Below are 288358 nucleotides of genomic sequence, written 5' to 3' on the forward strand. Positions count from 1 at the left end.
ACTATAAAAGGGCATTACTTAACAAAAGAAAAAGCCCTTCCCATTTCATGCTGTCAGCAATGGCTACACATGGAAGAGAAATGTCACAAAATCTGAGAAAGGGAATAATTTCTTTACACAAAAAGGTGAGGGCTACAAAAAGATCAGCAAAGCTTTATATATCAGTCAAAATACTGTAGCAAAATTAATACAAAAATTTAAGAAAGATGGAAATGCAACCATTTTACAGAGACATTTAGGCCATCCACAAAAGTTAACATCTCGACAGAAGCGTCTTCTGATGAGAAGGGTTGAAGAAAATCGCCATGCAATTTCACTGCAGTTAGCTAAAGCAGTAGAAAGCCAAACTGGAGTGACCATTTCCCATGACACCATATGGTGCACACTGCAGAGGAATGGCATGAATGGGTATTGCCCACGAAGGAAGCCTCTTTTAAAGCCCATGCACAAAAAAGCACGCCTACAATTTCCTAGGGCCCATGTTAAAAAAAGATGAAGACTACTGGGACTCTATACTCTGAAGTGATGCGACAAAGATCACTGTTCGGCGTCGTAAAGGTGAGGATTTCAAAGAAAAATGCATGGTGTCTACAGTGAAACATGGTGGTGGTAGTGTCCTTATGTGAGGCTGCATGAGTGCTGCTGGTGTTGGGGAGCTGCATTTCATTGATGGTATCATGAACTCAACAATGTACTGCTCTATACTGTAGAAGAAGATGCTGCCATCACTCTGTGCACTTGGTCGTCGTGCACTTTTCCAACATGACAATGATCCAAAACGCACATCTAAAGCTACTGTTGCATTTCTGAAGAAGAACAGGGTGAAGGTGATTGAATGGCCAAGTATGTCTCCTGATTCACGGGAATTCTAAAGCAACAAATTGAGCATTACTCTCCATCCAGCATCCAGGCTCTAAGAGAGGTTATTCTTAAAATATGAAAAAAGATAGATGTTGCAATATGTCACCAACTTGTTCATTCCATGCCTAGAAGACTTGGTGCCGTCTTTAAAAATCATGGTGGTTATACAAAATACTAGATGTAGTAGTTTTTGTTGCAAGGTGTATTCATTTATGCTTCAACCAATTTGAGTAAAACTGAAGATTTGGTGATCCAAGTTATATTATTAACCTTATTTCCATGTTATGGAGTTAAACAAGTGTTCAATAAAACTCAGCCTTGTAAAAATTTTGGAAATTGTTCTTTTGTTCATTGAGCTACTGATTTAATTCATACTTTTTAAAGGGGTTGTACTCATTTATGCTGAGCACTGTACATCCAAGTTAGACTAAGGTTAAGATTAAGGTTTGCCCTAGGGTTATCATAATATTAGGTAAATCAATTAACTATGCACCACTCACTCACTTTGCCACGGTTTGCCTAAATGACAGACCTAGACTGCTTATGTACACATTGTACCAGATGTGTATTCTGTGTTGGAATCAACTTCTCTTCATTCAGACGCATTAGATCACTAGAAAGACTCTGTAAATGTATGTGTGTAGTGCTTTCCATACATGAACTTACTGAAAGTGACTATGTGAGTAATACATTTTACCCAGTAGTAAGTGGCAGTGTGGCAGGTGCCATGGACACCAGCACTAACGTCAGAAAGACATGTTTCATATGTACAACAAAGAAGCTGCGCTGGGGCAGGGTGACTGCTTGTTGGAATGAGTCGTGTGTGATTACCAGGTGGCGGATTCCGTTGAAAGTGTGGTAGGCCACTGGGAAGGACAAGGCGAATTTGCCCGCGGTAATGAGAGCTGGACCGAAGGAGAGCGAGTGAATCAGATCCAGGTAGTAAGGAAAACTGCCTGGCAACACTAGTGCAGCAGCCGCAAACGCAGAAACACCTGAGCGAAGCAAAAAAAAATCTTACATATTATTATAATTGACACACTTATTTACACAGTAACAATACTGCTAATACTGAACAACATTACACCATGCTTAGTGGTAATGGGTACCAAATATTTATAAATATCAGACAAATATTTAAAGGACACTAACTGTTCGATTTGAACTAAAACCAGTCAATAGGATTCTTTTTAAGTCAGCCATTTGGCAACATTTATGGTGGCAAAACAGATAGTAAACATGTACTTCCTGTGTTTAAATGAATTTAACTAACATCCATTTTGGTAACTATTCAATTTAATTTTATTTATATAGCGATTTTAACAATGGTCATTGTCTCAAAGCAGCTTCACAAAAATGAAAGAAATTCATAAAAAAAAAAAAATTATAATTATAATAAAATTATATAATATAAATTATTATATATATAAATTAAAATAATAATAATAAATTGTGTATGTGTGAGAAAAATGTGTCTAGATAATGAGATGAATGAATGAAATTTCTCTGATGAGCAAGCCAAGGGTGACGGCTACATTGGCAAGGAAAAACTCCCTGAGATGGCAATAGGAAGAAATCTTGAGAGAAACCAGACTCAACAGGGAACCCATCCTCAAAAGGACATGTTTCATGTATTCTGCTTAAGCAAAGCCAGAGAATATTTTGAAATTATACTGACTTTTAATGGGGTTATGGTCACAACTCTGTGGTGACCAATTCATGTCTAAAAATGATGCTCATGCTCCCCGGACCTTTAAATGTGTTCCCCAAATCTGTTCACTGTGAAAAAAAATCCCACAACAGTGGGATGACAGAAGATGAATATTGTTGTTGGTCTTTCGGCTATTCCCAGCAAGGGGTCGCCACAGCAGACTATCCAGTCCGCACAACAACTTGGCAAGGTTTTTTTTTGCCGGATGCCCCTCCTGACGCAACCCTCTCATTTTTATCCAGTCTTGGGAAAGGCATTGCATCCAGTGGCTTCAGGTTTGGGCATTGGCTGGGAATCGAACCCGGGCCTTCCGCATGGCAGGCGAAACACCTACCACTAAGCCACCAGATGGTAAATACCATTACACTGATCAGTCACAACTTTAAAACCACATAAGCACTGGGTTCCTCTTGTGACACCGAGGTGGCTCTGGCCCTCAGGGTTTTGCTCCGCAGGGCCTTTACACATGTGCCACCAGGATGTTGGATGCAGATCCTATACTGCTGTGGGTTACAGGGTGGGGTCTCAATGGATTTGGAAAAGACTTGTTTGTTAGGCACAGCCCATGGATGCTCGATCGGAAATCTGGGAAGTTTGGAGGCCAAGTCGGACGCCTTGGGCTCTTTGCCTACGAAGCTGTGCGCGAGGTCGGTTGTGGTGCAGTTGGCATTCTGGTGTCTTTCTATATTAGTCAGCAGTGATTTTTTTCCTGTGATTTGTGCTAAATTAGCTTTTATGTGGGAGTGGAAAGGACGAGCTGGCCTTTGGTACCTGTGAGCATGGTTCAGGCTTGGGAGATCCTGTCAAAAGTTCACTGATTCATACAAGAAGTAGTTAGTGATCAATGTTGTTCAGTTCACCTGGCAGAGGTATTAGTGCTATAGCTAATCAATGCATAGGTTGCATAATATTGCGTTATATTCCTGCCACAATTCTGAGCGCATGGTTTGACATTTTAAGAGCAGACAATGCACTCTACACTGCGCGCTCAACAACTCGATTCTGCGCGTACAATGTCTCTCCTGCTCGCTCAACATGTTCTCCGCGCACGCGCGACTTCTCGATTCTGTGCGCGCTCAACTCTGCCTGCACGCGCGTGCAACGTTTATTTTCTGTGCGTGCTCGACTCTACCTGTACGCTCACTCAACTTTGACCAGTGCTACAAAATTGCCACAAAACCAGCCAATCACAGACATCCACACACTACTTCTGATTGGCTGTTTCTTCTCTATCAGCTGCCAATATCGACCGCATAACGCATACTATAATTTGTATATCGAACAAATCGCGCATGCGCGGAGAACATATTGAGCGAGCAGGGAAGACTCTGCATGCGCAGAATCGAGCTGTTGAGCGCGCAGTGGAGACATTGCACGCGCATAGAGTGCTTTGTCTGCTCTCAAAATGTCAAACCACGCGCTCAGAATTGTGGCAGGAATATAACGCCATAACATTTTTATTCTATAAACATCCCAATCTGGTAGACCAGAACCCAAATTTGGTATAAAGTTAATGCTTTTAACATCTTCAGCAAGTCTGTGCCACATTTTCCAAAATTTCTAGGAAGAGCTGCTTAATACAAGCATTTGTTTATAATTTAGGGAGAAATAAAACATCTGCTATTTATTAATGAAACCATATGTGTTTGGGTCCAATTACATAATATCAACAATTAGGCAACCAATGTAACAAAGGCTATAGAGTCTTTCTGAACCAAAGAAAGAAAAGGTTGAAGACATAAATGTAAGATTTACAAGGAATTAAACATCTGTCACAAGCTGGAGATACACCGTAGTACATCTAAGAGAGTCTAACTTTGGTATAATAGGTGCATCAAATATGTTTACACTGTAACAGATAATGTCTTGCACAGATTAAGGACTTTGTGTACCTAGTCTAGGATATCAGACCAGAGATCAGTGGATATTGTATTTCCCAAATCCATATCCCAGTGGGTGTTAATGAAACTTGAGGTTTGAGGGTAAAAAAAAAAGAAGATAAAATTCTGTTGTCAATATCAGCAAAGAGGCCATTCAAGAAATTCACATTGGCTGAATTTTATGTGCCAAACAGAATGTCGGGGAGTAGTAACAGTTCTATTGGTTGAAACCAGAAACCCATTTTTATTGGTTAAAGGCTTCTGAGTAAACAAAATTTACTGGAACTTTTAGCTGGTTAGTCTTGTAAAAAAAACTATATTGGCTTCAATTGGTCCTCGTTGGTGGCTTTAGAGCAGCAGAGTGGCTTGTCCTGGCTTTTACTGCAGATTAACTCCTACATTTGCTGAAGTGCCCAGCTGGCCCCTGCCATCCACTGGCGCGGCCTCAGTGTGAGCCCTTGTGACTTCTGTCGTCCAAGCGGTTTACCCTCGATGGCGAGGCCCCCATGCCCTCCTGCTTGTCGGCATCTGGTTCACGTTAGCTGGTGCGTGATCCTTTACTTACCTTTGAAGCTTCTGGAGCGAGTGGCACTGCATAGTTCACCTTAAGCGTCGGCCGCTTAACATCATTAGGTTTGGAAAAGGTTTGGGCACATGCCAGTCACTAGTTCACGGCGTGACAATATATAAATCACTTTTCAAACCCTTTTTGAAAGCACAGTGACTGATGGGAAATTTTCACGTCCACTTTGTCCCCCACATCGTTCACAGTTCCCCTTTGACGGAATAAACCTTAATATGGCTAAATACCTTGTGCAGTGTACTTCGCAGAGTACTTCAAGCCAATTGCAAAACACCCACTGTCTGCAGATGCTTGTAGACTGGCCACTTCCGTTCTTACCCTGACACACCCATCGCTCTGGAATAGGGTCAATCTGGACTCAGAAGGGGCAGTGGTAGCTCAAAGGGTTAGGGCACTGAGTTACTGATCAGAAAATTGGCGGTTCGATCCCCAGCTCCACCAGGTTGCCACTGTTGGGCCCTTGAGCAAGGTCCTTAACCCTAACTGCTCCAGGGGCGCCGTATCATGGCTGACCCTGCGCTCTGACCCCAGTTACGCTGGGATATGCTAAGAAGCAATTTCCCTCTGGGATTAATAAAGTTCTAATTATTATTACAGTATTATTATTATTATAAAAGCAACTGACCTGTTTTTATTGCTTCGCAATCCAATCTTTATTATTCTTGACAAACTGAAGCCTTTTATCTAGATTAGCTGCACTAACAATTGGTTTTTCTTATGGCCACACAGCTATTTAATACAAATCTTGCAAATTTTTGTTGCACTGTGTGAAAATGCTCCTACTTTCACTATTTAAACATAGTGTGGTAAAGTATCTCCTGTTTATGATGAAACTTTATCACGTGTTTATGTGATCACTGATGACATTCATTTATGATTTTTTTTCTGACCATATTTCTTCTGTTGAGTTGACAACTTTAAGTCAACATTATTTTTACAGGTTTTAAAAACACATTCTTAAATCAATTCCAGTAATTCGAGCAATCTCTGTATTTTTTTTTTGATGCATGCAATAATTTAAGACTTTTAAAACACAGGAACATCTTTTCAATGACAACTGGATACATCTTCCGACATGGTTGATTTAGCAATGAGAAGCTTCCTTACTGCATCATTTAGGGTTAAAAGAATTGTTGCCATCTAAAGCATATTAATCACTGCAGTAATTATCCAATCAAAGGCTCTTAAGTGTGTGCTCATTTAAATCCAAATGGGTCAGGCAGTGTAGTTATTACTGTAAGTAAACTGAAATATCTCATGTCTCATTGATTAGAGTGTTTCTAATTTCTAATTGTGTGTGTGTGTGTGTATGCGCGCACGGTTTTTATTACCTGCGCTGAGCCCTACGCCTGTTCCTCTGTGAGTGATTGACATCATCATGGGCACTGACCACCTGCAAGGAACAGTTACCATAGTAACATTAGCTCCTGGCATGGAGTCACCATAATGACAAAATCTCTTCAACGCACAATTTATATGACAAAAAAAAGCTTAACTTGACTGTAATTGCTTTGCATGCCATAGATGGAATGCTAAAATTAATTGCCAGAAATACCCTCCCATCCCCCCCATACAGATTTGCTTTACATACATAATCCAACTAGGCAAATATATTAAACATCCAAAGTGCATAATAATAATTTTATTTTTCAAACCAATTGAATATGTTTATTTTAACTGTAATTAAGGGCCAGTTTACAGTATAGCCAAAATAGCTTTTAGTTTAATAGTGGCTATGTTTTCTACAAATGAAACCAAATTAAATCTGAACACCAGAATCCTCTAGCATTACTCAGGAGGAAAAGGACAGTTGACCAGTCAAACATAATACAACAAGAAACATCATGAAAACTATGAGAGCATTTTAGACAACTCTTAAAGAATATCACAATACTAGAAAAAAATGTGGTAATATTTAATATTACTACAACAAATTACGAGTACTTTAAGGATCAAATTCCACATTTTCTTCTAGAAAAAAAAGCCACAATGTTTTTTGGGGAAAAGTCACAATTTTATGACAAAATGGTCCAGATTGGAGTAACATTCATGTATAAAATAAACTGGGCAACATTATTGTCCCAGTTGTTGACAAAGGAATTTCAGCCATTGGTTATGTTCAAGGTCATCAGAGGTTACCGTTGTTCTATAAGAGTGGAACTCTTGTACACTCAACTTAAACTCATTGGATGCATATGACGAACTTCTGGCAAGCCCACAACCAAAGGGCTCATTTGCTGGACTGAGTGAAAGAGAGATATTGTTACCTACTGACAACCTCAAACAACAAACTGTATAGTGGCTTGAAAGTAGACAAGCTTTCCCTAGTGGTTATCTAACTCAAGTGTTCCTTTTTCTCTGGTATGGAGCTCCTCTGCTCTCTGTTTTCCCACTATTTAGCATAAACATCTCACTATTAACACCAAGCAACAAGTCCATTTACAGTATCAAGCAGTTTGAAAAGCTTACTGCACACACATAAAATATCCATAATTTTTTAGTGGTGTATAGACTATATGAAAAAGAGACTCATTCGATATTTATGCCGAAACGGGAACATTTTCTAAGGTTCCGACACTGTGAGTATCGAGTTGTCTAGAAATTTGCACAACAACTTTTGCTTCCAACTCGAAAAAAACTAGAAACTAAAAAAAATAGCCAACTACAGAAGATTCCAGAGTTGCCCAGACAACTCTGGAATCATTTTCCGTCTCACGAGTTACTCACTGCAGTCTCTTGACTCGTTTACACACAGTATTTATACACTGAACCTCGTTCAAGTCAGTGTTTACTGTTATTTCAACCATATTTAGGTCAGTACAGAGTGAAACGATACAGCGTTCCTCCAGGACCACCGTGCTACATGCATGCAACATAAATTAACAGAAACTAACTAGGACACCTAATTAGCCGACTATCTACGACATAACAAATTGACACCATAAATCAACAAAAACTATTCTAAGTACTTTACAAAAGACCATACAAAGACAACAAAGTACACATGCAAAATTTGTAAAAGCGTCTGGTGGTGGTATGTATGGTCACCAGTCGTTCCGATGCCCATATACCGTGTAAAAATGGGCTACAACATAGAATAAACAGAAGTACCACTATTTTGGATCCAGAGCACTCGCTACTGCTGTACCGGCATCTTGGATCAACCTTCTTTGGTCTTTTTGCTCAAATCCTTACACTTGGGACCTACTCAAGATTAGGCAAGTGGTCATAATGTTGTGGCTGATCATTAAATGCTATTAAAATTAACATAACTTTTAAATAAATATGATTGATTAATTTGTCATTCTTAAAGAGATTAATATTAAGCAGATTATTTACAAAATATTAGTATGCAATACATTAATGATTTCATGTCATAAAATAAGATGTTATGCTTTAGATCAGTATAGGTATAAAGGTTATAGACCTCTTTCCATAGATTATTGTTCCAGTTCTGCACAGACTATTTTAAACTAGGCTTATCAAGGGTTAAGATTGCTGTATGCGGTAAAACGTTTGTATTAACTAGTGAAAACTTCTCGACTGTTGTCTTTGACATAAATGCGTCTACCTCCTGGAGGGGTTTTTCTTTGACAGGGAAAGAAGTTTCACTAATTATCCAATAAAAATGTATCAGGTAAACACATGAGTAGAAAAGTCTGACCTGATTTAATCAGAATGATGGGGGTGTGTATACCTTTAGTAATCAGTTCACTATGTAAACACTTCTTCTGATTGTTTCTCTCTTATCTGAATCAATATACAGTATCCTTTTTGTGCATGTTGACCCCATGTGGGCATAATATTAGGAGACATGAGATAAATTTCCTGGTAGGAAAGTTTGCTTCTACTGTATTTCTGATTAGTAAACTCTATGAGAATATTTCTCTCAGCCCAGTCTTTGCTTTAGACTTTCCTTCACCGAGGAGAAAGAACGGATTGGCTCTCCTTTTCACAAGTAATAAATCATCTAATCAATCATAGGTGAGACAGAATCCTTAAAGCCAGCAAGAAGCCAGGACTTATCAGAAAAGATGGGAAGCCTAACCTAACCTTACAGATGTAAAAATACTTCTTGTTATGTTTCTGGCAGATTCAAAGCTTCCACTTTGTGCACGAGTTATATTGAAAAAGGTTATATTCTGATTACAAGCTTTGTGCATGTAAAAGTACATCTTTTTGCGTCAGTGTCCATGTGAACTGTTAAGTTGCAATCTTTAATCAGAATAATTCAATGAGGTGGAAGAAATATTGTCCAAATGCAAAAAATTGTCAAAATTTTAGACCTCTTATCTGCTTACTTGCAATAGAAATAATGATGTAATAACAGCCAATTGCTGTATTACTTTTAGGCCTTTATACAGGTGGTCCTGCATAAAGTGCTGTAATTCATATACCATTTACCCAGTTAATATTCCATCAAATCATATTCATTATTTGTATATATAAAAGGATGCATGTGTTGAAAATAATGTTGCTAAATCCTTTTTCAGGCTATGATTTAAAGCTTAATTTCTCCTGGTGTCCTAAACTTGAAGCATCCTGATAAAACTAGACTAGACCTATAGTTTTGCCACATGGTGAGTGTCAGTGTTTAGACTTTATACTCAAACACACATTACCTATAAATGGTCGCGTGAGGAGAAACCGGTCTGTTGAGCTGACTGTTTTTGGCCCAGAATTTGTCCATTTCCTCTTTTGCTGAGGTTCCCATGGGAACAGCACTGCTCAAATACAAAAGAACAATCAAAGTGTTAATGTGATCTTTCATAAATGTCTTCATAATATAAATTATGCTCAATAAAACAAATATCGTTTAGTGAAGTATTTTATTAATTGCTTTTTTCTTTTTTACCTTTAGCACTTAGCAGATGACTCATGTACCTTATGTACATCTTATTAGTTTGGCCAGACACAAGGAATATGTACCAGTAGGATACAGACACACAGACAGAAATACTTACTGTCTACAAAGCTGTGCCCGTGATGAACACAGACCCTGCCGGGCAGCCATCCTAGGATACAAGGAAAAAAATAAGATGCAACAAAATTAGCAATTTGATGAAAATCAGAGTTGCACTGTTAGAACTTCTTGTTAGTCTTTTGGCTGCTCCCATCGAGGAGTCACCACAGCAAACAATCCAATCCGCACAAACTTGGCACAGGTTTTACACTAGATGCCCTTCCTGACGCAACCCAACCCATCCCATCCTATCCCAACTTCTCAGGGCTTGTGACCAGTACTGTGTCTAGTGGCTGGGGTTTGAGCATTGGATGATCTTGCAGTGATATAATTTTATTTAGACAATACTATTTTTCCAAATAATATTGTATAAATTAATATCGGGGATACTATAACTCTTCATGAACAAGGAAAACAATCAATCAGACCACCAAATCAGTGTGAGGAATAAAAACAATAAAAAAATTAAATATTATATAAACGATAAAATATTCTGAAGCATGATATTCATTTTTTAAATCGCTGATGAATCCGTTAGTGACCTTTTTTTGATCATGTCTTAATCTATTAGATTAAGTTGCAGTGATGTCGAAGGTAACCCTAAAAAAAAAGGTACATATTTAGATGGATATATTGTACTTTTAAAACAAATCTGATTGTGCATTTACTTTTTGGATATCCAAGCATCACTGATAACATGGGCTTATGCACTTCTTTTTGTATGAATATTTTATCATTTATATCATTTTATTTTTTTATTGTTTTTATTCCTCACACTGATTTGGTGGTCTGATTGAGTGTTTTCCTTGTTCATGATGAGTTATGGTACCCCTGGATACTACAGAACCACTAGGTTTGGGCTTATGGATCTTTCAAATGTTAATGTAATTTATTGGTCTCTGAATACTGTGCAGCACTGTAGAGAACAGGTGTAGCTCAGTAGTCAAGGCATTGTACTACTACTCGGAAGGTACCAGGTTTAACCCCCACCACTACAAAGTTGCCACTGTTGGGCCCTTATTCAAGGCCTTAAACTCGCAATTGCTCAGAAGCATGCTATTGTTAGTCCTTTGAAAGCTCCAGTCAAGGGGTAGCCACAGCAGATCCACATACACAACTTGGCACGGATTTTACGCCAGACGCGCTTCCTGAAGCAACCCTCACATTTTATCCGGACTTGGGACCGGCACTGCATCCAGTGACTGGGTGTGGGAATATAATAAGATAAGTCGCTCTGGATAAGGGCGTCTGCCACATGCAGTAAATCTAAATGCAGTGGGTTACTAGTTTTCACCACACTTATATTATTCGCTGTTTATTTTTAACGCACCAAGTGCACCATGTTTATTTACCCCTTGGAACATCTGATACAGTGCATATGCAGTCTATTTTCCCCGGGATCGTGCTGGCATCTTCTTTACTTTTAATGAAACCAGAGGAATCTCACAATTCCTTTCATCTGCCATTTATCTCTAATCAACTAGACAACTCTCTGAAGGGCTGCTACTACACACAGCTTTATTTGGCACGTTTTGATTGTGCACTAAGGGTACAGAGGAGGAAATTATGTTAATGTCAACGAGTGCCTTAAATATTTAAAGGAACCAGATCGTGGAAGAAAACAAAACAGGAACAAGTGAATCTTAAAATCTCAGTGGTTTTGGTCGAACATGTAATTAGAGCAAGCTAAGGAAGAGTTAAAGTAAATGATTTAAATAAACTTAAAATAACATTTAAACCAGACCCGCTTCACTCAGACGCACCCGCTAATAATCCACCAGGGGATTTATGAAACACACTCCTGTAATAAATCTTTAATAATTAACCCTAATACACCTCTATCTGTTTAGCTAGCTCAAAGCTAACCCGAGGGAGTGTAAATCCTGACGCGCACTCGCAGCACCAAGCCCTCGCCCCTGCGTCTCACTGGCAGTCACAATACAGCGCTGTCCAGTGTTTCAACTCTTACAGTGTAACCCAGACTATACTCAATGTTTAGCAAGAAGTCACTCTGCACTGACCTTAGAAGCAACGCCATGTTTTCTGAGAGGAGGAAATGACGTAGGCGGAAGTAAGGGTTGGATCAATGAACGCGGATTTCAAGTAAAGCTGCGCGTTCACGCAGAACTTTATCGTCAAGTGGAAACATCACGTGATTTATATGACTCTGGTGTCATTTACAGTATAAATAACATACGTTTATCTGATAAAATATAAAATATCTCAACCAAAAACACATCTGAAGGACAGTATTTAATACAGTATTGGTTAGGTGTTTAATAACTACAGTATATGGTTGATAATGTACTGTATGAGTCTGGGTGGGTGGGGCCTGGGCTCACAGGCACACAGTGTGTGTGTGTGAGAGAGAAAGAGAGAGAGCATGTCTATGTATCTATATTGTCTTATGTACTGACAATAATCTGCTGCCCATGCATAGTGAGATTTTAAAATATTACATTTAAAAGAAAAAGAAATAAGAGATAAACCCTTTTGTTAAAATGCCTTATTAATCACTATCACTTGATAGGGTGCATAAAACAAAAATAAGGGATGGAAAGGGCTACAATTGCCCCTATGCCTTCATACATAAGAATTTTCACCACACGTCCCGGTTTGACTTGCCCTCATATATTATTTTCTTATTCTATATAGTACATCTACTGTATAAGCAATTTGGGCTTACAAAATATTTGTAAAAGTTGTAAACATCATTTACAATACAGCTGAAAAGTTTGGGATCACTTTCTTACTCTGTGGTTTGTACCTTTTTATTTCTTTCTAAATTGTAAAACAAAGCTGTTGATGTCCAAAATATTCAATAATCTCCTTTGAACAGTCATATTGAGATATATCTGCCACTAAGGATCTGTAAAGCCTTCAGCTCTAATCTAAGCTCTTCTCCTCTGTTAAGTTTTGGTCTTGCTTTCTTCAGAAGATCTTCATCAGGACCAGTTTCATCATGGGTTTTGCAAATTTACTTGACATTGTGGTTTTTGCAAGAACTGTTCCAGAACGGTTGACCTCCCTGACTTAAATTAACAACTGACTGTCGTTGTTGTTACATATTTTTCTAATTTCATATGTGTTATTTCATTGTGTTGAAATCCCCAGTATTGTAGAATAGAAAATAAATTACTAAACAAAATGAAAAAAATATTTTTTTAAGTGATCTTAAACTTTTGAGCAGTACTGTATGTAATATCATAAATAAATTAGTTAATATTATTTTCTACCTGGTTGGTGTACATTAAGGCTTGTGGTACAATAATCACAGTGTAATTATAAATTATTGTATATTGCTGATTTGCCTGTCTTAACTTTTGCCTTAATGTTAAATTTTACTAATGTGAAATTATGAAAAAAAAATATGAAATGATATCCAATGTTATATAAGCTACTGACACAGCAAGGTAAAATAGTGATATACCCACCTACTGTACTACGTACATATCTTGTAAATTATATATTAATATAAGGTATAAGAGATAACAGATACGTACCTTTACATTTTGCCCGTTTCTCTTTTTCTTTTCTTTTCTTTCATTTTATTTATTTATTTATTTTTAAATAGACAAGCATCAGGACATTACACGCTCTCAATGAAGAGTGATGACGAAGAATGTGTAGAATAGTCATATATTATACTTAATTATTGCTTGTAAAACTGTACAGTACAGTATATATTCACAGTATTATAATAATATTTGGTTTATTCAATGGCATTTCGTAATTCAGTGGCAATTGCATTGCTGTACAAATTTAAATGTGCATTTTTTAGGACAGGTCTTTTAGTTTCCAATTACAGGGCAATTCTGTATTTTATAGAACGATCAGCAATCCTGTCGCCTGATGAACATGATACTCTGGAGTCTGAAGTCTAAAATGTCATACTCAAGACTTTTTTTTTTACTTTTGTGATTTTTTGATACTTTTATAATTGTTATGACTTTTATGTTGCAAATCAAAGTCAGTGGAGTTACCATATAGAAGTCCTTTGCCATCTAGGGTAATAATGTTTCTAAAAAATTAAATAAATAAATGAGAAAAAAGAAAGAAAGAAAGAAAGAAAGAAAGAAAAAAGTAAAGAAAGAAAGAAAGAAAGTAAGAAAGATTGATTGATTTTCTAATGGATACAAAAACTGGCACTGCCACCATTTCCAAATGCGGTTCTTTGCATGATTACGGGGTAAATGAGTTATAGTTTATAAATGAAGCAATTCCACCCAGAAATAATCGCTTAGGCGCTTAGGATGGAACACTTAGGATATAAGTGCTTAGGATGGAATGCTGAATTATATTTTAAATAAATTAGTTTATCAGACTTTTCAAACCTGTGCTTTTAGAATCCTTTGTTAAGCCCTCAGTACTGTGCTGCCTATTCCATTAATCTGAATTAACCAATTTCATAGAAAAAAAAATCCCTCACCACTAGTTAAATCTAGACTGTATTTATCTGACTCACAATGCACACTCGACTAAATGTTCTGTGCCAAACTGTATAAAATTTGACTGTGTACCATTAAGCACAGTTGCATTGTTTTATTCTGCCTGTGTAAACTATAAAGTAATTATAATATCAAGGCAGGTGATTTACATTTATATTGAATATTTCGATACATTTTTAACATTTTAAACATGCCATGTTGTCAGAATTAGATGGCCTTTCTGTTAGCAAGTTGAAGCAACTTTGCCTTGGTAGGTTAGTGCTTCTGCATAAAGATCTGTTTAGTACATCACTTAATTTTTCATTTGACAGAGAACAGGACGATGTAATACATTTAACTCCTGGTTTGAATACATTACATTTAGGCATTTAGCAGACACTCTTATCCAGAGCGACTTACATTTTTTTTTATCTCATTACACATCTGAGCAGATGAGGGTTAAGGGCCTTGCTCAAGGGCCCACCAGTGGCAACTTGGTGGTTGTGGGGTTTGAACCTGGGATCTTCCGAACCGTAGTCCAATGCCTTAACCACTGAGCTACCCCTGTCCCCCTGAATAGGTTCCAAGATTATAGTAAATTGTCTTTATTTATAATGCTGATCAAACTCCCTGCCTATAACTCAATATAGGTGATAAAATGATCACACTGCTGAATGTTTTTGAGTTTTGTATTTAGCTTGGTTAAATAATTCGGCCAAGAAGAGTCAGCTTCTTGTACAGTAAGTGTGACTGCTGTCTGGTTTTCTAAATTAACAGATATTGCACCCAGCCACTGCAGAACTGTTCTTGAGCTTCTAGGGATTTATGATTTTTAAATGCACTCAAAGTGTATGCACTCAGACCAAAGACATAATTCATACTGCCTGTGTGTGAGTGGAGGTAGTGCACCGGGCTCTGTAATCCAGTCTTGGGCTGCCAAGTTATATGGATCCGTATTATTTATTGGTATTAGTTTGTCCAAAAACTGTTGCTTGGCACTGTGATTTATTTTTCTCTGCAGGGTCAGTTTTCTTTCTCTTTCCTCTTTTCAACCTCTTCCCTTCTCCATCATATTTGAACGCTTTAAATACCTTGCTAGCTAAAACAAAACAGTTCTGAGGTAGACAGGGGGTACCTCCCAATATACTGTACATGGCATGATGTACAGTAAAAATTATTTGAAAATGGGCCATATGTTGTTAGGGCTTAGTTTTAATTTCAAGAGGAAATAGGGAAATATTAATTGTGGTCTAAACAAATGACATGCTTGCTTGCGAGTGGATGCCACACAGCAGCAAAAGTGGTCGAGGCAAGAATTTAAAAATTCAGTGCACAAGCTATTGTCAACCAGTTTTACCCTAAAATAAAATCCAACACTGTTAGCAATAGGGATGGGGAAAAAAATGATTCAGTTCTGAATAATGATTCTTTTGTGTAGAGATTTAGTTATCGCAACACTGCCAAAACCTTTTTTTATTTTTTTTTTTTAATCTATTTTTACATTTAGAATAGAGAGTTAGAACCAGTCAATCAACCAGTGATCAGAATTGGCTGCTTTTCAGTTTGCTTTCAGTCAGATATAACTATATATTGGTGTCCTGTAGACAGTATTTTTAGAATCCTGACATTGCTGTTAGTGTTTTCTAGTATTTTTCTTAGACTGTGTTAATTTTCGCATACTTCACCAACTCTCTTTGGTACCTTCAATATTTCTTCTGAATGTCCATAAAATTTTCCCTCTTGATTTTCCCTCGAATTTTATAAAACATGCAAATAGCTTTTACTTACACTTTATATGTGATACATGTTTTTCATGGCACTTGGCACAACATTTGTACACCCCCATGATCTGTCAATAAAACAAGAGAACATTCCAACACTCCACTACACATGTGTGTGTGTGTGTGTGTGTGTGTGTGCATGTGTGTCTCTCTATCGAAAAACGTTTCTCAAAGTATAGTGGACAGATTTAGTGGTTTACTCATCAAATTCTTATACAAACAATTGTCATTGTGAAATGCATTCAGTACATTCAGGTAGTCATGTGACTTCATTTTATTCCCACATAACATTGTTGAGACAAGCCCTGACCAGTTGAAGCAACCCCAGATCATAACACTGCCTCCAGTGGTTGCAGTATATTATCATGGAGGCAAAACAGAAAGATTAGCACATTTCTTATGTCAGAATTGGACACATACTGACTTTAAATGCAGTCAGTTAGTTCTGAAAAAGTCATCCAAAAGATTTTTTTTTTAATTTTCACTGATGAGCTTCAAAAGCTAAGCCACAATAAGCCTTGTTAAGTAATATATGAAAGATTTAGATTATATAAGCAGAACTAGTAAAAAAAAAATGACAGCAGAATAATACACATGAAATAAAGAAGTTGTTTCAACATGTCATTTCAATGATAGGTTGAAAAATAGATTGAGGGAAGGAGTCATATGAGTCCTCTAAAAACTATTCTCAGAAAATACCAAGCTTTACAGCAGTGCCATCTCTATGGAAACAGATGAACTGGAAAAAAAAAAAAAAAAAAAAAAACACCCTTCAATGTCAGAAATAAAATAGCACAAAATCAAAATTGAGATAAAAAATATAATGGTTTAGCAACAGGCAAACTGTGGTATAAAGAAGCAATGGTCACATATGGAAAAACAAAACAATGTCTGAAGAGCAATGCAGGAAAAAGACCTTCATGGGATGCAGTGTATCATAAAAACATAAAATCATAAATGTTCACGAAGAAGCCTCTGAGAAAGCCAGCTTATTACCCCACTGGAAATTTTACATGGTAGTCTGATGATACCTGTATCATGGCATGTAGTATTTTAGACAGTATGGTACTTATTTGCTGACATACTTAGTGTACAGTACTATAGTACATGGTTCTACCATTGTAATACAGTAATATGGTATGGTATATTAAAATGGGAGGGTTGCGTCCGGAAGGGCATCCGGCATGAAACCAGTGCCAAGCTTGTATGTGCAGACCGGATAGTCTGCTGTTGCGACCCCTTGCAGCTAAAATATCAACAACAGTATGTAATAACATACCATATTGGATATCTGCCATACTGGATCGTTGGTAGCCACTGTTATAGCCAATCATTGTGGCACCAAGGTACCCACTGCAGTGCCAGAATACCTATCCCAGTCCTATGGTGAATACCATGGTAACTTATAGTCCATACTAAAATATATTTGGTATGGGGTATCTAGACCTAAATAATGTCTAGGAATTATTTCACAACATTATGATCCTGTGAGGAGGCGAGTTCAAAATGTCATGCATCTGAAACTTTATATCATTGGCAGACTAACGAAATGTTACCCATACTGTTACTGAATCATGCCAATGGTGCCTCAATGAACAATCACATTTGTTGAATGTCTTTGTAGAAAACATTACCTGCGATGGTCCCTAACCATGGATCACATTTTAGTGATTCCTGTATTTTCAACGCATTTAGGAAAAGTCCAGACTATTACATCTGTTTAGTCTCAAATTTTAAATTTCTATTTAAATTCAAACCTTATTTGTCACATACAGTACACGGTCATACACAGTATGATATGCAGTGAAATGTTTAAACATCTGTCCATGATCTAATTTTTTTTTAAAAAGAAAAGAAAAATTGAGTATTTTAAATAAAGAATATGAAAGAAGAATATATTATTCAAAAATAAATGGTATTAAGTGTTTTCATGCCACCACCCCTGATAGAAGAGGGATGATTTTCCATCATTGAATGGCTTGAACATGTCTGGGGTTAGTAGTAGAGTCTATTCTGTCCTTCCCTTGTCATCACATCCATGTTTACAGAGCTCTTGCACTTTGGCAGATCATTTTGGCATTTGTCAAGGCTGATCCTGGGTAAAGATGAGATCCTGTTGGTAATCATAGGAGCTTGTGTAGTGACTGTATTGTTTTATTTTGGTGTCCATTCCTTTTTTTTTTTTGTTGTTTTAAATCACTCCTCGAAGCCTAAATTAGCTAGAATTGTTGTAACAAGAATTCCAATTGCATCATTTTTAACCTAAATGCTAATCACACCCCAAATGCAGTGACCTTAGTCACTTGTCAGTCAGACAGCACAGAGTGACGGGTGCATGGCAAGGGAACATAATAATTCAGATACTGACATGTTTAATAATAAAATTTAAATTGCATTGATATTCTGCTAAAGTTTTTTGATTTTACAGAATGACAGTTTAATGTTAAACCTGGCAATAGACTGTCCTTGAAAGCACTGTAAAGGACAACTTAAGCTTGTTATTTGGCCTCTTATCTTGTGTCCGGTAAACTTTATGGAGATGAATTAGGTGAGAGATTGTTATGATTAAGAATTGTGTAGACTCTGTCAGAGGCGTGAAGATCCAGATGGATTTACATGGAAAAGCGAGACAAAATCACACAAATTTTTCCCAAGCTCAGGGCTCAGCTTGAGAAAGGATTCAAAGGTACTGTAACACTATTTTCAGTAATAGAACAAAATGGCTCACTATGATCATACCTGTAAAGTCAAAGTAGTTTAACTTGTCTCACTAAAAGCAATCTCTATTATGAAAATTCATTTTTTATGACTTCAATTCTTTCAATTAATTATTTCAAAATAGTTTACTATTTACATAGAGTCCTGCTTATATAAATGATGTTGGGTGTGTGAATATGCAGGTGTGTGAGTTGAGGTTCTGTTTTCTGCCAACAGATACACACTTAAATATAATATTAATCAGCAGTACAGTATATACAGTACTATAGTCAGGTACTGATTTTGGTTGAAATAATATACCAACTCATTCCAAAAGTTTTCAGTGGAATTGAGGTTCTCAGTTCTCATGACAAAACAGAAAAGGGTCTTCCCCACCCAAAGTATTTTGACATAGTTTGAAACATACAGTTGCCTGAAATTAATTTGTATGTTGTAGAATTAACATCACCCCAAACCCTATAAAACAGCCCCAGACCATTACTCTGCCTCCAGTTTAACTGTTGGAAATCATGCATTCTGGTATGTAGTTCTCCTGACACCCACCAAACCCAGATGTGTCGTTCAGACCGTTTCATAGCTAAGAACTCGGTGCATTCTCCATTCCATGAGGCTCCTGGTGGACAGTGTATTGTTCCGATTCGAGGGCTGATATGTTTTATTTAACTCACACACCATCCACACACATTCACTTTGAAACACCTGTACACCTGCACAGGCATGCAGTTATCTAAACAGGCAAATCGTGTGGCAGTAGAGCAGTGTCAAATATCATAGAAATATGGGCTTCACTTACTTTTCACTACGAACAACAGATTGAAGTAAAACTTGGATCTTTGTGATTTTTTTGTGGCATGCATGTTGGTACCAGATGGGCTTTGAGTATTTAAAAAACTTTTAAATCTTTTGGGATTTTCACAAACAAGAGTCTCTAGATTTTACACAGAATGGTGCAAAACTAAACAAAACATGGAGTTAGAGACAATTCACACACTCTTCCAGACTCACCCAATCTGGACATTTAATGGAGGTAAAATCACTTGTCTTTGGCTAAGATGAGTGGAGCCTGATGTGGTCTTCTATTGTTGTAGTTGTTCTGCCGTGTTGTGTTTTCTGAGGTGCTTTTCTAATCACCACAGTAGTAAAGAGTGCTTATAGGCTCCCTTTAAGGAGTCCCAATCCGCAGAATCTTTCAGACCCTTTGCCCACAGGATGGTTTTTGTTCTTGTTCCATTCAGTGTAATCTCAATCCCAGTAGATGGGTTTCTGAAATACTGGAACTGGCACCAACAACCATGCCACGGATTACTGGTGTGCCTTTTAAAGTGAATGATAAGCATCAGAGATGTTATGAATTTATCTGAATCTTGTGTATGGGTGTCTAAAGACCTGCATCTGAAGAGTGCAGTCTCAGACAACTATGGCAACCGTGTGACAGCTGTATGCACATGTGTCCTGATGCTTTGCTTGACTCAGGAATCTGCAAACGGACTCAAAAAATTGTTTTATTAAACATTTATATTGAAAGATCTTTCAACATAATTATGCCCGGGATATAATTTATATAATTACTCATTTTTATTTGCAATAAATCCCGCTGTCATGACATAAATGTTCATGAAGACAGTGCAGGTTTCAGACTAGACCATTCCTGGTGGTTATATTTGGTCCTTAGAACCTCAGTTAAATAAATAATTTTCATTTTGTTTTGACCCTCCTAACCCCCTGGAGGATAACATAACAGTTTCATGAGAACAGGACTCATCCTAGAGCTACGCTGCAAGGTGCTTAGAGATACCGTAGGTACCAGACTGGCAACACACTTCATGACAAATGATCTATTGGTCTGAGGTCAAATAGCATCACAATATACACACAATGAATTATCTGCTGCTCCAACCTCAGTAATGGCTGCAAGGTCAATGTACTGATTCACAAAGGTTGTGTGCCCTTGGGGTTGGTTATATGCTCACAAATCGTGTAGGGATTATCATCCTAATATTTTTAGCGGAATTTTTCCCTAATTAGAGAAGACAGGTTCCAGAGACACCCTTTACAAGTGAGCATCATGCACAGGCTCTTAAGTAGGATCTATAAAGAACATTAACTACAATGGGGAGGTCCCAACCCAAGCTCTTCGGGGGCTGGTGGTGTCTCATAGCAAACCTATGGAACACTAACAAGATCCTATTCATATTTATAAGCAAGTGCTTTATATATAGATGATAAGCTAAACATCATACACAGAATAACTCCTACTTAAAGCCATACAAGCCCCCAATTCTAGAGGCTCATTTTGGAGTGTTGAGGCTCATTTAAGGGCCAGGGGAGTAGGAGACACAGACAGCAAATGAGGGTCTACCCCTGTGTATAATTTATGCAATCCAATTATGTGCATTTCATCTCTCAGTAGGGGCCAAAGACCACAGAGTCCCAGTGCATATAGAATAAGATTTAGTGACCTTGACCAGTGACAGAGGAAATTCTATGTGTGTTATTAAAATTCGATCAGTGTTTTATATTTGCAGGAAAATTGCTAAAAAGCAAAAAATAAATAAATAAATGAACAGTATCACATTCTCTAATGGCTTCCTCCCACGTCCCCTACTGTATATACGCACACACACACAAACCCAGCACAAATCAAGTTAGTGTTGCCACTCTTTGTTCTTTATTTGAACTATCTGTCTTGGAAAATATATCACATTTCCCAGACCATATAATGTCCTGTTTTTCATATGGCTGATTTTTTAAAAATATATAGAGCTATATTTTATACATCTATAATGCATAACTTTAACACAAGAAATCCAGAACTGGTTGCCATGACAATAGACACAAGTAAGTCCTTGATTCTCACATCAGGTCTCAATGGGACATTCAGTTTTTTGTCTGTCGGTCAGTTGGGTGTGTCAAGGTTTTTTAAAAGTAAAAAGTGGGTGACCCTGTGTAAAATGCAGTGACAACTAGGAGTAGGAGTACATACATTTGTTTTAAACAACATCATGGCATTGTAGTGCTCAAGGCATTTCTACTTTCAAATGGCATGTTTAAAAATGAGTCCAGGTTAACCGGGTTTGACGAGTCATTTACTAATTCAGCTCCACTTAGTGGCAAAAAACATTCACTGTACCGACTAAAACAAAACATTTTATGTATAGTATGACATTAAGTACACACACATTTGCATACATATCAATGCATAGTATTTTATCAAAGGCAAATTCCTATATTGAAATGGTACATATACTCTCTCACTCACTCACTCATCGCCTATACCGCTTTATTCTGTTTTCAGGGTCGCGTACTTAGGGCACGAGGCAGGGTACACCCTGGACAGGGTGCAAATCCATTGCAGGGCACACACACATACACACTCACACACTACAGGCAATTTGGGAACACCAATTAGCCTAATCTGCAGGTCTTTGGGAGGAAACCCACCAAGCATGGGGCAAACATGCAAACTCCTTGCACACAGGGACGAGAATAGAGCCTGGCCGGGAATCGAACCGAGACCATGGAGGTGCAAGGCAACCATGCTAACATACTGTAGTACATATAATTACACATAATTAAGTGAATATAAGGACACACACACACAATTCAAACAGCAACTTACAACCTGTTGAAAAATTGATTTTAATAAAATATCTGTTACCTTACATTTAGCCAACATTTGCCATTTAATGAGAGAAATGACATTTTCAGTTAAGCATAAGTACCGAAGTCGGGTGTATATGTTATCAGGGCAATAAGTACATTAAAGTGGGGCAGTTGCTGTGGTGCAGCTGCTGGCCAGTGATGGATTTGGGAAATCATTCATTTTAATGGCATACTTGTGTCAGAATAAAGTTACCAGCTCCTTGCCTTTGAGTGCAAACTCTCCCTTAGTATTCACACAGAAATGGTCACAAATCTCATCACCACCCTGTGGATTCTGAAATTACTAAACCTATTGGTAAAATTGGTTTTCAATTCATCTATAAATCCCATCATCATTGCAATTTGTAGCGCTGATCTGCAAGGTGTAGGAAAAATGGAGCATTCTGCCTGGACATAAATCAGCAGCAAAAAAATTTGATCTTTTTTAAAATGCATGAAGTCAACGTATACGTTTTGTGACTTTTATCTCTGACCTGCAGCTGCAAATCGTGTTGGTTTAGGTGATGGAAATCAAACCCAAACAGCAGGAGGAAACTTCTCCATTATGGGCGAAAAAAGTATGTTTAGAATTATGAAGAAATGCCCGGATCTCCTATCTTAGTTTATTATATCTTCGAATGTAGTTCCTTTGTTTAGCCATTTAATGTCATTGTGGAAAAGCAAGTCAGTATATTGAGCTGACATGTCTGACAAAAGGGTGGAAAAGGTGGTGCTGTAAGCTGGAGATTTGAAGAATAAAGTTAATTTCAGGCACACATATTGCAGGCACAACTACCCGAAGCAGCATGTTAATATGATTCAAGTCCAGCTCATTCCACTCAAAGGACGAGGCAATTTTATTAAATGTTAGCTTACCAGTGGTGTGTTCCTCCAAAGATATTTACTCAAGTAGATCTCAGAAGCATTCATCATCAAAGCATCTCACAGGGAGGCACAGATGTGATACATCGCCTCTGACTTTCTCACTTAAGCCAAAAAAAAATCTTAAAGACATCTGATACAAAGGCTTCCACTCTCGCTGTGGCCGAAGGACGTGATATAGACTTTTTTTAAATTGAATCAATCAAGCTGTTAAAGGTTTCTCATCTACAACCACCTCCTCAACCAATACAAACATACTTTCCTTGACGTATCAATGCCACTCATAGAGATGCTAGATTATGTAGCTTTCTCTTGCTGTACAAGCCTGAAACAGTGTGTGATGTCTCTGCTCGTATATTGAGGTTATTTCCAAAAACTTCTTGCATGGAGCATCAGAGCACAATGGAAAAGTGGTGTCAAATTGTCATAAAATGCTTTCTTGAGTTTTATTCTTTACATTTCTTTATATACTTGTCTGTTTATTCACTGTTGAATTCCCAGCTATCTGAGTGAACTTTTTTAAAAAGGAAAAAAATAGAAATAGACATTTTGTGTATCTCAATAGGGTCACATGATACCAAAAACAGGACCACAGGCATCTTAAGATTGTGACAGATGTGAGAGCAGAAAGCAGTGCATGTGTCAACCAGGGACTACAAGTATATATATATATACTCAGCAAAAAAAGGAACGTCCTCTGACTTTTAACTGTTTTTACTTTCAGTAAACTTAATGTGTAAATATTTGTACGAACATTAAAAGAGTCAACACCATAAGACATAAAGAAAAAAAATGTTTCACAATGTGTCCCTGAATGAATGAAGGCTCAAAATCAAAAGTACCAGTCAGTATCTGGTGTGGCCACCAGCTGCTTGAAGTACTGCAGTGCATCTCCTCCTCATGGACTGCCTATTGCGGACAGTCTGAGCACTGATGGAGGGATTGTGTGTTCCTGGTGTGACTCGGGCAGTTGTTGTGGCCATCCTGTACCTGTCACGCAGGTGTGATATTCGGATGTACCGATCCTGTGCAGGTGTAGTTACACGTGGTCTTCCACTGCGAGGATGATCAGTTGTCCTTCCTGTCCCCCTGTAGCTGTCTTAGGCGTCTCACAGTGCGGACATGGCAATTTATTGCCCTAGCCACATCAGCAGTCCTCATGCCTCCCTGCAGCATGCCTAATGCACGTTCACACAGATGAGCAGGGACCCTGGGCATCTTTCTTTGGGTGTTTTTTACAGTCGGTAGACAAGTCTCTTTAGTGTCCTGCGTTTTTAGTGACCTTAAATGTTTACTTTCTGTAAGCTGTTAAGGTCTTAACGACCATTCCACATGTGCATGTTAATTAATTGATTATGGTTAATTGAACATGCATGGAAAACATTGTTTAAACCCTTTACAATAAAGATCTGTAAAGTTATTTGGATTTTTACAACATTTATTGTTGAAATACACAGTCCTGAAAAAGGGGTGTTTCTTTTTACACTATATATATATATATATATATATATATATATATATATATATATATATATATATATATATATATGTGTGTGTGTGTGTGTGTGCGTGTGTGTGTGTGTGTGTGTGTGAGAGAGAGAGAGAGAGAGAGGGAGAGAGAGATATTTAACAACTAATATTTTATTATTTGACTCTTCATTGAAATTTGTAAAAAGGCTTAGACAGTTGGTATAACCACGCTCGCAAAAGCACCCATATTCGATTTATTATAATAAAAATACACAAAACAGTGCATTTCAACAAAATATGAAAAAGCCAGAGAACACGTTTGGAGACTAAAGGGGACTATTTAATTCTTATAATTGCTGTGCTGTTGCAATGTCCTGGATGTCTAAAAGACCAAAAATCCTATTATGAAATAAAAGCCCATTTTGACAAACTTTTATTTTATTTTGTTAAATTGACAAAGAAGACATTGTGACTATTAATATGTGTCTAGTTTATAATAAATCAATGTTTCCCTCTTCTCCCTCCCTCATTTCGGTCCAAACCAACAGCCAGGTTTCCACTTGATAGCATACCAGAGCTACCAAACAAAGAGGCATGTACAGTAAAGCCAGCATTTTTAACCTTACAAAGCCACATAGCCACCTTCGAGTAAACTGCAATAGACAATTTAGACAATAAAGTGAATGCTTTTCTTTTGCATCACCCAGGAGCCCAGAAAACTGCAATCTTAAACTAGAGAGGTACATTTTCTGAAGTAAATTTTCTGAAGAAAATGTGAGTAGTGCTTGCTCGGGCCTGTCCATATCTCTATGACCATGGGATACATAGTGAGGATCAGTTTCAAAGCTTCTATAAAAATTAGCATAGCAGGGAATGCAACTGTAAGCACTTCTTTCAATAGGGAGTACCTTCCCCATTATATGTCATTGGGGTAAATTTGGGTGCCACTTGCGCCCTACAACTTATACCCTCTTGTGGGGTATGTTCTGTCACAGCTTGCAAACATTTTCAAATGTGGTAAATTAGAAATTTTACGAAATTCTTGCTCTTTGCCAAAATCCGACAAAATTGATATAAATGTTAAGTCTATGGGATTTTTTTTGTACTTAATAAAGTACTTAATAAAGATGAATAAGCAGACAAAAAACAAACAAAAAGGTTTTCTTTTAATATTTATTTATTTTATTCACAAGTTGTACTATCAATTGTCTTTTAATCTCCAAACTTTTTTATTTTATTTTTACTCTGGCTCTTAATGGGTAATCACCAACTAACCTTACATTTATGCCCATCACCAACTAACCTAACATTTAGGTGAAATAAACTTGAATTCATTATACTGACATGACACAAAAATGCAAAAATGCTATACTTACTGTATGTAAACACTCGATGCCTAACAAAAAGGGACATTCACCCATCCCCCAAATAGCAGGGATTTTCAAGTCTTGTCCTATAGTGAACAGTAGCATGATTTCCCCTGGTTTAAAGGTATTAGGTGGAATGACAGAACTTTTGACACAGTATTTTTAGAGCTAATAATATAGCGCTAGCTAATGACACAATAATAAATCACAACTGGATAACTATTCTAACTGTTGTATGCCAGCTTTTGTATCCACTTTAAGAAAGAAAATCACATAGAGAATTGTGCCATTAACCCATTCTGAAATACAACATATGCATTTACTCTCAGTATGTAATTAACAACATAAAGTTCTTTTTTTTAATGTACACTTCTATGCCTAATATCTCAATGACAACTGTATCTGATAGAGACTGAGATTGTGTATATTCATGAAGCTATAATGGACTGTCAGCTCATCCAGAGTACTGTGTATTCCTTGTGTCCAGTGTTCCCAGGATAGGCTATGGATCCTCTGTTACTCTAACCAGGACAAAGAAGGTAAAGTTTTTTTTTTCTTAATATGTCTTAGGGCCCAGAGTCTGATCAATCTGTTCACTGAGAGTTAAAATATCACTGCACTAGCACCACATATAGTGTTAATCATCATATAAACAGCTTTTCAACACAGGTTTTGTGACTGATGAGAATTTCTTTCTTAGATCATATGCATAAATAAGCATTTGATCATCATCATCCTTTGATTTTAATTTTGTTCCAGTCTCAGGAAATCAAAGAAGTAGCATATTTTTGGTAATGCCAGTTAAACCTACTAATCCTGCTGTCATCTCTGTCAGTTTAGCAACAGCATTCCAAATATGAAAATTCACCTACACATCCATAGCATAGAAAAATGTATGGAGCCCTCATAATGCAGTGATAAAATAAATGAGATACTTTAAAAAGAGGAGAAAAAAATGAAAAAGCAGGACCATTTTGGTTACATATTTTCATAATACACTTCCATAGGCAGATTACATCCATTAATAGTAGGTCTCTTTTTCCACCCAACCTGTGAAAAGAACAAAGAAATTACTAAATAATATTCTGTTTGTGGTTCACAAAGAAAGAAACAATTGTGTATACACACACAGAGTGAGTCCAAAATTATTCGCACTCCAGTTATATTAAAACTTCTGTTTTATCAGTGCTTTACGTTCAAGGCTACTGTCTCTCCAGTCATGCTGGCCAAGTGTGAACATCAGTTCATTCGAACTGTGTAACTGTGGCATAAGAAAAATGGATGGCCCAGTTATGATTAGCTTTTTCTGGTCTGATGGTGTATCTGGTGCGGTTACTTATTGAAGACTTTGTGCGCAGGATTTTTATTTATTTTTGCCAAGAAGTGTGTTTGAATAGATAGGGAAAAACCTGTTGGGTCCCATTCTAGCAACCCTACAAGGACGAAGATTGTCTTCTGATGAAGAAGTGATGACTGCGGTGCATTCATGGCTTGCGGCTCAGACTAAAACATTTTTTAATGAGGGAATTTGCTTTTGCATGTTTTCCTGGAGTCCTGACAGACTCTACTGTCCCATTGGCTGATCACTTGCCAATATGTCTGAGTTGGATGGTTGAATGTTGGTCCTTGAAACCTTTTCTTAGAGCATCATTTATTCTTGTTCATTCTTTGAGTTTGAGCATTTACTTGGGAAGTCTTTTTTACTTTATCGAGAAACATGTTCAGTCCAACAAAGTTGGTGACATTTGATGGCAGCTTTAAAAAACATTTGATCTGCATGTTCAAGGACTTGCACAGGATGTATCCTTGTCATTTTGTCCACCTCGTTAATTTTGTTCATTAACTCATTTATTACACTCCTGTACGCATGTCCATCAATAACCACCAAGACAAGAGGCATGTCCACTTTGTACATTTAGTCATGTTTACCATTGTCTTAGGTTTCCTTTGGCTTAATTTGCTAGGAAGCATAAAAATTGGACTTTGGAGCAATGTAAAAAGGTCATGTTGTCTGATGAGTCCAGATTGACCCTATTCCAGAGTCTTTGAACCTGTATTCAAAGCCATAGACACCTACATCACAGACTTCTTAGCAGATGGAATAAGATCTTTTTTATCTGATACACTTAGGAATTGAGGCATTGGTTGGAGGATGCCCAAGGACTATTCATAGGTGAGACAGTTGAAAGCACACCCAGTTTATTTTCCTTATTATACACATTGTAAAAGCTACAACTAGATAAATATTAAATGACATAATACTGTAGTGTTGTCCTAACTTCTTACAGTGGTATTTGTTGAGACAACAGGTAACATTATGTTCTTAAAAACTTTGGAGACGTAGACTAATTGAACTAAAAAATCAATTTGAACCAGCAATTCACCTTCATTGAGATGCTTCATTGAGTTTTTATAGGAACCCTACCCCCTCCCCCTGCTGGACTGACGTTATCAAACTGTATATAGGTGATGCTGGTAGTGTGTTTCCTCTTATCGTAATACTGAGGCATCCTGACATTATCGAGTTGAGCTTAGGCTTTATGTAACTGTACTGTATAGGGGTTAGTGAGCTAAACTTTTACAACCGTGTATATCTTTTTTAACTACTTTGCCCTGTCTTTTGAAAAGGCAACAGCATCTTGCTTCACCCCAGCACACACAGCTGCGTAAGCGATTCAAGAAAAAACCCTAAAGTGTTTAACAGTTAAGGAGTAGCGTCGCTTCATTACCCGGTAAGTTAAATTATATAAAATTTTCCATGTTAATTTGGCTTCAGAGTCGCTAATGCTTATCTGTGAGTGTTACATTGGTTAACTTATTTAAATAAAAGCTGAATTGAGTAAATACCCGGTTCATTTAAAACTCTAAACATGTAGTTACACATGAGAATGACAAATGCTTGAAAATATCAAAACTTTTGTATATGAAACAATAATAATAACTATGACTCAAGATGTGTGTTATTGCGCATTCTTCTGACAAGTCAGAATTAACAAAATCATACTGTAGGAGTGAGTGCTACCATTCCTCAATTGCTTGATATTATCACAATGGGGGAAAAGATAACTATAACATATTGAGGTCACAGCCATCAGGTGACAATTTTGCTTTTAGCACTTGGCTAGAAAATGAGCAAATGGGAATATGTCAGTAAATACTTCTGAAGTCAACCACAGTAGAAAACACAACAAAGCAGAATTCATATTAATCAAGTGTGATTTGCTCACCTCCTGGTCGTCGCCTCAAAATAAATTTGCGAATTTCATCATAGACGAAGATGAGCAGGCTGTATGGAAAAGCACAGAACCACCAGTACACCCTACAGGAGAGAAAGAAGAATAGAAAGACAAAGCAGAAAGAGTGGGGGAGGGGGAGATGAGGGGATGAATCTACACGAGCAATTCAGACTCCTTGTATCATTCATAACATAGTATATAGTGTGTTCATGGTGTTCAATTAAACACAAAAATGTTTTTATGATATAGATTTTTTTTTTGCCTTGTGTAGTTTTACATATTGCTATTACAGTATGTCTATGTTGCTGCAATAAATTATGTTACGAAATACTGTTTAATGTGTTTAACCTAAACATACCAATATTATCATTATGTATCATGGTTCAGCTTCACACATGTTCTTTAATTTTGTGTTTATTCAGTGAATGATAAAAAATAGTTCTACTTTATTTCGGCTTTTTTATTTTTTGAATTTTGAAAAACAAAAAAAGTCAAAAGGTTTTATTTTCGTTAAAACTACATTAAGGTACATGGCCGAAAACAAAACAAAACAAAAATCACCACTTTAGAAGGGTCAAATTATTGGTCTCCAAATCACTTAAGCAAATTAGAAATTACTGGAATTACTTTGAGAACTATCCAACACATTACAGTGCTGAACCCATCTACTTTATAGAAAAAATATGGGCGGAGAAAAATCCTGACTGGAGATCACTTAAATACTTAGTAAAGATACATAGTAAAAATAAAAAACACTTTTTTTTGAATTTGCTAGGAAGCATAAAGATTGGACTATGTTGCAATGTATCCAATCATGTCATGTGGTTGGATGAGTCCAGATTAACCCTATTCCAGAGTGATAATTGCGACAGGGTAAGAAGGGAAGTGCATGAAGCAATGCTCGTCATGCATATTGCCAATTGGACAAGTCTCTGGGGGCAGTGTTATGATCCCGGGCTGCTTCAGTTGGTTAGGGCTAGTCTCATATTCCAGAATTCAAATAGGCAAGTATGGTTCTGGGAGCATGTGGAATAATTTTCACACATGAATTCGCCACCACACTGTGCAATGTAATCAAATGCTAAAGGCGGTCAATGAAATCTTGGAGTGTGTGGCTTTTTTTTTTTTTTTTTACATCGGAATTGTATTAATAAGCTGTAATAAGGAATTATTAATACATGAATCAAAGGCAAATGAGAAAGAGAGAGAGAGAGAAAGAGAGAGAGAGAGAGAGAGAGAGAGAGAGAGATAATGCTGCCTGTCTTACTTGAGTGGGTACATGCGCAATGCAACATCCATTCCAGGGCAGTAGGACAGGAAGGCGGCAAGGGCTGTCTCAGCAAACAGGCCGAAGATCAGAATCTTATTTCTACAGGACGGGAAATTAAATGAGGTTATAACTGGGCTGACACTGAAAATCTTTTTCTGTGTTCTTAACAGTCTTGAGACAAGCATGCCAATATCATCAGCAGAAAAAACGTTTCTAATCTTTTTATGTTATTTATTTTTCCTAATTGTTCATTTATTTGTTTTCCCAACACATACACAGTTATTGTTCCTCATACATTCTCAAACCACATACTTCATGCCCTGCTGAAAAAGGGAATTTCTGCGTGTTTTGCAGATGATGAGGTCAGCCCACTGCACCACCACAATGCTAACGAAGAAGGATGTGTGACAAGTAAACTCTACTATCTTGCGCTGCTCGTAGGTCTGAAAAAAAAAACAGAAAGAAGCAGTACAGTTTTACTGAAAATCTTTAAGTATGCCTGTGTTTTCGTGCATAATCTGGACAATCTGTGCGTTGTTGTGGACAAATAGACATGTATTATTTTGCATTGTGGAGAAATTCTTTTTTATACAGTATGCACTTATGAATATTACTTGAGAGGATTGGAAAATTAACATTTAGCTTCTGTGTGAGACTGGCAGAATTTTGAGCAGGAATTGTGATCACCTCTGTGGCAGGTGCCGGTCATTGTGTGAGAAGCAGATGTTAAAGGGGTATTGTATTTGGAGAAGCTGTGCATTACAAATTGAAATAACACCCATGCCTCATGCTATTAATTTGACAACTGAAAGAGAAGTGGAGACATCTGCTATGTGAAATACTGCTATTTATACAGCAAAGAAATCACAGCTATGTTGAATAATAAAAGTATTTCCACACAGAATTTGAGAATAACTTACAGCATTGGTTCTAAACAGCTGTGATACTAATCAGAAAAGGCTGCAATTTGCTAGATTGGGCTTTAAGAATGTCAGAATAAGAAGTGAAGCAATGCACCCATCATGCAGGGTCGTTATGCATGCAAGTCTCTGAGGTGTAGTGTTGTTGATTGGAATGGCCCAGTCAAAGTCCAGACCTCAACCCAATTGAAATGCTGTGAAGAGACCTTAGGAGAGCATATGCAATATATATATATATGCATATGCAAATTTTAAAAAAATCCAAATGAACTAAAGATGAACAATGTTGCAAAGAAAAGAACAATGGCCCGAAACGATATGAAAGAGTGAAAAAAGTTGTTTTCGCTTATATTAATGCATATTAATGTTTTTGTCTACTTGAACCTGCATGAATGGACATTTATTCTATGAGACTCCATCAGTGATTTTTTTATTTGTAAGAGAAAGTGTCTGTAGGTCTTATACCCATTGCTGTCCATAGCTGTCCTCTACATCGTTGACATTGCGGTCATCCCAGTCAAGTCGCAATCCCAGAAGTCTATACGGCAGAAATCCATTCTCCGCCAATATAACAAAGTAGGTAAAGAACCCAGCCAAAGCCTGGATCATACCTACAGGCAAACAAATTAGTATAAAAAGGCAATAAGTTAAAGATGAAAGAAAAATGTTGGCTGTCTTATGGTGTGGAGAACATTTTGCTGTCCTAGTTTTCACCGACTTCTCCACTTAGAAGAAAGGGGTACTGCAAACCAGCATGAAATATTCTGACTGATTGCCTTTATCCACAGATCAGTCAGAATACAATATGCATATCCACTGCATACAAGCCATCACTGAATTATTTGATGAATATAAAAATAATGTCAATCAAATAATGTGGCCTTCACAGTCATCAGATGTCAAGTCAACTGAACACTTATGGGATATGTGTTTATGTCCGTGTCTTTCATACAGTAGGTTTATTGTACAGCTGCATAAATTGATTTACCCCAAATTCAGATCCCACTGTGAAATCACTCTTTTATGTAATTATTAACAAATTCCACAAATCCAAGGCAAGTGTTTACTAATCAATGCACTTCCAGAAGAAACAGTTTGCCCTCTGACCCCTTTGTGCAAATAATGCTGCCACATACAATTTTAAAATACCCTCAGGTCTCATCTGATGGACAGTCAGCACAGGGACCATGGTCTGTTTGGACAGAATCGGGCTATGTAACACTGTCTCTGCAGTGTCATTCACACCAGCGACAGCAGTTGGCAGACATACAGCCATACAGGAGATTTAAACAGTTACGCACAACCTGAACCAAAGCCTTTCCATTTATCCATGAAGTGTAGAGGGTATACAGTAAGCTGTCAAAGAGACAAAGAGGTCATTTCTTGTTGTGGCTGTACAGCATGTAATGAAGGTGATGGATAGACAGAGTACTGTATTTTCATCACCTGTTACCAACGACATTATGCTGTAGTTATAGTGCGGCTCTGGAAGTGACATCTATTTAGGTTTTAAACAATTTAGATAGAATTCAGAAAAAAAATCTGAAAAATCCAAAGGTTTATAATTCCTTTTATGATTACAGAATTAGAACTAGCCCAAAAACAATATTCTATAGAAATTAGAAATTACATCTCTTTTATTTATTCATCTTCTATAGCTTATCCCAGGAGACTTCAGGCACTAGGCAGGGGATCCCCCTGGACCGGATGCGTGTCCATTTCAAGGCACACACACTATGGGCAATTTGGGACTACATGTCTTTCGACTGTGTGGGGGAAACCGTATTGCCTGAAGGAAACCAACCAAGCACATGGAGAACATGCAAAACTCTTCGTAAACTGACCCAAAACAGGAATCGAACCCTTAGCCCCGGAGGTGCGAGGCCACAGTACTAATCACTACATCACCATGCCACCTATAGAAATTATGGTGTAGCTTAATTCATATGTACTGTAGCAAAACTCATTTAATACCCTGCTCATTTGTGAATTTATTACATTGCTTATTACTAGGCTTCCAACATTGCAATCACAACAGGAGTTCATACATGCTGCATCCACACACACGTCTGTCACAGTTTGTGCATTTTTGCATGATTCCAATGGAGATATCTTTTGAGAAATATTGACTCTGGTGACTATTTTTAAATTCTGTGTATAATATTTAAAATTGAAAATGAAAGGTGAAATTGAGTACTAAGCACTTTCAGCACCAGAAACACCCACAATTTTATCTTGTTTTCTTTAGAGCTATTCTTGTCTATCCTACAAGCGACAAAATGAAGTGATATGGCGGATAAACACTTTACTAACATTTAATACAATAATGACACAGTAGTTTTGGAAACACTGGAAGAAAATATGTATATGTGGTTGTGTTAAGGTGGTAAAACACAGCTCTGTGAAGGGGGTGAGAGTCAGAAAAGTGGGAAAGAACACACATTTGCAACGAATGTGGCTAATTAGTGTCTGTGTGTTGCGGTAAACAGGAATAAATATAAAAAGGAGATCAGAAGAACAAGAGAGAGATGTGTATGTGGCGTTGCAATTAAAAGGAAAAAAACTTCACAGGAAAAACTTGAAAAAGACAGTCCAACCCCGGAGCAATTACAGCCATGGTTCCAAGCACGGTTTGTTCAACATCTCCAAAATGCCTGTTCCTTGTTGTCTCCCTATCACTTGGTTCCTCCGAGGTTGTGGGGGTATTTGGGAGGTAAGTGGATGTTCCACACAGAGTCACTGAAGAAGGCTATCTGCCTGGCACAGGACTATCTGACAGTATGGCATGGGCAGGAAGAATATACCATCCCCTTTACTCTCTTTCTCTTTCCGTTTCCTTGATGTTTCCCTACCCGTGGGTCATGGAGAAGGTGTCTTTTCCCTCAAAAGCTTGTACCATGAGTATTTCTGTCTGCCCCTCCCTTCATCCCCTGTGTTTGCCTCCCCTTCACGGCAGATAGACAGTTTCACTCCTCTGATTATTTCACAGGTTATAATCAGACCTCGATCCACCAAGGTCTGTTGCAATGTGGGGAATTGGGTACAAAACAAAGGGTGCAAGCTTCATAAACTGCTCAAATAGTCAGGCACAGCTCACTTTCACTTGACACTGGATCTCACTAAAAGATAAGGGGATATCCATCCATTTGTGGCATGAGCAGTGGCACCCCCAAATTTATGAGATAGCAGAGCTGTCTAGAACCCACAACCAAAAAGGAGGAAATACAGTTTCTGGGGCTGGCAGGCTATTATGGTAGGTTTGTGAATAACTATTCACATGTCAGCAGCCTGCTGACCATTGTTACTAAAAAGGTGGCTCCAGATCTGGTCCAGTGAATGGAGCCATGGCAACAAGCTTTTGTGCAGGTTAAAGCAGCACTCTCTGATTTCTCTCTCCTCCCTTTTATTATATAGTGACACCTCAGCTCAAGGGCTGAGAGCATTGCTGTCCCAGGTGGTGAAGGAGAGGAATGCCCCAAGCTGTATATCAGCTGTTAACTCTCAGTGCAGACGTGTAAATACAGGAGTATAGAGAACCATCAAGTGGGTAACCCTCACTCTCTATTACTACCTACTGGGGAGATCCTACACCCTCTGTTCACACTACATTCCATGTCAGTGACTTCACTGCATGAAAGATGACAGGGTGCAGATCGCCCGTTGGTAACTAGTGCTCCAACCCTTTAAATTTGAGATGATGAGGGTCTGTGGCTTCGTGCAGGGAGTGAGAGTCGGGGAAGTGGGAAGATATGCACACTTGCTGATAATGTAGCCAATTAGTGTTAATGCGTTGTAGTGAACCAGAAAAAGTATAAAGAAGAGAGCGGAGGAGGAGAATAGGATACCTGAGCTCTGAAGAGGGTGGCAATGTGTGTACGTATGTGGTTTGGCGAATAAATGGAAAAAAAAAGTCTACCCATAGCAAACCCTTCTGTCTGCCCATCATCCCCCTGACCATGTTTCTGAAGTGTGTACTTTGGAGGTAATTGTGTAAATTCCATTTTGTAATCCCACAATAAAAACTACAATGATAATTGCAAAGGAAATATTTTTTTTAAATGTGCATCTTAGTCTTGAGCTAAAATGTAAAAAAAGTAAAACACCTACTAATTGCATTCATCAGGTTCTAAGGGTTAAGAGGATTTCCTTAATCATTTGCCCTGACTTAAAATTTCACAGTGGAACAAATATGATGCGGAAACACTGCTTTTTTATTTTTGGCATATACAGACTTGCCCTTGTGTGTAAGCATGTGTCTTACCAATCTGCCCATATGCCATACTAATGAGTCTCTCGTTGACCAATTTGTCAGTTTTGGGGTTTCTCGGTTGACGCTTCATAATGTCACTTTCTGCTGACTCATAAGCCAGAGAAATGGCAGGAACCTGGAAGAGAAAGGGGGAACGAGATGGAGAGGGAGAAAAAGAGAAAGAAAGAAAATGTGACAGTGCCCCTGGGCAGCAGCAGTAGAACAGCAACAATTATATAATATTGAATTTTGTGTATTTGTGTGGCTGTGACACATAGAACAAGTATTTTTTTGTCCTCTATGTCACATAAGAGGTCAAAGGACATTCGTAGATTGAATGAAATGATGAAGACAATTGAAGAAAATGAAGAAAGTGACAGGGTGTGACAGCAATCTTGTGTCTGTCAGTCTGACACATATTTCTAGACTGAATAGAGATCACTGTTATCTTACCTGGGGCAGAGGTTTTTGTAACTGAGCATCTCTCTTTCTTTTTCTCCCTGTGTGTGTGTGTGTGTGTGTGTGTGTGTGTGTGTGTGTGTGTGTGTGTGTACTCATGCACGCATTTGTCTCTTACCATGTCAGTTCCCAAGTCAATGCAGAGGATGGTGACAGTGCCCAGAGGCAGAGGAACACTAGCCATGATGAAGAGGAGGAATGGAGAGATCTCAGGGATGTTGCTGGTAAGAGTGTAGGCTATCGACTTCTTCAGGTTATCAAAGATCAAACGACCTTTAGGAGATAGACAAAAGAGATGATACAGATGACTGGATAAGTGATCTTTTCTTTAACAAAAATCTTGAAGACAAAAATAACAGAAGTCCCACAATCTACATTTTCATGCTCAGTTAAAGTTTGCAGGTGAATACCAATACAAACTTTGCTAGAGAAAAAGCTTTGGTCATAGGTACGTTTGGAGAAATACAGAGGCAAGGTATTCAACCCCAAAAACACTGGACCAACTGTTAAGCATGGTGGTGGTAGCATTATGCTTTGGTCAATATGCTGACAGCATTATACTGTCTACCAAATAATAAAGATTCAGCACAACCTCAAACCACGATCTAGACATATGAAACATGTTTATTTTTGACCCTGCATGTGCAATGTTGACTCTGTGTTAATTTTAGAAAACCAAAATACATGAAAGCATAAGATATGCAAATATGGAAATGTGTGCGCACCATGTTTCTCGCATAAAGGTTGGAAAAAACTAATATGAAAATGTGCCTGACTTTTCCAGTGTCTAAATTTTTGTTTATAATATGTAATGATGTCAGCTTCTGTCCACCTGACTGTAGAACACGGTTGAATAAAGGTACATCTCAAACCACTCAAATCGAGCTGCTATACTATATACTATATGCATGACTACGGTATGCTGCTGGCTTTCCGCAACCTATTACAGGGATTATATTGAAAAATGGCTAGATAAAGTCTTAAGCATAAGTCAGGTGTGAAAGCTGCTCAATTTAGTTATGTTTAAGGCTTAATCTTGTTTATTAATGTTGTTGCGAGCCACTGCTTTGGACTTTTGTAAAGAAAACATGACCATGGTTTGAAGGACAATATGAATAAGCAATTTTAATTTTTTTTGCTATGTAGTGCAGTTTATAATTATATAAATTAAAACTTTAGTCCTTTAAGTGGAAAATAAACATTTTTGTGCAGAATAATTAATCATAATTAATTATCATTATATTATAAAAAGTCATATTTATGTATTTAATATCACTACAAGTCTTAATATTTCTTAGCATTTTTAACCTTCTTGTTACTCTCTTTATCTTACCCTCCTCCACTCCTGTTACAATAGATGCAAAGTTGTCATCCAGCAAGATCATGTCAGCTGCTTGTTTGGAGACATCAGATCCCGCTATTCCCATGGCAATGCCGATGTCAGCCCTCTTCAGAGCAGGAGAGTCATTTACCCCATCACCGGTCACTGCCACTATAGCACCCTACAAATGTAAGCAACAGTTACACTCCGGCTCTATTCTAATGTCAATAACCATTAAACTTTAATTTCTTCTTCCATTAGAAGTATTCCCCAAAAAAAAACACACACACACAAAAAAAAAAACCTGCCATACCACAAAGGCTTACCATTTTATAAAAGCAGAAATGTACTGTATAGTTTCTTGAGAAGACATGTGGGCAAACTTCACCTATTTTTTTTCTAAATTAAACTATACTACATCAGAGCAGAATTGTCTCTCTCTCTCTCTCTTCCAGCTTACATTTTTGTTACTCTGGACAAGAGATGCACCGTGGTAGATTAATTTACAGACCATATCAGAACTGTCTGTCAGAATTCCTCTTCAGTCACCTGTAGTCACCTACTTAAGTTCTAATCTTAGATAATCTTGCCTGGAGGACTGTACCACGAAGAAGCGTGTAAACATTGGGCTTTCAGTATGATACTGAGGTTATAGGTTAAATTTTCTGTACTATAAATATTGTTTTGTCAACTCATGGGGTAAACAGTAACAAACTTCTATCCAAAATGGAACCTCTGTTTATAGGCATTGACTACTGGTGACTTTTGAAGTAAATCAGCATTTTAAATAATCTGAATTATGAATACATTTTTGGGCCAAGATCTTGTATTGATGATGGAAGCATTGAACCACTCCATAAACTCCACATAACATTGCTGAGCATACTGTACAGTAGACCTGACCAACCAAAGCACCACTATTGAGGCTAGTGTTGTTGGCAATTTTTTTTTTATTAGCCTCACTAGCAAGTACTCATACAGTGTGGTATCAAAACGTTTTGAGGTTTGCGCGTCATAGATCCAGTCGATTTTGCCATATGTTCCCTCTAAGACGACTTAAAACCTAGAAGTAAACGTTGTGGAGATGATGGGCTCTTCCACTGTGAAGACTGTTGCTTCATCTCGGGGTCGTAGCCATACACCCAAGTTCTGTCACCAGTAATGATCCTCAACATAATGGATAGTCAACCCCTTTAGTTCCCGGGTCAGTAGTCTGGGAAGGAACTGGGCAACAATATGGCTCCTGTTCAAATGACATGCAAGGTCATCCTCGAATGTTCTGTTTGACACACCGACAATGGCAACAATGTTGTGGAATGTTCTCCACGGATCATTACGCACAAGTTGCTGAACTTGGTTTCAACATTTTCATGGGTTGAGCATGACAACCCCAAACGATTCATAGCAGCATCGCTGTAAACTCGCCGAATCAACAATCAAGTCAAATGTCTCTGTGGAAGAGCACCAGTTGCACAGCTCCTAATGTACACAGGACGATGTTTTTTGCCACACTGACTTACGACGGCCGGCGCTTACTGTGACAGTGCATGCAGCCTTGTGCTGCCATCTGTTGGCGTGGTACAAAACACAAAAACTTTTAAAACCACCTCGTAAGTATTTGCTTATTCTTATCCAAATTGTGACTTTTGGCTGGGAAATGTATTTTAAAATAGGACACAGAGTACAACCTCTTGCATTTTAAGTCAATCAAATTGTAAAATGAACAGGCAAAATATTAGAAAATCATTAGGAAAATGATGAAATTGAATGTTAAAACATACTTCACTAAGAATCTAAATATGTCTTAATATAGCATTTTTTTTCCTTTGCAGAGAAGATCACTAAATTAAATAATAATTCATCAAATAAATACCAAATCCACCAAGTAATATTTGATCCACTGACTGTTTGTTTTCAATGGTGAAATGACGCACCAAAATCAGGAATTTCTCTCCTTTTTGACTAAGATTATACCATGCAGCACTGCATCACTTGCCTAGGCTGGGTCTACAGTTAACAGTCTTAAACTATTTAAGCGTGACCTGAGAATCCAAAAGATTATTTCTGTCTTGACTCTCTTAAATAATCCCTGAGATCCAGGCAGTGACTCTTTATATGAAGTCATCATCAAGACATTCTGGCAGGCATACCCTCTGACTCCAAGCACAAAATAAGATATCAGTATTCATAACCAAGCTCTTATACAAAGCAGCGATAGAGTGTAGGCTTACTGTGAAGACACTCCTGAAGAGGAAATTTTGCCTTAATGCAGTCAGGGTCTGATCACAAGTCATGTAAATAGCTGTGAAAGTTGTGATCCCCTTTCTTGGGGGTCTATATTTGTGCACTAACAGGTATGCTCTTGTGTAAAGTTCATATTTCACAGTTCAAATGGTGAGATACAATAATAGTGATGTGATTCTTCCTAGCTCTGTGATGCCACAGGAAGCCGCCTTTATACACTTTCAGTCTTGCCTGAGAAATAATACAGTGGCATCATCAGGTTTAGACTCAACACCTTTGTGCTAATAGATAATTTTAACTAGTGCTAACACTGTAAACCTGCTTTATGCTATCCTTCAAAAGGTGAATTTTTGGCCAAAGGCTGTTTTATTTCACCTGGTTGTTAAAGAAAGGTCAACTGGATTATATTGCTTCAAAAAAAGTAAAATAAAACAACCCTTGGTCAAACAATTCTCCTCCCAAAGCGTCTACCACAAAGCAGGATTACAGGGCTAGCTTTGGCTAAAACCTATCCGTACCCCAGAGGTATCGAGGCTAAGCCTGATGCCACTTCACTATATCATAGGGAAGACAAATGTCCCCTATAGTGTGTTAGGAGAAGCGACTATCAGACCTCAGGAGAGAATTCCAAAATTACAAGTTATCTGATGCCTGGCATTAGATCCATAAATTTCTTTGGTCATGTATGTTTTGTCACAAGATTTTGCTTATTTGTATTTACAGTTTCCCTTAGGGATTAATAAAGATAACTAGCTAGCTCGATATAATAATAATAATAATAATACAATATAAGTATTTGGAATTAATACTGAACTCTGAATATTTAACTTCTAGTTAAATATCACCCAGTTGCAGTTGTGTACAGAACTCCTATCCTTAAATCCACAGAAGCAGACAATCTGCTTTTTTACACACACACACACACACACACACACACACACACACACACACACACACACACACACTCCTACCTGTCGCTGACAGCCCTCTACGATGATGAGTTTCTGTTGTGGGGAGGTACGAGCAAAGACGATCTCAGTGTGGTTTTTCAGGATATCATCCAGATACTCTGAACTCATCTCCTTTAGATCAGCACCATGGACAACACATGCCTTAGCATCTCTGTCCAAGACACACATAAAAACACAGACACATGTTTATTTAGGACTATGAATTTTAGTATCTTATAAAAAGCAAGAAAAAAAAACACAATTTATCTTCAAGATATTGAAAATATTTAGAGAATATATATGCAGATGCACACACCGTGGGTTAACTTGACTTAATGGGATGTTAAGTCTCTCTGCGATGTCCTCCACTGTCTCATTGCCTTCTGAAATTATTCCAACACCTTTAGCGATCGCCTTAGCTGTAATTGGATGGTCTCCAGTTACCATGATCACCTTTGCAAATGAGTTACAATGCTTACTGCATTATTCATAGATATTTAAAATGCAAATATGCAAAAAATGTTCAGGTTTTCATGCTTAATCTCATACATTAGCTCAGATAAACAGCAACAATCAACTTTGAAATGTACTTTGAAATATGGTCCTAGAAAAATGTTGTTCCAAGAATATTTTGTAAAGTGACAAGCAATCAGATAAATGCAACTTGAGTATGGCTGAGTAACTTTTCAAAAAAAAAGAGTACTATGAAATGAATAATTGGATAAATAAAGGAATTAATTTATTAATTAATACCTTGATCCCAGCAGAGCGACACTTGCCCACTGCATCAGGCACAGCAGCTCTTGGGGGGTCAATCATAGACATGAGACCCAGAAAGCACATCTGTTCCATAGGGAAATTGACATCATCGCAGTCAAATGCAAATCCTCTTGGAAAATGATTGGGCGACAGGGCCAGGTGGCAGAAGCCTGTACAGGTTATATAGATTAAATGTAACAAAACGTGAAGAATAGTGAAGAATTTTTCTTAGCTAATGGGTAATTTAAACTCTCTCTAGAATATATGTTAAAAAAAAAATCTTTGGACATGCAGTGCCCCTGAGCCTCATTAAGGGCTGAGGAATTACATTCTGTGCTGGCCACTAGCTCCCCTGCACTACGTTTGCACACCCCTAAAGTAATGTGCTGTTGGAAAACTGAGAAATACCAATTTTCGTGTTTGGAAATTGTACTTGAATGTCCAACAGATAAATAGGTACTCTCGGATCCTGGATGATATAGGTCTTTTTGTCATTATCTTCCCCATATTTATCACTGGTTTTCTCTTTTGTATGCCTTATTGAATTATTATTTATTATTAATCATAATGTGTCTATTTTATACTATTATATATTATATAATTTCTTTAATTTGGGGGCACTTAAAGGCCATGTTGTATCAGGAAAAGATAAGAGACATAATTTATTTAAAGGACTGCATCACCAACACCATTGCACACATATCTCCAGATGTGCTAATGCGTGTTCATCAACATAGGGTGAAATGTATTACAATGTGGTAACTATGTAGAGTATTTTATATGAAAAAAATGTTTTTTCTAAAGAAAGTTATGAAGAAAGAAAGAAAGTTATGGCCCACTGTGTATTTACCTCCCTAAAGCCACCCCACTCACTGTCCTGTTTCTTACCCAGAACTCTCTCCCCAAGACCTCCCAGATCCAGGTAGGCTCCCTGGAAAGTATCTCTCCACTCATTATCCAGAGGAAGCTCCTGGCCATTGATCATGATCGTACTGCACCTGTATATTTAAACACTTATAAATTATTGAAACTACAGTACATCTGAGCAAAAACAGCATTGTTCTATTAATTTAAGAATGATCATGTTGTATTGAATCAGAATAATCACCTTTAATCCCGAATATAGATTTACAGTAATTGCACACTGCTTAAAACCACAGAATCAACAAAATGAATGAATCCATACTGCCAATGGTACTAATTTGCCAAGTCAGTAGTAGTTCAGTATTTATTGGCTGTGCATTGATTTACCTGTCCAAAATCCTCTCAGGAGCTCCTTTCATCACCAAGAGATGCCCATTTGGAATCTCTTCAACTTCATGGATAGACAGCTAGAGGGATGGATGGAATAAAAACAAAAATTGGTGTGTTTTGTGGTGATTTTCTTTTCATCATAATGCATATCTTGATTCAGTTGTATACTGGAACATGATTATAAAATTCATGGAAACTCTCTTATAAATGCTTTTATGATGATATATTAATGTTACTATAGTACAAGTTTTAGTACTACAAAAGTATAGATTTAAAACAAATTTAAATTCAAATCTTCCCAAAACCAGCATGCATCCTTGTTTAACCCATGTGAATTAATGTCACTTTGCACTTTGTGCAGTAATATGATATATATATATATATATATATATATAAAAAAAAAATATATATATATATATATATATATATATATATATATATTCATATATATTCATATATATTATCATTTTTAATTGATAATGTATATATATATATATATATATATATATATATATATATATATATATATATATATATATATAATCTATATATATATTATCAATTAAAAATGATAATTAATTGATATAGTAATATTACTAACTCAGTGACTCTGACATTGTGGATGTGTTCGTACCTGAAACTTGTTGGTTGAGTTAAATGGAATTTCTGCTATTTTAGGGTTTTTCTCCCTTAATGCCATTACTGACCCACAGCAAAGCTCAATACACTTTAGCAGAGCAGACTCTGACGCATCACCTGCTGTCTCCATCTACGTAAACACCAGATTCATAGTAACTTATATTAATTAAGTTAAGGAGTCAATATTGCCCCAAAAAATTGATAAACCCAAATTCTTGCGGGATCACCTTTAGAATAGGAATATCTTTTTGTCCAGGTTTGAAGACAGCGCGATTGCAGAGTGCTGCTACGCGCGACAGTGCAGTCCAGGTGGGGGAGCTCCTATCGAAGGCGCCATTGCCTGTGAGCAAAGTTAATCACACCCATATACAAACAGGTGTAAGTGTTTTTAATTAACTTCTTCATAATGTGCTTAAAGGGAATGGAACTGTTTATCTGAAATATTGAAATATAGCTCTGACCTGATTGATCCTCTGTAGTATCAGCCTCGTAGATTTGGTTGTCAAACCACATGTGAGCCACGGTCATCCGGTTCTGGGTCAGGGTTCCAGTCTTATCTGAGCAAATAGTGGAGGTGGAGCCCAGCGTCTCTACAGCCTCCAGGTTCTTCACTAAACAATTCTTTTGTGCCATACGCTTTGCTGTCAGAGTCAGACACACCTGACATAAGGAAAGGGATTGAGATGGAAGAGTTATTATTAATAATTGTATCAAACAAGTTTAAATTTTATTCAGTTACATCAGTGTCAATTAATAAACAATTCCAGCTTCAATTTGTATTTGGATTGAATTGAGTGGAAGAGAGAGTACGAGCGAAACAGTAAAAGAAAGAAGTGAATTAAATTTGGATAGGTGACAGGAGCAAAATTGAAACTGGAATTGCACAGGACTAAAGGAAAGGGAGCAGTATTTATTCTCATTCACACAGGCTGTGGTTGTCTCTAGGACTGATGGAGAAGAATGGGTAGCACACAGACATACTGTAGACTATATCGTTCCATTTACACACACGACAAAGACATGGGGAGTCAAGGAGAGACAGACAATGAGAAAAGAGATGATGAGGCAAAAGAATATGACATTCATATATTAAAAAAAAATAACATGAAGATGAACATAGAAACAGAGAGAGTAAACAAGACAGTCAGTGGATAAGGAAACAAAAGACGGTAAATCAGGTAAAGACAGACAGAGAGAATGAGACTGGTAGACAAAAAGACTTGTGTAGAGAGATACAAAATGAAAACAAAGACAGGCAGAGACAAAGAGAGCCCAAAAGAACATTTCAGAGACTGTTTTTCATACTGACAGTGGCCAGGAGCCACAGTGTATGTTTTCTGTGTGTGTGTTTGTGTGTTTGTGTGTCTGCAGAAAAGAGAAAAACTCCCAACTGCCAGGGATGGTGAATCACCTGCATACCGTCTTGTGAGAATGTGCACACATGCCAAGAGTTGCCAACAAAATGACTAAGTGAAATGGACTAGTATTCGCAACAAATACTGCTGCATACAACGACCTTTCCCCTTCTCCTTCTCTCCTTGGACTATGCTGTTCACTGTTGTTCCTTTGGCAGTTTGTGACTACATTTAGAGCTACAGATATTGTGTCCTGCAACACTGAGGATAAACTCATCTCCTTTTCCTTGGTAAGTATTAAGACCATCAGGTCAATGGTTTCTAAAAATTACTCTCACTTATTCTTTTTCTATCCCTCTTACCTGTGGAGGGAGACTATCCCGGGGACTTAATGCACGAGACAGGGTACACCCTGGAATGGGGTGTCAATCCATTGCAGCGCACAAGCACACACACACTCACTCATACACTGAGTCAATTAGCCAACTAGCTTAACCTGCATGTATTTGGACTATGGGGAGAACACCAGGGTGCCCAAAAGAGACCCACCAAGACTGGCTCAGACATCCCCTTTGTTGAATTTTCAGGGATGCTTTTTCTGGCTTGGTGAGCTCAGCTGCCACATTTAGACCCTGACCTAATGTCAAATTTGAATTGGTTGAAATAATTTTTCCAATTTACAGAAAGTCCTCTGTAAAGAAGTTATATACAACATATACAACTCATTTGTAGGGTTGGAGTGATCCCATTCAACTGGACATGAGCAAATCAAATCAGCAAATCAAATCATAAAATGTCAGACAAGCCATGCAACCACAAGACTCATATTACTGCATTCCAAAGTCCCACCAACTACTTCTTAATGGCGTGAATATTTTCACCTCTCAGCCTCATTCTAGTGGCACATTTTCAAGGAGGGTGCATATGTTGAGAACGACCTAGTGGAAGCAACCACCAAATACAGCAGTGTCCTGATGCCTGTTTATCAGGGACAACAATATCGTATAAAATCAATCATGATTTTGATTTATGCGATTTTGTTTCCTCTGATGAATCTATCCATCAGAAAGCTATCCTTGTCTCAGCAAGGGAGCTCAATTTTGTGATATTCAACTATATAAATCATTCTTATTTCTGACACCATTTTCATATATCACCTAGCCCATAGACTCACTGATGTCGACTCATTTGCACAATAGTGTTGTGGACATACAGTCAAGATATTGCAAATATTCAGGGGAGACACATGTGGACATCTGGCACTAAAGTTAACCAAATGATGCTCTTTGGAAGAACCTGATAAAACTAAATAATCCAGAGAAAGATAACTAAATGACAGAGTATTTATTGTAAATACTACATCAGACATCACTACCTGAATTTGATAAAGGGTCGCTTGCATGCCAAAGTAGTGGCATGCAAGCGCACATATTATATACAGTATACACAGATATTGTCCAGGTGATTCTTACTGGCCCTGATGGGTATGCAGGGTTCACTGAAACACAATTACCCGTGTACGCAGTGTTTACGTATGTGCTATCCTTTTGTTTATTTGTGTATATGTATGTAAAAAAGTAAGGTAAGGGTATGCATCTGTGTAAAAGATGATATTTTGTTTGTGTGTGTGTGTGTGTGTGTGTGTGTAAACTTCACCGTGACTGTTGCCAACAGTCCTTCAGGGACATTGGCAACGATGATACCAATGAGGAAGATGACAGCCTCGAGCCACGAGTAGCCAAGGATGAGTGAGAGGATAAAGAATGAGACGCCGAGAAAGACAGCTACACCAGTAATGATGTGGATGAAGTGCTCAATTTCCAAGTTGATGGGGGTCTGGCCCACCTCCAACCCAGAAGCCAGGCTTGCTATTCTCCCCATAACTGTACGATCTCCTGTTGCGATTACAACACCACGGGCTGTGCCTGCACACACACACACACACACACACAAACAGACACATTAATATATACAGTATACCCATACATACAGTATAAAGCGTATGATAAATAACTAAATAAACATGAGGATGATAGTTAACAAATAACTTTATCTGTGTGAATGTGAATATATTACAATATTACCCTGTCTATAATACTTTGAAGATAAATAGTAAATAGTAGTTATAAATGCTATCAATAACAATTTTCAAAGGAACCTAACACACGCTATTATATGTATTTAAAAAAAAACATTTAAATAATAATCTTTTTTTCTTCTGCCTGAACATGATATTTTTGTTGCCTTCTGTTTTATTTTACATATCAGGTTGTTTTGATCTTATTAAACCAAGTACCAGCATTTAAAAAACAAAAAGGCTCTTTATCACTTGCTGTTTTTAAAGCAGCAGACTCAGATTATAATAACGACTAGACGAAGCTGGATCCCTAGGATCCCTAAGCTCAAAGGGAACCCCTGGTTAGCCTTCAATCATGTCATTTGCATAATCGATAGGTAGAAAGGAGCCTAATTATAGGATGATAAAAAGGAATACTGTACATACAAAGAACCACATAGCGTCTACATAATAATATTGCCTAGCTGTCCACAAATAACAGAATTTTTTTTTTAATTCAGTCAAATTTGGCAAAATATTTTTCCAACTCACATTGCCTGTTGCTAATTAATGACAGTGCTCCTATTCTAGTTCTATCACATGCTCTACTGTTTGACAAGACAGACTTAGCCACATGATGAGAATGTCCTTGAAATATGTCATGGTTAGAGATATTGATTATCAAAGGGTTCCGGCTAAAGCAGCGAAGAAGAGCATCTAATAGTATGATGCTCTAAAGCATGTTTCAAATTTAAGGCCCCCTGCCAAAAAAAGCCTGCTGATTCGCTTCATTTGCCCTTCATAAACTGTAATTATAATATCAAGATGGATGGTAGTCCATTACTGCTGAACATTTGCACACTATCTAGTATTCACAGCAGATCTGCACCTGCAGTGACCACCCACGATCTGCATGTGCCACTGTGCTGCATCGTTTCATCTTGCATCATTGAAACACTGGTTAAAATCAATATCAATTTGCTGTACCTGATGCAAGTCAGACCATCATCTATTGCAAAGCCAATTCATTTGCTTTTGCTATAAACTGAAGTCATTTGACTCTTAAGATTTTAATGAATATAAGAAGATACATTAGAATTTTTGATCTGATCATGTTAGTTAACAGCGTAAAGAATAGTGCTTTTGATGACAGACAACCCAATTTTCAGGTGATTAAATCTTTTCTGTAAATATCACTTTTCATTTCACTTGCTTGCAAGAAATTCATTAAATCTGTATCCACTAACATCACCAAACTGTTGCATTCTTCTTTTGTAATGGTTTTTTATGATTGTACATGATTGGTTAAGGTTCTCCCTTCTTCAGGGTCAGGTCTTGTGATAAACATTTTCACTTTATTTTCACTTGTGTTTTAGACTGCTGTCTCATCACATGATGATGATCCAGTCCAAAATATTGGATGCATTTCTTTGTAACTTGCCAGACAGATATTTTCTATAGATTTCTGAATCAGGAGATTGCTCATGAATAAAAATCAGTGAGGCTAGTCAAGGGTCGGCCATCCAAGTCCATGCCATGACACTACCATCACTATGCCTAACCTATTAGTTTGTATGTTTTGGTTAATGAGCAAATCCTTTCTCCACACTTTGCACCATAATTTCCATCAGTTTGGTAGAGATGAATCTTTATTCCAGAACTGTGGATCATATCTGTAAATCCCAATCAAGCTTTCCAATTGTTACCACCAGTATGTGCTACATATGTATGTCCTGGATGTTTCTATAGTATTTCTCTTGATGAAGACTTCTTGAATGGTGGGTCATAAATCCTTAACCCCTGCCCTGTGGAGGTTGTCTATAATCAACTGCTGTTGTTTTTCTTGGCTGATCTTTTTGATGTTTGGTTGTTAATAACCAATGGTTTCATTCTTCGTTCAGGACTATTTAAAATCTTTTGGTTACAGTATGGCCAATACTTGTCCAATGGCTTTGAACAATGTTTCATCTTTTCTCAGCTTCGAAACGCTCTCTGGACTTCATGTTGCTTTATTCTTTTCAACCACAGATTAGACATTCATGGCTATATGATTCCTAAACAATCAATTACACACTATGCATCTGAATAAGATGCCCATCAACATTTATAAATGAAAAAAGGGGGGGTGGGGAATTTGTCTAAAATTGGCTGAAATACTGATTTATCATCGTAAATATGTATTTTTTTTCTTCTTATCAGTTTGGTGTACAGCAAAAAAATTAATTGGCCCTGCTGTGCCAATAATTTCGGTAGGGATTGTATATTGAAAAAATCCTGTCTATTGAGTTCAGCTGAGAAGTGTGACATGTTCACTTTTGAATGAATGCCCAAATTTTTATTATTCAGTGCACAAGTTACTGTTAGCCAATTTGCCCCCTAAATAAAACCAAATATTGTTAGTAACAGCAGAAGTTTTAAAGATGACTTCCTTGAGCTTTTATGCCTCACCATAGTGTACCATTCTCTGTTTAAAGTTGGTAACAGATGTCTCAGCTGTATAAATGAGATGACTAACTGTTGCATTTATTCAAAAGTAAAAATGCAAGGTGAAAAAACAAAACACAATTTACATAACATTGCAAAGAAGGACAATATAGTGGGCTAGGGGACAGACCAGGTACGCCATAGCGCCCACTGATTTGTAAGAGTTTTTCCTTGGACCGGTACAGCCAAAGTAATACAGTATAATTGGTTTTGGTGTACAGTTGTTTCTTGATTGTTATTTGGTATGACTTGTATTATATGCCTTTTTTGGTTTATCCTTCGAATAGGACAAATATATACTGTATGAATCTCTTACCTTCAACACAGTTTGTGGAAAAGAAGCCGATGTTTCTGGACTCAAGAGGGTTTTCATGTGTGCAGTCTGGAGAACGGGTCTGAGGCTCAGACTCGCCTGTCAGAGAAGAATTGTCTACCTGAATGAGAAGAAGTATGAAGTATATATAATAATAATAATAATAATAATAATAATAATAATAATAATGCTTTATTCACGGTGTGGAGTTTCCACATTTGCTGACCAGATGGCTTACAGAGGTTGTTAAAGTGGAAAATTGTATTTCAATCTTTGCTTTAATTGATAAAAGTGTGAGATGTGTTATTTTTCTATTAGCCTAATCTGCATGTCTTTGGACTGTGAGAGGAAACCGGAGGTACCTAGAGGAAACTCAATAAGCATGAGAAACTGCAAACTCTATGCACACAGACCCAAGGTGGGAATTAAATCCGGACCCTGGAGGTGCAATGTGTCAGTACTAACTATTACACTACCATTCTGTCTACTAAGCAATTACAAGATTTTTTTTTTTGGTAAAGAACTTTATCCTAGGAAACCAAAATTGATTACATTAATCTGGATCTTGACCACCTTTGATGTGCAAGATCTTGAATGAAGATGACAATATGGACTCTCCAGTCATGCTCACCCATGAGGGTGGCTAGATGGCCAACTTAGCCGTGCTCATGCCTGAGACTTTCAAGGTGGCCTTTCAAGCCATGCTTAGGCTAGGGGCCGATAGGGAGGCATTCAAAACCAAGATCATGGCTAAAGGAGACAACCTCCTCAGCCATGCTCACACCTGACCCCCAGGTGTCCTCCAGTCACATTCATTCCGAGACCTGACGAGATGACTTCGCCAGTTGTATTCACACTTAAGACCAATGAGTTGGCCTCCCAACACACAATCACACCAGCATCCCATTAATAACCTTGTTACTTTGCCACCAGATTCTTGTCATTGCTCCACCACCAGATGTTGATGCAATTTGCTGATTATGATGACCATTACTTAGGATGACATTAGTGCTTGTCTACAATCTGAAGTCATATTCTGCGCTTATATCTATTGTTCTACTACCTAGTTTGTGCCATTCTGCCCTATGTCTGCCCTTCTGCTCCCAGGGACAGGCTGGTGTATTTGACCGTCCTTGCCATTCAACCCTTAGAATTATGTGGACAGTTTACTTCGGGGTAACGGATTTAAAAGCACTTCAATAACAACTCTTTGGTGGGCTATTCTGTCACATATTTTGCTTATCATGCTGACTGCTGCATACTGTAAAAGGTTCAGTCCACATAGCAACTTGCAGCACTATGGCACTTACTTCTGCATTTTCACATGCTTCTCTTGCTTTTGCTTTGATTAATGTCCTGTCATTGGTTGCCTTTCTACAGTATATTGTGCCTCAGTCTGACTGTTTAATTTTGCACCCTGATTTATTTGGTTACTTAAGTCCTTGTGTTCCTCTGTCCTATATTTAAAGAATACACTCAGTTTCACTATTGCCAGTCATGAGCATAATTTTTAAATCATTGTCATGATTGACATCACAGTTTTGATCCTGCTCTTGTTTCCTCTTTATTTCTCTTGCCTATTTCAATTCGTGCTGTCTGCTAAGTGACTGACCATAGCCTACTTACAATTTTAATGCCAGTGTTTGATTTGTTCTCAAGACAGATAATTCTGTCAACCTGCACTCTGGTTCTCCCATTTTGGCATTTTTAGGTTTTCAGTAGTGGTTGAGTGTACTGTATGTTTGCTTGTGCCCTGCAATAGGTTGGCACCTCATTCAGAGTGTACTCCGTTTGTGTCCTACTGTTTTCTGGACTGTAGGCCCCACATGACCTTCTACTGGATAAGCAGTATTGATGATGGATGGATGGATGGATGGATGGATGGATGGATTAATAGATGGATGGATGGATGGATGGATGGATGGATGGATGGATGGATGGATGCATGTTGAAGCAAGTGTCGCTAATTCTATACAATTATTGTTACGTTTAATATGGTGGTAACTGTAGTAGTAACTGAATTGAATACAAAATCCATTAAATAATTTTTAACAGTTAAGTACATTTATAAGTAACTACTTAACTTTCACTTAAGTTTTAAAGATTTTGACAAATCACTTATACTTTCACTTAAGCAAAGTATATTAATATTAATTCTTCCTCTGTCTTTGCCTATGCACTGAGCTTCTGTCATTTTCTCATACCTTGCAGCCACTGGAGGAAATGACCCGTAGGTCAGCTGGAATGCGATCACCCCCCTTTATTTCCACCAGATCTCCCAGAACCACCTCCTCTGCATTGATCTGCCTTTTCTCACCATCACGGATCACTAAAGCTTGCTGAAAAACAGTGAAAAGACAGCGACAAAGAGAAGAGAGAGGGACAGAGTAAAAGAGAGAGATGTTAAACCAGATGTGTTATTGAGGGAAAATATTGTTAATTGAAGATCCCAGTTTACACATCTCAACTGGTCTGTAATCAGTAACAAATCCCCTCACCAAAGCACTTTTTTATATTTTATTTTAACTTCACAATGGCAGTAATCAACCTTATCAATCATATATTCAGTTTAATCGTAATTATATTAATATGTAATATTTTGATTTATTTGATTATTACATAAACTTCTAAACCAGGCCTAACTTACCAGCCCTCTAACACATGTCACCTCTAAAAATATCAAGCTATGGCATGTGTGTTACCCAATCCCAGTCCTGGCAGTCTTCTGCTCTGCTCACCTGACAAGTTCTTAAAGCAGTTGATAATTAACTCCTTGGTTAAATTATTATATTAGAACAGAAAAAAAAAAAAAAATTGTAAGGTGCTACATGCTCTGTTTTATAAACACCTCCATACTAACTTCTCCTCGTGACCCATGGTCACTTATAGAGAAACACAAGGATAGGCTCGATTCCCGTCTCTGTGAGCATGGAGTGAGCATGTTCTCCCCGTGCTTGGTGGGTTTTATCCGAGTACTTCGGTTTCCTCCCACAGTCCAAAGACATGTAGGTTAGGCTAATCAGCATTCCCAAATTTCCCATAGTGTGTGAATGTGAGTGTGTGTATGTGTGTGTGCCCTGCGATGGATTGGCACCCTGTCCAGGGTGTACCCTGCCTCATGACCTAAGCCTCCTGGGATAGGCTCCTGTTCCAAACTACTGCAGGAGGTTTATGTGGACTAAATGATGAGTGGATTAACCAAGTAAAGGTATGTGGTTATAAGAAATATACTGTACAGTAGGCACTCCTGGAACCCTGTTTGGGTTTTCCACTTTCAGGGAATAGACGGAGCGCAGGAAAAACCCGCATTCATTAAAACAGTATTGTAACACAATCCACAAGCACATTTTGTGGTTATGTAGTAATATACTGTACATCTGGCCCAGCTGTTGTATGGCACAAATTTAGGCCAAATCTGAACTCCATATGTTAGCATGCCTACTAATAATATAATGTTATGTAATCTTAATTATTAAGTTTTTTTAATGTGATAGCTTTCGTATATATTACTTTTTGGTAAACTGGTGGTACCATGCAACTTAGTTTGTTTTGTGCCCCTTTTGTAGTGATTCAAACACATTTTCCAAGTTGCATTTTACATTTTCTTGTTATACTGTTTTGCCTGGCCCCTCAAAAAGCAGAACATTCTAGTAGCTCATTAGTCGTCCTTTGGGTGCCTTTGCAGCTTTATGCAACATTACAACATTCTCTCCATCCAGAGTTGTGTAAATTTTTGGCCAAGGTCTTTTATTTATGCTGTAAATCCCATAGACCTTCAATGGGATTAAAGTTAAGCTGAGTAGTGGCCAATTCATGCATAAAAATGATTCTTTATGCTCCCAGAAGCACACTTTCACAATTTGAGCTCAATAAAAAAATTTGGCATTGTTGTCCTGGAATATCCCTGTGCCATCAGGGAAGAAAAAGACCATTGATGGGATAATCTGGTCATTCAGTACATTTAGGTAGTCAGCTGACTTCATTTTATTGCCACATAATGTTGCTGAGCAAAGACCTGACCAACTGAAGCAAACCAAGATCAGAACACTGCCTCCAGGGATTCGTTCAGTCCACAAAGGCTGCGTCATCACATGCACTGTCCCTCTCTACCCTGGCAGACGTAACTGTCAATTCTGATCTTGATTTTTAGATGTTACTTCACCAACCATTTCAGTGATATATGATCATGATCATTCAAGATTTTGTCTAATTCTAGTTTATGTCCATTTCAGTTATTTTTGTTAATCCTTACTGTAGGTGTTTTCTTTTGACCTATTCCAATACGTTAACCCTTTTGAAACACATTAACATTTTTCCACATCTACAGATTACATCCCCTATTAGGGCTGAAAGAATTGATATTAAACACTGTGTCAATGATATACTTCTGGTAGAGAAGGGACTTGGCTCTCTACATATACTATAAGCCTTATACAGACTATAAGAAGTGATCTTGCCACTGTGACCTCAGGTTTGTTCACTTGAGATTTGTGCAAAACTGCTCAAGTGCTGGGTTTTTGGTTCTAGATCTCAAGGATTTAAATTTCCGACACAAAGATTGAGCATTTCCCTTTTATCAATGTTGCATTTTTTTACTGTTTAAAATGAGAGAGGGGAAGGGAGAAGGGAGGTGAAAGAAGAGGCACATTCTTCATGCTGAAAGTGCTCGTCTAAGTCGGTTCTCTGTACTGTTACATCATCTTTCTGCCACAGCATGCACAATATTATTACTTACTGAAGAGGATGTTGTTACCTATAGTCAGCCAACAGTCACAACAGTTTAGAAAGTGAGCTGTAAGTTGTGTTGCCAGATTGGACAGAGAACTCTAATTGGGCAATCTTTTATCACCTTGGCCTGGGAAAAAAAGTGTCCTGGAAAAGGTATCTTTTTTCTGTGGTTGTTTTTTACAGATAGTGTGTTACCTCAACAACTCTCAAGTTTTATGGCCAGGTTTTAGCACTCCATAAGCCTTATTGTGTTATTGCTATTTAACATATATAAACCAATAGTTGATCAAATTGCTTGCCTGTCCAGGTATTATGCAATTGTTGGTCAGCAACCTCAATTGCCTATTAGTATTATACCTAGTAATCTACGGTAAAATTGAACTGCCACAAGAGATAAAGGCCCATTGGGGTAGCAATGCAGCTGCCCCATGATCAGAGGAGGAGCACTCACTTCCAGGAGACTTAATGCTTAGTGTTAACCCCTAAGCCAGAATCCAGTTTTTTTAAATTTGATAGTGTGAAATAGATTGTACCATCAAAAGTGTATAGCAAATACTTAAGAATTTATAGAAATTTAAAGTGCAACCAGTCTATGTACAGTGTGCAAAACATTTCCATTGTTAGATTATATTGCAAAAAATGTGCAGGAGCAAAGGGACATTAGGGAGCGGATGTCTGTACTTCAGAAATATATGTGCACCATGTGTACCTTGTTTTCAATGCAAAGCCTGCAAAAAAGAAGATAAACATGTCTCCCTTGAACAATGCTTTCGTTTTTGGACTAGGTTCAGGACTTTTGTATGATTTTTGAGAGGTAGTTGGACTGTAAATTTTGCTGAATCCTGGCATCCCCTGCATAAACACACCAGCTGAACAAATAGGCTTCTAAACTTGCTTAGAACAAGCTTCTAGACTGTTAATTGAACGATTGTATGTTTTTTGTTCCTCAGATTATTTGTTGCTTACTACGGGATATTAAAAGTTTATTGGACTATGGCATAATCAGGTGCAGTAGCTCCCTGACTTGAGGTCATGTCACTGTTGATGTCATCCTGCCTTACCAAAATCTATGTTTACAAGCTGCTTATGATTATACTCAATCTTTGTGTCGGAAGTTTAAAAACCTTGGCGTTTGAGATCTAGAACCAAAGATCCACTTGAGCATCGTGTCACAGGTGTTTGACGGGGAGGAACACCCAGCCCCCAGGTCAAAAATGTTCTTCGACAAAGATTATGTACACTGAAGCAGAAAGGGAAGTCGTGTTGATTAAGTGTCCCATCGAGGAACCTTTCAGGCTGCCCTATCCACTGATCATGTTCTTTTACAGCAGATCACCAAGGCCAAAAATACCAAGCTGGTTCCTTTCTCTACATGACTTCTCATATCAGGTCCAACATATATCGGCAGCCAAGCATTGAAATGCAGACGGCCAATCAAGAGGACAAGTACTGTACTTTGAGCCCTGCTTATTCTGTAATTGGATAAGATCTAAGGGGAGCACTAATGTACAGTAGACTGATGCACATAAATTTCTGTTATAAGCTTTTTTAATATATACATATTTTATTAGTAACTCAAATTGTTAAATAATAGCTTCCATTCATTTGGAGCTTTTTAAATTGTACACAAAGATGTCATTATTGTGGCATCTAACATGTTATCATGTCAATCAAAATTGACACTTCACATCTATGCTTTTTGCCCATGACAGGTATCGCTGTGAGAAAAATAACATTAGCTCTCAGGTAAGCCTCTAGAAATAAAATATTTTTTAAAATTTTATCTGCAATATGGTTGTTATTGTGTAAAACATGAAAAATACAAAATATAATAATATTAAAAATATATAAGTATATAATAAAAGGTTCTAGATATAAGACTGGTAATATACTTGAATGTTGTTGTGTGCATATAAATATACAGTAGAGTTCAATTCAAGATGGAATGAACCTGGAAGTAAAATAATTGGTATTAGGAGCCTCTATGCCTGGCAAACTGACCTGTGGGACCATATTCTTAAAGGAGTCCATAATGCGTGAACTTTTGGCCTCTTGATAATATGAAAAGCATCCAGTGATGATGACCACAGCAGCCAGAACCACTCCCAAATATAACTGTAACAGAAAGGAGAAATAATTAATAACTGGTATAAAATGCAACTCAGATTTTAGTTTGAGTAAACTCCTTTAACTCCTGCAGTTGTGTTTTATTTTTATGGTGTCCAGATAAACCATTACAGGCTGGTTCAAAATTTCACACTTAATTTAAGTAGCAATGCATATTTTTTATCTAAAAATTGCATAAAAAAAAAAAAAAAAAAAAAAACTCCCCAAACCTCACCTAGTAAGTCTAGACACTTTAAAAACAATTTTTGAAGGAATCAACCATCTTATCATTTTATCATTTGCTGTTTTATCAACTGATTAGTGAAGTAACACTTATAAATAAAATTATTGTAGCATAAATTTTTTTTTTAATAAACCAGAATACTGGTTAAACCAGTATGGCATGAACTGTGTATTCTTATTGAGTAGAGCTATACTCACATTGTCATTGGCTGGCTCTTCCTCAGTTGCAAACTGGATACCATAAGCAAGGAAACACAGGACAGCACCTATCCACAGGAGAATGGAGAACCCACCAAACAACTGTTTACAGAATTTCATCCACTCTGGGATGGTTGGAGGTGGAGTCAGAACATTAGGCCCATCCCGTGCCAGGAGCTCCATTGCTCTTTTATGGGTCAGGCCCTGATAAAGAAAAGCAAATTATTCTCAAAAGAAGAAATGACATATGACGGTTTTAAGCATTATTAATAAGTAAAATTGTACATTAAGAAAAACACTGTCGACATGATGTAACTACCACTTATATGTCTCAAAAAAGGGTAAATGTTAAGACTAAGGCAACTGCAAAAAGAGATAGTGACATTTATATATTCCTCCTATGGCATACACTGCCTGGCAAAACAAAAACACCTGGATTTAACTAAGCAATTATTTAAGAGCCTTCCATTAAATAATTACTGCAGTGATTCATATGTTTCGTATGTCATGGCATGTTTCAGGAGGATAAAAAAAAAATTTCTGCATCAATAAAAGAAAACAACTAAGATGATTCCTGAAACTACTAAAATTGGGTTAAGAACTGCAAAACACATATTAAAACCTGGAAGGATAATGGTGCACCAATATCTTCGAGGAAGAAATGTGGTTGAAAAAACATCTCAAATGAGTCTGATCAGAGATCACTTAAAGGCTTAGTGAAATCAAATCACATAAAAACAAAAGAAAAACCCTCAGCTATGTTTAATAGTAAAATTATAAGCATTTCCACAGGCACAACACAAAGAAACCTCAAAGGATTGGGAATGAACAGTTGTATAGCCTAATTAGAAAAAGGCTTCAATTTGCTAAGGAGCATGAAGAATGAACTGCGTAACGTTGGGAAAAGTTCATGTGGTCTGATAAGGCCAGATTTACTCAGTTCCAGAGTGATGAGTAATTCAGGGAAACAAGAGATGCGGATGAATTAATGCAAACATTATGCCTAGTGCCTGCTGTATAAGCCTGTGTGGGCAGGGTTATGGTCTGGGGTTGGTTCATGTGGACAGATCTAGGTTCAGCGACATTATATGCCTGAATATACAATGACCAGGATTTCCATTTCAACAAAATATTAGAGTGACTATTAGAGTGACTTTTGTTTGGCCTGGCAATGTAATTAAACAATGTGAATATTAATTAAACAAGGGAAGAGAGTTACGTTCTGCTGGATATAGTATGTCTTTAAAGCGGTCGTAGGCATGAGGGTGCAGCCCGAGTGCTGAAAGGATCACAGCCATGCTGATTTGCAGCACATCCTCAAGTTAATATATGGCACGGATCGCTTAGAGGCCCCATAATACAACAGCTAGTTCCGACTGAGTATTCTGATTGGACAAGAGGCATTTCATGCGTGGCGATACAAGTACGAGGTCCATCATCTCCATCTTTTATTGTCTTTATTTTTTGGCTTCATGGAACTGGAAAGAAATTTAAAACACTTTCACCTGTTAATTCCACTAACTGACATTTGCTAACTGTAGGTCACCAACTCAGTTAGTTAGTTCTGCCAGTTAAAGAAGGATATGTGTTGGTCCAGCAAAAAAAGTGGTTAAATGAACAAATCATAATCTGTTGATCATAAATGGCATTTGTGGAACTGTTGTTCTTTGGAATTAGTTTGGGTCTTTTATTTATTCCTTATTGTTACTCATTTTTCTATTCTAGTACAGTATGTACCGCTAGGGCTAGTTCTCATTATCTACAGTATAGCAGCTTCAACACATACTGTACACGTGACAACCTGATTTAGAAACTTAATTTTTTTTTTAAAAAAAACAGCCTCAGTTTTTTTGAGAAACTTTGTATTTTGGTGGTTGTAAAAAAAAAAAGTATACATTATAGATGTCTTTTAGATTCTAAACTATTGCTTGAGAAAATATGTGATAGTAATGTAGTAAATATAGCTAATTAAAGATATGATTGGGCTTACTTTAGACAGGTCCACCCCATAGCGAGTTGACAACTCTTCAAGAGAGAGCTTATGATCATCCTGCAGAGAGACACACCATATTTAGGGCATTTTATACTATGTACCTTCTATATATGACAGTTGACAACAAAACATACAGTATATGGAAATGTATGGCCTTAGGAAAAAAGAAACACATAAACAATCCTCACCAAAGATGCCTCTTTTTTCAGCTCCTCCAAATCTTTTTCTTTCTTTTTCCTCTTTCCATTGTGCTGAGAAGCCTCCGGGCTGACATCACGTCCATACTGAGAGAGAGAAATATAAAGGGGCAGCATAAACAATACAATATTTCTGTTAAAATGTTTGTTTTGTGTGATGGGGATCATGTCCCTTTTAAAATGACTTTCCGAAATTCAGGACACTTTCTCAGAAGACCCAATTCAAGGCATGTCAAACCATAACATACAGTAATAGCAGATTTGCTGGTGACAATTGATAATTCAATAATTCAAGTTGTTATTATCTAAAAATAATTCTGGTTAGGGTCAGATTTACCTAAAATGCACCCTAAAATAGCAGATTTTAGGGTGCTATTAATAGTGGTCTCATAGACAACACACAAAAAGGTTACATGTGAGAGCAGATCTTGAAGCCAAAAGGTTTAGTGTCAGGTAACGCTGGTAATAATAGCAACATGCTTTTAAGGTCATTCATCCGGATGCAATCTGCCAACTCTTAGGGACATTTATGATATCAAGATCAGGAAGTGTGCTAGTACGACTATAGCCAGCCGGTTTGTTTCACCTTTTTAAACCCCTTTCCACTTGCCACAGTCTAAAGACTTAACATCAAGGCTAGAACCAGGCACATGAAAAGCTTTCTCCCTAGAACTGTAGTTATTTTACTCAAATGCATCAACTTTTAATGATTTCATCATCTTTACAAGATATCATCTTGCCACCATATCCAGTAATATTAATTGCAAATTATATAATATTACCATAACTCTCTAGATATATGCTGTTTTGCATACGCGCTTTAAAAACTCCTGTATGTTTTATAAGAGAAAAATAGGATAAAAATGCAGATTTTCTCTATTTCTCTGTAAAATGAGAAATCGGCCAACTGACTCAAATAATATATATAAATAATATGTCTCAAATAATTTACATAATTTATTGCTATAGTTACTTATTGTTATTTTTTCTATTTCTGTTGTAGAACTTGCAAATGAATAACGTTAATTTCAAAAATATAACAAGATCCACAAATAAACAGTAATGGATTCACAAATATAAAATGAGACCCACAAATGAATAAAATGAATTTTTTTATAAATATTTATGTAATTCTCAACCAGAATCGCACAATCATTTGTTAGTCTGACTCTCACAGTCATTTGCATATCACATGGTATTAAAGGTATGACTTGCTTTTATTTGTTGATTTCTAAAACATTTTTATGTTGACTTGTGTAGTTCAACACAAAAATATACGATATTACAACCAACAGCAGTCATTATTAATCAACCAATCAACAAACACCATGGAGAGACACTTATAGCTTAAACATCTCAGAACCTCTTAGGAACATTTTCATGCATGTGAAATTATAGTCTAATAAAAAGAATAAAATTAAACAACAATGCACTCACACACTAAAAGGCACTTTGGAAATGCCAGGTAGCCTACTACCTTTTATGCTGAACTGTTGGAGGAAATCAGAATACCTGGAGGAGAACCACCGTGCACAGGGAGATGCAAATTCCTCAAGGCGGGACTTAAACCCTTGACCATGGGGGCATAAGGCCATGGTGCTAACTACTTTTCCACTACATTGCCACCAATACTGTAAACACATATTCAATATACAATATTCTTTACACCTATTGTCCAATATTGTTAAATTTGTCATTTTGGCATATTTATAAATATTGCACTGTTTGGTATGTCACATGTGCAAACACAAAAACTTCTCATACAGTATGGTTTCTATTTCTGGTATACAAATATTAGTGGTGTCGTGCAGAGTGGCATAGTGGTTAGCACTTTTGCCGGCACCTCCAGGGTCTGGGTTCGATTCCCACCTCAGGGTCTGTGTGCATGTTCGCCCCATGCTTGGTGGGTTTCCTTCAGGTACTCCAGTTTTCTTTCTCACTGTTTAAAGACATGCAGATTAGGCTGGCGTTTCCAAATTGCCCGCAGTGTGTGAATATTGCCTGGGGGTCCTACTGCAGTTGTGAAAAAGGTAATTAATACAATGGTTCCCATTGGTCTCCACGATCCCTAGTTGGACAACAGAGGTTCTAAGATCCATGGGTGGATACTGATAGTCATTCTGATTCTAAGATAGCCCGTGATTTAAAGCTAAAGAACTGAGTCTTAGAAAATTCCAAACTTGAAACAGTTAAATATACATTTTTATTCATTCATCTTAAGTCCTCGCTTTGTCCTAGTCACTGGCAGTGGCAGTTGAGCCTGCTGGAGGCCATCCCAGGAACAGTGTGTGCAAAGTGGCAGAATTCCCTGCAGATGGAATGCCACTCCATTATACTGCACCATACACACACTCCTGTAGACCTAGTGGTAATGTAGTGTAGCCAATTCACCTACAGTACAGGCATGTTTATGGATAGTTTGAGGCAGCCAGAGAAGCCAAAGGAATTCCAGTTAAACACAGGATGAATCAACCATGCAAACCTCCACACAGACAGTAAAGCCAAGCTGTGGATTGAACCCAGGACCCTGCAGCTATGAGGCAGCAACTCTACCAACTGTGCTGCCTGGTTCTAAATGTTAGAATATAAGATGACTTGTAAGCAAATTATGCATTGAGCAGAACTGGATTTTAACGCCTGGGGTGAAAACAAACTTTGGATAAAACTAGAATGCCGAATACATTTAAGGAAAACAGGCTTTCCAGAGGCTGAAGAATTCCCATTTGTTTTTGTTGTTTTTTATTCTATTTTCTTAGTTCCCACTTTCTTGCTACTGTATTGTTGCACAGACCAATTAAAAAACTGAAACATGGTCATTATAAAGTCATAATTTTCCATGATTAAACACGTTTTGGCAGCTAATCCATATACTGGAGGTGGCTGGTGTTTTGACCCATTGATGGTGGATTTTGTCCACCATCAGTCCTATTATACAGATCCTATTGTGCAGAGTAAGGAAAGATAATGGAGACTACAAAGGATTAAGATAATTTCACAATATGTTATTGTAATGCTTATAATGGGCGCTTTAGTGTTTTGTTAAATGGTTATTCAGTGTTAGACCTCAAAAGGGGCGCTATTTTGAACTCTCCCTGACACAACAAAGCCCTCAATTTTAAGGGTTTACAGAGTTCTCCAGAGAACAGTACCATATATTAGAGAGGGGTGGGAGTGGGGGAGAGGAATTACGTCTGTGAGTCAGAGAGAAAGTATATATTTGTGCGATGAAACTGCACAACACATGCTGAGGAAGGGGCCGATGGAAATCATTTGCTCCTGTCACTCTTCCTCTGCTTCAAGGCTCTGTGTGTGTGTGTGTGTGTGTGTGTGTAAGAGGGGGAGCATGGTGTGCAAAAAAAAAAAAAAGATTGCACAGCAACAAATAAAATAAATGAAACAAAGTAATAAAATAAATATAAATCTATAAAACTGCCATTATATGCAGGAAATTTTAAATATATGTTAGACTTAAAACTAGGCGTTTCATAAACCAATTCCCTGATAAATCTAGCACAGCTACATTTCATACTTGTTATCTCATTATAATTATGTGACAACAACACCAGCCAGAGCTTAATAACCCTGTATATGCTATAACTGTAACAAAGACTAAAATTATGTCATAATATTATAGTATTAGAATCACTATACTTTTCTATATATAGTATATTAATATAGCATATTTCAGTGCAGAAATGTAATAAAAGTATTTAGAAATTTATAAGAGAGAAACACTTACCCCCTTCCCCATGTTCTGAAAGTTTGGAAAACAGACGGCGTTCTCTCGCAGCACGTGTTTAAAAAAAAAAGGGTTGTTCTTTTTTGGGACTGTCACCTCCTACTTTCACCTTCTGACCCCTCTCTCTTAACACACACACACACACACTTTTAAAACAGTCATGCTAAACAGTTTACTGTTCGTGTGCTATTTGTGTTGAAATAAGTCAATAAACAAATCCAATATCCAGTGTTTTATATTGCTATATATATATATATTATATGTACTATTATATCTTATGTTTTACAATACATCTTTTCCTGTATTTTTTGCAGAGCTATTGCAACAAACCATTCTTGTGACCTAGGCATTTAAGGAATGCAATTCATGAAAAATTACTCAAAAATATTTGTATTGATCTTAAACAGGGACAGGGTAAACATGTAATGTTTCAATACAGGTTTTATAACCCTCTTATAAACCCCTATAGCACCCATCCCACTCCTCCCTGACTCCAAGTCAGCTTTACATGTACTGTATAAGAAAGGCTAGATAAAAAAAAAGGAGAGAAACGAAAAAAAAAGAACATGGAGCTGGAAGTTTTTTGGTTCTGCGTGCAAAAAAAGGGAAAATGATCTATATTAATAAAAGAAAGGTTTTGACTGTTTTGGTCTTTCAATGATTTCTTTGCGGCATGGCTGCTTAGTGGTTGGCACTGTTACCTTGCGCCTCCTGGGGCTGGGTTCAATTCCCGCCTCGGAGTCTGTGTGCATATTCTTATATTGATGGGTTTCCTCTGGGTTCTCCGGTTTTCTCCCACAGTCCAAAGACATGCAGGTTTTGCTGATTAATGTTTCTAAATTGCCCATAGTGTTGTGAATGTTGAAGGGAGGTCCTACCAAGGTTGTGAAAATAGGCATAAATACAATGGCCACCACTGGCCTCCACGGTCCCTAGTTGGACTACAGAGATTCCTAGATAGATGCATGGATGGATGAATAGGAATGATATCTTTACATTTCACAAAACCCTCTCAGAAAAAGTTCTGTCTGTCTGTCTGTCCAGCCAGATTTTGTCACATCATCACACAAAACTGGCTAGACAGAATTGAATGAAACTGTGGCAGTAGTTTGGTATTTAATAAGCTGATCAGCTTATTTTTGGCTTTACCTTTTTAACTATTTCTACAATCTCTTTTCCCATCATTTACATTTACATTTAGGCATTTGGCAGACGCTCTTATCCAGAGCGACTTACATTTTTATTGAGCAGTTGAGGGTTAAGGGCCTTGCTCAAGGGCCCCACAGTGGCAACTTGGTGGTTGTGGGGTTTAACCCTGGGATCTTCCGAACAGTAGTCCAATGCCTTAACCACTGAGCTACCCCTGGCCATCAACGACAGGTACTTAGACCTAGGCATTTAAGGAAGGCAATTCTATCAGTGCAGATAGTTATCAATAAAATTGACCCCTCCCTTAAGTCTAATGCCTCTAAAATCACCTCCATTTGTCATGAGTCAGGTATAATGTGACCTCATTTAATAGCTGTTGTGCAGCAATGCAATTAAGTTACTGTACCAAGGACATAAATACAGTTCGATTCAAAAGAATTGGAATAGCAAGGTAAATTCTTTAGTTTTTGATTTATACACTAAATATGCTTGAAAGGTAAATAAGGGACTATAAATCACAGGTTCCGTTTTCTGGTATTTACAACTAGATGTGTTAAACCAGTTAAAATATGGCACTTTGGTAGCAGACCACCCAATTTTTTGGTGAGCAAAAGTATTGAAATGAGTATTGATTTGAGTATTGAAAAAGTATACTGTCTAAAAGTTATTTGATATTTGGTCACAAATCCCTCGCATCAAGCTCAGAATTGTACAAAATTATACAGTAGCTTTCTTTTTTTCTTGCTGTTTTTCCAAACTTGCACCAAAACTATTTTGTACCAAATCATTTGTATACTCCCTCCTATACTTCTGTATAGACCTGTGTGTAATGAGTCACTCACATGGTTATTTTTCGAAGATGCAGAGATCACAAAGAAAACAATGCAGTGTAGCAAAGATAATTTAATCACAGAGAGGCTATAGATAATTTAAAGCCTAGTCAGTGCAGATAGCATCCTGAAGGTACAAAGTCCCATGAGATGTTTTCAGTGAAGTAAAAATCTATCTGAATCACATGCAGTATGAGTCTATAGAAATTCTCGTTCCAGTGGACGAGTTTACTTTTTTCTAACTAAATCTGCACTAAATTGTGCTACGTTTCAATTTCCATTATGTTGCATCTTCTTGCCCAAGGCATAAAACCAAGCTCCAGGCACTTGCATAGACAGAGCAGTTAATAGAAAAGTTCACCCTGAAATCCATTAAATAAGTTTTTATTGAAATGATTTTGTGTTGAGGGTTTCTGCTCATACTTTTTTGGGCTAATGCTATGTTTTTCTTATTACCTTGAGACGTTAGCAAGTCACGATACCTGCAAGCACCAATGTCAAGACGTGTAATATGTAAACTTTTACTGAAAACAAGGATCAAAAGCTCATTTTTTGTTTCCTCTGACATTTAGGATACAATTATATAGGAGCTTTAAAGGAAAGTTGTAGATTAGCTTGGAGATGAGAAAAGGGAATACCTGCTGTCACCCTGTAAGTGGTATAGAGATTCTAGAGACAATAATTAACTAAAGTGAAAGGACAAAGATACATAGAGAAGGACAGTTTAACCAAAAACAACTTAGAATTTCATTGTAAAATAAATGTTGGTCATCAATAATTACCACAAAGTAATTGCAAATATAAATTAAAAAAAATTGCTACAGATGCTTGTAGTGCATGGTAGTATGTAGTGCTTTGCTCTGTGGTCTCACACCTCCAGTGTCCCATCTTTGGGTCTGTGTATGTGAAGTTTGCATGTTCTCTGCGTGTTTGTTGGGTTTCCTCTGAGGACTCCAGGTTTCTCCCACAGTCCCCAATTAGGCAAACTGACATTTTCAAATTGCCCATAGTGGGTGAAGGAGTGTGTGTTACAGTATGTGCCCTGTGATGGATTGGCACCGAGCCCCCTGGGATAGGCTTCAGGACACCCAGGACCCTGTATAGGAGTATAGAGCAGTATAGAAATAGAGTGAGTGAGTAATATTTAGTGCTTTTGCAGCTACACACTTAAATATTCTCTCTCTCTCTCTCTCTCTCTCTCTCTCTCTCTCTTTCTCTCTCTTTCTCTCTTCCTGCTTAACCTCCTGAGACCTGGACTTGAATGTAATTTCTCCTCACTGTTTCTGTTTTCTTAACACCTGATAACTACAAACACTGAGAGCACTGATCTATGAAGAATTAATGTTTTCAGTCAGAAGGAGGTTTGTCAAAAGGATTATAGCAAATATTGGATTGTAAAAGAATATTTTTTGGCAATGAAGTTGGGAGGAAATACCATGTCCATTCAGATCACACACACACACACACATACACACAACACTTGTCACAAATGACCTCTGAGTTTATTTATGTTTCTTAAATGACTGATTTTAACTCAAGCTTTATTTCCTTTTTACAATACATTTTACATAACAAAAAACTCTAATAGCCTAGTGAGGTTAACACCAAATTAAATACATAAAGGATTAGAAACTTTTAAACACTTTCGAGGACAGGGAGAGTTATCAGAAGACCTTACTAATACATATACAAGTACATGATACATACACCATGGAAATGATTCCATATTTTAATGCAGGTTTAATGGAGGGAAGCAGGTGGCTGTTCCATATCTGTTCAGAAAGACATAAAAAGCATCTGACTTTCAATCAAGTGTGTAGCAACCCTTCACATCCTAGACGCACTTTACAGTTGTTACACACTCAATCGTGACTTACACACTTAACCCTGACAGCGTTCAGAATCCAAGCCTATCCATAGCTCACAGTGTGTTTGAGGGACGAAGACTTGGTGGGAGAATCATCTCTTGCTTGATTGTGATGTTCAGCGGACTTTGGCTTGACGTTTCACTCCGATGTGAATTCCCCCCAAGTCCTTGCTCCAGATTATAAATATTGTATGCAGGTTATAACATTTTATGCAATCGCTAACTTAATGACTTCCTGTCTTGCTGGTTTCCACACCATTACTTCCTATAACTGAGAATACTAAGACTGTGACAAAAAAAAAAACCCATATGAATTCTATGATGTCAGTGAAAAATACATATATAAATATCATTAAATACAAATTACATTTCTGTTTCCCACACAGGTCCAGTAAACTATTGCACGGCATGTCATAACTAGCATTAGGTACGTACAAAGACATAATCCTTTTTTGTTTTTTGGTTTCAATCGTTTGTTCTCTTAACATCTTGACAGGTTACAGACATGTTGTTGCACTAAAAATACACACACAGACATGGGAAAAGAAATTCATCTTTCGCAGGCAGCAGAGAGCTAGGTATCTATATTAACATTTTTTGCTTTGGCGTCGACAGGACGCCAAACAAGAGTTTCCTTGTTGTGGGCAGGAGGTGGCAGGAATGAACAGAGTATTGTTCAAGCCAACAGGAGCGAGAGATGCATGAAAGACGGTAAAGGAGTGGAAGAATGGAGGTTTTATGAAAGGAAGAGTAATGGAAATACAGCATGGTAGTTTGAAATGGTGTGCTATGTTTTGTGGGGAACGAGGAAAAAAATGAAACACTCACCTCAGGTCAAAGAAGACTGAGTCATTGAAAAAAAGAGAATGAAAATAAATAGAGGAGACAGACAGACAGAGAGAGAGTGTGGGGAGCCAAATGATTAGGCTGATTCGATTCGAATTAACATAGTTTTTGTCATTTTATGAAGTCACTCTGTTGCAGTCCCCACTCTCTTTGTGTGTGTTTGTGTTTGTGTGTGTGTGTGTGTGTGCGTGCATATTTGTGTGTATGCTTTGCCCGCGGTATCAACTTCATTCTGAGGGTTTCAGTCACTACAGTCAAAGCAACACACACATGCAAGCACACACTCATGCACACAGTCATGGGTGCAGCACCTGAACGCGACATGGATTTAAAATTTGCCCTGCGGATGGACAATGTAATAGAGCAGTGTTCTTCACTATATTTCTGAGAATGATCCAACCAACCGAGAAAAAAAAAAGGAATGAGGGGCAACAATTTAAATGATGAATAGATAGAAATATTTTTTCTTATAGTTTTATGAGCATGTTACTGACACATACTGTACTGTAGCTGACCTCTAGGCAAAAATTAGAGCAGTTCCATTAAGTAGTAAAGATCTATAAAACACAACATGTTTATCATTACAAAAAAATTTTTCCTGGACATATTTAGAGATTTGTGTCTATGCTGGGGATTTCGTTGAGACGCCGCTAGGTCGCCCTCCAGGGGGTGCTAGTAGCCCCGAGCCTACACGGTGAGGAACAATGCTCTGGGTATGTGTAAGTCTGAGACGACAGTGCTTTATCTTTGATTCTGATTTCTAGAATTGGATCATGTATCTGTGTCTGCATCATGTTCTTTGTTTAGCCCTTAAGCAATGAATATTAATAAAAGGGTAGGCGTGGCTACTTTGAAGGGCCAGCCTATATATATATATAGTAAAACATGAAGTGATGCCATAGCACCAGTGGATCAAGTGATTATGACATTATGAAGTGAATGAGAGAAAATCAGGAAACGAAGGAAAAGAGAAGAAGACAGGACAGAGCACAAAAAGAGGGAGGGGAGAAGAGAAAAAACGAAGGAACAGTTAAAGCAGAGATTCCAGGCAGATTTCCAAGGACAGAAACAGACCTTTTCCCTCAACAAAGTGCTGGTGCTACCAATAATAATAATAATAATGTGCTTTAGTGCAAAGTGCTTTTTCTATACCAGTAAAACAGATTTGATTACAGTACCTTTTCATAATGGTGAACTTAATTAAAAACCCTGAATGGTGCAGTAGGTTCTAAAGATTATTGGCAAATAACTAGCGAAATTAAATATCCTGACAATGATTTAATCTGGCCAATAGGAAGGCACTGTTTTAAATTAAAATGGAGCCACATTTCTGATGTAATATTAATAAAGGTTCCAAGCACCAGTATACAGTACACTTAGAATAATCTGTAAAAATATCTCCCATTTTGTTTTCTATGTCGATATTCTTGTGCTTTATAAATATCCTGGAGGATCTGACTTCAAGGTAAAAGGCATTGGCAAAGCCAAATGTACTTGTCCACAATCATCATTACTTTTACGCTGTTTACAGAGAAACTTCTACATCTGATTAAATAATGGCTTGAATCCAGTGCTAAAGTGGCCCATTACCTAATAAGTTTGGCTGTATTTCTTTTCGATATCTCTGCCGTCAGCACAATGTCATTGGAAAAGGGATAAAACAGAAAAAATCAGACAAACTAAATGAAATGTGGTGTATGTCTGCGATTGTGTGTGCACACGATGTGGTGTGAGATGGTCCTCACACTGCACATTATCCACGGAGGGAGTATGGGCATGTTGGATAGTGAGAGAGATAGCAAAATAATGCTGTGTGTGTCACTGTTTAGCCACCTCAGGATGGTGTGTGCATGTGAGTGCGTGTGTGTGTTTGTGTGTGTGTGTGTGTGTGTGTGTGTGTTACAAACAAGAAGAGAATTGTGAGAGCATTTAGCTCTCGTCCTAAATATTTAAAGCAACAGCCTGTAATGTTTATGGGTTTTTCATTATTGATGCCAAATGGGGTTTATTCAGGGGGTCATAAAAAATCAGTGGCACAGGGAGTATTCAATGGCTCCTGTGTGTCCTAAGCTACACTGTGAAGTGTAGTGTGACTACACCACAGATGTGCACTTTAAAATGAATTTACGAATGGGGGACTACTCATCTTCCCAAATGCTCCTCTTTAAGGCCTCTCCTCCACACGCCTCCTGCATCCCACACTCGCTCAGCCAAGAGTGATTTTGTTTGAGAGCTTGGACAGGGTGGAGAGAAGAGCAGCGGCGCTACGTTTAGGCTTCTCTTCTCCTCCTCCTGTCTGCTCCTGTTTAATGAGCTCAAGCTCAATGGTCATAAGAACCCTGTCCTTCCTGTCTTTCCTGCCTTCTCCAGGTACTCGTGCCTGGAGCTCTAGCTCTCTGCTTGCGAAGCCCTATTTCTTTTCTCTGCGCGACTCTTGCTTCTTCTTCTCAGATGCTGGCGCCTTCTGCTTGGCAGGATCCACCATGACAGAAGCCTGGGGAGAGAAAGGGAGCGTGGGGAGGGGAGGATAGAGTCACTATGGCAGGAGTGAGGGAGAAAGAAAGAAAGTAAGAAAAAAAGGAAAGCGCAAGAGAGAGAGAGAGAGAGAGAGAGAGAGAGAGAGAGCCATAGCGAGATAGATAGAGAGAGAGAGATCAGAGAGAAGGTGTGTTGTTAAATGATGCAAGGTGTGATGATTAAAAGAATTGGAGAAGGAGAACAAGAAAGCAGCGGAGAGGAAGTGGAGAAGAAAGCGATGGAAAAAGGGTGGACCGAGAACGAGCTATTAGAAGGAAAGGTAAACGGGAGGAACCTTTGGTGGCTGGAAGGGAGGACAAAACAGGAAGCCGTCAGTCAGTCCGACAGAGAGTGGCAGCATGACATCACAGCACCTACACACACACCTGAGCCTGACTCTTATGAATAAATAACAAGGCTCAATTTATGTAATAATGAGGTGATATTGCATTGATATTATGTATTACATGTATTACATCGACAGTATCATTTAACATGGCTCTTAGCACTGTAATGTATGATAACAAAACTGATTACGGCCCATAGTAAATGAGATTCATTTCATGACTAATATGAAGTTCTAATGGTTTTAAGATGTCTCTTTATTGTCATGCATCTGATTTATAAATGATTTCGATGATTTATTTTGCAGGTCTTTAAAGGGGCCTTTCTGTATTAATCCAGGCATTACTTAATATTCGTAATGTCTGCAATTTATTCATGTAATTTACCTTAGTTTGATAATAGTTTTGACCATTCCATCCATCCTCCCAAGTCTCTCCCATTTACTCTCTGACATTAACGTAAAACTGGTGATAAGGAATAATCATTTAAAGCAATAAGTGCTTTAAAGAGTGTGACAAAAATACCAATTCTATTCTGCAGAACAGAACCCTGTCAGGTTATCCTACAGGTCACCTGACTTTGCATTTGAACTTGAAGGAACGATGGATATTGGACAGCAGACAAAGGGAGAGAGAGAAAAAGAACAAAGGGAACGAAAAAGATTGAAGCTGACAGGATATGACAGAAATATATGAGGTGATAGATAGATAGATAGATAGATAGATAGATAGATAGATAGATAGATAGATAGATAGATAGATAGATAGATAGATAGATAGATAGATAGATAGATAGACATGTTGTGAAGACATGGTCTTCTCTTTCAGTCTATTTACTTTGGTTGTCCTACAACTACTTGAAATGAGAGGTAGCATGTTGACTGTTTTATGATTCCTCTGCTTCTAAATCAAATCATAAAATACAATCATCTGCATCTTTATGTGCACCTGTAGAGAGGAGGATTACAAGACAGCAGAAAGAGGAAAGTGGGATGACATGGGGAAAAAAGTCACCCTAAAGAGTCTAGGGATGAAAGAATGTGTGGAATGAAAACATGAAGTAGCAGAAATGAGAATGATAGTCAGGAGGAGTGCGTGTGTGTGTTTGTGTGTGTGTAAACATTATGGCATGTTGGACTCCAGATGAATGCCAGCTTAAGACAGTATGAAGTAATAGGAGATGGGTCATAAGTGGAAAACTATACCAGGCGAGATCTTAGCTGTTAAGTTGATCTGTCTACAAATTTCTAATATTGCCTTAACTGTTGCAGTGGGTAAATCAGCTAAGTTGCATCTAAATGTAATAAGGTGACTAAGGTAATATGCCAATGTTATGGAATTAAAAATAAAACCTCTTTATCTGCGAGAAAAAAAAACTCTTTCTATCTGTTTCCAATATTTACCAAGACATTGCAAATGTCATTGCAAATGTAAAAACACAGAAATACTTTGTGCTACAACAAAGTTGGATTATATAGCCGAAGAACAGCATTGGTAAGATATTTCCTGAGGTATGTGCAATATGTTGTAGTATTTAATTTGCATTATTTGCTGGATCAGATAATTAAAAGAATTATCGACTCAGTCCAACAACTTGTTTTAGACTGATAGATTGTTATTACTGAGTTACAGGTAAACATGTCGGTTCTTCTTTTCTCAATGCACAAAAACGAATATAAAATTTTTGCTTGTGCTAATAGCTCAAATGCTAATGATGATATTTTGAAATAAAAAATTATAAAATGTATTAAAGGTACCACTATCAGGGAACCAGTGGAAATAGTGAATTGCTGTGAATAAAGATGCGTTTTGGACACGGTGGTTAGTCTATAGCTGGCATGCATAGTGGAGAACCAACACAGAGGTAGACGTTAAACTTTGACCTTGTCCTCTGCCTGCTGTCTCAGCCTTTGGCGGCAGGCAGAGAGCTGAATTAGATATGCCATAGATAGACAGCAGCAGAAATGTGCCTAGTTTCTGCTTTCTAGCTTGCCAGGAGCAAGCATGCATCATAGAGAAAGACTATCATTATTAAGATATGTCCTATTCTAGTACAGATGGCATTTAAACCTTAAAATTCTCACTAAGAAAAAATTATATTTAAAAAATAACGTTAACTCTTGAGCTATTACTGTATGCAGAGGTGACATTTTGTGTTGCTGAACATATTGATTAAATCTGGAAGTCCCTATTTAGACCACCTTATCTAACCTAATAGCTATGACTTCATCTTTATCACCTGACCTGTCAAGTATGTTTTTATTTGTGCCGTGTGCTTAGTAATTAAGCCTTATAATAAATTGCGAATGTTCCAGTTATACAGTAGGTGGAGCAAGTGAGGAGAAGACCAGAAGAGGAGTTCTTTACAGGAGCCAAAGCAGCCAGGGTTATGGGTCTCAGAATTGGCGTGTGCAAGCCAGTCTTTTTACATGTTCATATGTGTTTGTGCGTTTGTGTGTGTGTATGTGTGAGGGGCTCCGGGATGCTGGTGGCAGCAGGTGAACACTTGCCTGTTTTTGCTGGGCTCCTTCTTTCCCTTTGCCTTTCTTGCCATGTTTGCTAAGAAGAAAACACAAACATAGTGCGAGGATTGAACCATACAGTATGTTAAGCTCTTCATTTCAACCAAACAAGAAAATAAGGCAGGAGTTCAGGCCATGGTAAAAATGTGTGTGTGCGTGTCTTGACTAGGGAAAGGATGAGCTTTGGCCTTTTTGAAAGTATGTGTCTGAACGCGAGCGCTTTTTTCTGAAAGCTGAGGAGACTTGGGTATGATCTTAGTGAGGGTGTGTGTGCGTATGTCTGTATGTGTGTCAAAGCCAGGCAGAGGTTCAGGATGCGCTTGAGGCAGCAGGTACTCCCAGACTGACCTCACACTCAAGCTGAAGACACGTCGGGCCACCAGGAAACGCATCAGATAGTAGATGGCCACCACCAGGATCAGCAAACCCAAAACGACACCAATAATCGCACCTGTGATCACGCCGGCCTGGATTGGGACTGAAAAAAATCAGATTTAATATGAGATGTATCACATCTTTCTATTTTTTCTTCGCTGTAAAAAGTGTGCAATTAAAGTACAAGTTAATGTAAATGTACAGTAAAAACTTTTAAATTATAATACCACCAATTCAATGTAAATGCTTTTGTAAATTCCCTTACTGTAATAAACATTACATTACTATAAAGATATAGCATTTGTTTTTCAGTGACTTACTGTAAATTTCCACAAATGCACCTAAGCTATTATTTAATGAAATTCTTAGAAAAAAAAAAACCTGCGGCTGTAAATTTACTCTCATTTACTGGCCAGACTTTTGCTGGCATGTTACACACATTACACCTGCACTGTGACTTGAGAAGCTGACGTTTTCCTAACCTTCTTGCTGCAAGCAGTGTGAGCAAAGTGACACAATGAGCACACAATTCAGTAGGGGAATGCATGCTGTCACTCTGTTCAAAGCGAATGGAAAGCATCAGCTTTGGATTCATCAGCGGAACCATGTGAATGCAGCGGAAAAAGGATAGCAGACTGGAATGCAGCTCTGCTACTATTAGGTGATCGAATATAGAAAAAGAATTTACCAGCAGAGGTGTTTTTAAGATGAATGAACAAGTCGATTGGAGAGCCACAGACAAACACGTAAACATGGTGGGTGTCAGTAAGTTATTTGATTATTACCAGCAAATGACAGAGTGTAAGTTAAAGTAGATGTCTTATAGTTGTGAAGTGTTAGCTCAAACTGATGATGCTGATGAATTGTTAAAGTTTATAAGCAACTAAACACCATGACATAACTGTCTCCGCTCTGTCTGTCTTGATTAATAGACAAAATCATTCTGATGAATAATGGCATTATGTAATAATCAGCCATTATTTAAAGTGGCATTGTGAAATACAAGCCGACTTTGGACAAATGACCTTTTGAAATAAAGACTACTGAAATTAGATGAAAGGTCTCTGCAATAACCTCGACTATTGAGAGAATACCCAGGATAAAAGAATATTTTAGAATAATAAGTAGATCTTTTGATGCAGGATGAAAAATGTTTTGCAAAAATGAGCTAAAATTTTTAAGTGTGATTATTCCACAGTTTTATGGTCATGTTATGTATTTCCAAGCAAAAAAAAAAAGTATCCTATAGTTTGCTATTTTGGAACAACTCATTTTGTAATTTTGTACTAAGTGTATTTAAGTTGTAATTAAACTTAATTAAACTAAGTTAAATTAAACTTTTTAAATAAAAACTAAGTTAAAAATGATACTTTTGTGTGCTAAAGTGGAACAACTTTGCTTATTACACTCAAGGTATATGGCTGTGTGTGTACTAACGTACATACCTGAAAGTAATTAATAAAATTTAAGTATATATTTAATGTATTATGTATAATTATTATTATGTATAAAGTACATTACAGCAATTACTACTGTGTTACAAATACTTGATGAATATACTATAGTTACTATAGTATAGAATAAACACACAAACTAAAATTTAAACTGTTGTGTGAACACAGACAGACATTAGTATTAGAACTATTACTATACAGGTACAGTATTAGTTTAAACTTGGTGTGTTAATTCTAGCTGTTACACAGAGACTAAAAACCAGCAGTGAAGTACATAAGATTTAGCAATAACATTAGACAATACATTCAATAGTTTAAACTATTTACTTAATTTTAAACTACCTAACAAAAAACATAAAATTTACCATATGCTGATTAAAATAAAATAATAACGATACCAACGAAGGCACGCAACGATGCAGCTTCCAACCGCTAATTCAAACTAGAAGCGGAGGAGTGGGGAGCCAATCAGAAACAGACAGTCCGAATCTGCCCGCCTACAGTTTCTGGTTGGCTGGAATAGTTGCTTCAACACTGCTGCAGTTCGTGCAAACGTAGCTTTATGATAGTGATCGCGCAGGAGAAAGTTTAAACACAGAAATTATCTTGAAATTTTGTGTAAAAGTGCTAAAGTGATTTCCAGTGCGCAAAAAAGTTTGAGAGCACGCGCGGGAGAGAGAGAGAGAGATTCAGCCCGAACGCAAGAATAGTGCACTAAATATAAGCATAAATAAGGACATATAATATAGTGTACTATAATACAACTATTCTAAAGTATGTTTAAAGTTTAATTCCAAAATTTGGTAAAAGCATGACGTTAGTTTACTTTTTATATATTAACCGTTGGTACGATTTTTTGTAAGTATTTGCAATGTACCGTTTATTGTTGTGTGACCAGGTAAACTTTTATGTTAAATTTGAAACATTTGGTTAGATTACACTAATGTTAAGATTTACAGAAAGGACAAAAATGGTGGCGTCGTACCTTTTTCAAATACCAGAAGTCGTACACTCGAGGGTCGGCCCACTATGTCTGGAGGGTTCTTGGCATCACAAGTGAAGGTTCCATTGTCAGAAAAGTCCAGGTTTTTGATCATGATAGAGCCATCACGACGAGATGGGTTGCCTACAAACTCCAGGCGATCCCGAAATGGCCCTTTATTGTCCACATAGGGAACTCCATTTGTGTAGTGGAAGATCTGACCAATCACAAAAAAAAAATGTGTTATTAAGTAATTAACCTAGGAGAAAATCTCAAGTATCTAATCTAACAATTTATAATTTATAATTCTAACAATCTATAGCATTTCAGCTAACATTATACTTTTGCTAAAGAAAACTTTGAAGTGCAATTTAAACTTGTGTCTCAACCATTTATTGACGATGTCCCTAAACAGTCCACTGATGTTAAATCAGTTGCAGTTAAAAGCTTTTGAGCCATTATGATAACAGTATCAGTAACATTAACAAGCCAAATTAAGCAAGATACTGTAGCACTAACTATATTTGACATAAGGCTTGACTAATAAACTTTTGACCATTAATCTTTACCGCTAATGGTGTGCAGAAGAGCATGCCTGATCTGCTCTATTCACTAATAATCAATAATAGTCAAATATATTATATATGTATATATTGTATATATTAAAACTATTTAGGTAATATAGTAAATACTGTAGTAATTCCAATTATTGGTTGTTCTTAACAGAGCAGGTTAGGCATGAAAGTGACCAATTAAATAGATTACAGTAAATAAATTCCAACATTTCTACCAATGTGACTAAAAAATGACATATTTTGACCACCAAATAATCTTAATCTACTTGAACTTTATTACTTGATATAAAGATTAACTTCAATGTGCTTTCGTGTAACTTAATTATGTACTGTATGAAAACTGAAACTCCTTCTTCAAACTCATATGTGTGTACGTGGTAACATACAGAGATGCTGTCTTTTGCCCCATCTGGCCTGTAGCTCCAGGAGAAAGTGACATCCTCAGAGGTCCATCGCCATGAGAAGAAAGAGCAGGAAAGCCGGATATCTGAGCCTATCTCAGCATGTCTCTCCCAGCCGGTATACACTGTTATAGCCTCTGACTTGGGAGCTACCCCACACACACACACACACACACACACACACAAAATATAAAATAAGTTACATCTATAGCACAAAGTGCATATTGACCCAATTTCTGTTATGGACCACAAGAACTAAATATATGTATAACTAAAAGTTTAAAAAATCATTTGTGAGTTTAGTCCCGTTAGACACATTAGGCATTAGGAAGAAATTTGGCACTGGCACAGGTGCAGTATCTAGACTTGTTCTTTGTTACATAATCTAGTGTATAATGAACACTAGTTGATTATACTGTATGTGAAGATGTGTACACTGTACATGCAATAGAACTTAAGCCAAACCCTCTTGTTTTTGCTCTCTGTTTCTCTGTCCTTGTGCCGTTATCTGGCCAAATTGTGAAAACTACACACTACACTACACACTACTGTATGCAGTGCGTCTGTCAGTTTCTTTATCAGCTTAATGAATAGACAGCTTTATAAACATTCTTCCACTCTTCCACTTTGAGTAGAATTGAGGCCTCTGTAAAATGAATACATAAGCATCCTATTTAATAGAATAGAACAAACAAACTATCTAAAATTCACACAGTAGAAGTTACACAAGCAGAAGAAGAGACATCTCCGTATCAACCCAAAGTTAAACTAGCTTCTTTGTGCTGTTACACACTTCTGCTTATGTAATACATTGTAATTATTTAATTGTTTTTTTATATAAATGTAAACAAAGCATGTCTTTATAGGACATAGTTTTCTAAATATTTGATATCACAAATTAATTGCAAATCGCGAATACTACACTGTCTATTCTTCATCACTAGAGCATCGACACCTTATTGCCAGAATTTTACATCCACAATAACAGCATGAAGTTAATTAGATCATAAGCAAGATATTTATTCCAATCTTATTCATAGAACCCAACGTTTAGCTCTGCTATGAACAAGTGCACAACTCGCCCGTCAACACGCTCTTGCAGCAAATCACTAACAAAAAAACTAAATGCTTTAAATACTAGTTAAAGATCTGACCACTGTCATAGGATGGCTGGGTTAGCGTGTTTAAGAAAGTGTAAATATCATTAAATCTCTGGTAACACTTGAGCACTGTGCAAAACTTTTCCACTGAGCAGTGAGGACTAAAAAATAAATGGGCCCCAGTCAATACCAGTATATATGTGAAGTGACCTATATACTAAGTGGACTTGATAAAATGACCACTTAAAATAGAGACAAGGTAGATGTAGTTGATATTAAGTAGATAGAAATAATGATTTAAAAAATAAAGAATAATAATAACTAAAATAATAAATAATAATAATAATAAAATAAGTAAAATAAATTAAGTTGGATTAGCAGCAATTTCCAAATAATTACTTTTCAGAATAGCAAAATATTCCATTTGTAAATGCAAAACATACATTTATAATAATAAAATAAAATATTTTGCCATATTTATACCAATTTATGTCAAATGCAACATGTTACAAAGAATAGTTTATTACTAAATAAAGAATACTTTTTACTGCTACATGTAACTTTAATGCATACGTACAAAAAAGTGATCTTTGATTTTTATAGTTATTGCACTGATTATTTACAAAGTTAAAAGAAATTGTAGCAATATAAAAAACCAAACATTTCCATAATTATAATAGTTTTTAAGTAATTACTTTGGAAGCGACTTTGCAAAAATTGACAACTGCAATGTAATAACAAAAAAATGGTTACATAGAAATTGTACCTGTATGGCAATATAAAGTTTCGAAGTTTTGTTTACCTGCACTGAGCAGCACCACAGATGTGAGCACCAGTAGAGTTAACATGCTTTCTGGTTCCGCTGGCCAGCAGAAAGCTGAGAATCAAAGATGAGGAAAGTGGAGCAAAAATGTAGGGATAAAGGGAGTGAGGTTGAGGGGCACCCAGGCAAGTGTGTGCCGACTCAGAGTTTATATCCAACCACACCCATAAGTCTGGTCCAGCCCTAAGACTGCCTACTTTTCTTCTGTTCTGTCTATTCTTGGTTTCCACCCTAAATCAGACTCGACCTAGTGACACTTTATCTCCGTAATCCTTTATTCACCATTCACCCCTGTCTGTCTCTCTCTCTCTCTCTCTCTCTCTCTCTCTCCCTCTCTCTCTCTCCCTCTAGCTCTTCATTTGCTCAAGTTCATTTTCCAGTAATGTTTCAAAGATGTTAAAATCAATTAGACCACTTCATTCACTTCTTTTTCTATTTTTAATAATACAAAATATATTTCCATCCATTTGACAGGACAAGCCTCATTCAAAACTGAAGCTTTATAAGATTATTTTAAAGACTTAATGACAGAGATAATGTTAGCATGTGTGTGTGTGTGTGAGAGAGAGAGAGAGAGAGAGAGAAAGAAAGAGAGAGATTATGGGCTAATTGACACATCATTATATCTCTTCTCATTGATGTCATCAACAGCTCGAATTTGAACGTGACTTCATCAATGTCACTTTATGCTGCAGACATTTCTATACACCAAAGACTTTTAAATTACGCAGTCACAGGTGAGCTCACAAAAGTTTGGCTCCTTATAGTATGGAAAATCCAAAACATCCAAATACAAAAATCTACAAAAAATCTTAGACTTAAGTTAAAATTCTATGCTTTATTGCAATGTATAAAGTGGTGATTACAAGCAAGGTGCATAAAAAACGTGAATTTTGATATGTCACAGAGGCATAGAAAAACAGAGAGAGAAAGAGAGGGAAAAGACAGAGAGAGATGCCCTTTCACAAAGAAACAAACAAATAATATTAAACAAAGCCTTCTCTTTCATCCCTCCATTTCTTCTCTCTCCCTAGATTCCTCTCCTCTGCTGACGTCTGCCAGTCAAAACAATGCAAGGAGTTAGAGAGAGAGAGTCTTACTGCCTATTCTGTCTCTCCAAACAAAGCTTTGCATTCTTCCCTCCTATGGTCACTATTTTACTCCTCCTCTTTCAGAAATATGAACAAAACAAAAGGATAAAGAGAGCAGATAGAAATAGATAGGTTGAGATAAGGACACAAAGACACTGAATTGAGAAATACTGTATATTAGAGGGAAAGTGCAACACCAAGTGATCTTAGCGGGTTTTGGTACCTAATAAATGAGACCAATTTTACTCCTAAGCCCTCTCATTATAATCCTAACCCTAGGCAGTGGGGACTGAACCCTCATGACACTTTGTGCATAAAGCATCTTGTAAGGCCTTTAACTCTCAACCACATGGCTATCAATTGAAAATTTATCCTGGATTAGAACATACCATGTGTTGCTTTTTCTCCTTGTTTGTAGGAGAGATCCTGGATATGATCTCACGAATGAATAAAGGTCTAACAATGCTGTTTTGTGTTGGAGTGTAACAAGAAATAAGGCACCTTTTAAAGTGATGGTACATGATTAGGATGTGATCTTTACTGTTTCAGTACGGTGGATCTCAAATGCAGAACATTTTAAATGCTCTTAATTTCAGTTAAATGCTTTAAATTCAGTGTTTATGTTTTCAAAATTTACATCAATCAGCCATACATTAAGACCATTAACATTATAACCACCTAAGATTTGGCTCGGCCCACCAGGTATTGGATCCTTTGGGTGCTGTGGGTTGTGGGGTGGGGCCTCCGTGGATCATCTGTGGATATGTCTAGTACATCTCATGTGTGCTTGATCAGATTGGGAACTGGCAAGTTTGGATGGTGGATTGATAGCCGTGGGCTCTTTGCCTGTTGGGCCACGTGTTCAGCGGGCTGTGATACACTGGGAGTTCTGGTGCATTTCATTTATGGCCAGCATTTACTTTTTTGTCGTTTCTGTTGGATGAAACCAGCCCGGGATGGCCTTTGGTCAAAATGGGCATAGGTAAGCCTTGGGTGCCCATGACCCTCTCACCAGTTTACTGGTGTATATTTGATGAGCACTGTTATTGTTATGGCTGATCGGTGTATACAGTAAATGTAAAGATGTGATACTGATAGTGGTCCGATGCTAAATCAATGGGTCACTTCCAGGATTCATTATAAACATGAAATGTTTCGGAGATTACAAAATATGCTACACTGTTTATAGAATTAAGCACAGCTATAGACTATAATAATTCACAATCTTCACAGTCTATAGTTTATTAAATAATTATTACAAGTGTGATGATTAATGAATAATGATTCATTCCTTTGTCACCCAGATAAGATGAATTCCTTTTCAAGTATCTGCCTTCAAGTCTTCCTTGCCACGGTCTCCTCTAGCTTTCTCAATCCAACTTTAAATCTACTCTGATTTTCTGTAAAGCTGTTTTATAACATTGTCCAAGGTCCATAAAGGCAGTGTATGTAAATGTACCCTTCTTCACACCTAAAATCTACAGTAATCCAAAAAGGGACAATTTAATTGAATTCCATATGAATTTATCTGTAAGAATACATAAGTCTGATATAATTACAGTTCAGGTTTTATTTTCAGTTCTGTTACTTTCGTTGTTCAGCCTAGTCAAAAAGACAACAATGATATTGTTACCATGTGTAGTGAAACCTACAAAAACTATGGGCCGATCAAAAAATACCAAGTCTCCAAGAAAATGGACCCATTTTCTTAACGGAAAGAAAAAGGTAAAACAAAAATAATAATGAGTATATACAAAAATAAGCAAAACAAGCTAACTTTAAATATATAAATTCACATCTAAAGATAAACTGTATAATTACAATAATTACACCATACACACTACATGTTAATTCATACCAACTTAAATACAGTAACTATATAAAATAAATACAGAAAAATGTAATACACAATTTTCTTTTACTTAGAAGAATGCATTATTGTTTAAGTTATGGTAAGAGAATATATTATTTGTATATTGTATTTTAAATAGATTATATCTGTTCACACAGTACACACTCACACCATACACACCACGGCAACAGATTCTGCCATGAGTGTCATTAGTGTATTTTTGAGAATGGCTGATATCATCAAACTGCAAAAAAGTCGAATGCTTGTAGTGTGTATGTGTGTGTGTGTGTGTGTGTGTGTGTGTGTAGTGGTGACATTTAACAGGGTCATTTCAGGACAAAGGGAAGATCTGTCTTTTTCTCTCCTCATCCCTCTCATGGCAGAGATGTCACAGGGAGCACGGAATGAGGGATGAAGAGAGGGAGCGAGACGAAGGGATGGGGAGAGAAGGCAAAGGAGGAGAAAAGCTATTGTTCTCGTTTGAAAGGCAACTTATTGTTTTCAGAAAGCCCTGCGGTGGTGTAGGAGTGATAGGACCGAGGAAAAGAAAAGAGAGACACAAAGACAGACAGAAACAGGCAGCAAACACACCTCAGAAAGAATGTGGAAATCATTTTTCTTTCTTTCATTTTTTTTTGCCTTATGTTTCTTCACACAATATCCATGTGAGAGAAATGGTGTAGAAAGAGCATTTTCTTTCTTGAGAGTGTTTGAGTACCAGATCAATATTCTGTGGAAATATCATGTCAGACAAAAACACACTTCAGCCTTCAACCAGTCTATCATTACATTTTCAATAGGAAAAATATTCTTTCACGCACCCACACGCACTCGTGTGAGAAAGAAATGTGCAACACTAATTTTTCATAGACGATACAGAGAACCGTGCAAGCTTAGGCACAATTACCATCAAATAGACATTTAAATAAGATACATGCTGCCATTACATTTTTATAACATATCAAAATTTTACAGTAGAATGTCAGTATTTTTGAAAGGAGTCTTATTTTATCATGGGAGACAGTCGTCTAGGCCAGGAGTTCTGAAATATTTTGCAGTCAGAAAGCCCTTTTAACTGTAAAACAGCAACAACAACAATAAAACTTTTTTATAATTTGGCTCAAATTAAATTCTATCACATTTTCTCACTTCCAAAACATTCTTATTTAAACAGAGTATTGTATAAAGTTTGTACACTTTTATATTATTTACGTTGTAAAAAAAAAAATCGTCAGCAAATCAGCGGCCACTCCTTTTTTTCTGGAAAGATATCCTTACAGAGAGGGATATAAATGGTAAGATGTGCAGTCAAATTAATTGATGGATTTATTATTATTATTATTATTATTATTATGTTGTTGTTGTTGTTGTTGTTGTTAATACTGTCTGGAAGTGATTTCATATTAATTCACCACACAGACTTAATTTCTGCATTATATTTTTAACATGCACGGTACAGTACAGTACCCGCCAGCACAAAAGATATTTAAATACTAAGAAATACAAACTACTTTCACAAGGATTCTGTTAGTGAAGTGGCCGGGGATGCAGGTGCAGGGGAACTGAACATGTTATTTACAAACACAACAAATCAAAATGGGTATTCAGTGAATACCCATGGGTCGGGCTTGGGTCAGTCGATCTACAGTCAGGGGGCAGAAGGGCTTGGCAGAATCAGGGGTCTGGAAAACAGGAGCAATATTGTTAACTGAGGAATGCTAAAACAATGCCCAGCATTGGAACTACAGATGAAAATTTGCCTCTTGGCTAAGTCTGGCATTATTACAGAAGTGTAATTGATTACTGTCCCTTCCAAATATAGCGTAATGGATAAAGCAGATTCTGGTGGACAAACAGAGCTTTTGTAGATGAGTTAGTTTGCAGGGGGGTGGTAGTGTTTGTGGTGAACTTGACCGGGGCAACTGGGAGTTTGTTTCTACAGTAAGTTCATTTGCCACACTGTGTTTTTGGAAAATGGAACTTGACCCTAAATCTAACACTGCCAGTATATGGAAAACATCGACACCCATATCATAGCATAAAATAAATTAAATGAATGGAAATACATCATCTGTATTGAACTCCTGTATAAAAATATGCAAATTGTTCTCAGTCATCATAACACTATTGGCCTTTGGCCTTTCATTAAAAAAAATGTGTATACATCAGCTGCACAAAAAAAGAGAAACTTTAACTACCTGCCACCAGTGGAAATGCCAAAAGCTTTTGAACTAAATGAAAAAAGCTAAACTAAAAAGTATACATGCCTACATGCACGGTTCATTGTGTTCTTTGATGATTTGGAGCAGTTTTGTTACAACACTTACAGTACACATAGCTGGTTGTGGCTAACGGGAGTTTTAGAGACATGGCCGTGGATAAAGTTTAAACATTAAAACTATCAAGCATACCAACCTCAAATATCACAGAAATGGTTAAATACAACATATACAGTGTATAAAAGTTAATTAATTGAAAAAATCTTTGAAATTGGTTCAGTCATTTAAAGGAGGAAAAACCATTCTAATAAATGATCTGATAATGATACTAATATTGTAATCCATTTAAAATCTGAATTTTATATAATATATTAATTTACATTTTTGCTACAGTATTAAACAAGATCATAATATAATTGTTGTTATCCTCTATAGGGGTGAAGGCATAAAGTAGGTTGATCTAGGATCACTAAAACCTTTTCTATAGCTCTCTTTTTATGCTGTTTGAAATATGACCAATCTAATCTGACACCTATTACACTTTAATTTCCACGTTTTGTGGGTGTGATCGTTATACCAGGGTGCTAATTTTCTTTTTTTTTTTTTATCTTGCTTTTATGTGGAGCTACACTGTATAGCAGAATTTTGACCATTCAGACTCCTGATCAAGTTCTGTAGGGTTGGATGGTGATCCAATCACAGTTGATAACTCTAAATAAAATAAAAAAACTAAATAAATAAATCACTGCTTAGTTTTAATGAAGCAAATATATTATTTGATTACTACACTGATTTGAGTCCTGAAACATGCCTGTGCATTCAGGGCAGAAAAGTTTCATTGATGTGATGACATGGATATTCAGTACATTCATCTAGTCAACTTCCCTTATTACTCTGATGCCATTAGAAGTAGTCATTAGACCACATGACCTTTTTGCATTACTCTAAAGTAGAATCTTTATTCTCCCTAACAAATTAAAAAAGCTTTTTTTTTCTGGAGTACCCTCACACTAACCAGTGGTTTTCTTATGGCCACACATCTGTTTAGTCCCAATCCAATGACTAGATGAACTTGGCTTTCATCACAAATGTCCTTACTTTACTCTTGCACTCTTACCACATGCAACTTCATCAATCGGCACAGATACGTGCCGGCAACATAGCATAGGTCAATAATAATTAATGATGATTAAATATGTGCTTATATATAAGCCTGGCAGGTGTGTGTTACCAGGAAGGTCGTAGACTTCAACCTATTTGGGTTTTATATGTCAGGTTTTATATGTCAGGTAGAACAAAAGTAAACATAACTTTTATAAAGACTCAATTGTACCAATATCAAAATATGGCAATAATGTAGAATGTAGAGCTCACAAAATGAGCATATTAATATTATTATTTTTGGTAATTAAAACAACTGGAAACGATAAAAACACATGATCATGTGTATCTATTGTGCTATTTATTTGTCTATGTGAGCCATTTAAAAAATGTTTTTGCTCAGTCATGTTTGTATAGTTGGTTAAAAAGAATTAAAATTCATTTAAGTTTGAGCTAAGTTAAGAACTGTCCAGTGTATTATTAAAATCTAAAAGGATAGTGATGAACAGTCAACTTGAGAAGAATTGTGCTCAGAAATGCTTGAAGTTGCATTGTAACGAAAACTAACAGTAGAAACCACCATTGCAGTCCACTCGTTGGTGATTCCACTCGTTGGTGATTCCACTCGTTGGTGAGGCTTGTAAAAAAGGCTTTCAGCTTTTGGAATTCTGTGGTATTTATTTTAAAAAATAAATAAATAAAAAATAATAATGTCTAATGCCATTCCTAGCATCTGAGTACACACTATATACATATACATATTACAAATAAAGCTACTAGTAATGGCAGAAGAAAATAGTATAGTTTGAACCCCAACACAAACAAGAAACTTGTAGTAAACAATCCAGAAGCCTTTGGATAGACGCACAAATACCTTCTGATAGAATCAGGTGTGGCAGATCATAAAGACCAAACGTAGGGTCTGATGCTATGGTGTGAGACCTTACTGCATTTTATAAATCAAGAAAAATAATTTAATAATGAGCGCAAAATCTTTACTGTTGGCTGATTCAATATGGACAAGATAGGGATGATGTCACATTTTTGGTTCTAGTAAGGACTCTGGAGCTAACTAGAGCAAGTTTTATCAACCTACTGCAGCATCCAGACCTCAAAGCATTACAACAATCCATTCAAGAAGAAAAGCTTGAACTAGTTTTTCTGCTACATTGAGCTTTCAATAATTTCTTTTGAACTGGTCTTTTTCTGGGGAACATCTTTAATAGAGGTAAATGCCAAAAATTGAAGGACAAGGTTTAATTTATTTTTGGGTTTTCTGATATGAATATATGATTCAAGCATTGAAGATAGGAGTTTTCATAAAGGTCAAAATATACATAGATTATTAATGTAGTTCTATGGTGCTAAAAACCCCAAAATGTCTTTTAATTTGCCATGCCCAACATCCTGTTAGTGATCATTACTGAATATAATTGGTAACATTTTCTATGATGTCATAAGTGTTTGATTGGGAGCATTCATTTGATTGTCCAACACACAACACAACCTAAAAAAAAAAACTTGTGCAGATCTAAGAAAGAGAATGGTAGATTACCACAAGTCAGTAATGTTATCGATACCCAACAATTCCAAGATTGGGTCTGGAAAAAGACCCAAACTGATACCCTCAACTTAGAGGAAATTAGTTTAGATGGTCAGGAAAAATCCGGGAACCACCAAAGCACAGTCCTGCCATGAACTAGAAGTTATTAGAACTGCAGTGTCGCAGTCCCCAGTCAGGTAACTTTTACATCACCACGAACTGAATGACTGACGTCAAACAAGGAAGCCGATTTCAAAGACCATTCTAGAGAAAAGTTCTGACCATGTATACTTTAACCAGGTATGGTTGAAGGAGTAAGAGCATTACCACAACCCTATCAGAAATTTGTGGGCCTTGGCTAAGATTTGGGTATGTACCAAGAAACCCACTGACTTTGGAGCTCACAATGCAAGCGAAGGAATTTAAAACTTCCTAAAAGCAACAAATAAAAACCAGTTGAGAGCGTACCTTGTTTGGAGATGTGGTGCAGGCAGTGGTGCAGTGGGAACATGTCTTCAGCACCACGACCACAATCTTCAAGACCTCTAATCAATTTTGTTTGCACAGTGCAGTTTTAGCTGAACATTGCTCTAGGGCTTTAAGCTGCAGGTACATTCCACAGAGAAACTGGATACTCTACTGGCATGTCCTAAAAACTGTTTGACACATCTTTGCTTCATACATATCGCTCACGTTGTAATACATTTCAAAAACAGCACCATACAAGACAACAAACATGACAAATTTCCATGTCAAATCCAGAGTTTCTAAATGTAACTGGCCAAATGGGGACAAAAAATGCACTTACACACACACCCACAAAAAGGTCCTTATAAAAGTGCATATATATATATATATATTTATTTATTTATTTATTTATTTATTTTTTATTTCCAGCTACTTTATGGAACAGTATGCTCACTTCTTTTTCAGTAAAGTTAATCCTTTTGCCAGTGTTTATGCCAGTTCTCAGCAGAAAAAAATTGTTAAGCATAGAGAGCCGAGCAACTTTGACTGAGGAAACTGTGCTGGATAGATAACCGGGTCAGAGCATCTCCAAAACATCAGGTCTTGTACAGTGTTCCCAGGATACAGTTGTTAGTGCACACTAAACAAGGTCCAAAGGAGGACAGCTACTGTAGCACAAATTGCCAGAAAGTTTATACGTTATACATACAGTATATATACATACACACACACACACACACACACACACACACACACAGTCAGCCAAAAAAAATTTACACACTTCAGGAAAGGAAAAAAGGAAAAACGTGCATAAATATTTTAATACTAAATTTATTGCTATATGTTACATATTGCTATAATGTGATAATATTACTCATATTATATTAATATAATATGAATAATAAAACCACTACTGACTGTGCAAACTTCACACTCTACCTTAAGCAACTTGGATTCTGTGCCTCTCCTCTCTGGGACCTTGATTTCCAAATGAAATGTAATATTTACTTTCATCTGAAAAGTGGACTTTGGCCCACTGAGCAACAGTCTAGTAGTTTTTGTCCTTAGCCAAGGTAAGACTCTTTTGATGTTGTCTTTGGTTCAAGAGTGGCTTGACACAAGGAATAAGACAGTTGTAGCTAGTGGTGGCTCTTAAAGCACTGACTCTAGCGGCATTCTTGAATGGGCTTCATCTCACAACCCTTTCACGGCTGCGGTTATTCCTGTTGCTTGTGCACCTTTTCCCACCACATTTTTTTCTTCCCAGACTGAGAGACCATGTAAAGGCTCAGAAAACCTTTGTCGGTGTTCTGAGTTAATTAGCTGATTAGTGTGCGACACCATGAGTCTCCTAAATGTAACTTTCTCACAATATTCTAAGATTCTGAATTTTGGGTTACCATCAGCAGTAAGTCATAATCATGCAAATTGAAATAAATAAACCCAGTCTGTGTGTAATGAATCTATATAATGAGTTTCACTTTTTGAATTAAATTACTGAAATAAATTAACATTTCATTAATATTCTAATTTATTGAGATCTTTAAAAATAATTTTTTATTATTAAAAATTATCTAAAAAAATATGTCCCTTAACTAGGGAAGAAATAAGACCAAGATGCACTACCGCATATGAAGGCAAGCATGTGGAGGCGGAAACCTTGGATCCTGATGTTCGTGTGAATGTTCCTTTGACATGTACCACCTACATGTAAACATTGTTTCAGACGAAGTACATCTCTTCATGGCATTGGCATCCCCTAATGGCGGTGGGCTTTTTCAGCAGGATAATGGATCCTGCCACACTGCAACAATTGCTCAGGAATGGTTTGAGAAACATGACAAAGAATGCAAGGTCTGTAAGTAATATTTAGTGGAAACAAATGGATATGTTTCTTTTTTGGGAGGGATATTTTAGTATAAAGGACATCAAATGCAGCTTCAGTATTTCAATTCTTTATACTGTTAGTGAGAAACTTCTAATGCATCAAATTCATGTTCAAGTTTCTGTGCAACACTTCCAATAACAAAAGAAATAACTGATGCAATCTTCCCCAACAAAAAGTCAAACATCTGAGAGAAGAACATGCAAAAGAATGAGCTTTAACTAGTTTTGCTCAATATCAGCGACACATGACCTACTGCTTGAAAAAAGCTGAACTAACCCAGCACCAACCTCCCACACATTCTAGTACAAGTTGATCTTTGTGTAATCTGTCCACAGAATGCTGTTCCAGAAATGTACATAGAAAATCCATGAAGAAGAAGTTTGTAAGAAAGAAAAACATAAAAGGATCAACATTACAAACCAGATATAACATACTTTAAGGCTTTCCTTAAGAAAATAAGTTTTTTCATTTCTATTTTACTTTGTATGCATGAATGAATCATATAATTCATGAGGAAAAGAATTCTGTTCTAAAGTTTTTTGTAGCCTCCTGTGGCTGCTAAGCTCACTAACCCCGTCTTTGTGTTTACATAAGATGGTAATAAATTAGTTGATTCTAATGTTTCTGATCTCACTGATGGGTTCGTTGTTAAATTCTTTAGCTTAATGATGCCCTTCCACACTCACAATGACATCTCTTGTAAACTATATATATATTTTCAATGTTTTATCTGTTTACTTGCAAGTTAGCAAATTACTTTGGGTCTCTTAAAAACATACAGTAGATAAAACATGATGTAGCTACAGTGGTGTGAAAAACCATTTGCCCCCTTCCTGATTTCTTATTCTTTTGCATGTTTGTCACACAAAATGTTTTTAATCATCAAACACATTTAACTATTAGTCAAAGATAACACAAGTAAACACAAAATGCAGTTTTTAAATGATGGTTTTTATTATTTAGGGAGAAAAAAAATCCAAACCTACAAGCCCTGTGTGAAAAAGTAATTGCCCCCTGAACCTAATAACCGGTTGGGCCACCCTTAGCAGCAATAACTGCAATCAAGCGTTTGCGATAACTTGCAACGAGTCTTTTACAGCGCTCTGGAGGAATTTTGGCCCACTCATCTTCGCAGAATTGTTGTAATTCAGCTTTATTCTACCGCCTTTTTAAGGTCATGCCACAACATCTCAATAGGATTCAGGTCAGGACTTTGACTAGGCCACTCCAAAGTCTTCATTTTGTTTTTCTTCAGCCATTCAGAGGTGGATTTGCTGGTGTGTTTTGGGTCATTGTCCTGCTGCAGCACCCAAGATCGCTTCAGCTTGAGTTGACGAACAGATGGCCGGACATTCTCCTTCAGGATTTTTTGGTAGACAGTAGAATTCATGGTTCCATCTATCACAGCAAGCCTTTCAGGTCCTGAAGCAGCGAAACAACCCCAGACCATCACACTACCACCACCATATTTTACTGTTGGTATGATGTTCTTTTTCTGAAATGCTGTTACTTTTACGCCAGATGTAACGGGACACGCACCTTCCAAAAAGTTCAACTTTTGTCTCGTCGGTCCACAAGGTATTTTCCCAAAAGTCTTGGCCATAATTGAGATGTTTTTTAGCAAAATTGAGACGAGCCTTAATGTTCTTTTTGCTTAAAAGTGGTTTGCGCCTTGGAAATCTGCCATGCAGGCCGTTTTGCCCAGTCTCTTTCTTATGGTGTAGTCGTGAACACTGACCTTAATTGAGGCAAGTGAGGCCTGCAGTTCTTTAGATGTTGTCCTGGCCTCTCGGATGAGTTGTCTCTGCGCTTTTGGGGTAATTTTGGTCGGCCGGCCGCTCCTGGGAAGGTTCACCACTGTTTCATGTTTTTGCCATTTGTGGATAATGGCTCTCACTGTGGTTCGCTGGAGTCCCAAAGCTTTAGAAATGGCTTTATAACCTTTACCAGACTGATAGATCTCAATTACTTTTGTTCTCATTTGTTCCTGAATTTCTTTGGATCTTGGCATGATGTCTAGCTTTTGAGGTGCTTTTGGTCTACTTCTCTGTGTCAGGTAGCTCCTATTTAAGTGATTTCTTGATTGAAACAGTGTGGCAGTAATCAGGCCTGGGGGTGACTACAGAAATTGAATTTAGGTGTGATAAACCACAGTTAAGTTATTTTTTAACAGGGGGGGGGGGCAATTACTTTTTCACACAGGGACATGTAGGTTTGGATTTTTTTTCTTCCTAAATAATAAAAACCATCATTTAAAAACTGCATTTTGTGTTCAATTATGTTATCTTTGCCTAATAGTTAACGGTTTTTGATGAGCAGAAACATTAAAGTGTGACAAACATGCAAAAGAATAAGAAATCAGGAAGGGGGCAAATAGTTTTTCACACCACTGTATAACAATGTTAATGTCCAAATATTGGATGGGACCACAGATACTCTATCAAAGCTCCTAATTATGCAAACTTATTTTGATCCCATGCCTATAGCACTATAGAAAAATATCCTTCAATGGAGAAAATCATTAGGGTCCATAGAGCAGTAAATATTTTTGTCCATAACTAAAATGCACCATTTATTCTACTCATACTTCTCATTTTGCTTATTTAATCCTTCACTTTTGTTGTGTAAATGTTACGCCATCTTCATAACATTTAGCTTGGACACTTACTCTAAACAAGACTGCAAACAGAACCAAAGTTCACATCATCTTTTGTACACACATGGACAAAATTGTTGGTACCCTTCGGTCAATGAAAGAAAAACTCGCAATGGTCACAGAAATAACTTTAATCTAAAAAAAGTAATAATAAATACAAATTTTATGAATGTTGACCAATGAAAGTCAGACATTGCTTTTCAACCATGCTTCAACGGAATTATTAAAAAAAATAAAGTCATGGAACAGGCCTAGACAAAAATGATGGTACCCATAGAAAAGACTGAAAATATTGTGAACAAATGGACATGTTCATTCAAGTTGTGTCCACTAAGTAGCATCACAGGTGTCCTCAATCTTGTAATCAGTCAGTAGGCCTATATATAGGGCTCCAGGTAGTCACTGTGTCATTTGGTGACATGGTGTGTACACTTAACATGGACCAGAGGAAGCGAAGGAAAGTTGTCTCAGGAGATTTGAAAGAAAATTATAGACAAGCATGTTAAAGAAGACTTCTAAAGATATCCAAGTTGAACTTCATGCTCAAGGAACATCAGTGTCAGATTTGTTTGAGCCAAAGTGGACTACATGGGAGACAACCAAGGAAGACACCATTGTTGAAAACAAATCGTAAAATAGACAGAATGGAATATGCCAAATTTTCATATTCCATATTTTATATGTTGACAAGCCACAAAGCTTCTGGGAGAATGTCCTATGAATAGATGAGACAAAAATGAAACTTTTTGCCAAGGCACAGCAGCTCTATCTCTATCACAGACGAAAAAATTAAGCATATCAAGAAAAGAATACTGTCCCTACTCTGAGACATGGAGGCAGCTTTATGTTATGTTCTGTGGCTGCTTTGCTGCATCTGGCATAGGGTGTCTTGAATCTGTGCAGGGTAAAATTAAATCTTAAGACTATCAAGGGATTCTAGAGAGCAATGTGCTGGCCAGTGTCAGAAAGCTTGGTCATGGGTGAAATATTTCATCATGGGTCTTGCCACAGGACAATGACCCAAAACACAGCTGAAAACAACCAAGAATGGCTAAGAGGAAAAGATTGGACTATTCTAAAGTGGCCTTCTATGAGACCTGACCTCAACCCTATTGAGCTACTTTGAAAGGAGCTAAAACCTGCCGTCTGGAAAAAGGGGCCCTTCAAACCAAAAAAAACTAGAGCAGTTTGCTCATGAGGAGTGGGCCAAAATACCTGCTGAGAGGTTTAGAAGTCTCGATGACAGTTACAAGAATCGTTTGAAGTTAGGGGTGCCATAATTTTTGTCTAGGCCTGTTCCATGAGTTTTAAATAATTCCATTGAAGCATGGTTGAAAAGCTGACAGTCATTGGTTACCATTCATAGAATTTTTATTTATTATTAATTTTGTCAGATTAAAGTAATTTCTGTGACCATTGTGAGTTTTTCTTCCATTGACCAAAGGGTACCAACAATTTTGTCTACGTGTATAAGTGTGTGTGTATTTGTGTATATATACACACACACACATTCTTAAAAAGTCCATTGAGTAAGGGGAAGCAATTTATAAAAAGAATTTTATTTCAGATGTTCATTTTAAAGATTATTTCCCTATGTACAACTGCGATTTGTACCTTCATTTAAAATAATTACAGGAACAAAAAAGGAAATATTTTAATGATACAGTTAGCATGAATAGTTTGACTAAACAGCTACACAAATTTTACCAGGAGCCAATCAGAGAGGCTGAATCAGTAATAATCCTCTACATCAGCCTTTTCTGCTTGATTCTGAATCTGCTGCTGCTTTTTGTAGAGATCAGCAATCTAGAGAGAGAGACAAGAGCAACTGATGTGACCAAAAGTAAGATAAAAATTACAAATCACAGGTGTGCTCACAGAATCGGGTATTTATTAAGTAAACCATTTTTCCTGGTTATGCCATCATTTACACCATACGCTACCATAATAATTGGCAGAGGAAAGGCATGGAAAAAGAAAAGGACAGGCTTCAACCATGTTATGCATCTTATAAAATGAGCAGGATTAATTCTGAACTGTATGGAGTTATACTTTCTGTCCAGATTAAATCAAATGCTACAAAACTGGTAGGGCATTGCTTCATAGTACAGATGGCTAATGGGCCAAACTGTACTGCAAAAGCAACCCGAGGCATGCTGTTCACTTGCTGAAGATAAAACTGAAGGCAATAAAAGCCTGGCAAAGCATCTTTAGAGAGGAAACTCAGCATGAGTTCTAGACTTGATGCAGTCATTGATGCAAAGTTTTTGTATTCAAGGATTTAAAATATTAATATTTTAAAATATTTAAAATATTAATATTTTAAATTATTATATGAATTGATTGTCAAAGTTTGTCTAACAAAACTTCTGAGCTTGTGAAAATGGAACAACTAAAAATGGATGGCATTCATTGGATGGCCCATTGACTTTATTGCCTAATTTTATTTCTATTGAGGAGGTAGACAGAGGTAAAATACAATAAACAAACTGCATAACCATGCACCTGATTTTTCATGTGTATAAAACTGTGGTAAGTATGAATCTGCAAATATAATTTTGAATAAATAAATAATGAATTAAGGGAGTGTTTAGCAATTTTTGGCTGCTGGTCAAAGCAATTGCAATGCCAACAACGTGACATTGTGGATCAAATAAACCAATCTCCAGTAAGTTGTCTTTCAGAGCAAAGAAACTGGGGTGAAGCGAACACCTGAATGCAACCCAAAACTACAATAGGTACTGCAAAATATTACTGCTAACGTGACAGTTTTTTCTAATTCCCAATAGGCTTTACACATATATAAAACGCCTTTCAATCATATAATGGAAAGGAAAGTGTATTACTGGGGTTTTTGCTGAGGTCTGAAGAACAATGTATTGCTGAATATTAAGTTAAATGCTTTCTGTTCATTTTTCCTTAACACTCACATGAAGTTTTCTTTACAAAAACAACTGGTAATACAGTTTATAACTGTTAGCAAGACATAAGCAGAACATATATCTTATATGCACTTGTATCTTAAAAGCTCTTTCCCTGATCACAATGTTTATAGTTCAAGAGCACAATTTCTCTGGGAATAAATAAATAATAATAAAAAAGAAAACCTTCTGTGCATCACAAAACATAAAAAAGGTGCATGGTTGCACTCAAACATTAAACCACTTAACAAGCTTACTTAGCACAGTGGTTTCATAAAGTTCAACAGTTCACAGGATATACAGTAACTGCTTATCTGACCTGATAACACAATACACCGTCTATAGTTTGGCAGTGTCTTAGGAACCATGTTATGTTGCCCTATGGGCTTGTTACACCACATAATTCTGTGACTGGAATCCAAATTTTTTCGAGTGCATTTATTACCTGTGCTCCTGTTGTAGCATCCTCTGGTTTCTTGTCATCCCTGATACGAAGGAATCGAGGAAAGCGAAGGGAAATCCCTTTATCTGGGTCCACCTGGTGGACAGAAGGATTATTTCATATTGAGGCAATTCTTGTAACACAAAAAGGACACATTGTTGATGATCTGCTTTGCAAAGATGAAACTGTCAACTTAGGTTTTTCTCTGGCCAAGTAGGACAGCCTTGGAATTAGGACACCAGAAAATGAACAAAACATTAACCTGCGAATGCAATTTGCCTCTACAACATATAAAAAAAAAAAAACAATGAAGTGGCCATTTACGTGACAATGTTAAACATTGACTTGCATTATATTAAATAAACATTTATGTATTATATGTATGCACTATATAATATTGTATAGGATGATCACATCCTTCAGAGAAGTGAGAAAATTCAAAACTATAGCTACTGGGCATAAGCAATATATTGTATGCATCATCAGTAAATATTTCAATTGCATACTACTAGAACCTGTAATGCCCTTGTAAACAACAGGTATATAATAATTATATAAATAAAACTCCTGATACAATTGATTCATAAGTGAAACTAACCAATCCCATTGCTGCCTTGTAAACCGGTGATAGCGACAGATCAGCACATTTCACTTCCCATACTTGTACAGCATCTAGCCAAACGTCTGGCTCTGCTGATTGATCCACTCTGTAGTAGGGGCGGGGCTTAGGAAGGATGTGCTCCTGAGAAATACATAATTTTATATGTTTGTACAATAATTACGAAGTAACATTCATTAAATTAAACTTAACATGAATAATAGTTGTGTAGGAGACAATGACGAAAGCCAAGGTGGAAATGAACTGTTATTGTTTTTTTATTTTAAGTGAATGCCACCGCACCTTTAAGAAGTTATAATGCTGCTCCAGATCTTCATCTTTAAAACCTGTTCCTATCTAGAACAAAAAATTCACATTCAAATAAACAGCACCAGATAACCTTGAGTGACTACTTAAAACCTTAGTGACGCTTAAAGCACCTTGATTTGCCAGCACAGAAATTTAGATACAAAATATCAGGTTTACAGTTAACAGAATAAAGATAATTAACAGATTATGTTATCTCATCTTAACTGGAAATGCATAATATTTGCATAATATTTAAAAATAATGTCTTTATATGCACTGCTTGAGCCTTATCATTTAGCTCGACGTATTTAACATACAGTATGCTAGCTGGCCAAAATGCAGGTTTGTGGAAAAGAGAAATGCCTATAAACAGCGTTCTCCTACCTTACAGACTGACTGAAACTCCTCATTCTCATCATCGTAGCAGGCAAGAAGAAAACCCCCATAGCTACCAGCTCTCTTGCCTTTCCCTAGATATGCACCAATCACACACAGATCCATTGTGTCCCCCACACCTTCCAGATAATCCTTCTTCAGCTTTACAGAGAGACAGAGAAAGGAAAGCGAGGGAGAAAACAAGTCAGAACAAAAAAAAATTACACACTAGAAGACTAATATGCCTATGAAACCCTTTAAATAGACAGTTACAATAGTCAATACAACAATTTATAATAAATAAAAGTTAAAAGGTGGCTATGAATAAAGGCTGCTATAAAGTTAAACAACCAGGTCTGTTCATATCTGAACCCTGCAAAGCTTTGTTAATTTAGCAGCCCAACACAGTGTATATATATATATATATATATATATATATATATATATATATATAGGAGCATAGACTTTTAATATATATAGTTGTACATGTAAAAACTGCAATACTGTATTTAGAAAGGCTTTTCTTGCTATCTCACATATTAAGAAGATGTGAGTAAATAATAAATACCTTAAGCCAGTTATGGGAGCGTTTGGCAATTTCATAAGTGGCATCTTTCTCCAGGGTCTTCACCATCAAGCCCTCGCAGGAGTCTGTGCACAAAATTAATTAGGTGTCAATTTTAACACTCCAGAAATGGCTATAGATTCATTTCATAATGCATAAAAAATAGCATAATTTTTTAAAATAAGGATAATACATGCACAGTATATAATACATTTTATATGGGCTTTGTGATCCTGATTAGGAGGGTGTGTGTGTGCGCAAGATGAGCCCCTCCAAAAAAAAAAAAAAAAAAAGGGTGGGGGCATGTCTGCATGGCTATCACTGGGATTGTGTAGAAGGCCAGGGGGAATTAAACATTGCATTATCTCTTCCTTAAGAGACAGGAGCAGCATCCTTTTCCTCCTCTAGTCTTCTCAGCTCACTCATGCTTTCGTATACTTTGGTTTCTTAAGCATTAACGTGCATGCTGAAACCACAGTCCTTTGTCATGCCATTGTATTATCCCTATTACTGTATTATATTAATAGCTTGAGTACTAAGTAGGCTAGGCCAGCATTTCCCCCCACACACGGCCTTTACAAGTCTTCACTCTACAAGTGATGCATGGAGACCATCAACTGTGACAAAGAGGAACTTAAAAGAGGATTTGGGAGTTGTGTTTAACTATGGTGCAAATGCAAAAGCCCATGTTACTTTTGGTACAGCCACTGTATTTAAAGCTGCTAAGGTATAGCTAGCCACCCATGATTGATATTTAGTATCATTTATTTTTCTCTCAGAGATAAGCCATCCACCACAGATCATTTAAATGTTAATTAACCTCATTCTAATGCTCCTTCAAGTTTGTTCTGCTATCGCAAGTAGGGAATACTGACAATCACACGTTCTGAACACACACACACCTTCAACAGGCTGTGTCAAAGTGTCTAGAGAGAGGTTCTTTGAAGATGTGCACATTACAACTACAGACTAGATAGTTGTGAGATTTTCTTGATTAATGTATGAACATGAATTTCAAAATGTTCCAAGAACAAGATCTTTACATATAATTATGTGATTTTTCTTGATAGATGCTATTTGAAAATTTGAACCAATATAAAGGAAAAGCACAGCCTTTTTATGTTGACAAACGCCCCCTACAAACTTCGCCATTTCCTAGCACTGGGGAAATAAAAATAAAAAAATAAACAGGCACATTGCTGAGGACTGAGCTCAAGGCAAAAAGTTCAAATATTACATTAGAAATAAGGAAGTGGTTCAGGTTTGGTACATCAGATAAGCTGTATGTAAAATATAGTGTACATTCTACGCAGTAATTTCATGGTCAGAAGAGATTTTTCTTTTCCTTGGAAAAACCCAGAAAGATTAACTACAGTATTCTGACAAACATTGTCTTCTTTGTATACAACAAAGAGTACATATTTCTTCCTTTTATTTTGTGTTGTCCTACTTTTCCCCTTGAATGAAGGGGAGGATGGGGAGGATGGATCTGTGGAATAAATTCTGTGAAATTAATATAAATATTTAATAAATCAAATTTTTTGTACTGTATGGAATAGACACTTTTATTCTACCAAAAACCAAAAACCAAAAAAAAACATCACTAGAAAATGGATTGAGTGATAAATTATGCACTTGCTCTTTTGCGTTTAGGAGCTAATATCAAAATCTGTAAAAGTTTCCTTAGGCTGAGTATTCTTCTTCTATTAAAAAGAAAATGCAGAACGGCATAAACAATAGTTCCTTATAAGGATTGCAAACACCAAAGAATAAATTGGGAAAAAAAAAAAAAAAAAAGTTATGTAAATACATTTAATGTGTTTATATAAGATGGTTTTTTTTTTGTTTTTTTTAAACTCAATAAAAGATTTCAGGCTTTTTTTTTTTTTTTTTTTAAACTTATGTCCTATCCTGTATACTATGTTTAGTAAATTCAGTGCTCCTCTCACACACGCACCTCGTATAGACTGCTCCAGGAATTCTGCAATAGTTTCAGTGTTGTTAGAGTCGAGAGAACGAGCAAAGACAAACTCTCCCTCCTTCTCGATGAAACTCTCCCTTAACAACGCTCGTCGCTTACTCAGTGGCTCCCGTACCAAAGACTAAAAAAATAAATAAATTAAAAAAAAAGGAGAGTGAAATCCTGATAGAATAATAATTTATACTGAAAAAATAAACAGTTTAATTATTATTATTAGAAAAGTACAAGTTACAAGTACAAGAAAGCCAGAGTGCCCAATCTTATCCAGGAGGAAGTTAAATGTGGCTATAAGAGGCACACCTGCTGGTCAATTGGAGGCAGATGGAATCAGGTACAGACCCTGATTGGAATGACGATATTTAACTACAGCTACTCCTTGCAGAAAAGATTGGACACACCTGCTGTAGAGTATTAACCTTTTGTACAGAACACCACACGTTCATTTCACAGCAAAGTGTCTACATGTAACATTCTGTTCAAACATGCTTAGGAACTACTGAAGTTTCTCACATTCTCACCTCTCCATTTAAGTACAGCAGGTCAAAGGCGTACACACAAACCTGCACCTTAATCTCAGATGCATCCACATCCTGAAACACAGACATGAATATATTAATATAAAAATTCTCCCACTCCACCCCCCACCATCTGTCAAACACTCCAAGAGATGAGAACCACATGCTTCTCTTTTCTCACCTCTTCTATAACAATCTGCCCCCATCCATCCTCATTTGTGCTTTCATGTTTGTTTAATAATTCAGCCTCTGAACCCTTTCTCTCCGCATCAAAAAAGTGAGTTTAAAGGACGAATGACTTCAAGTCAATTAATTAACAAAAACAGATAAACTGTAACCCACAATAGAATTATACCAGCGTATTTTTGTTCTACTCCTCAAATTAACACAACAATCAGGGTGGGATTAAGATAATAGAAAAAAATATACCAGGAACCAAGAAAAGAGTCTATGATACCATGTTAAGTATCTTAACTTACACATAAAGAACTAATGACATGATGTTTTACCTGGTCAGTGTTAAAGTTATAAAATATTGTGTATATATATAAGCAAATTTGTATTTACTCATTATCAAACCCCTAAGACATGTACACCATCAGTACATAATTGCTTTCAACTTAAAAATAAGTACTTTTTTTGTTGTTTTTGTTGCTGAGCTACATGTTTATCAATAAAGAAGTTAATTTGTTTACACTGTTCAGTAACTTAATATCACAAGCTAATATAGATAAACTAAATTCTGTCTGAAAATATTGCCATGTTATATATTTTTAGCTGGAACATCCCCCCTAATAACAACCAAGCACTTTAAAGAAAGAAGAAAAAAAGTTGTATTTAAAAACATAGCATCGCTAGTAGTAAATGGATAAAACCATTTTCCCCATTCCCCAACTCCCCAGCCATGAAAAATAAAGAATCCCAACATTTGAATCCCAACAGCTCACAGACACTGTGATCCAAACTACATGAAATATACAGTTAATCCTTGTATTGCAAGCATAATTCATCGCAGAAGCGTGCTTGTATATCAAAGCACTCATATATCAAAGTAAACTTCCCAATAAGAAATAATGAAAACTGATTCCTTCCACGACAAAAAAAAATAAAAATAAAATAATTTATACAAAATATAAAGTAAAAAAAATAAAAATTAACCTGCACTTTACATTTGAAAAGAATCCTGACAGAGCAGTGTTTCCGTTGTGTGTATGTATGTTTGTGTGCACAAGCGTGTGTGAAGCTGAAGTAAGACAAGAGAGGAAAGGAAAAGGAAGGGGTCTACTGGACTACTTTCACACACATGCGTGCACACAAACACACATGCGATCAGCCAATCATTCTTCTTAACGCACAGACGCGCACAGATCAGTCTGAAAACTTCTTTAAAAAAAAAGAAACCTCTTTAATAACATTCGTGTCCTAATGGAATCACTGCTTTCTGGCAGAGAGAGACTCTGTAAACTGGAACTTAAATAAGGAACCTGACTAATGACACATGCTTTTGCTTTATGCTCAGGCACACACACGTGGTCACAGTGTACTTATAAACAGTACACACACGTGCACATTTGTTGACTAAACGAGTGACGCACACACACACTGGGCATGGGGAACGATTACTCAATCCCGCAGTGCGAGAGAGAGGAAAAAAAAAAATTGGCTCAGTTGTGATCACATGACACTTATGTCAAGACCTCACTTTATTAAGTTAAAATTTATTTAAAAAATGTTTTGCTTGTCTTGCACTGAGTTACTCGCAATCCAACATTCCATTGTAGCCCTTCCTTTTAAGCAATCATTCACTCGTTATTTTATATATTTTACATCAGGAAGGGGAAAAGAACACAATATTTTTCTGAATAATTTACTGATTAAGTCTCAATGTAGATTCAACATTGTTATGTGTCACAATTGTACTATCCTCTGGAGGATGGTATGGTGTTAGTCTAGAGAATTGTTTTTAATTAATATGTAGACAATAGACACAGTTTCTATACCCATTTTCCTTCCTTTTCGTCAGAGGTATAAATGTTGTGTATAGCAATTCAAAATATGTGCATGAAAATTTTAGTGTCAACATCAGTCAAGAGAACCTAATTAAATCCTGACAATGTTTTACTTCTTTAATAGAAAAAACACATTACACATTTTAGGAAATGAAAGATAAGTTACAAGAGTAAGAAGTGTACAACCCCTAAATTGTTCTCGTCTACCAGCTCAGAAAATCTTGATCTTTAAAGTCATTCCTTTATTTGATTGTGTGTGTGCGCGTGTGTGTGTGAGAAAGAGAGAGAGAGAGAGAGAGAGAGAGAGAGAGAGAGAGAGAGTGTGTGTGTGTGTGTTTATCTAGCCACGCTGCTCTATAGCAGATACTCGATTTGCATCAAGCTTGACAAATTGACCTCATTCCCATTGTTTTGGGAATGAAAACAAAAACAATTACTGAAAGGCTTCTGTCCAGAAAGATGTCAATTTACCAGAGCAAGATTTTAGGTTTGATAAAACAAGTCAACTGAAATTGTAACAGGATCAAAATGTACCAGGGCACCACCGAAAATAATACAAAAGTGGGCGCACCTTTTTTAGTTAACATACACCATTCAGATTGAACATGGTAGAGTAACTCTTCCTCAATACACAGTTACTACTCAACATAGTCTCCATCACAAGTGATGCTTTTGCACCATCGTTGAACCCAACTCTCAAATCCTCCTAGAAAATCCCCTTTGTCCCAGATGTTCCCCCACATTGTTAGAGTTTTTATGGAGATGACGCCATTGACAAGAGCAATGTGCACAGATGGATGAAGAGGTTTAAAGAAGGGAAAACAGTACTGAAACCAAATTACACAGTGGGTGAGTATCAGCTGTGACAAGGGGATTTTCAAATAAGATCCAAAAGTTGGGTTCAACACTGGTGCAAATGCCTAGGCAGTACTTTTGTACAGAGAAAGAGTTACTTTTCCAGGATGTGCAATTTGAATGACCTATGTCAGCTAATAGGAAACAAAAAAAAGACGCCATCAATAAGGCTGATGTAAAGAATATCTTTCGTACATGGTCCAGCGTCCACCAGCTTTAAAATTTAATTATTTTGTATACCATTAAAAGGTTAAGAATCACCACTGCCTCACCTTCCTTTTGCGTGTTGTAAGAACTTGAAAGGGCTGAATCTGCTTTTTCTCTCTGTCCCATGCAACTGCCTCGGTGTCCAACACACAGCAAACCACAGATTCTTTCTTTATCTGAGAAGTAAATATAATTCAGTAAACCTCAGTTATGAGCACATACTGACTTACTGATAAGGTCTGGTCAAGTTTTTTTTCACTGCAAGTGTCTATGTGAGGGAGAGACTGCTGGGGTGAAAAGGAGGACAGGGAGGAAGATGAAGGTGAAAAAAAAAATAAGAACACAAGACCAAAGAGGAAAGAGAGAAAAGGGGAGCTTCAGAGAGATGGACAGTGCATCAGATAGAACTCGGCACACAGAGAGCTGAATGTGTGCAGACTCTCTGATAAGGGTAAAAGCAGGACAGTGTGAGCTACTGCTATTATATGCGAGAGGAAGATGAACAGAGAGCACAAGGTCATTGTCTGTGCTGAAGGCAAGAACTTAGCTCTAAAAATTTATTGCTTCAACAGCAGATTGCATGCATGTTTGTGAGACCTGCGTGATCCGTGAAATGATGTCAGGGTATTTGGTGGTGTTGTCCTCTTGGTTTCGGCTAAAGATGCGAACCTCGCCACTCTCAAGAATGTGAATCTATCCAAAAGAAACCAAAACCCATCAATTTAATAACATGCTGTTTACGATATCTTATTTAAAAGAATACACATATCAGCGAGTCCAAGAGTCAGGGCAGTGATAGCTAAATGGTTAAACAGACAGGTGAAAAAAAAAAAAAAAAAAAAAAAAAAACCCTGGTTCACAGTATGGGAAAGTTTTAAAAACAGTTCAACTGTGTTGTAGCATTTTAATTAAATTTCAACAACAAAAAAAAAAAAAAGAAAAACATCCTAAAAAAGACTCTAAAAAAGTCTTTAAATGCGATTTTGGACAGCAAAAATCTTGCTGTTGAGGGCCAGGAGAAGAAAAAAAAAAAGCCAGATGCTTTGTTTTAGCTGTTTTAGAAGCTATTACTAGCACTGATATGAAACCCCCACGCTGTGGGTACTGAGTAACTCGGGTACTCGGCGACCATCCAATGGTTGCACAGAGGGAAAAAAGTCACATGATTCCTAATCTAGGACCACGCAAAAAAGTTATTTAGTTTCTCCAACAAAATCTAAACTGTATCTTAGAACCTAGTCACTTTAGGTTGTTAATGTGAACATAGCCTTATTAATAAACCACATCTACTCTTATACCTGCATTATAAACAGTTTTTAATCAATTGTAATGTGGTCTAATTTTACTGTATCATAATTTAATCAGTTGTAATGTGGTAATATGCATTAAAAACCGAAGCAAAATCTCTCTATATACAATTTCAAGCACACATACCTGTGCTCTTTCGCCATCATACTTGTATTCACAGGTGAAAGCAGCCTCGTCAAATCGTTTCATCACCTCCCCTACACCTTTAGTTGGGTGAGCCAGCATGGGACGCAGTGGCACACCTAGAAAACACACACTTAAGCTTAGTCACATATCTGGCTGCTTAGGAAATTCATTGCAGATCACTGTGGCTAAATTCTGGCAAGCAAATAAAAAAAACATGGATTTCAACAGAAACAATATGGAAACACTTGAATTTATTCATTTGTATTTATTTCTAGGCTGGTTATATACATTATTTTAAGTAAGCAACCAGTTAAACTAATGTGCAAAAAAAAAATCTGATTAATGATCTAAAATCTTGCTAAATAATTGTCCTTACACACTTTGACCAAAGTGCCAAAACAGATACGATAATACACCTGAGCCATTATATCACCAAAGTAAAATACAATAAAATCTACAACCTCTGTACAGAAGAAAGCAGACAAACTGTTTTTTCTTTCCTTAAAATGTGTAAATTACATGATAAAAATTAATGAAACTCAGTCATCAAAAATAGTCTGTTTTTACACCACTACAGCAGGAGAAAAAGGGAAAGCCTGCAAAAGTTCCTGCTAAAAGCCATTAGTGAGATAAGACTAGACTGCTGTGGATGATGTTGATCAAAGTGACTAAACATTTCCATAATATAAACTTATCTTTCATGAAGTGTAACTAATTTTATTTTTCCAATCTCTAAGTACTGAAGACTTGTTTACAGATTATAAAAGGTAAAAGGGGCCTGTGATAGCCTGATATCTTAAGATGAAAAAACTGCATGCAATCATTCATACTGAGAGAGTATATATACACAGAGGGAGCCTTGAAGACTCTTTATTTATGCCATAAAAATGACTTTAATAGCATTAAAAAAAAATATGTCCTTTTATATAAAATAAACACTATTATGCAAGGAATTAATGAAACAATGAGGCATGCTGTTTTAGGAAAATAATTCAAAGCAAAGGTTTTTCCCCCCAATTAGCAACATTTCATGCTTTATAACCATTTATAACATTTATTTTCATTCCACTAAACCGAAGGATAAGCATTATTCTAAGTGTGCTTATATTTATTACTAATATAAGTACCTGTTGTTGACAGTTATAAATAGTTAAAAAGTTAAAGCTAACAAAAAAAAAAATGATCAGCTTTAATGTAAACAGTATTATTATTTCAGATTGAAGCCTACGTACATGTCTGCCTGTCTTTCTGTCCCTGCCTAACTTGTTAATACTAAGAAATACAATTTTGTAAGGGTGAATATTTTATGCCTTGTTTATGCCAAGTTGTACTTCTTTTATTGTCAGCCAAATACACTCCCTGTTCGGTAATTGGAGGGTGAATTACAGATGAGAAATCGGGAAAAAAAAAAGGTCGGATAAAGATTACGTTTTGTCTTGTTATTTCAGTGGTGGAATTATTAAGATAAATTTAAAATAGAAATTATAAACTGAATATTTGTACTAATAAATATGTATTGAGCAAATATTTGTTTACATGGAGATAGAAGCTTATCAGGAGCTTATTTTAAAATAGATCCACGACATACTGTTTTGCTTTCACTTATGGTGCAGGTTATACTTCAGGCAGATATCAACGTACTGCAAAAGTTTCTGTCCAGCGGTCAATTCAAGACGCACGCACAATTTGGCGCATGCGCTGTCAAAACTTGCACCTTATAATCTGGCACTTAACTGATCATAACTTCACCTCCACTCAACATTTTAAATTCATTTATGGCATGGGTTAAACTTCAGGCAAATTGAAATCTGTCCAACCGGTTTTGCGTGAAAAACTCATATATTTATATTGATAACTGCATTGTGTGTGTGTGTGCGTGTGCGTGTGTGTGCGGACTCGCCACAACCCTTGCCTAAATTAAACATTTACTCAGGATAGATGAATGAACAGATAAATGGATGAATGAAGGACTCCTGCAGTGCCTCTGAACAACTCGTCACTCCATAAAACAGGTTTGAATAAAGATGGAGCATTTTCATTGTATTTTTTGTATGCATCATTTGTCATCTTGTTTTTTTACATAAAAAAAAGGTTTAAAGAAGATTTTTATCAGATATTCTGTTATTTGGACAGAGTTAGAACCTTAAAATACATTTTCTTTTCCATTTTTTCACTTATGGGGGTTATAAAAAAAAAAAAAAAAAGAGAGTGGGAGAACTAATTTCATGAAAGTTTGCAGTTTTTCAGGACTATAAGTAGCAGAAATGATCAAACTTTCACCAGGTGAAGCCCTTACCCATACCACCGCCTATGTAGCCACACATACCTACAAAAAGGGAACAAAGAACACACTAGTGATTAGCAGATCCGCAACATCAGATGGGACTGATTACCTGGGGTAAGTTTGCAGTGATTGGGAAGTTCGTCTATGCCGAACTTCAGCATCACAGGAATAAGGACATCAAAATTCGGCATTTCACTAAACAAAACACAGCAAAATCCGGTACATTATCATGTAAAGTATGAACTGCGTATAAATTTAAAACCTTTTTCTACAATTCCTTCAATTCCAAGAGAATGTTTAAGTGTGTACCAGTAAGTCTGCTTAAGGATGAGTCCTTTTTCCTCAAGCCACGCTCTTCTGCTCTCTGCACTCATCCCCTTTCCAGCATCAATCGCAGCAGGAGGGAATTCTGAAAATACACATAGATAAAAAGATATATACGCAAATTAAATGAAAAACTATTAGTCAGGTCTATAAAGTGTTAAAGAACAATTAGCTGATCAGTTGTTACTTAGTCGGGTGTGTGTAACTGCCTCATTATCTTACAATTAATGCAAATAAACAAAATAAATAGGGGTTATTAGAATACATGTGGAATATGCTGGCGTTAACTAAATAAGAAATCAAAAGTTGTCACTGTCAGCCTTTACTGTGCTGAAATAAAAAAAAAATTAAAAATAAAAACTAGACAGAGCAAAGTCATTAACTGTTGCCAAATCAACCATGTATTAAAAAAAATGCTGTGATGCAGGATAGGAGAACTATTTCCCAGGAGATGAAAAACTCCACCACATCATTTGGTCATATAAAGAAAGCCCTTGAGGAGGTAGACAGAAATGCCCTTGAGGAGATTAAAGAGCCACTGCCATACATTTTGACATGCCAAAAAACGAAACTTTTCAAAAAGAATGAGGTAGTTGTGTACAGGCGCTGCATAATTTTATAAGCTAGAAATCCAAAAGTAAATCTTTAAATTTGCCACGGGGCCAATAGAGCTGGATAATGCAGAGAGAAAGACTTGGGGCCGGGAGCTTAATCCAGACAGTGCGTTTTAAAAATAAATAAATAAAATGCAGCCAATTTGACAAACAGAAATAAGTTTTACTAGCTTTCAAAAGCTCTTACAAATTTGAAAACTGAGAAAGAAATGAAAACAAGAAAGGAATAATCAAATGATGGAAACTTCAATAACAGATAAAAATGAAATGCTAGATATGCAGATAAAAATGAAATGCTAATATTTATTGAATTGGGATAATATTTATTTCTCTGTGGTTGTGTACGTGTGTGTGTTAGCTTGTCGGTTTTGCCTCGTCGGTATGGTTCCTCCCAAGATTTCTGCAATTTAGCACATCTTTCTAAACGGCCTTCACACCTGTTTCGCAGCTACTATTTAACAAGATGGCGGTAGCACTTTAAGGTTAACAGAGTGTTTATAACAAGATGTAATCCACTGATAAGCCTCAAAGACAAAAACTGTAGATTACAGTTTGCCAAGAAACATAATTTTTTTTAAAAAGCCTGTACAACACTGAAAAAGCACTCTGCAGACAGATGACATTAAGATCAACTTGTACCAGAATGACAAAAAGAAAGAAAAGTGGAAAATAAAAAATAAAAACTGCCCAAGATTCCATGCATACCACCATTGTATAGAGTGGGCATGTGTGGCTGCCAGGGAAAATGCATCCTTTGTATTCATTGCTGACAAAAGCATCAGAAGTGTATAGGGATACATTATGTATTCAGTTTCAGGCGAATGTGTCAAAACTCAAAGAGCGCTTCATTTCACTGTAGGCCAGTGGTGGCTCAGGGTAAGTGGTGAAGTACCTCCAAAGAGACACTGCTGACCCCTTGAGTCAGGCCTAACTATTTCAGGGGAGGACATATCACAGCTAAAACTCCGGCCCCACTTTCCTAACAAGCTGGGATATGCAAAATAGTAATAATAATTTCACTGTGCTGTAATGCATTTGTGAGAAGGCTTCTTCTTTACAGTGCAGACAAACAGAGACCCAAAACATACAATTAACAAAACAATGAAAAATCTTGTATTGTGTGCAAAGTATGTTTACCTTGACCTGGTGGAGTCAGACATACTGCTTGACTCAGAGCTGCTAAAACACTCTGCTCAGCCAACCCAATCCTCAGCTTTCCTGCCAATGACCTGTCAACCAAAGCCATCATTCAGTTACAAAATACACAGGAATACACTTGAACCAAGTACATACTTAATGTCATTTATACCTTAAAAAAAGACTTTTAAAACATAGTCTGACCCACAAGTGAACAGTTTAAAAAAATTCAACAAAAGCTGTGCCTTATTATTTGTACCAAGCAAACACATTTTTTCCTATGACACTGATTCATAAGAATATTTATTACTGGTAATAAAATGAGCAATTACTTTAAACATATGGCAGTATATCTAATAAATGTGCAACATGCAAGAAATACAGCCCGCTACATTGGCATGCAAAGCATGATTAAACTGTTAAAGCTTAGTTTTAGTATATCTTCTTATATAATTATGAAGATGTTGAGTTCAATTGTCACTGACCTTACGATGTATCTGGCCTCTGAGAAACGACAAGCCACAAACAGACCCTTAATGATGTCAATTTTTTTATTCATTGCCTGCAGTAAAAATACAAGAAGATATAATTAACAAAATGAATAAAAGAAGGAACAGTCAGAGAAAGAGGAGAATATACGTATACACAATATATTTAATTCAAATGTGATTTTATTAAAAATATCCTGTCCTGAAATTCCCTGCGCAGGGAACAAAAACTCCACAGATGTGATGACCTGAATGTACTTATCACAGCTAGGGTTATCAGCTGACTTAATATTATTGAAACATAACATTTCTGAGCCTCATCAGGACTCATCAAACCACATGACCTTTTTTCAATTGGTCCCAAGTCCAATCTTTACGCTCAGTAGCAAACTGAAGCTGACTTTCCTGAGTAGTCTCACTAACTAGTGGCTCATACTGTTATTAAGGCCCAATTCTGAGTTCACATCACATTGTGTGTGCATGAAAATGCTCTTTCACTATTAAACATAATTATGGTTTTCACACTATAGGTTGATATAAATTATTTTTTTTTTAACCATGCAACTTTAAGTCTTTAAGTGATCTCTCTTCATGATTCTTTAACAGTTGACTGTTACAGGTTTATTGTATATAATGTGTTTTAAATATAATTTGTTTTCTTCTTTGCTTAATGCAGATTAAAAAAAATTTTACCCTTCTGGAATGGCAAATTTTTTGCCCATGCAGCGTATTAGCCACAAGTCACACTTATGGATTCAACTTCACGTTAACAAACTCAAAACAACAGTTTTTGAACAGAAAGCAAGGACACCACATCTCAGTGCACATTTCAAGCACTGAAAAACATTACTCCCTATGGTGAGATGAAGAGGCAGGGCTTCCAGAAAACAACTGGCTCATCTCATATTATGGAACAAATAACACTTCAGTGTCATCCGATGTTAGGGTTGGAAGGGTTAACATTTAAACATAAATTTCGATACAGTATTTTCCTCTCTTGCTCCCTGCAATTCCTTTACATCTCACTAGGTGGCTGCACTGGACAGTTTAAATACCTTTGTTGTAATTCATCACTGTACTTACAGAGTTTCCACTCATGTTGCCAATCTCCTTTAGTTTGCTAAACACGCCCATTGCAGTCAGATTTGCTGGTGCAAACATCATTCTCTGGTTGCTACGGGAACTCTCTGCTACCAATCCCAAGTCACCCTTTTCCTGAGCCTCAGCCTTAATTTTGTCCAGCTGACGCCCTGGCAATAACAATAAAAAACAATCTGGAGTGAAATTCTGTTGGTGCAAAAAAAATCAATCATGGAACAACAACGGCTGAAAAACCAATAAGTGGGTCAAAATAACAATGCTTTCCATCCTTTATCTAAGATGTATTTGTGTGTCTGTTCCTTCTGCTCACCAGTTGCCTGGGCAACAGCTTTCATCAGTACTGTTTCCCCAATTCCTAGCTCTAGCCCCTGGTAGGCAGGGCCAAGCTGATTCAGACACAGGTACACACAGCACAAAAGGTCATCTGCAATAAAATAAAATCCAAGCTAAAATAAAATTCAAGAATATTTTAATCAGCACCACTTAAACTAGCCAAGTAGGTGATTTAATTCTCCATTTTTAACACAAATTATTTGACTATTAACAAAGCGCAAAAAGTCGTCTATAAGAATGTATTATAAATGTTTTTTTTTTTTTACAGAAACATTGGCATAATACACGACCATTTTTAATCATTGACAAAAAGCGGAAATTCAGAGCAGATATACAAAGTCTATACAGTCCTTAATTAGAAGCTTTTTTTTAAATAAAAATAAAAAACATCAATTGTTTACCTACCTCTGGGGTGACACAATTACAAAAATATTTTAGAAAAAAAAGGAAGAACATTTCCCATCTCTCAAACAGGAAATGATAAACACTAAGTCAAATACACAGACATGTATGAAACCAGAAACTGGCAAAAATGTACACACCTGGAGAGAGCAGGATAACAGAGCGCAGAAGGTTCGATAGAGTCTCGATGTTTCTCAACCTAAAGACAAGACAAACAGAGTTTAAGATAGATATTACTGTCCGAAACACTGCGTGGACCAAACACACTTACACTTTCATACAACTCATTTTACCTACACTTTCTCTCATAGTTTATTTATTTCTCTCATATATATATATATAAACAATATAACCCATTTATAATCAGTGTAGCTGTTAAGTGAGCCAACTAAGTGCAAATGCCTGCTGAGCAAAAACCTTAACCTACAGCTCTTTTTAAACCATTATGCAGTAATTGGATTATTTTCTGCCTTTAAGACCTTCTACCAAACAATAAATGTAAATCACACCTGCCCGAATCTTCTTCAATCTTCTCAAAGGTCCGAGCGACAGCCAGATAAGGAACTCTGCAGAAAGATTGACAAAGAGAAAAAGATAAACAGATAAGCACAACAGATCAAGAGGAACTGATGGCAAACTAAAAAAAATATAGTGGGTGCCATTTACTTCTGCCCCCTTTTCCAGCAAGCATCATCAATGGGATGGTAGTGAGCTTTAGAAGGGTCAAATTGACTCTGGTTTGCAGGTTCCGCATCCTTCTCACTGAAAAACATGCATAGAAAATATAAAGCATATAATCAATTATCACAGAGAACAAGGTTTTACCACAAGAATGCACTGGATAATATGTTCAGCATCTTTACCAACAACAATTAAATGTAGTATCTTGGCACTACATACTTTTTACACAATTTACATTTCATGCCTGTTCTCTCCCCCCTTCCCCCCTGTTCATCTTTACATACTACGGGTTATTCTTGTTTTCATATTGTTCCTGTTCTTATTGTCGTTGGTCTTTCCGCTGCTCTCGGCATAGAGTCGCCACAGTGGAATACATACCCCTTCTTTAATTTCTCATCAGAAGCAGGAGCAGCCAAAGGCTTCTCGCCATTCTTCTTCTCTATATCACTTTTCTCTTCTGATTTTTCTAGCTTCACTGCAGCTTTTCTGGGTGCTTCAGATGAAAAGGGCAATGTGTCATAATATGGTGACAAATGCGGCGGATTATAAGAGAATATCTTAAACAGTGCTCACCAAAGAAACTGTTAATGGGTTTTTTCTTTGCAGATCCCTCTCGTTTCTCCTCTGCATCTTTCTCTTTTTTGATCACTCTTTCGGGACTGCATTTTCCCTCATCCGTTACCTTTTTAATTTCTTTATCCTTCTCTTTTAAATCATGTTTCTCTCCTTCCTTTTCAGCAGCCTTGTCCTCACTTTGTATTTTATTCTTTTCTTTAGCATTAGTGATGTTCCCCTCATCTTTTGCTTTCTCTTCTTTCTCCACTGGACTTCTGTCCTTCTGCGCCACCTCCATATCCTCTTCATCGTTCCCTGTTTTCAAGAAAACAAAGCAGGGAAGCTAAAGAGTTATGGTCTAAATTATAAAGATGTGTAAAAAATAATCCTAAATAGGGGGACCATCCCGAAGTTCATCCCCTCTGCAGCCTAGTAAATAACTGTACCAACTACTTCATTTTCACGAATTAGGGTGCATCTTATCCCAACCTTAAACACTACTGGATATGTCATGTAGCCTTCTTAACGAGTAGGATTAGGTACCGAAACCCGGTGCCAACATGGCACCAGTACATATAAAACTGGTATGTATAGAATCAAATCAGAACGCAGATTTCAGTGCCGCACTTCAGTGCAACTTCAATGGCAGAGCGATTGTTTAAAACGAACGCAAGAAGCATTACTGCACATGAAAAACTATTTCCTGACTGAGAAAATGCATTGTGAACGCAAGTCAGAAAACTCTAATAATACAACTAATCTTTGTATTAATGCAAGTGTCTATGTTGTTTTCACATTCCAACTTAAAAGCACAATTCGAGACACAAGACCATCTGAGGGGTGCATGAATGCAGTAATTAGCAAAAGAATTACTGCAATTATTGTTTGTGGCATACCATGCACACCAACTACTGTGCTGCTACAATTTTTTGTGTTTTGTATTTACTTATATATTGATGCATGCTTTAAACGTTTATTGTTCAGCCAACAACACCACTTTAAAAGTATAGATTTTGCACCAGGATCGTGCTCTTGTAACAAGCTATGCTCAGAAATCATGTTGCAACACAATTCTGTTAACATCCACTTTTGCACAAGTTTACGCCATCTCTTACACCCTCCCTATCTTCTGAAAATTGATAAACTATGTCTATAAACACTTGCTTTTACAGTCTGACATATAAAAAGGCACAAAATGAATGGTTTCGACCAGACTCACCCATCTTTTCAGGAGATGATTCTATTTTTGCTCGTTTATTCTTCTGTCCTCCCTCTGTTTCTTTTCCTTTCTCCTCCTTTTCTCGCTCTTCATCACTCCTGCTGTCCAGTTTCCTCTTGGGAAACTGCTTACGGGCTAAAAGGTAAGAGAAAGAAAAAGACCAAATAAATCAAAATGTTGTTGGGTACAATGGAAAATGTATAATGGCTGAAAACGGAATGAATAAACACTAACCAGTTCTGCGTTTTGGGATGCCTGAGGGTGAAGTGGAATTTGGGGTAACAGGCATTTCAGGAGTGCCAGACTTTTCCGAAACAGCAGGGGTTGTTGGGGTAAGAAGAGGGTTTGGTGAGAGTGGGCTCGCTGTGTCCTCAACAAGGGCAACCTATAGAAGGCAAACTAATTATAGATTTTTCAATGAAAAAAAACTGTTGACATTATGAAGGACTCTAAACAGCTGTGTGGTTATAGGAAACCTATTTGGTTAGCTTTTATTTACTAAGGAGCATGGAAAGATCGTGGTCTGAGACACAACTAATTTATACCACAATTAAGGGGGGTGGGGGGGTTGTGCATTTTGCTACTGCATTTGCTTATTGTGTGAAATGAGGTTTAAAAGAAAGCTAATACCTTTTCTTTTCCTGGTGTGGCCGTTTGCTTTCCATTTTGTTTGGGGACTTCTTTTAAAACCTGTGGCTCTTCGTCATCACTGTCAATGACTGCTCGGGTCCGCTTTCTCATTTTCACTGGTGAATCACAATCCTGATCGATGTTTTGAGGCTTGAGGGGGCTTTTAACTGACCTGGAGAAAAAATAAAAAATAAATATAGTAAGGGGTTTACTGAACAACCCCTGATCATGTCAGTACATGTCTATCCCATTCCAAAATATGTTTAAATATTTTAAATAAATGAATCTATAAATAAAAGAAAAGAAAACATCACCCAAACTCATTGTTAGCCTTTCACATGGTTATTTGACAAACCCAATTTTCATAAAATTAGCCGTAAATATGTGAAATAGCTTTCACTCACTCAGATTTCCCCTTGGTCATGCCATCCTTCTCCTTACACTTCACTGGCTGAAAGAAGGACCTGGGCGCACACAAAAACAGCGATAACAAAAAAAAATCCAGATTAATCAACTGGCTAGCCAGTCAACTACAGTAAATATATTACTGATAGCACAATGACGGATTTAAGAAATTGCAAGTCAATGCAAGAGCAAAGCTGAATTTGATTTTTTCTTGAAGATTCTTATTCAAGTTCGTCATTCCACATTAAATCACTGTTAGGTAATTGCAACACTATGGGTATCTGTAAGCTTATGTATGCAGAAAAGAGTAGATAACACTTCTGTTAGTGTGTTATGCTCCCTGTGATACAGCACGAGCAGCAGTTTGACAAGAAGTAGTTGGCTGGCTAAATGGCTCTCCATAGCCAAGAAAGAAAAAAAATAAATAAATAAAAAAATTCACCCTAACCTGGCTATAAGGCTTCGCCAGTCTAGTCTTGAAAATATTTTAAAGGATTAAGTGCTTTTTATTTAAAAGTTACATACTCATAAGTTAATAATATGTTCAAAAACATATTGTTCTACAGTTTACTGTCAAGAATTCAATTCAATTCAATTTTATTTATATAGCGCTTTTTAATAATGGTCATTGTCTCAAAGCAGCTTCACAAAAATGAAAAAATTCAGATAGAAGAATAAATAGAACTTGAATACATGGAATTGCTTGGCAGTGTCTCTTATTCATTAAAACTGGTTCCAATCAATCTGGTCATGAAATAAGCGTACCCCAATATGTTAAGCACAACAACAACAAAAAAAAGCATGAGTAGATTTTCTGTTTTCTTTCTCAAAGGTATATGATGGGTAAATGTTTGTACCAAAAAGGTGATGTATTTTGATACTTCTGCTATCGGCAAGTTCAAGCCTCACGGACCTGGCCAACACACACAGGCAGGCACTTGTCTGCTGCTAACTAACATTCGTCTCTAGTATGTGGTGATGTGGTATGCTTGTTTTTTACTTAACTAAAATTATTACATGCATCACTAATTTTAGAACCACAGGCAAACTGTCACACTTTGACATTTGGGTTTTGGAATATTTGATTTGCCAAGATGAATTTTTATTGTCTGATTTGTCTCAAGCTGCTGTATTTCTTGAAGGTTTCTTTTGACTAAATATATCCAAAAAAACAATAAAATTCTTTAACCGATTAAACTGCATAATCAGTTTAATCACACAGTCCTAACAAGCACTTCTTTATATCTGGTCATCTTGGAGCCTCAAACTGGCCAATTCACATAATGGTTTTCTTAAATACCATATTTATATCCTTTATTTAATTCCATATTTAAATATTTAAAAATTACCTTTTAAATCATGAATCCATTCAAGATTCTTTATGTCAATGTCCGTAAAATAAGAATAAACAAGCCTGAACCAGTACACGGCACAGTAATGCATAAATTTATATATTTAAAAAATAAAAACCATAATACTAAATTAACCTTATGCACCTTGCTCAATCACCTCTTTTCTGTTGCAATTCATCTTATCTTAGTCTTTTAAAATGCATTTAAATAAAAATATAAAAAGAAATCAGTGTTTTTTCTGTGTCTTTCTGTAATTAACACACCAGTTATTCTGCAACATCACCTTGAAAAGTAAAGCTGTATATAAACCCATGGACAAATACAAACAATACTACAACATACACCTGTCTCCAGTGATCATCTATGAATAAAAACTAGTGATGCTCCGATTGATCGGCCACCGATATTGATCGCCACCGATCATGATCCGCCGATATTGGCTAAAAATAGCTTGATCGGCGAACCCCAAAAGCGCTGATCAAAAAAGCAATCATTTGATGGAAATTACTTGCGCGACTTTTTCACACGTGCATGCACAGAGCACAGGTTAACAGTAGCAGAGTGAAGCTTACCAGTGGCAATATGAGTTCTCCCATCTAGAAGTTTTTCAAAGTGTCCAAAAAAGACGTAAAGTTAGCCGTTAGCAATGTATGTCATGATCAAATCCCTCGAGGTGAAGGCAAGCAACGGCATTTTAACACCACTAACATGATTAGGCATCTTGGAACACGCCATACAAATGAATATACCGATTCACTATGAATATGCATAATCATAACAGAAAAAAACACTTGCCATAGTTTTGTCCTTTGTGGCAGTAGCGAGTTTTATTGTAACAAGTTTTACATTTTGCTGCCAATTATAAAATGTAATCAGCATATTAAGAGGGTAAATCCCATTAAGCTGATCTGATGTGTGTTGGTCTGCCTGACTCCTCTTTGTTTGGAATAATTTTAAGTTACTCTGACTTATTTGGGAAAGATAGCCTACAGTAGCCTTTAGTTCTCATTTTCTAAAATAAACACTTGGTGGTTCTTCAAGATCTTGACTGTAGCCTATTTCTACAGTTTTTTTTTCAATATAGTTAATTTAGAGTTAGTTTCATTTCTACAAATGGTGGAAACTCTGCTAGATTATGGATAAAAGATTTCCATCCCCCTGCCATTCTGTGATCGGCAGATCATGATCTTGGTGATCGGTAATTGGCCCTCAAAAATGCTGATCGGAGCATCTCTAATAAAAACCAAGTCTCTGGTGCATTGTCACTAAAAGGTCATTTTAGAGACATTACTACCTCTCCGAATTCACAACAAAATCACACATCAGTAATCAGCATTTAGAAGATGCGCAGCAAACCTCCACCAACACAGGCACGATCATGGATTCAATGCATCGCCAAGTGGGAAATGGTTTGTTCCAAGCAAAAACTTAAATCCACTGTTTTTTATTAATTTTTTATGTGGATAACAGCCCAAGATGTTAAACCACTTTTTAAAAATGCTGTGATCATCAGTTTATAAAGGATGGAGGCCAGCGAAATGACACATTACTATGTTAAACTACTATTACTATGTTTAACTCTTTCACACTGTGCAGACTGTGTTTTTAACTTAATAATTGTTAATGCCTTTAAACATTAGTCTGAACATTAGTGAAAACGTAAAATGCTATGCAATGAATTGTAAGAGTAAAGAATATTTGGTGCCAGGATAATTTAAGGTTATGCAAGCTAGTTTGTTTTCCCAGGTTCGTGTAAGTGCTGTAACTGGGTGACTCAGTAATCTTGACACACTACATAAAAAAGAAGAAGAAAGAGAAACCCAATGTTTGCAGTACAATGTCGTATCACTAATTATTTAATAAGATATCACAGCGAATTTGAAGAAGAATGAAATTCTTTTTTACCTCTAAAGCCAAGCTACTGCAGCTAATAATAAATAAATAAATATTCAACCATTCGCTTTATTATTTACCAGGGACAGGGTACATTAACTGACTTGCTTGCCCAATGTACTATGCTTATAGCTAGTTAGCTTCTAGCCGCTACTAACTATAAGAGAAAGGCAGTAGTTGACAATAATTAGCTTAAAGCTGCCTGAGAGTTAAAAAGAAAAAATATACGTCTATTATTAAGAAAATGAAAAGCGCATGTATAAAAAAAAAACACTTACGCTATACTTCGCTGCATGTTTAACGCGAAGAAAATTACCCTCAGAAAAACAAAACTTTCGGTAAATTTTAACTGGAGAATGTCGTCATTCGCGGGAGTGGATGAATGCGCGCGCTCAAAGGCGTACAATTCGGCGCCAATGTTACGTCACGTGCAGCTGCGCGCGCACTGAGGCGAAGAGTTAAAGAGCGCCGCCGCCTGGAATGGAGGAAAAATTGCCCCTTGGTCGATCTGATTCTTCACAATCATCGCCTTACGTCATCGGGCAGTTTTACGCTTAGAAGAAGATGTGAACATAAGTAAATGAATGAAATAATAAATAAATACATGAATAAATGAAATAATTCTGTCCATACGCTCAATAATTTGATTCGTGAAAACCGTTAAGTTGCCTCTTTAACTGTTATTCTCTATACGGCCACAGACAGTCGCTGTTTCTAAAGCGTTGCGTATGGGGTTCTATGCATGGGTCAACACATTTTCCTTGCCACAATCGCCATCGGCTTGCTCATCAGGAACAATTTGATCATTTTGTTTATTACATATTTTCTCAAACATTTCATAATTATTTACATTTTCTTTATTCTGTAAAGCTGCTTTGCGACATTGACCGTTGTTAAAACACTTCATAAATAAAGTTTCATTGATTCGAATTGAATTGAATTCTAGTCACGTGAGTTCATGTGAGTAAAACAGTTGTGAATTTTTGCCCTTGGTGAAAAGGATACAGTAGCAAGCTGTCAGTTTGGTCCTTGTGAAAGTTGCACAGTTGCTAATATCCTTACACTTTTGTGACACTTTTATTCTTTTTGTGGCCCAAATAAGATTGTGGTATGTACAATCATGCTTTTGTATTGGATATCAGCACAGCTGTGACTACAGCTGAATCAAAGCCATGCTGATTTTTAATACAACACTCATTTTTTATGTGATAGTTAAGTGTAGCAGACTCCGTAAGTCCATGTGAACTCCCTTTTCTGGACATTTGGCTGGTGTGATAACAATTAAAACAGCAAATTAAATATTTAGTTACAAAAAAATAGTTCCTTAAGATTTTACAAAATGATTTTTTGAATAACATAGAAAAAAAAGAATGCAAAAGAAATAAACAAAAAATTATAATGGTCTGAACCATAACTACAGGACAATTACAAGACTGAGAAAACCTATTTGGAAAACTGACTTCTGCTTCAGAATGCTTGTTTGTGGTTGGATCTGTGGTGGCTGGTGCAAAGATTTGGGATTTAGCGCAAACAAAATTAAAATTAAACTTTTATTAATTGCCTGTAAATAGCCATAAGAATTTTTTTTATTGTAAATAAATAATATTAAGAAATACAGCGGAATATTATGACTAATGACTTCCTTTCATTATTAAAACAAATAATTATTATGTTAAATAATTACATAAAATAGCATTCTTTTCTGCCTAACTTTAAGGGGGCAGCGCCCCAGTGCCCCTTATTGACCGGCCGCCACTGGGTTGGATGTTTTGGAGTAGATACTGGGATGGGGAGATTGGTTTGTTAATTAAAAATATATATACCTCAAGTATGACATTGCTTTTATACAACAGTTCCACAAACACCATTTATTAGCAACAGATTATGATTTGGGCAGCATGGTCATGTAGTGGTTAGCACTGTCGCCTTGCACCGCCAGGATCTGGGTTCGATCTCCAGCCAGGCTCGATTCAAGTCTCTGTGTGCATGGAGTTTGCATGTTCTCCCCATCCTTGGTGGGTTTCCTCTGGATACTCCGGTTTCCTCCCACAGTCCAAAGACATCTAGATTAGGTTAACGCTAATTGGCGTTCCCAAATTACCCATAGTGTGTGAGTGTGTATGTGTGTGTGCCCTGCGATGGATTGGCACCCTGTCCAGGGTGTACCCCGCCTTGTGCCCTAAGTCTCCTGGGATAGGCTCCAGGCCCCTGTGACCCTGAATACAGGATAAAGCAGTACAGAAGGTGAGTGAGTGAGATTATGATTTATTTGCTCATTTTTAACCAGTTATTTTGCCACCCATATCCTTTTAAGACTGGCAAAACTAACTAACTGATGAATGACAGGTAAAGACCAACAATTAAATTAAGAGGGGTGGAAGTAATTTTAATTTCTTACCTGTAATATGGAGCCAAAAACTGAGGATAATCAACCACAGAGGTATTGTAAATTCCTGAGAAACCTACGGGGTTTACTTTATATTTTCACTTATTATGCTTCAGAATATCAACTATCTTCCCCCAGGGTTAAACCAGTTGAACTTTTAGAAAAAGTGTTAAATGGAAAGCTAGTGCATTTTGTAGAGTACAAGTTACAATCTGACACACCAACTAGTTACTTGATTTGGGATTAGAGATGGATTTGGGATTCTGCTTTGTGTTATAAGCTAGTTAGCTTTGTAGCCATGAATTAAAAGAACACAGACAGTTTGTAATGATTTTTATTAATCATTCCAATTTAATAATGAAGAAATTATTAAAGAGACAATGTGTTGTCTAATATGACATAACAGTATTCGATGTGTTTTCTTGCTGAAAGTGCCTATGACTGGTTTTGAACGTGTGGGTTTATGGTAGGCAGCTGCTCTCCACTCTTTATAGTACGGCAGAGTAATGAATATAGTCAATTTTATAATTAATATACCATGAAGTATATTTAAAGTATAATATACCACACCATGAAGGTGCCAGAACATAAAATAGTCTAGATGCATGTCTTTCTTGATCCCTGAGAGATAATGGGACCAGTCAAGCAGTGCTGGTCCATTTTACAAGGTCTTACACTACCAATCCTAGCATGGAGTTTGCATGTTCTCCCCGTGCTTGATGGGTTTCCTCCGGGTACTCTGGTTTCCTCCCACAGTCCAAAGACATGTAGGTTAGGTAAACCGGTTTTCCCAAATTGCCCGGACTGTGTGTGCCCTGCGATGGATTGACGCCCTGTCCAGGATGTAGCCTGTCTTGTGCCCTAAGTCTCCTGGGATAGGCTCCAGCCCTCCCTCCCAATCCCCCCAGGATTAAGTGGTACAGTATAGACAATGAGTTAGTAGTCCACAACATCTCTTTTTGGGTCTACTCTAAACGTGTACACGCCAATAGTGCTTTAAGCATTTTCCTAAAAGTTTTCTAATAACTCAGATAACAGATAAAAAGCACTTTAACTTAAAACAAATTTTTGTCCTTACTGTGGGCTAGTGAATTTCTTGCATTATTACTGGCCATCAATCTATCTATGCTCGTAGACTGTAATGTGCTCAGCTCAGTTCTGCATCCATAAAGCATAAATTTTATTATGTGAAACCAGACAATGACTGGATTTTGAGTTCTTTCAAAATAACTTTTGCATAATATTTTATTTTAGCTTGTAAGAGGTTTTTTTTTATATTTGTATTACAAATGCATCCGTCCTATGGTGCTAAATGTAGATTCTATTAACACACAAAAATACATTGCTCTTGAGCTACAGTATTAAAAATAATAGCATACACTCAATCAAAACTGGTAGAAACAGCACCATGGTACTGTAAGACTGACCATTGGACAGTAGGTATACTTTTACCAAAATGTAACTAAATTAATCATTTTTAAAAGAATAGCTTAGACATCGTACCATATGGTTTAGTGAGATGTTTACTATTGCTTAAAAAAACTTCTGTTAAACTTCCTGTTTGGGCTTCCTTCCTGATTTGGGCTTTAAATAATCACTCCATCTGCCTCTTTCTTTATTTACATCTTTTTTCTTGTACGTCCGTGTTACCCATCTGGCTTGGTGCTGTAGCTCTGTTTAAACACCACTCTGCATTACTCTTTGTCGGCCAACTGGGTAAACTTTGGCCAAGGTGCAGGGATGAATTGAATGACGGCAGGCGTAAGATCTCTGACAGGTTTGCTGCTGAAGAGGGTAAGGCAGAAAGTAAAGGAAACTGTCCCTGGTTTGGATTTGCATGTGAAACGGGGTAAGCAGTAGACTTTGGTAAGCAGTAGGGGAGCACCAGAGGGTGATAGACTGATGAGTGAGCTGGTAATAGACATAAACACGAGTGTAAGTGTTTTGGAATTGCTGAAGGCATGTGCTAGTTTTTATAAAAAAATATATATACATATCCTGCAAAAGATAACACAAAAACATACATACAGTAATGTGCAAAAGTCTTAGGCACCTTTTTCTTTTATACAAACATTCTTATACATGTTTACTCAACCTCATTTTTTAAGTGACTAAAATATTTCTGATTTCCAAACATTAGTATTTCAGAGAAAAAAAAATCTTACAGGAAAATATCTGACCAGAAAGAAACAAGGAGCACCTTATATAAAAGACCACTTAAAAAATTTTTTACAATAAAACCATTTGTCTCAAAGACTATATCTTAACCAAAGGATTTTTGACTCCGTTTCATTTATTACTGTTTACTGCTTTTTATAGTTTTTGTTTGACTGGAGAAACTTTTTAAGACATCCGTACTCAGACACTAAGACTTTTGCACAGTACTGTACAAAGACAACACCAGCCATCTTGTTGCATTATATTATATATAAATAGGAAAGGATTTTGTTTTTATTACCTCTGTTCATGGGTTGGGTATAAAGAGATCCCTCAGAAGAAAAACAAGAGAATGGGAGAGAGTTTCCAGAATGAAAGACCTTTGAGAGAGGAAAAGAGAGGCATACTCCATATTGCATGCTAGGTTCATATTCTGTGTGTAGTATATTTGTTATGAGACCTACCTGTTGGCAACTAGGCAGATTGGGATAGTTTACCAAGATCAGTTTACTGAAGTTAAACTTGTATGTGAATCGCTTTCCTTTGGTCTTATGGAGAATCCGCTTATTGTAATAATATCTGTGAACAACAGAAACAGTATTTATATATATATATATATATTTGGGTAATAAGTATTTGGACACACTTTTCATATTTTTGCTTCTATAAGACAATACAATTGGTTTTAAATAAATAATCAAGATTCAACTCGACTTTAGTCTGGACTTTCAGCTTTAATCCAAGGTTTAAGTGTAATATTTACATTTTGGGAATTAAAAGCACTTTAAAAATCTTCCTTCATTTTCACAGGCTCAAAAACAATTGGGCAACTGTCTGATAAACATTTTGATAAATAATATTTCTTAGTTATTTAATGGCGAATTAAGGAGTTAAAAGGTCTGGGAAGGTTCTTGGGAACTCTCATTATACAGCCCAAAGAGGTACTGATGCAAACGAAGGAGGCCATTAGGTCATTAGGGTGAAAAAACAAAATGGAAATTTTGAAAATACCAGAAATTTTAAGAGTAAAAGGTAATGCACTGGTGAGCTTAGGAGCAAAAGTACATGAAGGACATTGATTATTAAATAGATAACTGACGCATACTTTCCTTGGTAAAGGAAAACCCCCTTCACAATAACTTGCCAGGTAAAGAACACTCTAAAAGTAGGAGCATTGGTGTCAACGTCTATAATCATTGCCTTCATAAATGCATATACAGATGATTTGCTTCAAGATTTATATCACTGGTAACACTCAAGATCAAAAAGTTCGGATTAGACTCAGATAGACTAAGAAAAAACTGCTCACTCCTGATAAACCATTACCATGGGCCTGAATAATTTAAAGAGAAGAATATGGAGAAGGAAAGGAAAGGATGGTGATTCAAACCATACCACATCATTCATAAACATGGTGGAGGCAGTTCTATTCCATAGGCATGTATGGCTGCCAATGGAACTAGTTCGCTGGTGATTATTGATGTTGTGACTGCTGAAAGAAGTAACAAGAATAATTCTAACGTTTATAGAGCTATACGTCCAGTATAGTTTTAGTCAAATGCTGCAAAACAGATAATTGATGACCCCAAATGTACCTGACCTCACAACTAGCATTCTTTTCACTAACTGATGACAAATCTGATGACAAAAAGGGCCACACACAAGCAGCAACTAAAGGTGTCTGCAGTAAAAGCCTGGCAACGCATCTCAAATGAAGATATGCAGAATTTCTCACAGACTGCGCATTTTTTAAATCCAATCAATCCAATATTTTTTTTTATCGTTTATCATTGTTAGTTTGTTTAATTAATTTTGTACCTGTAAAATTGTTATCTGGACATTGTAATCTGAAAGAGATAAGTGACTGCAAAGTGTTGGTAGGGGATAGTGTAGCCAGACAACACAGAATGGTTGAAGAATGACAAAGTGGTGGAAGCTGAGAAAGGAATAATGTAGTGTAGTCTTCAGGGAGGAGTTGAGACAGGCTATGGGTGGTCAGGAGGTGCTTTCAGTTGACTGGACAACTACAGCCAATGTGATCAGGGAGACGGGTAGAGGGGTAAAAAGTGGCAAAAGTGGACAAGGAGACTTGGTGGTGGAACGAGGAAGTCCAGTAGTGTATACAGGGAAAGAGGCTAGCTAAGCAGAAGTGGGACACTGAGAAGACTGAAGAGAGTAGACAGGTGTACAGGGAGATGCAGAGTAAGGTAAAGGTAGAAGTGGCAAAGGCCAAACAAAGAGCATATGAGGACTTGTATGCTGGGCTGGACAGTAAGGAGGGAGAGGTGGATTTGTACAGGTTGGAGATAGGGTTGCGCGATATGCCCATTGTCATATCGTCCTATCGTCAGCCTGTAAGATCGCCGATACACGATAGTAGTCAAAGCCCAGGGATTCTGAGTGCTGTCGCGTTGTATTCAGAGAGTAGTACATATTTTTGTGGTTATTTTTTTCATTTCATGTCTGTTGTTTTATCGATAAATCTGCTCATATCTGCGCACGCGTTTATCAGCCTTTTGATCAAAAAGTTGCACGCGCAACTCACTTTCACTTTGCACAAGGCAGTGTTTATTGTTTAGTGTATATTTAAAGGCGCATAAACACCATAAAACAATTGTTTTAGGCTAACATATCATACCTCATTGTAGTTTTTTTGCACACACGCGCGGGTGCGTTACAATAATAATAAGGAAAAATCACAATAATAAATTCGGAGCAGTACTACTAATAATAATTATACTGAATGAAGAAAGCGCCGTCGAAGAAGTATCATCATTGAAGGAGAGAAGAAAATGAAGAATTAATACTTATCAGTATTTACAGTTTGAGCTCGACATGTTTATGAGCTCTGTCGCTTGCTGTCAATGGGTGACTAGGAGAGAGAACACATTTTCGGCTTCAGTAGACACACAATACTTCAGACTGAAACACGACTGCCCCATACAGGTAATGAAGGGCATTTTCACAGCTTGCCGTGCGCAGCCGTGGCAAGTCACGGGATTCCTTTTCTTGAAACGTGGGTTTTTAATGGCGACATCTGTATCGTCCATATAGCTGACTATCGTCGATAGACGAGACTATCGTCGATAGACAATAGTATCGTCTATCGGCACAACCCTAGTTGGCGAGGCAGAGAGATAGAGATGGGAAGGATGTGCAGCAGGTTAGAGTGATTAAAGATAGAGATGGAAATGTACTGAGATGCCAGGAGGGTGATTGGAAGATGGAAGGAGTACTTTGAGAAGAGGTGACTTGTGGAACAAGAAGTAGCAAATATTAGTAGAAGTGAGCTGAGAAGGGCGTTGAAGAGGATGAAGAGTGGAAAGGCTGTAAGTAGTTTAAGTAGGCTTTATTGTGGCTTCAACCATATACAGTTAGTACACAGTGAAACGAAACAACGTTCCTCCAGGACAAGGTGCTACATGCAACATAAATTTACAACATAAATTAACAGAGAAACTAAACTAGCTAACTAAGTGGCCTAGTTAGCTGGCTAGTAGAGACAAGACAGATTGTCCTAACATAAATTACAACATAAATTAACAAAAACTAACTAACTAATGAAGGATATCTACAGGTTTTACAGACAACATAAAGTGCACGTGCAAATGAGCAACAATAAGCAACTAGTTTGTTTAACAAGATCTTGGAGAGTGAGAGGATTCCAGAGGAATGGAGGGGAAGTGTATTGGTGCCAATTTTTAAGAAGAAGGGAGATGTGCAAAGCTGTGGCAATTACAGAGGCATAAAGCTAATGAGCCAGACAATGAAGCTGTGGGAAAGAGTAGTGGAAGCTACGTTAAGGGCAGAGGTGAGCATTTGTGAGCAGCAATATGGTTTCATGCCTAGAAAGAGTACATCAGATGCAGTATTTGCTTTGAGGATGCTGGTGGAGAAGTACAGAGAAGGTAATAAAGAGTTGCATTGTGTCTTTGTAGATTTAGAGAAGGCGTACAAGATGGTGCCAAGAGAGGAGCTGTGGTGTTGTATGAGGAAGTCTGAAGTGGCAGAGAAGTATGTTAGAGTGGTGCAGGACATGTATGAGAGCTGTAAGACCATAGTTAGATGTGCTGTAGGTATGACAGAAGAGTCCAAGGTGGAGGTGGGTCTGCATCAAGGATCGGCTCTAAGCCCCTATTTGTTTGCTCTGGTAATGGACAGGATGACAGATGAGGTTAGACAGGAGTCTCCATGGACTATGATGTTTGCAGATGGCATTGTGCTTTGTAGCGAGAGCAGGGAACAGGTGGAAGAAAATTTGGAGAGGTGGAGGTATGCTCTGGAAAGCAGAGAAATGAAGGTCAGCCGCAGCAAGTCGGAATACATGTGTGTGAATGAGAGGGACTCAAGAGGAACGGTGAGGCTACAGGGAGCAGAGGTAAAGAAGGTGCAGGACTTTAAGTACTTAGGGTCAACTGTCCAGAGCAACAGAGAGTGTGGAAAGGAGAAAAATTTCAGGTGTGTTGTGAGATAAAAGAGTATCAGCGAGAATGAAAGGAAAGGTGTACAGGACAGTGGTGAGACCAGCGATGCTCTACGGCTTAGAAATGGTGGCACTGAAGAAAAGACAGGAGGCAGAGTTGGAGGTAGCAGAGCTGAAGATGTTGAGGTTCTTTTTGGGAGTGACAAGGATGGATAGGATTAAGAATGAGTTTATCAGAGGGACAACCCACGTTAGATGTTTTGGAGATAAAGTCAGAGAGGCCAGATTGAGGTGGTTTGGGCATGTTCAGAGGAGAGATTGTGAATATATCGGTAGAAGGATGCTGAGGTTGGAACTGCCAGGCAGGAGGTCTAGAGGAAGACCAAAGAGGAAAGTTATGGATGCAGTGAGAGAGGACATGAAGTTAGTTGGTGTGAGAGAAGAGGAGGCAGATGATAGGGTTAGATGGAGGCAGATGATTCGCTGTGGCGACCCCTAAAAGGGAACAGCCGAAAGACAAAGAAGAAGAAAATTGGAGGGACTTTGTTAAAAAAAAAAAGGTTAATAATTTCTGTTTCTTAGCCCAATTCTTTAAGTCATAGATTTCCTTTTGATTGTGTGTGTGTGTGTGTGTGTGTGTGTGTGTATATACCTCAGTGCTCTGCTCAGTTTGTCATAGTTCATATGCAGCTTTCCCTTCCTCTCTCCCCATAGCCTGGCCAGTCGCTCTGGGTCTTGGATTACAAATTCTCCCCATTCACCCCCCCATGTAATAACTCCACCCTCACCCCGTCCTAACAACTCCAGCAGAAAATGCCACAGCTGGACTTGCCGAGAACCAGGAGACCAGGCTGGTTTATATGCCCAATCAGGAAACAACAATGCTGGAAAGAGGCAAAAACAGTTTAAAGTTAACCAATATGGCGGTACAGTGATTTAAAAAAATATATATATATAGATTAGGTATGTTTGAGATAACGCAAGCCTAGTCATATAGATTGTTATTTGCATTGGTACAAAACATGCTGAACAGAATTCCTTTTGATTTTATGTGCTAGAGAATTTCTATCCGATCGACACATTGCACCACGTTCCCTCCGATCCTCCAGCACTGCTCACCTCATCCAAAAAACATGTCCCAACGGTGATTGACTGATGGCACTTAGTTCGTAACCTAGTAATCCAGTGTAAGTATCTATCCAGTGACGTAAACTTTAAAGAACTTTTTGTAAGTCACTCTGGATAAAAGCGTCTGCCAAATGCCTTAATGTAAATGTAAATGATCGACCCCTGGGATGTGGAGTTAAGTAAAAATGTGGCTTAAGAATTCCTACTAGTGTTTGCTATATGACAGTTGACAATAATTCTGAATGGTATTGTACTTGTATTGTATTGTAGTGGAAAATCTTTACACTTATTTTTAAAATTCCAGCTTGTAATTATCATGTACATATGTTCCTAAAGGGCACAGGGATGTTGCCCTTAGCATGCACCAGTTTCACATATACAGTCACATGATCACGTTTGCTTCACTTGCACCTTTTTATTGTTAATCAATATGTCTATTTAAGTCCCATGTTTCAACATGTTCTTCCTCTTGGATCTGTTAATTTCACTGCTAATGCTATACTGATGGTAATTTTAGTCCTAGCTCTATACTTCTGTCATGTAATTTTTGTGTGTGCTTGTTATATTATTTTAAATGTATTTTGAAGAAAATCACACCTGCACGTACTTTCTCACCTTCATCATATTCTGACAGTGGTGTAAAAAGTTAACCCCCCCAAAAAAATCCATATCCATGTCAGACCTTTCTTTTAGCTTTAATGGAATAAAAAGCAGACAAAAATATTTTTTGAAAACAAACAAACAAACAAAAAATGCATGCAATAAACTGTTTGTATAAATGTTCACACCCTTTTATAATAGGGCATGTTACTGTTTCCAGAATGAACCATTCAAAATCATCTTTAAAAGATGTCAAAAAATGTCATACAAATGTCATAAATGAGGTGTTTCTAAACTGATCCTGAATTATAATTAGCTGTTTTGGTAGGGCTTTCTTAGCATCATCTTGGTTTCACCTGACTGCCAGAGCTATAGTCTGCAATTAGTCTACAAAGCATGCACAAGATCTTTGTTGGATCTCATTGTCAAAAATATCAATCAAAAATGGTTCTTTTGTTCTTTAGATTTGTTCTAAAGAACAAATGCATAAAAAATGTTTGATGGGAAAAACTATTTCACTGTGCAGTAATGTATATGTTTCAAATAAAGGCTTAACTTAAAGTCTTTTGTGTTTTATTTTTTACATTAATTCAAATATGATTAATAAAACCATGTCTATACCTACATCCTCGTCTCCATCATATCCTCACACCTAGTTCCTTTCAAACACTGGAAGATAACCTTGTGGCTTCCACTTTCAGCTATACAGTAGTACAATCGAGCACATGCCAAAGGTCTATGAGGTGGCCCTTTCCTGTCCCTAAAACATCACCGTGTTCCAGACTGGCTCAAGCCAATAGCCCATGAGGCAGTTCTCCTGTCCTTATAACTTCAGGCTCACAACACAACATGAGGTGCCATCTTCTGTCTCAAGCTTTATCCTTGACTCATCATGAAAATGTGACCTATGTGGCCCATGCCCCTTCTACGCCAGGCTCCAACACCATACTCCTTCCCAGCGTGAAGTGATTCTCTTTAACTCCAAATGAAGATTAGCTGTCATGTTATCTTGGATTCATTCAGCTGCTAATACAATGGTCTGCAAAGAGCTGACACAGCATGTACATTAAATGCACCATAAAACTCTGTGAAGGACATCATCCACAAATGGAGAAGAGAAAAGGCACCATAGGAACCAAGAACTAAAGATGTCTACAAAATTGATGGAAGGACAAGAAGGAAAAAAAAAACAATCATGGAATTATTTTTAGTAAAAGAGCTGTATGATACTGGTCACTCTATATGACAACAGAGAATGAGTCTGGCTACATTAAATATGTCCCATTATCCATTCACTATTTCTCAAGGTTTTTTCTTGCTTCAATTTGTTCTCATGACACTTTTTTTCACTGTTTTGCTGTTTAAATATCTATCTGTTTTGCTCCGTGCTTGGTGGGTTTCCTCCGGGTACTCTGGTTTCCTTCCACAGTCCAAAGATATACAGGTTAGGCTAATTGGCATTCCCAAATTAGGAATTCTGTAGTGTGTGAGTGTGTGTATGTGTATGTCCTGCGATGAATTGTACCCTGCCTCGTGTCCTAAGCCTCCTGGGATAGGCTCCAGGTCCCCGCAACCCTGAATACAGGATAAAGCGGTATAGACGATGAGTAAGTGAGTGAGTAAGTGGGTGAGTTATGTTATTTAGTAAACCTAAATGATGTCTTCTGGCTAATTACAGCAGCATACACACTAAACTATAGAAAACAATAATCTTAGTTAGAACCCTTATTTGCTGTGTGTTCAGCTTTGCTTCATGAATACCTGCAGCTTAATGTTTATACTGTACAATGTAGGTATTATAACATTTGAAAAACGCATTGTTGGTTCAGATTTTCTAAATTATAATGTTATTGTAAAATATATGTTATATTCTTTATATTAGTTTTTTGATCAGTTCATTGCTTTAATTATTAATGCCCTGCATTTGTACATGCTTCTGCTTATATACTCTTTAAAGTGAAAACTAAAAAATATATGTTGTGTAGACCAGCTTTCTGATGAAAATAGGTGGAAGGTGGAAATAAGTCAGAGAATCACTGCTGTGTCCTAAATGTTATGAATGTCAGTGCACCAGTTACATTAAAACACACAGACGATTACTTACTTTGACTCCAGTATGGTGAAATGAGAGGTCCAATATTTGAACTGCAGCTACAATGCATCTAAAATTATTAAAAATAATAAAAAATAAATGTTAAGTAATAAATGTGAAAATATTTTGTTTAAATAATTCAGGTATACTAAGATTAAGTTTTAAGATTATGTTTACTAAGATTAAGTTTTATTTTAAAGATTAAGTTTTTTTAAGTATCATCTTAGCTGAACTATATGAATTAACAGGCAAGTTGTACAAATTACATTCTATCATCCATCATTTAAGGTTTTTGCATTTATAAATGATAAAGATTTTTGCAAGATACTGTAAACTATAATTTAACACACATTATTATAAATAAATCATTAATGTTAATTTCTTGTAAATGATCTAGCTATAAAGAACAACCATTTAAATATGGTGATAACTTACATAAACATTTATATTAATCATATTTATTTATGACTATTAGCTAAAGTAGGCTTTGTGAAATAAAAGTTCCAGTCCTGTTCTTTTAAACAGCATACAATCAGTGAAAAATTTCAGATTATTTCAGATTATAGTATCCACCATGGTTTAAAATTCTTTGCCCCCTTTTAAACTCTGTTAAAATGGTTAAAAGAAATAATAATAATAAAAAAATCAACTATTGTAGTGATTCGATATACAGTACTATAATGTAATGTTTTTTTATGATCTTATGTCCTGTTATACATTAAATTTAAACCTAATGAAAACTAATATATTAAAGTTAATTAAAGGAAATTAAAAGCAAACCTAAAGTAAATTTAGGACACATTTTTTTTTTCTATAAATCAATAAAAAGGAAAAAGTGCTGAAGTGTTATTACCTTTCATGTGTGAAGCTCACTGGTCCTCATCAACAAGAATGAAACAAGTGATGAAGTGATGAGAAGATAGAAGAAGAGACATCTGTCACCCCTTAACTGATACTCTCTCTCTCTCTCTCTCTCACTCACACACACACACACACACACACAAAAGTGACCCCTCCTGTAATTGATTGCAGAAAAGAATGTGGGACAATGACCAATATTTTGATTTATATTTCAGCAACTTAGATTTAATTTCATTGTAATGGCTTCCTTATGTTTTATTTTAACACACTCCCTTTATGTGATGAGAAATAAAACCTAACTTTAAACAGACACAGACAGTGTGCTAAAAAAAGACATCGTAGTAAGTAATCTTGTCCAACCCATCTACAGTTTATTCTAGTTGGTTTGTTGTATAAAGATTACAACAAACCAAATTTAAGATTGTTACCTATATTTAAACATTACTATTTTTTGTATGTTTTGGTCTATTGGCAGATAATTTTGCTCATTTTAAGCTTTTATTTTCTATTATCAATCAAAGAAATTATCTTTAAACAAAATAAAATATGGGTAATAAGCTCATAAATTAAGAAATAATCATGGATGAAAGTAGTTTGTATGGTCTGGTACGGTGTAGCACTAAAAGGCTCAGTAGAAAGTACTGGAAAGAGGGGAGAGCAGCAGCCTGCCAAAACCCAACTTAAAACCAGTCACAGTAGCATTTTCAGCCAGAAAATACATCTGTCTATGTTATATCATCTTTAACACTTTGTCTTCTTAGTAGCTGCTTCACATTCCATGTTGTGCTCCCATCTTTCATCACTGTTAGTTAACATGAGTGTGAGCTTCCCTACCACACTGACTGGTTCATGACAGACCTTACCGCTTTGTTTTGCTCACAGCTAACACAAGACACAAGGCTAACTAGTGTCTAGCATAAGGCTAAATCCCAAATTCCTCTCGAACCCCTGATCGAGGGTGAAACTTAGTGTGTGAAACAAGGGATTCTACACCCTACACAGTGCAATAGCTTTTCATTTTATGCCATTTGGTATTCAAGCCCAGATTTAGTTAGCTGACGCTACTCTAAGGCGGAATAAATGAAGATATATGAGAAAATTATGACATTTACAGAACGGTCTACCACCTCCATCGTTTATTATCCTCACTTTTTGGCTACAAGGTACAGGCAAGAATTTTAAAGTGCTTTTATTGCTGGAAATAATAGATACATTTTAGTTGTTTTAATTGTTTCCCTGCTAAAGTGCTAATTTTTCAATGTGCTGCTATATATTTCTGAGTTTCTTGTTTTCAAATAAACTATTCCAAAATTTGTCACCAGTTATTAAAATTATTAAAAAAAAAAAATTAGTCAAAATGACATCGTTGCCTTCATGTCAGCACATTTATTATAGTTGTCAGTATTACAGCAAATATATATTAATTACTTGTGATTGTGCTAGAATGTTCTCTGGCAAGTATAAGAATAGCAATGTGGCAAGCTATTTAAAAAAAATATTCCTTAACTCTGCTTTAAACATGCTAACCAAAGGACAAATTATTTGTTTGCATCAAGCAAAGAAACCTAATTTGTTTGATGCAGCCCAATAAAAAACCTTTTCTTTTCTCTCTTTTTTTTGGCCTTGCAGTGTGTGTGTGTGTTAGAGAGATATAGGTGGCATGGTGGTTCAATGGTTAACACTGTTAGCAACTTCAGGGTTGGGGGTTCATCAAGCCCACGGTCAATGTGAGTATCTCAAACATGCACTGTAGCCTAAATTATTGTATTTGTGAATTTGTCTCCCTGTAAGTTGCAAGTGGTTTGGGTCCTCTGCAACTTATCTTTCCCCAGTAATAACCACTGGTGTAAAGTCATAGGTCGTTACAATGATGACAGTTTAATAATTAAAAAAGAGTATGGTTAAATGCTAGCTAATATTAATCATTTAAAAAACAACACAAACTTTGTCATAACCATCTTTAAATGCATGTTTGAATTTTAAAAAAATCACAGACTTTTACAATAATTCCTAAAATGTATAAAATGATTTATAAAACACCACCATTAAAAAACAAGAATAATAATTTTGGAGTAACCTTCTTTAACTTGTGAGCTAGTCTCTCTCTCTCTCTCTCTCTCTCTCCCTCTGGAGTGTGATATATGACACCAGAGGCTTTTAATTCCAGTGTAAAAACAAATACATCTCTAGACGGATATTAATAATGCATACTGCTAATTGAGTTGAATGCATGCTTTTAGTGATGGTGAGACCATACAGTGACACATGCTTACCCACATCCACATACACTATGGATTAGAGTGAAGAAATGCCTAACATAACAGTAGCAACAATTTTCACTCATGACAGCATCCACAATGTTTCAGTTTGCTTAAATAATGAGTCATTTTTATAGCAAGAGTAAACTGTCGGTAAGATCAGTCGATTGTTTTGACACTGGCTATACTAAAGCTGCTTAGCCCTCCATCTCATCCACATATCCCTCATCCCTTAGCAGATCTGTCAATCCCTCTCTTTCTAAGCCTCTCTGCTAACTCCTCTTCATGCTGAGAACAGACAAGTTTTAATAACGAGTGCAAGGTCATGCTGCTTGTCTTAAAGACCGAATCCTTTTAGTACTGAAGAGGATGAAGGTGCTGGTGTATTTGTGCAGGCTGTGATCCTTTGCGGTAAGTGGGGGGAAAAACAAACTCTTTCCATGCTGAGTTTTTGTCGAAGACATACCCCCTATTACACTTACATGAGACTTTGTGGATGTTTCATTAGAATATGTGTGTGTGCTGGAGGAGTATAAGCACACTAATACGTACCAACTGAGGAAAACCACTTAAAAAAAGCTATAACGGAAACACACACACACACAACCTCTTCTTCTGTCCATCATTGCACCTAAGAGTTACATTCTTTGTATCTGTTCCCTTTCTTCCATTAATGCTGACTTTTCTCCTTTACCCCCTCCTACTTCTTTCTCTCCGTTATCTCCTGGGCTAGGGGATTTGTGGTTTCTAAAAGCTTTTTGTATGTTTCCCATGTCTCTTACTCTCTTTGTCTGAGGAAAAAAAATACATCCGCATGAAACAAGAGACAAGTGTGTATAGGTAGGTGTCTGAGGAGAAGGGGGGGGGGGGGGGGGTAACCCTACTTGAAAAATCTGAAATCCCTAAAATCTGACAGCAAAATTTTGAAGGTGTGTGTAAATGAAGAAAGCACAGTGACCAAAATTACTGTTTTCTTATTTTTATATATTGTTTTCATTAATTGTCTTCATGCCTTGTAACAAACTTATCATTTGCAACTAAACTCAGAGAAAAGCCTCATTCTGGTCTCAATGCTCCTGGCATAAATAAAAACAGTATCAGTACTTATAACCTTAAAGCATTCAGTTTAGGACACAAGGTGCCTCTTTACCCAGATTGAGGGATAAAACTTTGAGACATTTCATATGATCAGCCATGAGGCATGAAGCCAAATAAAAGTTTAGTGACATTATTAATATCAAAACAAGACAATGTTAACATTATATATTTTTTAATCATTGTAAAAAAAAAAAAAAAATCACAACTAATCACAAAGTAATATGCATTTTAGCAGCATAAACCCAGAACCAAGTCTTGCAACACTTTCTCTGTCCGGGACACCATTAATATTTTTTTCATACATGCCCTTAATTAAGTATTCAACAATCATTTGTTGAAGAGACTGAATGCTAACTTTGGTTACCATGTTTTCACAGGAGACATCTATGCACCAATTAGAGCAAATCCACAGCTATGTACTTTTGGGCTTCATACATATACCAGGCAACAAAGGATTTAGTATCTGCCTGAATCTTTAAAATCAGGTCAGTCCCAGTTTTCCCCTTACAAAACTGTACATAAAGAACAATTTAAACATGTTCTTTTACTTGGTAAACTTGAGAGTGAAAATATAGAGAGGGAAAATTTGGCCTACATCCACAAAATATTTTAAAATTATCCATATTTAGGCACTCATGGTGCATTGAGCCAAGGGGATATTACTGAACAGCAAAACATTCTGCACATGATCTTTACATTGAAATAAATAAGAGGCACCTAAAAGTCCTAAACTGAGCTTTAACACACAGAAGTTAAATACAAAAAAAAAACAAAAAAACAAACAAACATGTGATTAGCACATTTCATAAGACCACAGCTGTAGCATATTCAAGTTTATGACATTACTCATGTAATGGTGACTTCTACATCATCCTTCAGATCATAAGAGACAGACCTTTCAGCTCAGTAGTCCCAGTCAGGCAGAGAGAGTTAATTAGATTACAATAATTCTTCACATGATTAGTACATGGATCTAATTCACTAATTTAAAAAAAAGGAGTTTTCAAGAAACTGTTGGATCCTTTTAGTGCAATGGTGTAGTTATTGTCAAAATAATAACAAATATTCACCCTGAAGGTAAAAAAAAAAAAAAAATACAAAATTCTCTCTTCGGAAAAGAATTATCTGGGAATGTGCGACTATTCATCCAGGTGTATAGATATGTCAGAATCATAAAATAAGTTTTTCCCCCCTGCACGTAGAGGTTTGTACCATGTGGAAAAAATACAAACAAAACTAAATCACTGTTACTATAGCTCCCCCTTATGGGATTTAGTATGTTGGTGACAAAGTTCTGTATGTGCATGTGTGCAATTCTTATATGTAATTTATTAGCAGTATGACAGTCATGCTCACTGAATATACTATGCAGTTAATTGATTTACATAGATCTGAAGTAAAAGTGCAACAAAGAAAAAAAAAAATTAATGACTGAATTTTTGTACCATGTCTGGTAAGCATGTGAATACAAATTAAAAAGCATCGCAGGACTTTTGCTCTGAATTTGCAATTACTGATTTAAAGAATTTATTGAGTCCCAAAATTTTTTTAATATAATGATTTTTATGTTTTGGATTACTGCTAGCTAATTTCATTTTGCCATATAATTTGTTTTGCCTATGTATAATCACAGATTAGGAGCAAGTAAGCATTTATGAGGTCATATAGCCTGAGAGAGGAGATGGATATGGATGGGCGGTGTTGGAGCAGGGCCCCGTTGTGGAGGACAGACAGCGGTCTGTCACTGTCTGTCTCTCTCTCTCTTTCAATCTTTCTCTCAGACGTCTTGATGCTTTGGACTGCAGATGCACCGATATTAACAGCATTCACAAATGCACTTATTCTAATACGACTGCAAAGCAACGCACAACTAATCAGTCAAGACTAAATTCTAATCGACACTCTTGCTCATTGCTCTTTTGTTGAGGCAAATTTTCCAGTTATGCTGTCAACCACAGTCCATGGACTAGAAGTGTGTGAGGGTGTGTGTCCGTCAGCTAGAGTCTCAACTGTGCCAAACAACCTGCTAGTTTCCTAGCACCATTCATGACACAGCCTCAGAGTCTTTCCTATGATTATGTGTTACGTGCAAAATTAAAATATTCAGGAAAACTGGAATTTGGTGTCAGTGTGGTATCAGTAGGTTCGCGCACAGTCATCGGTAAAACCACTGGATCCAATGTTCAGCTCAATAAATATTTACTTAAAACAAATAGCTATTTTCAGCCTAATCCTTCAATTCCATCATCCATTTTCCTCAGCACACCATCTTTCTCATTGTTCGTTCTTTTGCACAGGTTAGTGTTTTCATACCTTACTGTATTAACAGCACTTTTCTTAGACTATTTACCATTCATTCATTCATTCATGTCCCCTACTTTTCTCCCTATTACCATTCCGTTTCATTCCATTAATTTTCTTTCTCGCTTTCTTTCTTTATGTGAAGTTCTGCAGGGGTTGGCTGACCCGTAGGCAGGTCCAGTAGAGCGCTCTGGCCAGAGTCACCACGACCAGTAGCAACATGGCCACCCAAGCAGCATAAATCCCTCCATACACTTGTGCCTTAGACCACGTCCCTGCCTGCAGAGAGAAGGAGTTATTGAGACAAAGGAATATCACGGAAGAAGAGAAACAATAATAAGAAAAACATAAAAAATTTGAGAGGAAAGAGCAGTCATGTCTGCATTCACTCACAATCAGTCCTGCAGCCGAGATGCTGAAGAGCAGGCAAAGAAGGAAACACCATAGACTCCGCCTTCTCGGGTATGTCTGGCCAATTGAAGATCTGCAGCAAGAGAGATTTAGTGTTAAAGTATTAAATGCTGATGGTGATAGAGAGCCAGTTATGGTGTGCATGAGAATTAAACACAACTAATGCTTTTTATGGAAGCTCGAGCCCTTTGGAGAGCAGATACAAGGAACATGATGGGACTAATGTGACTGGACAGGAAGCACTATGCCAGTTGATATAAGGAATGATTTATAAACTGGTATTACCCAAAAGATCTACATTTACTTTTACATTTAGGCATCTGGCAGACGCCGTACTTGGAAATATCCTTATACTGGGTTACTAACTAAGTACCAATCAAACACCAGTGCTGAAGAAACAGATGTCGTAAGTCTGTCTTAAGATTGTCAGAGACTCAGCTGTACAGAATCTAGAGCTAGAGGTAATTTCACCGCCTAGGTGCCAGAACAGAAGAGTCTAGATGCCCATCTTCCCTGATCTCTGAGAAAATGGTAGGACTAGTCGAGCAGTGCTGACGGATCGGAAGGAACGTGATGCGGTGCGTGGTGTGATTAGAACTGAGAGGTATGTGGGTGCTGGGCTGTTTTTAGCTTTGTAGGAAAGCATCAGGGTTTTGAATTTGACGCGGGCAGCTACAGGAAGTGGGCCGGTGTGGGAGAACGGTTGAACCATCATTCCCTTTTGAATCCGGCTCCTCTCAAAGATCTTCGTTCATAACATCTCAGTCTTTTTCTTTGCAACCACCCACCTTTGGTTTGCTCATTATAGATTAATCAAAATATCTAAAGCTATATCCAGACGTTTGTAAATAAGAAAATGTGCACTCACACTTTTCTGCAATGGGGACATCGGGCCAGTGTCCTGTCAGTAAACTCTGTCCACTGCAAAGTTAATAAAACAAAACTATAATTAACATGATGATGGTAGAGGAATGCATTCCTGTAGTATAATACCCCCCCAAAATTATGGGGATGACATTGATGTTGATGTTAAACAACTAAACAATTAATAGTTATAAATTTATGACTGTTGCTGATAATTAAGAAAAGGAACAATAGAAGCTTGCTGCAGCATTAAATAACAGGGATGCCAACACAAAAGTGTCTCTACATTTTAAACCCAATGATGCCAATTCATTTTTTTTTTCTCCTTACAAGTGTCTTATCATGCCCTGTGACGCAGCATAACCTGAATTCCAAAAGGAGAAGATGGCTGGCTTATCTCTGGGCTGATTTATACTCCTGCATTGCGATGTTGAGAATGTGTGCTCGCAGTTTCCATTCGTCAAACCATTTACGTGTGTGTGATCGGACAAACCTCCCCTGCAAACAATCACTGTTCATCCAACATCACCCATGTTTACCCATGATCCCTCTCCTGGACATGACGCAAAGTTGCAAACAGATGAGCTGATGATTACTGTTGTTTTGCTCTAGAAAATCAGCATCTCACTTCACCTATGATCTGTTGTCTTCTAATATAACAAAGATAATATTTAAGTCTGGCTGCATCTATGTGTTTTTTCTACTAGTGTTTTTTTTAAGTATAATAGCATAACATCGAGCAGGGACTACAAATTGAGACTCAAGAACAGTGTTAGACCTGTCATTATACTCAGGAGTTTTATTGATGCAGCATCAGGTTTTGAAAATTCCTGTGTGCTATAGAATGTGCATGGATGCCATAAATTTAACTCCCCACCCTTTCCTACCTTTAATATACAACATAACAGAGAGACATGCAGCACATTGGTAAAACCAAGACTGGAGAAAAGGTGCAATGAGGTCACGGTTTCACTAAAACCCTCTACTCAATTTTAATTATCCGACAGCCTTTTCACATTTCAAGAAAGTTTCCATCCTGCCATAGAAAAGTGCACCTGACGTATCAAAACTGCGGGGTCGATCATATAATAAAAGTAGAAAGGATGAATATCCTGGGAGATGTCAAAAGTGCGATTACCAAACAACCTCACTGCCAGCTCCTATGCAGGTATATTTTTAAATATTTCACTTACAAGAATGAGCCAAACCATAACCTGGACAGTGGCGATGTGCTGATGTAGTCTGCTCTACAGGACACTTACAACAGCAGGGTCAAAGTGTGCAAGATTATAGAGGACGTATCCTAAACCAGACATTATCTCCTCTAGGCACTTAAGACTTAGGGCCCTTAAATCCAGCACAAAATACACCCATAGCATTTACCCCAGAGCTGTGAAACCCTCGAACTACAGAAGCAAGAATAACTTTTTCAGCGTTTGGTTATTTTGCCAGATGCGCCTTTATATCTAATGTTCTACCCCATTTCTTTTTATTATTTAAAATGTATCCAAGTTTATGTGTTTTTTTTTTTTTCAAACATCCTTTATAGTTTTTATACCATGACTACCTACTCACTCATATGCGTAATATAATTGGTGAAACAAATATATTCACAATTCTTCAATGAACTGATTGTCATGAAATCATATATATATATATATATATATATGTATATATATATATATATATATATATATATATATATATATACACATATACATACATACATATATACATACATACATATATACATACATATATACATATACATATATATATATATACTCAACAAAAATATAAACGCAACACCTTTGTTTCTGCTCCGATTTCTCATGAGATGGACTTGATCCAAAATTCATTCCAGATACACAATATTCCCATTTCTCTCAAACATTGTTCACAAATCAGTCTAAATGTGTGATAGTGAGCACTTCTGCTTTGCTGAGATAATCCATCCCACCTCACAGGTGTGCCACATCAAGATGCAGATCTGACATCATGAGTAGTGCACAGGTGTACCTTATACTGCCTACAATAAAAGGCCACCCTGAAATGTGCAGTTTTATCTCACAGCAAAATGCCACAGATGCCACAAGCATTGAGTGAGCGTGCAATTGGCATGCTGACAGCAGGAATGTCAACCAGATCTGTTGCTCGTGCATTGATTGTTCATTTCTCCACCATAAGCCGTCTCCAAAGGCGTTTCAGAGAATATGGCAGTACAGCCAACCGGCCTCACAACCGCAGACCACGTGTAACCACACCAGCCCAGGACCTCCACATCCAGCAGGTTCACCTCCAAGATCGTCTGAGACCAGCCACTCAGACAGCTGCTGAAACAATTGGTTTGCATAACCAAACAATTTCTGCACAAACTGTCAGACACCGTCTCAGGGAAGCTCAACTGCATGCTCGTCGTCCTCATCGGGGTCTTGACCTGACTCCAGTTCGTCGCCGTAACAGACTTGAGTGGGCAAATGCTCACATTCGATGGCGTCTGGCACGTTGGAGAGGTGTTCTCTTCACGGATGAATCTCGGTTTACATTGTTCAGGGCAGATGGCAGACAGCGTGTGTGGCGTCGTGTGGGTGAGCGCTTTGCTGATGTCAATGTTGTGGATCGAGTGGCCCATGGTGGTGGTGGGGTTATGGTATGGGCAGGCATCTGTTATGGACGAAGAACACAGGTACATTTTATTGATGGCATTTTGAATGCACAGAGATACCGTGATGAGATCCTGAGGCTCATTGTTGTGCCATACATCCATGAACATCACCTCATGTTTCAGCAAGATAATGCACGGCCCCATGTTGCAAGGATCTGTACACAGTTCTTGGAAGCTGAAAATGTGCCAGTTCTTGCATGGCCAGCATACTCACCGGACATGTCACCCGTTGAGCATGTTTGGGATGTGCTTGACCGGCGTATACGACAGCGTATACCAGTTCCCACTAATATCCAACAACTTCGCACAGCCATTGAAGAGGAGTGGACCAACATTCCACAGGCCACAATTGACAATCTGATAAACTCTATGCGAAGAAGATGTGTTGCACTGCATGAGGCAAATGGTGGTCACACCAGATACTGACCGGTTCTGAGTCCCCAGACCCCTAATAAAGCAAAAAACTGCACATTCCAGGGTGGCCTTTTATTGTGGGCAGTATAAGGTACACCTGTGCACTACTCATGATGTCAGATCAGCATCTTGATGTGGCACACCTGTGAGGTGGGATGGATTATCTCATAAAGCAGGTCACACTTTAGATTTAGATTTAATAATATTATTTGGATTAAGTATAAGAAATTTATTCACAATACCACTATCTGAAGTTATCTCGGATCACTATCTTGTCTCAATTCAAGTGTGTCACAATAATAATGTACACACAGCGCCGCGCTACCGTATGAAACGTACATTCACATCAACTACCAAACAGAGTTTTATCAGTAATCTCCCAGAGTTCCCAACTTCGATTAGATCACCGTCTGACCCCACAGAACTCGATCAGGCGACTGAATATTTAGAGTCGACATTTCGCTATACCCTAGATAATGTAGCTCCAGTCAAAAGAAAAATTATTAGAGATAAAAAACTTGCTCCCTGGTATAACGATCACACGCGCACTTTAAAACAGACCGCTCGGAAATTAGAACGTAAATGGCGTCAAACTAAATTACTAGTATTTCGAATAGCATGGAAGGAGAGCATCCTGAACTATAGAAAAGCTCTTAGTGTAGCTAGATCAACATATCTCTCCACTCTTATAGAAAATAACAAAAATAATCCTAGATTCTTATTTAATGCTGTAGCCAAATTAACCAGAAATAAGACCACTGCAGAAATCTCCACAACAACATCATGCAATAGTGAGGACTTCATGAACTTTTTTAATAATAAAATTGTAAATATTAGGCATAAAATTGAGGTTTTGAAACCGAACAATGTAATTGATGCAGATGTTAATCTAGCCATGTCAGACCAGAACCTAGAATACTTTACTCCCCTTGAAGAGAATGAACTAATTTCACTCATCTCTTCTTCAAATTCATCAACCTGTATATTAGATCCTGTACCGACACATTTTCTTAAACAGATAGTACCAGCAATAATAGAACCCCTGTTGAGAATAATTAATTCTTCACTCAGCATTGGATATGTTCCAAAATCTTTTAAATTAGCAGTTATCAAACCAATAATTAAGAAACCTGACCTCGACCCCTGTCAGCTGTCCAGTTACAGACCAATATCAAACCTCCCCTTTATCTCTAAGATCCTGGAAAAGATAGTAGCGGAGCAGCTATGCTCATATATACATAGGAATGGCATACATGAACTGTATCAGTCAGGATTTAGGCCTCATCACAGTACAGAGACGGCGCTCGTTAAAGTAGTAAATGACATTCTATTGGCCTCTGATCAGGGTTGTGTAACTATGCTTGTATTACTTGACCTCAGTGCAGCTTTTGACACTGTTGATCACGCTATTCTTCTTCACAGATTAGAAAATGTAGTGGGAATTAAGGGTACAGCCCTCTCCTGGCTCAGATCCTATCTGACCCATCGTTATCAGTATGTAGACTTAAATGGTGATTATTCTGCATGTTCTCTAGTGGAGTTTGGCGTTCCGCAGGGTTCAGTTTTAGGTCCACTGCTTTTTTCCCTTTACATGCTTCCTCTGGGCAACATAATCCGTAAGCATGGTATTAGTTTTCATTGTTATGCTGATGATACACAGTTATATGTCTCAGCAAAACCTGATGAGAAAAAACAGCTTACTAAAATTGAGCAATGTGTGCAGGACATAAGAAATTGGATGCTAACTAACTTCCTTCTGCTAAATCCGGATAAGACAGAAGTTCTAGTCATAGGACCGCATACAGCTAGGAGTAAAATTTTAGATCATACCGTAACTTTAGATGGCCTTTCTGTTCCATCAAATGCAACAGTGAAAGACCTTGGTGTGATTATTGATTCCAGCCTTTCATTTGAAGCACATGTAGATAATATTACCAGGATAGCATTCTTTCACCTCAGAAATATTGCCAGAATAAGAAATTTATTGTCGCTAAACGACGCAGAAAAACTAGTTCATGCTTTTATCACCTCTAGGTTGGACTATTGTAATGCCTTACTGTCTGGTTGTTCAGCTAGATGCATAAATAAGCTTCAGCTAGTCCAAAATGCAGCAGCGAGAGTCCTCACCAGAACCAGAAGATATGAGCACATCACCCCTATCTTATCTTCACTCCATTGGCTCCCTGTGAAATTTCGCATTGATTTTAAAATACTACTCTTGACATATAAAGCATTAAATGGTCTCGCGCCGCAGTACCTGAGCGAACTGCTAGTGTCTTACGATCCGCCACGCCTACTTCGATCAAAGGATGCAGGCTGCTTGTCAGTACCGCGTATTATGAAAAATACAGCTGGGGGCAGAGCTTTTTCTTACAAAGCCCCAAAGTTATGGAATAGTCTTCCAAATAGTGTTCGGGACTCAGACACAGTCTCAGTGTTTAAGTCCAGGCTAAAAACCTATTTATTTAGCCGAGCATTTTTATAAATAGATTTGCCATAGGTAAAGGAGCAGATCTGGGGGACTCATGGACGTAGAGTATTATGGTAAACTGGTATGTTTGGATGCTGTCTTCCTCACTCTCATTGATCACTCAGGTTTGCTGACGGTGAGGTGATTGTTTGCTTTACATGTCAGGAAGCCCTCATGTTTGTGTTTCCTTCTGGCTCCTCCCTTTTAGTTATGCTGTCATAGTTAGTCCTGCCGGAGTCTCTGCTTGCACGCTACAGTTAATATACATTCACATTATACATTGTGTGACTGTGACCATACCTAACTGCCATCTCTCCTCTTCTTCTCTTTCCCCCCCTCTTTCTTTTTCCTCTCTCCTCCTGTCCCCCCCTTTCACTCTTTCTCTCCCTCTCTGTCGAGCTACACATGTCGTTCCTGAGCTGCCAGTGATCCAGACTCCCTCTGCCCTCCGGACCTGTCTGACCCATCCTGGTGCCCCGCTTCTGGCTGAAGATCTCGTCACATGGATGCCCCGTGTGTCTCTCTGGGATGCGTCTGGTGTCTGGGAATGATTCTCTCTACCTAGAAAATGGTTCTGGCCTTGACTGGTGTTGGCAACTGTTTCTCTGGGGACTTGACAGTTCGATAGTTCATGACTGGAACTTCTTACAAGTCTACCTGGGTCTTCAATAACTACCTGGACTCCATATTAACATCAATTAACATCAGCTATTATAGCTGAACTGCCTCCCACCCTACACACTGTAATAATGCAGATCATTTACTGCTTTCTGTTTCACCCAAATGAGGATGGGTTCCCTGTTGAGTCTGGTTCCTCTCAAGGTTTCTTCCTCTTACCATCTCAGGGAGTTTTTCCTTGCCACTGTCGCCCTCGGCTTGCTCACCAGGGACAAACTGACCATTTTGATTCATACAAATTCACATTTCATACAAACCTAAATAATTCTTTTGACTATGTAAAGCTGCTTTGCGGCAATGAAAATTGCTAAAAGCGCTATACAAATAAAATTGAATTGAATTGAAATTATCTCAGCAAAGCAGAAGTGCTCACTATCACACATTTAGACTGATTTGTGAACAATGTTTGAGAGAAATGGTAATATTGTGGATCTGGAATTTTAGATCTTTAAGTCCATCTCATGAAAAATCGGAGCAGAAACAAAGGTGTTGCGTTTATATTTTTGTGTATATATAGTATGCTGGCTATTTTTTTTTATTTTAATTTTTTTGTTGTTTTTTTTGTATGATTTTCTGTATTATTTATACCCTATATGATTTACCCTGCCTGGATCCACTGTGACCCTGATCACCATGAAATATTTAATAAAGATGAATGAATGTTAGTACTATAGATAATCTACTGTCTGTGATGATTATACTGCTTGTTACAATGGTGTCACCAGAGCGCTGCTTGAAGAGAATGATACTGTTAATGAGGACAGTACCAAGAAGGTGTTGCTACAGTGGCCACATGACACTCTGGCCCCAGTAGGCTGTGGGTCTGGACTGGCTGGCCCTGGGTGTACAGGTCCCAAGTTAATGATCCTCTTACTGCAACACACAGGCACAAAAAGCTGCATTAAACACTGTCCAGTAATATAAAACGTACGCTCATTATTTTCTTATGGACACTGTTTTACCTTATTTAGCATTTTTTTGACATGTACAGTATTCGCCATGAATTATATTAACGAGTACACCTGTTAATATATGTACTTATCCAGCCAAGTAGCAGCATCAAAATTGTGATCTCAGTAACTCTGATGATGGGATGGCTCATGTTTTTTTTTTTAAACTGATAGATTTTCACACACAGTATCATCTATAGTAGATGCATTCTACATTCCTCCAATACCAGATTTTTAAGAACTTCCAGTGGCATTTTTGTCCTTGTCTTACCAGTAAGGGCGTGGACAGGCGATGCGCTGAGACGTGACCTTGCAGATGAGCAGACAGTTACAGGGACAGCGCACATATTTCTTCCCAGCAGGAGCATTCTTTATGGGCTAAGGGGCAAAAGAAGAAGAATGAAATGTAAAGAAATGGGGAAAAAAGTATTTTAAAGACTGTCTGAGAGAAATTGCTTCATATCTGTGAAGACTTGGATATTTACACTTTTGGATACAGTAGGTGGCAGTATACACAAAGAATAGATGAGTATAAGGAAGTCAAACCGACATCAACCATGCCCAACAATACTGATGATTCAGAGAAAATGTCAAGAACGACTTTCTCGTCATCCTACTTTAATAACTATTGCTGTGTAGTTTAGAGGATGAGATTGGCACATGCTGCATGGACACCCAAATTACAAAGGAGACAGCGGCTCACTTCGGTGTTTAGGCACAGTCGGCTCTGTACTTGTTTAGAACCCATGCCGAAGTATACCTTAACATGCTCAAGACCACCTTTTCGAGTGGACCTGAGCATTAAACAACCTGGTTCACATGGGGGCAAGTGTACTCTGAACCGTGCCCGAGACTGTAACTCTGAAAGCACCCTTAATCTTAATAGCAGTAGGACTTCAGAAATTAAGCCCAACTGCAACCTATTTCACTCGATCCTGCGTTTTGGAAAAAGTAAACAGCACCTTGTTGCTTTAAATAAAAACACAACTGGCTTTTATTTACGTTTGCATATAATATTGCACATTGCGTCACATGTTATGAGCAAACAATAATTAGAATTGATTGTATCACTGAATAAAGTATATAATTATTACAGATTAAGAACACAACCAAAAGCACACACATGTACACATCGCCACATCCTCCAGCTCAGGTTACTCCGTGTGAATAACATTCCGATGCATGACACAGCTGTAAAATAAGAAATAATCGGTTGCCATTTGTCAAAGAATGCCTCAGTAGGACCTCTTGTGCAAGTGTGCATTTAATCTTCTCCACCTTGAGAAAAATTGATAAATCTTTAATCCAATGAGAGATACATAAACACTTAATAGACTTCTAATGTAAAAGTATGGAACGTCTGGCCAACAAAAATGAGAAAACAATAACATTCGTTATGTGTAGAATGCAATGGGACTGAATCATCTGGAACGCCAAATATGGCAATTAATGGACATGGTTTCAACTCTACCCCCAGTTAGGTGGACATGATATTTAAAAAAAAAAAAACTGTCCAAAAGTCTCGTAAATTTGGGCACAAAGAGCACATGCGACATTATTTTCTAATGGCATCCATCTTCAACAAGTCCCAAAGACTATGAAACTTGTACCTTTCCTAGTGCATTGACATAAGCTTGTTTTCATGGTTTCATGGACTTACTGTTGCTTCGTTGCACACACCGCACTTGACCACATGCTGGTGAATCTTTCCCTCAACACTGATTAGAGACTGACACACGCGGCAGCTGATCACAGGGGCACTGCCACTCTCGGGTGATGTCAGGGGTGAGTAGGGTGGAGGATCTTCGCCCAAGAGCACTGAGGGCTGAGATGGGCTTGGAAATGGCGGGAAACCTGAGAGACAGAGATGTGACTTAGTATTTCTTCATTTCATCAAATTAGGGGAAAGAAACATACAATAACATAAAAAATTACCGGTGGAAATGAAAATCTACCTTAAGTATTTAATATCTGTTTGAGTAATACATTTCATTTGTATTCAAATCAGAACTTAATTAAGAAAATTAAAGTCCTTAATTGAAATAAGTCAATACTCACTCCTTAAAAACTAGAGTCAACTTTATTAATCAGATGTTTTAAATAATCAAGAGTTTTAAATAAGATACTGCGGTGCCTGTTTAAGTATTAGATGAAGAAAAGGATGTGTTAGGGACGGAAAATTAATTAATCAGAACTTCTGATTGGCAGAATCTTGCCCAGGTCAATTATTTAGACTTTTTAAAATTAGGTGAAAACTTTTCCCTCATGTGTTCATGTACTGTGTATGTAGTCACATGACTCCGCTCTGTGCAGTCTGTGACTTGAAAGCAAAAAAAAAAAAAATTATATATACATATATATACTGTATATTCCAGCTTTAATAGTTGAGCATATTTACAGGACAAAACTTGTCAGTAAACTACAAGGATAAACAAATAAAATATACATAACATTGCTTTGAGCTCACATCACCCAGCCAGCACTTTATGCATTATGAAAATTCCCCAAATCTTTAAGATGTGGTGTATAAAAGCACTTTCTGTTAAGTTGCTCGTAGCCAGTACTTGATGGACCAAAGTATTACAGTGTGCTGGATTCACCAAATGTGTGTCTAATACAACAACAAATATGTTCAACTTTCGCATAAGTCAAAAAACCACTCACAGGCATGTCCGTCACTGGATTTACAGTTATTAAGCTCTTCAACAGCTCTTTCACGTTTCGAAACCTGTTCTTTTTCTCGTTCTTGTATTTGGGAGTTGTAATGTGAAGGTCACATAACATTTTATAGGGTTAGATGTTTTTCTGAATTTTCATTCTTTACAGGGGTGCATATCATTCCTGCACACTTACACAGCTTCACGTCTGTCGCTGGCTTCACTGACTGATACAGAGGAGTGATGTTGGACCATAATTTTTTAAAAATGAAAGCATAAAAAATAAAAAAATCTTGAAATATTTCACTTTAAAATTTCACTAAAAATTTTTGTAGATATAGTTTATTTCTTTTCATCCACCTTATTCTTGCCATTCCAATGAAGTGTGTGTTTGAAGGTTTTTCTGTAAAAAAATCTGTTTTTCTCTAAAAGTTATTTTAACTAACTAGCTTGTCATATTTTAGGACATGTCTTCTAATTCTATGGACTTTCTTGATTTTTATTACTTTTCTACATTGTAAACCAATGCTGAAGGCATCCAAAATATGCAATAATCTCCCCTTTGAACAGTTGATTTTGAGATTTCCTGATACAAGTGCTCTGTAAAGCCTTTATAACACCTCTAATCTAAGGCTCAAAACAAATTCGAAAACTTACAAAGAACTATTCCTGAACAGCTGACCTTCTATCTTAAAATAACAAATGACTGGTAATTAATCAACCCAATGCCATATATGTTATTTCATCGTTTAAATGTGAATGTGAAACGTGAATCCAAACTTTTGACTGGTACTATGTCACAGCGTCTTTAGACATGGTCATTAAATGTCTTGTGGTAAGCATTAATTAAGCATTAGATTTACAAAAATAAATATATTTATGCAGGTAGCGTAATATAAAAATATGCAAAAAAAACAAATAAAGGAAATAAAGAAAAAAAATTCAATTGTTTGTTACAGATACCTTACAGCACCCCCCTTCCCCCCACATCCCGGTTAGGAAGCCAGGGTCAGAGCGCAGGGCCAGGACAAAAATGTCACATCCAGAAACCTATAAAATGATCACAGGACCAATGAGTTTCTAGCGGGCTGTGTTTTTTATGGTCCTGTTTGTGTGTATTTACACCTCAGGTGATGCACAGACCCTAATATTCCACAGTTAATTGGAAAAATTGCCCAGTCAGAATAAAAATTCATGACGTAACCTCCTAAATCGGAACTTAATCGTTTCTCCGTCATTGAAAAAAATACATTCTATCTGTGCATGCTTGTCCTGTGCCTGTTCGTTAAGCACCGTGAGAATAACTGTCTCACACCAATCTTTACTCAAGACTTTCATCCTCTGGGTCTCTGGTAAAGAAAGGGGCATGGCACAGATTAGATGCTTCGCTATGTGTGAAATGCAAGTCAATCACTCATAGATGAGACTGAATTCTTGTAACAAATCATGGCAAAAGATGGGATTTATCAGAAAAGATGGTAAGCCTAACCAAACCACACATTTAGAGAAAAAGTTTTTTATATTATTCTCCTGCTGTTATATTTTCATCAGATTAAATGCTTCACAGCACATCCAATCATTTCAAAACAAGTTACATTCTGATTAAATTCTTTGGGTGTGTAAACATGCATCTTATCAGATGGGTGTTCATGTAAACAATTAAATTGAACTCACTAATCAGAACGATTTCATGTTACTACTGTGCATGTAAACACAGCTATAGAGCAATGTGTTTGGTCAAAGAGGTACTGGAGTAGAAAAGAGACTCCGACTTCACTTTCGGATGAACCAAAGTTGCAACAACAACTTAAAGATGCAAGTGAGTCATAACCATATTTAGGGGCAGTGGTGGCTCAGTGTGTTAAGTTTCCTAGTTACTGTTCGGTAACTCGAGTCGATGGTTCAAGCTGCTGTTGGGCCCTTGAGCAAGGCCCTTAACCCAGTCTGCTCCAGGCCATATAATAGCTGGCCCTGTTTTCTGACCCCGGTCTAGTAACACAGCTGGGATATGCGAAGAATAAAGGCTAAACTTAAAGTGTATGAGAAACAATTTTTCATTGACCAACTGAAAATGTTTGATATCTGAGGACAGGCCACTAATACACATGCTACAAGAATAAACGCAGCATGTAATGGCAGTCAAAAGGCTTTATTTTTTACCATGAGGTGACATCTACGAAGAAAATCATGGACATGTGCACCATGAACACTATGTCGATGTAACTTATTCCAGAGCCATAACCGCTCATCAGAGCTGAACGTGGATATACGTGGTATCGAATGATCTCATAAAAATGAAAAAGCTCTTCTGCTTGGGTAAAATGAAAGAATGACTAAAGCGGTTGTACAGTATGTTTGTTGTTTTCACTTTGTGGTCAGAATCCCTACAGAGAAAATGTCCGGATCCTGGGAAGTGCTCGAAGTGGGAAAAACTCAGAGGCTGCGTCTTGTCAGACGGATATAAACACAAACACAACCCAAAGTAAGAATTTATTGTTGACCGTCATTCATCAACATATACTTGAGCAAATAAGACGAAAATCAGCATTTTAGAAACTTTGGTAAATTAAGCATATTTTTGTATGCCCGAAACATATAGTACATACATCACGCTTAACCCTCACTGTTTGTAAACATGACCTGGTGTTGAAAAGGAAACGCGTCCTATTTGTATGTGTAAATGTGTATATATCTTGACAAATATTATGTGTAACTCTTTCTAAATGCAGTAAATTCGGAAGAAAATCGTCTCATAACAGGCGAGGGCTTAACACCGAGCACTTCCAGTGCAAACACGGGATGGTTTAAGTAACTCCTGTTGAAACAATTTAACGCACTGATGATTGTAGAAGATGCAGATCACTATTAAGAGTCTAACTTTTACGCTACTGAACTGTTTTATTCAATAGATGTGAACCAGCACCCGCCTATGCGCTGCACCCCGGATGCGGAAGTAGTTAGCCTCCTAAGAGATTAGCCGAAATGATACGAGTACCCGGCATGCCTACAAATAAATGCACCGTACGTTGTGCACTGCTTACGCAGCCAACCGCTAAGTAACTCCCATGCGGCACAAAAACGAACAAAATGCATAAAAAGGTTGCGATTACAGCTATACTTCTCTTTAAACAGCACCTAGCCCAGGCCTCAGATACTCGTAGCACCGCTAGAGGGATGGGCTCAAAGGGGGATTCCATTAAGCTAGCTATCAGTACTCACTCTGCGGTTTGCTCGGTTGCGAAAACGGACTTGGCCCAGGAGAAACGCCACCGATCCCGCTTCCGGCAGCTCCATCGCCGAGATCTGAGAGTAACGGTGAGCGCTCGCCGTCCGCCATGGCGAGAGCGAGGCACGGAGAAACAGGGCGCGCGCACTGCCAAGCCACCGAGGAGCGCAGCTGGACGCGCTTTCGTCACATGGTTACAGGCCGGCTACCGTGGCAACGTACGCGCATGCGCGTTTTCTGCTGCGTGCGCGTCTCAAAATCACTGGGTGCGCTCGTGCGCGCATCTTTATCGGAATTCTTTCCATCTTAAAATGGGTTTGTTTTGATTTTTAGATAAAGTCGTAATTAATTTACTGTCATAGAGGGATAATACAGAAGGAGCTGATGGGATGCGCCTCCTTTGTAACATGTGATCTGCCACCCGGCCCTCCTCACTTTCAGGCACCATTTTAATGAGATTTACTTTACACGTTAGCTTAGAAACAGTGAAACTGGAATATATTAAGGCTAGGTTCACACGCATACGGGGGTTTAACGCAATTTTTGGCGTTTGTTCTTGTTTTTTCTACAATCATGGTTTCCATTATTTTACAGTGGACTGGGAAACAGGCGTTAAAACCCAGACATGTGACCTGCGCATGTTTTTTTCGTTTGTGTTGAACGCATTAGAACGTTATCGTGGTTGCTGATTAGATTCCCACGTTGGGGTGTCTAAAGATCTTTTTCCTTTGATAACATTTTTAAAGTATATTTGGCGATTTTAATTACTACATTTTTGTCCTGAAGTGCCAGAAAACTTTCAAACATGTACTCAACTGTTCCTTTTCATTAACCACCAGTACATGGGCTTGATATCGATGCATGCAAAGCCTCCTTTCCATCCACCCATCTAGGAACCTCTGTAGATCAACCTCTACTTCTATATGTAAGAAATTAAAGGAGCTAGTTATAGACTAAAGGAAGCAGTCTAGAGCATGCATTGCCTTTACAAAATAAAATAGCAGTTCACATTGCTGAGGATATTACATGGCCCATCCACACTGGGGCTGTGGTGAAAAAGGCACAGCATTGTCATTGCAACCTACAGAAGGTTCAGCCTGAGCCCCACGATCATCTGGTCAGAGAGGATCATGACTGGCAACATTATCTTTTTCACAGTTTGAACTATCCTAAAAAATCTATTGAATTGTTAATGTATATATGTTTGGCCATCTTGCCATTAATTAAAGCAACTTGCAAACTGTCCTTCAAGCTCATCTCTTTGTTTTATTGGACTGGATATTCAAAACTCTGTAAATTGCATTAAATATGTTATAAATATTTATAAATTATTTACAGTGCAATGAGAACTTACATGATTTGGTCTAACCAGCTGCATGGCCACAAGGAAACCACTTGTTAGTGAAGCTAATCAGTAAAAAACTTTGATTTGCTAAGGAGGATAAAGATTAGACTTTGGAGCAATTCGAAAGGTTGTGTAGTCTGATGAGTCCAGATCGACCCTATTCCAAAGCAATTGCCATGTCAGGGTAGGAAGCACATAAAGTGATGCACCCATGATGCACAGTCCATCCATCCATCTAGGAACCTCTGTAGCCCAACTAGGGTCCATGGAGGCCAATGGTGACTATTGTATTTATTCCTATTTGTACAACTGTGGAAAGACCTCCGGTAACCATTCACACGGACATTCACACACTACGGACAATTTGGAAATGCCAATTAGCCAAATGTGCATGTCGGCAGATAAAACTTGAGGTTTAAATCTAATCCAATCCAATATAATTTCACTGCATTTATCACTATTAACCTATAGGAGATTTTTGTTGGCATGGGAATCTACCACTCCTCCTGCAGCTGTGTGGATAGAGAATGTGTTTTTATTTAACTAGAAAAGATAAATGTTATACTGAGGAGATGTGTAAAAAAGTTTTATTTAAAATGGAAACCTTTTTTGTTGTTATTTGAGAGTTTTGGAAACTGCCTACTGCCCAGGTATGTTTGGGGACATTTCCTGAACTGTAATTCCTTAAATAAATAAAAAAAAGTCTTTAGGACAATTATTTTAAATGGATTTTGTATATACAATTTCCTCCTGTTTTTAGTTAATAGATTATTATTCTGGGCGGCACGGTGGTGTAGTGGTTAGCACTGTCGCCTCGCACCTCCAGGGTCTAGGTTCGATTACCAGCCGGGCTCGATTCCTGTCTCTGTGTGCATGGAGTTTGCATATTCTCCCCGTGCTTGGTGGGTTTTCTCCGGGTATACTCTGGTTTTCTCCCACAGTCCAAAGATATGCAGGTTTGGTTGATTGGCGTTCCCAAATTGGCCGTAGTGTGTGTGTGTGTGCCCTGCGATGGATTGGCACTCTGTTCAGGGTGTACCCTGCCTTGTGCCCTAAGCCTCCTGGGATAGGCTCTAGGCCCCCGCATGAATACAAGGTAAAGTGGTATAGAAGATAGAAGAGTAAGTGAGAATATTATTCATAGTTATTATTTATAATAGGAGCAATAAATCCTGTAAATAAACCCCTAGTTTTTCTATTCTGAATTCTGCTCTGAACTAGTACCAGGACTATACAGTACCAGTCAAAAGTTTGGACACAATATTGGATTTATTTCCTATATTCTGAAACAATACTGGATTTTTTTTAACTATTAAATAATACATATGGCATCAAATAATTCAGTAACAAAAACAACAGCAGTCAGTTATTTTAAGACAGGAAGGTCAGCTGTTCTGGATCTGTTTTTGTGAAACCCATCAAGCACCATTAACTGACTCTCATGAAGACTATCTCAGGAATGAAAATTCAATGAAAGTTCATTTAGAGTTACCAGCCTCAAAAATCACGAATTGACAGCACCTCAGATTAGAGCCACTATGAAGGCTTTTCATAGCATAAAGGAAGGAAAACGGGCACATCTCAATATCTGTACAAAATGAGATTATTGCATATTGTATTATGCTTGCATTCAGCATTGTACCAAAAATAGTCTTTATGAGAGCCAGTTCCATCATTTGTTGAATTTTATTATGCTGAGTTTTTTATTTATTTATTTTACTTATTACGGTCTGTATTCACACTACAAGTCTAAAATACTTAAGTCTGGTTTAAAAAAACTTGGAAACAATCTAAAGGACCTACAAATGTGGTTTGCAATGTTTCTGTTCCGTAAACTCTTCCTTTTCCAAGCAATGAGGAAGTCCATGAGTTCTGTATTCCTGCTCTTTAGGCACAGTTGATGGAGTCCAGAGGTCTGTTCATGGGCAGTGTGATTTCCAGTTCACATTTCTCTGTAATGAAACGAGCTGTGCCTTCCCTGCTGTGCACTGGGTGGGGCAGATGCAGGCCTAGCTTGCTGTAGACAAGAGAGAGAGATTGTGCTTTATATACTGTAGAAACTATGCTGCAGTTTTTACTACCAGTATATTTATTATTAATATACATTACAGCTTGGATTCCTCTACACACATAAATACATACAACAGCAAGTCAGTGTTCAGGTCAGCTATAACGAAGCTATTGTACACATTAAATTATGTGTAACTGCTTGCAGGGAACTAAAGCTTTGTCCATGTGAAGAATGCTGACATGTGTAAAATCATGGCAGTGGTGCCAATAAGTGAGAAGATGCATGAGACATGGCTACAATGGTAGTCCTTTTGTCTGCAGCAATGCCCATGCAATACCAATGATACTGATGTGCCTCAGCCATAAAGGCATGCTTGACTCCCCTTGACTGTATGAAGGCGAATATGAAACACCACAATTTAGCCCCCAAAATGTCTTGGACCAAATGACTGGCAAAATGGGCACTATTTGATGATTATGATCCAGACAAAGCAGAAAAGAGGTTTAAAAGAAGTCTAAGTTTTCCCACCCATTTATAATGAAACCCTGATCATATCAGCATGGCATGTAGACAGTTTGCCCTACTAATTTTAGTCAATCTATTTGTTCTTAATCCAATAGCAAGACTTTTGTGGCCAAAATCTGGTCTTGAAAAATGTGCTCTATGCATAATGCATGACTAGCAGCATTTAAGGGGGACAGTGTGTGAAGTCATGACTTACTTGCACCAATCATTCATTTATTTAATAGTTTGAGACATTGTTAATTTGGTAATTAAACTGGTTTATGAATTGGTAACATTAAACAATTGTGGGCAAAAATCCCCCCACCACTTTCTTATAGTGTTTCAGTTGAGTCTTCTGCAGACTCACCAGACCTCAGGTCCATAAATGAGATCATGTGGCATAGCATTTGTCATTTGTCAGAGCAAATAAGAGGGAATAGAGGAGCTTTGTTTTATGTAATGGTTCGCTGAGTGCAAATGCTGTGGAATCTATGCTATTTACTTAAGCTAAAATGCATTGAGAAATTCTACTGAAAATGTAAACTAGACTTTATTTTAGAAAATACAGAACTGAAAATATAAGACTGTGTTTATATGTCATGTTTTCTCACTATTATAGGAATACTCAAAAGCTTACTATTTTGGAGTTCTTAGATCAACAAATCTCTCCTTTACGTCCAACACAAGATCAGAAGCCCGAGTTTCGGGTAGCTTCACCCTCACCTGCAGAAGAAAGAAAAATGAGTTAGAGAGAAGTTAAAATGACAAAAGCTTTATTTAAAGCTATTTACGCGAATCATGTGTCTAGTGCTGGAGTATTTATAGTATAGATGTAATATGAAAATATGACTTAAGACTTTGCTAGGTTGTAATAATTGTAATTGGGAGAAACAAAGCATACCAGCACGTTCTCACAGCACATAGAGGATGGGTTCTTTCCGCTCATGCCCAAAAACAAGTCCTCAGTACCCACACTCTGCTTCAGGATAATCTCATACCTACACACACACACACACACACACAATAATGTGTATTTTTTTCCTTTGTAGTTAAATTTTTTAAAACATTAAAATCTCATATATTCTAGAATCATTACACAAAGTGTGTTTTTGTTTTACGAAGGGTGTTTAAGTAAAACCAGGACTTGTATTTGAAGCTATAAAACTGATTGACACTTACAAATGATTTCAAGCACAGTACAGTGATGAGACTCTTAGCACGAACGCAGACAGTCCAATCAGTATCAGCTCCAGTGTAGTGAGAAAACTACCATCCAAACATCCAAGCACTGGTGTGGAGTCTTCTAAATGTGTTCTGATATTTTGCATAATCAAAAGTGCTAGTTTGACTTGAACACGCCCTATAATTTTGATGATTATGGCCTACAGCTAATAAAAATAAATTTACCCTAAATAAACCCTAAGCCTCGATAGTTTTATGAATTCTTTTTCAATTGGTCTTTGTTAAAAAAAAAACCACACACTTTAAAAATTTATTTGTATAATTCTATATAGAAGGCAATCCAGAAATTATTTTAGGTTACTATACAGAGCATTAATTTTTAGAACACAGCTAGGGGACGCATGCGTCTCTCCGTGAACTGACCACTTACTCAGGCTGAGGACGTGGGTCTGCAAGGTCATCAAAATGTGTCCCATCAGTTACTTCCTCTATGTCCCAGATGTCTTTGGTGTTCTTTTTATAGCCAGTGTCTTCTTTCGATTTCAAAGGAGGAAGGAAGACAGACAATTACTCAGCTGATCTTAGTAACTTTTCACTCTATACGAATGTTTAAATAGAAGATAAATGGTAGCGCTCACCTGCTTGCTTGTTTTGCCTTGAAGCAGAAGCACCAATGTGCCCAGGACCCATTTTTGCAATCGGTTTTACATTCTATAAAGATAAAGAAAAATTAACTTTCCAGATTATCAATTCAAGCTGTTTTTTAAAATTTATGATTTACATTGGGATCTTTAATAGTGCAAGTGATGTATCTTAATGGAGGTTGTTTTGAAACATATTTAAAGAGGTTTAGAGCCCAAACATTATTTTCTTTCACCAGTAGTTAATATGAAAAGATGAATAATTTCCAATAATGGACTGGTTTATTGAGGAAGTGCATTCATTAGAAAGCACAAACCTTCATTTTTTGTACATATCAACTGGCCAAATTTTAAAACTAAACTTATGCAATGTTAAAATTAGGTTTATTGTACAGTAGCCTCTGGAACATGAGAAAAATATAATGTCAGAGGTTTGTCTGAGGGATGCAAAGGGCCCCCACTCACCCAGGACTATGTGATTTTAATGCATCGGTTTGCTTCCACTTAATTGGCTAACTCACTCACTTACTCACTCACCATCTATACCACTTTATCCTGTAATGAGGTTCGAGGGGGGCCTGGAGCCTATCCAAGGAGGATTAGGGCACAACGCGGAGTGCACCCAGCACAGGGTGCCAATCCATCACAGGGCACACACATAAACTCACTTACACACTTCTTTACACACAATGGGCAATTTGGGAATGCCAATTAGCCTAATCTGCAGGTCTTTGGACTGTTGGACTGTTGGAGAGCTGTTTGCTCTCAGTGTGCTCCTCTGTTTTGTTTATAAGTTTAGTGCTAATAAAGTACATGCAGTTTTTTTGCAGGTTGGGTTGGGAGGTGGTTAGAGAGTCTGCTGTTGTGTTGCACTAGCCAAGAAATTGCAGAAGGATCTCTTCAACCATCATTAATTAACATTATCTTATAAAAAATAAATTAATTTGTCAGTCATTAAGTGTCCCCTGCTGGCCTGGGGCCCCAAGCTGTTCCCTGACTTGCCCCGAAAGGTATCAGAACACCCAGGGCATCACTGCCTGCCGCGTATTGGGCTTAGCAGGGAAAAAAAAACTTCAAGCTTCTTGATGTGGTGTCCAGTTGTTCCAGATCTCAATCCAACTGAGCATCCATGGAATGACCCGAAGAAACAAGTCAGATCCATGCAGGACCCAAAGAATCCTTCACTAACTCTAATGTCAAAAACGGTACATACATGTATGTGTGTGTTTGAACAGTCTGACTGCAAAACATGATAAACACCTGTTGCTATAAATGGAATGAGGAAGAGCTCAAGGGAACACAGAGCAAGGAGGAGGCATGCAAAAGTTAATATAGTTAAAGGAAAAATATTAGAGAACAACAATACACATCTCTGTCTCTTACATAATAACAATAACAATAAAAAATATTAATAATAATAATAATAATAATAATAATAATAATAATAATGTTTCACTTTGGTAAATAAGTTCTTCAGCAAAATAACATTTAGATTTTATTTCGCATATTTTATTTTTTTGCACGAATTGTAAAGACAGGTGCATCAAACTTAATTAGGCAGAATGACCACAATAATCTAATATTTAACACATCAATGTTGTTAAATAACCCTGGGTATTGCATATTTAAAAAATATATAGAATAAGTTATATAGTGAAATAACGAGTTTTAAGTATTACAATAACGACATGACATTTAATATAGACTTTTTAAGACTAAAAAATCTAAATAAATGAGAGATTAAAAACAACCTCATAATATATTAAAATAGCGTGTTTGTTGACTTCTTTTCCATAGGTCTATCCGATTTAACTGTTTATTATTATTATTATTATTATTATTACATTATAGTTAAACAAGTAATAATATTATGTTAAAACACTGTATGGCGTTAATATTCGCGTTGTTACACCGCTGATTTTCTCTCTCTCTCTGTGTGTGTGTGTGAGTGTGTGTGTTAGCAGGCTAGCTAAAACTTTTACCCGGTAGCTAGTTTACCTTGCAGTCTTCTGTGTCACTTTCTTCATCGTCTTGAGGAGAAAGCAATTTCGAGAGCGCCTGAAGATTTTGCAGAGACATCCCCTCCATTTTATTTCTATTACCTTTATGTTATTAGATTTACGTCCCGTAAAACTCTCGCTCAGTCTTTTTCTTCTTCCTCCGTAGAACTGTTTACTGTTACCATGGAGACCGGGACGGTTGTCATAGGTAACAACACTGGAGCGTCTGTAGCCATTTCCTTTTGTAAGTCTACATGAAATGTTTGTACATATATATTCCTTTCCCTTTTTATTTGTAATATAACAGTAGTTTAAATAACATACAGAAAAAGAATCCATATGGCCCATAAGTCGGGAAAATACACAATACAAACCACTTTCAGCAGAAATTACTCTACGTTTATTGTGTGCAATAATCTAGGCTACAATAGATTTCTTTGAAAAAAAAAAATTATAAAAAAAAATTACACGGCCTATTATCAATTTATTATCGGTATTTGACATTTGTTTCAAAAAAGATTTGGAAACACATGTTAAAACCTGCAATGAAGTTTTAGCACAGGCAGATTTGGCGGACAGGCACGAGGTCTTGCCCCCCCTAGCGACTGAAATATGCCACTACATGGCGTCTAATATACCTACAGTAGGTCCATTATTTTTTTTTGTGTGTGAGCACCCATGTCACATGTGCACATGGGCACTCCAAGAGATTTTGAGCCCCTTAAAATTCTTGATAAAGCCAAACAATTTCAACTGTCATTTCATTTTTAAGGCCCCTGTTACTTTGGGTTAGGGTTAGAGAATTGTTACCTCTCCCCCATCATTACAGCAACCCTTGCATGTATGCATGATTTAAATTGAATATACATTAATCAGCCACGACATTAACACCAAGGACATCGAGACTGATCAGTTTGGAGAACAACAATACCTTTCAATGTTGTTTGTTTAATTTCAGACTTGAGACAAAACAATGGATAAAACAGGTTGCAATGGCTTAGGCACTATACAGAGAGCATATCTTAACAGACAATGGAATTAACATTTTTCTTTATAATAACTTTTATAAAAGCATTAAACAGCAATCATGTAGTGCTACTTGTTTAGTATTGAATATCAGCTATAACGTATGCACCCAATTGTTTATCCACATTTTATTTGTTGGCAGGTTAGCAGGTGCAAATAACGTCCAGTCTAGTCAAATTGATCTACATTATTTTCTTTAATGGGTATGCTAACTTACAGCAGCAAAATCTTTCATCATGTATGTGGTTAAAAAAGTAGCATGCACACCTCGTTTAAATTGTTTGGGACTTAAGCTTTCTTAAGGAAACTATTCTTTAGTATTAGGTAATTTCATTTACTGACTTCAGATAATTTACTTAAAGCTTAATTAATCTGTCTTTGATCTGAGGTTATTGTAAATTAGGGCCCACTCTCTTTCATTAAACTACTAAACCTATGACAAAAAGGCAAATACGATAGGTATTTATGGCAGTGTATGAATAATAGGATTTTGGATCATGGAAGGGAAGGAATACAACTGGTAAATTGAATGAACAAAGAAACGATTTTTATGGAAATTCTTCCAGATAAACTAACACTTACTGGCCTACAGATCTAACGAGTAAACCATGTCAGTATTATAAATCATGCTTATAGACGAAATTTGAATGGTTGATACAGATAAGCTGTGGCACTTTGCAGATTCAATTAAGTAGAATATATATATTTTTTTGAGAAAAAGTTTTTCAACACTGAAAAGTTTTTTTGAAAAAGTTTTGAGATACTGGATTCATTTTTTCACATAAAAAACAAACAAACAAACAAAAAAGATTTTAGCTACTGTGTGTGTGTGTGTGTGTGTGTGTTTGTGTGTGTGCGTGCAATGCACACTCACAAGCTCTGCCAAGTATGGCCTTAAATTTGTGTTTGATAATTCAGGTGTTGTCAAGTTGATTTTAAATCACAATCAAGGTAAATATAAAAAGTTGTTCAAAGTGTTCCTGCTATGCACACTGACATAATGTTTGTCCCCCAGAATTTAAGTAAAATGTAAGTAATCGGGGTCAAATATCAAATCAGAATTCCGCCAGAAAGCTAAACCAAAAACATTGGCTATAGGTGAAACTTTTTAGGTGTGATATGCATACTTGATAACTGTGCTGATATCAGAAAACTGTAAATATGTTAATAGTTATACATACAGAAATACATAATATATTTATTTTCTTCTATTTAAAATTAACGTTGTATAATTTTTGCAGTCCCAAAGAAATAATTGTAAGCCCAACACTACTGTGTTCATGGTGCAAGTATACCTCTAAATTGTATACTGTTGTGTAAAAAAATATGTTTTTAAAAAGTAAGATTTTGCCAACAAAAAAAGAGGTCTCGGCATATGAGCTTAATACTTTAATGAGTATTTTTTAAATAAATTTTACTGAAGAAATAAACCTGGGAAAACATGCAGTGGAAACACACCAAGTTTACAATGTCGTTGCTGGACATTATATTAATACTACTCAAATACCTTTAAGCAGTCACTACGAGGGTAAAATATTTATATAAACTACTGTGCATAATATATATACAATAACTTTAATCAGTAAGATTATCAAAACAATCGTGAGAAAAATGATGCGACAGCGCCAACAGCTTTAGGGATGATGCCGGGGAGGAACAGGCTCGCTGCAGTGCCCAAACCATCTACTACCTTACTGAATGTAGAACGATTTGACTCGTTATCCTTCTTCATCTCTCCTTTTAGACCTTCAATCTGTCTATTCATTGCATCAGCCTTTTCTTTAAATCCACTTTCCAACAGAACCCTCTGCTCCTGCAATGTAGCACACACACACAAACATAGTGCAGAAAGTACATTAAATTTCATGGTTTTTTTTTATTAAACATGCTTTTAATTTCAGTTATTTATTCAGGGTTTGATCAATAACACCTGACCTAAGAAAAGGATTCTGAATATATGCATAATATATTTTGCTATATTTTAAATTCATCATATCTAACAGTTAATTTTTTTTATGTAATTATGACAAAATTTAGGCATTTTTGTCAGTCATGCTTTTTCATTTTATGTGGATAAAGTGCACTTGGTTAAACTTATTCTTGTCAAATATTCCTGAAAATGTTCAAGAAGTCAACTTAAAACTTGTATATGTTTGTAAGGATCTCTTAAGAAATAAAGATGTTTATGTCTATATATATATATATATATATATATATATATATATATATATATATATAAAAAGGGGGTGTTTTGTGATCTGTTTTGTGTTAAGTTTCTTAATTAATACATTTTACTATATGTAAATACTGTATTGTAATAAATTATAATATAAATTAGTAATCTTAATTTCAATTCATATATTTCATCTTAAATTTTTGGTATTGGCATTTACAATTACTGAAAGTTAGACTAAAATTATTGATAGAACTTTTTTGTCTGTCTTACTCTAAGCTTAGCATCCAGCACTTGTTCATTATCCTCCTTTGCTCTCTGCCTTTCTTTCTCCATACGTTCCAGCAGCTGGGTCACATTCTGCTCGTAGGTCTTTTGCTGGTCCTGGCACGCCTGCTCCTGAAGCTTCGCTTGCATTTGTAATATTTCTTTCTCACGTTCTAGAGCCTCCTTTTGCAAACGCTCCTCTGAGAAGGATATGAACAAGTGGTTATAAAACACATTTTAGAAAAGTGTGTGACATATTACAGGTTTCTCTACGGTCATGCACACAATCCTGATGTATATGGAGTTTCTCACTTAGCATTACAATACGCTGAGACACTGTGTATGAGCATAAGCAACCAATGTGTGTCTACCTTCTTTTTTCCTTTCTGCTTCAGTGAGTTGCTGATCAGCTAAAAGAATATTCCTCCCAAACTGTTCGTTGTCCTTCAGGTACTTACTTAACACTTCCTCGCTCTATAAACAGACACAAACATACACACACACACATACACATCTATTATATGGTAATGTACACCTAATGTATTAATACCTAATGTATGGTATTTTAACTATTTGTTCTTGTTACGTAGGGGGTTTTTCAGATAAAAAAGAAAATATATTAGCAGTCATACCATCAGCTGTGTTTCTGTGTATACTTTGTATTCATTTATGAGGCTCTGAAGTTTTTCGCTATACTCTGAGTAGCCTCCGGGCCACATAAATAAACCATCAGCCACTGCTTCCTCCAATGGACTAAACACCCGTTTTAGCTCCTTTCTACAAACATTTAAACATTCCTCATGATTCTGACTGCAAAGCTCCTGATACACAGCTTGGATCTCTTGCTTGAAGTGGAAAGAGAGAGAGAAAGAGAGATTGTGTGTAAATACTAATCTTGAATGTTAATCCAAAAAAAAAAAGACTTGAGCTGATTTAATGCCTCTGTGAATTTGGGTGTATGCCTTGTGTTTGCAAAGTACCATGAGCTTTAGCTGTGCTTTTTGCTCAGTGTCATTGAAGGACGTTTTCATAAAGATATCAACAGCTGCTGCTTCTGCGATTCTGTGGATGTCTGATAGCTCAGATGGATTAACAGGAAGGCAGATCAACTCAAAAATATGACTCTGGTAGACCTGCAGGCCCTCTTCCACAGCCCGCTCATTCTGGATCTTAGCCAAAGTCTCCACTGCATTTTCCAGACAAGGAACCCGGCCACTACGAATTGCCTCCACATAGACCTCCGCCAGACTGCAAAGAGCTAATAAAACAAACAAAAAAAGGATGACTTTTTGTATTTTAGGAATCATCATTGACAACTTCTGTTCAGAGTGCTCGGGTGTTTACTGACCACTGCCGTTAAGCATCCTGCCCCCGGTTAAGGTTTTTGGTTTAGAATTGTTAAACACATAGCTGCAGAACTCCGTAGCATTCCTTAGAAACCGTGAGTTGAGGTCTTTCTCAGTTAGCTCCTCCATCCTTCTCAAGTCATCATCTCCAGCTGGTCGTGGGAATACAAAACACTTTCTTTCTGCAAAAAAGCCATGCAAACAGCGCCTGGGCAGGTTGAACTTCTCAACACTAGAGGAATAACCTAGAAAAGAAAAAATGAAAACAGCTTAGAAATGTATAGACTGTATACCAGCCAATCAACATAGTAACCTATCTATAAAGTTTTGCTTCATAGCTCCATACAAAGGAAATTCAGTTGAAATACCTCTCTTCTTAATGGAGTTTATCAATGGCGGACTGGCCATCTGTAGCACTGGGAGTTTTCCCGGTGGCCCTCTGGGCAATGTGGGCCAGCCCAATCAGTACGCAAATATATAAAAAATGACGGAAATTATAATATTGCATCTCTTTTCTATGCATATCGCCGCTGACAAAGAGTGTGTGTTTATGTTACTGCGCATGCGAATGTATTGCCCTTCCTCAATATTAATTTGTTTGGTCTATTGGTCTATTCCATCCGTGTTCTCCCCCCCGGCCTCTTTACTTTTAATTTATGGAGCGAGAGATATTGATCCTTTCTCGATGCAGTAAATTTCTCTGAGCAAATTATAAATCATTTTCATGAATGAAAAGAAGGAAGAAGAAAAGGTGGAGCTAAAAAGGAAGGAAAGATCTTTAGAGGTAAAGATTGTGAAATGCTTCAAATGAACAGATTATGCTTTCGGCGTGAAGAAAAGTTTTAGTTCCGCAGGCTCTGACGGCTCTAACACTACAGTCAGAGACAGCGAGGCTGGATCTAGCAGCCCACCACATCCCACATCATAATACTTTGGCTCATTAAAATGGAGATTGATTTTTAAAACCACATACTAGTATAAAAATATACTACAAAAAAAATGTAAAAAAAAAAAAAAAAGGATCACTGAACATATATTGGGTCATATTTGTAAAACAAAGAAACAAAGGAAAGAACAATAAGACAAACAACATATAAAACTACGTATAAAGACAATACTTTTAGTGACCAGTGGCACCAGTCTCAGAGAGACCCAGGAGGCTTATAAACAGTTTGACAGCAAAATGAGACATGCCAAAATGTATCATTTACAGGCTGTTAGATAATATTCTGTGCATTGTCTCTTATTGAGTCACAAGGGTGTTAAAAAGCATACAAATTTCCCCCTTTTCTTTGTGAGATATTATGAACATTTCAGCAAGGGGTATCATTGTGATGCAGTATAAGATATACTACTCATCAGTGTAAGCTGCAAGTGCAGCAGGGTCAGTGATGATGAACCAGTGCCTGCTGATGATGACCAACACCTCTCCCCTGATCCTCCAGAGCCGAGTGAAAAGAGTGGCAATCAAACTCAACAGGTAAGCTGGAATAAAATCAGTAGCAGCATTAACTCGTGCTAGTAATTATTATAATAGTCAATATTAATTCAAAATAATGTTTCTCAAAATAATTTCGAATTAATATTGACTACCATAATAATTAAAATAAGTAACTAGTTTACTAGTGTAAAGTTATGCTGCTACTGGTTTTATTTCAGCTTACCTGTTTAGTTTTATTGCTATTGTTTTTAAAATATTGTCTTTAAAGTTTTATATGCTGTTTGTCTGGATGTCCTTTCCTTTGTTTCTTTGTTTTACTAATATGACACAATATATGTTCAGTGATACTTCAAATAATATGTTTAAATAGCATTAATTTCTGTACTGTGTTATATTTTTATACTAGTAAGTGGTGTTAAAAATTTCTCTCTACATTAATAAGCCAATGTATTATGATGTGGGCTGCTGTCGGCCAGGAAGTCCAGGGCCAATTTTGGTCCCAGTCCGCCTCTGGAGTTTATGCTCGGACTTTGATCTCTGTATTTGATTTGAATTTAACCTCAAAGCTTTAGCTTTGTGTTTGGCTACATTGGGTCTAAATTTCTTCCAAGATTTTATTTTACGTGCAAAAAAAAAAACAACAACAAATAAATACTTTCTTCATCTACTACTGTCAAGAGTCAAATACTACTTTATTAATTCAATTGCTGGCCATTTGAAAATGGCCACAAAAGAAGGGATATTAAAAGACGATCCATGCTGTTGCTTACCACTTTTAAGCTCCAAAGCACCTTCCAGATATTCATCAGCTGTGATGTCCTTGCCTTCCCTCTCTAACTGCAGTGTGAAGTCTCGAACAGCCCAGATAAAGGAGGGGAAGACTCGCATGAACTCTGCTGAGTCATCAGCATCCCCACTTGTCTGTGCTTTCACACGGATGTTCTCAGTCAGTTCTGTCACATAGCTGCAGAGGGTATTGTTCAAGAAAACCTACCATACCATAGCACTACCATGTGTAGTGTCTGGTGTTTGTGTGCTGTATATGTGTGTTTTTTAGCAAAGGATACTGTAGCTTCTCAAGTGCATTGTTGTCTATGACCCCAAGGCTGTTGTAGACCAGAGTACTACTGAGCAGGACAGCCAGGCAGAAGATCCATGTGTCATGCTTTTCATTACCCTAAAAGGCCAGTGACTTGGTGTGATTAAACCGATACACATCATCACATTTATAAATCTGACTGTTATTCCCCAAGAGAAGCAACCATTAAAGAATGGCATCCCCATGAAACATGATTTATCCAGACATACAGCATCAGATTACCAAAAAACTTCCATTTCTATAAACTACTAAATAATTATACAGCAAATTTTATATCTGCTTTTTAATCATCTGTCTAAAACTATCTTCATGAAGGAAGGATGTTATATGTGACACATGCTGTCAAAAGGTATGTTGTCAGTAACGGTGTGTCGCTAAGGAGATATTGTCAATACCTTGTGCACATCCCCGAGTCCTTCAGTGTCCAGCAGCACCAGTGTGTATCCCGGATTAGTGGGATGAGGGACACACCACATCCAGATGCCTTTCGTTTTTGACTCTATGGTGCTGCCCAGAGCAAAGCCTAAAACAAGCACAAAAATACTGCATAACTATTAACAATTATTAAATCTTAGATTACAAAGGCTAATCTGATAAATGCAATCACATCATTACACGACGGTCTTACACTATTTAAAAAATAAACATCTGAACAGGTTGACCACAAAATGAGAAACTTTTTTTTTTTTAGCATTTTGAAGGAAAAAAAGAAGAGGTAGCATAGACACAAAAGACTGTATGACTGGACAACAAGGCATCATCTACTCTTATTGTGTGTTTTCAAAATAGGATTGACATCTGTCCCATTTACTGACATAAGAATAAATAAGATTAAAAAGATTTTACCCAACAGGGGTAAAAATTACAACCAGCCACTAGATGGCCTTCTAGACATTTAGAATTATTGATATGTAATTCAATTACATATGACCAAAAAGTCAGATTTGGGCCATTTTGGATCGTCAGGACTATCTGAATGGCTAAATAAAAAAAATTGCTGTGATGCTGTGGCAAATTCTTTATATGCAGAAATGAATGCCCTCATACACTAACTAAAGCACTAAAACAAAATTGTAAACAAGAGTAGCACAAACTTTCTCCAAAATAATTAAAGAAACTCACACAGAAAATGTTTACCTTAACATACTTTGGCTAATGGTGATCCTACATGTTACTGCGTTACAGGATGTACTTATTTTTTATGTATTTATTTTTTTTTTACATATTGATATTTTTGTTGTTGTTTTGGTCTGGTCATCTGAGGTTATTTCAGGAAATGTTACTGGATTTCTTTATTTTTTTTTTGTTTATATATAAACATAAACAGAAATATATTTCCCAGAAATTTTAATTCTCAGAAATATATTTTTATTGTAACAGTAGAAGTCTTCTGATAACTTTATTAGAGTGTAAAAAAATCTAAGTTACACATTTTATAGACTAATGTCAAATGAACCTAGACAAGTTTTACCTTACCTGTTTGTTTTCCTGCTAGGCGGTTCATGAGGTAAGACTTCCCTGTGCGGTAGAGCCCCACTATAGACACTACAACAACTGGCTGAGAAATCCGATCCAGTATTTCCTTAGCTTCCTTCACAACATACAGACGTCCTTCAGAGTCGGTGCTTATTAGGCATTCCGGCTTATCCATGGCTTCGGCCATCTGTTCAGAACACAATACAACACAAATTATTTGTAATTAAATGTTCAGCATATAAAGTGGATTCAGAAAGTATTCAGATCCTTTGCTGTGGCATTCCACATTGTGGTCAGATGCATTCTTTTTCTTTTAATTGTCCCTGGGATATGTCTAGAACTTAATCGAAGTCCACTTGTAATTTAAATTGACTTGACATAGTTTGGAGAAGCACACCCAGCTTCTATAAGGGCACATTTTTTACATTGTAGTGCCAGAACAAAACAAGCCATGAGCAAAGAAACTGTCTCAGTGATCAAATTGGTATAAGGCAGAGCAAGTATATAAAAGAACTGCTATGGCTTTAGTGCTCCCAGATTAGAGAAAACTCCATTAATTTGAAATGAAATAATATTAAAATTTTCAGAAGTTCTCTGCAGAGATCAGAGTACCTGTTATGGCAAAGTGGCAAGAAAAAGATTCTCTGGTCTGATAAGCTGAACACTGAACTCTTTGGACTTGCTGCTTAGCACTTCACTCACTGGTGAAAAACAGGCAATGCATATGGCTAGTACAGTCCCATCGCTTCAGTGAAGCAAGATGGTGGTAGCATTATACTATGAGGTTCACCCAAAACTCTGACTTAAACCCCACTAAACATCTGTACAAAGACATAAAGCTCAAATTCACATTAAATTTTTATTTCTCAATGAAAGGCTTTTTATGTCTGTAAATAAAATTACCATTGAAAGTAGAAAAGACAAAATTAAGGAAAATGAATAAATTAATACTCTAATCAGCCATGACATTAACACCACAAAACATTAACACGGATCATAAGGCTTACCTATGCCTGCAGAGAGCTAAGGCCTTTCTATCTGGTCGGATCTCACAGATAAGCCAATGCAGCACAAATCACAGAAAAAATGTCAATGCTATTCATGATAGCAATGCAACTGAACACCCAGTGCATCACATCCCACCGAGCATGGGGCCCAGTAGGCAAACATCCCAAGGGCCGACGTGGCCTCCAAACTCCCAAATCCCAATCTGATCAAACCCCCTGAGAATATGCCGAACAAATATGTCCGATCCACAGAGGACCCACCTCACAACTGACAGCACCCAAAGGTCCTATACACAAGACCACAAATACTGTGAATATTTTTTTTTTCTTGTTGTAATGTAACTGTATGGCCGATCAATGTTTAAAATATATAAAAAAATAGATTTGGGTGAAATTTTATTGTTATTGCAACAATCTCATATAGCTAGATCAACCTCTACAAGCTTCTTGCAATGTTAAATGTGTGTTTATTTTTGAAGATTACTTATTTGTAATTGTCTATTAGAAAATTAAATATTAGAAGCACTAATAAATGTACGGATTACTCAAAGCTGCACACTGATTATTAAAATAAAAGCATAAATTATTACATTTTGAGCATGGATAAATAATTTGAGAGCACCGATTACTAGTGTGCATACAGATAAATAAATCGAGAGTGTGGATTACTAAAGCATGCACATGGATTAGAAAAATGAGATCATGGATCTCCAGGAACTTACATGGATAAATAAACCAGGAGCATGGATTACTAAGCCACATCCACTCCTGCATCCAAAAGACGTAATGCCAGGTGCGGAAACTGCTGTTTTTCCTTACCTAACAACTCAATAATCCTGGGGACGGATTGGCTGTGGTTAGGGCTAAGGCTAGGTAATGTTGATGAGTGAAATACTATTTAATGGGTCCTGCAGTAAGAATAGTCGGGGCACAGAATGCACACTTAAGAAAATGTTCATAGATCTACTTTTCATGACAAAGACTAAAACTAAACAAAAATAATCCTGTGAAAACATGATAATTTTTTTATTCAAACCACAAAAAAACCTAAATGATAATGTAAATGACCGATAAACAGACGCATGATTTTTAAATCAATTAATCTAAGTGTCACAAAATTGCTTCACAAACTGCAGTAGCAGACCTTATGATTTTTTTTATTTAAAAAGTATTTTAAGTTTCATATAACAAGTTTGCATAAAGAGAGCTAACTTTAAGTGTGCAGAATAAATTTACCTTAATCTTACATAGTAATTTCATTAAATGCAGACACATGATGTTAGCTTATTACCATTAGCTTATGTGCTCATTAAGATGTTAGCCACATTTAAATTGGTAACATTAGTTTAATGTAAATTCACATTTGAATTGAACCCAGACTATAGAGGTGCAAGGCGACAGTGCTAACCACCTGTGGTATTCATAGGGATTTAAATAATTCAGATAAACATTACTTGGCTAAATGTTTTTCAAAGTTATTGATTGCAACAAACAAAACTCTTGGCTACTGTTAAAGAATTATATATAAAATATTAGCATAAATCCAGTTATCACTTTTCCACTGAGTTTAAGATAAAAGGAAATATTTACAATCTCTTTTTAACGGTCTTGTCGTTTTTGTGACCAGTTTTAACAATGTCATAATAATGAAAGCACATCGTTTTACTCACTGCTCTGTAACTGTTTAGTAGACAAATTAAAAGTCCTTTCAGTGAAAAAAATTGAAATATATTTGAATATACAAAACTTGAACAAATGGTTAAACTCAGTCTGTGATTTTAATGTCATTGCATTGTTTAATGTAATTAAATGGTGTTGTTTTTAAAAGTTGGTATGCCCGACTAAAATTAGACTTAAATGTTGTTATTTTTGTCGAACCGTAACTAGTAACTATTGCTTGTAAGCGCGGTCTTTTGTTATATATCAGTTGAAGCGCTGTACATGCAGCAAACGGACGCGTTATGTATGTTAAAGCCACGGTAATGCAGGGTGTTAATAAAGTAATAAAAGACGATACAGTACCTTATAAGCCAGACGTTACTTGCTCTCGAGCTGCAAATGAAACTGTTGGAGAGAAGCAGTCAGACAGTTTTATAGACTATGCTCACGCCTAAGCATTGGCATGAGATCACGTTTGTGAGTTGAAAGAGGGGACTTTCCGGGAAATCATAGCGTGCAAGTCATCCACGGTGTAGCTGCACACAACAAACCCTCCCCACCTAACAAAACAGCAGCCTCTGTTCACAGCGACCTCATTCAGAAAAACTGCCGAATTAACCGTCTTTCTTGTGTTATGTTTAATAATATTTGCTTTTCTTAATTTTTTTTACGTGTATTTTAATCATTCCCCTTAAATGTAAACAGCATATTTTTATCGGTGTTATGTAACATTAAGCAAAGAGGACACTGCAGTGTGTGTCTACTTTCACTTTCAATTTCACATCCAGCCCCAGGATATACAGTCAAGTCAAGACATGTAGGCTTTTTTTGTCATTTCAACCATATACAGTTCAGTACACAGTGAAGAAAAATTAAAATATATTTAAATAACAAAATTTAAAAAAGACATTAAAAACAGTGACTTTAATGTTATTGCATTGTTAAATGTAAAGTAAAAGTTGGTATGCATGACGTAAATTTTAATAAAATGTAATAAAATAATAATACATATGAAATACAATATTTTTAATTTATGTTTGGCGGCACGGTGGTAAAGTGGTTAGCACTATCATCTTTGCAACATGTTCGATTCCCGTCTCTGTGTGCATGGAGTTTGCATGTTCTCCCCCTGCTTGGTGGGTTTCCTCCGGGTACTCTGGTCTCCTCCTACAGTCCAAAGACCTACAGATTAGGCTAATTGGTGGTCTCAAATTGTCCATAATGGATATGTGAGTGTGTGTATGTGTGTGTGCCCTGCGATGGATTGGCACCCTGTCCAGGGTGTACCCTTCCTCATGCTGCATTTGTGACCCTGAATACAGGATAAAGTGGTATAGTGATGATATGATGAGTGAGAGTGAGTGATTTATGTTGTTGTCAGTTAAAACTAGACTAAAATGTAAATTTTATTTAAAAAACTAAGAATAAAACTAAATCAAAATAAGCTTGCAATTAACGCTGATGCGTATGTAAATAGAAATATGCAGAAATATATTCCAAATATATAAATAATTAACATAAGTTAACCAAACTATCTCAAAACTAGACAAAAAGACAACATAAGATGCACTTGTGCAAACAGTAACAAACATGACACAATACGATACAGTGTGACAATGTAGCACTGACCAGTACACAGACCTGAACTGAGGTAGTGTTAATAAATTGTTCATGAGATGGTAAATGCAATAAACATTTCTTGTAGTAGTAGTAGCAAAGAAAAAGTTATTGTGCAAATAGCAGCATTAAATAGTATGTAAAAAACAATTTTGCACGTTTTGTGTGTAGCGCGTTTATTTTACTCTGTGTATGGATATCATCGTGACTGGTGTCCATACATACAACCACCAGACACTTTTATACTTAAATAACTGGGTTAACGACATCCCCGATGAGCTGCGGGAAAAGCTACGCGACCTCAGCTTGCTGCGTGAACCAGGCCTCAAAGCCTCGGCGTTGCCTGATGCCGGTGGCCAGAGAAGGGGACATCGGAAGCGGTGCGCGAGGAAGCGGAAGCACGGCAAGCAAGCAGGAGTTTGTTTTAGGCTAAAAACAAACCCTAGCTGGCCAGCTCTCCCGTCCATCATCCTATCCAACGTCTGCTCCCCGGACAATAAACTGGACTACATCCAACTCCAACAGGCTACACAGCGTGAGGTTAAACAGCTGTGTCTTTGTTTTCAGAAGACATGGCTCAGCGACAGAGTACCAGATGCCGCTATTTATCTATTACAGTTATTAATGCTATTACTATTATTCAGATGCAGATCTTTTTATTTACCACGGGAATTCACCACTGTTTTCATTATCGGAGAATACATTCCACCTAGCACTAATGCTAAGAAAGCGCTATGGAAACTGTATACAAAGATCAGTAAACTGCAAAATACACACCCGGATGGACTCAGATGTTCTCACCTACATCTTCAAGTTCTCTCTCTGAGCAGCGCCGTCGTTCTCACTTGCTTTGAGGCCACCACCATCGTCCCCATGCCCAAGAAGTCTTCTGTGTCCTGTCTCAATGACTACTGTCCCATTGCACTTACACTCACCATCATGAAGTGCTTCGAGCGGCTTGTCATGAGACACATCAAGACCCTGCTGCCCCCCTCACTGGACCCACTGCAATTTGCGTACCGTCTTAAGCGCTCAATGGACTACGCCATTTCCACTACACTCCATTTTGCCCTCAAACCCTTGGACAACAAGGACACATACGTTTGAATGCTGTACATAGATTTCGGTTCAGCATTTAACACTATCATTTCCCAACAACTGATTAAGCTGAACCTGTTGGGCCTGAACACCTCCCTCTGCAACTGGATCCTAGACTTTCTGACCGGAAGGCCTCAGTCAGTACGGATCGGGAACTGCACCTCCAGCACCACCACACTAAGCACTGGGGCCCCACAAGGGTGTGTGCTCGGTCCTCTTCTGTTCACACTGCTGACTCACGACTGTGTAGCAACACACAGTTTGAATCACTTCATCAAGTTCGCTGATGACACGACCGTGGTGGGTCTCATTAGCAAGAATGACAAGTTAGCTTACAGAGAGGAAGTGAAGAGGCTAACGGACTGGTGTAAAGACAACAACTTGTCTCTGAACGTTGACAAGACAAAGGAGATGGTTGTTGACTTTAAGAGAACACGAGGCGACCATTCTATGCTGAGCATCAACGGCTCCTCTGTGGGGATCGTTGAAAGCACCAAATTTCTGGGCATCCACCTGGAGAAGAACCTCAGCTGGTCCGTCAACACCAGCTCCCTGACAAGAAAGCCCAACAGCGTCTCTTCTTTCTGAGAAGACTGAGGAAGGCCCAGCTTCCACCACCGATCTGATCACCTTCTATAGAGGAACTATCGAGAGCATCCTGAGCGGCTGCATCACTGTCTGGTTGGGGAATTGTGCCTCTTCTGTCCAAACTACAGCGGATAGTGAGGACAGAAGATAAGATCATCGGGGTCCCTCTCCCCTCTATTGAAGACATCTACACCACATGCTGCATCCGCAAAGCCACCAGCATTGTGGCTGATAGAACACACCCCTCTCCCACACACTTCACACTTTTCCCATCTGGAAAAAGGTACCGAAGCATTCGAGCACACACATCCAGTGCAACAGCTTTTTTCCACAAGCCATCCATTTTCTCAGCAAAAAGGGACTGGACTGACACACACACACACACACAAAACACACACACACACACACACACACACACTATTACTCATCTTAACTCAACTACCTTAACCCTCTGAGGTCCGGGGGGATTTTGGGGCCCTTGAGATGTTTGAACATGCTCTGATATTTGTGCTTTTTTCAGCTACTTATAATATATTATTGACCAACCTGTATTTTTCTTGTAATCAGCACAAACTGTTCTACAATAATACGTGACCGAAATAAATGTATGTGTTTGCATTTTTTAGAAAAAAAAATATTATGCATGGTTAGTAAGTTTTGTGAAAATAAAAGTAGCTTAAATAAGGCCATACAACTCATACAGAACATTTGTTCACAAGACTTTTTGAGAACAGGGCTGGTGGACTAGTGTTTATGCTTCAAAATGATGTGAAAATGATCTTGTTTACTTGCTCACAGAAAACAATATAGTGATTAACATTTTTTTAGTCACTTTTTGAGTGTAAAGGCTCTATGCGAGAAGGCGTGAACTATCATTACTAATGCAGTGATTCACACCTGAGTAGACAAAGGCCTGCATACTGATCTGCATAATGAGCCATCAGACAGGTATGTGACTGAGAGAGGAGAGTTACACGAAAGAATCTGAGGACAAAATAAGGTATATATTTTCAGTGTTTAGGTTATTTGAGAATGTATTTGACACAAGAAAACTTAAGATTTACTTGTGAGTCCAGTTAAACAGTTTATAAGGCCTAAACAATTAAAGTTGACTTTTTAGCTGCATTACTGCAGTCACTCTAACAGAAAATATAGCTGTTATCACAAATTACAGATAAATTACATGTTAAAATATAAAAGTGTAAGAACAGTGCAAAAAAAAAAAAACACTGATGACGCCAATAAGAACTTAAATTACACTTTCAGTTTTAATCGTACATACAAGATCCATATATTAATCGAATCTGTAAAGTGTCTACTTTTATTTGTATGCACACATGTTAAAAATAAAACTTTGAGCATTATTAAAATAAAGAAAACAAACAGGGTGCGCTGTCTGTCGCTTTGGTCTGCGTGAACTGCGGGGAGAAACATTTCATTAAAATGAACTGAAACACAGCAAATACTCCACAGAGAGACACAAAATACATATCTATAGAAAGCTTGAATTGTCTACTTTTACATTTACCAATTCAACTCGAAAATAAATAATCTGTTTTTATGCTGTTTGTTTCTCATTACAGCTGATGTGATCCCGCCTCCCTGTGCGCGCGCTGTTAATAAAAGGTTCATTTCCATATGAACAGCGCGCGTACGGGGAGGCGGGATCACATTAGCTGTAATGAGCCGATACAGGAGAATCTGTACCACTCCTTACTTTCATACAGATTACATAAAAACAGATTATTTGTTTCCGAGTTGAATTGGTAAATGTAAAAGTAGACAGTGTTGGCATCATCAGGGGAAAACGCCTTAAAACGCACATATGCGTGCGCGGACCTCAGAGGGTTAAAACATTGAGACTGGACTGACTAATCAACACAAGCACAAACACATTGACCTACACTACCAAACTATTCCAACCTGGATTACCTTTTGCACAAACTTCTTAATTCTTGCTGCTACATTAAGGAACGTTTACTGGTTCTCCACTACCTCAAGTCATTACCTCAACAACACAAATTATGTTATGTTGTGTTTGTCGCACCATCACTTTGTTGCTCTTGTTTGCACATTTGCACGTGCACTTTATGTTGTTTTTCCAGATGCCAGGAGGGTGAAGAGTGTGTGAGGGGTGTGTATAATGAGCTACAATGCTGTTGGCTTTGTGGATGCAGCGTGTGGTGTAGATGTCCATGATAGAGGGAAGAGAGAGATGATCTTCTCAGCTGTCCTTATTGTCTGCTGTAGGGTCCAAGATGGCACAATTCCAAAACCAGACAGTGATGCAGCTGTTCAGGATGCTCTTGATAGTCCCTCTATAGAAAGCTGTGAGAATCGTGGTAGAAGCTAGGGCTTCTTTAGCCTCCTCAGGAAAAAGAGACATTGCTGACATGTGAGACTTAGGGAACACCCTTTGGTTTCCTGCCATTAATTTCATGACCTTTTAAGTATAAACATCATGCAATTATTTAAGACATAAATAGCCTACTACAATTTATTAGACCTTAATGCACATTTAAAATAAATTTATGTACTGTACACTAACTAAATACTTTGTAACCTGCATACTCTTCTGAATTACAGGGGCTGGACAATGAAACTGAAACACTAGCCAATTTAGTGTTGGAGGTTTCATAGCTAAATTTGACCTGCCTGGTGGCCAATCTTTATTGATTGCACATTCCACCAGTAAGATCAGAGTGTGAAGGTTTAATTATCAAAGTAATATCACAGTTTTGCCTAAAATATTGCAATGCACACAACATTATGCACAACATATTAGAGTTCAAAAGAGGACAAATTGTTAGTGCATGTCTCGCTGGCGCATCTGTGACCAAGACAGCAAGTCTTTGTGATATTTTAAGAGCCACGGTATCCAGGGTAATGTCAGCATACCACCAAGAAGGACGAACCACATCCAACAGGAGTAACTGTGGACACAAGAAGAAGCTGTCTGAAAGGGATGTCTGGGTGCTAACCCGAATTTTATCCAAAAAAACATAAAACCACAGCTGCCCAACTCACTGCAGAATTAAATGTGCACCTCAACTCTTTTGTTTCCACCAAAACTGTTCAACGGGAGCTCCACAGGGTCAATGTACATGGCCAGGCTGCTACAGCCAAACCTTTGGTCACTCGAGCCAATGCCAAATGTCAGTTTTAGTGCCAGCAGTGAAAATCTTAAACTGTGGACAATGTTAAACATGTATTGTTCTCTGATGTGTCCACCTTTACTGTCTTTCCCATATCTGGGTGAGTTACGGTGTGGAAAAGCCCCAAAGAAGTGTACCACCCAGACTGTTGCATGCCCAGAGTGAAGCATGGGGGTAGATCACTGATGGTTTGGGTTGCAATATCATGGCATTCCCATGGCCCAATTCTTGTGCTAGATGGGCACGTCACTCCCAAGGACTACCGAACCATTTTGGAGTACCATGTGCACCCAATGGTTTAAATATTGTATCCTGAAGGCGGTGCTGTGTATCAGGATGAAAATGCACCAGTACACTCAGCAAGACTGGTGACAAAATGGTTTGATGAACATCAAAGTGAAGTTGAACATCTCCCATGGCGTGCACAGTCACCAGATCTAAATATTATTGAGCCACTTTGGGTTTTTTTCTAGAGGAGCCAGGAAACGTTTTCCTCCACCAACATCACGTAGTGACCTGGCCACTATTCTGCAAGAAGAATAGCTCAAAATCCCTCTGGCCACTGTGCAGGACTTGTCTGCAAAAGGAGGCCCTTTACCCTACTAATGAATTATTGTGGTCTAAAACCAGGCGTTTCAGTTTTATCGTCCAACCCCTGTACGTTCAGTTAAATTTGCAATACAAAGTAATAAGATACCTTCATGCTTCAACTTCAACAAAAATGTTTTGTATTATGCACTAATAAAGAGGGAAAAAAAGCAAAAAAGCAACATATGTAATAGCCATGCTATTTGTACATTTACTTGTGTGCAGCATTGCTAGCGTTATGAAACTAAAATTACCCTACCCTCAGAGATTTTACGGTAAGCTTGATTTTTATTCATCGGACTGCCTGAAACAGCTGAATTGAAGAATAAAAAGTGGTGTCCACATACCCATAAACTGTATGTGGACACTTACCTGTCAAAATTTTGTGCTAGTCGAACCCAAGCTTGGGAAATCTTTACAGTATCTAATATTCTGTAAAGTGGCTGTGGGGATTTGTACCTATTCAGCCCTAAGAGAGTTAATGAAGTCAGGTATTCATACAGGTCAAGAAGGCCTGTTTGAGGATTCTCATTATACAGGATTTTTGAGGTTTGATGAGATTTTTGATGAGAGGTGCACTTTTTAAATTAAATTTCCCCCAAAAATTACCTTTTTATTAATTTTTTATTTGAGATGCACTTTCTATCTTTTTACAGTGATTTTTTCAGTTAATTTTCTGAACTGGGTTACATGCTCCCTGGCAGTGTTGGGTGTAACTCGGATAGAGTACTCGGATTACTTTTTTGATGTAACAAGTAATCTAATGCGTTAGGTCCGCCATTTAAGTACTCAGTTACTTGGTACTAAGTTATTTTTACAAAAAAGAAGTCCGTTATTCAGACAATTTATATAATCCTTGAGCCTGACAGCAGTCATTCCCAATCCATTAGTGTGTTTGTGTGTGTGTGTGTGTGTGTATAAAAGTCATTATACAAGCCATGCCCCCAATAACCCGCCCCCCTCTGTTATTCCTGCTGTTATACCCTATTTCACCTATGCGGTTTGACTAAGTGAGGACCGACCCGCGTAAAGATGCAAACCTAATCACAGCGCCAAAAATCATGGGAAATCATAATGAACCGTACTTACGGCCACCGCGCGAAACCGTGTAGGTGAGATAGGGGTATACTGATGATGGTAGAAAAATTCTCTAAAAGGTCTTGACTAAAACAAAATACATGAAGAATCACAAAGGAGATTTTATTTTATGCAATGAAAAAGTACTCTGACTAGTTCCTTTTATCAGAAAGTAACACAGTAATGTTACTGATTACTTTTTTAAGACAGTAATTTTGTAATATTATTAGTTACTTTAAAAAGTAATGTCCCCAACACTGCTCCCTGGGTGGTTATCGAAAGGAACTTCAGCATACCTCAATAGCAGCAGAATAGTAAAAAGATACAAACAACACGAAACAAAACTTTATTCACTAAAAAATTATGCAGCAACAGTTTAGCAGCATGGATACCATGGAAAAAACACTACAACCACAATCACAGTGCTCTAGCAGCTCATATTCTAGTTAGCTTTCTTCAGCCAATGTTATAGTGGCAAAGGGACATGCTAAAGCAGAAGCTGCAAGAATACAAACCTCATTCACTCATAATGAAATGGAAATGATTATGGCACAAACCTGTATTGAAGAGGAACAGGAAAATACCACAGCTTAAATGCTGCTAAGAAGAAAGCTAAACTTAATGCTACGGTTGGGTACCAAAAACCGGTTCCAATACGGCACCGGTACCTATATTACCGGTATGTACGGGACCGAACCAGAACACGAATTTCGGTGCCTCATTTCGGTGCCACTTAAGTGCCTGAACTGTCGATTGAAATATTCGTTCTCTGGGGCTATGATGACAGTTGTAATAGGCATCAGATTCATCAACACACATGATCGCTAGTAAAAATTTAATTACTGCATTCATGGGGTGATTAAGCTTTAATAATACAAATCCAAAACATTGTTGCAGTAATGTTACTGTCCATTTTATTTTTGCAGTTTTTTGTAAATCTAAAGTTTATTAGATTAAAAAATTAAACGCACAAATCATTAGGAAATGAGACCATCCGAGATGCATGTGAAGGCAGCAACTAATGTTACACTCCCTCTGACGGCAGCAGGTGGTCTACCGCTATCTTCACTTGCTAAATTAAACATCTTTAGTAAAACTAAACGGTCGAAAGTGTGGCTATATTTCACAAGTATGAGGCGCCGTATAGGGCTTAAATCAAACTTTACTCATGCACACACATATGAAACACTTGCATACACATATATGAAACACTCACACATACATATATACTACTAACTGCTCAAACAACTACATATGAAACACTTGCATACACATATATGAAACACTCACACATACATATATACTACTAACTGCTCAAACAACTACATATGAAATGCGCGCGCACACATACATACTTTCCGCGCACATACATACATACTTTCCGCGCACATACATACATACTTTCCGCGCACACACATACAAACTCTTCTCGCACATTCACCTATGAGATTCTCAGTGTAACCGGAAGGCATTTCAGTGTAACCGGAAGGCATTTCAGTGTAAAAGGAAGGCATTTCAGTGTAACCGGAAGGCATTTCAGTGTAAAAGGAAGGCATTTCAGTGTAAAAGGAAGGCATTTCAGTGTAGACGGACTTGTCGCTTCATTCTCCCTGAATGGTAGTACTGGTTTGTATCATCACTGCTCAATCACATGGCATATTCAGAACTATCCACATAATGTCTGAATATTTCAGCGGCAGAAAACGCAGGTGATGATTTGCAAAAAGAAAATTAAAGCACGGAATCTGTGGCTAATATGTCGGATCCTACAACAGAAAGAAATACTGTTTTGTGAAATGTGTTTCCTCGCCTTCGCTAATATGAACAACTCATCGGAATCCCACGGGACAAACATTGTTCCGACCCCCCATATCACCCACTTTTGTGGTGATAAATAAATCACTCGTTGTCTTCTAAACTGTCCATTAACGGTCTATTTAAGAAACGCTACTACTAATCAGGGAGAATGAAGTTCATATACATTGAAATGACTACTCCCTACACCCTACTCCCTGCGCAGGAAATGTCTGAAAAGGGAACTTCACTCTACAAAATTCCACCATTCAGAACACCATGCAACGTCACTTCCTCCTTGCGTTACCATGGTAACACAAGCACCTCGGATACCTGCTGCTGTGGAAATTTCACGCTACGGACATTAAATATAGATTATTTATTGAAACAAAAACTGATACCATAAAAAAATATAAAACGTATTATTTATTTATTAATTTTTACAGATTACTAGCCTATATAATACGAATGGTTTCTTTATTAAATCAAAATGTAAATTATTGTGTCCTATTTATATGATGTCCTCGCCTCGATAATAATTATAATAAAAATATAAATTCTTTTTCGAGTAAAATTTTTTCACACTCCAGCGATATGTAATGACTTATAGGAAATTATCCATTCCCTTTTCCGCTAAACTAAAGATCCGTTGTTCACTCGTTCCCTACACCGCTACAGTTGGCTTTGTGCGCGTGCACAGAAAGTATGTATGTGTGTGTGTGCGTGCGTGTGCGCGGAAAGTGTGTATGTATGTGCGCGGAAAGTATGTATGTATGTGCGTGAAAAGTATGTATGTATGTGCGCGGAAAGTATGTATGTATATGCGCGGAAAGTATGTATGTATGTGCGCGGAAAGTATGTATGTATGTGCGCGCGCATTTCATATGTAGTTGTTTGAGCAGTTAGTAGTATATATGTATGTGTGAGTGTTTCATATATGTGTATGCAAGTGTTTCATATGTGTGTGCGTGAGTAAAGTTTGATTTAAGCCCTATACGGCGCCTCATACACAAGAAAGGATTCTGACACCACGACGTGCAGCAAATGTTTTACAGCAGTTCCGTGTAAAGGGGGAAACACATCAAATCTAATGCAACATTTGAGGGCACACGGAATAAACTTAAAAGCAGAGGGATGCACCGTGTTTGACAGCTTGCGGACAACAGCTGGCACTATCGGTGTGGATGACCTTAGCCCCAGTCATACCAACCGTAGCAAAAAGGAGTCCACAGATTATTATGACGACAGCAGCCTTTCCGCAGGTTATTCGTAGGCTAATGTAATGTTAATTGCAAAAAGCAAATCTTGCATTCATGCTAACAAATGGTCAAACGATTTGTAAAATACTAATGTAACAGGGATACTGTTTATGATTATGGCTTTCCAGCTAGTACTAGTAGTACTACAACAGTACTTATATATTTATATAAACAGTACTTTAAACTTTTAATATATTGTTCAATTTTAAGCATTACATTTTTTGTTCAATACAAATGTATTCTTGAGTCATGAGTTCTTTCGGATGAAGAAAGAAAAAAAAGTTAAAGAACTTGGACCAGATCGACCTGATCTTTTAATTAAGCAGCAGTCAAGTGATTGCGGCCGAGCTTACACTCTGTGCTTTTCCAGCACTCCTTATGGCTATTTACAGGTGATTATTAAGAGTTTCATTTAAATTTTTTGCAAATAAAAGTTTGCGCCCCCAAATATTTTCTTTCATAGCTTTCCTCATTAGTTAAAATTTATAGCAATGCAATAGCAATTATGATTGTGATGCCAATTGAACAGCCCTGAAGTGAGCCTTATTTTCCTTTATTGTGGATTATTAGAGACCCAGGAAAAAGTCCAAAAAGGCAAAGAAAATAAAAATACTCAACACTGCTTTCAGCTCTCCCTAGTTATTGGCGTTGTGCCACCATATATGCGGTATCTAATCCCTGCACGAGAGCCACACATTCTCAACACACCTTAGTCTCTGGCATACAGTACCTCACAGAGACCTGTTAAGTCTTTACCTACTATTAATAGGCTGCTACTAAGGGTTGCTCTGTTCAGTTCTTAGGCTACTAATTAATACTTTCTGATTCTGATCCCCCCTCTCCTTATCACATGTACATTGTTCTGTATTAAATGCAGTTGTGTTTATTATCCAACTTCAAATTTTGTTGTTTTGCCTTTCTCCACATGATGCACACTTTTGCCACCTCGGCTGATCTCTTTTTCCATCGGGTAACCGAAGGAGTTCCAATAAGGTTTCAGTTTTTCATAAATTTTCTTCTAACCCTTAACATGATTTGCCTCAAACAGCTGTCACTTCACTTGCCATTGATTCTCATGATACTAGTTTAGATTAATTTAATCTTTTACTTCCCAAACTGTTCTCAGTACAAAGTTAAGATCAGCAGTGTACACAGTAAACATATTAGCTACAGAGATTTGATCTTAAGTCTCCCCTTTACCTTTACCATGTTGGAAAAACATAAAACAATAACAAACAATATATATATACAAGTATTATTTTTATGTCTTCTGCTCCTCCCTCCATCTCTGTCTCTTGACTGACTAAACCAGGTATTTATTACCATTTCCACTTCTGATGCTGTGGCTAGGCTGCTTTTTGTTACAGCATCTAAGGAGAACAAGAGTCAAAATATAGGAACAACATACTTTGCTGTGTATATGTCATGGAAAATGCCAAATGTCCATGATGATTATAATTAAATATTGGGGCAATATTATTGTTCTTATGCTTATTATAAGAGGAAATATTCATTCAAGGGCTTTGAATTGGCTTTTGTGTCAGATGTTGATTGAAAATAAATGTTTTCATATATGGCAACACATGTTCATGTACATCTTGCTTGTGTGTGCATAGACGTTTCAACCTGACATCCAAAGATATATTTGCAATGATATTTCTTTAAGTCTGTCCTAAGGGATGGTTCAGTTTTTTTTTTTTAGTCTGTTTTTTTTAGTCGTGGCCAATTCCTCCCCGTCACTAGGGGGCTCCCACATTAAGGCTACTACTACCATTCAGCCGGGAGGGGCCGAAGACGCGGTTCCTATCACGCGGTTCCTTTGAACCGCGTGACGCCAGCCGATCGCATCTTTTCGAACTGCTCGCTCACGCACCGTTAGGGGCGGAGTAACATACTGGGAAGAAAGTGCTAGCCGCTTCTTCTACGTGTGCGAGCTCACAGACGCCCCTGATTGGCTGTAGAGCCGTGATTAATGTGGGAGCACAAAGTACCTCTCATCCCTCCCCCCTGAGAGAGCTCGGCCAATCAGCTATTTTTAGACCTCCGGCTGTGAGAGGTAACAGCATCACCCAGGGAACGCACCAGCGATCTCTGGATGATAGGGCGAGCACTTTACCACTGCGCCACTCGGACGCCTTAAGTCTGTTTTAAAAGTCCCCCCGCCAGAAATAGCTATGTGGATACCCAGAACTGTAAAGATAAACAAGCAAAATTTGTACTTAGTATCAACTTGATGTAGTCATTGGTATACAACTCATATGAGCTCAGCTGAACTTTTCAATATATTTTAGCACAGAATGAAGGTTGTGGAAATTGACCCTGATTATTTTTATTAAATTATTTTAGGCGGCAATCCTCAATGTCTGTTTACATGGCAGGAAAAAGTATCACAAACAAAACCTACTGTAATATACAACAAACTTTCCAGAAAGGGCCGGTGTGGGTGCATTCCAACCAAGTAGAACCAACACCTGATTCCACCTACAGTATTTGAATTATATGTCAGTCATTCTTGCCTTTCAATAGACTATCAGGTTTAGATCTGCTTGTTGGGAATAAAAGTCTGCAGCAAAACGGCTCTTTCTGGATAAGATTTGACATCTCAAAATGTTTTAAAGTGAAGGGACAGCTGTTTGAGGCAAATCATGTTAAGGGTTAAAAATAAAACAAATAAAAAAGTGAAACCTTATTTGAACCCCTTCGGTTATCTGGTGAAATGAGAGAGCGGCCAAGGTGGCAAAAGAAGCAACCAAAAAATTGGATGTTAATGTCAATATCAAATTGTCAAAGTTAGTGAAGAAATTTATTGTGTGGAGAAAGGCAAAACAATGAGGCAACAGAAGTGGAATAATAAACTATTTGCATTCAATACAAACAATATTAGGGATATAAGGATTGGACACAGCAACCCTCAATCGCAGGCTATGTATATGAGGTAAACAAAAATGCCAGAAATGTTAGACTGTTGAGCATGTGAGAAGAGGCTAGATACTGTATGAGTGTTGGCACAACTCCAAGAACTAGGGAGAATCGAAAGCAATCTTAAGATTCTTTTAGAATGGGGAGTCACTGATCAGGAAGGAAAAGAGTTTAATGTTGTTTTTATGGAAGACGCTACTGGAAAGTCGGCTTTACAGGACAGGGAATCTGAGGGGAATGAGATGCAACCTACAGAACTCCAACTAGATACTGGGTGGTATTGAAAAGGAAACGTGCCAAGAAGACAGAGTGTGTAGAAGTACTGGATAAGGCGTACTGAATGAGGTGGGGTTTTTAATAAGTGCAAATAAAAAGGAATTATAAGAGAATAATTGAATAATTGATATTTATATTAATTTGTTTACGACCTCTGACCACATAAATGGGTAGGTAGAATAATGATTAGAATTAGAGCTTAACCTTTTTAGCATGGTTTACAATATTCACTGTATTCAGGGTTGCGGGGGGCCTGGAGCCTATCCCAGGAGGCTTAGGGCACGAGGCGGGGTACACACTGGACAGGGTGCCAATCCATCGCAGGGCACACACACGTACTCATTCACACACACTTCAGGCAATTTGCGAAGGCCAGTTAACCCCATCTGCATGTATGTGGACAGTGGGAGGAACCCACCAATCACTGAGAGAACATGCAAACTCCACAGAGACGGAAATCGAGTCTGGCCAGAGATCGAACCCTGGAGGTGCAAGGCGACAGTGCTAACCAGGCCCAGATTGGATAATCGGGGTGACCGGGAGAATTCCCGGTAGGCTTCTCAATTTTTTGGCCGTGAGGGCCAGTGTTCCCAGCTACCTGCACTCACAGCAGTCGCACTTTTTATTTATTTATTTTTTATTTTTTTACCATAGTCTCACTCTTTTTATTCATTATTTTACCGCAGCTGCACTCTTTTTATTTATGTTCTCGCAGCCCTATGAGCAGAATGCAGACTGCAGGTTAAAGATGACGTAATTATCATTCGACTCCCCCGACAGCTCAATCAGTTGTTAAGAGATACGTGAGAGATGGAGAATGGATAATAAAAAGCACAAAGGTGGTGCTGAAAAGGCCAGAATTAAAAAAAAGAAAGCTCTAGAAACTGACGCGAAACTAGAAGCTGAGTAAATTTTTCATTAAAACCAGCGGCAGGGAGAGTACAACAACACATGAAGACAATGAAACGGCCCGGTAAGTTAACGTTAAGCTAGTTGGGAGCAGTGCAAAACAACGATGTCTGCAAACCACCGTTAACTTTTTCTTGTACTGTAGCTCTTTAGTAGCAGCAGCCTCTAGTCCAGTTTGCTGCTAACAGTGAAGAGCCAGGCCCTGTAACGTTACCAAGCACCAGTCATGAGCCCAACACACTAGAATGGGCAGGGAGGATTGTCATTGAGAGAATATAGGAATTAGAATAATTATTATTAATATTAATAAATATTGTACCTGAAATGAAAAATGTCCTGAAATAATTTATGACATCAGATGATTCACTACATTAATTAATCTAACCTAGCTTGACCAGAAAGCTAAAAAGGGGAAATTTGTGGTGAGAAAGATTTATTTTTAAAATTCCATTTAGTGTCAGATGCAGAGCCAGGACCCAGTTGTATCATACAAGAGACTGATGCTCTCAATGTAGAAAACACAGGTAAGCTGTTGTACCACAGTCTGTGAATAATTTGCTCTCTCCTTTTCTGCTCTCTCCTCTCTCTCTCTCTCCCTCTCTCCTTTTTCCTCTACCTATCTCTCTGTCGAGCTATACATGTCGCTCCTGAGCTGCCAGTGATCCAGACCCCCTCTGCCCACTGGACCTCTCTAACTCATCCTGGAGTCCTGCTTCTGGTTGGAGATCTCATCACATGGATGACCGTGTGGTCTGCCTGGAATGCGTGTGGTGACTGGGGTTGGTTCCACTTTTCCATGAATGTGGTCCTGTCCTCGACTGATGCAGACAGCTGTTCTCTGAGGACCTGTGACTTCAGTCGCTCAATAGATTAGGACTGGAATTTTTCACAGTCTACCTGAGCCTCCAGGAACAAACTGGACTTTAATCTTACACATCTCCTCTTATATTGAACTTTCAGTCTCGCATATTAATATGCACATCAATCCCTGCTATCTGTTTTCACCCAGATGAGGATGGGTTCCCTGTTAAGTCTGGTTCCTCTCAAGGTTTCTTCCTGTTACTATCTCAGGGAGTTTTTCCTTGCCACTGTCGTTGTCGTCCTAGGCTTGCTCATCAGGGACAATCAGGGACAATCATATCATTTTGATTCATACACATTCACATTTCATACAAACTTAATTCTTTTGGTTGTGTAAAGCTGCTTTGTGATGATGTAAATCGTTAAAAGCGCTATACAAATAAAATTGAATTGAATTGAATAAGCAAACATGATGACATTAGTTAAAATATAACAACATTCTATGTTCAAGTGTTACTAGTGACCTATTATGTTTTTATTGAAGCCTACGATTGAAAGGCAATAAAAGTCATATAAAAGCCTACATGTTTTGCCATTTGAAATATTTAATTTTCTTTGTTTTAATTCAATTTAAAGATGCTTTCCACATATGTTAAAGCTTACAGAATGCTTTTTATTGTGATTAAATACAGGTGCTCTCGAGTTTAGGGATACAGAAGGAAGTGTGAAAGGGAGAGTACGTAGAGTCTACTCAGGGACAGATAACAGAGGCAGCAACTCAGCAGTAGAACCCAGAACCACAAGCTAGGAACAAGGCAGATGAAGATGATTCTGTTGATAGTTTTGATTACTTTGCTCGACCTCAGTCACAGGATATACATACATTTGTTTCTTATCATCCTCAACAAACCCCAAATGTTCCTATACCAAAGGTTTTCTATAGCAAAGATGGAACAAACCGCAAGTGGCTGACTTCGAGAAAAAAATAAACAATCTCTGTACTATTCTGTTTGTTTGGCATTTGCTCCTTTGGTAAGTGATGGCCCTTTCATAAAGGAAGACATTAATGACTGGAAATACATTCACCAAAGGATAGTGAAACACGAAAAAAGTAAAACTCACAGAGATGTAGTGCAGATGCTTACTTATAAAAATACAAAAGGAAGATGTGAAAAGCCTGTTGACTAGCAACCAAATGTCACTGTGTGCTGAGCAAGTGAAAAAGAAACGGCAGGTGATGGAGCGCATAGTGGACGTTATTAAAGTCATAGGCAAATGTGGCCTAAGCTACAGGAAGATAAAGAAGAGGCAGGTTATACTTAGAAAACATTGCTGTTAATCATGGTAACATCCTGGAGTTGATTCTTCTCTTGAGTAGATATGACATTTGCCTCCAACTGCATGTTAACACTTGCATTGAAAACAGCAAAAAGCAACATAAAACTGGTGCAAAAGGCAGAGGGACTCTAGTTACTCTGCTGGCAAAAGAAACATTAAATAAAATTGTGGATGTCATCGGCCAGCTAATAAAATTGACGATAGCAGAAGGAGTGAGACAAGCTGGCATGTTTTCTGTCCAGCTTGATACAACCCAGGATATCAGGTCCAAAGACCATCGTTCAATCATACTTCGATATGTAACAGATGTCATTCAAGAAAGACTGATTTCTGTGGTGGACTGTAAGTCATCTACTGGTCAGAGTTTTGTAGAGATTCTAAAAAAAAGTGCTGCTGAACCTTAATATTGACATTGGCACACGTGTAGGCAACTCAACAGATGGTGCAGCTAATATGCAGGGACAGTTTAGGGGGTTTTCTACACTCCTCTCTGAGCATTCCCCCCAATCAGGTTCATATTTGGTGTTATTCACATCTTTTGAATCCTGTACTGGCAGACACAACAGGCAGTGTTGTGGAAAGTGCATTTCTGTTTTCACTGCTCAATGATATGCATTTTTTTTTAAGAGAATCATACACTCAAAAAAATTACTTGTTGAATGAACATAATTAAATTATGGATAATTAAATTGTGGAATTTCCACCTGATTTAATGGCTTTCATTCAGCATTAAGCAATTTTGTTGGCCCAACTTAATGTTCTTAGGTTCAGTCAAATTAATTTTATTAGGTTCATTTAACTTATTTACTACAGCTGCGTCCAACATAGATACTGTTAACATAAATGAATAGCGTTGGTACAACACATTTTTCAGTTGTAAATTAAGTTGTTTCCAACTCAAGTAAATTTAAATTTGAAGCCCTGGTCAACAGAATTCTGTGAAGGAAGGAAACATAAGACAAACATAAAGACATAAAACGGAGATTTTTATTTTACACCAGCAGCAACTTACAAATGAAGTCTCAATTTAAAAAGATGTACAAAACATAAAACACCACAAATAAGTATTAATTATAGAAAAAACTATTAAACACCAACAGAAACGTTTTGTACTTTATAACTGTACGTTATGACTTTTAAATATAACCGTTAGAGACGGTTGGTCAGGTAACTCCTGAAGTCAGATGCAGACAGGACACTTTCACTCACAAACTCCTGTGAAAAAATACAGAAATAGATTTAATTAAAATTCATCATACTTAATTTATCAAATGAACAATATTTATACTTTCTTCCTCTCGCTTCACAACTCATGAGAATAGACCGAAACCAGAACCGAACCGCAGATTAAGCACGCGCATATAACCGTTGTTTCTATTTAGAAAGATGGGAATTAATTCCTGCTTACCTTTTCCACACGCCCGCCAAACGTTTGTCTTCTCAACACGCTATGTTCTCTTCTCGCGATGTTTGATCTGATATTTCCGGTTTTCTTAGTGACAAGATCTCTTTGGTTTATCTCAACATGATTAAATCTAATACATGTTAAGTTGTTGAATTTCATGTAAATACAACATAATTTATTCATGTTCATCTTGGAAACATGAAATTATTATGTACAAAACACATATTACATTTTAGTACATGTAACAGGTAGCCATGTTCATTTTTTTGAGTGTACAAGCGCATGCGGAAGTGGGAAAAGAAGAGTCAGGACACGCATCACAGACGACTGTGCCCAATAGGGCCAACTAGGTGGTGGGCTAAGGATCAGGCACTAAGTAAAGTGTTTGGGTGCTTCGGGAATCTTCAGGGAGCCTTGTATTTTGACATACTACGTCAAACTACGTACTGACGTATTTTGAAGACAAAGCGCCAAAGCCATCCCGTGAGGGCCAAGGCAAAGGAATTCATAGAAGTCCTTTTGAAATATGAAACAGTGCTTACTGCTCAACTCTTCCTTTGCATTTTTTAAGCTTACATCCCCCTTTAAAATACCTACAGACAAGGGAAATGAATATCATCACAGCTCAACATCTGGTTGAGGGGACAGAGGAGGGTCTCAGCAAGTGTGCCAGGGACTTTAATGGAGATTAGTGTGCAGCTGATGAATTTGTGAAGTGGGCTAATGGAAAGTTGCAAGAGGAGGAAGAGTGTGAGCTTGTAGTGCAGGCTTCCCTTTTTGTGAGAAGGGTCAGAAAGAAGAAAAAGTTGCCAGGAGAACTTGCAGAAGATGAGCAGCTGGCATCAGCAGATGCTGACTTTAGAGTAAAAGTACACAATGTCATTATAGACACAGTAATAGACAGTATGCACAGGCGGTTTTCTGCTAATGCAAAACTTTGCTCAGATTTTCCCTGTTTAGACCCTAGAAACTTTGCTCATGTCAGGGGAAATGGTCTCCAAAGCTTAGCTCAGGAAGAAATAAGCAAATGTCTGCTTAAATTTGACAAAAGAGCTACAGTTGGAACATTATGTGGTGAACTGTGCTGCCTTGCATCCCAGTGGGACAGACTAAAGATGTCCCCTCATGGAACAGCAGGATGTTGAACTAGAGAGCAAAACTTGTTCCTCCTGTAAAAACTGTGTAATTTGTGTCCATCTCATTCTCTCTCAGTACAATCTTCTAACTGTCTCCTATCATGTGATTGGACTTGCCTACAAGTTGCTATTAACTTTGTCCATCACACAAGTAGCCTGTGAGAGAAGTTTTTCAATAGTGAAATTCATAAAAAACAGGCTCAGAAGCACTTTAACACAAAAGAACCATGAGGCATTCATGCTCATGTGCACTGAGAAAGAAATTTTCAAGTCTTTGGACAATGACACTTTGATAAACAAAGTTGCAGAGACCAGTACACTGCTCAGGCGTTTATTAATGTTTTAAGGTTAGCCAAGTTTCCTTGAAGCCCCACTTATATAAAAGATAAAGCTATCATTAGAAAGTAATACTGAGGTTAAAAAAGTCTTGCAGATAACAGTGCAATACTTATTTTATTTTTTATTTGTGTTTAAGGACTGGATATCTGTGAACAATTTTGAACAAAATATATATTTAGATTTAGCAGAAAAAGACATTGTGATGTTTTAAAGAATAGTGTTGGAGATTTACCCTTTAATGTTCTCATATTTATGAAAATATTTGAAGTTATAAAGCAGCTGTTTAATCTTTATTTTATACATGTAGCTTAATATATATTTGTATTTATTTGATATTTTTTTCATTTCAAGGTTTGGATATTTATGAGCACTATTTCTTACAGAAAATAGATTCTGATACTGTTAAACATTACATTGTGTTAACTGTTCAAATAAATCTTCACTGTGAAGCAACACTTAGGCTACTGTATTTGCACTGAATTGGAAATGACGTTATTTTAAAATAGTCAGTCGTGAACTAAATTCGGCTGGTCTAACGCTTGAAACTCCAGGGCTGAAAAGAAGTCCCACTTCGGCCCTGGTGCTAACCACTACATCACTGTTCTGCATAAGTAAATATTATTATTTACTTATGCAGAGTATCTAGCACACACACTGAACACACACCATGTCTGAGAAACCTTTAGTAATACTCACAATAAACTAACATTTTTGTTAGTTGGCTGGCTAACGTCATTAGACGATGACGTAACAAGATCAACCCTGAGCCAAGCTAGCCGTTCTAAACGTCTTAAAGCCTACTGTGAGGTGTTTGAAAACACTGTATTATTGACACATTCGCTCAGAAACTCCTGAGCATTTTAACACGAGCGCAAGACAATATTTTTTTTTTACCCGTGAAGAAGGACTACTTCAAGCATGATCCTGCGCGAGCAGAAGAGATCAGGTGAGGGAAATCACAGTAACGTCCAAAAACTCGCTGTTTTTAGCAGCGCTAACAAAGTTCAATGGTCAACATTGGCACAGGCTGTTTATTTACATACCAGAACAGTATTTTACACACTCTGTGGTAAATAGGTTTATTAATATCTTTTATTTATATTTTAATCAGAGCTCCGCTGTGCAGGATGGGGTCAGACAGGTGATGGCTGGTCTTTTGGAGCTACTGGAGGAGCCTGAGCAAGCTGTTGAAGCAAGCATATTTGATAGTTTTTAAAAATGGATATTTTATTATAAAATAACCAGAAAAAGCCTTTAAGCAAAATTGAACCTTTAGACCTGTCTGGGCGCAAATGTGTTTATGTTAAAGCCAACGGAGTAATGCAGGAACGCACACAGACACACCTTTCTATCCACAAACGCTTTAACTGTTGTCTTGTAAATCATTGATTAAACCTATGAACACAACTGTTCAGCATCAGTCCTAAACACAAGCACAGGGTCTGTTTTTGTCCTCAACTAAAAGACATCAATACGTTAATAATTTACACAATGATAACATTGTTTATTTTGCAAGTACTGTATATAGCCAATTGCCCTAACAAACATAGCTACAGTGTAGAGTACAAACAAAGAGTATGTGAGCTGGTGAGGATTGGAAGGTGAATCAGGATACTCATTTACAAGTCAAAAGACGGTCAGAGGTGTGAAAGCGTATCTCCGCTTTGCTCTTTGGTGTGTGTGTGTGTGTGTGTTTTAGGTTCCCATTTGAGTTTGTGCTATTTAGTGCTTAAGTAAGCCACATTTAAAAAACTTCTCAGTTAAAAAATTCCTTGGGTTTTAAGAACTTAATTAAAAGACAAACTTAGGAGGAGTGGAATGTAAGAAATGTAAGGTGAGAAATCTCAATGGAGAATGTACTGACTTCCCCACTACTGACTGTTAAGATGGGTTCTTTTGACCTGCCGGTGCGCAAATATTTTGTGTTAAAGCCAGCTCAGACAAATTTGACGAATGCAGGAACACACACACACACCTGTGGCACTTTAACCGTTAGTGCATCAACATTGTCTTGTAAATTGCTGTTTCGAGTCAGAAGTAAAATTAATGAAAGACTGAGAAGCCTGCAAAAACATGACCCTGAACAGCCACAGGCTGACTTTAACAATAATTGGTGATTGTTTTTATATTTATGTTTTTGTATAACATTTTGAAATGTTTAAATAAACCTTTCAGAGTATATAATTTGTTGTGTCATCTATTTACCGCGTTGGCTGATTTTGTGATTGAGACCCATGGGTTACATTGAACTCATTTTATTATTAGTAGAAAGCCGGGGTTTAGTAACCTTGGGCAAAACCTTGGCCCTCTCTCGTGCACGCTCTCTCTCTCTCTCTCTCTCCCTCTCTCTCACACACACACATACACTACATGCACACACAAATAACACATGAAATGGCGTAAAACCCAATGAAACTAAGGCAAACAATATAAGCAGTAAAACATACAGTAGTATCCTGTAGGTGATTCCTGTCCTGATAAAAGGCGCTGACCTTCTGGAACTGTTTAGTTCTGTTAGTATTGTTTTCAAGTGTGAATGTTTATGGGGATTTAATCTGTCCCTGCTGCCGCATCTTTTCAAAGTTGTGATAAGTGATTAATGTCCCATCAGATCTTTGATAAGGGGTCGTTATGTATGGTGAAATGACTAAAGAAATGCTGATCCGTATGGACAGATATTTGTTTCAGATATTATGCGTCATTAATCGATTTGTTATGCCAATTTTTGACTATCAGCGAAAATAATATAAGCGAAAACATCATAAAAAATATAACAAAAAAAACCGAAGTTACATTTTAAGCTTTATTTTGCACCTAAATAGTATCTATCAATTTATTAAACAGAACTGGATAAAATACACCATAATGTAAAATACATAGCTTGCTTTCTGTACCTACAACCTAAATTCCATACCATAGGTAAATTACAAATGTTACCGTGTCTTTCAAGATTATTAAGGATGTCCTAAAAAATATTGCAATAAGTAGTTTTATTAATTAATTAATTAATTAATTTAAAATAGCATAAGCATCATGGGTTGTGTATTAAGTAATTGAAAAAATCTGTTTTATTAATCCTTTTTTTTTACCACGTCATCTCTTTATGAAATTATGTTGACAATGTAAGAACTGCGTATATATTGAACATAGTGTACAGTATAAGGCTGCCTGGACACTGCCTAACTGAAGCAGTCAATGATCCACCTGGCGAGATTATACAGCATTGCAACTATCTTTTTAGAAAGCGCACGGTGGGCGTTTATAGGGCGGGGCATCGTTAACTGCGTCATCGCGGGGATCACATTCCGTGCACGGATCGTTCATGGACTTGTCATGGTTCTGCCATTGACCTGCCATGGTTCAGGCGCCTGTTTGAAGTGGCTCCTACTGTACAGTAGGTAGGTAGGAAGGGCAAAGTAAAAAAAAAAAATAATAATAATATTTTCATGAGAACTCTTTTTTTATGCTTCTGTTTTAATCCTCAGACAAACCATTACAACAGACACACTACCAACTAAAAATTGCCCAAGGGAATACCAACTGTGGCCGTCAGCTGAGGGGCAAGCTTGCAGACAACAGAGTTCAGAGAAAGGGGTGTCAGAAGAAATACCAGCCCAAGCGACAAAGGAGGGACAAAAAGAGGTCTATTAATCGCAAAGAAGAAATCAAGCTGCTGGGTGGAGGATCATTTGGTCAAGTGTTTGCTGGATTACGCAAAGCAGATGGATTGCTGGTATTTTTTTTACTGCAGTTTTTAATCTAGTCTTTGTATGTCCTAATGTGTAATCATAAGTAAAGCTAAACAAAGCTAGTAATAGACAGAATTTTTAAATCAAATACCTTCACTCAGTTTTGAAAAAAATGTATTAATTAAGTAAGTTTAATATGCATTTAAAATGGAGAAGCAAAACTCTTTATAAAGCTAATAGTTATTAGTCATAAGCTTGAATGGTTAAACTCAGGAATAGGGCTGCTTACTGTTAGGTGACTGGCCTTTGAATTAAGCTGATAGTTATCTTTGTCTTAACCCCCTCTTATTTCTACACCTTACTGCTATTCTTTACATGATGGATCACTGTAGTGTTTAGGGATTGCCTGTGAAAATTCAAACCTATAACAGAAGCAACTACTACTTTCATGCATGGCTAAAATTGTCTAACCTCACAGACCAAGTGAGCCTGAAGATTTCTTCTACACTGTTAGCCCAACATTTGCATGTAATCAAGACAATCTTAAAATTAAATAAACTCAAACAGAGTTGTAAAACTTAAATGATTGAGGTAGCTTTAATGATCATTGCAAACAAAGAACTATCCTGTTCGAAAATAATGCAGAAGCTTGATTGGTATGACGAACCAGAACAGTACATCATGATCCTGGATAGGGGTGGGCGATATGGAAAAAATATCATATCACGATTTTTTTCTGGGGAAATCACGATTTACGATTTTTATCCCGATTCTTTTTCAAGTTGTTTTTTTAAGACTATTTTGCAAACTACAAAGGTACAATACAACCAAACTAATGTCCCCATATAAAAATATACTCTTACCATGTATGTTTAAGAATATTTTAATCAAATGAAGATTTAATGCAAGTGCTATTCTGCAAAGAAAGAACATTCAACAAGACTTGCATTACAATTACTGTACCATCAAAATGAACATTTGTTTAACAAATCTTAGTTTAACAAGTCTAACAAATCAGATAGCTTATTAGACATAGATCCTCAGCAACACCTTCAAAACTGTAAATGGCTTATTATTTTTTTTACAAAGTTAAATAAAGTTTAAATAACAATATTACCTGTCAATGCAAGTGCACAGACTTTGGCATAACTCCCAAAATAAACATTGGCTTAGAAAAGAAAATTCTAAAAAGAAAGTTCATTTTTTTATAAACGCATAAAAAAAACTATATTTTAAGATGATTTGTCACTGCCTGGCCAGAAACAAGACACACACTTATATTTTATTTAGCTCCTTTAAACACTGATTTGTGGCAATGTGGTCACTAGTTCATAAATTATTGAAAATTATTGAAAATTGATTGAAAATGGATTGATTGAAAATGATTTCAGTACCACACTGCAGTAAATCCTTTGAAGAGACCAAAAAATTATTAGGCTGTGTAAAAAGAGAAGACAAATGAAATAGGGTATTGGATACATTAAATAATTTATCAGCTACAGTGTGTGTGTGTGTGTGTGTGTGTGTGTGTGCGTGCAACTCACAAGCTCTGCCAAGTATGGCCTTAAATTTGTGTTATTTTGATATGATAATTCAGGTGTTCTAAAGTCTGTTTTAAATCACAATTAAGATGCAAATAAAAAAAGGTGTTCAAAGTGTTCCTGCTATGCACACTGATATGATGTTTATCCCCCGGAATGGGAGTAAAATGTAAGTAATCGGGGTCAAATATCAAACCAGAATTCTGCCAGAAAGCTAAACCAAAAACATTGGCTATAGGTAAAACTTTTTAGGTGTGATATGCATACTTGAAAGAAGACTGTAAATATGTTTATAGTTATACATACAGAAATACATAATATATATTTTTTTCTTCTATTGAAGATGAATGTTGTAAAAGTTTTGCTGAGTCAAAGAAATAATTGTAAGCCCAACACTACTGTGTTCATGGTGCACAAAGTAAACCTCTCAATTGTATACTATTGTGTAAAAAATTATGGTTTCAAAAAATATGATTTTTTTTCTACAAAAAAAAAAGAGTTCTGGACATATCAGCTTAATACTTTAATGTGTATCTTTTTAAATAACTCATACTGAAGAAATGAACCTTGGAGAACATGCAGTGGAAACACACCTTACGTTTACAATGTCGTTGCTGGACAAAATATTAATACCATTCAAATACCTTTAAGCAGTCACTACAAGAATAAAATATTAAAAAACTATAATAAAACGACTGAGCTAAATATATAGACAATAACTTTTAGCAATAAGATTATCGAAGTAATCGTGATATTAATGATGTGACCAGACCAGCAGCGACTTTAGGGATGATGCCGGGGAGGAACAGGCTCGCTGCCTTGCCCAAACCATCTATTACTTGACAGATAACAGACGGATTAGACTCGTTATCCTTCTTCATCTCTCCCTCCAGACTTTTAATTTGTCTATCTAAAGCATCAGCTTTTTCCTTAAATCTACTTTCCAACAGAACCCTCTGCTCCTGCAATGCCACACACACACACACACACACACACACACACACACACACACACACACACACACAGTGCAGAAAGTACATTAAATTTCATAAAACATTTTTTTTATTAAACACATTTTTTAATTTTAGTTATTTATTCAGGGTTTGATCAATAACACCTGACCTAAGAAAAGGATTCTGAATATATGCATAATATATTTTCCTATATTTTAAATTTATCATATCTAACAGTTAATTTTTTTTAATGTAATTATGACAAAATTTAGGCATTTTTGTCAGTCATGCTTTTTCATTTTATGTGGATAAAATGCACTTGGTGATTCTAAATTATACCTTACAAAGTGAGTATATACATGAAATAGAAGGTAATCAGGGGAGGTCAGTTAAACTTATTCTTGTCAAATATTCCTGAAAATGTTCAAGAAGTCAACTTAAAACTTGTATATGTTTGTAAGGATCTCTTAAGAAATAAAGATGTTTATGTCTATATATATATATATATATATATATATATATATATATATATATATATATATATATATATATAAAAAAGGGGGTGTTTTGTGATCTGTTTTGTGTTAAGTTTCTTAATTAATACATTTTACTATATGTAAATACTGTATTGTAATAAATTATAATATAAATTAGTAATCTTAATTTCAATTCATATATTTCATCTTAAATTTTTGGTATTGGCATTTACAATTACTGAAAGTTGGACCAAAATTATTGATAGAACTTTTTTGTCTGTCGTTTCTTACTCTAAGCTTAGCATCCAGCACTTTTTCATTATCCTCCTTTGCTCTCTGCCTTTCTTTCTCCATACGTTCCAGCAGCTGGGTCACATTCTGCTCGTAGGTCTTTTGCTGGTCCTGGCATGCCTGCTCCTGAAGTTTCGCTTGCATTTGTAATATTTCTTTCTCACGTTCTAGAGCCTCCTTTTGCAAACGCTCCTCTGAGAAGGATATGAACACGTGATTATAAAACACATTTTAGAAAAGTGTGTGACATATTACAGGTTTCTCTACTGTCATGCACACAATCCTGATGTATTTGGAGTTTCTCACTTAGCATTACAATACGCTGAGACACTGTGTATGAGCATAAGCAACCAATGTGTGTCTACCTTCTTTTTTCCTTTCTGCTTCAGTGAGGTGCTGATCAGCTAAAAGAATATTCCTCCCAAACTGTTCGTTGTCCTTCAGGTACTTACTTAACACTTCCTCGCTCTATAAACAGACACACACATGCGTGCGCGCACACACACACACACACACACACACACACACACACAGATTAAAACCTAATGTATGGTATTTCAACTATTTGTTCTTGTTACGTAGGGATGTTTAAATAAAAAGGAAAATATATTAGCAGTCATACCATCAGCTGTGTTTCTGTGTATACTTTGTATTCATTTATGAGGCTCTGGAGTTTTTCGCTATACTCTGTGTAGCCTCCGGGCCGCATAAAGAAACCAGCCACTGCTTCCTCCAATGGACTAAACACCCGTTTTAGCTCCTTCTTACAAACATTTAAACATTCCTCATGATTCTTACTGCAAAGCTCCTGATACACAGCTTGGATCTCTTGCTTGAAGTGGAAAGAGAGAGAGAAAGAGAAATTGTGTGTGAATACTAATCTTGAATTTTAATACAAAAACAAAAAAAAAGACTTAAGCTGATTTAATGCCTCTGTGAATTTGGGTGTATGCCTTGTGTTTGCAAAGTACCATAAGCTTTAGCTGTGCTTTTTGCTCAGTGTCATTGAAGGACGTTTTCATAAAGATATCAACAGCTGCTGCCTCTGCGATTCTGTGGATGTCTGATAGCTCAGATGGATTAACAGGAAGGCAGATCAACTCAAAAATATGACTCTGGTAGACCTGCAGGCCCTCTTCCACAGCCCGCTCATTCTGGATCTTAGCCAAAGTCTCCACTGCATTTTCCAGACAAGGAACCCGGCCACTACGAATAGCCTCCACATAGACCTCCGCCAGACTGCAAAGAGCTAATAAAACAAAAAAAAAAGGATGACTTTTTGTATTTTATAAATCAACATTGACAACTTCTGTTCAGAGTGCTCGGGTGTTTACTGACCACTGCCGTTAAGCATCCTGCCCCCGGTTAAGGTTTTTGGTTTGGAATTGTTAAACACATAGCTGCAGAACTCCTTAGCATTCTTCCGAAACTGTGAGTTAAGGTCTTTCTCAGTTAGCTCCTCCATTCTTCTCAAGTCATCATCTCCAGCTGGCCGTGGAAATACAAAACACTTTCTTTCTGCAAAAAAGCCATGCAAACAGCGCCTGGGCAGGTTGAACTTTTCAACAGCGATGGCATAACCTGGAAATGAAAAAGGAAAACAGCTTAAAAATGTATACAGTGAAACCTGGGATTACGAGTAACGCGGTTTACGAGTGTTCCGCAAGACAAGCAAAGATTTTTAATAAATTTTGACTTAAAAACGAGCATTGTCTTGGTTTAAGAGCACCGAGTATCATGTTTCACGCATATGCTTCTTGTTTTGACGCCGAGCGTCACGTGATCACAACTGAGCCAACGTTTTTTTTTCTCTCTTGCACTGCGGAATCGTCTCCCCTGCTGGGTCTTAGTGCTCATTTCTTACTGGTATAATCAACATCCATGCACGCGTGTACTGTTTATTATAACACTGTGACCACGTGTGTGTGTAAAACATATTTTATTTTGTGTTCGGAAGCGCGTGTGTACAGCGCTTGTACTGTTTCTTATAACACACGTGTGCGCGTATGAGTAAAGCAAAAGAAATTCTTAATACAGAGGTAAAAAATCTATTTTCTCCTCATTGCGGTGTGTGTGTGTGTGTGTGTGTGTGTGTGCTGGCTGAGAAACCCCCATTCACAAACACACATACGCGCACAGAGACACACACTCTGTGTCAGCAGTGATTCTGTTAGTTTGTGTTTATTGCAAATTTTTAGATAAAACAGTGTAGCGGGAGAGAGACATTGATTTATGACCTCTGTTTACGAAAGTGTAGTCCAGTGCGGGAGATGCACTGTGGGTAATGCAGTCCGGTGTGTGTGAATGCGAATGCGAGATGTAAGCTAGGATATTGAGCCTGAGTTTTGTTCTTCAGGACAAGAAGAGTTGGATTTAAGTGCAGGATCCACCCGAAAAATTGTACTATAACCTGACAATGCAGCAAATAAAAGAACGGCATTGACGAGTTTGTCCATCTCATCTTTACACGAGCATGAATTAACTGGCTGTTACGCTGTTGCGAGCAACATTAAAAAAAAGTGGAGGAGCTTTAATAATTTAGAGGAGAATAACAGTCTTTCTGTTAATGTGTGTGAGTGTGTTTAAATGAGAGGAGAAAGTTTTAATGTGAAAGATGAGGAGGGGGAGACAGGAGGGGCTGAAAGCAAAAGTCTCCACTTACTCTAGCCTCACACACACACACACACAGACACACATACACACATATACACAGCGCCTGCGTGCACAAAGGGAAACACTTATCTGCCGGGATTTTTTTTTTTTACTGTTTTTTAAAGGTAAAGTGCAGGTTAATTTGTTTTATTTTTACTTAATATTTTGTGTTAATTATTTTTATGTATTTTTTGGGGGGGCTGTAGAATGATTAATAATTTAAGTTTCCATTATTTCTTATGGGAAAATAAAATTTGGTTTACGAGTGTTTTGGAATACTAACCCCCTTCCGTAACGAGTTATGCTCGTAATCTGAGGTTCTACTGTATACTCTACAATGTTTCTCATTTTAGGCCCCACCATACTGTTTTCCCCCCTTGCAACCAGTGTATAAATAGATGCAGAAACCTTAACATTGTATGACATTGTTTAAAGATGTGACACATAGGACCTAAACTATGTTTTTTAAAAGTTGAAATTACTTTAAAGAGGTCCTATTATGCCATTTTAAAGATTGCTAATATTGCTTAATGAGTCTCTAAAACAGGTTTACATGTATGCAAGGTCAAAAAACACTTTAGTTTTCTCTAAAAATAGATTTAATTTGACCCCATTTCTAAATGATTCTTAAACGACTCGTGTGAAGCAGTTTAAAGATTCAGTCTGTCTAAACCCCTTCCTTTCCGTAAGCCCTCACTGCTGTGATTGGTCAGATGGTGCGGTGATTTATGATTGGTCTACCGCTACAGCGTGTGTCGGAAAACGAAACGCCCATGACCATAAATGAACGACAGCTCTGGAGACCCGTCAATACATAGAAAAGATGGCGTCAGTTTTACTGTGTCAACGTGTATTAGTAAACTAAATAAAGTAAACGAAAAAGGTGCACCACAACCAAACAAAGATATAAACAATATTTACAAACTATATATAATAAACATAGAATGTGGACGGGCGCGTTGTTCGCGACGTAGAACGTGGGCGGACATTATGCAAATATGTTACGGAGTGAAGTGGATCCGTAACAGAGTAAAAATAGTTTGCTAACGACTTGTTTAGGCGAATGTGAGCCGATTCTTTTTTTTAATAGACAAAAACTCTATTTATCGTGCACTGTCAGTGTCATAGATAGTGCAGATAGTTTATGTTTACATACAGCTACATGACACACTGCATGAAGGAAAATATTTGAAAAAGCATAATAGGACCTTTTTAATAAAATGACAAAGACCTGCTCTTTCCTGGTTAGTTGTCCATAGGGCTATCTGGCGACCATTTATACCCGCCAAATCAGCAAAATAATCCATCTACAAGCTCATAGCTCCATACAAAGGAAATTCAGTTGAGATACTTTTAATTCTTAATGGAGTTTATACTTAGACCTTAATCTTTGTATTTGATTTGCATTTAACCACTACTTTAGCTTTGTGTTTGAAAGCTGCAAGACTACAGAGGAAGTGATATTAAAAGACGATCCATGCTGTTACTTACCACTTTTAAGCTCCAAAGCACCTTCCAGATATTCATCAGCTGTGATGTCCTTGCCTTCCCTCTCTAACTGCAGTGTGAAGTCTCGAGCAGCCCATATGAAGGACGGGAAGACTCGCATGAACTCTGCTGAGTCATCATCATCTCCACTTGTCTGTGCTTTCACCCGGATGTTCTCAGTCAGTTCTGTCACATAGCTGCAAAGGGTATTGTTTAAGAAAACAACTCTATCATGTGTATTTGGTGTTTGTGTGCTGTATATGTGTGTTTTTTAGCAAAGGATACTGCAGCTTCTCAAGTGCATTGTTGTCTATGACCCCAAGGCTGTTGTAGACCAGAGTGCTACTGAGCAGGACAGCCAGGCAGAAGATCCATGTGTCATGCTTTTCATTACCCTAAAAGGCCAGTGACTTGGTGTGATTAACCCGATACACATCATTACATTTATAAATCTGACTAGCTGTTATTCCTCAAGAGAAGCAACCATTACAAAAAATGGCATCTCCATGAAACATGATTTATCCAAACATGCAGCATCAGATTACCAAAAAACATCCATTTCCATAAACTACTAAATAATTATACAGCAATTATAATGAAATTGGATTTGCTGCTTTTTAATCATCTGTCTAAAACTATCTTCATGAAGGAAGGATGTTATATGTGACACACGCTGTCAAAAGGTATGTTGTCAATAACGGTGTGTCGCTAAGGAGATATTGTCAATACCTTGTGCACATCTCCGAGTCCTTCAGTGTCCAGCAGCACCAGTGTGTATCCCGGATTAGTGGGGTGAGGGACACACCACATCCAGATGCCTTTAGTTTTTGACTCTATGGTGCTTCCCAGAGCAAAACCTGAAACAAGCACAAAAATACTGCATAACTATTAACAATTATTAAATCTCAGATAACAAAGACTAATCTGATAAATGCAATCACATTGTTACACGACGGTCTTACACTATTCATGAAATTAGCATCTGAACAGGTTGACCACAAAATGAGAAGAGGTAGCATAGACACAAAAGACTGTATGACTGGACAACAAGGCATCATCTACTCTTATTGTATGTTTTCAAAATAGGATTGGCATCTGTCCCATTTACTGACATGGGAATGAATAAGATTAAAAAGATTTTACCCAACAGGGTAAAAAATTACAACCAGCCACTAGATGGCCTTCTAGACATTTAGAATTATTGATATGTAATTCAATTACATATGACCAAAAAGTCAGATTTGGGCCATTTTGGATCGTCAGGACTATCTGAATGGCTAAAGAAAAAAAAAAACTGTGATGCTGTGGCAAATTCTTTATATGCAGAAATGAATGCCCTCATACACTAACTAAAGCACTAATACAAAATTGTGAACAAGAGTAGCACAAACGTTCTCCCAAATAATTAAAAAAACTCATACAGAAAATGTTTATGTTACTGCGTTACAGGATGTACTTATTTTTCCCACCTGGTTTATCTTTTGGACAAAATAATTTTTTTACATATTGATATTTTTGTTGTTGTTTTGGTCTGGTCATCTGAGGTTATTTCAGGAAATGTTTCTGGATTTCTTTATTTTTTTTGTTAATATATAAACATAAACAGAAATATATTTCCCAGAAATTTTAATTCTCAGAAATATATATTTATCGTAACAGTAGAACTCTTCTGGTAACTTTATTAGAATGTAAAAATCAAAGTTACACATTTTATAGACTAATGTCAAATGAGCCTAGACAAGTTTTACCTTACCTGTTTGTTTTCCTGCTAGGCGGTTCATGAGGTAAGACTTCCCTGTGCGGTAGAGCCCCACTATAGACACTACAACAACTGGCTGAGAAATCCGATCCAGTATTTCCTTAGCTTCCTTCACAACATACAGACGTCCTTCAGAGTCAGTGTTTATTAGACATTCCGGCTTATCCATGGCTTCAGCCATCTGTTCAGAACACAATACACCACAAATTATTTGTAATTAAATGTTCAGCATATAAAGTGGATTCAGAAAGTATTTAAGTCCTTTGCTGTGGCATTCCACATTGTGGTCAGATGCATTCTTTTTCTTTTAACTGTCCCTGGTGGGGCTGTAGCTATATTATTTTAGTAATTGAGTATTCTACCAAAAATTTAATCGATTAATCGAGTAATCAGATAATATGTACTTTTGCTTAATTAAACAGCAATGTAAAATATATTAGAGAAACAAAGATAAATAGTTTTTTCTTTTTAGAAAAATCCACTTTTATTTTTTTTTTAAATGCAAACAGCGTAAAGACCCGGTACTGCCTAACAGCTACCGTCCAATATCCCTTATTAATGTTGACATTAAAATAATCTGCAAAGCTCTCTCGAAAAGAATAGAGAAGGTAACCCCTCTCATAATCCATCCCGACCAAACTGGTTTTATAAAAGGAAGGCACTCCACAACAAATACGCGCAGATTACTTAACCTGATAAACTATTGATGTAATAAAAACCTTCAAATTACAATATTGTCTCTAGATGCAGAAAAGGCTTTTGATAGGGTTAATTGAAATTTTCTATTTGCAACTTTACACTAATTTGGTTTTGGAAACTCCTTCATAAACTGGTTAAAAATATTATATAATTCTCCAACAGCATGTGTCAGGACAAATGGCCAAACATCCTCCAGCTTCTGTCTTAAGAGGGGCACCAGGCAGGGATGCCCTCTCTCCCCTTCACTTTTTGCAATTTTTATTGAACCACTAGCAGCAGCAATTAGACAGACTATAGCGATTAAAGGCATTAAATGCAAGAATATAGAACATAAAGTCAGTCTTTACGCAGATGATGTGTTACTTTTTCTCCAGCATTCACAAATCACTCTCTCTGAGGTAATTACATTAATAAACTCTTTCTCAAGGATCTCAGATTATTCAATAAACTGGTTAAAATCTACTGTTCTTCCGATTAACTGCTCCTTTCAGTCCTCCTCCTCCACTCCACTACAATCTGGAAATATTAAGTATTTAGGTATTAATGTCTCACCTAGGCTGGCAGATTTAACAAAATTAAACCACATCCCACTTTTGAAGACGATAAAAGATGATCTAACCAGATGGAAGTCTCTACCCATATCACTCATGGGAAGGGTAGCTTCAATAAAAATGATGGTTTTGCCAAGAATTAATTACTTATTTGCAATGATCCCAAGCAAACCGTCAACTGACTGGTTTAGATCTCTAGACTCCTCCATCTCTAAATTCCTTTGGAAAGGTAAACTGCGTATTAGCTTAAAGACACTACAAAAGACCAAGGACAAAGGAGGACTAGATCTGCCGAACTTTCACCACTATTTCTTAGCCAACAGGCTTCAACACATATCAGGGTGGTTAAAACACACCCTCTTGGATGAGCCTTGGCTAGATGTAGAACAGGCACTATGCAATAATATAGAGATTTCAGATCTACCATTCATTAGCTCAAACATCAAACTACATGTTTGCTTCAAAAGCATCAGTATCAGCTCCTCTCTGACAGCATGGTGGGAGTTTCTTAAAATGACTGAGTCTTCACTAATCCCATGCAAACGCACTCCCATATGGAACAACCCTGACATAGTACAAAACAATAATATGATAAACTTCAGGGACTAGGGTGGTAAAGGTATTAAACACTTGGAACATATATTCGAAGGGACAGATTTTATTCCTTTTGATATATTGGTCAATCAATATGGGATTAACAAGAACAGATTTTTAGAATATCAACAAGTTAAATCTATAGTAAAAAAGAAATTTAATTCCGATCGTATCAAATTACAAAATACCACCAAGAGTGGCAGAATTCCTTAATCTCAAGACCCCCAAATTATTATCTAAAATATACAGGACACTATCCAAAATAGACGAATCAGTATCGATTCCTATTGCAAAATGGGAGGCAGATCTATCAGTCAGCTGGGACCACAATTTCTGGTCTCAGATATGTTTAAAACCTTTTGAACTGATTAGAAATCCCAGTTTACAATTAATACAATACAAAATTCTGCATAGAGTGCACTACACAGGTCATCATGTTCCGGATGGGTCTTACAGCTTCTAACAACTGCTCACACTGTTAAAACAACACACCTGACAATTACATACATGCTCTATGGTTCTGTCCACCTGTTCAGAAATTCTGGTATGAAATTTGTGAAGACTTATCAAAGTGTCTTAAGTGTTCCATTCTAGCCTCTCCTTCAGTTTGCTTGTTGGGTGACCTAGAGGGTGTCACTACAGAGGTCAACACAATCCACATGGCTTTCACCGCCTTATGCATTGCTAAGAAGACTGTCCTCATGAACTGGAAAAATAGAAATAATCTTAACATCAACCAATATAGAGATCGTTTGTTAGACTATATTAGTCTTGACACGGCGTCTGCTGCCACATTAGATCAATCTCTCTGGGCTCCTTTGATCGGCTCCATTACCTAGTGCGGGTGGTGGCCGCAGTTCTGTCCGGTTTTGGTCCTGGTTGCTGATGCGGCGGGGGGCATGCTGGCCTGGGGCGTCTAGGTGTTTTCGGGGGGTGGGTTTCTTGGGGGGTCCGGCGCTGGGGCTGCGGTCCTGGCCTGGATGGGGCGCTGATGGCTCCTGGGCGGTGTTTTTTTTTTTTCCTTCTCTGGCGGCCGCACGCGGCGCTGCTGGGGAGGCCCTTGTCGGCGGACGTAGGTTGCCGGCCTGGCGGCTGTACCGCTCCGAGATAGGTCCGGGGGGGTTTGGGGTCCTGTGGGCGCTCTGCCTCTGGGCTGGGGTTCCGGCTGGGCCGGGGGGGCGTGGGTCCTGGCTGGTGTGCTGCCGGGATGTGGGTTGGTGCTTGCCCTGGTGCCCGGACCTTTGACGCATCGGTGGAGCTGGGGGCCTCTTCAGCTGGTGGGTATATTTCTACCATCTGCGAGTATCCTCTCTGCAGGGGGGGGTCCATTACAGTCTATTGTTCTATGTAGTCTGGGAGTCGACTGAATGTGGGGGTGGAAGTAGTTTTTTTTTTTTTTTTCCCTCTGTTGTGGGGCCTGGTGGGCTGCCCCGGGCTCTGCGGTGGCCGGTGGGGCCGCTGCCATGGGCCCTGGTTTGGATGGGCCTGGGCCCCCGGCCCTGGGCGGATTTTTGGGCCTATGGGGGTCAGTAGGGGAGCTGGTTCCAACGGGGGGGGGTACTTGCCCCCTCTGATTATTTCCTCCCCATCCCCGATGCTTTCCTCCTCCCACTCCATCACAACACCATACAGGTAGGGCTTTGGGGTGCGGGGGTGTTGCTGGGATGCAGGGGAGGTTTTCCTCCCCGTCTCCTTGTGACCACCTGCATCTCAATTTTATATCACATCTTAGACACTCTCATTACTTACTGTCATGTTACACATACATATAGGGCCTTGGGGGTGGGCACACTGAATGGCGCCCAGAGGGCGGGCTGTTTAATCAGCCTTACCTCTGGTGCCAGTGCCCACTTCCCAATTTTAAGTGGCATGTAGACATTTAGGGTTCTTGGGAGGGGCAGAGCTGACACGAGCTGCCGGAGAGTGGTTAGTGTCTTGCCCCTCCCTTGTTTTAAAGCACTTTAGAACAACACACACCAACACTACATTAGAGCGGGAGGGGCGAAGCAGGGGTCTTCTTTTTTTCCACACCTCCATTCTCTGTCCGCGGTCCAGGGCCGGGGGCTGAGAGGAGGAGCTGGCCGTTCGGTCGGGGTCTGGGCTGGTGGTCCTTTCCGCTGCTGCGGGGACCGGGGGGGTCTTTCTGGGAGGGAAGTGGTTATATGGGGGGTGTGAGTGTGTATACTGTGTCTATTTTTGTGTGTCTACATGTGTGAGTGTGTGAATATTTGTTTGTGTGTATGAGGGTGGGAATGTATGTTTGTGTATATGTGTGCCTGGCTGTCTACGTTTAGGTGTCAGGTCAGGTCCTAGACTCCACCTCTCTCAACATCCCAGGCCCCCCCTGCTCTGCCACCACACCCAGCTGTGGGGTGCCCCCAGCCGCTGGTGGGTTGTTGGTTTCTCGCTCCGAGGTGGGGCGCTCGGGTGAGCACTGGCTCACTCGCGGCGGTCGCTGGGCGGGATCTGGCTCTTCTGGCTTGGCTGGGCACCGGCTGGGGGGTGGAGGGTCCCTGGGATCTCTGGACCCAGGGACCGGACTGCCTCGTCTGCACTGGGGCTGCTGGATGACCCCCCTCTGGGCTCTCCGCTGCCCCTTTCGGGGTGAGGGGGCTGTCCCTGCGGTGGTTCTCCTGGGACTCCTGTGCTCTGAGGGGCCTCTGGATGTCTGGGGCCCGTGTCTCCGCCGTGTCTGCTCCATGCCTTGCGGGACGGGACTGTGGTTCCCCACACACACTATTAAACATTTACATGGAGGAACCTTATGAACACAAGCGCGCTCACACACACAGGTGTGCACACAAATGTTCACACTGGTGTACAAACAGGTGCTCACACACACACTGTCTTTGCTGTTGCTTCAAAACAAAATGTTTATTTTAGAATATTTTATTATGTGCGCTGCTCAACAGGTTTTAGGATTTATGATTTACTGCGAATCATACAGATGTTGGTTGTGGCTGCAATTTCTCTGCTATTGTGTCTTCTGTTGTTTTCTCTCTTTTTCTTCAGCAGGTATGGAAGCAGATTCTGACTATATTCTCCCCCCCCCCCCTTTTTGTTTTCCTTTCCCTTTTTTTTTCCTTAAATGTTTGTTTATTTGTTTATTTATTTATTATTATTATTATTTATTTATTTATTTATTTTTTATTTTTTTACTCTCTCTTCTCTTTTTTTGGGCCCCCGGTCTTGTCTGTCATAATATGGGAAACAAAAAAAAAAAAATAAATGGCTGTGAATGATGATAGCACAGCTACACATACACTCTGTTATGTGTTATCTGTGATACTGACAGGCCGGGAAAAAAAAAAATGCAAACAGCGTTTTATCAAAAATAAGCAGTGTCATTATTCACATATGTGTGACGTAAGCGCGTTTTCTTCGTTCCAACAAAAATAATTGCGCTTCCAAACAAATAATTACACAAAACCATAATGCAAGCTTTTAAAATTAATTGAAAGAAGCTTTAACGCAGACGATTTTGCCTCAATCATTTTTTGTAATTGAATTACTTAAGTTACTCGGGGAATAATTTCAGCCCTTGTCCTTGGGATATGTCTAGAACTTAATTGAAGTTCACTTGTAATTCAAATTGATTTGCCATAGTTTGGTAAAGCACACCCCGCTTCTATACTGTTTTATATTGTTTTATAAAATGTCACTTCAAACAAATAAAATAAGGACATTTGCACTACTACTTATTGCACTGTTCCGTCTGCACCATATCAGTTTTCTGATCAGTGATGTTAACTGTCCCTTTTGCAGGACAGTTACTCAGTTGTCTTACCACTCTTGTAGTTTGTGTTATTAAATTGTAATAAGACATCCCAGTAGGCAAAGATCCCGAGGGCAGCTAACGTGGCCTCCAAACTCCCAAATGAGTCACAGTGGGCAGCCCATATTTTCCTGCTGCTGTCTCACAGCCCCGCTGAGTGTGCAAAGTGGTACATGTCAGGCATTGGTGGTCTCAAGAGGTTATCAAACGTCAGTCCATTTAAGCATGATTCAATGCTGGACATTGAGAAATGTATGAATAATAAGGTTTATTCAAGGTGATATACACAAATAGCCACTATTTTCCTTCACCATTTAATGCAGGAGAAAAAACAATAATAGGAAGCGGCAGTTTCTCCTCACCTAACAATTCAATAATCCTGGGGACGGATTGGCAAGGGTTAGGGCTAAGGCTAGGTAATGTTGATGAGTGAAATACTTAGACTAAAACTAAATGAAAATAATCTTTTAAAAACTGAATGTTGAAAAAACCTAAATGATAATGTGACCGATAAACAGACGCATGATTTTTCAATCAAGGAATACTTCTATCTAATTGTCACGAATTTGCTTTACAAACTGCAGTAGCAGACCTTATGAATTTTTAGTTTAAAAAGTACTTTAAATTATATATATCAAGTTTGCATAAAGACAGCTAACTTTATTTTTAAATGTGCAGAATAAATTTACCTTAATCTTACATAGTAATTGTATCAAATGCAGACACATGATGTTATTATCATTACAGTAGCTTTTGTGCTTATTAAGACATTAGCCAATTTTAAATTAGTAACATTAGTTTAATGTTATTCTGCATTCTCATTTGTTAGAATCCAGACTATAAAGGTGCAAGGCGACAGTGCTAACCACCTGTGGTATTCATAAGGATTTAAATCATTCAGATAAACATTACTTGGCTAGATGTTTTTCAAAGTTGTTGATTGCATTTAAACAAAACTCTTGGCTACTGTTAAAAATGTATATATATATATATATAAAATATTGCATAGTTAAACTCATTCTATTTTTAATAGAATTAAATAATGTTGTTTAATAACATTTTTTAATTGTTTAATGGAATTAAATGGTGTTGTTTTTGAAAGTTGGTATGCCTGACTAAAATGTTATTTTTGTCAGTTAAAACTAGACCTTAACTAGTAGTTATTTGTAATCACTGTCTTTTTGTTATATCAAGTGAATTGCTGTACATGTGCGGACATTATGTATTTTAAAGCCACGGTAATGCAGGGTGTTGATAAAGTAATAAAAGATGATACAGTACCTTATAAGGCAGATGTTACTTGCTCTCAAGCTGCAAATGAAACTGTTGGAGAGAAGCAGTCAGACAGTTTTATAGACTATGCTCACGCCTAAACATTGGCATGAAATCACGTTTGTGAGTTGAAAAAGGGGACTTTCCAGGAAATCATAGCGTGCAAGTCATCCAAGATGTAGCTGCACACAACAAACCCTCGCCACCTAACAAAACAGCAGAAAAAATCTGTTCACAGCGACCTCATTCAAAAAAACTGCAGAATTAACCGTATTTCTTGTGTTATGTTAAATAATATTTGCTTTTCTTAATTTTTTTCTTGTGTATTTGAATCATTCCCCTTAAATGTAAACAACATATTTTTGTCGGTGTTATGTAACATTAAGCAAAAAGAACATTGCAGTGTGTGTGTGTGTGTGTGTGTGTAGTTTTACTTTCAATTTCACATCCGGCCACAGGATATACTGTATAGTCAAGTCAAGACAAGTAGGCTCTTATTGTCATTATAACCATATACAGTTCAGTACACAGTAAAGAGAAATTAAAATATATTCGAATAACAAGATTTTTTAAATACATAAAAAAAAAACTGTGACTTTAATGTTATTGCATTGTTAAATGTAAAGTAAAAGTGGTTACTGTGCATTTAAGTTGGTATGCATGACCAAAATGTGAATAAAATACAATAATAAAATAATAATAACTATTAAATCAAAATATTTTTAAATTATGTTTGGCGGCACGATGGTATAGTGGTTATTGTAACCCACGCCACTAGCAGTGCACCGTGGTTACTAGGCTTTTTTTTTCTATACGGCTCTATATGAAGGGATACACTAATAGACCAGATCGCTACAGGAGGGCCAAAATATATATTAGTGTTGGTAAACAGCAGTAACAAAACAGACAGACCAAGAGAATGACTTGAACTTGCTTTTTACTTTGAAGTAGAAAACCAGAAAATTAAAATGAAAACATTAAATTAAATAGAAACACAGCACAGATCATATAAAATAATGCTTCTCCAAAGGGGGGCAAGGGGGGAATGGATAAATTCCACCTGTAATAATGGATGAACTCCCAACACGTGATGAATCGAGGATTATCTTTTAATCGTCTTTTTCAAGATTCTCTAACTGGGTGGCTCGCCATCTCAGAATAACATCTCAACTCAGGCTCAAAAAAACCTGACCTGTTTATACAAACAGCGTCACAACATCACAGACAATTAACATGGGTGCTAGACTGAACATATCTTCCACATGTAAACTTAAACTACTTGGAAAATACTGTTAAGCACTTAACATTAGTTATGTAAATGATTAGTTGCTAATTTACACTTTTGGCTCTTTAGAATTACAATGCATAAAAGTTACAACATAACATGTGAACACTAGATGCATATAAACTCACATAAAACATTTCAAAACATTAACACAGCACATTAACACTTCATTTAAGAGAGTTGCATGTCATATTTTGAAACTCACCAAGTCCGAAGAATTTTAACACTCTTTAAATCAACCTCGTCGGCACTTGCAGGGTTTACAATCACACTTCATCCACTTCAATAACATCAATAATTATGCTGTCTTTAAATCAGTGCTGACAATCGTCAGTTGAAAAGCGCATATTCTCTCTTTCTGCGCCTATCCGATGTCATCACTGAGCATTTCACAAAACCCATAGTTATACCAATAGTGGAAAAGAACACAGCACATCAACAAATTTAAATACCCATTTAAATTTAGCATTCCTGATCTGTTTTTCTTTAATGTTTTATTATTTTTTATTATATATATATATATATATATATACAGTATATATATTTTTAATACACTAATTTCTAACCTGGGTTACAAATGGATTGGCACACTGTCCAGGGTGTACCCTTCCTTACACTGTATTCATGACCCTGAATACAGGATAAAGCGGTATAGTGATTATTTGATGAGTGAGAGTGAGTAATTTATGTTTTTTTCCAGTTAAATCTAGACTAAAAAGGTAGATTTTATTTAAAAGACTAAGAAAACTAAATCAAAATAATCTTGCAATTAACACTGACACATATGTTAATGAAAATATGCAAAAATGTATTAAACTGATCAAATATATAAATACCTTATAAATATATTATAAATATATAAATAAATGATTAACAACATAAATTAACAAACCTATATAAGAACTAGATGGTCTAAGAAGGTGCACTTGGAAGTGTAAATAAGATGAGACGGTAAATGCAGTAAACATTTCTTTGCAGCAAAGCTTGTGTAAATAGCAGCAGTAAATAGGATGTAAGAAACAATTTTGCAGGTTGGTGCGTGAAATGGCTAGACAGTTCTCATCTGTGTGTGTGTGTGTGTGTGTGTGTCCCATTGTATTTAGTAGTCGGATGGCTTGTGGGAAGTGGGAAGAAACTGGTATACAGTCTGGATGCAAGGGCCCGAATGCTTTGTTACCTTTTACCAGATGCCAGGAGGGTGAAGAGTGTGTGTGAGGGGTGTGTATAATCAGCTATAATGCTGGTGGCTTTGTGGATGCAGTGTGTGGTGTAGATATCCATGATAGAGGGAAAAGAGAGATGATGTTCTCAGTTGTCCTTAATGTCTGCTGTAGGGCCAGAGATGGCACAATTCCAAAACGAGACAGTGATGCAGCTGTTCAGGATGCTTTTGATAGTCCCTCTATAGAAAGCTGTAAGAATCGGTGATAGAAGCTAGGCCTTCTCCAGCTTCCACAGAAAGAATCATTGTGTTCTATCGCCCTGAAGCCATGAAGTGCTCTGAGCAGCTGGTCAGAGACTTCATTATCTACCTGACTACCTGACACACTGGACCCATTACAGTTTGCTTACCTTTCAAACCGCTCTACAGATGACACTATCTCTCACTCACCTGGGCACTAGAACAGGGAATTGTGTTAAAATGCTTTTTATTGACTATAGTTCAGCATTTAATTCCATAATCCCCTCCACACTCAACACCAAGCTGGAGCACCTGGGACTCAGCTCATCTCTGCGTCACGGGCTCAATGGCCAGGCTGCTACAGCCAAAACTTTGGTCAATCGTACCAATGCCAAATGTCGGTTTTAATAGTGCCAGGAGCGAAAATCTTGAGCTGTGGACAATGTGAAACATGTATCGTTCTCTGATGTGTCCGCCTTCACTGTGTTTCCCATATCTGGGTGAGTTACGGTGTGGAAAAGCCCCAAAGAAGTGTACGATCCAGACTGTTGCATGCCCATGGGAGTGAAGCATGGGGCTAGATCACTGATGGTTTGGGTTGCAATATCATGGCATTCCCATGGCCCAATACTTGTGCTAGATAGGAACGTCACTGCCAAGGACTACCGTAACCATTTTGGAGGACCATGTGCACCCAATGGTTTAAACATTGTATCCTGAAGGCAGTGCGATGATAATGCACCAATACACACAGCAAGACTGGTGACAAAGTGGTTTGATGAACCTAAAAATAAAGTTTAATAAGGAGGCCCTACACCATATTAATGAATCATTTTGGTCTAAAACCAGGTGTTTCAGTTTCATTGTCCAACCCCTGCATTCAGTTAACTTTGCAATACAAAGTACAGTGGAACCTCGGATTACGAGCTTAATTCGTTCCGGAAGTGGGCTCGTATTCCAAAACACTCGTAAACCAAATTTAATTTTCCTATAGGAAATAATGGAAACTTAAATTTTTCGTCCTACAGCCCAAAAAAATAAATACATAAATATAATTAATACAAAAAATGTGCGCGCGCGCGCACACACACACACACACACACACACACATTAACGGATAGACTGTTTTTAAAACCATTTAAAAATTAGCAAGGAACATTCCTAGTCACACTCACGTGAGCACATACTAACAGAATCACTGCTGTAAGTAAAACAACAACAAAAAACAAATTAAACAGCTCCTCACCTTTGAAAACAATCGCGACAGAGAGAAGTTTGTGTGGTTATTTGGCAACCTGAGAGGAGGGGGGATGAAGGGGGGCTTGCTCGCGTTTACAGCCCCCTTCTCTCAGGTTGCCAAACAAACACACAAACTCTCTGACTTACACAGACACAAACACACGCGCACTCAAAAACACTGCAGGCACTAAGACCCAGCAGGGGAGACGATAGGTCTCGGCTTTACAGCTCCCCTTCTCTCAGGTTGCCAAATAAACACACAAACTCTTCTCTGTCGAGACTGTTTTCAAAGGTGAGGAGCTGTTTAATTTTTGTTGTTGTTGTTGTTGTTGTTTTACTTTACAGTAGTAATCCCGTTAGTATACACTCACGCGAGTGTGACTAGCGATGTTCCTTGCTAATTTTTAAACGGTTTTAAAAACGGTCTCTTCGTTAATGTGTGTGTGTGTGTGTGTGTGTGCGTGCCCACGCACACACACACACACACACACACACACAGCGCGTGTGTGTATTCACCCAGCAGGAGAGACGATTACCTACAATTCTGTTGCAAGAGAGAGAAAAACCGTTGGCTCACTTGTGATGACGTAACGCTCGTTGTTAAAACAAGAAGCGCATGCGTGAAACATGATACTCGGTGCTCGTTAACTAAGACAATGCTCGTTTTTCAAATAAAAAATTATTAAAAATTGTTACTCGTCTTGCAAAACACTCGTAAACCACGTTACTCGTAATCCGAGGTTCCACTGTAATAAGATACCTTCATGCTTCAACAAAAATGTTTTATATTATGCACAAATTAAAAGAAAAAAAAACATATGTAATGTTCATGCTATTTGTACATTTACTTGTGTGCAGCACTCCTAGCATTATGAAACTAAAATTACATTAATGTCCTCTGACATTTCACGGTAAGCTTGATTTTTATTTACTCGACTGCCTGAAACAGCTGAAGTGAAGAATAAAAAGGGGTGTCCACACTTTTTACCCATAAAGTGCATGTCAAAATTTTTTGCTAGTCGAACCCAAGCTTGGGAAAGCTTTATATAATATTCTATAAAGTGGCTGTGGGAATTTGTACCAATTCAGCCCCAAAAGAGTTAATGAAGTCAGGTCTGAAAAGGCCTGGCATGTATTTCATTTCATCCAAGGTTAAGGGCAGGGCTCTGTGCAATGGTGGCAACCCACGCCATTATGGAACTCGAATTGTGTACGAGGGCGTTATCATGTTAGAACAGATTTGAGATTCTTAGTTTCAGTGGAGTGAGATGAAGTGTGACAACTGTGCTTCCAGCTTTAGCAACAGTTTTGGTTGATGGTCAGGTGTCCCCATACATTTTCCATATAATGTATTAGTTCATATGGCTCATATTATACTGCCTCTGTCACTAAGCATTCGGTTTTTGGGTTGTTCATTCACTAGTTCGTCTATGCTTCTCATTACACAGGATTTTTGAGGTTTGATTAGATTTTTAATGAGAGGGTTATTTAAAAAAAATATTTTCATGAACTTTTAATTTGAGAGTCTCTTTTTACAGTGATTTTTTTAGTTAACTTTCTGAACTGGGATACATGCTCCGTGGCAGTGTTGGGTGTAATGCGTTACAAACGTCACACGTTAGGGTTAGGTTGTAGTCGTCCTACAAGCCCCGCCCCCCTCTGTTATTCCTGCTGTTATACCCTTATCTCACCTATGTGTTCTGACTATGCGAAGACTGACGCGCGAAAAGATGCAAACCTAACCACAGCGCCAAAACTCGCAGTGAATCATGAAGAACCGTACTTACGGCCACTGCGCAAAACCGTGTAGGTAAGATAGCGGTATTAATAGTTAACAGATTATGGGCCAAACTTCGCAGAGTGATGATGGTAAAATAATTATAAAGGTCTTGACTAAAACAAAATGCATGAGGAATCACAAATGAGGTTTTATTTTCTGCAATGGAAAAGTACTCTAACTAGTTACTTTTATCAGTAAGTAAGGCAGTAATGTAACTGATTACTTTTTAAAGAAAGTAATTTTGTACTTTAAAAAGTAATAGTCCCCAACACTGCTCCCTGGGTGGTTATCGAAAGGAACTTTTAGCTATCTGCCAGACTAGGATCAGCATACCCCAATAGTAGCAGAATAGTAAAAAGATAGAGCAATGGCGACCAAAACAAAACTTTATTCATTAAAACATTATCCAGCAACAGTTTAGCAGCATGGATACCTTGGAAGAAACACTACAACCCTGATCACAGTGCTGTAGCAGCTCACATTTTAGTTTCTTTAGCCAATGTTATAGTGGCAAAGGCACATGCTAAAGCAGAAGCAGCAAGAATACAAACATGATTTACTTAGAATGAAATGGACATGATTATGGCGCAAACCTGTATTAAAGAACAGGAAAATAGCTTAAATGCTGCTAAGAAGAAAGGGGAACTTAATGCTAACATGCGCTGTGGCTAGAGAGAGCTGTACTAGAGAACTTGTTAGTCATTCGGCTGCTCCCGTCAAAGAGGTGTGAAGTATGTATACAACTTACAATAAGTTAGGGATATTGTGAGAGACTTAGTAGATGTCATACATACGCTGTTTGTTTCAATTCAGACATTTTTGGGTGATAGACACATCTCATTTTGTGTTTTTCATGTAATGGTCTCATTGTGTATAGGTGTTTATTGGGACAAATTCCAAAAGACAACCTTTTTTAGTGTGGCATCAATTTCAACATTCTGTGGGAATAAAAAGCTGGTATTGCCAGTAAGTCATTTCAAGTTCATCATTCAAACAGCCATGAACACACGCGATCTCTATGTAGCGCAGCCACATAGGGGGCAAATTTATAGGGTGTGAGTAGGTCGGCTAAAAAGTAAAGAAAGCTGCAGCACTTTATTAATTTTATTGTGCCTATGTACGTATTTAATGTGTATTGGTTCCCGCTCCTACTCTTGCGAGACTACGTTGCCGGTCAGTACGGGAAGATGGTGACGCACGTGGTCACATGACCCGGAAATAAAAGCCAGCCGGCAAAGCACTCGAGGAGGGAGTTAGGAGTTTCAGTGCGCTGTTTTCATGGTTGGATTATCGGAGTTGGTAAAGAGATGAACGGAGGCTGTTACTTGCGGGTTTTTTCGTCACGTCAGGATTACTACCGATTGGACTGCTTCATTACGGTTCTCACACTCCGGCATCGGCCTCTCGGTGGTTTACCATCATTTCCGGTGAAACCGATCCATCTCCCCTCACACACACATACAATAACCTGGACGTTGGACATTTTGCACATTCATACACTCTCTGTTTTTAATTGTATATATTTTGTAAATATTGTTTTTTTATTAGTTTTCTTGGTTAGTGCACCTTTTTATTTAATTTTTGTAAAATACACTTTTGGTTTGGTTGAATTGGTTGCGTGTGTATTATTCTTGCTCACTGGTTTTTAAAGCACTCAGGCACAAAGATAAAAAGCTCTCTTTTAGTGTAACATCGGTTAAATATAGTTTTATCTGAGCGTTACATATTGGTGGCCCGTATGGGGATCTTTTGTTTGGGTGTTGCGGGTGTTTTAAATCCAGTGAGCAAGATGAATGTTAATGCTAGTTTGGTAAATATGGCCGACTCAGGCAGGCTGGAATATGTACATAAAACAGGATCAAAGAGGCTTCTTATGGAGTTAATTATGTGCCAAAATTTAACAAACAAACACAATCTGCTTTGCAAAGAAAAAAACGACTTTCTCACATATGCAGCGTTTTGCAAACAAACACAATCCGATTTGCAAAGAAAAAAATTCAACTTTCTCACAAATGCACCCTCCATATTTTCTCACAAATTCACCCTCCGTATTTTCTCACAAATGCACCCACCGTATTTTCTCACAAATGCATCCATCCGTATTTTCTCACAAATGCACCCTCCGTATTTTCTCACACATGCGCCCAACCTATTTTCTCACAAATGCAATGGAGCAATTCCCTCTTCCAAAACAGCAGATGGCGCTATCGGTCAATTTACTCTATTCTCCCGAGACCTCAAACAACGTGTTTATATGGTTTACCCTTATGTCCCATAGGAATATGAGTGGGGAACAGTTTTGAGGTGTCCATTATATATCCAGACAGCCAGACATATTAACAATCCACTATCTTTAGGATAGAGCCCTGTAGGGGGATACAGTTATATCAAACCACAGTTGCATTTCAAAACGCTGCATTTGTGAGAAAGTCGTTTTTTTCTTTGCAAAGCAGATTGTGTTTGTTTGTTAAATTTTGGCACATAATTAACTCCATAGCTTCTCTAAACTATCCACATCAACTTTGGTCACACAGTTTGTGCGAGACTACATGCATGTTGCTTGCCTTGGAATCACAAGAATAACGTTAAAATTATGGCTTAAAGAAGATATAAGGTACAGACTCACTCATCATTGTCATTTGCAAATATACTCATTTCAGTTCACTGGAGCAGTAGTACTGAAAGAAGTTCTCCATCCCCCACTTTATGTAAAACTCTCCATCAGCATGTATTCAATGCTGTCTCCTACCCTGTCAATCCGTTAGAGTGATTATGCTGACAATCTTATATGGTACTTTCTTAAGGAGTTCAAGACTTTGTATGGTGCTGAGAATATAGATGGTGTACAATGCACACTGTCATCTGGCAGGTGATGTCAAAAGGTTTGGCCCATTAGATTAATGTTTCCATTTAAAAACTTCCTAAACCAAATAAAAAAGGAAGGTGAGGAAGTCTCAACACCTCCCCAGGCAAATAATAAACATGGTAGAAAGAGAATCCATACAATGTAAGCAAACTTGTCATGCAAGGACACTTAGATTTGGCAGAATGCACACAAATAGCTCAATAGTGTCGAACTTTCCTTCAGCCACACAATATAAGAGGGCCACTCTTCAGAATTCTGTCATAAAATGCAGGACAGAAGACAAGTGTGTGATCCTTGGTGGATAGCTTGGCTTATTGGAAAACAAACATTAACAAACATTTATCCTCCTAGAAGAATTTTTAGGTTTGACATTTCCATTCACAGAACTGTGTAATATTAAGACAAAGTACAGTATGTTGGTGGGCAGCAGTCCCCCTGTTACGTTTGTATTAGATTCAAGTGCACTAATGCGTCTGATTGTTATTCTGTTATTCTTTCCGACGTTATATAAAATCATAATAATTTATATTAATCAGTTCTACATATTATATAAAGCTAGACATTATGCCAAGATCCAAAGAAATTCAGGAACAAATGAGAACAAAAGTAATTGAGATCTATCAGTCTGGTAAAGGTTATAAAGCCATTTCTAAAGCTTTGGGATTCCAGCGAACCACAGTGAGAGCCATTATCCACAAATGGCAAAAACATGGAACAGTGGTGAACCTTCCCAGGAGTGGCCGGCCGACCAAAATTACCACAAAAGCGCAGAGACAACTCATCCGAGAGGCCACAAAAGACCCCAGGACAACATCTAAAGAACTGCAGGCCTCACTTGCCTCAATTAAGGTCAGTGTTCACGACTCCACCATAAGAAAGAGACTGGGCAAAAACGGCCTGCATGGCAGATTTCCAAGGCGCAAACCACTTTTAAGCAAAAAGAACATTAAGGCTCGTCTCAATTTTGCTAAATAACATCTCAATGATTGCCAAGACTTTTGGGAAAATACCTTGTGGACCGACGAGACAAAAGTTGAGCTTTTTGGAAGGTGCGTGTCCCGTTACATCTGGCGTAAAAGTAACACAGCATTTCAGAAAAAGAACATCATACCAACAGTAAAATATGGTGGTGGTAGTGTAATGGTCTGGGGTTGTTTTGCTGCTTCAGGACCTGGAAGGCTTGCTGTGATAGATGGAACCATGAATTCTACTGTCTACCAAAAAATCCTGAAGGAGAATGTCCGGCCATCTGTTCGTCAACTCAAGCTGAAGCGATCTTGGGTGCTGCAGCAGGACAATGACCCAAAACACACCAGCAAATCCACCTCTGAATGGCTGAAGAAAAACAAAATGAAGACTTTAGAGTGGCCTAGTTAAAGTCCTGACCTGAATCCTATTGAGATGTTGTGGCATGACCTTAAAAAGGCGGTTCATGCTAGAAAACCCTGCAATAAAGCTGAATTACAACAATTCTGCAAAGATTAGTGGGCCAAAATTCCTCCAGAGCGCTGTAAAAGACTCGTTGCAAGTTATCGCAAACGCTTGATTGCAGTTATTGCTGCTAAGTGTGGCCCAACCAGTTATTAGGTTCAGGGGGCAATTACTTTTTCACACAGGGCCATGTAGGTTTGGTTTTTTTTTTCCCTAAATAATAAAAACCATCATTTAAAAACTGCATTTTGTGTTTACTTGTGTTAACTTTGACTAATAGTTAAATGTGTTTGATGATCAGAAACATTTTGTGTGACAAACATGCAAAAGAATAAGAAATCAGAAGGGGGAAATAGTTTTTCACACCACTGTATACAAGTATTATTTTTATGTCTTCTCCTCCTCCCTCCATCTCTGTCTCTTGACTGAATAAACCAGGTATTTATTACCATTACCATTACCTGATGCTGTGGCTAGGCTGCTTTTTGTTACAGCATCTAAGGAGAACAAGAGTCAAAATATAAGAAAAACATTTAAGTGTGTATGTCAGGAAAAATTATAAATGCCCATGATGATCATAAATAAATATTGGGGCAATATTATTGTTCTTATGCTTATTATAAGGGGGAATATCAATTCAAGGGCTTTGAATCTGCTTTTTTGTCAGATATTGATTGAAAAAAGATGTTCTAATCCATGGTATCACACGTTTATGTGCATGTACAGATATCTTGCTTGTGCATGTTTGAAAGTTAAATGTTCAGGGCTGATAGTGGAAAAAATTCCTGAGCCTAAAAATTTTTCTTGCCCCCGAGGTGATGGATGTGACCCTATGTATGCGACACACTTTTAACACATAACTCGTTGGCCCCTGGGCCCAAGTATTATTACAAAACCTGATTATTATTGACAAGTGGCTCTTTTTAGATACTTTCATATTTGCATTATGCCCCCAGTATTATTCAAGAAAACAATCTCTTCTCAATATGGTAAGTGCCTAGATTGACATTAATAGCCCATCTTAGTACAATCACTGGAAGTAAATGCTACAGATGCTACAGCCATACAAGCACATCTTCTGAACATCTTCTACAAAGCTAAAACAAATCCTCCCTGTCCTCTAAGTGCTGAAGCAAAGTAAACACAATGCAACTCTTGTTTTTTTTTGTAGCTAGGAGGCTCTAATTATGTATTTATTTATTTATTTATATTCCTTTTCTCTGCTGAAAAGCGCATATACCCATCAGAAAACATCACGGAATTAATTGTGCGTGTTTCGCTCCTTTCTGCCGATTAGCGTTTCTGAAAAAGACATTTGCGCCCCCTCTTCGAGACTGAATAAGCACTTATACAGGTAGTGAATCATGGACTCTGGCCGGCTGCAGAGACGCTGCTTTTTTCCGAGCTCCGCCAGACTGACCAATTTTTCAACTTTTTCACATTTTTCGTCCCCTTACGAAGAGTAAACATATAACAGATAAGTATTTCATACTATCTTATAATATATTCACTCGAAACGCGTGTTTTATCGTTTTCGTATAAGTTTATATCGTATAAGTTTTAATTGTTTTGCAGCACACCGCTTCTAGCCGGCTTTCCATTAGCATCGCTAGCCCGTTAGCCAGGCTATCACAAGTTTGTTTACGCTCTTTCACAACGGCTATTTCTATTTTTAGACACCATGTCGGTTGTGTCTTTGCCTCTGTGTGCAGGTGAGGATACATTGGAGCTGCACTCGGTGGACTTGGAGATGGAGGCCGTGGAGAAGCTGATCCGCGACCTACAGGTGAAGCTGGCCTGGCTACAGCAGCGGAAAGCCACGCTGGAATCGTCGCGGACCGACGTTCACCTGTCCCAGGTAAATTCTCGGCATGAGAATTCTCCTACAACCTCTACCCCGCGTGCTTCTCTGCCCAGGTCCAACGCGCCGAGGACGCAGCCTGCCCAGGTTTCCTTCACCCCGGTGTTATGCCCTAAAACGCCCCCCTGCCACGGATTGCCCCCATTACGCAATCGCTATCTTCAAAGAAAAGCCGCCACCCCTTTTTTTCTGAACGCGTTAGCGAGTGTTTTTCTTTCCCTATGCTCAGTTTTGTGAACACAGTTGCGTTCAGTAACACGATGGAACCAATTACCTTAACAGCAGCAACAACAACCATTATAATCACACTTTGTTGAATTTATATTGCTTAAATATTTCGCAGCTCTGTCCTCTTTGCATTGCTACGTGTGTATTTACTTCCTTTTCGCCCTTTACACCAATCCTGCCATGATGCTCCCCCTGCCCCTAACCAACACTGGCTGGGAAGATGAAGCCAGACTTTCCAAAACTTACTATTATTTCCTCAGATGAAATTAAGCTAGGATGAAGAGAACAGAAATGAACTCCCCTCTGTGCAATATCTAAGTAAAGTGTAACTGGAGCAGCCATAAAGTGCCCCCTCCCCCCCTGTCTAACTCTGATTAGGAAAAGCTCACAGACACCAAACCTGCAGCACTTACTGGTATAAGCCCTGTGTTTACGTGGCTGAATTTATATGGAGCTGGGACACAGTGTATGACATCCAGGAAGGGGGGGCATTTCATGGTAAACAGCTGTACAACAACGTGTATGTTGATATATTATATATATATATATATATATATATATATATATATATATATAGCTGTTATACTCTGATTTATCACTGAGCCAATCTGGTAACCAATTAAGGGGCGAGGTAGATGACGTAGCCAAAGTGGAGCTTTTCTTATAGCTTACAAGTGGAACAAAATAAAAAAGAGCTGCAATGAATCCCACACTTTATAAAAACATTGTGGCCTATAAAAGCCATAATAAATACCCTGAGGGCTTTTTAAAGTCAGAAATAAGGGAGTTGAGACGTACAGCTTTACGCTTTCTTCTTGAAGGTAAGTTCAACTCGCATTGTTGGTTCAGCATGGTGCAGCGTGGATAATTAACATGGCGTTAGCAAAAACTAAAAAAGATGTGCATTAATTGGAATGGGTGGACAACCACCGACTTGAAATGGTGATGCATAATTATGGAATAAATAGTAGTAGTAACAATAAATGTCACATTCCCTTCCTGTTTAATTGGGTTATATTTTCTACATATTTGTTTCTTATATTTGCGTTGTCAAAATAAACCTCAGCAGTAATTGCGCTTTGTCTGTAGCGCCTGCGCACTTGTTGCCGTTTGCTAAATTAAATTTTCAATTAAAAGATCATCTAGACCATCTAAACATGGTTTTAAATTTATGCTTACAAAATTAGTTAATTACAGAGCTATGTGTGTCTTACTCCAGTAAGGTGGCACTAAACATTTATTAATTTCATGACAGGAGACGTGTTATTCAAGTTAGATGGCACTAAGGGTGAAAATAAAGCCAAAGTGGTCTGTGGAGCTGAAGAAGCTAGTTAAATTTTTAAAGACTTTCATTCAAGTCCGATGGGAGCCCACACAGGTAAAAAAAAAAAAACAGAGATGCAATTGCTAAAAGGTTTTATTGGCCTGGTATGACTGATGACATCAACAAATGGGTAAATATCCAAAGAAAATTGTTTCTATTACTTTTAGAAATCTCTTCAACACATTTTGACTGTGAACTTTCACATTGCAACATTAGTTACACATTAGTTACAACTGTAACTCTTATTTGTTTAATGCTGATAAACAAATTGATTATATTTGTTTAATACAGGTGTCCGAATGTTTACCCTGTCCGGCTGCACAACGGATTATTAAACAGGAAGTGAAGTACACTCCTATAAAGGTATTTTAGCATTTATTAATAAATTGTATTTCTTGCCAATCTGTTGTATAACTGTTCTTGTGTAGGCAGGAAAACAAATAGTAATAATGAAATAAAAAAAAAACTTATAATATATATAATAAAACCTGCATCTGATATGATATGAAAGTCACAAAACCGTGGTGTTTAGGTTACACACCCATTTGAGTTGGTGGGCATGGACCTAATAGGGCCACTGACGGTCACCAAGAGTGCGTACAAGTACATCTGTGTGATGGTCGATTATTTGACTAAATGGCCACAAGCTTACAGCTTAAGCTCAAAACGAGCAGAAGAAGTTGCAGCGTGCATCCTTCATTTCGTGTACCAGTTTGAGGTTCCAAAAAGAATCCTCACTGATCAAGGAAAGGAATTTGTTAATTCGGTATGGGTACACACACACACACACACACACACACACACTTTTATATATATATATATATATATATATATATATATATATATATATATATATATATATATATATACATACTTATACGTGTGTGTATATATATGTATATATAATTACACACCGATTAGCCATAACTTTATGACCACTTGACCACTATATGTATTAATATAATGTCATAGGTTACATGAATAACATTAATCAGCAAATATACATCAAGAACTGCCCCATAAGCACAAGGCAAACATACACAATATTGGTCATAATGTTTTGCATGGTTATGGTTGATCATGTGTAAAATTTTGGCCTCAATTTCTTAAGTGTATGTGCATCCACATTTCTTTCAAGGAATTGTATACCTTTTCAAATTTTTGCTTATAGATAAATAATGGTCTGTGTGCCAAGCTTGGCATCAAGCGAAGTCTTTGCTCCCCTTATCATCCCCAAACAAATGGCTTGGTGGAAAGATTAAATGGAACTATTTAAAGGTAAGTAAAGTGTGTTTTACAAAAGTTCTACTGTGTCAATTATTTGTCTTTGCAAATGATAAACATATACATCTTAATAATGCCTTTAAGATGTTAAAGTTAAGATGTGCATAATGTATTGATATAATTTGTCATAAGTGTAATAAGCGCACACTGTGTGTGTATGAGAGAGATTTAGAGATTAATGCCTCTGAGCATTGGGCTTGTATGTCTAGCACATACCACAGATGCTTGATTGGATTCATTTCTGTGGACTTTATTAATGTACCTTAAATGCCCATAACACTATTAATCAATGTTAATTATTTTACCTGTAAGAGCTCTGTTATGGTCGATTGCTGTTTTTTTTATGTATTTAAAAGTTTTATTGTGCCATTGTGATGTCTAAAATGTTTTTCAGAGCACTTGGAAAACTGGTGGAGGAAAGATTAGACACATGGGATGAGTACTTGGATGCCGTGATGTTCGGCCTTCGAACTAAAACCCAGGCTACCACCAAGTACTCCCCTTATTTTTTAATGTTTGGGAGAGAGGCTCGGTATCCCTCTGAAGTGCCACAGGATTATTTGGTTAGTAAAGGGATGTGTGCATGTGTGTGTGCCGGTATTATTGACGTTTTTACTCCTAAGACTTTTACTCTATTATTTACAGATTGACAGTAGCGTGGAAGCGGTCATTGCTGAGGAAGCTGTCTGTGAGGACATAAAAAGACTCGACTCAATTAAACAAATTGTACAAGCAAATGTAAAAAAACAACAGGAGCATGTACAGCGGAGAGTCAGGTCTGGTGCACCCATTGTAGACTTTAAAGGGGTCATACAGCACTACATGCACTATTTTAAGCTGTTTGGACTGAACTGTGTGTTAGGAGAGTGCGTACACAACCACTCTACGATGATAAAGAGCCGCCCAGTGGTTTTCTTTCCGTTTATTACAGTAACATCCCCCTTCTGAAATCAGGCCAATCGCAAAAGCCTGTCGATGTGACGCCAAACCGACAGAGGCCGCTTCTACACAAGTTGATTGACACTGGTGTTTTAGCAAAGACCCGCCCCGAGTGAGAAGAAGCTGTCGGCCATTGTTTTTTCGCCGCTGGAGCAAAATGACGCCTAAGCGAGTGTTGTGTACAGTTGTTGGGTGTAATAGCGAACACAGCAGTCGTCATTCACTACCTAGGGTTAGTGACCTAGGGTACCTACCTAGGGTTAGGTATCTGAGCCACTGAGGACGCAGTGGCTGAATTTAGTTTTTAAAGCTAACGTCCCCGCTGATTTACTTAAATGCGTTCATGTTTGTGATAATAATTTTTCACCAGACTGCTTTATAAACGCGGGTCAATATAAAGCAGGTTTTACTAGGAAGCTGCTCCTAAAAATCGGATCTGTACTAACGCTTCGTGTTCCTGCTTCATCTTCACCAGGCTCGGTGAGTGTGATTCCTTTTACTATGACTCTTTGCAGATCGCCTTTTCTAATAATCACGATGAATGCGGAGTGTAAGTTAACTTATACTCTCATAGAACATGGTTATGGCTTCTTCTCTATGTACATCCGTCTCTATATAATCCCTAATCGCCCGTTTATAATAAACAATGCATTGAGGTGATTGTCTAGTTGCAAACTGTGTACGTAGTCGGAAAACTATATAATGCTTACCTTTGTAACGTTAGATGGTTTATAACGATGTCTGTCGAAGATTCAGAAGTCATGTAAACACATCAGTAAACACATCGCGTCCGTATCTCTCTCAGTAAGTTTCTCCGCTTTTTTTTTTGTTGCTCGCGGCAGCGCAACAGCCCGTTAATTCATGCACATGCAGTGATGAGAAAAACAAATCGAGTCGATCATGTCCATTCTTTTAATTTCTGCGTTGTCAGGCGATATTACAAACATCCGCGTAGGTTCCGTACTTAAATCAAACCAAAAACGACTGAAGAAAACAGGCTCGGGCTCTATATTCTATAGTTTTCCAGTTTGGACTGCATTACCCACAAAGCACTGCGTGGGGGGGGGGGGCTCAGCAGAGGTCATGAGCATTTAAAATTAGCATGTACTGAAACAGGTTGCTGAGAACAGAGCTAGTTTTTACCAGGTAAAAGTAGTGTTTTTTTACACAATCCTTTTGAATTTTTAATTAACGTATAATACAAACTTTTCATTAGGACCCTAAAGATCATATTAAAATTTAATGAAAAATATAATTTGTAGGACCTTTAAGGTTGGGGACCAGGTGTGGAGGCAGAACAAGCGTAGTGAGCAAAGGAAGGGGGGCAAATTGGAGCCAAATTTTCTTGGTCCTTTTACAACTTTGTCCCTGGATGGAAAATGCGCTAAAATTCTTGGACAAAATGGCACTGTGCACAAAAAGGTTAACACAGATCATTTAAAACCTTTGATTAAAGGTGATTGCCGTGTTCCTTTGCAAATAAAAGTTAAGACATTGGCTAAAACAGCTGCTCCAATAACTACATGTGTAGGTACATCAACTCCCAAGCCGTCTGTTATTTTTTATGCACCTCCTGCCAGAGCAGCATCACCACCACTGAAACATCCATCACCACCACTGGACCCTCAGGCACAGTCATCACCACAACTGGACCTCCAGACACGATCAGCGAGATACAATGCTTGTAATGCAACCACGGAAAAAGGTGACCAGGGTTAACTATTTTTCCTTTCAACTGCTGGTAACTGTTACAAGTAAATAGGGGACAATTTTAAGAGGATAAAATGTTAACATTGATCATGTTTAAACTTAAAACTAACATTACACAGTAAACTGTGACATTAACATTGTTTAATACTGTCACAGATCTGCAAGATGCTTGGGCAGGAAAGGATACCCATATTATCCTTTCAAAAGTGGGACCGTACAAGCTATATTATTGGGACATTGGACGAATAGGTCCTAAGATGGAACTGGAGAGTGAGGTATTATTGAACTAAATATGTTTTAGTTCTCTGTAATTTGTGAATTGTTAGGAGTAATTGTTAATGAATCACATTTAATATTCCAAATGTTGTCCAACAATGCCATGTGTCGACATATTTGAAATATTGCACCCATTTAAATATGCTGTATTGCACCAAATGTTTCCTTTCATTTTTATTTACAGGTAATTAATGCATACCTTACAGTACTTCTGCAGGAGCACAATAAGGACAAAGAGCATAGTGCAGCATTAATCGATTCCTTTGCCATGACAGCAATATGGGATCGCAAAATACCCAGAATCCGGGTACTTCATGCTACATGATTGAAAGCATACAAATTTTTTTCTTAATGAAGGCAAAACTAATTATAATAATTTTTACTCATTTATTTTTTAGATGGACCCAATGTCATATGATGTTGTTGTGGGTATTATAAATAAGAGCGGTCACTGGATTCTGAGCGTAAGTATGTATGTAATATTTTGTAAAAAGCTTGTAAATCATGCCCATAAAGACACACAAGCTGATCATTTGAAAGACATGCAGACTAGATTTCTTATATATATAGGCTATTTGTTAGTAATTATTCACATTCAACAAAACCTTGGATAGCCTCCACAGTGAGTGTGTTTTGCTAAATCATTCACTAGTTTTAAGATAAACACTGCACCGAAATGATAGCAATCTTTAACCCATTGTATTGTGGTTATGATTGCATTTATGATTGACAAGTTTATATTTAAATTTGACTAATATATAGGTTCTGTATCCTCATGAGAAGCGGTGCCTGCTTTTGGATCCCCTGGGAGAATCTCAGGGTGATCGGAAAAGATGTCAGGAGACCACAAGGTAAATTTGCCACTCCCTGGTATCTTACTGATAGTCAAAAGAACAAATATCCATTTAATGCTTTAAATCACATGACAGCATTTTAAATGTTAAAATGTCTTTGTATGTAAGGGCATTTATGCGAAAGTGTGGCCACAATATTTTAAGGTGGTCATGTAGCAGGCTGCCTCACTCTCTGCAGCAGGACTCTGTATCTTGTGGTGTCTTAGTATTAAAAGTTAGTGCATGATCCTTTGCTAAGAGTGTTTTAAACTGCTGATCAATGTTACTCGTTTAACTTAAAAAATGTATATAGTTGTATTGTCCAGGTTTTAAGTTCAGGCAATCTATACACTTTTTTTTCAGTTTGCAGAAAAAATTCTTCGGGGTGAAAATTTGAATTTCACCACGTCAGAGAAAGAGGTGAAAAAAATGAGGCTCGATATAGCCACCACCCTCCTCCAGAATTCAGGTGTGTATCTTTTTTTGGTAAACAGACCATTCCTTTTTTTATTGTTAGACATTACGAAAACTGAACTCACAGTGGAAAGAATATATCTTTTCAAATAGTTTGTGGAAATAGTATATAGAATGTATTTCTTTTTGTGTTTACAGAAGATCTCAGCAACGTGTGCTACAATTGTGGTAGTGGCGATGAAGACACACAATGGGTAACTTTGAATTAAACATGCCCTCTTTTTTGGAGGGGGGTGTTGGAGGTGGGGGTAAGGTGGTGTCGTTGGTTTACATTTGAGCATTTGGCAGACGCTCTTATCCAGAGCGACTTACATATATATACATATATATATATATATATATATTTTTTTTTTTTTATCTCATTACACATCTAAGCAGTTGAGGGTTAAGGGCCTTGCTCAAGGGCCCAACAGTGGCAACTTGGTGGTTGTGGGGTTTGAACCTGGGATCTTCCGAACCGTAGTCCAATGCCTTAACCACTGAGCTACCCCTGGGTTGTTACTAAGGTTCCAGCCCTGGTTGCGTGACCCGTGTTGCATGTCATGTCCCTATTCTCCTATGCTAGTTAGCACTGTGGCCTTGCACCTCTGGGGTAGAGGGTTCTGTTCCCACCTCATTTCTGTGTGCATGGAGTTTGCATGTTCTTCTCGTGCTTGGTGGATTTTCTTCTGTTACTCCGGTTTCCTCCCAAAGTCCAAAGACATGAACATTAGGTTAATTGGCATAGTAAACTAGTTACATATTTTAATCATTATGGTAGTTAATGTTATTTCAAAATAATGCTGAGAAACATTATTTAACTGTTACACTGTACACAGAATAAGCATGTTGGAAACGGTTTGTGTGTAATTATATATATTTTTGTTTCCCCAGATTTGCTGTGATGGCTGTGACCGATGGTTTCACATCAGCTGTGTTCAATGTCCTGCAGTTGAAAAGGAATACTTCTGCCCAGCCTGCATGTAAAATACTGACTGGGGAAAAAATCATGGTTTCTTTTTTTATTGTTTGGGTTATTTTTTTGACATGCTATGATCAATTCTTTTTATTTATTATTAAGTTGTTACTTTTCTTTGGTATTGTTGTTAAAAATAGGTTTTAATATTTAAAGAGCTGTTTGTTAGTTAAATTTTAAATAAATATAAAGAGTTGTCTAAAGAATTTAAATCCATTTAGAGAGGTGTTTGTTAACTTTTAAGGTGTGTTTTTTGGTGTGTGTTTAAAGGTATTTAAAGAGCTGTTTGTAAATAAATTCAGCCACGTAAACACAGGGCTTATACCAGTAAGTGCTGCAGGTTGGGTGTCTGTGAGCTTTTACTAATCAGAGTTAGACAGGGGGGGAGGGGGCACTTTATGGCTGCTCCAGTTAAACTTTACTTAGATATTGCACAGAGGGGAGTTCATTTCTGTTCTCTTCATCCTAGCTTAATTTCATCTGAGGAAATAATAGTAAGTTTTGGAAAGTCTGGCTTCATCTTCCCAGCCAGTGTTGGTTAGGGGCAGGGGGAGCATCATGGCAGGATTGGTGTAATCTTTATTATTTTTTTATTCGTGCTGCATAAGACAAGAGTCGTGACAAATTCTTTACTTTTAATAACGTGATGTTTGATCGGATGTTATATCATTTCCAAGTTTGATAGTGTCGATTTTAGAGTGCATTATACGTGCGATGCGAAAAGGAAGTAAATACACATGTAGCAATGCAAAGAGGACAGAGCTGCGAAATATTTAAGCAATATAAATTCAACAAAGTGTGATTATAATGGTTGTTGTTGCTGCTGGTAAGGTAATTGGTTCCATCGTGTTACTGAACGCAACTGTGTTCACAAAACCGAGCGTAGGGAAAGAAAAACACTCGCTAACGCGTTCAGAAGAAAAGGGGCGGCGGCTTTTCTTTGAAGATAGCGATTGCGTAATGGGGGCAATCCGTGGCAGGGGGGCGTTTTAGGGCATAACACCGGTAAGCAGCGTTTCTGACGGATTTAGCTAAAGCAGGCTGTAACAGGAGAAGATCTAAAAACATATTTATTTGTAATAGCTTTTCTGTCCACTTCAGAGTAAGAAAATATGCAATTTGTCATTTTTTTGTGTTTATTTCTTGATAAACAAATGAGATAATCTCGGTTCACCTCCATTGCTCAAATTTCCCCGTCTTGGTCGGCAACTGCGAGTGACGTCACTCCCCTCACAACCCGCACCACAGTATAGACCTGCCCCTGATGCTGATTGACAGGTTTCTGTGTAACGTGTTGGAAATGCAATTGCTAATGGATTAACGATTGCGTTTGAGTTTTGGCGGCTTGACACGCGACGCAGAGAAAGTGAAAATCAAACGTGGTCATTGATTTTGCTATTTAAATATGACAGGTTCTTGTAACTGTTGATGACTGGTAAGAAATGGGAAATACAAATGCAAATGGACTTTTTTTTTTCATTTGAAATTTGCCAGTCAGTGTGCATTCACGAAGGCGAAACAGCAAACGGTAATGCAAAGTTTGCAATTGCATTTGAATTATGGCACACTTTGTGCATCCACATATGGAATACGCAATTGCAAATGCAATTCCTTTTGAATATTGTCCAGGATATCACTCCATACATTGGGTTCTTGGTCACCTCCCTGACTAAGGCCCTTCTCTCCCGAATTTTCAGTTTAAATGGCCGACCAGCTCTAGGAAGAGTCCTGGTAATTTTGTACTTCTTCCACTTACGGATGATGAAGGCCACTGTGCTCATTATGACCTTCAAAGCAGCAGAAATTTTTCTGTAACCTTCCCCAGATTTGTGCCTGAGACAATCCTGTCTCGGAGGTCTACAGACAATTCCTTTGACTTCATGCTTGGTTTGTGCTCTGACATGAACTGTCAACTGTGGGACCTTATATAGACAGTTGTGTGCCTTTCCAAATCATGTCCAATCAACTGAATTTACCACAAGTGGACTCCAATTAAGCTGCAGAAACATCTCAAGGATAATCAGGGGAAACAGGATGTGCCTAAGCTCAATTTCGAGCTTCATGGCAAAGGCTGTGAATACTTATGTACATGTGCTTTCTCAATTTTTTTATTTTCAATAAATTTGCGAAACTCGTAAGTAAACTTTTGTCATGTTGTCATTATGGGGTGTTGTGTGTAGAATTCCGGGAAAAAATGAATTTAATCCATTTTAGAATAAGGCTGTGACATAACAAAATGTGGAAAAAGTGATGCGCTGTGAATACTGTACTTTCCGGATGCACTGTATTTGCAATGATAGATCGTATTTCTTCAAGTCTGTCCTAAAGGGATGGTTCAGATTTCTTAAGTCTGTTTTAAAAGTTTCTTTCCTTTTTCCCTGAAATAGCTACAGTATGTGGATAACCAGAACTGATCTTATGGCTTCTCTATTTCTGTGGAGATAAACAAGTAAAATTGGTACTAAATACAAACTTGGTGTAGACAATATGACTCATATGAGCTTAGCTGAACTTCAATATATTTTTGCACAGAATTAGGGTTGTGGGAATTGTTTTGCCCTGATTATTTTCATTGACCTCATATTCTAGGAGACAAACTTCAATGTCTGTTTACATAGCAGGACAACCTATAACAAACAAGACCTACTGTAATATACAACAAGCTATCCCTTTAAGAGAGAGGTTTCAGATCTTATCCAGAAAGGGCCGGTGTGGGTGCATTCCAACCAAGTAGAACCAATGCCTGATTCCAACTACAGTATTTGAATTGTATGTCCGTCATTTTTGCCTTTCAATAGACCATCAGGTTTGGCATCTGCTTGTTGAGAAGCTTGAGGCTAGATACGGTGGCAAAACTCCAAGAACTAGGGAGAGTGGAAAGCAAGAATCTTTTAGGATGGGGGTCACTGATCAGGATAGGATTGTTGTTTTTGAGGACGACGCAACTGTAAAGTCGGCTTTACAGGACAAGGAATCTAAGGAGAGTGAGATGCAACCTACAGAACTCCAACTAGATGCTGAGTGGTATTGAAAAGGAAACGTGCCAAGAAGAAAGAGTGTGTAGAAGTAGTGGATAAGGCAGATGAAGAGCTCGAGATACAGAATAACTTTTTATTTGTTTTAAGAAAGGCTGGTTTGAAAAAATGGCTTCAAAATGAGGGAGAACAAAACCTACAGTTAGCAGTAATGTAACCAACCCACTGGCTTCCAACCACTACTAAACAACTATAAAGAGGAGAATGTAAATGTAATGTTATTTTAATTTAATTATAATTTAATATAATTATAAATGTGATTTAATCAACACCTCCAGGAGCCGCGGTGGGGGGACCAGTATTGTGACCAATTGTCCAAAAGAGGAGCTGATAATGCTAAGACTTGCTGGATTGTGTATCATAAGCCAGTTTGTTTGCCATTGTGTGGACAATTATCTGTCGTTAAATTAACACACAAAATCAGCACATAATCACGTTGTCACAATTCTGTGGTTTGCCTAAAACTCTTCTTGGCATAGTATGAGGTGGGGTATTTAATAAGTGCAAATGGCAAGAAATTATGAGAGAATAATTTAATAAATGATATTTATATTAATTGCTTATGACCTGTGACCACATAAATGGGTGATAGAATAATGATTAGGATTAGAGCTTAACCTTTTTAGCATTGTTTACAATATTCACTTTATTCAGGGTCACGGAGGGCCTGAATCCAATTTGGGAACGCCAGTTAACCCCATCTGCATGTCTTTGGACAGTGTAAGGAACGCACCAAGCACTGGGAAAACAGGCAAACTCCACTCGAGATGGGAATCAAGCTTGGCCGGGAATCGAACCCGGACCCTGGAGGTGCAAGACGACAGTGCTAACTAACCACTACATCACTGTCCTGCCAGTTTACACTATTACTATTTACTTATGCAGAGTGTCTATATGTAATCACTGAAACCTTGTCAGGATTGTGATCTGAAGTCTAGCACACACACTGAACACACACCATGTCTAAGAAACCCTTAGTAATATTCACAATAAACTAACATTTTTGTTAGTTGGCTGGCTAACGTCATTTAGCAAAATGATGACGATGACGTAACAAAATCAACCCCGAGCCAAGCTAGCCGTTCTAAACGTCTTAAAGCCTACTGTGAGGTGTTTGAAAACACTGTATTATTGGCACATTCGCTCAGAAACTCCTGAGCATTTTAACGCGTTCAGCAAACATTTAACCAGTGGCAGCGAGCGCAAGACGATTTTTTTTTCACCCGTGAAGAAGGACTACTTCAAGCATGATCCTGCGCGAGCATAAAAGATCAGGTGAGGGAAGTAACACCGAGAGTAAAGCGCCATCTACTGAAATGTTTAAGAAAAAGTTTTAAACGGACTTACCGTCCAGTGCAGTGGGATCACAGCGACGTCCAAAAACTGCGATTGTAATTCACATCAGTGGAAATCAATGTATATTTATGAGAAATGGGTTTAGGAAAGCGGACTATACATGTCATTAAAAAAAATCGTTAGCGTAAACATAAAAATGACATTAGCCAGTAATCTAACATGTTTGTTAGTCATCATTTACTGTAGCAAAACTCCCCAACCCAAGCAAGTCTACGTCATGCAAAGCCCACTATGATGTGATTTAGAAACACTGTATTATTGACTCATTCGCTTAGAAGGTCCTGAGCATTTTAACACGTTCAGCAAACTTTCAACAGTTCTGTGGTGAGTGTAAGACGATATATATATATATATATATATATTTCCCCACCCGAAAAAAAAAGACTACTTCGAGGATGGTTCTGCGCGACGGTAAGAGATCAGGTGAGGGAGAGAGGGAGAAACTAAAACCGAGAGTAAAGCGCCATCTACTGAAATGTTTAGATTAAAAAACGGACTTACCGTCCTGTGCATTGGGATCACAGCAGAGTACAAAACCTACGTGATTGTAATTCGTATTAGTTGAAATCACAATGCACTATTATGTATATTTATGGGTGATTTATTAATATTACTCTGTATGAATTATTTGGGTTTAGGGGAAGCCATGCTTCAGACTATACATGTCATTTTTTGATAATAATAATAATAATAATAATAATAATAATAATAATACATTGTTTAACAGTTTTGTTTAAATTGAGTTTTTAATTGAATTTTAAGTGAAACAGCACGTTTTGTTATGTGGTGAAGCACAGTATTGCACTTTTACCAGCATGTAGAAAGATTGACCAATCAGGTAATGCTCTTTTTACATCATTATTAAACTGTGATTTGTCAGAAGTATGCTGAGGGAGGTCTAATGTCATACCACTAAACAAACTGTGATGCCAGACGCCCTTCTACATCACTGTTGGCAAACTCAGTGCAATTATGAAGCGTACAATGTTAATGAAAATAATTTTTTCAACTACACTTAACTATCACTAGAGTAGCAACTGTAGATAATGCTAAACTTCAGCTGGTGTTTTAATGGCTGTGACCTTTTATTTTGCCTATTATGCAAATCATGCTAAAGGTTTTAAAGAAAGTCTTAATGAAGGGACTGTAAATGTGATGTACAGTAGGTAGGTAGCAAGGGCATAAAGTAGGAAAATAAAGTTAAAATATTTTCACAAGAACTCGTTTTATGCTTCTGTTTCCATCCTCAGATAAACCATTACAACAGACACGCTACTATCTAAAAATTGCCCAAAGGAATACCAACTGTGGCCGTCAGCTGAGGGACAAGGTTGCAGACAGCAGAGATCAGAGAAAGGGGTGTCAGAAGAAAGTCCAGCCTAAGCCACAAAAAAGGGTCAAAAAGAGGTCCATTAATCTGGAAGAAGAAAACAATCCTCCGCGGAAAAGACCAAAACGACAGAGAACTAAAGCGAAATCTCAACCCTCCAATTCACCTAATCAATCTGCTAAAGGTAAAGCAGTACTAATACTGTATATTTAATTCAATTCAATTTTTTTTTGTATAGCACTTTTAACAATTGGCATTGTCGCAAAGCAGCTTTACACAATCAAAAGAATTATTTAAGTATATGTGGAATGTAAGTGTGCATGAATCAAGATGAGCAGATTGTACCTGGTGAGCAAGCCGCGGGCGACATTGGCAAGGAAAAACTCCCTGGGATGGTAAAAGGAAGAAACCTTTCGAGGAACCAGACTCTACAGGGAACCCATCTTCATTTGGGTGAAACAGAAAGCAGGAATTGATCTGCATTTATACAGTGTGTTAGATGGCAGGCAGTTCAGCTATAACAGTTGATGTTAATTGATGTAAATATGGAGTCCAGGTAGTTATTGGAGACAATTGCAATCTTGAACTACTGAGCAACCGCAGCCAAGTCAAGTCCTCAGAGAAACAGCTGTCAACACCAGTTGAGGCCAGAACCATCTTTATGGTAAAGTGAAACCATCCCCAGACACCAGATGCATTCCAAGGAGACACACGGGGCATCCATGCGACGAGATCTTCAACCAGAAGTGGGGCGCCAGGATGGGTCAGACAGGTCTGGAGGGCAGAGGGAGTCTGGATCACTGGCAGCTCAGGAACAACATGTGTAGCTTGACAGAGAAAGGGAAGAGAGAGGGGGATATAGTGAAGAGAGAGAGGGGGAGATGTCACAGTCACATAATGTATAATGTGAATTTATATTTAGTGTAGAGTGCAAGCAGAGTGCAAGAGTGGAGCAAACTATAACAGCATAACTAAAAGAGGACAGCCAGAAGGTAACACAGACATGAGGGCTTACTGAGATGAAAAGCAACCAATCACCTCACCGTCAACAAACCTGAGTGATCAATGAGAGTAGGGAGGACAGCATCTAAACATACCAGTTCACCGTAATACTCTACGTCCATAAGTTCCCCAGATCTGCTCCTTTACCCAAGACAAATCTATTTATAAAAATGCTTGATTAAATAAATACGTTTTTAGCCTGGACTTAAACACTGAGACTGTGTCTGAGTCTTGAACATTATTTGGAAGACTATTCCATAATTTTGGGGCTTTGTAAGAAAAAGCTCTGCCCCAGCTGTAGTTTTCATAATACTCGGTACTGACAAGTAGCCTGCATCCTTTGATCGAAGTAGGCGTGGTGGATTGTAAGACACTAGCAGTTCACTCAGATACTGCGGCGCGAGACCATTTAATGCTTTATATGTCAAGAGTAGTATTTTCAAATCAATGCGAAATTTAACGGGAAGTCAATGAAGTAAAGATAAGGTAGGTGTGATGTGCTCGTATCTTCTGGTTCTAGTGAGAACTCTCGCTGCTGCATTCTGGACTAACTGAAGCTTGTTTATGCACCTAGTTGAACAACCAGTCAGTAAGGCATATGGAAGTATAATAGTGCCAAAATTCCTCAAAGCAAAATAGCAGGTTGAATTACATGAACTGAAAAAAACGTGTTGCAATAAATATGTTTGAATTTTTCTGCATTGCAATTTGATCTGAATTGAAAAAAATCCTTAGAGCATTTACAATGTTTGAAATTTTTGCCACTGCAATTTATTGTGGTTGTATATTTCAAGTAAAAATGTAATCCAAGCATTTAAAATTCAATGCAAAAAGATTCAAGTTACTAAATTGCAGTTTAAAATATTTTCAAGTGTTAAAAATACAATCTTCATTATTTTTAAATCTTACAAATTCAGGTCGATAAAATTCAGGTAACAAAAGTCAGGTTGCAAAAATTCAGGTTGCAAAAATTCAGGTAATAAAATTCAGGTAACAGTCAATTTATTAACTTGAATCTTTTTGCATTGAATTTTAAATGCTTGGATTACATTTTTACTTGAAATATACAACCACAATAAATTGCAGTGGCAAAAATTTCAAACATTGTAAATGCTCTAAGGATTTTTTTCAATTCAGATCAAATTGCAATGCAGAAAAATTCAAACATATTTATTGCAACACGTTTTTTTCAGTTCATGTAATTCAACCTGCTATTTTGCTTTGAGGAATTTTGGCACTATTATACTTCCATAATGGCATTACAATAGTCCAACCTAGAGGTGAGAAAAGCATGAACTAGTTTTTCTGAATAGTTTAGCGACAGTATATTTCTTATCTTGGCAATATTTCTGAGGTGAAAGAATGCTATTCTGGTAATATTATCCACATGTGCTTTAAATGAAAGGCTGGAATCTATAATCACACCGAGGTCTTTTACTGTTGCACTCAATAATTAGCATCCAATCTCTCATGTTCTGCACACATTGCTCAACTTTAGTAAGCTGGTTTTTCTCATATGGTTTTGCTGAGACACTGTGTGTCGTCAGCATAACAATGTATATGAAATGTTTGAAAAGCAATAGGAATAGTTGTGTGAATAATATACTCATATTTGGATTTTTCTTTATTTTCAGAATGTCTAGACGATGTGTATGAGGAGGGCAACCTGCTGGGTGGAGGATCATTTGGACAAGTGTTTGCTGGGTTACGCAAAGCAGATGGATTGCCGGTATTTTTTCCATTCAGTTTTTAATCTAGTCTTTGTATGTCCTAATGTGTAATCATAAGTAAGGCTAAACAAAGCTAGTAAGACAGAATGTTTTAAATTAAATACTCTTCACTCAGTTTTACAAAAATTGTATTAAGCAAGTAAGTTCAATATGCACTCGAAATTGTGAAGCAAAACTCTTTATAAAGCTAATTGTTGGTCATAAACTTGAATAGTTAAACTCAGGAATGGGGCTGCTCACTGTTAGGTGACTGGCCTTTGAATTAAGGTGATAGTTATCTTTCTCTTAACCCCTTTTTTATTTTGACACTTTCCCGCTATTCTTTATATGATGGATCACTGTAGTGTTTTGGGATTGCCTGTGAAAATCCACACCTATTACAAAAAAGAAGCAACTACTACTTTCATGCATGTCTAAAATTGTCTAACCTTACACAAGCAGACCAAGCAGACCCATGCAGACCAAGTGAGCCTGAAGACGGTTTCTACACTGTTAGCCCAACATTTGCATGTATTCAACACAATATTAAAATTAAATAAACTTAAACAGAGTTGTAAAACTTAAATCGTTTGAGTCAAGTCTACTTGTCAGGTTTAAAGTGTAGCTACTTTATTTAAATTATATTATTTAATTATACACTACACTTTCATATTTCCTCAGGTCGCAATCAAATATGTCTCCAAACAGAAATTAGATGAACAACTGGACATGGTAAGTTTTTGCATCATGCACTGCACTTAAACTATAACAACAACCTAGCACACAATTAATAATCAGATTCTTTAGAAGACCTTTATAAGGTGAATTACAAAACAATTTAATTATACTGGTTGAGACTCATTATGTCCTTTTTGTCCAACACTACAGACAGGATGTGGTTCGGTGCCTATTGAGGTAGCCTTGATGATCATTGCAAACAAAGGACCATCCTGTTCAAAAATACTGCAGATGCTGGATTGGTATGATGAACCAGAACAGTACATCATGATCCTGGAACGTCCTGACCCATGCAAGGACCTGGATGAGTTCTGCAAGGAGCATGGTGGATCCCTGCCTGAGACTCTGGCTTGTAATATATTGTTACAGTTAATAGATGCGCTGAAGCATTGTAAGAGGCGTGCTATACTGCATCGTGATGTCAAGCCAGAAAACATTCTGATTCAGACAGACACTCTTGAAATCAAGTTGTTTGACTTTGGTTGTGGAGACCTCATTAAAGACTCTTATGACTACTTTGGAGGTATGTGGTATAAGGCCATGAGTTCCGAGCAGCAATGAGTACTGTACAGTAAAACCACGAATTGCGAGTAACGCAGTTTGCAAGTGTTCCGCAAGACGAGCAAAGATTTTTAATACATTTTGTCTTGGTTTACGAGTACTGAGTATCATGTATCACGCATGTGCTTCTTGTTTTGACGCTAAGCGTCACATGATCACAACTGAGCCAATGTTTTTTCTCTTTCTTGTGCTGCGGAATTATGGGTAATCGTCTCCTCTGCTGGTCGTAGTGCGCATTTCTCACACATCCGTGATGTTTACTATAACACTGCGACCATGTGTGTGCATAAAATATATTTTATTTTGTTTTTGTAAGCACGTGTGTTCAGTGAGTGTGTACTGTTTCTTATAATACACGCATGTGCACTTGTGTAAAGCAAAAGAAAGTCTCATTATAGAGGTTAAAACCATTTCCCCCCTTTCTGTTTTAGCCTGTCGTTATGTGTGCACGTGCGTAATTTCACATTGTGCCCTTTCACACACATACACACTCTCTCACTCTCTTGCTTTTACACACCCACACCTCCTCTCTGCTTCACACAAACACACACACACACACACACACTCTTTGCTCTACTCTTTGAAACACTGCTCTGTCATGATTCTTTTCAAAAGTAAAGTGCAGTTTCATTTGTTTGTTTGTTTTACCTTACAGTAGTGATTTCGTTAGTATGCGCTCCCGTGAGTATTATTAGCTATGTTCCTTGCTAATATTTCCAACAAAACAGTCTTTCTGTTAATGTGTGTGTGTTTGTGTGTTTGTGTGAAATTTTAATAAGAGTGGAGAAAGATTTTCTGTGTAAGAGACAGGAGGGGCTGGGACACACACACACACACACACACACACACACAGCGTGTCACACATATTGATTTATTTTTAGTTTTTTTTAAAAGGTAAAGTGCAGGTTAATTTGTTTTATTTTTACTCTATATTTAGTATTAATTATTTTTATATATTTTATTTTTTTGGGCTGTAGAACAAATAATTTAAGTTTCCATTATTCCTTTTGGGAAAATTTGATTAATGAGTGTTTTGGAATATGAGCTAGCTTCCGGAACGAATTATGCTCATAATCCAAGGTTCCACTTCTCTTTTTTTGCTAACTCTTATGCTTCTGTGTTAACAGGCACACTTCTATATACCCCACCTGAGTGGTTTACACAGGAGCAGTATCTGGCAGGGCCAGGTACCATCTGGTCTGTGGGCGTGACGCTGTACAGGCTGGTGTGTGGCTCTCTGCCTTTTAATAGCAGGAGAGACATAAAAAAAAGTCATCTGTTCTTCACCAAAACTCTGTCTGAGGGTAAGGAACTTTAAGCACTAATTAGCTAAAATTTATAACAGACTGAGCAGAATGTTTAACACAAACGTTAGTATAGAAAGAAGAAATTGTTATTTCAATGCATTTTATTTAAAAAACTACTAAAAAAAATCAGTAACTCACAGAAAATATTTACAGTTACAAGTGTAAGGAATTTAATATATTCTCAACAGCAGTTGCTTTACAGGGTTATTTATTATACAACAGTTTCAGGTATTCATTTATGTACCTGTGTATTGTGTAACAGAGTGCACCAATCTGATTCGGTGGTGTCTGAGTCCGAAAGCAGCAGATCGTCCCACATTGGAGATGGTAGAGGCTCATGATTGGTTTCACCAACCAGGTCAGTGCATTATTCTTTTAAAAACATCCATCTTCATGATTTTATAGACAGAAAAAAGTTGTAAACAGTAAAAAAACGCTGTAATTCATTTGGGATTTATGTTGTCCATTCCTTTATTGTGATTTAGGATTGGCACTAAAACTGGACAGGAAGCAGGGAAGGCTGCACTGAAATACAGTGGGGCAAAAAAGTATTTAGTCAGCCACCAATTGTGCAAGTTCTCCCACTTAAAAAGATGAGAGAGACCTGTAATCATCATAAGTATACCTCAACTATAAGGGTCAAAATAAGAAAAAAAATCACATTTTAGGATTTTAAATTGGTAAATTCCTCTGTAAAATAAGTATTTGGTCAACTACACACAATCAAGATTTCTGTCTCTCACAGACCTGTAACTTCTTCTTTAAGAGGCTCCTCTTTCCTCCACTCGTTACCTGTATTAATGGCATCTGTTTGAACTTGTTATCAGTAATAAAAAAAAAAAGACACCTGTCTACAACCTCAAACAGTCACACTATAAACTCCACTATGGCCAAGACCAAGGAGCTGTCAAAGGACACCAGAAACAAAATTGTAGACCTCCACCAGGCTGGGAAGGTTAAATCTGCAATAGGTAAGCAGCTTGGTGTGTAGAAATTAACTGTGGGAGCCATTATTAGAAAAAGAAAGACCACTGATAATCTCTCTTGCTCCACGCAATATCTCACCTCGTGGGGTCAAAATGATCACAAGAACTGTGAGCAAAAATCCCAGAACTTGCACAATTGGTGGCTGACTAAATACTTATTTGCCCCACTGTACATCTGAAGACTTGAAATAGATTCAACCCTTAGTTCTAATTTAAAAAAAATAATGTTTCATTATTATTTTATTTATAAAAAATAAACAAATTTTATATTATAATTATAATAATAATTATTATTATTATTTATATTTTTTATATATTTTTTTTACAAACCCACTGATTTGTAAATATTTGTAAATTAATTATTTGTAAATAAATAATGGTATTTTTTTTATTTCAATTAAATTATTAAACTGTATTGACTTGTATTGTGTATCATTTGTGTATTTCTGTTTGGACAGCCATACACATGCATCTATACTCAGCAAAAAAAGAAACATCCACTGACTTTCAACTGTTTTTACTTTCAGTAAACTTAATGTGTAAATATTTGTACGAACATTAAAAGAGTCAACACCATAAGACATAAAGAAAAAAAATGTTTCACAATCTGTCCCTGAATGAATGAAGGCTCAAAATCAAAAGTACCAGTCAGTATCTGGTGTGGCCACCAGCTGCTTGAAGTACTGCAGTGCATTTCCTCCTCATGGACTGCCTATTGCGGACAGTCTGAGCACTGATTGAGGGATTGTGTGTTCCTGGTGTGACTCGGGCAGTTGTTGTGGCCATCCTGTACCTGTCACGCAGGTGTGATATTCGGTGTTGTTACACGTTATCTTCCACTGCGAGGATGATCAGCTGTCCTTCCTGTCTCCCTGTAGCGCTGTCTTAGGCGTCTCACAGTGCGGACATGGCAATTTATTGCCCTAGCCACATCAGCAGTCCTCATGCCTCCCTGCAGCATGCCTAATGCACGTTCACGCAGATGAGCAGGGACCCTGGGCATCTTTCTTTGGGTGTTTTTCACAGTCGGTAGACAAGTCTCTTTAGTGTCCTGCGTTTTTTAGAACTGTGACCTTAAATGCCTACTTTCTGTAAGCTGTTAAGGTCTTAACGACCATTCCACAGGTGCATGTTAATTAATTGATTATGGTTAATTGAACATGCATGGAAAAATGTTTAAACCCTTTATCTGTAAAGTTATTTGGGTTTTTACAACAATATTGTTGAAATACACAGTCCTGAAAAACAACTTTATAGATCATAATATTCTCATAGATCACCTACAAAATCATATAGGTATTCAGGGGCAGGCATTAAAATGGTTTAGATCATACCTGTTCGATACCATTTTGTAGATCTGAATGGAGAATGTCTGGTGTAATGCCAGTGAAATATGGGGTCCCACAAGGGTCAGTTTTAGGACCTCTCAATATACAGTACATGCTTCCCTTGGGTAACATCATTAGAAGACATGGGATTAGTTTCCATTGGTATGGTATGATACCCAATTATATATCTCAACAAATCCAGACGAAATACCCAAGTTGTCTAGATTAACTGAGTGTGTCCAGGAGATAAGACGGAGATATTACTTATCGGCCCAAAAACCAGCACACAACAGCTGTCACAATTCAGCCTGCGTTTAGAAGGATGTACTGTTACTACTAGCTCAACCATAAAAGACCTGGGCGTAATATTAATTCAATTCAATTTAAATTCAATTTTATTTGTATAGCGCTTTTAACGATTTACACCATCACAAAGCAGCTTTACACAATCAAAAGAATTAAGTTTGTATGAAATGTGAATGTGTATGAATTAAAATGGTATGGTTGTCCCTGATGAGCAAGCCAAGGACGACGACGAAAGTGGCAAGGAAAAACTTCCTGAGATGGTAATAGGAAGAAACTTTGAGAGGAACCAGACTCAACAGGGAACCCATCCTCATCTGGGTGAAAACAGATAGCAGGGATTGATGTGCATAATAATATGTGAGACTGGAAGTTCAGTATATGAGGAGATGTGTAAGATTAAAGTCCAGTTTGTTCCTGGAGGCTCAGGTAGACTGTAAGAAATTCCAGTCCTGAACTATTGAGCGACTGAAGTCACAGGACCACCTTCATGGAAGAGTGGAACCATCCCCAGTCACCACACGCATTCCAGGCAGACCACACGGGGCATCCATGTGGTAAGATCTCCAACCAGAAGCAGGACTCCATGATGAGTTAGAGATGTCCAGCGGGCAGAGGGGGTCTGGATCACTGGCAGCTCAGGCGCGACATGTATAGCTCGACAGAGAGATAGGTAGAGGAAAAAGGAGAGACAGAGAGAAAAGAGCAGAAAAGGAGAGAGCAAAAGAGATTGAGAAATAACAGTTAGGTATGGTCACAGTCGAACAATGTATAAGGTGAATGTATATTTAGTGCAGAGTGCGAGTAGTCTATACTCTAATATTAGACAGTAACTTGTCCTTTGAAAATCATATTTTCAATATCACAAAAACAGCCTTTTGCCAAACTTACGAGCATCTCATCCGTATCTGATGCAGAAAAGCTAGTTCATGCATTCATGACCTCCAGACTGGACTATTGTAATGCATTACTAGGTGGATGTCCTGCATCCTCAATAAACAAGCTTCAGTTAGTCCAAAATGCAGCCGCCAGGGTTCCCAATATTATCATCCCTGCACTGGCTACCTGTTCAGTTTAGAATTAATTACAAAATAGTATTACTTACATACAAGGCTTTAAATGGTTTAGCTCCCACATACCTAACCAGTCTTCTGATACGCTACAATCCACCACGCTCCATAAGATCACAAAACTCCGGACTTCTGGTAGTTCCCGGAATTTAAAAATCTACAAAAGGGGGTAGGGCATTTTCATATTTAGCTCCAAAGCTTTGGAATTGCCTTCCAGACAGTGTTCGGGGAGCAGACACGTTTTCCCAGTTCAAAAGTAGACTCAAGGCGCATCACTTTAATCTGGCATACACGTAACTCATCCCATAACCTCATACTCCAGTACACCTATCCTGAATGGCAACTAAGCCAATTCTCTCCATCTGTTCTGTATTTTTCTACCCATCCCGAGGCATCAGGAGATTGTGCCAGCTTCAGTAGACAAAGGCCAACCCTGTGACGTTTCTAAGGCATCCAGAGAAGGACCAGCTCCAGCTGGATTCTGCTATATGATGGTTGGAGCTACACATGCTGCTCCTGTGCTTCCAGTGACCTAGACCCCATCTGCCCTCTGCACCTACTGACTCCCTGTGCTGAACTGGTCTTCATGTTAATTTAAATAACTTCTGTTATATTGAACTTTCACCTGCACAACACACATGATGTTATATAATTTCTATCTGTTATCACCCAGATGAGGATGGGTTCCCTGATTGAGTCTGGTTCCTCTCAAGGTTTCTTCCTATTGCCATCTCAGGGGGTTTTTCCTTGCTACTGTCGCCGTCACCCTTGGCTTGCTCATCAGAGACATTTCATTCATTCATCTCATTATTATCTAGACACATTTTTCTCACACATACACACTTCTAAATATTTTCTTTTCTGAAAAATTCTTTCATTTTTGTGAAGCTGCTTTGAGACAATGACCATTGTTAAAAGCGCTATATAAATAAAATTGAAATGAATTGAATACTACTGTACTATCCATTTCCATGACCTGAGGTTAACAGTGGTGTTTCTGCCCGGGGGGAGAATTGACTCGTTTAACTTCTTAGGACTCTGATAAAGAGGAAAATATGTTTGCACAATAACAGAGTATTTCACCTTCACATAAATCCATGGTTGGCTTTACACTAAAAAACGCTGGGTTGTTTTTTCTACCCAAGCGCTGGGTTGCCTCTGTTGGGTCATTTTTCTGGGTTCTTTTCAGAGAGTTGGGTAGTTTTTGTGTAACTGCTGCTGGGTTGAAGTTTGATTGGCCCCTCCCCCAAAGTTCACCGGTACAGTATATTCAGCGGCTGTCAGTCAGAGCTTCGTTCCTCTCTTGAGCTCCCACACCGCTGATGATGGTTCATTTAAGGGAAAATGACGTTAAATACAAGGTCTGTATACACATGTTCACTCACGTATAACTGAAAAATTATTACTATATGTGAGATTTATTACTGTTACCGTGTTAAGGTTACACTTAAACTTTCAGGCTGGTCTGAGGTGATAATTTAGCTGAAAATAGCTGCTATAGTTAGCCAAAGAACCCCACCTGTGTATGAAGGAAACAGATAAGATGTCTGAGCTTTTTAGCTTTCTCTGTAGAATGTTTGCAGGGTGACGAAACTGTAACTGTAGTATTAGCATGACGCTAGCATTTAGTTAGGTTGATAGCGTTAGCAACCACATTAACATTAGAACTTTATTAATCTCACTGTTTGAGACAATAAAATGCTGGGGTGTTACAAAACACTAATCCTCTCACAAATATACACACCTGCTAACCCTCCCGTTTTTCACTAGCTAGTAATTTACTCCGCGGTCAAAAGTCGCCCGCGGTCATTTCTCCCGAGTTATAACAATATTTTACACCTTTTCCCCTTTGGCAAGTATGCAAAAATGACGGCTGCATGTAAGATAACCAGGTAGCCCTCTTTAACCAAAGTTGCTTGTGACTCAGACTAAATTAACTATCAGTCAGCTGTATAGATAACTACTAGATGGAAGTATTAATATTTGGGTGATTGTAATGTGCCAGTATTACCCCAGCTATGACAATGCATTTCCTCGGTAATTAGCTTAAAATCAATGCAGACCACAAGATCAACTAGTCTGACTAATATATATATATATATGAGCTTTATCCCAAAAGCCATGCTTAATTTTGCTTATTTTATTTTTGGTAGTAGCTGTCTCCATGTTTTTGTTTCAGGTTACCTATACCCTAGCTTTGTAATTTTTTTTATTTATTGATAGTCTTATTCAGTTTATTCTTTGTTATTCAACAAATGTTTAACTTTCTTTCATTTCTTTCTAAGGTTGGCACCAACATGGTGGAATACCTCCAGCAGGCTGAAGTGTCAAGGCCGTACCCTACATCCTGACGTTGGGAGATAATGACCAGCGCTGCTCTCAGGCATTCGTCATTCTGGTGGGAGGCTCTGGAGCAATGCACACTACCCAACAGAATTAACCCAACATTCCAGTTAAAATGAACCAACATCTGGGTAGAACATTTGACCAATTTATGTGGTAGAATTAACCCAGGATTATAGTTAAATATGACCCAGCATTTGGGTTGAATATTTAACTCATTTTGCTGGGTTAAATTAACCCAGCATGTAGTTAGTCCAATAGTTATCCAGCAGCTGGGTTAAAAACAACCCAGATTGAGTTGTTTGTAACCCAGCATTTTTTAGGGTGTTTGGATTTGGTTTTGGCCCAGTGCTGGTGTTCAGAGGTTTCAGAGAAGGTTATTTTTCATTTGCTCTCATCTGCATGAGAACTATAGGTAATGCTTTTGTCCAAAATTTTATCCACAAATTTTTTGTCCAAAAAATGAATGTTTCAGTGTGCCATTTCTCTTTCTACTGCTCCCCCAATAGCAAGGATTAGGAGCTACAATAAAAGCAGCAGGAATTGAACCTTTTCACAATCATGGTGTAAAGCCATACTATAACCAAAAGACAACCATGCCACTTTGGCTAGTAAGGCAATAATTACACCACACAGTCTAATAACACACCCTCTAAATAACACACAATTCAGAGAAACACACTAGAAAGACACACTCCAAGGGGGGATCGAACACCAGACAGGTGTGAGGCTACAGTACTAATCACTACATCACCATGCAACCTATGTTCGATACTAGTTAAATAAAAACATCATTATGGTATTTAAGTTTTTTGCTGGCAAAAGCAATGATTACATTTTACATAAAGTGTCTGCAAACATGGCAATATTTTGCTGATTTAACCCACTCCTTTTTTTAATCAACTGTGATTGTCTAAAAACTGGTACCACTGATTACTGCTAATTATGTGTACATACAAATAGGTACTGGCACACAGAGCGTAACCTGAGCTCAGGTGTCAAACTGAGTCCCTACCCCATTATCACCCGCATGGAATGGATGCCTGGAATAATAAGAAATGTCTCGTTTTTAATACACCATTGCTGAAAAAGGATAACTCCTGATGTAAATTGTCTGATTGTCTGATGGCAACATTTATATTCATTTCAGCCAGGATACAGTTTTGTCCAGGAGGGGTGTACAATACATGAGATATTGTGTATTGTTACTATACTTAAGCATTATTTTTGTGCATTAATACTTTTCTTAATAATTATATAATAATAATAATGATAATGATGATGATGATTGCATCCAGTCAAGTTCATGAATGTAGAAGAATCTGTTAAGGATCGTGCCAATTAATCCCTGACAATGACCTTTATAATGTTACACAGTGTAATTGGCACTAGAGCGAACTGTGTGTTTGGGGATGTATAATCTACTTGAGGATGAGCAGTCCTGGCACAAATGAACCTTAGTTTCAGTATTCTGCACTAAGCAATGACATTATGACATTATCTATTTATGACTGTTTTCTCGTGCTTATTGTACAGGGTGTCCCTAGAAATTGCCATAATTTCATAGTCTAACAACATGGCCAATTCTCGCTCAAATTATCTCAAATTTTAATGAGATGGGTAAAGTTAAATGTTTTACTTTTTTTGTTTATTTTATATTTTTTTACTTTTTTGTTTTACAGTAATGGGGCTATGTGAAAGGGCTGGTCTTTATCTCCCCTCTTCCTTGAAACATTGAGGCACTGGAGAATGGTTTGCAAGATATGCTACAACATAATTGGTAGGAGCTGGACTACTGAATTTATGTGTCTTGTCACAGGCATGTTAAACATTTGTGAAGCTTTTTAAAGTCTGTTATAAAATCTATATTAGTTTAAATATGTTGTTGAAATTTTGATGAATAAATTTTATTTTTCAACATGAAAATGATTTTATTTTATAAAATTTAATTTCATTTCGTTTGCCTACGACCAGTTATAATATTGTGTTACTGATTGTATCCTGATAAAGTAATCAGGTCTAGATAAGGCTTTTGTGGTGTTCATGATTTTTTCCTTACATTGTAGCTGGGCCATTCTAAGCAATGACCGCATTTACAAGGTTAGTCAAATGCAGCAATTCAAAACGTAAATAAAAAACGAAACAAAAAACGAAAAGATAACAGGGGTCCGTTCTTCGTACGTCGCTTGACACATCCGAGATGAACTGACACATCTAAGATGAGATCATCGTGCTAATTACAATCTGGCTAAGTTGGTTCTTCGAGCACACCTGTTGTTGATGATTAGTATAGCTGAATTGTCTAGGATTATTGCGCGGTTGTGCGTTGGTTTAAAAGGCGATATGCATCGACAGTAGAAACACTGATCACAAGCCCTCTGATTGGTTGATGAAATGGAAAAAGAGCGGCTCAATTTTTTTTGTAACGTGTCATAACGTGTTATGCGCTGAAATGCCCCACTGCCATGGATTGCCCCCCTACGTAATCGCTATCAAATATTATATTAGAACATAAATTCATAAGTTTATGGTTTACAAATTACAAATTACATGAGACAATAAAATAAAATAAGCAATATGAAAATAAATATGTTGTACATGAAAAAAATAGAAATATTATGTATACTTTTATATTGTTTATAAAAGAGCAGTATGTATATAATATTTGATAGCGATTATGTGTGTGTGTGTGTGTGTGGGGGGGGGGGGGGGGTCCATGGCAGGGGGCATATACTTTTCTTTTTCCACGTTAGTCAGTTGTGCTCTTTAACCAATCAGATGTGACCTCGCCATTTCAACCAATCATAACCCACCAGGAGCGCAGGCTAAATCCTGTTTACATGAAATAAACCTGCTCCCGAGCAGGTTCAAGCTTGCGGATATGTTGCTATGACAACAAATGCTAGAAGCGCATCGAAGAACGAAACAATCCAAGATCAGGACAAATCCACAACAATCAAATCCAGCTAACTGAGTTAGCGACGTACGAAGAACGGACCCCAGATCACAAGCTCTAGTAAAAAAAACAGTAAACAAACACAAAACCACTACAAATCACGAGCAATCAAAAGCCACAACGACCAATCAAAAGCGAGCCGAGGGCGGGCTCATGAGAGTTGTCACTCGCTGACCAATCAGATTGCTCGCAGGTGTAGCTGCATTTTGCTGCCAGGTAACGAGCTCTTTAAAATTTAAATGTAAGCACGGTATTGTTTTAGCTTGGTTTAAACTGGTTTATTAGAGTCACGAGTCGGCTGTGTTTCATTTACTGTCGCCCTGAGGCTCTTATACGAGTTCCTGACCTTTATTAGTAAAGAAACGAGAGAGATGTCCAGTTTTCGGCCAGCGGTGTTGGAGCTGCGAGGGGAAATTTCTCCCCTCGGCGTCCGCGCAGGAGCGTGCGTCGTAGTCTTTTCGGACCTGTCGATCACGACGAGCTTCAACGGGACATCGAAGAGAAGCTGCGCGAGGTCTCCGAAAATGATCATCACCGGTGGAATTTTAACTTCGCCTCCGGGACGCCGCTGCTCGGCGACTACGAGTGGGAGGGAGCGGCGGTGGAGGCGACGCCGGTGTTTTATCAGGTGGCGGTCCGAGTAAGGAAACAGAGGGCTAATTCTCAGCAGGTTAAGCCGCACACACAGTCTCCGAACCGGGAGAACTGCGCTCGGAGCGACGCTGCAAAACCCAGAGCAGTTTCTTGCGAGGGCACGCGCACAGGAGGAAAGCCAGGCTGCCCGAGGATGAAGCAAGCACGCGCACAGTTTACTACATCTCCATGCTGTGTTACAGGTGGGAGAAAAGTTTAGCAATACTACTACTACTACTAATAATAATAATCCATCATGTTATGGTTAACTTGTCAAAAAAAAAAATCTCGTTGCCCTTTTGCAGGATTTCCTGTCAAGCGAAGGAAGAAACTCGGACCTAAGAGCGTGTCTGAAAAACCCCTCAGCTCTCTCTCCTCCGAGCAAACGCCACGGACACGACTCCGGTGAAGGTACACAAGCAGATTATCAAAAATTAACGTTTTTTTTTTTTTTTTTTAAAGAAACCTCTTAGCGACCAGCTAAATCTATAAGTAAGATTTAAATTTACATGGTGTCATTGTGAAACAAACACTCTAAATTTACATTTGTTGTGTTTAATTTATTCCTAGATCTCAAACAGGTTAACTGGTGAAGAGTAGACATCCAGTACCCAGTCTCAGCCAAAGGTAAGTGCCATTTTCTCACTGCTTTTTCTTGTTAGCTGTTAGTTTTGCTAGTGCTGTTAGTCCAGTTAGCTCTTTTTTTGCCCTGTTAGCCCCAGAGGCACTGTTAGCTTTGCTAGCTCTGAGAATATTGTTTTGGTTTCGGACAGCCTGGAAAACCCTGCGCCGCCTGAGCCACGGCTGGTCCTGCTCACTGCACCCTCTACACCAGCATAGCAGAGGCCCTTTGCCCCGAGGATATGCTGCTGTCCTACCAACAGGGTTGGAGACCTGTGCGCTGCTTCCAACACTGGCTGTGAAAACATCCTACTTGCTCTGCCTCCTGGGTTCAATAAAATTAACTCAGTCGTACGGGTTTAAGGACTGTTTGCTTTGCCCGGGTTTAAAGACACTGTTTATTGTTGTGCATTGTGTTTTGTATGATTGGCAGAATTATCCTGATTCTTGGTTCCTGTGTTTGTTTCTGTTTTACTAAATTTGAGTAAAGTCGTAACATCTGCAATTATTATTATTCCAATTGTTTGTTGTATAGATAAAACTCACACTGTTGTTAAGGTTTGAGTGTTTTCTCCGCCTGTGTTTTTGGCGTTGTTTGTAATTTTGTACATTTTGGTCTCGAATCAGTGACTAGATTTATTTAGTTCTTAGTTCTTGGTTACTTAAATTTAGTTAATAAAAATAAAGTCTTAACATCTGCAATTATGCCTTGCCTGCATTATTCCAAACCTGACAAACTGCATAAAAACCTATGTGGTCAGTAATACCACAACAACAGACATACTGCTAAATAGATCATATATTAGTTTTTAAAATATTGCATGATTCCATTAAAGCGACTTTAATGATGAATTATATACAGTAATATAGAGATATGCAATGACTAATATAACAATTACATTTTGTAAAAATGGGCTCCCACTCTTTAGAGCAGCCAAAGGACACCTCTCCACATCTCCATTTTCTTTCCTGGGTTGTGACCATGTAGTGATGTACACCTGCTCCCGTCAAGCGGTTGTCAAAGCAAACCACATTATTCACACACAACTAGGCACTTTTTTTTTTTTTTTTTTTTTTACACTGAATGATCTTCCTGATACACAACACTCCCATTTCTTTTCCAACCAAATTTATTTGTCCATAAGAGGGACAACTTCTTTGTTAATTTGTTAAATGAATTGAACAATGGTAATTTATTTACACTTTAACACTCACTGAAACAAAGTTTAGAAAATGTAAAATATTATGGTTTTCATAGGCCAACATTTATTTAATCCCTTTCTAATTAGGTTTTCATGTGTATATGTAAAGAGAAACATTGGGTGCCCCTACACAATTAAACTTTTTTGTGTATAATATTCATACTGAACATTTTATATTTTACCTTGTGTATGATTAACATACGCACAATTTATTTAGAATAACTAACGCTTCACTATTAATCACCAAACAAGCTGAGCAATTAAATAATCACAGAAAGCTGCAATTTATTACTGTAAGCATTTATGTACAGTTTAGCAATGATTTGCTAATTTGTTTCATTTTCAATACTTTTGAGGTTGAAATTAAACATTGTTAAAAATCCTCTTAATGTGGCAGCACGGTGGTTGAATGGTTAGCACTGTTGCCTTGCAGCTCCAGGGTCCGGGTTCGATTCCCGTCTCTGTGTGCATGGAGTTTGCATGCTCTTCCCCCGTGTTTGGTGGGTTTCCTCCGGGTACTCCGGTTTCCTCCCACAGTCCAAAGACATGTAGATTAGGCTAATTGGCGTTCCCAAATTGCCCGTAGTGTGTGAATGAGAGTGTGAATGTGTGTGTGCCCTAAGCCTCCTGGGATAGGCTCCAGGTCCCTGCGACCCTAGATGATGAGTGAGTGAAGAGGTGCTGATCAGGTGGGTCAGTGTAAGAGAAAAAAATATATAGAAAAAAATTTTACAGTACCTGAAAGACCCTGGACAGTGCCCTGGGGTCCGTTCTTCGTACATTGCTAACTCAGTTAGCTGGATTTGATTGTTTTGGATTTGTCCTGATCTTGGATTGTTTCGTTCTTTGATGCACATCTTGCATTTGTTGTCATAGCAACATGTCTGTTAGCTTGAACCTGTTCGGAAGCAGGTTTATTTCATGTAAACAGGATTTAGGCTGCGCTCCGGGTTATGATTGGTTGAAATGGCGAGGTCACATCTGATTGGTTTAAAAGTACGACTGACGCGGACTGACTCACGTGGGATAAGAAAAGTATCTTGCATATATATCTATATATAAATAATTGCTATAAAATATTATATTAGAACATAAATTCGGGGCCAGGGGTAGCTCAGTGGTTAAGGCCTTGGACTACGGTTCGGAAGATCCCAGGTTCAAACCCCATAACCACCAGGTTGCCACTGTTGGGCTCTTGAGCAAGGCCCTTAACCCTCAACTGCTCAGATGTATAATGAGATAAAAATGTAAGTCGCTTTGGATAAGAGCGTCTGCCAAATGCCCTAATGTAAATGTAAATTCATAGGTTTATTATTATCAAATATGATATTACAATTCTTGTAAATCCTAGGCACGAGACAGCCGCCAAGACCATTAATACAAATTCTTGTATATTGTTTATTTTGTAACACATTAATTTTTCAGGGCTTTGTCATAAATATGCAAATAAATATTTATATATAATAAAATATTTTTCTTATGAAAAATTGGACAAAACTAATTTAATTATAAAATAAACAATATAAAAGTATTGTTTCATGTATTTGAAAAAAAAATAGTTTTATATTTTTCCACATACAACATATATATATTTTCATATTGCTTATTTTATTTTATTGTCTCCTGTAGTTTGTCAACCATTAACCTATGAATTTATGTTCTAATATAATATTTGATAGCGATTATGTGTGTGTGTGTGGGGGGGGGGGGGGGGGGGATCCAATGCAGGGGGCATTTAACACATGTTACAAAAAAAAAAATAAATTAAGCTCACTCTTTTGCCATTTCGTCAACCAATCGGAGGGGTTGTGATTAGTGTTTCTACTGTCGACGCATATCGCCTTTTAAACCAACGCACAAACGCACAATAAGCTATACTTATCATCAACAACAGGTGTGCTCGAACCAACTTAGCCAGATTGTAATTAGCACAATGATCTCAGTTCATCTCGGATGTGTCAAGCGACGTACGAAGAACGGACCCCTGGTGCTTAAACAATACAACACACAATAAACTATTATTTCATTACTTTAAAAACCCCCTATTATGCTGATCTTAAGGTTGCTAATATTGCTTAATAAGTCTCTTAAAACAGGTTTACATATATGCAAGGTCAAAAAACGCTTTAATTTTCTCCAAAAATAGATTTAATTTTACCGCATTTCTATATGATTCGAAACGACTCGTGTGAAGCAGTTCGAAGATTCAGTCTGTCTAAACCCCTCTTTTTCGTGTGCCCTCACCGCTGTGATTGGTCAGATGGCGGCCCTTTATGATTGGTCTACCGCTACAGCGTGTGTTGGAAAAACGAAACGCCCATGAGCATAACTGAATGACGGCTCTGGAGACCCGTTAATACATAGAAAAGGTGGTGTCGGTTTTACCGTGTAATTACCGTGTAATTTTATATTAACTGTGGCTACAAAAATCGAGGGGTCTTTTATCTTTGTGTCGGTGTTGCGTTAAAAGGCCGGTGAGCAAAAGGGACAAACACAAACAAGTAGATAAAGCAAACGTGTATTATACAAAACTAAATCAAGTAAACGAAAAAGGTGCACCACAACCAAAAAAAGATATAACCAATATTTACAAACTATATATATATAATAAACGGTATGTTTATGTAAACGCGAGTGAGTGGAAAATGTCTGAAGTCCATGTTTATTGTATGTGTGTTATCCGAGGTATACCAAGTATGGTTCGGTCTCACTGGGGTTAATGAAATCCGGGGTATATGTCCAGTCAAAGATAATCCGGTTAAAAAATATTCGAAAGAAAATGATCCTCCTTCTCTCATCCAAACAAATAATGGCTGTGTAAACAAATAATTGTGTTCTGTACATCATTAAAACTGCGACTTCTTCGCAGTTTAATGATGTAATGTTATTCTCCGGTGGAAGCGCGTGTGGAATTATAACATCGCAGGTGACATGGAAAAGGAAAAGCACCCGTTTTTTTTTTTTTTTCAACCAATTTTTCTAATTATTCCAAATAGAAGTAATGAATTGATTATTTTAGTGATGATGATGTGTGGTTGCATGTATGTATATAATATATATACAGTGGAACTTGTATATGAGCATAATTCGGAAGCGGGCTCATGTTCCAAAACAAATAAATAAAATAAATAAAAGAATTCCCATAATAAATAATTGGAACTCAAATTATTCATTTCACAGCCTAAAAAAATTAATACATAAAAATAATTAACACAAAATATTAAGTAAAAATAAAACAAATGAACCTGCACTTTATCTTAAAAAAAAAAGTCAAACTAAATCCTGACAGATAAGTGCTTCCGTTTGTGCAGGTGCTGTGTGTGTATGTGTGTGTGAATCTAAAGTAAGTTCCCCTCTCCCCCTTCTCGTCTTACACAGTTACATTATATATATATATGTAACACGGTTAACAACCACCGCCACCGGTGCTGTTGACTTGCAGGGTGCTGGTGCAAATTGGGCTAATGTTGGTCGAAGTACTGTAGGAGCTGAGAAATGCGTGTCCATAGGTATTCAATTCAATTCAATTCAATTTTATTTATATAGCGCTTTTAACAATGGTCATTGTCCCAAAGCAGCTTCACAAAAAAAAAAAAAAAAAAAATTTTAAGATTTTTTTTTTTTTAAGAAAAGAAAATATTTGGAAGTGTGTATGTGTGAGAAAAATGTGTCTAGATAATAATTAAATGAATGAATGATGAATGAAATGTCTCTGATGAGCAAGCCAAGGGTGACGGCGACAGTGGCAAGGAAAAACTCCCTGAGATGGCAATAGGAAGAAACCTTGAGAGGAACCAGACTCAACAGGGAACCCATCCTCATCTGGGTGATAACAGATAGAAATAACATCAAGTGTGTTGTGCAGGTGAAAGTTCAATATATCAGAAGTTGTGTAGATTCAGTTCAGCAGTACGTGCAGAGGGCAGATGGGGTCAGATCACTGGAAGCACAGGAGCAGGATGTGTAGCTCCAGCCATCATAAAGCAGAATCTAGCTGGAGCAGGTCCTTCTCAAGATGCCTTAGAAACCTCGCAGGGTTGGCCTTTGTCTACTGAAGCTGGCACAATCTCCAGATGTCTCAGGATGGGTAGAAAAGTACAGAAAAGATGAAGAGAATTAGCGTAGTTGCCATTCAGGATAGGTGTACTGGAGTATGAGGTTATGGGATGAGTTACGCGTATGCCAGATTAAAGAGATGCGTCTTGAGTCTACTTATTGAATTGGGAAACCGTGTCTGCTCCCCGAACAGTGTCTGGAAGGCTATTCCAAAGCTTTGGAGCCAAATATGAAAATGCCCTGCCCCCTTTTGTAGATTTTAAAATTCTGGGAATTACCAGAAGTCCGGAGTTTTGTGATCTTAAGGGACGTGGTGGATTATAGCGTATCAAAAGACTGGTTAGGTATGAGGGAGCTAAACCATTTAAAGCCTTGTATGTAAGTAGTACTATTTTGTAATTAATTCTAAGTTGAACAGGTAGCCAGTGCAGGGATGATAATATAGGTGTTATATGATCATATTTTCTGGATCTAGTGAGAACCCTGGCGGCTGCATTTTGGACTAACTGTAGCTTGTTTATTGAGGATGCAGGACAACCACCTAGTAATGCATTACAATAGTCCAGTCTGGAGGTCATGAATGCATGAACTAGCTTTTCTGCATCAGATACGGATAGGATACTCCTAAGTTTGGCAATATTTCTAAGATGGAAAAAGGCTGTTTTTGTGATATTGGAAATATGATTTTCAAAAGACAAGTTACTGTCTAATATCACGCCCAGGTCTTTTACTGTTGAGCTAGTAGTAACAGTACATCCTTCTAAACGCAGGCTGAATTGTGAAAGCTGTTGTGTGCTGGTTTTTGGGCCGATGAGCAATATCTCTGTCTTATCTGAATTTAGTAAAAGAAAGTTATTGGTCATCCAATCTTTTATGTCCTGGACACACTCTGTTAATCTAGACAACTTGGGTATTTCATCTGGTTTTGTTGAGATGTATAATTGGGTATCATCAGCATAACAATGGAAACTAATCCCATGCCTTCTAATGATGTTTCCCAGGGGAAGCATGTAAATTGAGAACAGGAGAGGTCCTAAAACTGACCCTTGTGGGACCCCATATTTCACTGGCATTACATCAGACGGTACTCCATTTAGATCTACAAAATGGTATCGATCAGACAGGTATGATCTAAACCATTTTAATGCCTGCCCCTGAATACCTATATGATTTTGTAGGCGGTCTATGAGAATATTATGATCTATGGTGTCGAATGCAGCACTTAGATCAAGTAAGACTAGTATTGAGATGCAGCCTTGGTCTGAAGCTAAAAACAAGTCGTTTGCAATCTTAACAAGTGCAGTTTCTGTACTATGATGGGGCCTGAAACCTGACTGAAATTCTTCTGGGATGTTGTTTTCCTGCAAGAATGTGCATATTTGAGCTGATACTACTTTTTCTAATATTTTTGATATGAACGGAAGGTTTAAAATCGGTCTATAATTTGTTATTTCATTCGCGTCCAAATTAGATTTTTTAAGAAGCGGCTTAATAACTGCCAGCTTCAAAGGTTTAGGGACGTGACCTAGATATAATGAAGAATTAATAATGTTTAGAAGTGGCTCTCCAACTGTAAGCATCACTTCTTTTAAAAATCTGGTTGGTATTGGGTCTAACAGGCACGTTGTTGATTTAGCTGAGGTGATAAGTTTATACAGCTCTTCCTGTCCTATACCTGTAAAGCACTGAAAATCTAAATGTGAAGCTCTAGGCTGAACTAGATCATGAGATGCTATTAGAGGTTGAACCTCTGTTATTTTCTTCCTTATGCTATCGATTTTTTCATTAAAGAAGTCCATAAAATCTTCACTACTAAAATGTTGTGGAGTACTCTCTGCAGGCATCTTTTGTTAGGCAGGCTACTGTACTAAATAAGAACTTGGGATTGTTTTGGTTTCTTGCTATCAGTTGGCTAAGATGCTCGGTCCTAGCGGTTTTTAGAGCCCGTCTATAGCTGCACATACTGTCTTTAAACGCAATTTGAAAAACTTCTAATTTAGTTTTTCTCCATTTTCGCTCAAGGTTACGGGTTGCTCTCTTTAGGGCGCGAGTATGACTATTGTACCAAGGAGCAAGTGTTTTATCTCTGACTTTTTTAAATTTGATGGGAGCAACAGTGTCTAATGTAGGTATGTAGAGAGAAAAGAGGAAAGGCAATAATTTGGGAGTGAGAGTAGGGACTTTAAATGTTGGGATTATAACAGGGAAGGTAAGAGAGTTAGTTGACATGATGCAGAGAAAGAAAGTGGATATACTGTGTGTTCAAGAGACTAGGTGAAAAGGTAGCAAGGCTAGAAGTTTAGTCACAGGGTTCGAGTTGTTTAACCATGCCGTGGATAGGAAAAGAAATGGAGTAGGAGTTATCCTGATAGAGGAGTTTGTATGGAATGTTCTGGAGGTTAAAAGATAGAATGATGAGTCTGAAGCTGGAAATTAAAGGTGTGAGGTGAAATGTTGTTAGTGGTTATGCCCCAAAGGTAGAAGAAATTCTGGCGTGAATTAGATAAAATAATGCAGAGCATCCTCAGAGTTGAGAGCATGGTGCAGATTTTAATGCACATGTTGGGGAAGGGAACAGAGATGATGAATGTGAGAATGTGATGGGCAGATTTAGTCTTCAGGACAGGAACGCAGAAGGACAGATAGTGCTGGACTTTGCAAAACGGATAGTTAATACTTTCTCCCAGAAGACACAGGAAAATAAGAGTGGAGGCAAAAGCATTTAGGTGGATTACATCTTGTGTTGACATTGTAATCTGAAAGAAATCAGTACAGAAAATTAGTACATAGAATAAAAGAATAGACGAATGTGGAAACGAGGTGAAGAGGCTTGTACAAGCAGGTTGGAATAGGTGGAGAAAAGTGTCAGGTAATGTGACAAAAGAGTACCAGCGAGAATGTAAGAAAAGGGGTACAAGTTAAGGGGTGACACAAGCAATGCTCTACTGCTTAGAGATAGTAGCAGTGAAGAAATGACAGTAGGCAGAGTTGGAGATAGCAGAGATGAAGATGTTGCGGTAATCTTTGCGAGTGACAAGGATGGATAGGATATCCATCCATCAGAGGGACAACCCATGTTAGATATTTTTTAGATAAAGTCAGAGAGGCCAGATTGACGTGGTTTGGACATGTTCAGAGGAGAGATTGTGAATATATTGGTAGAAGGATGCTGAGGTTGGAACTGCCAGGCAGGAGGTCTAAAGGAAGACGAGCTAGGAGATTTATGGATGCTGTGAGAGAGGACATAAGGTTAGTTGGCGTAAGATAAGAGGATGCAGAGGATAGAGTTAGATGGGTCATATAATTCGCTGTGGCAACCCCTAAAAGGGGACAGCCAAAAGACAATGTAAGAAGAATTTGCCATGCCTTTGTACAAACAAGCCACATAAAGTATAAACGAGGGTTACAAAAATACAAGCATCACAACTATCAAGCGTAACACATGCACAAAACATGCTCATGGTGATGGAACGTGACACATTTATGCCATTTCACAGCACTAATACCAAAAAGACTTTAGTTATTAAAAAACTAAACCCAAAAGTAAACCTGTGCTTTACATGTGGATAACAGAACTAGTATACCACTGTATTAGTCACACCACAAAGTTCATCTGAACTTATATGACAGCCTTGGACTGAGAGATACTGACAACCCAGCAAGTTTACAGAACCCTTAACATTGAAGAGCTTTGCTTAAATGGCAAGAAATAGCTTGAAAGTTATCAAGTTCCTTTGCCATGAGGTTACCTAGCTCAGTGGTTCCCAAACTGGGGGTTGTGGAATAATTTTAATTAAAAAATTATGTCTTTTTTGTGATTATAATACACACTTTTTAGTATTACAAGTAAATGCTATAAATAAATATTTTCTGATTTGTAAAGATATCACTGATTAAGTGTGAGTGTTTAACTTACTGTAAATGTTTAAAAAATATAAATTCGCGACTCAAAGATATGACGTCACTGTGCAGCGACTGGCTCACTAGTTAATGCTACAGTGCACAACTGCACGTGAAAACCGCAACTGCTAAGATGGATAAATTTGGTTTTTGCAAATCTAAAAATGTTGAGAAAATTGTGGACAGTTTGCCTGAGTCATCGGAACCATGTACATCGACCAACCATAAGAGCAAGACGCCGTCAGACCAAAGTAGGAAACGTCGAAGATATCAGGAAGAATTCATAAAGTATTGATTTACTTGCTCTACTGTTGACAACGTACACTGAAAAAAATAACGTAAAATTTACTTAATAAAATCCTCATAACAATTTGCACTAACAATGTTTAAGTAAGATTTACTGCCAAAATTTTAAATAAAACTCATTTACCAGAATCATGTTAAATCTATGTATTACTATGACTTAAAATGTGTTAAAATATTAAGTAAATATTACTTAATTCTATTTAATGTATAAACTATATTTATTCAAAGCATTTAGATAAAGTCTATATATATATATATTTTTTTTTAATATAGTTCAATTTAATATGAACCCACAGCAGTCTTTAAAATAGTAAATTGTATTTACTGTTATAAGGTAAGTTTTATTCAATATTTTAATTAATTTATTAAATATATGTAATTAAATATTTCTAAAAAAAAATATAGAAATTTTGTCTGCATTTAAATAAACCCACACACGGCATAGACAATTTAAATTTATTTTGTTCCAACATTAAACAATGACTCAGTCACACAAATGTATGGTTTTTAAAGCTACATAAAGCAAAACCTCAGTTTTTTGCATGACAACCGTTTCCCTAGGGATTGGAGTCCTGAAAACAATAAAATTTTTCAAGATCAGAAAGTGTTTCAACCCCAAGAGAAATACAAAAACATGGGATGAGTTTTAAACAATCATGGATGTAATGCATGGCTAAAAAATTTTTTTACCATTTCAATAAAAGTAACAATCCTCTCGAATAGTGCAGTTTCAGCATTCAACACAGCACTCTGGAGTTGTGCATTACAACATCCAATGGATAAAATACAGGTCCTTCTCAAAAAATTAGCATATTGTGTTAAAGTTCATTATTTTCTGTAATGTACTGATAAACATTAGACTTTCATATATTTCAGATTCATTACACACAACTGAAGTAGTTCAAGCCTTTTATTGTTTTAATATTGATGATTTTGGCATACAGCTCATGAAAACCCAAAATTCCTATCTCAAAAAACTAGCATATTTCATCCGACCAATAAAAGAAATGTGTTTTTAATACAAAAAAAAAAGTCAACCTTCAAATAATTATGTTCAGTTATGCACTCAATACTTGGTCGGGAATCCTTTTGCAGAAATGACTGCTTCAATGCGGCGTGGCATGGAGGCAAGCCCAGGATGCTTCGATAGTGGCCTTAAGCTCATCCAGAATGTTGGGTCTTATGTCTTTCAACTTTCTCTTCACAATATCCCACAGATTCTCTATGGGGTTCAGGTCAGGAGAGTTGGCAGGCCAATTGAGCACAGTAATACTATGGTCAGTAAACCATTTACCAGTGGTTTTGGCACTGTGAGCAGGTGACAGGTTGTGCTGAAAAATTAAATCTTCATCTCCATAAAGCTTTTCAGCAGATGGAAGCATGAAGTGCTCCAAAATCTCCTGATAACTAGCTGCATTGACCCTGCCCTTGATAAAACACAGTGGACCAACACCAGCAGCTGACATGGCACCCCAGACCATCACTGATTGTGGGTACTTGACACTGGACTTCAGGCATTTTGGCATTTCCCTCTCCCCAGTCTTCCTCCAGACTCTGGCACCTTGATTTCCGAATAACATGCAAAATTTGCTTTTATCTTTTACTTTGGACTACTGAGCAACAGTCCAGTGCTGCTTCAGTGCTGGCCTTCTGGACAGCAGTCAGGTCGGCAGTCTTACCCATGATTGCGGTTTTGAGTAATGAACAGGCTGAAAGTTTTTAAAAGCCTCAGGAATATTTTGCAGGTGTTTAGAGTTAATTAGTTGATTCAGATGATTAGGTTAATAGCTTGTTTAGAGAACCTTTTCATGATATGCTAATTTTTTGAGATAGGAATTTTGGGTTTTCATGAGCTGTATGCCAAAATCATCAATATTAAAACAATTAAAAGGCTTGAACTACTTCAGTTGTGTGTAATGAATCTAAAATATATGAAAGTCTAATGTTTATCAGTACATTGCAGAAAATAATGAACTTTATCACAATATGCTAATTTTTTGAGAAGGACCTGTATAAAACTCAGCATAAAAAACATTTTAATAAACAGTTAAAGATGTGCTTTTATGAATTTAGTTAAACTTAAAATAGTCTAAAACAAAGCAGTTTCAACAATTAAACATGGCACCCTAGACTAGTGCTCCAAACATGTCAAAGAAAAAAAAAAAGACTAGATGCCTTAGTTGGCACAAAGCTGAAAACGGTTCTAATAGGCAAGTGTCTTTCCACCACTGTTCACAATGGTGAAACTAAATTCGAAAGCAAAACTTATAATTATCTACACAAGTGACCAGAAAAACATTTTGTCCGTCCAAACCATCCAATACAACCTTTGGAGCAGTCCCATAAGCAGTGCACAAGCTTTAGCAGTATTGTGGCATCCTGGCAAGATCTTCTTTCCTTCAATAATAATGGATACGTCCACTGGATCCTTTCCACCAGCTCCATGGACAACCCGAATCTTGAGGGTGTGTAGCGTTATGTCACTGTGGTGGTCCTCCTGCACAATTTAGACAAAATAAATTACTTGCATTTTACTGAGAAATGTAAACTGAGGTAATACAGTATAGATTTAGCTTAACTGAGTCAAGCCTATTTTACAGCGAGCCAGGTTAAGTTGAACATTAGTCAAACATGACATAAGAGCCACTACAGCCAAATAATGTTACCCTTAGCCATAAATGTACTACTTGAGTGTGGTACGTTGAGGCCAGTTGGAGCTAAACTCTGCATGACAGTGGCCCTCCAGAACAGAATTTGGACACCGCTGCTTTAAGGTTAACCTTTACATTAGGGGTGGGGAACCCTGTTCCTGGAGGGTCAGTGTTCTGCAGAGGTTAGCCCCAACCAGCTCCAACAAACATACTTAAAGTTTCTAGTAGACTACCTGGATCAGGTGTATTTGATTAAGGTTGGATTTAACCTCAGCGGGACACAGACCCTCCAGGAGCATTTGGAATATTGAATGTCATTGATAAACACAATTGTTCCTAACAGTTCACAAATTACAAAGAACTAAAGAACATACTTTAATAATACCTCATGCTCTAGGACTTCTTTCAGTGTCCCAATAATATAGCTTGTATGAAGCCACTTTAAAAAAGATAATGAGTATTCTTTTCTGCCCAAGTATCTTGCAGATCTGTGACAGTGTTACATAATGTTAATGTTTACTCTGTAATGTTAGTTTTAAGTTTAAACATGATTGTTAAAATTTAATCCTATGACAACTGTCTCCCATTTACTTGCAACTGCTAAAAGAAAAATAATTGACCCCAGAACATGAATAAATACAGATAAGTCAAACAGTGAAACCTTGGATTGCGAGTAACCCGTTTTGCAAGTGTTCTGCAAGATAAGCAAATATTTTTAAATTAATTTTGACTTGGGAAAATGAGTCTCGGTTTACGAGTACTGAGTATCATGTATCACGCATGCGGTTTAAATTTTTTTAAATTGCGCTTGGGTAATTGTCTCTCTGTATCAGCCTGCTCTTTGTGTCTGTGTGCGCGTGCATCATTGGACACCATGCCACACGCACACACACACACACACAGACCCCTCCTACTTTCGCCTTCACAGACACACAGACACACTTTCTCTCTGCTGTACACAGAAACAATGCTCCGTCGCGATTCTTTTCAAAGGTAAAGTGCCGGTTAATTTGTTTTATCTTACTTTACAGCAGTGATACCATTAGTGTGTCGCTCAATCGAGTGTCATTAGAGAGATTTTTTTTGTTTATTTTTCCGATAAAGTTATTTCCGTTGTGTGTGTGCGTGCGCGTGTGTGAAGAGAGTGGAGGAAGGGTAACTGTGTTAGACAAGAAGGGGGAGAGGGGGAGGGGCTCCTTACTTTAGCTTTACACACACACATAGCGCCTGTGTGCACAAATGGAAACACTTATCTGTCGGGATTTATTTTTTTAATTTATTTTTTTTAAAAGGTAAAGTGCAGATTTGTTTTACTTTCACTTTATATATGTTAATTATTTTTATGTATTTATTTTTTGGGGCTGTGGAATGAATAATTTGAGTTTCCATTTTTTTTTATGGGAGTTTCAAAACGAGTGTTTTGAAATACGAGCCCGCTTCCGGAATGAATTATGCTCGTAATCCAAGGTTCCACTGTGTTACAGTTAACTTTTTCTGTGGTGATGTTAGAAGCATTGTATCTTGCTGACCGTGTCTGGAGGTCCAAAGGTGCAGCTGATTGTGCCTGGGGGTCCAGTGGCATGGCTGATTGTGCCTTGGGGCCCAGTAGTGATGCTACTTTGGTAGAAGGTGCAAATTAAATTACAGAGGGCTTAGTAGTTGACGTTTAGTACCTAGACATGTTGATATTGGGGCAGCTATTTGCCTTTAAGAAGGAACATGACAATCACCTTTAATCAAATGTTGTAAATTATTATAAGTTAACTTTTTGTCTACAGTGCCTTTCTGTTCTAAAATTTCAGCACTTTTCCCATTTAGGGTAAAAATTGTAAAATAAACAAAAAAATTTGGCTTCAATTTGCCCTCTTTCCTTTGCTTATTATCTTTGTTTTGCCTCCAGACCTGGTCCCTAATCATAAAGTCTACCATGAGTGCACCTAACTCTTCGCTTAATGTGCTCCTGTTGTTTATTGACATTTCCCTGTACAATTTGTCTGAGAGAGACAAGCCTTTTCATGTCCTCACAGACAGTCTCCTCTGCAAAAACTGCTTCCACACTACTGTTAACTGTGAACAATAGAGGAAAAGCCTTAAGAGTAAAAATGTAAAGAAGTTCAGTACACACATGCACACACCCCATTACTAACCAAATAATCCCGTGGAACTTCGGAGGGATACTGAGCCTTTCTCCAAAACATTAAAAATAAGGGGAGTACTTGGTGGAAGCCTGGGTTTTGGCTCAAAGGACAAACATAACTGCATCCAATTACTCATACCAGGTGTCTAATCTTTACTCAGTTTTCCAAGTGCTCTGAAAAACATTTCAATAATACAAGTAACCTATTAAATACATTAAAGAATAGCAATTAGCCTTAACAAACCTCTTACAGGTGAAATGTTAACATTGATTATTGGTGAACCCACAACAGATCTATGGGCACCCAAGGAACATTAATGAAGTTTACAGATATCAATGTGCTGGACAAACAAGCACAATGCCTCGAGGTCCCATCTTGCAACTTACAGGACTCAAAGAATCTGCTGCCAATGTATTAATGCCGGATACCACAGGACACCTTTAAAGATCTTCTGGACGTAATCTCTCTCACTAAACAAATTATATCAATACATCATTGACATCGTAATGCCTTTAAGATGTTAATGTTAGTCATTTGCAAAGACAAATAACTGACATAGTATAACTTTTGTACCACACAATTTCCTTACTTTTGGATAGTTCCATTTAGTCTTTTCACCAAGCCATTTCTTTGGGGATGATAAGGCGAGCAAAGATTTCACTTTATGCCAAGCCTGACACAAAGACAAAATTGGACGCAAGAGAGAAGTAAAGGGTCTAATCTGTCAAAACTAATTATAATTATAATTTTGATTGATTGCTCAAAGGTCAAAAAGGTCAAGGGTAATCATAATTAATCTTATGTTGACATGTCTAGGTCAAAGGTCACTGTAATTTGTGAAAAATGCTTTTGAGTAATTAAGAAAGTAATTCTATAATTATTTAATTGTGATTATGTTGCCATTTAGGGCAGGGTATACAGGGTTTGTATAATTAAAGATAGTAATGATGATAAATGACCCCGTGTGTCCCTGACACACACACACGCGCATCCACATCCCTTAACCCCCGGATTCAGCCGTCATATTGCTGTTCAGGTTATCAGGACCCGGTCACATCCACTGGAGCAGCACTACTGAGACCGTATCTTTGATCGGTGTGGTTGGAAAAAGTTTCGCAAATGGTGCAAGGAGTTTGACTACATTGTTCGACCGGGTTTCTTTTCATCAGAGGCCTACACGCGAGCCATGGTTTCTACTGTAGTAACTGCAATAGTGTAATACATCAGAACCCTTTTAACCGTAAAAAAAAATGTGTGCTCTCAGAGGAAGTGTAAACTCTGTGGTGAAAAACTTGATACAGATACTGAACATAGCTGTTTTATATAATCGATAAACATGGAGTCTGTAAATAGTCATTACATTTTTTATGACTTTGAGACTAGACAGGAAACAGTAACTCATATAGCTAATTACTTGTGTTGTTTTGTTTTTCACGGAAAGGAGTGGGTGTTTGAAGGAGACGGTTATGTCGCTGAGTTTTTTAAGATGTTCCGACATAACAAATACAAAGGCTATACTTTTATAGCACATAATGCTAGAGGCTTTATTCCTACCTTTTGTTAAATCATTTAGTGAAAGAGGGAATAACGCCCGATAACGTTGCGCAAGGTGTTAAAATTCCTTCATTCGAGCCTTCATTCGTTGATGCAGAAGAACATGGCTGAAGAACATTTCGGCCTTTAAGCAACAAGCCGATCGACGCCGCTCCAGGGCACCTCCATATTGCATGGGCCAAAGAGTCATGTTATCTCACCACATTCCTCTCAAGACGACCTCCTGCAAGCTTTCTCCCAGGTTTATTGGCCCATTCACTATCACCAAAGTCATTAACCCCTGTCCCGTCAGACTTCTCCTGCCATCTACCATGCGTCGGATAAATCCCCCCTTCCATGTCTCCCAAATAAAACCCCTGGTCTCTTGTCCACTGAAATAAAAATTTGCTTTTTCAAGGTAAGACTAGTAGAACAATCAACCTGAACACCAACTACATGATTCTTTTTTAAAAAATCCTAGAGACAAATTACAGATCAGTGTACTGGCTCGTCAGATGTATCCGAGTAACAGCAAGTATTTTTTAGAAAGTTTTCGAAATGACCATACGGTTATTTATTGGTTGATCTAAAAGCTGGAACGCCAGAAGAACTACGTCTCCGGTTAGGGGTGTTTCCACAAGAGAAACAGGTTGTTTACGTCCCCAGGAAAAAGAAAAAACTTTAACAATGTCTAATCGATTGAAAAATTCCCTGCCGTTGTTAAAAACATTACACAGATCTTCACCACAGTGTAAAAAGGATATATTACACGATGCAGCCATAGATCTCATTTTGAGCATATGTGAACTTGCCTTAAACTTGCTCAGAGGGAACGTGCCGCTGACGTCGAAACAGTACAGAGCTTTTAAAAAACAGAAAAAACTTATCAAAACTTTTTGAGATAAGAGAGCATCTATAGAAACAAAAAGGAAAGTTATTAATCAATTTGGAGGATTTCTTCTCCCGTTGCTCAGTGTAGGCGTTCCTTTTATAACCAGCTTAATTGCATCTCGTAACAATTAACTCTGCAAAGGTTTTTAAACTTGGTTAAACTAGGAGATCAGGAAACTGCTGAACTCACCCTAAGCCTACCTAAAATACCTGAAAGCAAAACAAAAGCGACAGCAACCGAAGCTCCTCACCCCCAAAAAGATGAAATTGTACAAGAGGTGATTGCCAACGTTTCTGCAAGGAACAAAAGAAATGCTTCATACATTATTCTTAAATCCGACAATGTTGCTTTATGGGACAATGACGGTGAATTTATTTTTAAAGGAAAAACAATCAAAGGTTCTCACATGGTTGATCTGTTAAAGAATCTCACTGCCCCTTATAAAGTATCTGAAGATCGGAGACCTTTAGGTTGGAAGGAATTGTTACACTGTAGCGAACCTGAACATACCCTTTTCAACTATACCTAACAGACATAAAAAGATCTAAAAATCTGTACTCCCCCAGTCGTGTTTCCTCCGCAAAAAAAAAAAAAGACCCTTTGTCCACCGAACGTGTTTTTAAATCACCCGAGCTTAGCACATCTGTCTGGTTGGATTTTTAAATGACTGACGAGAAACTAAATTTCTCTAAAATTAAAAATCTAAAAATATTTATTTCACTAAAACTCTTTACATCAAGAATTTTTGTGAAGCATCATCATCATTTTGATAGTACACTACACACATTAATGAAGCATGTTCAAAGAGCTAATGATTGTACACAACTAAATGAATGCTTTTTATTTACTCTAGGGTACAATTTTTTAACAAAAGCCACAACAGCATGATCATTTCTACTTAAATCGTTGCTATACATAGACATTATATGAGTAAACGAATAACCTTTAGCTCTATGACACAGAGAAAATACACAGTGTTGTCTGCAACAAACTGAATTAAAATGTTGAACTTGAACAGGGTTATATTTTATTTTGCTACAGTTCTTTCTCCAAAAAATATTAATAGAATCAGGAAATAGTTCGTAGTCTGGTGGGTTTCCGTATGAGTCAAAAAATTCTCCAGAGGTTTCATCATTAAGGCATAAAGCTAGCCAGTGTTCACCCGGCATGTGTCTCGAGTTCGTATTCACGATGAATAAGGCTGGATATTGCTCAGTGTATTCGTAGGTAACTTGTCGCTAGCCATCACTCCGCAGAATATTTTATCTATTTCAGAGCAGCTTCTCATAACAACGGTTAGTTCTCTAGTATCCATGCATTACTGGTAATCGATGAGCACGTTTCTTTGTCTGTTTATTTATAGAATACTGTCAAAACTGGCGTACACTATTAGATTCACGGTTCTTGGGAGAGGCTGTCAAAATCTGAGTTCTAGACGCATATTCCCCAACCTTATTAATGACAAATGCTTGCCGCAGTCATCATCAGGATTCAGGTTGAATGCGAATAAAGTATAACCATTGGCATACTCCTCTCTGTGGATCGCCATCGACTGATCCTTTAGCTGCTTTCCCAATGCTAAAATTAAAGAATGGAATTCACGAACCGCATTCCCGGACTGAAAAAAACGATTGAAACGGTTTTGCAGGATACTGAGCACCATCACATAGAGTGCTACAAATTCTGTATCGTAATGTTGAAAATTAAATGGGTTCCTATTGTATGCTCCGCTGAAGGCATCGTTGTCTACCATTCCAAGGATCACGGTTTTAGGTAATGGGCCGATGAAAAGATTCTCTTCTGAGCAAATGCGGCTCCCCGCATAGGCTGAAGGTCTTCATGCAGACTCTTTCGATAGGATACTTGGCAGTTGCGCTAAGTAGCGCTTGTGCATGCCCCAGTTTTACCGGTGGTGAGACAGTTACATTCTTCACAAAAAGAGAGGCGTTGAGTATTTTAAGTGTAAAATTGGCATTTCCTTCTTTCATTAAGCAAAATTAATCTTTACTACGAACCATTTTAATCCTCAAATCGACGCTATTGAGTAAAAGTTTATCTTCAAAAAATATATCTGAGTAAATATCAGGTCAAAGGTGTTGCTTTCAGCACTGAATTAAGCCTTTTCTTTTAAGTCCATCGTTTGGACCATCCGGATCAGTGACATCCATGTGCCCCGCAGTGTCTTTGTAAAATAATCCGGTGCAAAAATTAGTTTCCAGGGCGTCTTTTCCATAGTTGAGAAGACATTCAAAAGCAGCGTGGTATGGGTAGGTACTGCTGGACTGAGAAATAAGACGATCCCCTAAGACAACACCCACTTGTGAGAAAAGTGATGCTATAGGACAGTTAACAACCCCCACCTTTGCATCATTAGCAATGTTGGAACCATCTGCATTTACAATTTTACATGATAGTGTACCGATGAATTTTACATGATAGTGTACCGATGAAGTGTTCGGTAAATCATAATAAAATTCCCCGCTCGACACGATAAAAAACTCAATTGGTGAGTTCTCCGTTAGAGCAGAAAGCGGTGGTATTTCGATGCTCGTTTGGGTATATGGTAGCGTGAAAATGTCCAATTCTGAATTTGTACACTCTGAGGATAGATTGTGTAAGAAAGCCATGATGTTAGAAAATGCTCAGCTGCTTTCTTTTGCGAGAGATGGGCTGATGCTTGTTGCCTCTTTGCTTGCTCTTTTTTACACTGCTCTTGATTTTAGTTAGCTTACATACATGGTGGGAGTTCCAGAAAATCCATGCAAGCCATTGCCCGCTTGCGTCGTACAGTATTCTATATAGGCTTGCAGATCTATATAACCCCTATCCATCATTTTACAAACGGAACGAATGCTTAGCTGGTCTGAAGTGTAGTTTAGCTATACATTTCCCGTAACTGAAAGGTATAATCTTGTTCTGATCAGACTTGACTTTAATTACAATATCAGTAATGTGGTTCTTGGTGAGCGGTACGTAATGTGGCTTATCATAAGTAATAGTGACAATTTTGTTGTTTTCACCTGATATATGTACACATCTCAGTAACAGAACAAAGCTGTCACCAACTCGTTGATACTTAATAATGTCCGTATATACATACATTGTGTAAAAACCCGCATAAATATCCGAGGGATTTGGTGCTTCTTAATGTCGGAATGTCAACGGTATGTTGGGTATCAAACCGAGCATATAGGCTAAGCTTCCATTGGCTTTGAAAGTATATGGTTTTAAGCTCTCCACACGTATTTTATTTTTTACAGGGTTATAGGACATCTTCATGTCAAGTTTCAGTGCTTTTATAGGTTTGTTAATTTCATTAATCAGTTCTATGATACTTTTATAAAACCCAGGACTGATAAAAAAAAAATGGTTGTGGATTTTATTTCCCTCCTTCACATTAACGTGACATAGAGTGTCTTGCTGTGATAATGAGTACCAGCTATGGATATATTGTACATCTGAAAGCGTTACCTCCCAGTCACCTTTGAGATCTATTGGCTTGGCGAATTTAGTAGTATAGTGAGAAATCTTGTTATCTGGATAAATATCCTTCGATGTGTTGCTTGGAAGGGTCACAAAGAATCCACACTCATCCATGGCTTAGTGATTAATGGTCCTACACATCCCATTTTTCATTAAATGTTAATATGATCTTTAGGGTCCTAATGAAATGTTTGTATTATACGTTAATTAAAAATTCAAAAGGATTGTGTAAAAAAAACACTACTTTTACCTGGTAAAAATTAGCTCTGTTCTCAGCAACCTGTTTCAGTACATGCTTATTTAAATGCTCATGACCTCTGCTGAGCCCGCCCCTCCCAGTTCTGTGGGGCGTGTCTTTACAACACACGTGGGGTATAGCCACGGAAGTGTAGTCCAGTGCGGGCAATGCTTTGGACTGCATTACCCACAAAGCATTGCCCACAACGCAGTGCTTTGTGGGTAATGCAGTCCAAACTGGAAAACGCTGGAATATAGAGCCTCAGTCTGTTTTCTTCAGTCGTTTTTGGTTTGATTTAAGTACGGAACATACGCGGAAGTTTGTAATATCACCTGACAACGCAGAAATTAAAAGAATGGACATGCATCGACTCGATTTGTCTTTCTCATCACTGCATGGGCATGAATAACGGGCTGTTACGCTGCCGCGAGCAACAACAACATAAAGCGGAGAAGCTTACTGAGAGAGATACGGACGCGATGTGTTTACTGATGTGTTTACATGACTTCTTAATCTTCGACAGACATCGTTATAAACCATCTAACGTAACAAAGGTAAGCATAATATAGTTTTCCGACTACGTACACAGTTTGCAACTAGACAATCACCTTAATGCATTGTTTATTATAAACGGGCGATTAGGGATTATATAGAGACGGATGTACATAGAAAAGAAGCCATAACCATGTTCTATGAGAGTATAAGTTAACTTACACTCCGCATTCATCGTGATTATTAGAAAAGGCGATCTGCAAAGAGTAGAAAAAGAAATTACTCACTAAGCCTGGTGAAGATGAAGCAGGAACACGAAGCGTTAGTACAGATCCATTTTTTAGGAGCAGCTTCCTAGTAAAACCAGCTTTATATTGACCCGCGTTTATAAAGCAGTCTGGTGAAAAATGATTATCGCAAACATGAACGCATTTAGGTAAATCGGCGGGGACGTTAGCTTCAAAAACTAAATTCAGCCACTGCGTCCTCAGTGGCTTGGATACCTAACCCTTGTATTGACTTACAAGCTATGGATAAGTTTCTAAATAAATGTAAACTTCCTTCTCTTAATCAGGATGAGCGTGATTCTCTTAATAAGGATATTTCTTTGGAAGAGTTAAAATGCACAGTTAATTCCTTAAAGAGTGGTAAAACTCCAGGCCTGGATGGCTTGCCCTCTGAGGTATATAAAAAATTTTATGATATACTCTCCCCCTACCTTCTCAGAACATTCGAAGGGGCATTAGTAACCGGACTACCAGCAACATTTAATGAAGCAGTTATAACTGTTATTCCAAAAAAAAGGTAAAAGCACAGAGGAGGTTGAAGGATACAGACCGATCTCTCTCCTTAATGTAGATCAAAAAGTACTGTCAAAGATTCTTTCAAATAGACTTGGTAGATTAATTAGTGGTCTAATTCATACTGATCAGAATGGTTTTATCCCTGGTAGGAATGTGTCACAAAACACAAGACGCCTCTTTAACATATTGTATCACTCCAAAGCTATTCAAGAAAATTTGGTAATAATCTCTCTCGATGCAGAAAAAGCATTTGATAGGGTTGAATGGCACTATCTTTTTGCAGTACTTGAAAAATTTGATGTGGGTGATAACTTTATAAATTGGATTAAGATACTGTATAAAAGTCCTTCAGCTCAGGTATTAACTAATAATACTTTGTCTGGTCCCTTTAATCTTCAAAGAGGGACTAGGCAAGGTTTCCCCTTTTTCCCCTCTTCTATTTGCACTGACAGTAGAACCCCTTGCTGAATGCATTCGTTCTGATTCTTCTATTCATGGCTTTAACACTTTAAATACAGTCAATAAAATATCTCTATATGCAGATGATATCCTGCTATATATTACTAAACCCCATGTAAGTTTGCCAGTTATTTTGGATATTATTAATACCCTTGGGATGTTTTCAGGGTTTAAAGTTATTTTAAATAAAAGTGAGCTACTGCCCATTGGACTAAAAGATCTGTCTTCGATACAATCTTCTCCATTTAAAGTTTCAATGGAAAAATTTACTTATCTTGGAATTGTAGTTACTAATAAATATTCTGCGCTCTTAAAGGCCAACTTTACTCCTTTAATTTCCAAACTGCAAGCTAATATACAATTTTGGAGAGCACTCCCAATTTCTCTCTTTGGTAGAATAAATGCAATTAAAATGATATTCTTACCACAGGTACTGTATCTATTCCAGAATATTCCAGTCTTTCTGCCTAAATAATTTTTTAAGCAATTAGATTTAATCATTCTTCCGTTCTTGTGGGGATACAAAAATCATAGAGTTAAAAAGGCACATCTCTGTAAACCTAAATAAGAGGGAGGTCTGGCACTCCCAGACTTTCGTCTTTATTACTGGGCTTGTTATATAAGTCAAATCTCAATGTGGTTGGATGATCATGATGATCCTCCATTTTGGCTCCAAATAATTTGTGATCAGTGTCATCCATACAATCCGGGAGCAGTAATTCTATCCCCTGTAGCTCTGGATCATTCTACCTTCAATAATAGCATCATAATCCGAAATATACTTCGTATATGGAAACAGATAAAAGAACACTTCAAAATAAAGTCTCTTTCATTTCTAACTCCTATTGCTAAGAATCCATCATTTACCCCATCAAAATTGGATAGGACATTTGTGCAATGGCAAGAAATGGGTATATATAGTATAGGAGACCTTTTCATTGATGGGGCTCTGGCATCTTTTAGTCAACTGCAACAGAAATTTAAATTTCCCCAGAGTCATTTTTTTAGATTTCTACAGATTAGGAATTATATCCGTGCTCATATACCCTCATTAGTTAATACATCATCCTCAGTCATTGATAAGTGTCTTGTTCAGTGTAAAGAAAGTAAAAAATCATTACCGATAATTTATGATTTACTTCAATCCTTTACTTCCCCCTGTACAAGTTCTCTTAAGGAAGAATGGGAGAAAGAACTACGAGTGGAAATTTCTGAGGAAATTTGGCAGAGGAGTTTAAAGGATATTAACAAACAGTCTATCAATTCTAGACACTGCCTTATTCAGTTTAAAGTTATTCATAGATTACACTATTCAAAGAAGAAATTACATAGAATTTTCCAAAATGTTTCACCTGTTTGTGACAAATGAAATTTAGTGGATGCTGATTTGTCCCATAGTTTTATTTTTTGCTCAAAAATTCAGAGTTATTGGACTGGAATTTTTGATGTGCTCTCTGAGATTTTCAGGGTGCAATTGCAGCCGGATCCGGCACTTTTGATCCTGGGATTTTCTAAAGCTATGCATTCACTATCAGGAGCACAACACAAACTGCTTGCATACAGTTTAATTACAGCCAAGAAGTTAATACTGTTATTTTGGAAGAAAAAAGAGGCTCCTATGTGTAAGCTATGGCTTGGAGAAATGATTTCTACTTTACATTTGGAACAAATTAGGTACTGTTTGAAGGGCACCTTTGAGCAGTTTGACAAAATCTGGCATCCTTTTCTCTGTTACCTTGATTTAAATACCACGGCTTAATGCATGATTTCATGTTTTAATATTCTTTTTCATCATACTTTATAAACTAATGTAAACAGGTGGTGTAAGGGATGGTTTGTGATGTAGGTCTTTGTTTTATTCAGTTTTGTTTTTATTATCTTTCTTTCCTACTTTAATTGTATTCTGTGTACATGTAATAGAAACAAAGGATGTGAGATTGTAAATTAATCTTCAAAATCTTGGTTTCTCAATAAAACTTATTAGACAAAAAAAAAAATGTTGTGTTGTAGCTAACAGAGGTCAAGGTCAAGTTTATTTATATAGCACATTTACAACAGTTTGTGCTGCCCAAAGTACTATAAAAACAGACAATAAAAACCCCATCACAGCCACTCCATAAAAGTGTGTTTTTAATAATGATTTAAAATGCTCCAAAGTTTGTGCAGATCTGACATTCAAAGGCAAACTGTCTGGGGCCTGCCACAGCAAAAGCTCTGTCCCCTCAGGTTTTTAACTTTGTTCTTGAAGTGGTTAAAGTAAGCTGAGTGTGAGATCTAATGGTTTTGGCTGGAGTATACATAAACAACAGCTCAGGAGCTAGGCCATTCAAAGATTTAAAAACCAGGAGCAGGACTTTAAATTGGATCCTGTATGCAACAGGAAGCCAGTAAAGAGAAGCGAGCACCGGAGTTATATGCTCTAGCCGCTTGGTACCAGTCAGCAACTGAGCAGCTGCATTTTGAACAAGTTGGAGACGCTGTAATGACAACTGGTCAAGGCCGTAATAAAGGGAGTTGCAGTAGTCCAGTCGACAGGTAACAAAAAGGTAAATAACCTGTTCAAAAACGTGAGCTGGAAGCTATGGCTTTACCTTGAAAGAAACTTCACTGGACAACTGCACTAACTTGCTTATGAAATTTAAGAGACACTCCCAGGTTTTTTACATGTGGTTTGCAATACAAGGATAATGTGCCCAAAGCACTATCCACTCCAATTGTAACCGCAGTATCACCAAAAATTACTATTTCAGTTTTCTTTTTATTTAATTTAAGAAAATAATTCACATCCACTGTTTAATTTCCGTAAGGCAGTCCACTAGGTTGCTAAAAGATCCTGTGCCTGGTCTTAACGGCAAGTAAATTTGTATGTCATCAGCAAAGCAATGAAAAGTAATATTGTACTTGGAGAAGATTGATCCCAAGGGCAATAAATAAAGGCCAAAAAGAGTTGGGCCAAGGATAGAACCTTGTGGCACACCACAATTAAGATTGGCTACTTTAGAATTATAAGGGTCCATATTAACAAAAAATGATCTTTGGGAAAGGTATCAATGAAACCACTGAAGAGCAGTGCCCTTAAGGCCAACACACAGTTCTAAGCGATATAAAAGTATATTGTGGTCAACCGTATCAAGGCTGCTGTTAGGTCTAACAATAAGAAGGCAGCAGAATTGCCAGAATCTGTAGTTAAAAGGAGATCATTAAAAACTCTTAAAAGTGCAGTCTCAGTGCTATGCCATGATTTAAAACCAGATTGAAATTTTTCAGAAATGTCATTAAAATCAAGATAAGCCTGCAGCTGCGTATAGACAACTTTCTCTAAAATTTTTGAGAGAAAAGGCAGCTTCGAGACTGATCTATAATTTGACATGGCGGTCAGGTCTAGATTGTGTTTTTTAATAAGTGGTTGCACTGTCTGTTTAAAGCAGGATGGAACAAAACCTGTAGCAATGGAAGCATTAATTAATTTTAAAAGATAGGGCCCAATAGTGTTAAAAGTGTTTTTAAACAAGCTGGGTGAAAGAAAGTCCAGTGGGCAATAAGAGGGTCTTAAGTGATAAATGAATTTAGATAATTCCCTCAGAAAAACAGACTCAAACTGCTGCAAGACACTGCTGCTACCAGAGGTGGGCAGTAACGAGTTACATTTACTTTGTTACATTAACTTTTTGAAAAAAAAAAACTTCTATCAGTAGTTTTATGGCATCACTCTTTTTACTTTTACTTGAGTAGATTTGCCAAGAAGAAACACTATTCTTACTGTGCTACATTCAGCTACACATTAGATATTTTTTATTTTTGCCATTTAAATGCAGCTGGTACCACATGACTGTGTTCCACCAATCAGACGTAGCAACAATAATCACCTTCCTCCGTTTGACCAATCAGCAGCAATAACTATACATGCTTCCTCCTGGCAACATAATCCTAATAAACATGGTAATAGTTTTCATTGTTATGCTGAGGACACACAGTTGTATGTCTCAGCAAAACCAGATGAGAAAAACCAGCTTACTAAAGTTGAGCAATGTGTGCAGGACATAAGAGATTGGATGCTAATTAACTTCCTTCTGCTTAATCCTGATAAGACAGAAGTTTTAGTCATAGGTCCCTATTCAGCTAGAAGTAAGATTTTAGATCACACTGTAACTTTAGATGGCCTTTCTGTTCCTCAGTATGATTATAGATTCCAGCCTTTCATCTGAAGCTCATGTAGATAATATTAGCAGGATAGCATACTTTCACCTCAGAAATATTGCCAAGATAAGAAATATACTGTCGCTAAACGATGCAGAAAAACTAGTTCATGCTTTTATCACCTTTAGGTTGGACTACTGTACTGTAATGTCTTACTGTCTGGTTGTTCAACTAGATGCATAAACAAGCTTCAGCTAGTCCAGAATGCAGCAGCGAGAGTTCTCACTAGAACCAGAAGATACAAGCACATCACACCTACCTTATCTTCACTTCATTGGCTCCCTGTTAAATTTCGCATTGATTTTAAAATACTACTCTTGACATATAAAGCATTAAATTTTTAGCATCATTCGATCAAAGGATGCAGGCTGCTTGTCAGTACCGCATATTATGAAAACTACAGCTGGGGGCAGAGCTTTTTCTTACAAAGCCCCAAAATTATGGAATAGTCTTTGAAAAAATGTTCGGGACTCAGACACAGTCTCAGTGTATATATGAAACCTATATGCAGTACAGTATATATGCATATATATATGATAATATATCTGCTGCATATATGCGTTTATATGCCACATATAGGCAAAATTGAGGTGCATATATGTGCATATACAGGACATATAGGTCTCCTGTATTGCTTCTTTATATCCACATATAAACCCTATATGTACATAGATATGTCTCCTATATAGCTCATGACAGGATCTGGTCATTTTAACTCATATCTCACTTTTTTATCTAGCTCATATTTTCTATTATTAGGGCAATAACTAAGAACTAACAAAAAAAATAAATGCAAAAAACGTATCTGCGAACATGTAAAATTGGTATCACATGTAATTGGCATGTTATGGAATTTAACTTTGGCAAATAAGTAAGAGGAGATGGAAAGATGATGTCTACAGGTTTTTCTGGCACATTTAAAAGGTCAATTCTTTCTTGTATGAAAATAGTGGAAAAGAAGGAAACATATAACAAAATGGTTTGTCTTTTTTTTTTATTTTGTCAATTTTTTTTCTCCAATTTTAAGTCACCTCCAGATTCACATTAGAGCTCATACACATCCACTGTTACATCCACCAAATGTAATGCAAAATGCAATGTTTTCTGTATTGTCTTAAAGCAGTTTCTAGATGAATATGGCTGAAAGGTCATTACAGTCTAAACGTAGCAAGAAAAAAAATTCCACAGAACATACATTCAAGTAATCATCATTATCATTCCACATTTATCTGAGCATTTCACTGTGGTTAATAAATTTAAAGACAATGTCAACATTTCTGTTCACAGTGTTAATGAACAGACACTTTTCTTTTATCTGAGATGCTTGTATAGCAACTAAAGGCCCCAGACTTTTCCCTACAGGAATGAAATAACAAGGATTATTAAATTGACTGCAGATGTCCTGTTTCACTTTTTGGTAGTACTTCCCCACTGCATAACATGTCTCCCCCTGCCCCAGATCACCGACAATGACTGGTCTCACAGAGAAAATACTTTTCTCTCGATCAGAAAGAATGACTGTGTACGAGTTTCTCCGAAAAGTATGCGAGTAGTTTTGTGAATAAACTATTTCATCATTAACTACTACTCTGCAAAAATACTTCACAGTGACTCTGTGTCCTAGGTTGCTGATGCTGTTCAAGGCCAGAAAACGGGGGACACAGGAAACATTACAAGGGGGTTTAATAGAAGTTAAAATGTCATCAACCTGTTCTGTTGAGCGTCCGATATACCATGGCGATTGGTTGTTTTTAGAATGAAACCACAGCGTGGTGATGCTTCTTGCTACACCTAGCAGCACACTGTGCATATAATCTGGAACACAGCCATCAATAATATTAAAATCAGGTAGACAAGACAAAATACTAGGCCCTTTCACTCCCTTAGTGGGGTTTCCAGCAAAAGCCTCTTCTACCAGATCATCAGTCTTGGAGGGATTTCTCAACTCTGCTTTTTCATAGGGATAAGCCCTTACACGCTTGTTTTAACACACTTGTTCCTTTCTGCATACAAAAAGAACACCCAAACTCTCCATTAAACTGTTTAAAGTTCTGAATCATTGGCAGAGCAACTGAATCTGCCACCATGGTAGTAAGCAGTACTTTACTTGTGACAACTTCCCCACTTTCACTTTGCCATATAAGACCATTAAATTACAACTCTATGCATTCATCGACAAATGGTTTTATGTAAGTGTTCATATTTGGTTTGTTTTGACCGAACCACAGGCCACAAAGCATAACATGTTTTGAACGTAGTTGTATTGGCAGTTCATTAACAGTACACAAAATAGGCCACAAACGTTTTGTGTTTGATTTGTGCACTGGCACTCCATCACAGTTGAAAATCAGTAATATGTTTTCTGGTGATGCAAGGGGTGATAGTTTTTTTGTATAAATATCCATCGTATATATTGTAGCGTTTTAACGTTATAATGACAATGAAAAGCTGCCGGCATTCTCCACCATAATATATAGGTAGAGTTTTAACATAATAATGACCATGAATAGTTTCCGGCATTCTTCATCATTAATACGTAGGGTTTACATAATGAAGACAACGAATGACGGTTGCATTGTCCACCAATAAATATAGACATTTTAATGTGAACACAATGCCAACGCATCCGTCATCATTAATAAGTAATTTTTAGCTCTGGGTCAGAGTTGTATCGAATCTTTAACGATTTGGTTTAATTTGATTAATTGAATCAAAATTTATAACGTACACTATATTGACTACCCGTCCAGCGTTTAGCACAATTTAGTGTATCTTACCAGTTCTGGTTATCACATGGCCAACGGCTATAACACAAAATCTAGTATTTAGCAATTTATGAGCAAGGTAACACGATCTGGGCAAATGTTTAGACTTTAAAATACATGACCAAGACAACAGTACTTTATAAAGAAACGAGAATTTATTTGACTAATCTACGATACATGAAACTCCACTACTTGAACGCACGCGCACACACACACACACACACATACACACAAACAATTTGGCAAGTGAAAATGAATGAAGTTATTCTAGTACTGGTTACTAGATCAACGAAAGTCACAAGAGCAGAGTCTTGGGTTCAATCTTACGGTTTAGTTATGCAACGAGCACCAACTTCAGCAAGGTATGCAGCATTGTTTGTTTACTTGCGTTATGTTTCGTTCTCATCCTTTGTTTCACCTCCAACGAAGGGAATCACGGCGTTGCTGGTTGGTTGGTGCGCTGTTGTAGAGATGATGTCAGTCAGGAAAGCCCTTCGGTGAGGCGTTGGTTGCCTGGTTACCGATGGCTGCGCTCTGGAACTTCTCCTGAGGTCTCCTTCGTTGCGGGACTTTGGAGTTCTGGCACGAAGTCTCGTTGAGAGTTCTTGAAGAGCGGATGACGCCAGCAGTGGTGGCGCAGCGCCCGCAAGGGCGGAAGCCCGAGCTGCTTGGAAGATGTTGTAGGTTGCAGTTGTGATGATAACTTCTCTTCTTCTTCTACTGTGGACTTCCTGAGGGTTTTTGTCCCTTGGGGGTCAGTCCGTCCCACAGGTGATTCATCCAATCGGGTGTGATTGCAGGGCTAAGCCACACCTCACGTGGTTCCTCCTTCCGTGCATGAATTAACCAGGTGTTTCGGCTGTCACGTGTGACCCATCCGGTTGGAGTTTTTAATACTTTATAAAAAGTAATTTTGCATGAGCTCTGTTCATGCTACCAATTACCCATGTTCACCAACATTCTTGAAATAAAGCCAGCTTGAGATTGACACCAAACATTACATATCTTACCCACTCATTCCTTCCTTTATCTAATAAAAAGGTTTGTAAATGCTGATTACACCTTGAACGTTATGCAGATTAATCAAACATATACACAGGAATAAAAGGAACTGAGTAAATATATGTAAATACGTTTTGCCCTACTGGCACACTTTAAAGATGTTTAAAATAGTGTCCATGCCGTATGCCTTTGTTCATGGAAAGGCATGTCTTCCAGAGGTCAAGAGAGTGTCCAGGTGTGATGAGGCCTCTTCCTCCCCAGCTTGGGGTGGAGCTGTAAAACTGTCTTCTTTGTTTACCGGATCGCCGATTTACACCCTCAGTTTCGGGGTCTACTTCAAAGCATCTGGCCTTGTGGAGTTTCTTAGTTTTACAGACGTCCCCCTTAAGATAGCAAACCAGATAAGGTTATCAGGATGGTGCCATGCATGCTGGAAGAGGGTGTTCAGGAATGTGATCCATTGACTGTTCTCTCTATGGGAGCCCGGTTATTCGCTACATATCCCCCTTTTTGCTCGGTGAAGTTCCATTCGCGAACATCAGCGGGCACTGGAAGTAGAAACATAGAGAGAGAGAACAGGCACACACAAGACACAAACAACACCTCCATAACCAACTGAATCATGGTGCATAACGTCTCGGGTTACTTTGCTGTAACCCTGTTCCCTGAAAAGGCGGGAACGAGATGCTGCGTGAAAACGCTATGGGAAACATCTTGTAATGTTGCCGGTTGTGAAGCATGTGTGTATCAAACACGCCAAATTTTGGCTTATATAACCTCGGTCGGGTGACGTCATCTGATGAGACGCACCTGCAGGTTATAAATAGGAGTGAACCGGAAACATTCCTCAGATTGATTTGTCTGAACGGACGTCCGGTCACGTAGGCAGTGCGGCATTGGGACGCAGCATCTCGTTCCCGCCTTTTCAGGGAACAGGGTTACAGCAAAGTAACCCGAGACGTTCCCTTTCAAAGGCTACACTCGATGCTGCGTGAAAACGCTATGGGAACGAGAATACCAACGCCGCCGCACTGCAAGTGTCTGGACCCCAAGGTTGTGTGGCGTGTGCGCACAAGGCCGAAAAGGTCTCAGAACTATATCTGGGAAGCTAACTCGAGGACCTGTGAGCCCGGAGTGGCATGATCATCCAGATTATAAAATCTAACAAATGTGTGCGGAAAGGACAACCCTCCGTGTCACACACTTGCTGCAGGGGAATACTTCTTGCTAGTGCAATAGATGAGGCGATCCCCCTGGTTGAATGAACCCTGATTCCTAGAGGCGAAGTGAGCCCACGCGCCTCATAGGAGAGGGCAATAGCCCAATGTAGTGGGGGCCACCCCCTGTTGCGGCCCCAGACCATGTAAAAGCTGCTTTGACTTACGCCACTAGCTGATGCAGTGGACGTAAATCTAAAGAGCACGTACTGGACAAAGTAGGTGAAGTCTTTCCTGCTCCGAAGCTGTAAACGCGGAGGACAGAAGGCTTCATAAACAATAGGATGCATACTGGAAAATGTGTGCGGAGAGAACCAACCCTCCGCGTCCCAGACTTGCTGCAAGGGAATACCTCTTGCTAGTGCAATTGATGAGGCGATTCCCCTGGTTGAATGAACCCTGATTCCTAGAGGCGAAGTGAACCCACGTGCCTCATAGGAGAGGGCAATAGCATCTCTCACGTAGCTTGCGGCTTCAAAACATGTAAAAACTGCCCTGACTTACGCCACTGGCTAATGCGGTGGACGTAAATCTGAAGAGCACGTACTGGACACAGTAAGTGAAGTCTCTCCTGCTCCGAAGCTGTAAAGGCGGAGGACAGAAGGCTTCAAAACAATAGGATGCATATTGGCAAATGTGTGCGGAGAGGACCAACTCTCCGCATCACAGACTTGCTGCAAAGGAATACCTCTTGCTAGTGCAATTGATGAGGCGATTCCCCTGGTTGAATGAACCCTGATTCCTAGAGGCGAAGTGAACCCACGCGCCTCATAGGAGAGGGCAATAGCATCTCTCACGGAGCTTGCGGCTTCAAAACATGTAAAAGCTGCTCTGACTTACGCCACTGGCTAATGTGGTGGATGTAAATCTGAAGAGCACGTACTGGACACAGTAAGTGATGTCTCTCCTGCTCCGAAACTGTAAAGGCGGAGGACAGAAGGCTTCAAAACAATAGGATGCATGTTGGCAAATGTGTGCGGAGAGGACCAACCCTCCGTGTCACATACTTGCTGCAAGGGAATACCTCTTGCTAGTGCAATTGATGAGGCGATTCCCCTGGTTGAATGAACCCTGATTCCTAGAGGCGAAGTGAACTCACGCGCCTCATAGGAGAGGGCAATAGCATCTCTCACGGAGCTTGCGGCTTCAAAACATGTAAAAGCTGCTCTGACTTACGCCACTGGCTAATGTGGTGGATGTAAATCTGAAGAGCACGTACTGGACACAGTAAGTGATGTCTCTCCTGCTCCGAAACTGTAAAGGCGGAGGACAGAAGGCTTCAAAACAATAGGATGCATGTTGGCAAATGTGTGCGGAGAGGACCAACCCTCCGTGTCACATACTTGCTGCAAGGGAATACCTCTTGCTAATGCAATTGATGAGGCGATTCCCCTGGTTGAATGAGCCCTGATTCCTAGAGGCGAAGTGAGCCCACGCGCCTCATAGAAGAGGGCAATAGCTGTCCGCTCCTCTTAGAGAGGGAACACCATTTAGAAAAACCATCTTAAGGGTCAGAAACCTGAGGCGCTGACTCTAGTGGTTCAACAAGGGGCACAAGCCAGAGGACAAAAATTTTTTTATTTTTTTTTTTTCTGCAGAAACTCCAGCACTGAAACAATTCGGCAGTGGACTGGGTCTACCTGCTTCGTCATGCACCAACTTTTCAAATACATTCTATTTGAGGGGAGGCAGTCCTAGTACTTAGAATAGTCTTAATTACGCTGGCTGGAAGACCAGCTTGACTTAGAGTCGGAGAGTAGTAAAGGGGACATTTGCTGATCTTGCGAGTCAAAGAGGTCCACCTATGCTACATGAAATTTTCCCAGAATGTAAATCGCCCTGAGGGACAGGAATCTGGTGCGCTAGCTATTTAGCGGCGCGAGCACAGTCAGCCCTGGCGATTAATATATGAGACTGCCATAGTGTTGTCCACCCGCACTAGGACATGGTAGTCTCAACTGCTGGAGGAAGTGCTTTAGGGCCTGAAATAGAGCCATGATTTTGAGGCAATTGATGTGCCGCGCAAAAAGATGGCCTCTCCAGCTCCCTTGGGCTGGACGGTCATTTAAGACCGCACCCCAGCCCACGAAGGAAGCGTCTGTCGTTAGCATCTGTGACGACAAGACGAACTTAGAGTGGGACCCAGAGTCAGAAACCGGGGTCTGAACCACATAGGAAGGGTACGAAGCACCTGGCGCGTAGCCCTTATTGGGGATTGGCCCTAGAGTAAAATCCCCTGGTTCTTAGCCACAACTGAAATGCTCTCATGTGCAGAAGGTCCAAAGGTGTCACCGTGGATACAGCTGCCATGAGAGCTAAGATCTCTGAAAGTGATGGTCACTTTCTGGTCTAGCTTGATTTCCTTGACGGTGTTGAGAATGGATTCGACACGAGCGGGAGACAGCTGTGCCCGCTTACGCCCAAATTCCATGTGACACCCAAAAATGTTGTCCTCTAAACAGGAAAGAGCATGCTTTCATGGCATTGGATCTCAATCCTAGGAAACAAAGATTAGCTAGAACGACATGCTGATGTCGAAGCGCTAGCTTCTGAGACTGGGCCAGCCAGTCATGTAATTCAATACGGATGCTCTGGAGTCGTAAGAGCCAGAACTACATCCATGTATTTTGTGTATGTGCGGGTGAAAAAGCTAGACCAAATGGAAGGACCCGATACTGGTAAGCTTCGCCCCCGAAAGCGAACCTCAGGAACCTCCTGTGTTGTGGCAATATTTCCATTGAGAACTGAATCCTGTAGTTTCTCTGTACAGTGCTTAGTGCCCAAGGAGATATACTTGGCAGTAGCTTCCACGCTGCCAGTTTCTCAGAAAGGGGCAAAGCTCAGCGGCTTGGTTAAACGGGGGGGATGTTAGATGTTCGGCATCCTGAAACACGGCAGGAAAAACCCGAAGAACTAACAATTTTATTGGAGACTGGAGTTGCCCGAAACACCAGCGGTGGCGGAGCAAGAACACCAACCTCCTGGGGGTGCCAGGGAGAACACTTCATTCTTTAAAAGGAATTCTGCGTGCCTCTCCCCATTGGGGGGGGGGGGGCACCCCCCACGATCCTGTTGAACCTCAGGGCTTCTTTGTGAAGACAATATGCCAGTCTGACCTCTTTTGAGGCGGATCTCTTCTTGTGTGTTTCATGCCTCGCAACAGTCAGACCCGGTCGAGACTGGGTGGCCGACAGTCCCGACTCTTGAGCAAGGCGGGGAAGGAATTTTTCCCGAAGGCTTGTTATATAACTCCGCCTCATGAACCTAGTGGCGATCGAGTTAACGACATCGCCAAGTAGGCCGGGAGGCGAGATGGGGCATCGAGGAGGAATACACGATCCTTTTCCTTAATGCCCCTGAGATTCAACCACAAGTGCCTCTCCGCGGAGACCATAGCAGCCATAAAACGGCCGATAGCACGAGCCGTCTGCTTTGTTGCACGAAGAGACAAGTCTGTGGCCCGGCGTAAATCCAGTACGCCTTACCTTGCAGAGCCCCGCCAGTACTCAAGTCTTTCAGCAGGTCAGCCTGGTAGGCGTGCAAAACCGCCCTGGTGTGCAATGGAGCACCAACCTGACCTGCTGCCTGAAAAGCTTTTCCCTCCAGGGAAGATAAAAGTCTACACAGCTTGAAAGGAAGTAATAGCTTTTCAGGAAGGATGATGTCCCAGAAGAGAGATAGCCTGGAAGCGTCTCTTCTATCTGGGTGTCATCATATAACTCTGCGTTTCTACCTCAATTATATTTAAATAAATAAATAAGTTGATGGCAGGAAAACACGGGATGAATACAGCTTACTCCATGAAAGGGTTAACTTATATGGAGATTGCTAAGAAAAAGGGGGGAGAGCGTCGTTGAGGCTCCGCCCCCGGCCACCCGACAGAACCTGCCGTCTATTTTTTTTTTTTAAGTGCTTAGAGCTATTATCATCTCCGCGAAAGCAAGAGAGGATGTTTATCCTTGCCCATTCACAAGAAGCGCGGCGCGCGCTTGCGAGCGGACAGAGGGATTTCCCGATCCGATGAGAACGCGAAAGAAAGGAGTTTTAAATCCGTTTCTCACTGCTCTGCCGGATGCACGTGTTTAAGCCCCAGGAATGCGCGGCGGCTCGGAATGCGAGGCGCGCGCGTAGCACTTAATCGAAGCAGTAAAGTGTAGAGATCGCCCTCTGATCTGGATTATACACACGGAGGGACATCTCGTTTAAAACTCTACCATATCGGTGAGTTAAACACTTTCTTATTTTGCTGGTTTAAACACACACGCAAACACAACAAGGTCAGTGAAGACAAAAGATCTGAGGAATGTTTCCGGTTCACTCCTATTTATAACCTGCAGGTGCGTCTCATCAGATGACGTCACCCGACCGAGGTTATATAAGCCAAAATTTGGCGTGTTTGATACACACATGCTTCACAACCGGCAACATGACAAGATGTTTCCCATAGCGTTTTCACGCAGCATCGAGTGTAGCCTTTGAAAGGGAACCTAGTTACCTCGTATGGTCTGGTTACGAACACTTAAAACGACATGGGGTGCTTCTGGCTAGGCTTTATCCCAAATCGGGTTGTTTCGATTGGCTGACAACGATTTACTTTCACTTTGGGTGAAAAGAGTCAACCTAATTTTTGGGAGCTGTACTCAAGCTTGGTTAAGATAATTCCCTGATCAAAGAAAGAGAAAACGCAGGGGAAAAAAATAGACAAACACAAAGAGAAAGGGCCACAAGGACACAAATAGGTTGAGGAAACCAAACTAGTGTCGCATGTGTGGAGCAACTCCTCTCTACCAGAGGTTGGGCCTAGCAGTGCAGACAGAGGAGGGTGATTAGGTGTTTGTTTACAAAAGTGAATAAAATATCTGTATGTACCTTTCTAGAAGGACCAAAGTATGTTACTGTGGTGAAAGGTATACGACAGTTGATCTGTGTCAGTGGTCTGTTCTTCCCCCCCTTTTCAGTTTGGAACAACTCTTTAATCATCCTTCCCATGAGTTCTTAAAAGTCTTGACATTGGTGATGTCTTCAGCTCATTTGTGGCTTGGGCTTGAGCTGGATTAGCTTAGACTTTTGATGAGTTTCTTTGTCGAATCATTGTTCTGATTTAAGGTCAGCAAATTCTTTGATGAGAGCTTCCCGGAGCAGATGGTAGTCAGTCTTTGGGTGAGCTGCAAACTTTAGGTAGCTGCACACTTTGGTAGCTGCACCCTTTAGGGCTGGATGTTGTTTGAAGCCAGAGTTTACCTTGGTCAGTGATGTGGAGTCTCTTTCCTAGATGGAGATCACTTTTCATACATAAATCTGGAAATCTTGGCTGCCTGGCCAATGTGGCATAAATTTATCAAGGTGCCTGGCGAGTGGTCAAGGTCTGCGCCGTGCGATGCTCTGTGGCTGGAGGGAGCAGGTTCCCGGTGTTCTGCCATGAGGTAGGGTTCTTTGGAGGGAGCTGGGGGATGCGTCGCCCCGCCCGTCACTTCTTCCACTACGTATCGGTCCAAGAACAGGGGACCTGGTCCTGCTCAACAGGGGTAAGATGCGTGCACGTCGTTACCTTGACGGATCGTGGCACCATTCACAGGCGGGCTTGAGTTCCTCAGTGACGCTGTAGAACTCTTCTTTGCTATGGTCCAGCTGTCGCATGAGGTAGCTGATCTCGTTCCTTGCTTGTCCAGGTAAGTTTTGAGGGCTTTAATTCTGCCATTTTTCTCCCTGGGGTCAGACGTGGCCTTTCCTAGTAGCTCTTCTGCATACTGCAGCCTGTCGGGGAGATCAGCGTG

At 37.9% G+C, this 288358-nt stretch overlaps 11 protein-coding genes across 18 annotated transcripts in view; 2 read left to right on the forward strand and 9 right to left on the reverse strand.

Annotated features, from left to right (window-relative positions):
* The window catches only part of sdhc (succinate dehydrogenase complex, subunit C, integral membrane protein), a 14327-nt gene extending 2208 nt beyond the window's left edge, over positions 1-12119 (reverse strand). Inside the window, exons 1-5 of one of the 2 annotated variants that reach the window (XM_053487064.1) lie at positions 12020-12119; positions 10000-10050; positions 9658-9759; positions 6367-6428; positions 1693-1856 (exon numbers count right to left, since the gene is read on the reverse strand). In XM_053487064.1, the coding sequence (XP_053343039.1) occupies positions 1693-1856; positions 6367-6428; positions 9658-9759; positions 10000-10050; positions 12020-12036 (396 nt within the window). In that variant the 5' untranslated portion in view covers positions 12037-12119. Of the gene's footprint in view, positions 1-1692; positions 1857-6366; positions 6429-9657; positions 9763-9999; positions 10051-12019 lie in introns of both variants that reach the window. The other variant, XM_053487063.1, reaches the window with a different exon arrangement.
* Positions 12120-26108: 13989 nt separating this feature from the next.
* atp1a2a (ATPase Na+/K+ transporting subunit alpha 2a) lies at positions 26109-63036 on the reverse strand. Its single transcript, XM_053487139.1, has 24 exons — positions 62999-63036; positions 59251-59346; positions 59060-59119; positions 57070-57273; positions 56524-56637; positions 51999-52133; positions 49798-49915; positions 46598-46866; positions 44048-44246; positions 43814-43926; positions 43582-43716; positions 42945-43024; positions 42582-42691; positions 41688-41863; positions 41251-41387; positions 40956-41106; positions 37753-37921; positions 36538-36692; positions 35973-36096; positions 32177-32322; positions 31104-31234; positions 30789-30890; positions 29513-29604; positions 26109-27335 (listed from the first exon to the last, which is right to left on the reverse strand). Exons 1-24 carry the CDS (start codon positions 63008-63010, stop codon positions 27307-27309), a joined length of 3057 nt encoding a protein of 1018 aa, XP_053343114.1. The 5' UTR covers positions 63011-63036; the 3' UTR covers positions 26109-27306.
* Positions 63037-66457: 3421 nt separating this feature from the next.
* Positions 66458-78930, reverse strand: mpz (myelin protein zero). 3 transcript variants are annotated; one of them, XM_053486536.1, is made up of 6 exons: positions 78763-78930; positions 76846-77009; positions 75888-76101; positions 73422-73551; positions 73062-73110; positions 66458-68553 (listed from the first exon to the last, which is right to left on the reverse strand). In XM_053486536.1, the coding sequence occupies exons 1-6, from the start codon at positions 78806-78808 to the stop codon at positions 68536-68538; spliced, it is 621 nt and encodes a 206-aa protein (XP_053342511.1). In that variant the 5' UTR covers positions 78809-78930; the 3' UTR covers positions 66458-68535. The 3 variants fall into 3 exon arrangements, with proteins under 3 accessions (XP_053342511.1, XP_053342508.1, XP_053342510.1); XM_053486533.1 differs by having other exon boundaries at positions 66458-70184; XM_053486535.1 differs by having other exon boundaries at positions 66458-70511.
* Positions 78931-93141: 14211 nt separating this feature from the next.
* lig1 (ligase I, DNA, ATP-dependent) lies at positions 93142-117635 on the reverse strand. Its single transcript, XM_053487145.1, has 27 exons — positions 117509-117635; positions 113985-114044; positions 113581-113752; positions 113185-113335; positions 112951-113085; positions 111750-112046; positions 111555-111669; positions 111162-111257; positions 111005-111061; positions 110636-110694; positions 110071-110184; positions 109743-109909; positions 108657-108733; positions 108172-108263; positions 106406-106505; positions 106206-106291; positions 103813-103928; positions 102976-103071; positions 102444-102554; positions 99311-99382; positions 98769-98913; positions 96815-96897; positions 96256-96408; positions 95866-95919; positions 95563-95706; positions 94968-95060; positions 93142-93407 (listed from the first exon to the last, which is right to left on the reverse strand). The coding sequence occupies exons 1-27, from the start codon at positions 117523-117525 to the stop codon at positions 93333-93335; spliced, it is 2937 nt and encodes a 978-aa protein (XP_053343120.1). The 5' UTR covers positions 117526-117635; the 3' UTR covers positions 93142-93332.
* Positions 117636-119936: 2301 nt separating this feature from the next.
* LOC128512736 (ETS domain-containing transcription factor ERF-like) lies at positions 119937-130977 on the reverse strand. The gene is made up of 6 exons (XM_053486134.1): positions 130870-130977; positions 130029-130086; positions 126849-127080; positions 122238-122352; positions 122075-122153; positions 119937-121527 (listed from the first exon to the last, which is right to left on the reverse strand). Exons 2-6 carry the CDS (start codon positions 130084-130086, stop codon positions 121232-121234), a joined length of 780 nt encoding a protein of 259 aa, XP_053342109.1. The 5' UTR covers positions 130870-130977; the 3' UTR covers positions 119937-121231.
* Positions 130978-134082: 3105 nt separating this feature from the next.
* pip4p1a (phosphatidylinositol-4,5-bisphosphate 4-phosphatase 1a) lies at positions 134083-151034 on the reverse strand. The gene is made up of 7 exons (XM_053487200.1): positions 150863-151034; positions 146647-146840; positions 145258-145364; positions 144804-144909; positions 137814-137866; positions 136928-137018; positions 134083-136813 (listed from the first exon to the last, which is right to left on the reverse strand). The coding sequence occupies exons 1-7, from the start codon at positions 150978-150980 to the stop codon at positions 136670-136672; spliced, it is 813 nt and encodes a 270-aa protein (XP_053343175.1). The 5' UTR covers positions 150981-151034; the 3' UTR covers positions 134083-136669.
* Positions 151035-153519: 2485 nt separating this feature from the next.
* dnaaf6 (dynein axonemal assembly factor 6) lies at positions 153520-158685 on the reverse strand. 2 transcript variants are annotated; one of them, XM_053487076.1, is made up of 6 exons: positions 158551-158685; positions 156550-156622; positions 156342-156441; positions 155631-155727; positions 155367-155452; positions 153520-154231 (listed from the first exon to the last, which is right to left on the reverse strand). In XM_053487076.1, the coding sequence occupies exons 1-6, from the start codon at positions 158638-158640 to the stop codon at positions 154102-154104; spliced, it is 576 nt and encodes a 191-aa protein (XP_053343051.1). In that variant the 5' UTR covers positions 158641-158685; the 3' UTR covers positions 153520-154101. The 2 variants fall into 2 exon arrangements, with proteins under 2 accessions (XP_053343051.1, XP_053343050.1); XM_053487075.1 differs by having other exon boundaries at positions 156342-156444.
* Positions 158686-159461: 776 nt separating this feature from the next.
* On the reverse strand, positions 159462-170612 carry LOC128513089 (guanylate-binding protein 1-like). Of its 2 annotated transcripts, none has more exons than XM_053486715.1 (11): positions 170410-170612; positions 167381-167567; positions 166300-166427; positions 165873-165982; positions 165576-165769; positions 163367-163609; positions 162999-163276; positions 162651-162863; positions 162390-162492; positions 162025-162218; positions 159462-161391 (listed from the first exon to the last, which is right to left on the reverse strand). In XM_053486715.1, the coding sequence occupies exons 2-11, from the start codon at positions 167565-167567 to the stop codon at positions 161170-161172; spliced, it is 1872 nt and encodes a 623-aa protein (XP_053342690.1). In that variant the 5' UTR covers positions 170410-170612; the 3' UTR covers positions 159462-161169. The 2 variants fall into 2 exon arrangements, with proteins under 2 accessions (XP_053342690.1, XP_053342691.1); XM_053486716.1 differs by lacking the exon at positions 170410-170612 and adding an exon at positions 168388-168409.
* Positions 170613-196085: 25473 nt separating this feature from the next.
* Positions 196086-210347, reverse strand: LOC128513388 (guanylate-binding protein 1-like). Of its 2 annotated transcripts, none has more exons than XM_053487138.1 (11): positions 210095-210347; positions 203189-203375; positions 202165-202292; positions 201721-201830; positions 201439-201632; positions 198634-198813; positions 198267-198544; positions 197918-198127; positions 197661-197763; positions 197296-197489; positions 196086-196537 (listed from the first exon to the last, which is right to left on the reverse strand). In XM_053487138.1, exons 2-11 carry the CDS (start codon positions 203373-203375, stop codon positions 196310-196312), a joined length of 1812 nt encoding a protein of 603 aa, XP_053343113.1. In that variant the 5' UTR covers positions 210095-210347; the 3' UTR covers positions 196086-196309. The 2 variants fall into 2 exon arrangements, with proteins under 2 accessions (XP_053343113.1, XP_053343112.1); XM_053487137.1 differs by having other exon boundaries at positions 198634-198876; positions 210095-210346.
* A 23841-nt stretch (positions 210348-234188) lies between these two features.
* Positions 234189-249096, forward strand: LOC128512805 (serine/threonine-protein kinase pim-1-like). 2 transcript variants are annotated; one of them, XR_008356324.1, is made up of 9 exons: positions 234189-234282; positions 235614-235877; positions 238330-238424; positions 239086-239136; positions 239293-239665; positions 240831-241007; positions 241273-241368; positions 246983-247095; positions 248723-249096. XR_008356324.1 is itself a non-coding variant. In XM_053486228.1 (8 exons), exons 1-8 carry the CDS (start codon positions 234255-234257, stop codon positions 241537-241539), a joined length of 1128 nt encoding a protein of 375 aa, XP_053342203.1. In that variant the 5' UTR covers positions 234189-234254; the 3' UTR covers positions 241540-242184. The 2 variants fall into 2 exon arrangements, 1 of the variants encoding a protein (XP_053342203.1); XM_053486228.1 differs by lacking the exons at positions 246983-247095; positions 248723-249096 and adding an exon at positions 241496-242184.
* A 27-nt stretch (positions 249097-249123) lies between these two features.
* On the forward strand, positions 249124-251952 carry LOC128513446 (cyclin-dependent kinase inhibitor 1B-like). The gene is made up of 5 exons (XM_053487196.1): positions 249124-249140; positions 250357-250832; positions 250935-251040; positions 251200-251256; positions 251403-251952. The coding sequence occupies exons 1-3, from the start codon at positions 249124-249126 to the stop codon at positions 251036-251038; spliced, it is 597 nt and encodes a 198-aa protein (XP_053343171.1). The 3' UTR covers positions 251039-251040; positions 251200-251256; positions 251403-251952.
* The last annotated feature ends 36406 nt before the right edge of the window (positions 251953-288358 follow it).

This window comes from Clarias gariepinus, chromosome 25 (genome assembly GCF_024256425.1).
Source record: "Clarias gariepinus isolate MV-2021 ecotype Netherlands chromosome 25, CGAR_prim_01v2, whole genome shotgun sequence".
Classification (NCBI taxonomy): domain Eukaryota; kingdom Metazoa; phylum Chordata; class Actinopteri; order Siluriformes; family Clariidae; genus Clarias; species Clarias gariepinus.

Bases quoted from the DNA above. Each gene is read 5' to 3' on its own strand.
- atp1a2a (XM_053487139.1), bottom strand. The intron at 32,323-35,972 runs GTAAGACACATG...GTTTGCCTGTAG, and splicing joins TATGGCATATGGGCAGATTG to GTATGATCCAGGCTTTGGCT. The intron at 27,336-29,512 runs GTGAGCAAATCA...TTCTTTTCACAG, and splicing joins TTTGAGGCGACGACCAGGAG to GTTGGGTGGAAAAAGAGACC.
- mpz (XM_053486533.1), bottom strand. From the start codon at position 78,808: ATGTTAACTCTACTGGTGCTCACATCTGTGGTGCTGCTCAGTGCAG. The intron at 77,010-78,762 runs GTAAACAAAACT...TGTGTGGGGTAG, and splicing joins TGTGGTGCTGCTCAGTGCAG to CTCCCAAGTCAGAGGCTATA. The intron at 73,111-73,421 runs GTCAGTCTGGGA...TTTTCTTCTTAG, and splicing joins GTCTTCAGCTTGAGTGTGAG to CAAACATGGCAAGAAAGGCA.
- lig1 (XM_053487145.1), bottom strand. The intron at 110,185-110,635 runs GTGTGTACATTT...ATTTTATTGCAG, and splicing joins TGTTATCCTGCTCTCTCCAG to ATGACCTTTTGTGCTGTGTG. The intron at 96,409-96,814 runs GTATTTATTATT...CTCTCTGTAAAG, and splicing joins GCTCCCATAACTGGCTTAAG to CTGAAGAAGGATTATCTGGA.
- LOC128512736 (XM_053486134.1), bottom strand. From the start codon at position 130,086: ATGCATTGTAGCTGCAGTTCAAATATTGGACCTCTCATTTCACCATAC. The intron at 122,353-126,848 runs GTATATACACAC...TGTTGTTCACAG, and splicing joins AAACTGAGCAGAGCACTGAG to ATATTATTACAATAAGCGGA. The intron at 122,154-122,237 runs GTAGGTCTCATA...CCTCTCTCAAAG, and splicing joins ATCTGCCTAGTTGCCAACAG to GTCTTTCATTCTGGAAACTC.
- pip4p1a (XM_053487200.1), bottom strand. From the start codon at position 150,980: ATGGCGGACGGCGAGCGCTCACCGTTACTCTCAGATCTCGGCGATGGA. The intron at 137,019-137,813 runs GTGAGTGCACAT...CTCTTGCTGCAG, and splicing joins TGTCCCCATTGCAGAAAAGT to ATCTTCAATTGGCCAGACAT. The intron at 136,814-136,927 runs GTGAGTGAATGC...TTCTCTCTGCAG, and splicing joins TCTCGGCTGCAGGACTGATT to GCAGGGACGTGGTCTAAGGC.
- dnaaf6 (XM_053487075.1), bottom strand. From the start codon at position 158,640: ATGGAGGGGATGTCTCTGCAAAATCTTCAGGCGCTCTCGAAATTGCTT. The intron at 156,623-158,550 runs GTAAACTAGCTA...TTATCTTTATAG, and splicing joins GTGACACAGAAGACTGCAAG to AATGTAAAACCGATTGCAAA. The intron at 155,453-155,630 runs GTATGCTTTGTT...TTTCTTCTGCAG, and splicing joins TGTGCTGTGAGAACGTGCTG to GTGAGGGTGAAGCTACCCGA.
- LOC128513089 (XM_053486715.1), bottom strand. From the start codon at position 167,567: ATGGCCGAAGCCATGGATAAGCCGGAATGCCTAATAAGCACCGACTCT. The intron at 165,770-165,872 runs GTATCCTTTGCT...TACCCTCTGCAG, and splicing joins AATGCACTTGAGAAGCTACA to CTATGTGACAGAACTGACTG. The intron at 162,493-162,650 runs GTATGACTGCTA...GTCTGTTTATAG, and splicing joins ACACAGAAACACAGCTGATG to AGCGAGGAAGTGTTAAGTAA.
- LOC128513388 (XM_053487137.1), bottom strand. From the start codon at position 203,375: ATGGCTGAAGCCATGGATAAGCCGGAATGTCTAATAAACACTGACTCT. The intron at 202,293-203,188 runs GTAAGGTAAAAC...TGCTTGTTTCAG, and splicing joins CCTAGCAGGAAAACAAACAG to GTTTTGCTCTGGGAAGCACC. The intron at 196,538-197,295 runs GTAAGAAACGAC...GTGGCATTGCAG, and splicing joins TGCTGGATGCTAAGCTTAGA to GAGCAGAGGGTTCTGTTGGA.
- LOC128512805 (XM_053486228.1), top strand. From the start codon at position 234,255: ATGATCCTGCGCGAGCATAAAAGATCAG. The intron at 234,283-235,613 runs GTGAGGGAAGTA...TTCCATCCTCAG, and splicing joins GCGCGAGCATAAAAGATCAG to ATAAACCATTACAACAGACA. The intron at 241,008-241,272 runs GTAAGGAACTTT...ATTGTGTAACAG, and splicing joins CACCAAAACTCTGTCTGAGG to AGTGCACCAATCTGATTCGG.
- LOC128513446 (XM_053487196.1), top strand. The intron at 250,833-250,934 runs GTGGGAGAAAAG...GCCCTTTTGCAG, and splicing joins ATCTCCATGCTGTGTTACAG to GATTTCCTGTCAAGCGAAGG.